At 36.0% G+C, this 284864-nt stretch overlaps 30 protein-coding genes and 2 pseudogenes across 50 annotated transcripts in view; 20 read left to right on the forward strand and 12 right to left on the reverse strand.

Annotated features, from left to right (window-relative positions):
* Positions 1–1399: 1399 nt before the first annotated feature.
* On the forward strand, positions 1400–6217 carry LOC108987412 (cyclic nucleotide-gated ion channel 2). 2 transcript variants are annotated; one of them, XM_018960321.2, is made up of 8 exons: positions 1400–1677; positions 1847–2510; positions 3900–4115; positions 4230–4546; positions 4736–4847; positions 4992–5228; positions 5370–5456; positions 5547–6217. In XM_018960321.2, the coding sequence occupies exons 1-8, from the start codon at positions 1640–1642 to the stop codon at positions 6033–6035; spliced, it is 2160 nt and encodes a 719-aa protein (XP_018815866.1). In that variant the 5' UTR covers positions 1400–1639; the 3' UTR covers positions 6036–6217. The 2 variants fall into 2 exon arrangements, with proteins under 2 accessions (XP_018815866.1, XP_018815867.1); XM_018960322.2 differs by having other exon boundaries at positions 1856–2510.
* A 1438-nt stretch (positions 6218–7655) lies between these two features.
* Positions 7656–14645, forward strand: LOC108987413 (phosphatidylinositol 3,4,5-trisphosphate 3-phosphatase and protein-tyrosine-phosphatase PTEN1). The gene is made up of 8 exons (XM_018960324.2): positions 7656–8168; positions 8791–9109; positions 10098–10274; positions 10822–10935; positions 12215–12403; positions 12907–13140; positions 13760–13861; positions 14196–14645. The coding sequence occupies exons 2-8, from the start codon at positions 8831–8833 to the stop codon at positions 14346–14348; spliced, it is 1248 nt and encodes a 415-aa protein (XP_018815869.1). The 5' UTR covers positions 7656–8168; positions 8791–8830; the 3' UTR covers positions 14349–14645.
* A 1266-nt stretch (positions 14646–15911) lies between these two features.
* On the forward strand, positions 15912–28418 carry LOC108987398 (probable ubiquitin conjugation factor E4). The gene is made up of 16 exons (XM_018960303.2): positions 15912–17015; positions 19746–19950; positions 20110–20261; positions 20359–20650; positions 20732–20884; positions 22158–22361; positions 22464–22576; positions 22700–22814; positions 24236–24325; positions 24391–24594; positions 24696–24791; positions 24939–25061; positions 25411–25503; positions 25641–25805; positions 27806–27895; positions 28045–28418. Exons 1-16 carry the CDS (start codon positions 16162–16164, stop codon positions 28222–28224), a joined length of 3129 nt encoding a protein of 1042 aa, XP_018815848.1. The 5' UTR covers positions 15912–16161; the 3' UTR covers positions 28225–28418.
* A 256-nt stretch (positions 28419–28674) lies between these two features.
* On the reverse strand, positions 28675–32732 carry LOC108987399 (tRNA (guanosine(18)-2'-O)-methyltransferase). Its single transcript, XM_018960304.2, has 6 exons — positions 32503–32732; positions 31902–32412; positions 30994–31132; positions 30587–30648; positions 29490–29628; positions 28675–28908 (listed from the first exon to the last, which is right to left on the reverse strand). The coding sequence occupies exons 1-6, from the start codon at positions 32636–32638 to the stop codon at positions 28771–28773; spliced, it is 1125 nt and encodes a 374-aa protein (XP_018815849.2). The 5' UTR covers positions 32639–32732; the 3' UTR covers positions 28675–28770.
* Positions 32733–35923: 3191 nt separating this feature from the next.
* Positions 35924–36042, forward strand: LOC118344345 (annotated as a pseudogene).
* A 523-nt stretch (positions 36043–36565) lies between these two features.
* LOC108987379 (glutathione S-transferase T2-like) lies at positions 36566–38442 on the forward strand. The gene is made up of 3 exons (XM_018960281.1): positions 36566–36742; positions 36821–37153; positions 38377–38442. Exons 1-3 carry the CDS (start codon positions 36566–36568, stop codon positions 38440–38442), a joined length of 576 nt encoding a protein of 191 aa, XP_018815826.1.
* A 1668-nt stretch (positions 38443–40110) lies between these two features.
* Positions 40111–41547, forward strand: LOC108987380 (protein FAR-RED IMPAIRED RESPONSE 1-like). Its single transcript, XM_018960282.2, has 3 exons — positions 40111–40383; positions 40726–40822; positions 40946–41547. The coding sequence occupies exons 1-3, from the start codon at positions 40111–40113 to the stop codon at positions 41545–41547; spliced, it is 972 nt and encodes a 323-aa protein (XP_018815827.2).
* A 3385-nt stretch (positions 41548–44932) lies between these two features.
* On the reverse strand, positions 44933–48192 carry LOC108987416 (probable mitochondrial saccharopine dehydrogenase-like oxidoreductase At5g39410). Its single transcript, XM_018960327.2, has 2 exons — positions 47448–48192; positions 44933–45926 (listed from the first exon to the last, which is right to left on the reverse strand). The coding sequence occupies exons 1-2, from the start codon at positions 48111–48113 to the stop codon at positions 45234–45236; spliced, it is 1359 nt and encodes a 452-aa protein (XP_018815872.2). The 5' UTR covers positions 48114–48192; the 3' UTR covers positions 44933–45233.
* Positions 48193–53713: 5521 nt separating this feature from the next.
* Positions 53714–56104, reverse strand: LOC108987374 (pentatricopeptide repeat-containing protein At2g03380, mitochondrial). Its single transcript, XM_035689495.1, has one exon. The coding sequence runs from the start codon at positions 56102–56104 to the stop codon at positions 53714–53716; it is 2391 nt and encodes a 796-aa protein (XP_035545388.1).
* A 1800-nt stretch (positions 56105–57904) lies between these two features.
* Positions 57905–60025, reverse strand: LOC118348072. Its single transcript, XM_035689009.1, has one exon. It carries the CDS (start codon positions 59310–59312, stop codon positions 57975–57977), a length of 1338 nt encoding a protein of 445 aa, XP_035544902.1. The 5' UTR covers positions 59313–60025; the 3' UTR covers positions 57905–57974.
* Positions 60026–68907: 8882 nt separating this feature from the next.
* LOC108987419 (F-box protein At5g07670-like) lies at positions 68908–71799 on the forward strand. Its single transcript, XM_018960335.2, has 2 exons — positions 68908–70494; positions 71153–71799. The coding sequence occupies exons 1-2, from the start codon at positions 69425–69427 to the stop codon at positions 71418–71420; spliced, it is 1338 nt and encodes a 445-aa protein (XP_018815880.1). The 5' UTR covers positions 68908–69424; the 3' UTR covers positions 71421–71799.
* Positions 71465–93670, forward strand: LOC108987381 (annotated as a pseudogene).
* A 164-nt stretch (positions 93671–93834) lies between these two features.
* Positions 93835–96462, reverse strand: LOC108987382 (NADPH-dependent aldo-keto reductase, chloroplastic-like). The gene is made up of 5 exons (XM_035683422.1): positions 96343–96462; positions 95904–96079; positions 95163–95406; positions 94421–94600; positions 93835–94267 (listed from the first exon to the last, which is right to left on the reverse strand). The coding sequence occupies exons 1-5, from the start codon at positions 96460–96462 to the stop codon at positions 94040–94042; spliced, it is 948 nt and encodes a 315-aa protein (XP_035539315.1). The 3' UTR covers positions 93835–94039.
* Positions 96463–97082: 620 nt separating this feature from the next.
* On the forward strand, positions 97083–98117 carry LOC109020923. Its single transcript, XM_019003454.2, has 3 exons — positions 97083–97086; positions 97402–97458; positions 97606–98117. Exons 1-3 carry the CDS (start codon positions 97083–97085, stop codon positions 98115–98117), a joined length of 573 nt encoding a protein of 190 aa, XP_018858999.2.
* Positions 98118–102617: 4500 nt separating this feature from the next.
* On the reverse strand, positions 102618–103867 carry LOC108987401 (probable aquaporin TIP5-1). The gene is made up of 3 exons (XM_018960308.2): positions 103688–103867; positions 103262–103512; positions 102618–103152 (listed from the first exon to the last, which is right to left on the reverse strand). Exons 1-3 carry the CDS (start codon positions 103833–103835, stop codon positions 102757–102759), a joined length of 795 nt encoding a protein of 264 aa, XP_018815853.1. The 5' UTR covers positions 103836–103867; the 3' UTR covers positions 102618–102756.
* A 3647-nt stretch (positions 103868–107514) lies between these two features.
* On the forward strand, positions 107515–112622 carry LOC108987400 (GDP-mannose transporter GONST3). 2 transcript variants are annotated; one of them, XM_035683780.1, is made up of 2 exons: positions 107515–107820; positions 111002–112622. In XM_035683780.1, the coding sequence occupies exon 2, from the start codon at positions 111002–111004 to the stop codon at positions 112136–112138; it is 1137 nt and encodes a 378-aa protein (XP_035539673.1). In that variant the 5' UTR covers positions 107515–107820; the 3' UTR covers positions 112139–112622. The 2 variants fall into 2 exon arrangements, with proteins under 2 accessions (XP_035539673.1, XP_018815851.1); XM_018960306.2 differs by lacking the exon at positions 107515–107820 and adding an exon at positions 109507–109774.
* A 302-nt stretch (positions 112623–112924) lies between these two features.
* LOC108987403 (dynein light chain, cytoplasmic-like) lies at positions 112925–113798 on the reverse strand. The gene is made up of 2 exons (XM_018960309.2): positions 113426–113798; positions 112925–113334 (listed from the first exon to the last, which is right to left on the reverse strand). The coding sequence occupies exons 1-2, from the start codon at positions 113729–113731 to the stop codon at positions 113161–113163; spliced, it is 480 nt and encodes a 159-aa protein (XP_018815854.1). The 5' UTR covers positions 113732–113798; the 3' UTR covers positions 112925–113160.
* A 4513-nt stretch (positions 113799–118311) lies between these two features.
* Positions 118312–124118, forward strand: LOC108987409 (luc7-like protein 3). 7 transcript variants are annotated; one of them, XR_001995526.2, is made up of 9 exons: positions 118343–118531; positions 118727–118855; positions 119261–119300; positions 121446–121521; positions 121616–121816; positions 122113–122325; positions 122410–122807; positions 122900–122959; positions 123073–123408. XR_001995526.2 is itself a non-coding variant. In XM_018960318.2 (8 exons), the coding sequence occupies exons 1-7, from the start codon at positions 118489–118491 to the stop codon at positions 122764–122766; spliced, it is 1059 nt and encodes a 352-aa protein (XP_018815863.1). In that variant the 5' UTR covers positions 118343–118488; the 3' UTR covers positions 122767–122807; positions 122900–123408. The 7 variants fall into 7 exon arrangements, 2 of the variants coding, with proteins under 2 accessions (XP_035548623.1, XP_018815863.1); XR_004802160.1 differs by adding an exon at positions 123590–124118 and having other exon boundaries at positions 118312–118531; positions 122410–123181; XR_004802158.1 differs by having other exon boundaries at positions 118312–118531; positions 122410–123181; positions 123304–123408.
* Positions 124119–126143: 2025 nt separating this feature from the next.
* Positions 126144–137973, reverse strand: LOC108987411 (conserved oligomeric Golgi complex subunit 7). Its single transcript, XM_018960319.2, has 10 exons — positions 137577–137973; positions 131679–131768; positions 131463–131582; positions 131270–131371; positions 130870–131150; positions 130188–130333; positions 129685–129883; positions 128437–129121; positions 127299–127631; positions 126144–126678 (listed from the first exon to the last, which is right to left on the reverse strand). The coding sequence occupies exons 1-10, from the start codon at positions 137859–137861 to the stop codon at positions 126400–126402; spliced, it is 2520 nt and encodes an 839-aa protein (XP_018815864.1). The 5' UTR covers positions 137862–137973; the 3' UTR covers positions 126144–126399.
* Positions 137974–149401: 11428 nt separating this feature from the next.
* On the forward strand, positions 149402–152817 carry LOC108987396 (putative glycerol-3-phosphate transporter 1). The gene is made up of 3 exons (XM_018960301.2): positions 149402–149556; positions 150418–151493; positions 151830–152817. The coding sequence occupies exons 2-3, from the start codon at positions 150497–150499 to the stop codon at positions 152384–152386; spliced, it is 1554 nt and encodes a 517-aa protein (XP_018815846.1). The 5' UTR covers positions 149402–149556; positions 150418–150496; the 3' UTR covers positions 152387–152817.
* Positions 152818–155686: 2869 nt separating this feature from the next.
* LOC108987397 (short transmembrane mitochondrial protein 1) lies at positions 155687–162835 on the reverse strand. Of its 2 annotated transcripts, none has more exons than XM_035692719.1 (2): positions 162289–162835; positions 155687–156205 (listed from the first exon to the last, which is right to left on the reverse strand). In XM_035692719.1, exon 1 carries the CDS (start codon positions 162540–162542, stop codon positions 162369–162371), a length of 174 nt encoding a protein of 57 aa, XP_035548612.1. In that variant the 5' UTR covers positions 162543–162835; the 3' UTR covers positions 155687–156205; positions 162289–162368. The 2 variants fall into 2 exon arrangements, with proteins under 2 accessions (XP_035548612.1, XP_035548608.1); XM_035692715.1 differs by lacking the exon at positions 155687–156205 and adding an exon at positions 156770–162023.
* Positions 162836–164342: 1507 nt separating this feature from the next.
* Positions 164343–172220, forward strand: LOC108987395 (E3 ubiquitin protein ligase RIN2-like). Its single transcript, XM_018960299.2, has 13 exons — positions 164343–164495; positions 164856–165353; positions 166730–166807; positions 167579–167665; positions 167764–167885; positions 168597–168693; positions 168794–168899; positions 169760–169917; positions 170024–170161; positions 170237–170304; positions 170391–170621; positions 171265–171646; positions 171868–172220. Exons 2-13 carry the CDS (start codon positions 165114–165116, stop codon positions 171922–171924), a joined length of 1764 nt encoding a protein of 587 aa, XP_018815844.1. The 5' UTR covers positions 164343–164495; positions 164856–165113; the 3' UTR covers positions 171925–172220.
* An 11419-nt stretch (positions 172221–183639) lies between these two features.
* LOC108987426 (8-amino-7-oxononanoate synthase) lies at positions 183640–189271 on the forward strand. Its single transcript, XM_018960346.2, has 11 exons — positions 183640–184017; positions 185037–185179; positions 185315–185422; positions 185824–186062; positions 186163–186204; positions 186296–186383; positions 186616–186749; positions 186918–187006; positions 187989–188139; positions 188240–188308; positions 188982–189271. Exons 1-11 carry the CDS (start codon positions 183735–183737, stop codon positions 189106–189108), a joined length of 1473 nt encoding a protein of 490 aa, XP_018815891.1. The 5' UTR covers positions 183640–183734; the 3' UTR covers positions 189109–189271.
* A 7699-nt stretch (positions 189272–196970) lies between these two features.
* LOC108987387 (protein DYAD) lies at positions 196971–201795 on the reverse strand. The gene is made up of 9 exons (XM_018960285.2): positions 201754–201795; positions 201020–201083; positions 200716–200825; positions 199955–200619; positions 199454–199837; positions 199076–199193; positions 198891–198974; positions 197503–198225; positions 196971–197380 (listed from the first exon to the last, which is right to left on the reverse strand). Exons 1-9 carry the CDS (start codon positions 201793–201795, stop codon positions 197186–197188), a joined length of 2385 nt encoding a protein of 794 aa, XP_018815830.2. The 3' UTR covers positions 196971–197185.
* An 8179-nt stretch (positions 201796–209974) lies between these two features.
* Positions 209975–213242, forward strand: LOC108987414 (BAG family molecular chaperone regulator 7-like). Its single transcript, XM_018960325.2, has 3 exons — positions 209975–211142; positions 211566–211856; positions 212721–213242. The coding sequence occupies exons 1-3, from the start codon at positions 210387–210389 to the stop codon at positions 212949–212951; spliced, it is 1278 nt and encodes a 425-aa protein (XP_018815870.1). The 5' UTR covers positions 209975–210386; the 3' UTR covers positions 212952–213242.
* Positions 213243–218205: 4963 nt separating this feature from the next.
* On the forward strand, positions 218206–224438 carry LOC108987417 (trehalose-phosphate phosphatase A-like). 6 transcript variants are annotated; one of them, XM_018960330.2, is made up of 17 exons: positions 218206–218337; positions 218529–218603; positions 219146–219310; positions 221072–221142; positions 221242–221287; positions 221379–221443; positions 221516–221864; positions 221996–222136; positions 222251–222322; positions 222467–222592; positions 222679–222735; positions 222838–222939; positions 223075–223152; positions 223268–223337; positions 223424–223494; positions 223575–223667; positions 224009–224438. In XM_018960330.2, exons 6-17 carry the CDS (start codon positions 221400–221402, stop codon positions 224060–224062), a joined length of 1257 nt encoding a protein of 418 aa, XP_018815875.1. In that variant the 5' UTR covers positions 218206–218337; positions 218529–218603; positions 219146–219310; positions 221072–221142; positions 221242–221287; positions 221379–221399; the 3' UTR covers positions 224063–224438. The 6 variants fall into 6 exon arrangements, with proteins under 6 accessions (XP_018815875.1, XP_018815876.1, XP_018815874.1 ...); XM_018960331.2 differs by lacking the exon at positions 221072–221142 and having other exon boundaries at positions 218529–218614; XM_018960329.2 differs by lacking the exon at positions 221072–221142.
* A 1122-nt stretch (positions 224439–225560) lies between these two features.
* Positions 225561–229905, forward strand: LOC108987423 (WD repeat-containing protein 55). 2 transcript variants are annotated; one of them, XM_018960340.2, is made up of 12 exons: positions 225561–225831; positions 225937–226024; positions 226141–226320; positions 226507–226549; positions 226681–226737; positions 227425–227501; positions 227617–227665; positions 227750–227796; positions 227912–227985; positions 228388–228443; positions 228861–228978; positions 229567–229905. In XM_018960340.2, the coding sequence occupies exons 1-12, from the start codon at positions 225639–225641 to the stop codon at positions 229635–229637; spliced, it is 1053 nt and encodes a 350-aa protein (XP_018815885.1). In that variant the 5' UTR covers positions 225561–225638; the 3' UTR covers positions 229638–229905. The 2 variants fall into 2 exon arrangements, with proteins under 2 accessions (XP_018815885.1, XP_018815886.1); XM_018960341.2 differs by lacking the exons at positions 228388–228443; positions 228861–228978; positions 229567–229905 and adding an exon at positions 228075–228369 and having other exon boundaries at positions 227912–228028.
* A 4995-nt stretch (positions 229906–234900) lies between these two features.
* On the forward strand, positions 234901–240177 carry LOC108987422 (acid beta-fructofuranosidase 1, vacuolar-like). The gene is made up of 7 exons (XM_018960339.2): positions 234901–235443; positions 235740–235748; positions 237395–238251; positions 238583–238744; positions 238833–239056; positions 239288–239375; positions 239695–240177. Exons 1-7 carry the CDS (start codon positions 235020–235022, stop codon positions 239896–239898), a joined length of 1968 nt encoding a protein of 655 aa, XP_018815884.1. The 5' UTR covers positions 234901–235019; the 3' UTR covers positions 239899–240177.
* Positions 240178–247378: 7201 nt separating this feature from the next.
* On the forward strand, positions 247379–252133 carry LOC108987372 (monocopper oxidase-like protein SKS1). The gene is made up of 9 exons (XM_018960273.2): positions 247379–247751; positions 248540–248649; positions 248759–249029; positions 249124–249262; positions 249752–250118; positions 250453–250818; positions 250902–250980; positions 251360–251559; positions 251683–252133. Exons 1-9 carry the CDS (start codon positions 247602–247604, stop codon positions 251780–251782), a joined length of 1782 nt encoding a protein of 593 aa, XP_018815818.1. The 5' UTR covers positions 247379–247601; the 3' UTR covers positions 251783–252133.
* Positions 252134–257509: 5376 nt separating this feature from the next.
* On the reverse strand, positions 257510–262206 carry LOC108987378 (NAC domain-containing protein 7-like). The gene is made up of 4 exons (XM_018960280.2): positions 262072–262206; positions 260197–260386; positions 259824–260095; positions 257510–258318 (listed from the first exon to the last, which is right to left on the reverse strand). The coding sequence occupies exons 2-4, from the start codon at positions 260354–260356 to the stop codon at positions 257659–257661; spliced, it is 1092 nt and encodes a 363-aa protein (XP_018815825.1). The 5' UTR covers positions 260357–260386; positions 262072–262206; the 3' UTR covers positions 257510–257658.
* A 10559-nt stretch (positions 262207–272765) lies between these two features.
* Positions 272766–281859, forward strand: LOC108987388 (pentatricopeptide repeat-containing protein At5g62370). Of its 6 annotated transcripts, none has more exons than XM_035692673.1 (10): positions 272766–276242; positions 276426–276487; positions 276883–276965; positions 277138–277407; positions 277574–277692; positions 280451–280635; positions 280726–280815; positions 280912–281050; positions 281139–281199; positions 281294–281434. In XM_035692673.1, exon 1 carries the CDS (start codon positions 273162–273164, stop codon positions 276123–276125), a length of 2964 nt encoding a protein of 987 aa, XP_035548566.1. In that variant the 5' UTR covers positions 272766–273161; the 3' UTR covers positions 276126–276242; positions 276426–276487; positions 276883–276965; positions 277138–277407; positions 277574–277692; positions 280451–280635; positions 280726–280815; positions 280912–281050; positions 281139–281199; positions 281294–281434. The 6 variants fall into 6 exon arrangements, 4 of the variants coding, with proteins under 4 accessions (XP_035548566.1, XP_035548563.1, XP_018815833.1 ...); XM_035692670.1 differs by having other exon boundaries at positions 280921–281050; XM_018960288.2 differs by having other exon boundaries at positions 280966–281050.
* A 2015-nt stretch (positions 281860–283874) lies between these two features.
* Positions 283875–284864, reverse strand: part of LOC108987393 (21 kDa protein) — a 1272-nt gene continuing 282 nt past the window's right edge. Inside the window, exon 1 of the mRNA XM_018960297.2 lies at positions 283875–284864. This exon is cut by the window's right edge and continues 282 nt beyond it. Coding sequence (XP_018815842.1) covers positions 284176–284778 — 603 coding nt within the window. The 5' untranslated portion in view covers positions 284779–284864 and the 3' untranslated portion in view covers positions 283875–284175.

Here is a 284864-nt window from a genome sequence, read left to right on the forward strand (position 1 = left end):
CCTAGCTAATTAATCCTGTAGACTCGAACTTTTAGGGTCCTTTCAAGGACTGAGTCATGTTCGCCATTCATTTATAATATTATATATTGGTCTTGGGTCAATACCTATATATCTATTAGCAAATTAAACCAATTCCTTTCTCTTGCTTTAATGCTTTCCTGAGAAGATACATACATAATAAATATGCATGGCAAAGTCATTTTAAAATTTTGGAAATAAATTAAAGATGTTTTTAGAGTAAATATATATTTTATATAGAGGTTAGGGCATGCAAAAGCATATATTCTTCTTGTTCAAGAAGTGATTGATTGATTGAAGCACATTTTGGATCTTACGTACGTACACCATATTTATTGGGCAGCATTAGTATTATATGGTTTCGTTTATATTCGTAATTATTTCAACCCATCTTAATTTATATTATTTTATTATTATAATTTTATTAAATTCTCACACAAAATATAATAAATAATTTAACTTTTTTAAATTTTAAAAAAAATTTTTCAAATTTTTACACAAAATATAATAAATAATTCAACTTTTATTCTACTATTCACAAATCATCTCAACTCATCTCTGAATCTAAACCACTCCTATACCTTCCATATATAAGAAATCTCTAGAGCAATATATACATATATAGCTCATGTGCATGGCAAAAGCTTTTATGACTAGGTAGGTACAGTGAACGAGTAAGAAAGCATTAAAAATTTATGTGGACGGTGTATTAATTACCCATATATATATATTGAGAAGTACTTATATATAAAGATAGTATGTAAAAGTAAATTTATAGATTGACGTGGTTTTATGTAATTCGTTAGATCTATTTTATAATAAAAATAACTTTACAATTTAATGTACTGTATCAAACTATATCAACTTATAGGTTTATTTTTATATAATCTCTTTGTAGCTAAAGTATTTCTCATATATATTATTCAAGTCAAATGTTGTTTTTTTTTTTCAAATAATGTTTTTCATTATGGTTAACCCTGTCCTGTCTATAAATATAAATGAGTAATATTTATTTGTTTTCAGAGAAATTGTAATAACTAATTGAGTTTGAAAGGGAGTACTACTGCATGCATGAGCATGATTTGGAGTTAAAATGGAATAGAGCAAATTGATAGCACAAGTGAGTATAAGAAAGGCCTGCAGGTAACTACAAATCGAGAAATTTGATGGAGTCTGGGCATAAAATTAATATTAAATATAGTAAAAACCTTGGGAGTACTGGTCCTACACTACTACATCATGATTATTCATGCGTGACTGCGCATATACCTCTAGCTTGCCTTGAGACTTGAGTAGTCAGTAGTAAGTAGTAACTGGGCCAGCCTCATCGGACAATTTAGGAACCCCACCACCACCACCACGTTCCTTCATCGCTACCCTGTCTCTTCGTCCTTACGGACCAGCACGCTATCCTCCCTCTTCATTTACTACCCGACACCCTGCTCTATTAACGTCCTTCCAAACTCTCTCTCTCTCTCTCACACACACATAACCCTAGCTACCAATTCTCTTTTCACTTCAAAGGCACAATAACGCTCGCACTCTTCTCTGTCTCCAACGCCTCTCCTCTCTCTCTCTCTCTCTCTCTCCCTCTCCCTTCCATGGTCTCAATCTTCCTATCATGCCTTCCCTTCCAAAGTTCCACTTCTCCCTCTCAAGGTTACATTCTTCTTCTTTGATCATTAAGACGCAGTACTATACAGTCTGTTTCGTTTTTATACTATAATATATTATTCAGGTTGCGTTCAACTGAACTGAATTTAATTATACATTTATATAAAAATTATTAATCTTTTTTCTCATATTTTCTGACTTCGTTTGTCTAAAGTGATCTCAGATTTATTGGGCTATTCATCTCCAAGAATTCCTCAAATCGCAACATCGACAGCGACACCAGCAACCACAGCAACGGCATTAATGATGACAACCCTATCTCCAACTCCGTCGAATGTTACGCTTGCACCCAAGTCGGCGTGCCGGTCTTCCACTCCACCAGCTGCGACCACGCCCACCAACCCGAGTGGGAGGCCTCGGCCGGCTCTTACCTAGTCCCCATCAAGAACCGCCCTGACCGCAAGAAACAGACGCAGGGACCAGGGACACGGCGCCCTCCGTCGGGGCCGTTCGGGCGCGTGTTGGACCCGCGAAGCAAGCGCGTGCAGCGGTGGAACCGAGCTTTCCTGCTGGCGCGTGGGATGGCCCTGGCGGTGGACCCGCTGTTCTTCTACGCGCTGTCGATCGGGAGGGGTGGCGCGCCATGCCTCTACATGGACGGCGGGCTGGCAGCGATAGTGACGGTGCTCAGAACTTGCGTGGACGCCGTCCATCTATGCCACCTCTGGCTCCAGTTTCGGCTGGCGTATGTGTCGAGAGAGTCGTTGGTGGTAGGATGCGGGAAACTGGTGTGGGACGCACGTGCGATCGCATCCCACTACGTGCGGTCCCTAAAGGGCTTCTGGTTCGACGCATTCGTCATCCTCCCCGTTCCTCAGGTTAGTCCATTTTTTGGTTACCTTTCCGCCAAACGACATAAAAACAGGATCAGCGCCCCACGTTGCGCTGGTCTTCCTTTGAACTTGAATTTCACACACATTTACAGACATTTTTAACTGCGCCCAGTCCAAGTCCAAGTATCATTAGCAGCCTGACCCCAAACCGTGAATGTCTTGTCAGTGTCAGAGAGATACTGCACACCGTACATCATCCAGCGCAGAAAACCCTGTTTTTCTTTTTGTGTTTGAAGGAAGGAATCTTCGGTGAAAGAAAATCCCACCACTTTAGTTACTGTCAGTAAAAAGGCCGCTGAATATAATTATACTGCTTTTCATTTTCCGCTTTTTATTATTATTATTATTATTATTTGTTATTTATTATTTTTCTTTTTTTGTGATGTTTTGTAATAGGATAGTAAACTCCGAAAACGATTCAACTTTACGAAATTTCAAAAGATTGTTCGTATATATGCAGAATTTTTTTCTCAAATTTTAAAAATGAACGTACTTAAAATATATCTGCATAAATATTTATAAAATGATAATTAATAGTGAATGACTTATTTTATAGGTCGATGTTCATTGCCGAATTATATCTTAAAAATAACAAGGACAAATATAAACATAAGACGTGACAGATGTTTTATTTCTTAGTTAGGTTTGGATAATGTTGAGATGAAACGATGAGTTTTGATGAAAGTTGAAAATAAAATAAAATATTATTATTTTTTAATAATATTATTATTTTTAAATTGAAAAAATTGAATTATTTATTATATTTTATTTAAAAATTTATAAAAAATTTAATGATAAAAATGTGATGAAGGATAATTTTGTGTACTCAGGAACGGGTTGTGAATGAAATGCAAGATCACATGCATGTTTTCACACCATCCTTCGATTATCGATATATATATATATATATATATATATATATAAGATTCCCCACTCTTCGCTCCCAAGCAAAGAATCTCGATCCACTACTGTTCCTGATCTTACTTCCTGCTCTTCAATTATCCTTCATATATAGCTCTTTGCTCTATGCGGCGACGCCGAGTACGTTTCCTTCAAATAGTAGCTCCTCGACGCGGCCGGAGTCGATGTGGATTTCTTTGCATTGTTATGCCCATTTTTCATCTCGCGGAGTATGGATTGGATCACCATATGATCAGTACTATAATTAAATATCACCAAAGCTTTCTAGCTCGTAGCTTCATTGACAAATACAAAGAAGATAGCAAATTAACAAAATAAATTAGATATGGTGGAATTATTCAGGCGGTACCTAGCGAGTTAGTTTGCACAAATTCTCTGTTTTCTCTGTTTTTGTTTTGTTTTTTCTAACGTTGTTTCTGATCACTCGTACTGTTTATTTTCTTCCTTTTGCAGGCTGTATTTTGGTTAGTAGTACCGAAACTGATAAGAGAGGAGAAGATTAAAGTGATAATGACAATACTTCTACTCATTTTCTTGTTCCAATTCCTCCCAAAGGTCTACCACAGTATTTATTTGATGAGAAAAATGCAGAAAGTCACAGGCTACATCTTTGGCACCATTTGGTGGGGTTTTGGCCTTAATCTCATTGCCTATTTCATTGCCTCTCACGTAAGCCTACTACTTGTGATCTACCTCCGTGTAGAGCTTTAAGGCTTTCATTTTACACCCATTTGTAGGCTAAGTTGTTCTTGTACATGGGTGATCAATGTTTCCTGTCATCAGGTTGCTGGAGGATGCTGGTATGTCCTGGCAATACAACGTGTAGCATCATGCCTCCGACAGCAGTGTGACAGAAGTGACAACTGCAATCTCTCTTTGTCTTGCTCCGAGGAGGTTTGTTACCAGTTTCTGTTGCCGACAGGTACACTAGGAAATCCATGTGGTGGTAACTCGACAACGATGGTCAGAAAGCCATTGTGCTTAGATGTTAATGGCCCTTACAATTATGGGATCTACCAGTGGGCTCTTCCAGTCATATCTAGCAATTCTGTGGCTGTTAAGATCCTTTATCCAATATTTTGGGGCTTGATGACCCTCAGGTAAATTTATGAAAGACAAATCATTGTTTTTTCTTCAGAAGAAGTTTGTGGAACAGCTTCTCTAAAATTTGTTTGGTGCATACACCTCCTGGAATTGGCACTTTTTCTAAAAAATTTCGCTTGAGATTAGTTTAGATTGACCATCTAAAGATGCTTTAATTTTCAAACTATATATGCTTACATTTTCAGCACGTTCGGCAACGATCTTGAGCCTACAAGTCAATGGCTGGAAGTGATTTTCAGCATAATCATTGTGCTTAGCGGGCTGATGCTTTTCACTTTGTTGATAGGGAATATCCAGGTGCGTTCGTACGTACGTACATGAATTGAAATAGTTGTTATCAATGCTAAAATAGTCATAATTTCTTGAACATGATGAATCTTGGAGATAAAAGTGATCAATATATAGTCTAACATTGGGGACTGGCCTGTTGCTGCTGTCAAGGTATTCTTGCATTCTGTCATGGCAAAGAAGAGAAAAATGCAACTGAGATGTCGGGACATGGAATGGTGGATGAGTCGGAGACAGTTACCGTCACGTTTGAGATCAAGAGTTCGCCATTTCGAACGTCAGAGATGGGCCACCATGGGAGGTGAAGACGAGATGGAAATGATCAAAGACCTTCCCCAAGGCCTTCGAAGAGACATCAAGCGCTATCTTTGCCTAGACCTCATAAAGAAGGTAAACAAAATTGCCATCTACCAATGCGTTTTCATACTAATTTTGGCATAAACACCTTATGCCTTATCCAAGCAAATAAAGGACCCTGAAAAGGTTTGAAAAACTTGCCTAAACTAATCGTAATTTATCTTATTGTGTTAGGTTCCTCTATTCCACAACTTGGACGATCTCATTCTTGACAACATCTGTGATCGGGTCAAGCCTCTTGTATTCTCTAAAGATGAAAAGGTGCGTATCATTGCAGTTAGAATCTTGTCATTGTTCATGACAAACTACCACTAGTTTGTTTTAACTTGGCTAATATTCACATCGAGACAGATAATCAGAGAAGGAGATCCTGTTTTAAGGATAATGTTCATCGTTCGCGGACGTGTAAAACGCAGCCAAAGCCTAAGCAAAGGCATGGTAGCAACGAGTATACTTGAACCTGGAGGCTTTTTGGGGGATGAGCTCCTCTCCTATTGCCTTCGCCGCCCATTTATCGACCGGCTTCCTGCCTCATCTGCAACATTCATTTGCATTGAACCTACAGAAGCATTTGGCCTTGATGCTGAACATCTTAGATATATTACAGATCATTTCCGCTACAAATTTGCCAATGAAAGACTCAAACGAACAGCAAGATATTATTCATCAAATTGGCGGACATGGGCTGCTGTTATTCTGCAGTTAGCTTGGCGCCGGTACAGGAAGAGGACGAGGGGTCCGGTGATTCCTGCCACCACTATAAATGAAGGCAGTGAGCGTAGGCTTCTGCAGTATGCTGCAATGTTCATGTCAATAAGGCCCCACGACCATCTAGAATAAATTCGTGTCTGTAATAATTCTTATTTCTTTTACCTTCTTTTGGGTTCGTCGGCCGCTCCCATGATGAGTCAATAAAAATCTTGTTTGTGTCAAGCATGGCAATCGCGTTGAATGTAAAAAATGAGAGTTAGAAAATCACTTCTTCCTCTTAAGAATAATAGAAGAAATGATATTTTCAATTAGGGAGAGATTATTTTTTATTTTCTTTGAATAATTTTATGCGTAATTATAAATTTTTATATAGAAAAGATAAATTTTATTTATTTTTTAATATAGTAGAAAATTATTTAGAATGAGTCATGCTAGTTAGTATTGTAATTGAAAATGAGAAATATGTTGTAAAATTAAAGAAAAGTAGTAAGAAAATTGAAAGACCACAATATCTAAAATTAGTTTTTCATGAACTAAATATTATTTCTCTCAACTTTCTTGTTATGTGTCTATAACAAATACTTCTCAAGACATCCTTTTGTATATAGGTACGAGATGATACATAATATTAAATGAAGGGTGCTGCTACGTGCAGTCCCATGTGTGGGATTCCTTTGCAGTCCTCATACGTGCGCACGTGAATTCCATTCGAATGACTAAACTGTCCCTACTTCTATTTGAGAGACAAAACAGTAAAAATGAAGTGAAATCAAGATCTGGAAATTTCCATCTCTTGAATCTATGTCCACTGCCCATCGCCGGCCTCCTCTACCATTGACGGAGTCCCTGGATTCGTGTCCTCCATTGGCATAAAGAATTTGGAAGCCATACATAAATTTGTTAGTTTGATCTAGTTTGTTCCTCTGTTTTTCCCTCATAAATTTCTGCTATTTGAGCTCAAATAGAAGCTCTCCAATGCTATGGATGTCTGAACTATGATGATGGATTTGGACCTCTTCCAAAAAGAAATATATTCGAAAAATTGAAGAACACGAGGATGGATCTGGATCTGGATCTGGGCTTCCGCCATGGGAGAGACGAAGTCTTCCTCCAGAATTATATTTGAAAAATTGAACTACGAGAATGGATCTGGGCTTCCTCCAAAAATTGAAGAAAACAAAAATTTGAAAAAAAAATCAAATTAACTAACTTCATATCAGTTATCAACAACACTGTTTGTCATTCAATAACTAAATAATATATATAATATTTGGTAAAATGTCATATGAATTGATCCCTATTCCTTGGGACGGCAACGAAGACACAGAACTTGATTTGAGAAGGGGACAACGGCTTAGGGCAGTCGAAAGTTGATGTGAAAAGGGGATGAAGTTTAGGAGATGTTGGTAGTTGCTGGGTTCCCACTTCCCACGCACCAGAGCACTCGTTGGTATGTGCTTTTGCACTTAAATGAATATTTTCATTCAAGTGCAAAAGCCGAGTAAGGCATGCGCACGTAGTCCCTCTCGTGGGACTGTAAATAGAATTATTCTTAAATGAATATATTAATTTATAGAATGACAATTCATAAATTAAAGATATATATGAACATGAAAAATAAGAATATATGAATATTCAAAAATATTATCCATCAAATACATGGAATTCCATGTATTTTTATAAATTATGTATTTCCAACAAAATAAAGAGTACTCCGTCTCTCCGGCAAAGCCGCAAAAGGACCTGAAAACCAACCCAATCATTGACAGGGTATGAAAATTCCCACTGCCAAACAGGTCGTTAAAATTTCAGTTACCTGGACGACCCAAAATTCCCCCGCCAACCCAACAGTGAAGACCTTCCGAATATTGCAAAATATATATGATGGAAAAAATGTTCCAAAATTCCAAAACATTACCCTAACTTCTCGGCCAGATTTGCTCCAAATTTGGGGCTGAGGTAAAATGGTGCAAAAACGCCCTCCAAATTTGGCACAGACAATCCAATTTCACTCCCCAAAAATGGAGACCATCGTCACCTCCCGCCCTCGCTCACTGCCCACCCCCAATCGAACATTTTTTCCATATTCTCCACCAGCACTTTCTAGGGTTTCCCTAAATCTTGATTTTTATTTCCTCTTCGGTGCCCTAGAAATTGCTTCTAATTCTTTTTTCTTTTCCTTCTATATTCATAATTACTTTCTTTTTTTTGGATTGGAGGTTATTCAATATTAGTGAATCACAAGCTTCATGTTCAGCTCAGGTAGAACTTTCTTTTTTATTTTTACATCCAAATTTTCTTGTTCCATAAGGTTTACATCCAAGTTTTTAAGTTGTTTTAGACAGATTGTTCGGAATAATAATTTTTTAACCTTATTTTCAGGAACCGAACCTTATTGTTAAATTTATAATATATTGAACTGTATATTGCTGGGTTGAAATAAGAGTTATTGGATGATTTTTCAACTCTAATGATAAGATTTTTTTATATGATCATAACAATGACACTAATTGCTTTGTTGAGGTTGAGATATGTTGGATAGATAATAAATGTGAAATGATTTGCATTTTACGCTCCTACTTCTATCGGTTTTGATTCTTCATTGTATTCATATCTGTCACAATGATAAAATGAAAGCTGAATGGCATATGGCATTGAACGAGATCATTCAGTAGACATTCATGGAGTGTACGATGATTGTAGCATTTTTCTCCTACCACTCTGTTTCTATTCATGTTAATGAAAGAACAATGCTCAAAAGTACGAACAAGGGGAATGTGTCAGTTTCAGAACATGATTGATAATTGTGGAAAGCCAATGCATCGAAGCTTTTGGACTTAGACCTCATAATTTATGGATACCTTTTCTTTGATTTTTCTGACAGGTCTCATACCTATTCATAAATTGCCTGCCCTCTCAGCCAAATGGGATTGAAACTTTCAAAGCAGGGGCCAAGGAGGGCTGAAGAGCTAAGTTTACATAATCATCTGATTAATTGTCTCAGCAAAAGTCTTTATGTCCGTAACTTGGTATCTAAGCAGCGAAGGCGTATGCTCGTAGCTGGTTATGATCTTGACATGTCATATATCACCGATCAGGTTCTGGCAATGTCATTCCCTGCAGAACGAATGCGAGCAGTGTATCGTAATCCTCTCTGGCAGGTCCAGTCCGTGCTTGACATGAGACATCAGGGGCACTATAAGGTCCACCATTCAACCCTGAATAATCGGCTATATCACTTTATATGCCATGATTGTCCATCCTTTATGTTGGATTCCGTGATATTCCAGTTGCTGTACCATTCATTGGAGTAGTTTATTTTTATTTTTTTCAGTATAACATAACTGTATTATTGGCTTATTGACAGACAAAAAGAGAAATTTGCCTCGTTCCTTGAACAATATTTTCCTTATAGATAGTTAAATACTGGATCATGAGGAATGCAAAAGAAAAAGCATCTGCCATGTTTTCAACTATTATAAGGGGGGGGGGGGATAATTCATAAACTAGTAGATGAATGTCTATGTCCTTAATCCTGCTTTTGAACAGCAATTTTCTTATAAATAATTAAAGAGACCTATAAAAAAATAATAATTAAAGATATTAAATTCGATCCATTAGGAATGCATAAGAAAAGCATCTGCCAGGTTTTCAACTATTATACAGGGTGATCATTTCTTAATTAGTAGGTGAAGGGCTATGTCCTAGATCCTGCGGCTTGGTGACTTTGTTTTTGTCATTGAATAAAACATGAAATTGGATATAGCCTCGATATCACTTCAACAGTCTTTTCTTGATTTTGCCACATTTTGCTTTATTAATTTCATGTTCATTGTATAGCATAAACTATATGATGATGTCTAAACATTATATTGCATATAGGTAAACTTTGTGTCACTTTTTTCGCTCGGAAAATGGGCATTACTTAAATTTTGGGGTAGTCCTAGTCCTAGTGGTAATAGCCATATGAAGGCATGCTTTCCTCTGATTTTATTGATGTCCACAATTACCAATGTTACTCAAAACTTTACTACCCAGAGTTTACTTGTCAAACCTTTGGCATTACAATGATCATAAAGCCTCATCTCATCTCATCTCTTTCTCCATCTCTCTACCGGGATAGGCCGAATAGGGTTGGGTATATATGTGTGTGTAATATATATAATGTTTCTTTCTTTAATGGTCTTGCAGATCTACAATCTCTGTATAGAAGAATCTTATGATCCCTCACATTTTCATGGCCGTGTGGACGCATATCCTTTTGATGACAACCATGTTCCACCTCTCCAAATGGTTAAGACTTTCTGTGAAAGTGTACATTCATGGCTATCAAGTGACCCAGAAAATATTGCTGTCATACATTGCATGGTATTGATTGCACACATGCCATTTAACTTTCAAAGGGTTCATTTATTTGTCATCTTCCACGAGTTTTAGTTTTCACTTTCCCTATGTCCATTTGAGCTTAATAAGAGTCAAATTATAACGGTCTATGCATGGAATATGCATATTAACATATGCTTATGTAGCTGACCATAACACAGACTGGTTTGTGTTTGTATATGGGTCAGTGATGTCAAGACTGGTCTCTTCTAGTTACAAAAAGGGGGCTGCATGACATTCAATGAACTCAGTAGTAAGCTTAAGATCCTTGCCGCAGTGTACTGATTATTAATCCGAACAGTTCTACACCTAGCACAAAATGTTTCCCATGTTTCTGTTTCCCATGGTTGCATCAGTGCAATTTTACTGATGACTGCTGAACACAGTCCATTGATCTCACAATAATTAGGAAGTATAAAATATGAAAATTTGTATTTAACTTTTGAGCAACCTGAATATTGTATGTTTATAGGTTCATATGCTATGTTTTGTTTTGGCCTTAGTGTTGGTGGTTCCCACTAAGTTTTTGCAGGCAGGCAAAGGCCGAACAGGCTTAATGGTATGCGCCTATCTTGTTTACATTGGCATGTCGGCAGATGAGGCTCTTCAGTTATATGCAGACAGACGGACCACCAATAATGAAGGAGTAAGTTATTGTAGGTATAAGATGACCAATATGTACTGCTGAAGTTTTAATGTATGGTAGTGAATGCACTGTCAGCTGCTTGATAATTTTAGAATCAACTCCCTTTCACTCTCTGAATCTGACTTGTTTGGTGGAAAAATTGGAATTTGGAATTGTTTGCCAGCAGGGTGGTTTGGGAGATATGAATTAGGCAGGAAAGCATTGTGAATTCAAAAACTCTGAAAATAGTTTGATCAGCACGAAAACATGGATGCTATAGAAAGGAAATAACTAAATGGCCTAGTTGTTCAAGGGCAGCTCGGGTGCTGAACCGATTTAATTTTGTTTAAAATACTTGGGAAGTTGGTTGTATAATGGATAATGTTTTAAATCATGTATTGCTTTGCATTTACTTCAAATCGGTCAGAAGTTGACACACTGTCAATTGGGAGTCAATTCTCTTCTGTTTATCTGCATGTGGTTCTGGAGTAAATTCTTAATAAAAGTTGGCTTTTTTTACGCATATTCCCCACTGAGAAGTAGCTTTTACTTTCCTTACCCCATAGTTTTGACATATATTAAAAGAGCTAATATGGGGTTCTTTCAAGTGGACCCTCCAATTAATTAATCCCTAGATCTGTTCCTCTGTTTATCTATGTAATGCAGATGTTGAGGTGGACAAGAAAGGACCAATAGTGACCAAAATGCCAAATTCAATTACCGGTTAGCCATGTTCAATGAAAACCAGCAATTGCACCAGTTAGAAAACCATAGCGTGATTGAAAGCTGATGCAAACAAGAGAGAAGAACAAATTGGTTGTTGGTTGATACATCATAAAAAATCCATTCTAGCATATGACTATTTATTCTTTTAAGGAAAAAAGAGAGAGAAAGTTTTGCCAGCCCCGAGTTGACCAGCAAAACAAAATTTCTTACAAAGGCTATCTGAGCACAAATGTGTTGATCTAGATCACAAGCATTTTTTAAAAGTCATTTTAGAATTTAGTGAACAGATCCATCCGAGCTGTAGGAGCGAAACCTACTCCTGCTAAGAAACATTGAAAAGAAAAAAGAAATGAATTTTGATACGAGTTATATCAGAGAGGTCCAAGTTGCAAACAGACAACCATGTAGAGATATTTTTTTGCCAATTCATCTCTTTTTTTGTTTACTCTTGTGTAGGGTTTTCTTACTTACAAAAAAAAAGCTTTTGGTAGGGTAATGTATTTTATAATGTTCTTTAATGTTATGTATCCATTTCTGATCATAACCTAGTAAACAAGCACATTATGTTGAACAGGTTTCAATACCTAGCCAACGCCGTTATGTGGGATACTGGGAAAATATAGTTTCTTTTCCTAGGGGAATTGATAATGAACCGTCAGGTGTAAATTTGCCTAAACCATGTAGCAGAGAATTGCGGCGGATCCGACTACATGACATGGTTAACATTGACAGAATCTTCTTTGTGGTCTCAGAATTGCAAGAGGTAGCTCTTTCTTAGTCAAAATCTTATAGACAGAAAGGCTTTTATAATCTATAATCTGGCATGGATTTTGTTTCTCATCTGCAGAATTCACTTCTTAACGTTCAGAAGGAAATATTGATATCTCTAAAACTTACTTGAGATTTTCTGTGTTTGCACTATGTTGAATGAAATATTATTTTACTTGCACTCTTGGTTAATTGTTACCTCGTATCTTAATAAGTGCTTTTCAAGATTAGTAACATACAATATCCGTATGAATCTTTCTTATTTCACTGTCTCATAACTTGAGCTCAAATTTTTATCTAGTTATTGATGGGTTAAGTTGTTTAGCATGTCTTGAAAAATGCATGTTGTTGCTATATATTTTTTATTGTTATTGTTATTTTTTATTTACTTACCACAATTCTTGATTTAGTTCCTCTAAACTTTAGCCAGTCTGAATGTTATTTCGTTAGCTGTTTTTATTTATCTGCTCACAAGATCTTTCTCACCCTTGTTCTCAGAAACCCGACCAGATGTATCATCCGTCTGTGGAAGTTACGCGGAATTGTTGCAGACCAATTAAGAAGGGTTACCAAAGAACAAACAGTCCTCGATACTATATCTCTTTTGCCAACGGCGATAAGGAGGACAAACCACAGTCAGAAGAAGAACATGTTGTAGTCCAAATGGACACAGAAAGTTCCATAATCTACCAGAAGACCTGTCTCGATCATTATTTTGATAAACCTTTACAAGTAAGTGTTTATCAGAAAGCTTGTGACTATGGTAAAGCAACAATATCACACATTTTTTTACATGATTGCCAGAAGTTTTGTGATGACATGGCCAGGTTTGGATTGGAGGGGGTTTCATCTTAGTCAATGATTTTTCTCAGTCAAAGATAATTTTACTCCTAAACATACAAATTTTACTCAATTTTTCATAAATATAAAAAATTCAAAATATAATTTTTAAAAATAATATTTTAACAAAACTATTTAAAAAAAGAAGGGGAAGCCACCCCGTGGTGGTCACTGGTGGTCCAGATCAGACTGCTGGTAGCTGCAATAGATTGTGGCCGCCGTGGGCCGCCCGAGTTGGATCACCTGTGGTGGCCAGACAGTGGCAGCCATGTCTGCCACCAGATTGCTGTTTGTTTTGTTTTTTTTTTTAATAAATTTAAATTATTTTTTATTTTTTACTATTCATCAAACATCTCAAAAGCAAATCTCATCTTATATAACTATTCACAAATCTCTTCATCTCATCTTACATCTAAACATGGCCTTGACATAATGCGTGTGGGTAAGGTTTTATCATTGTCCACTAGTTCCATACCCAAGACTAGGTAATTGACCATTTTTTATTGGACAGGTTACTGGAGATGTGCGCATTATATTCTACCAAAAAATGTTTGGAGGGCGTCTCTTCTATTGTTGCTTCAATACAGCTTTTATTAGGAACAGCTTGATACAGGTACTTTTCTGGTTCTCCACCGGGCTTATAGTCGCTTTGGGGGGAGTCCTTAGAAATATAGCATCGAGTCAGTTTCACACTTTCACTAAATGCTCGTGTAGGTTGGATCAGAACTAGTTAGGATGTTAGGAATATTCATGGTAATGGGCCGACTAGTTTGAGAAATACTCCGAGCAACAGAACAACATTGAATTGATAGAATATACAGTAATGGTTATAAAACAAGAGACTATAAATAAAGAACAGTGTGATATTTTTAGTATATTCAACGTTAATTAATGAATTTGTTTGTAATTAGTTGTTCAGTTGAGTTACAATTTGTGAAACATTGCAGCTCACTGTGAGGGAGTTGGATAAAGTTGGGAAAAAGGGAAGATCAATATGTGGCCCTAATTTCTGCTTGGAGTTGCTATTTGGTCCTGCTAATGCAAAGCAGTCATCATGGACTGCAGCATCTGGGGGGGATGATGTTGAAAGTGATAACTAGTGGTGAAATCTTTTTTTTTTTTTTTTTACAGTGGTTCTGTATTTAGAGAATCACATGATTGGGTCACTTTACAATTTTAAATTTATACACATATTATACCTGTAAAATCTTCTCCCAGAATGGATAAATCCCTCCAGTCTTACAACAGTAGTACTGTATACCGCCATATTCATCTGGCTGTCTTGCCGTCTAATTTTTTTTTTTCATTGGCGGGAAGCAGTGTGAATAGCCTAATAGGAGGATTTTTTATTTTTATTTTTATTTATTTGTAATTTGGTATTGAGAGCAACATTCTTTTGGTAGATTTATCCAAAATATACTTGTAAAAAAAAAAAAAGATTTATCCAAAATATGCATTGCAAAGTGAATTTCCTTTTATCAATCGTGAAGGGCACCGTCTTGGGGTCCTTTTGGCCAGATGGATCTTCTCTATTTATCTATTGATTTTAAATTGAATGGTCCAAATAAAAAAATCGAGAAAAAATATTGAAAGTTTATTTGAGATATGTATAATCCATAATCATCACACTGTTGACATTAAATGATATAATCCACGAGTCGTATCCATATTTCCAAATTAAATTGTCATATTTGGATATCAATTTGTTTTTTTAAAAGAAATTTGTCCTATTTTGCCTCCATAAATTTTGCATTTGAAAATAAAGTGACTTTCTAGTCATAAACCAACGCTAGATAGAAACCAAAATAATATTTTATTTTTATTTATTTATTATTATTATTTATGTTTTATGCATTCTACATAACCTTTTTCTAATAAAATTAAACCTCTCATCTAGTTAAATGTTTTGAAGAGTAATAATATACATGCAATATATAGTAAAAAAAGAAAAGAAAAGAAAGAGAATTATTTAAATAAAATGTTTTACTATACATCAGTCATTATTTACCTTCACACTCTATATCTAATATTTTTTTTTTTTTATAAGATATAGAATGTAAGATAATAAATTGTAACTGATGATAATAATTATTCTTAAATGAATATATGTGAATTTTCTACCTCTATTGAAACTTAAATACCAGGAGAGGCTCAATCCAAGTACAATATGCATGTTTTGGGTTGGGCGATGACTCTTTGGTGGGTATTTTTCATTTACCAAGGATAGTATGGGATTTGGGACTCCATCTCCCGTATCTTATATGTCCTTTAAAATAGTATTGAGGGTATTATTATTCAAAACTGTGCAAGAAAGATACTTTAGGTAGATATTCTCGATTATTATTATTTTTTAACTAATTGAAGATTATCAAGATTTATTTATTTTAGTAAATCTATTCATTATTTATTTTATCATTTTTTCATGAAATGTGATAAATGATAAATTTATAAATAAAATATAATAAATAATCTCTAATTATTTAATATTATATTATAAAATAATAAAAAAATAATACAAATTGAGATGATGAAAAGTACGTATTAATTTTTGCTATACAGAAGAGATAAATTGCGTAATTTATTATAACCTTTTTTTGTTTCCCAAATATTTGAGAGTCTGACCGGGTCTTTCTTCGTGATGCAGAGCGAGTTTCCCATATAAAAGGGCCAAACCTCTAAACTCTGTCTACTCGTACCCTCCCGATTACAGTGTCTCTAGACTCTCTACACCGCGACTTTTCCTGCTGTACTCCGATTTCACTTTCTAATTCACTCATTCATCTCTCTGTTTCCCGGGGAAGTCTTAAAAGAATTCCTTAAAAAATCGGGTTTGCGGTTTCTTTTTTTTGCTTTGCTGGGAAAATCTGTGTTTTTAGGACCGTTTAACTGAGAAGGAAAGAACCTTTGCCCTCTATGGCCGCCCCAAAACCTCAAAAGAGGTCTCTGGAGGAAATCGAGGACATAATCCTCCGGAAAGTCTTCCTCGTGTCTCTGACCGATACCGTGGAGTTATCATCCGATTCCCGAATCGTGTACTTGGAGATGACCGCGGCCGAGGTTCTGAGCGAGGGCAAGGAATTGAGGCTTTCTAGGGATTTGATGGAGCGGGTCCTGATCGATCGGCTCTCCGGGAATTTTTCCTCGGCAGAACAGCCCTTCCAGTACCTGGTCGGCTGCTATCGCCGCGCCTTCGACGAGGGAAAGAAGATCGCTTCCATGAAGGACAAGGGTGTTAAGTCCGAGATGGAGTCGGTGGTGAAGCAAGCCAAGAAATTGTCGGTCTCGTATTGTAGGATTCACTTGGGGAACCCTGAGTTGTTCCCGAATCCGCTGAATTCGAATGAGAAGTCACGTTCGAGTAAATCACCTTTGTTGCCGCTGATTTTCTCTGAGGTTGGGAGCTCGGTGGACGGGTTCGGAGGTAGTAGTGCTGGTGGCACTCAATGCCCCCCTGGTTTCTTGGAAGAGTTCTTTAGGGACTCGGACTTCGATAGCTTGGACTCGATATTGAAGGGGTTGTATGAGGACTTGAGGGGCAGTGTTATTAAGGTTTCAGCGCTGGGGAACTTTCAGCAGCCTTTAAGGGCTTTGCTGTATTTGGTTAGCTTCCCGGTTGGCGCCAAATCATTAGTGAATCACCCGTGGTGGATTCCAAAAGGCGTTTATTTGAACGGCCGGGTTATTGAGATGACGAGCATATTGGGCCCCTTTTTTCATGTTAGCGCTCTGCCCGATCATGCCATTTTCAAGAGCCAGCCTGATGTGGGGTAAGTGGTGGAGTTATGCGTTTATTGGTTTAGTTTTCAAGTCTGGTGCTTGTGCTATCCTAGGTTGCAATTTTTATTGTTATCGTGGTTTTGATTTGGTATTGTGTAGTGGCTAGGAAATGTGGGAAGAGATATGTTATGAACCCACTAGGTAGAACTGACTCTTGAAAACTAGCTTATAAGGGAAGGGTGCCTAGGGGCTTATAAACTATCAACCAATCTCATACTTAGTCGATGTGGGATTGTAGCAACCACCACGCTCCGCAACCGACGTCCACGGCGGTCCCCGCGCTCACACAGGCTGGCTGTGCGCTAGGTCTTTTCCTAGCTCCTGGCGAACACTGCCATGGTGGCATCACCCCCTGTGCCGCACGATTGCAACCGTCGCAACATGGCCTTAGATGTGGGGTGGCTCTGATACCATTTGTTATGAACCCACTAGGTAGAACTGACCCTTGAAAACTAGCTTATAAGGGAATGGTGCCTAGGGGCTTATAAACCATTAATCAATCCCATACTTAGTCGGTGTGGGATCGTAACAAGATAGAACAATCAAAATGTAGAATATTTTATTTCTTATTGTTTAATATTTGTATAAAACAGAAATTCTCTTCCATCCGAACATAATGCATGTGTTTGGTTTGCTTAAATTGTGGGGTTTTATTTTTTCAGGGCACAAACGGTAGTAGAGGAGTCACTTTTACTTGTTTCCAGCACTTCCCTCGCTTCTTCAGTTTCTGAATTAATAGTATATGGGTAGTGCTTGTTACGTGTTTCTGGTATATTAGGAAGCTGGATCCTGTATTCAATTCGTTCGTCTTAAAAAATTACTTAATTAAGAAAATATGGATGCCTAATATTGTGCCACGTTTATCACACTTCTTCAACCTCCCAATCTGTTCAGCTTTTTAGTGATTTCAGTAAACGGCAGCTTGGCTGTGGGTTGGTCAGGGGAGGTGAAATAACTTAAGAATGGGATATTTTTCATCCATTTGAATATATGCATGATATTCTGGGTGGAAGCTCTAAAATGATGACTGGATATAAAATGTTATGGGTTGCATCTTCTTTAGCTTATGTAGACAGCATTAGGGGCTGCAGTTAGGCTGATCATATTAATTATAAAGCTAATGGGGGTCTCAATGTTATAGCAATTATAGTACATTGTTGGGTGTTATCAATATTGGGAAAGATTCCTTAAGTCAAACAGTGACTGATGATATCAGGGGATTGACTCTTTGATGTATTAAAATTGGTTTTATTGTAACTTCTATTTTGATTGATTGAATGATCCGTTTATCAGAACAAGATGTTGGCTATATACCATCTTAAAGCTAGGTTATGAAATTACTGAATTGTTGTGCATATGTCACTGTGAATTTAAAAAGACACCCAATCTCTTTTAGTTTTCGTGGGCCTTTTCTTTTTCTTGGTTTTGTACCTCCAGATCTTTTTCTGGCCTTCAGCGAGGAAGTTATATTCTCTCTTAGATTTCAAATGTTTGGAAGAAGGAAAACTGAAAGGATAAGGCCCACTTGGATGCAATTGAATTATAGAGTTTTTTACGGTTAAGATTGGCTGTGAGGAGTTTGGCTTTGCTTCTTGTTTCATGATTTTTTACTGATTCTTTGGATGATTTGCTTTGTTTGAAACCCTATGCTCAATTCCACTGTTTTTTTCCCCTACGTTCTGTCATGGTTGTTAGATTTTTTTTTTTATCGGTAAACAAGATTTTATTGATCATAAGAATGGGAAAGAGCCCAAGTATACGGGACATATACACGAGCAACACCTATGCACGATGATCTATTGATACAAGAAATTTATGAATATTCATGCCATAAAATCAATTACAATCTACCAATGGAACAAAGTGTTAAAAAAGAAAGTTCTAAGCTCATCCATTGACCACTTATGATCTTCAAAATTCTCTAGTTCCTCTTCCTCCAAAGACACTGCCATAGGCAAATCAGAACCGTACCATTGGTCTGGGCCTGCCCACCCCCCACTGCACCCTGGACCCAGGGCTTGAGCCCAGGCCAATATATATAATTATATATAAAATAAACGATGAAACTGCATCGTTTTAGGGTCAGGTTTAAGTAAACCTAGCCCCCCTCCCCTCGACAGTCTCTCTTCCCCCTCTCTCTTTCTTCTCTTTGTTGTCTTCTTCTCTTAGACCCTTTCTCCGTGTCGCCAAGGCGCTGCATCCGCCGTCCTCTTTTTCTTGTCCTCCTCCTCTTCCTCCTTGGCGTTTCCTCCTCTTCTTCTTCTCTCAGACCCTCTCTCGCTCTCTCTCTCTCTCCAATTTTTTGTTTACTAGTTTGAGAAGAATTCTTTTTTTTGTTGTTTCCAATTTGTTGTATATTCTGTTGAAGATTTTTTGTGGATTTTGTTGTGGATTTGTATTTTGTTGTGAATCTTCTTCTTCTTCTTCTTTTCTTTTTCCTGGTACATGTCTACAGTGGGTAGTGGACGGGGGGCCGGACGGACTAGGGGTCCAGCCCTGGCACCCGCCCGGATGGGAGGCCCACCCACTGTGTGGAGGGGCGGATTCCGGTTGGCAAACCCCACCCGGAAGGGGCCACCCCCGCCCCTAGGGGTGCGGGTGGCACCCCTAACATCTTCATTGTTACTGGATTTTATGCCTATTGAACATGTGAACCTATAGCTATGGACTACTTTTGGTTGTGATGTCTAAGATTGTTATTACTCTCTCTAAAACACCAGGCTGCAATGCTTTTCAGAAGCATCAACTCACCGACAAGCTGATTTATCATCATCATTTACCACAATCAAAACAGTCATGAACAACTTATATGATGGTCTAGCAGAAGTTCTTCTCTCACTCCTTAAAAATATGGACACCCGTGAAAATGTTCTTGAGTATCTTGCAGAGGTGATCAATACAAACTCGTCGAGGGCTCATATCCAGGTATTTTGCCATTTCTTGTAGATTGCTCAAGTTGCTGCTGTAGTATATTTCTGAACTGATATATTTCTCCCTGCTTTTCTTTGGAAAGAATACTTAAAGGCAATATTTTCACTTTTTCTTTTCCTAATTTACATGACATTGTTCTTACCTTTGTTATAGGTTGATCCTCTATCTTGTGCAAGCTCAGGCATGTTTGTCAGTCTCAGTGCTGTCATGCTTCGCCTGTGTGAGCCTTTTTTAGACGTGAACTTAACAAAAAGGGATAAGATTGATCCCAAATATGTATTTAACAGTAACAGATTGGATTTAAGGTGAGAGCTTTATGTTTTATGGACATTGATTTTCTTCTATAAGTTTATATGGATATTTATTCTCTTCTCCTGGTTATTCATGATGATTTTGTACTAGAGCGTTGACTGCTCTCCATGCATCATCAGAAGAAGTTGCTGAATGGCTTAAGAAAAACAATTTGGGTAAAACTGATGGCTCTAGACAAGATACTGAAGTTGAAAATCGGTTGCTACAATCTCAAGACGCCACCAGTTCTGGCAGCACTGCCAGTGGATCCTCTAATGCAAAGCTGGCATCAACTGGTGATAAAACTAAATATCCATTTATTTGCGAGTGCTTCTTTATGACTGCAAGGGTGCTCCACTTGGGTTTATTAAAAGCATTCTCTGACTTTAAACATTTAGTTCAGGTAATAATGCATCCTTTATAAATGCCCATTTTTCAAATTCCATTACAAAATTGTAATTATTCTCGAGTGGATTTATTCTAGGACATTCAAAGGTGTGAAGATGCTCTCTCTACTCTTAAATCCATGCAAGGGCATGCTTCTACACCAGCGTTGAAGCTGGAAGTATCTCGCCTTGAGAAAGAAATAGAGTTGAATTCACAGGAGAAGCTTTGTTATGAAGCTCAGATGTTGAGGGTATGTCAGCTCTCTCTCTCTCTCTCTATATAATTTGTATATATCTCTATCTCTCTCCCCCCTATGCACTTGCATGGGGACAGACTGGCACTACTAATGATTTTGACGTCCTACTGCTCCTTGAAGTTGATTTGACTTATATTATGGGGGATCACAGAGGGCAAAGGTTTGAATCTATTATATGGTGGAAGGTCACTTTCTAGCAGGCTAATTGGTTGGGTGCTCAATGTATCTTCTAGTCATTGTCGTCCATATAGTCATTGTACATCTTTGAATGATCATTCTGGGCCAACACTTCAAACTTAGGAGCCTCTGTGTTTCAGGTTCAGTAGGCCTCTCATTCCGAGCCAATAGGCCTGTCATTCCGACCCAACGAAATTGTGTGGCTGTCATACAATGACTAGTTGATCAAGAACATGGGCTATGCCTATTATGTTTCATCAATAATTTGCTTGTAGCCATCATTAGTACATAGTGGTTATTAGGTGTATTCTATGTATACTTCCTATGTACTTGGGCTATGCCTTTTTCTATTAATAAAGTTTTACTTTTACTTATCAAAAAAATGTTTCAACAATAAAACCCTTCACTACTTATATATACATATAAATATAATACCTGTTCTTGATAGATTATAGTCATTGTATGTCATGTTTCAGTTTCACCATGCCTGTCATTCTGACCCGACCTGAGTTAGTGTCAGAATTGTTTAACGGGTCAAGTCAGAAGGGAGTCAAATCGGAACAAATTAATTGTTTGTCAATTTTTGTTTTCAGAACAATAAAACGGTGTCTTTTTGGAAATTTGTTATTAAAAAACACTTTGGGTTAGCTTTGGGTCGGACTATGGAATTTTTTAGCATCCATGTCAGGTCAGAACACCAAAGAATCAATTGAGCCTAATTTTCATAGTAGTCAGGCCAGGGTTTGGTACTTTCGGGTCAGCTTTCTTTTTAATCTTTGTTTCCTGTTTTTCTTCCATTCCTCCATTAAAGTATTTTGTTACCTTGGGAAAAGGATCAAAAGTATAAAGATTATGTCTTGTACATATGAAGTGTGGACTTGTCACAGACTGCATTTTTTATCATACATTGAAGTATCAGATAATGTCTCTGTTTCACAGTTTTCCTCCTGTAAAGTACCTGCCTCAAATGGGATCGTTCTAATATTATTTCTTTTTTCCCTTTTCCTTTGGCTCCAAGATTTTGAAGGGCGTTTGTAATATGAATTTAATGTGTTAAACTATATGAAGCTCTTGTTTTTTTTCTTCTTAGGATGGAGCACTTATTCAGAATGCTCTTTCTTTCTACCGGTTAATGGTGGTTTGGTTGGTTAGCCTTGTTGGTGGATTTAAGATGCCTCTGCCATCCACATGCCCAATGGAATTTGCAGCTATGCCAGAGCATTTTGTGGAAGATGCAATGGAGTTGCTTATATTTGCTTCACGGATTCCAAAAGCTTTGGACGGGGTCTTGCTGGTAGACTTTTTGTTGCATAGTTTTATTCACAATCTATTCCTTTTGCTCTCTGCATATCATCTTCCAATCTGTGGTAAAATGTAATTTTTTTTGGCTTGGCAGGATGACTTCATGAACTTTATTATCATGTTCATGGCAAGTCCGGAATTTATTAGAAACCCTTATCTTAAGGCAAAGATGGTTGAAGTGCTGAACTGCTGGATGCCCCGTGGAAGGTGATTTTTCATCTTCCTTTTTTCTTTTTCTTTTTTTAGAGAAATTTTTAATCGAAAGAGAGATTATTGAGTGCCCCTAAAACTTTCCTAGCTTAGCTCATTTTTTTTCTATTGCTTGTGTAGTGGCCCTTCTGTTACTGCTACTCTGTTTGAAGGGCACCAACTGTCTCTCGAGTATCTTGTGAGAAATCTTCTGAAACTTTATGTCGACATTGAGTTCACTGGTGCTCACAATCAGGTAATCGATTACAGACCTTTTTAAAGGGTGTAGAGGTAGTTGAAGTTTGAGCCAATCATGGTGGCCTAGACTAGTCACTTAGTTTTGTGACAGCATACTTTTTTAGATGCACGCAGGAAATATGCTTTATTTTATTTGCTTGCAACTGTTCTTGATAATTGCTTTGAGAGGGTGAAAAGGTGGAATTGCAGGCAAATTTATGTAAAACTGTTCGCATGGTGAAATCATTATACCCTATCAAATTTTTGCAACTTTGGCCCAAGTGGTGAAGGCTTTGGTCTTGGGGTATCACTCTCTTCAAGGTCCAAGGTTCAACACCTTATGGGTGCAAACAATCCTTTGGGACCACACCCTCTGGTGAAAAGTCAGCGATTTAACTAGTTCCGTGCAGGGAAACTTCCGAGGGTGCGGTGCACGGGACCAGGGTTTACTCTGCAGGGGTGGGTCCGAAGGGCCCTGCCTTGGAGAGGTTCCCCGACATTAAAAAAAAAAAAAATGCAACAAAGATATCTTACTTCTCTTTCAAGACTCAGTTGATTATACAGTTCTATAATCATGGTGATTTGCTTCTTAAGAGTTATTCCTCAAAAAAAAAAAAAAAGATTGTTTCCTCAATGAGTTTTTCACACATTCCTTTAGACACAATGTACTGGAGTCTCTCATGGCTCTTCAACTCTCTCTCTCTCTCTCTCTCTCAACCCAAAAAAAAGAGATGAAAAATATGCTTGGGAAAACGGATGTAGGTATTTGGTGCAGAGTCAAATCTGCCCTTGCAAGGGTCAACCTGAAGGATACATTGGATGCAAAGCTCACCTAATCTTATTAAGGATTAATTGGTATTTGGGCTCTGAACGCGACTTATCTGGCCAAGAAGGGGATATTGATGAAAATGCATCATTAGAAAGCTAAGGGAGTTGTGTGTTGCAAATCCAGCTGGTCACCAATGGCTAAGACTCTTTGCTCACTCTTGTGTTCTGGGAGAATGGATCTGAATGTATAGATTGATCTCTTTGAGCGCCTTAGGTTTTAGTTCAAGTTCGATGATACAATAAGTTTTATACTGTTATCTCAGGTCTGTTTAATTAGAGGAGCTCAGTATTATTGACTGATCTGGTCCATTATAATTTCAAATATCTTTCATGACATTAGTTCTTGGCTGATGATCCTGTACTTGCTTGGCTCTGGAATATAGATTGCTTTGCTTGCAATGCAGACAATTGGGTTCAGTCTAGTGGTCTGTTTTTCCTGCTTTTTGAATAAATTCTGAAAGCATGTTGTTGTATTGCTGTTGCAACCAACTCAATCAAAATCATTGTCAAAGCTTGGTTCTCTCAAGCGTTTGGGTTCTCATTTATTTTTCAGCGTTGATGAGTTTCAGAAGCTCATTGTTGATAGGCTTGTTTGTTTTTCATCCTGTGCAGTTCTTTGACAAGTTTAACATCCGTCATAATATTGCCGAACTTCTCGAGTACCTGTGGCAGGTCCCTAGTCATCGTAATGCTTGGAGACAGGTAGTCTCCCAGCGTTTTCATCGTTGTTGCTATGTTTAACTGCTTTGAATTTGTCACATTTTCAGATTGCCAAGGAGGAGGAAAAGGGTGTCTATCTGACTTTCTTAAACTTCCTGATCAATGATAGCATTTATCTCCTTGATGAAAGTCTTAACAAAATTCTTGAACTCAAAGAGTTGGAAGCTGAGATGTCAAATACCACCGAATGGGAGCAGAGACCAGCTCAAGAGAGGCAGGAGAGAACCCGACTATTCCACTCCCAAGAGAATGTTAGTTTGACTTTTTTCTTTCTGATAATATACTTATGTACATGCGCACGATGTACTCTGTTCCGGAGCACCTTATAAAATGTATGTTACTGCGTGTGTAGATTATCCAGATCAATATGAAATTGGCAAACGAGGATGTTAGTATGCTGGCATTTACTTCAGAGCAGATTACAGCGCCTTTCCTACTTCCTGAGATGGTAACATATTTTCATTGTTTTCCTCACCTATGCATGTTACCTCAGTTTCAGTTGCTAAAATTTCTTTTCTCGACAAGTTTTATGTTCTTATTTGTTATAACAGTTGCTGATTGCCCATCCACCCCTGCACCCCTTCTTTATCTTCAGGTTGAGAGAGTGGCCAGCATGCTCAATTACTTTTTGTTACAACTTGTGGGCCCCCAAAGAAAATCTCTTACTCTGAAAGACCCTGAGAAATATGAATTTCGTCCAAAACAGTTGCTGAAGCAGGTTGGTATCAAGTAGATTTAACATTTGCTTCTTGTTAAATGGATTATATTTTTTGGTGAGCGATATATGATTTCAAGCCATATAATCAGGGTATCCTCAGTGGATTTATAGTTTTAATACCGATAAAAAAATCCTCGGTGGATTTATATTTCTAATACCAATATCACTGAACTAGGTCTGACTCTGGTTATTTAGGTTTCTTAGTGCAATGAAAAAGTTATATACGGGCTGCCTGGGAATGACATTGTTTTATTGATCATTCCACTACGATAACTTCTTTTTTAATTAATAAAAGCTTTTACATACTGGCAAAACGGTATTGCTGACTTTAAATGTTTATTTTTTTAAGATTGTCTACATATATGTCCATTTAGCAAGGGGTGATACAGAAAATATTTTCCCAGCTGCCATATCAAAAGATGGTCGTTCATACAATGAGCAGGTAATTTAGCTGAGGCAAAGAGTTCGTTAGGTTCGCTTATTTGACAACTATTGTTTATACTTAGTAAGATAATGTTTTGGTTCTCCCTGAAACATGTGGTTGGCCTAACTTAATTTTCCAATTGGAGCTTGTGCCAGTTATTTAGCGCTGCAGCAGATGTTCTTCGAAGAATTGGGGAAAATGGGAGGGTAATACAGGAGTTTGTTCAGCTAGGTGCTAAGGCCAAAGTTGCAGCATCTGAGGCAATGGACACTGAAGCTGCTCTTGGAGAGATACCAGATGAATTCCTTGACCCAATTCAAGTATGTTCACTTTTATTTTTGCATTTAAATTGCTGCCAGTCGGTGTTTTTTTTTTTTTTTTCAAAGGAAGAGATTGGTATTCCAATTTTATTGATAACCGTCACTTATGGCGGAGGAATACCATATACAAAGGGAGCATGAAATAAAATCCCAAAACCAAGCTCCTAGAGAAAATGAAATGAGAAAATTAATAAAAGAAGATTACAAAGAGTCCATAAAAGAATAAAGAACTAGAGTCAATGCTGAAAGCTAGGAGCACCTGCACGATCCAGAGCATACAAACCAAGCATATGCTTAGGCAATTGAACTAGAGAAGAGAAACTTACCGTGTTGCCCAGGGCTCCAAATGAGGCGAGACTATCTGCTAAAGTATTGCCCTCTCTGTAAACATGTTTGAGATTAAAAGGAAAATGTTGCTTGAACTATAAAATATCATCTTAAATATCAAAATATTGCCAGGGGGGTTGGGATTAAATTTACAACAAGGAGAGAATCCGATTCAACAATGAGTTCAAAAATACTTTACTGATAAGACGTAGTAAGACCAAATTTCAGAGCTGATAATCCTGCAAGAGTATTAGTACCAAAGCCCAAGAAACAAGAAAAACCAGCAATAATGGAGCAATTAGAGGAGCTAAGGATACCACCACAGCCAGGAAGACTAGTGTTGCCTTTGGAAGCGCCATCAATATTTAATTTGAGGTCCCAAAAGGAGGAGGAATCCATTTCACCAAGATTGGCCTCTTAGCACATATGGTGATTTAAGAAATGTGAAGAGACTCAAGGGTGGAAGCATTTGAGTTGAGGAGAGAACGAGGCTTTAGGAGGTTGTTGAGATTCCTAAGCCAATTGAAGATCTTATAAATGATGGAATCAGAGTTGGTGAGAATGTCCTTGAATCTAGCTTTGTTCCTTGCAATCCAAATCTCCCAAAGAATGAGAGACTGAAGAAGGCTAGCAACAATTTGAAATTGGTCCGAACCTCTAGAGGCAAGCCACCACTGAGTGTCTTGATTCCTCCAATTACCAAGGGTGGTGAAATTGAAACAAAAAATAGAGGAAAAATGGTGCCAGGCCCGTTTGGAGAGGACTGAGTCTGCAAAGACATGGTTAGCGGTCTCTAAAAGGCCCTCAGAGCAACAAGAATATTTGGAAGCCAAAAAGATACAACAATGTTGGGTCCGATCATCCTAAGGAATGCCATTATGCCATAATTTCCAAACGAAAACAGAAACCTTGATGGGGAGAATAGTATTCCACACATAAGGAGCAAATGGGAAAGAGGGGTAGTGATCCCCAAAAAGGTTCCAAGCAGATTTGGAAGAACTAAAATTGCCTTCATTGGTGTGTTTCCAAACCCTCGAATCAAGGCCTAACTGAAGTCTCACCGGGTAAATACAGACCTCTTGAGGGAGAGCATGGTCACCAAGGGACATAACCTTTTCAATGTTCCAACCTGTGGAAGAGCACACGTCTTTGAGAAGAAGGTTAGGGTTAGAGATATTGAAACCTTTTTGGGCCAACGAACCTTTCCCTGCCCAGTTATCATGCCAAAAATTCAGGGCGCCTTCCCTAATTTTTCATTGGCTTTTGTGATGAATAATAGGCAGATAGTTGCAAACAATCTTCCAAGAGTTAAGAGTGGAAAGATTTAGCCTTAATGAGACCCAAAGAGTGAACATTATTCATGTGGTTTTGGGAAAGGAGGTTTGCCCAGAGGGAATTAGAAGATAGAAATCTACAAGCCAATTTACAATGAAGAGCACTGATAACATCATCAGGGCCCATTCGGTGTTGAACATGTGAATTATCTGCAATTGCACTAGACATTTTTATGAATCCAAGGCCCCCCACCTCATTATTTACTCGTGTCCCCCTGGGGGTATGCCAAGGGGTTTGCTTCCCCATTGATTTATTGTGGTAAATTATCTGGTTATGCTTATCCCCATCCCCCCCTCTTTCCTCGCTGACCTCTCTCTCTCTCTCTCTCTGTGTTGCAGTACACTTTAATGAAGGATCCAGTTATATTGCCTTCTTCAAGGATCACCGTAGACCGACCTGTCATTCAGAGGCATCTGCTTAGTGATAATGTACGTCTGCACTTGCTTTATTATTTTTAATTTTCCATCTCACGTAAAATAATAATGATAGCAATAGTGATAATAATATATACCTGATTAAAAGAGCAATAATGATATAATAATAATAATAGTTCTGATATATTGTATCTGATATGCAGACGGACCCTTTCAACCGTTCCCATCTTACTGCGGACATGCTGATTCCAAACAATGAATTGAAGGCAAGAATTGATGAGTTCATCAAGTCCCAAGAAATGAAGAAGCGTGGAAAAAGCCTTGGCGTGGACAGAACAAAGGCGACAATACAAACCACGAGTAGTAAAATGTTAATTGATTAACATATTGGTATATGATTCCGAAATTCCCGATGATTTAATCGGAGGTTCATACACGCCAAGACGGTGGAAATACATTCTATATTAAGACATGGAAAGTGGTTTGTAATTAATGCCTTAGTGATATATCATTATTTTCTTATTGTAAAAATTTGATGCCAGGAATTCAATTCATGAGGATATTTCAGTTTTCCAAATTAGTCTGTGGAAAGAGAAAAGGCCTGCCTTGGTGTGACAGTCGTCTTCCTTTTCTTTGTTACCTTTTGAGTTAAGATCGAATCCCATTAGGAACGCGGGGCTGAGTACGAGTACTGCTGTCTTGGAAGTTATATGGATCACATGAAAAAACCCAACTAGAAAAACCAGATTGCCTCGTATTACGGCTGACTGAACATTTTCTCAAACAAAAAGCGTGCTACTTTTGGATTGGTTTAAAGTTTCTTTTTTTTTTTTGTGCCATTTTTTGAAATCATCTTCTACATAAATTATCAAAGTCACATCCTTCATGAGGAAAATCATACATTAAATGGTTGAAGTGGTGATTCTCTATCAAAGCTTAGGGGTGAACATGCCGGCCTTTCGCTTTGCATACTCATTGGCAATGCTAATCGCACTCCTGCTATGACGCAGAGAAAACTCTGCAAGTAGGATTTGGCTTTGTTCCATTGTCAGATCACCATGACAGCCCTGTAAACATGGTGCAACATTTCTTAGTTTCAGAAAATTGGAAATAAAGCGCATATGCAAAATATCTAACCTAATATTTACTATTATAACATAACACAACGTCATGAAACTCCTATTTCTGACAACATGTGCTATATGAACTTATTCACTGGGCATTCAACATAGCCCAGTCCCTTACAATGGTGATCCAAGCTTACTCGGAATACAGTAAGCACTCCCTAGAATTGTTTGAAAGGACATACGCAGAAGCAACTCCAGCAAGCTGTGGTAACGTGTAAACATAAACCCATTCAAAATAGGTTGAAAACTGCAGTTGGCTTCTTTCATGGATGCAGAAAATGTGCTACAACTTTTAACTAGGTCAAATAGCTGTATCTGGTTTTGAGTTTTAGCATGGAAGCTTTACAAAAAGACCAATAGCAAAGGCATCAACCTCAAGGTTCCTTTGATTTGAATATAAATGAATCTAAACTGATATCAAGAAGCCAAAATCAGCAGAAATTAGAAGCCATGAATCTTTTCCAAAATGAGACAGTTCGAACTATATAATGTGCTGCAGATTGTACAGCAACAGTTATTACCAGGCGTGACGTTCTGTCGCAAACAGCATGATGCATGAGGATGCCAGCAGCAACTGACACATTGAAAGAGTCTACCATGCCTTTCATTGGAATACTGCAATGCAAATCTGATAACTCCAGGGCCTCCTCACTTATCCCCCTGCAAGAGCAATGAGCCAATTTAACCTATTAATATACATGTTAGATAACTATGATTTTCAAGAAAAATATTTTTTGATTGCCACCAGGCATCCAGGAACAATATCCTGACTAATCCCGGAGGTGCACAAGGCCTTAGCAAGGAGTTTCCTACAAATGCACCTCGGGTAATTCAAGGGAAAATCCCCAAGTCCGATAGCCCCTAAAGATTGTTTGCACCTAAGGGGATTTGAACCTTAGACCTGGGGGAGCATACCCCCAAGCCCAAGGCCTTTACCACTTGAGCCAAACCCTAGGGGGTTTTCAAGAAAATGAGTCAACTGAATGCATGCATCGTTGCCCCAACAAAAATTACTTATAAAAAAAAAAAGACCAAAGCATCGGTTGCTTCCACTTGGCCTTCTTCAACCGCCTTGACACCTTAATCTCAAGGAACCCCCCCCCTCTTCTCTTCTTCTCTTCATGTACGTGAGATGCCTGCTCTGTCCCGAATTGACAAACAGGAACAAGCTGAAGACAGGTGCAAGAGAAAGAGTTGATACTCAACTCACCTCCCCCCTTCCACAATTAGCAAAAGAGCAGTGGGGAAACCTTTCACCATGCCACATGATTCTTTTGCGAAGCGCTCTCTCAGACATTTCCACTCCTGCCCCCACAAGCAAAGAGGTTTCAAGATACCAGGCAACCAAGTGAAAGTGAACAGCCCTGAGCAAATCTTCTAGAGAGTGTACCCTATGTTTCTCCTCTCTCTAGAAAAACTAAAAATCTAAATATAAAAATGGGACTTTAACTAATTGCTGAACATAAGAGATCATATAAAAGACTTTAATGCATACTTTATATTCATTTATTTTAGATAATTGAAGTTCTTCCATAGGTCGTTGAAAGATCAATTGATGAAACCGTAATATATCTCCATATTTTGATAAATAACATTTAATTAGAAAGAAGGTAATTACCTGTTCTCGTTCCCCACCACAATTGCAGTTGGGCATGACCAATCCATCTCGTAAATGGATACCTAAGTATGGTAACAAAGAGTCAACCAAACACAGGCTCAGATTTCTCCACCTAATATTATATAGTCAAATCACATTTTTCATTGGGAAATTTTTCAAAAAGGGAAACTACATTTTGCAACCCCGAACCATTTCTCAAATTTCACCCTAAACTGTCAATTGGCACCTTAAACTACCAAATTTTGGCAATTTGCACCCTTGGCTAAGATCTCAACCAAGTGTTCAAGTTGCAAAAAATTAGTAGTTTAGGGTCCAGATTGACGGTTTTCATATTTTAGGGTGCAAAGTGAAATAAATGGTGATAGTTCAGGGGTAAAATGGCACAAAAGGGAAAGATTGATCAATACCGCATCCATTCCCACATGCGTTGTTGCAATTCGATAACCACGCGACCTAAGAAAATTAAAGCACTCTAGGGTGGAGTTCCAAAGTTCAATGTCTAACCATTTCTCTGCACCCATGCTAACATGGCGGTTGTTTCTATACCTGCAACCACAATACAGGTAATGTTGGCAAAGTAAGCCAGTTTTGGATCAAAAGATTCAACACCTAATTGTAATTGAGAAGAGGCTACAATTGAAAAGAAACACCAGCCATCAATACAAATGAAGGCGATTTTAGAACAGGCATCAATTCAACCAACCCACGAAATGGCACCACTGCATCAGTTTTCAAGGCAGTTTCACGTATGGTCACATTCAAAATGACCAAGTTTACAACAATATCCAGATAAACACAACCACCCCTATGGGACATATATTTTGATGGAATACCCAAACACAGAGTAAGGATTTAAATCCAAAGCCGCAAAACTAACAGATGGGAGGGCTGAGTCCCCATGAGATACTTGAATGCAGCCCAAAATTACTAACACTCTTCAATCATTTGATGGAATGTGAAACACTACTGATTCTACAATGAATTAATATTAAAGAAATTTTTTCTTTTTCCTCTGAAAAGAACATCCTACCAATGCTCAGAAATAACTTGTCCAAAATCCTCATAAAACAAATATGCCCTTTCACTTCTCTCTTGCGTTTAAAATAAGCAAATGACCAAAGATATTATAGGCACAAAACTAGCCATGATCACTTACAGAAACTCACTATCAAACAAGTAAATGAACACCGAAAAACAAATAGAGTAAATAACTGAACTGCCAAAAACGAAAGAAATTATTATTCAAAAGAAATTAAAAGAGAGACATTTTTGCTTCTATTTTTTATTTTTCACCTCGACCGTCGTTGCATTGCACCTTTTCGAGTCGCACGAGACAACATGGACCGATTGAAACCCAAGGGCGTCGGCGGACCGAAACACAGCTGAAACATTGCCGAAATCACAAAGACCTTCGACTACCAAAGAGACCGAATAGCTCCGATTCCTCACTACATTCCGGAATCTCTCCTTCCTCACATCCGATATGTACGGACTAAGTGCCTCCAGCACCTCACCGCTGCTCAAATACTCATCGGTCCCGCACCTGAACCTGTCGAGGTACGGGAACCAACGATTGGCTCGTACGGATTGGCCTCCATCGAGATTGATGGACCGGCGCTCCATCTTCATTAATCTTGCGACGTCGTCAGGGTTTGCAAGGAGGTGTTCGACGGTGTCGTTTAAAAGTCCCTCATCCGGTGTCTCGAGGTTTGGGTTTGTGGAAAGAAGTTGGTCCGCGAAACCTGTGGCTTCAATTGAAATAGCGGCTCCTTCAGCGGAAGACGCATAAGATCTGGAAGGAACTCTGCAGCATACGATTCTGAGCCCTATAGATATGCCAAATTGAAGAAAAAACAATTAAAAGCAAAATATTTCGACCATATATAAGTATACACAGAGAGAGGGAGAGAGAGTACCGAGAGGAAGAGAGTGGAGGGAAGAGAAGGAAGTAAGAGGTCGAGAGGAGATTGGAGAGGAGGCTGCTCGATTGCTTCGGAGACTGCATCCGAGCGTAGCAAGAGATGTACCGACCAGGGTTTTGTAGGCGTTCATTGCACACGCATAGACAGAAAGAGAGAGGTAGAGAGGAGTTTGGCGCCAACAAGTCGAGACAATGGAAGATGGCCGAGGGCTTTCTCTGGATGGATGGATAGCGTCTCGGGATTTTTTATTTTATTTTCCAGTCCTATTAGTAGTACAGCTCTCATAAACGGTGACGTTTTGAAGGTAGAGTATCCACATAGGGTTTGTCCTCTCTTTTTCGAAACTGAAAATGACAGTATGATTTTAAGATGAGTAATTACTCATCATTTATTTTTTATCGTCTTTTCAACGTCTCATAATGAGTCAGTAAATAATTAAAAATTATTTATTATATTTTAATTATAAATTTATCATTTAATAATATATTACGAAATGATTAGAAGATAATAAAAAATAAAATAATAAATTTTTTTTTTTGTGTAAATATGTGGACTAAATGTGACTATTTATATTTTTTTATATTTTTTTAATGTTTAAAGATGTGATTATTAATAAATTTATATTTATATTTTATTGTATTTTATAATTGAATATGTTTAAAAAATACTTAAAAATAAAGAAAAATAAAAAAATTTATTTGTCCTAGTGTGCGCACAAGCATGCACCTAGGATTGTACTTTCGGAACATACTGGGGGGGTGGGATAGAAATCCCCTGGAGTTAACCGGATCATTTAGGGCACTGGCAATGGACTAGCCATTGCCAAGTCCAACTCTAATTTGCATCAGATTTTGGGATAAAATCCCTGGCATTGGACTCGGTAAAGGCATAATTTTCTAATTTATGCTACAGTAATTTTAACTCCCTCGTCATTGTTGGCGAGCTCCTGTAGTAACATCAAATGAATATTTTATCACTATCCGCCCAACTGCCCCTATCTTTTTCCCTCGTTTTCCATTTCCCTCGTGTTTCCCTCGTCTCTCATCTCTTGTGTTTCCCTCTTTCTCTCGCCACGAATTTTCTTTTCTTCCTCGCCCCTCTTCTTTCCCTCGCTCCGTAGCTCGTCTCTCCCTCTTCTCTCAGTCCACCATTTTTTTTTCTGAAACCTTTCTTCCTCTTCTCTCCCTCGCTCCGTCGCTCGTCTCTCCCTCTTTTCTCAGTCCACGAATTTTTTTTTTCTGAAACCCTTCTTCCTCTTCTCTCCCTCGCTCCGTCGCTCGTCTCTCCCTCTTCTCTCCGTCCACCATTTTTCTTTTCTGAAACCCTTCTCCCTCTTCTCTCTTTCTCAATCGATTTTATCTTCGTTCCTGGGTCGATCTTCACGGTTGTGCAATTTCGTCTCTCTCTATCGGCTTGGCTCAACAACGCAGCAGCACTCTCTCTCGGTTTGGGTTGGTAAAACTACTGAAACTTTATTTTGGGTAAGCTTTGTATTGATTAATTTGAGTATGAATTTGTGAATTTCTGAAATGGGTATGAATTTGTTTGGGTAAGCTGGTTATACACAGTTGCTGATTTTTCTGAAGTTTGTGCAATTAGTGTTGTTGATTTTTCTGAAGTAATCGAGTTGCTGATTTTTCTGAGGTTGTTTATTATCGCATCCAGCCAGCCAACACCCCATGAACTTGTATTTTTTTTCGGTTCTTTTTTTTTCTGTTTGCTATACAATACTTGGTTTTGTATTGTTTGCTGTTATTGTTTTTGTGTTAATTAAGGGTTTTGATTTGGACCTATTGGCTCAAGTTTAATTAGCAATTAGGAAGTCACATGAAGTGAGAGATTGCCTTTGGTTTTATCCAGACATTCATGGAAATTGGATCTCTATATTTAACTTGAGATCACCAGAAGTCATAACTCTCGCCTGAGAACTTCAAGTTTTTTTCCAATTTGAGCCAGCCCTGCGTTGGGGGATCTTTTCCAATTTTTAATGTGGAAATCTAATACATATTGAGGTAATTTAATAAGGGATATGCAGTCAAACATGTTGTTTGTTGCAGCCCATTGCGCCAAATGATGCGCCCATCAGTTTTGATGGCAATGAATTTTCTGAATAGTCCAGCTTTAGAAAGACTTCACTAAAATTGCGATATTTGTGAGGTATTGAAAATAGACCAGTCTGGAGATGTTGATGGGCAAATTATAGCATTTGTGACCACATGGCTATCACCTTCAATAATAATTTCAAAAAAGTCATATGCAGCTTCCTCAATTGCCAACTTAGCTGCCATGGCTTCTCCAAAATTTGGATTAACAGAGTCTATATGCTGAGTTGCTATAAAAATAATTTCTCCAGAGTTTGATCTACAGATTAGAGCTGCAGTTGATCCATTGTTTCTAACAGCTATATCATAAGACAGTGAGTAATGTCCTACTGGGAGAGAGATCCAAGTTTGGATCGAAACTTGGTCAACTAGAATAGTATAAACTAGAGCAAATGTTTAATGTTCCAATTTACTCAGGCGAGAGTTATGACTTCTGGTGATTTAAATTGCAGGACAGCTTGTTTGAGAACTTGAGCCAAGCAAAGTAATCTTCAACTCTCGCCTGAGATCACCTATTGGCTCAAATTTTTTTCTGATAGTCATTATTCTGACTTAAAGCTTGAGAACTTCATTTAGAGTTTAATACTTGGATAAGTGTTCAGCTTCATAAGTGTTCAACAATTTTAACAACAACAAAGTAATCTTAAGAGGGAAACAAAACATTTGCAAAGAGCATGCATCCGAGTGGCAACTAGGTTCTTAGAATTTTAGGCATTATAGGATGAAAAGAAGGGTTTCAGAACAGACCAATCCACAATTTGTAATAGAACATACACTTACCAATCCTTGAGTGCGCATACAAGGGTGTGGGATTTTGCTGTGGCACACGATGAGTGCTTTGCATCACCTAGAGTTACATGGCTTGCATGGACAGCGTGTATGGCTTGAACACCCTAAATAGAAAATATTATCAGAACCCTTTTTTGCTAGTATCAAATCTTCTTCCCTCTCTCCCAGCATTAGTGTGGTCATGAGTCAGTGTGGTATCTTGTTTTTCAGAAAGGATATCAAGAGGGATTCCAATGGCTTTGCACATATTAAAATCTTAATATGGTTGTTGTTTATTGGATTTGGATTTCTGCATCTGTCTATAAAAGGAGAGTGTTTTGGGTAATTTTCATGACTTTTCGAGTGGTACAAATTGAGAGTTTCAGTACATAAATGTCATCCACATAAAAGTAGGAGAACTGTTTTCAAATGATCCCAATGCTTACATGCAGTAAATATATTTTTCTGTTATTGTTTTCTATCACTTTGCTATTATTGTTTGCTCTCTCCTTTCATGTAAGCATGCTTTAAGGTGTATTTATGTGTCTATGTAGTAGAATATGTTTGTGGGTAATGGCTTGGACGCTACATATAACGTTTGTGGCTATCCCGATTGATGGTTTCTTTCAATGCCATTTGATCCCGGAAAATACCACATATATTATTGATTATCATCGTTAAGACACTTTTCTGACTCCACAACCAAAAACAGAGTTGCTGTTTTCTTTCAATGCCATTTGCTGTTTTGCATTGTTCTGTTTTGCAAAGTTGCTGTTTTTCTTTGCAAAACAGAACAAGAAGTTGATTTGTGTTTCTGTTTTTCTGCATATTTTTCTACATATTTCTTTGCAAACCAGCTTATCCAAACAAATTGATGATGTAATATTTTTCTACATATTTCTAACTCCTTGAAAATGTAATATTTTTCAAGGATGGGCACACAAATTGATGATGATCTCTTCTTCACCACTCTATTACAAAGTGGAGGAGAGGGTTGTAATAGCACCCCAACGCAACATTCTAATGTTGTGCTCCAAGCAACATTCAATGACGGTGAAAAGAGGCAACCTCCAAAAAAAGTTCAAAGGGGTGCATCTTTCACTGCAGAGGAGGATAACCTCCTCGTCTCAGCTTGGCTCAACATTAGTATCAATGCAATAAAGGGTACTGATCAAAAGTCCACTCAAATGTGGGAAAGAATTTCAGAATTTTATCATGAATATAAAAAACAGAACAATGTGAACCGTTCTGTAGTTTCTTTGATGAATTGGTGGTCCTCGATTCAGAAATGCACAAATAAGTTTTGTGCATTTTTAGCACAAGTAGAGTCATTGCATCCGAGTGGTGCAACGGAGCAAGATAAGGTATGTAACATTTTCCTTTAATTTTCACAAACATGTAGGACTGATTTATGAACTAACAATATTCCTATGTATTTGTAGATTGAGAAGACAAAAATTATGTATAAAGAGATAGAGAATAGTAACTTCACAATGGAGCACTGTTGGTGTCTTCTAAGACACCAACAGAAATGGCAACAACACATCTCCACCCTTGGGATGAGGAGAAGGCCACAAGGTGAAGCTGCTCTTGACACGGTGGAGGAGAACATAGAGGTCTTTGCTGAGAGACCTCTAGGCAAAAAAATTGAGAAAGAAAGGGAGAGGAAGCGGAAGTCGATGGAAGGCAAAGAGTCTGAGATCAGCATTTCCTTAGCTAAAATGACCGAGGATAGAGCCACGACCATGGAAGAGCGGAGAAATGCTCAACTCAAGGCAGATCAAAAAAGTGAGAAAATATTTGAACTAAAGAAGAAGAAGTTTGAACTAGAGAAGAAGAAATTTGAAGGCAAGATGATGATGCTAGATCTACGTGGCATGAATGCCATGCAACAAGAATATTTTCATAATATTCAAGTTGCAATTTTTGAGGGTTCGAAGTCCCATTCATGAGGTAGATCTAACTCTCTTTCGACACCTTACTATGTAGATATCTAACTTGTAATATTTATAGAACTAATTTTTTTGAGAATTAGTGGCTGCCCAGCCACATGTGGGCTGGATAAATATGTGGCTGGGTAGCAACTAAATTCGTGGACTGTGGATATTATCTTTGTTGGTAATTTGTGGACAGTTTTGGTAACTTTTATGGATATGGATATGAGATTGTGTTGGTGGACTATTTATGGGACTGTGTTGCTAAATTTTGAATGCCTTTGTTCATCAGGTCTCTATCTCTCTCTCACACAATTTTGATGTCCACATGATTCATTGTGAGATTTGATTACACTTACAATTTTATTAGAAGTGATATTATAATGGATGTGGTTAAAAAAATTCGGTTAATATTAGTATGAAATGTTAATTAATATTAGGTTGAGGAAACAAATAGTTGGGAAACAATAATTTTAAGTAAAATGTAAATTATTAATTAATATATGAAGTGTATTTGTAAAATATAAAAAAATATATAAAATATTATTAAAATATATAATATAATATTATTAATTTGACTTTAAGATGGCTAGTCCAATGTGAACATACCTAGCCAAAAGTTAAAGTTATAGTCAAAACTTGTACTTTTAGCTAAAATTTGGACTTGGCAATGGCCTAGCCATTGCCAATGCTCTATGAGCTGAAGAAGAACTAGTGTACCACGTGTCTATATTAACTACGAAGTATTTCTCTAATTTTCGGGAGTGGGAGGAGATGTAAATTTTATAAATAATAATAAGATAATTTATAAATAGTAATTAGATAATTTAAATTAATATTTTATGTGATTTTAAAAAATAAAAAATAAAAAATTAAATAAAAAATATTATCAAATTAAAATATTGTTATAATATTATTTTTTAATATTAAAATTTGAAAATTTTGTAATGATTAATTTAAAAGAATGTGTTTAAATAATGTTTAGAAAGAAAATAGAATAAGAAGAGATGAAAATTTTGAGATTGAAAACTATTTTCAAACAAAGTGTTGTGTTTGATGTGCAGGGGGATAAGGAGTTGGCATGTACGGATGGCAAGAAACATGTGAAGTTCTACATACAGTCCTCTTAAGAGGACTGTATTGCAGTCCTGGTCCATGAAATGTCCATCTGATCCCCATTTTAATTTATGAATTGACCAAATTAACCTTCCTTCTCTAGAACATAAATCTGCACAGAAATTGGAACCAAATTCAAATCTCGCACCCCCTGCTCTTTCGTTTTCCCTCTGCGCCGTGCATGCCCATCGATCCGAACGAATCACTCCTCCACTATCGAGAAGAGGACCTTCAACCCACCATCGACGGACGAAACGCCTTCTCCACCAACGGACGGAACGCCTTCTACACCATCGACTGCCGATTGCCGACAACCTCCTTGGTAGAAAACCTTGATCTGCACTTGTTTATTTACATACATCATGGGTTGTTTTATCTAGTTTGCACTCTGAATAACACATTGATTTCATATTTTAGCTAGTCCTACTGCTGGGTTTTGGTTGTTTGCTGAATTTTGTTTGTTGCATTAGTCTATATAAATATAGAATAATCATGTTTTAGGATGGACAATCTGATTTTTAGGGATCTGATTTTTTATTGGTGAATTAGTTTGTATAAATACAGAGTAATTATTCATGAACAAAATCAAGAGGCAAAGCACTTAAGAAAGTATGTAATTGGTGAACTTTTACAGGTGTAGGAAATGATTTACATGAGTTGCTTCTTTCCATGCTTATAATTTTTTCCCATTTTACTTTACAATTTAAGTGGGTTGGATAATTTTTCATAGCAGATTTCATGATTTTTCATATCAGATTTAAGTGGGTTGGATAGTTGTAAGATAATTTTTTCCCATTTTGCATTCTGGATAACACACTAATTTCATGTTTTAGCTAGTCCTGCTGCCGGGTTTGGGTATTGAGAAGAAATGATTTAGGGATGGACAATCTAAACTTTGTTTCTAGCATTTATTAACTTTTACTTCAATTGTTTTCTATTATTGATTGTCAGGTTTGCTAATTTGTTGTACTTTAATTTTTTTTTTTTTTTCACTTTCATGTTGTGCTTTAAATATATGAAGATTGTTGCTGATGGAGAAAGAGGAATAATGCACATCTACTAGGCGATCACTGTTTTTTTCCGAAAGCAGTAATTATATGGATCCCCCAAATGTGAGAGATGATGAGGTAGTGATTGATAATCATGGTGTAATGCTGGGGAATGATGATGATGATGTGGTTTTAGAGCCAACGCTAGGAAATAATGATGATGGGATTTCAGAGCCAACGTCGGGAAATAATGATGATGGGGTTTCAGAACCAACACCGGGAAATGATGATAATGGGGTTTCAGAGCCAACATCGGGGATGTTTTTTAAAACTGAGAAAGAACTCATTTACTACTACAAACAATATGGGAGACAGGCTGGATTTGGCATAATGACCCAAAGAAGTAAAAGGGAAAATGATGAGAGTGTTAGATATGTAACACTTGGGTGTGCTCGTGGTGGTAAGGCAAGGAAACGTATTACCAACATTTCTAAACCACGCCCGACAAAAAAGACTGATTGTAAGGTGAGAATTAATGCAGTTTTGGCTGATGGTGTCTTACGTATAACTACTGTTTGCAATGCACATAACCATGGGTTAAGTCCACAAAAGGCAAGATTTTTTAGATGTAATCGCGCAATTGATGATTTCGTGAAGAGGTAGTTAGATATTAACGACAAGGCAGGCATAGGTATGGCCAAAAGTTTTAACGCATTGGTTATCGAGGTTGGTGGTTTTGAGAAACTTCCATTTATTGAAAATGATGCAAGAAATTATATAGACAAGGCTCGCCACCTTAGACTTGGCAAAGGAGGTGCTAATGCACTTCGTGGTTATTTTGAGAGGATGCAGTATAAGAATGATGAGTTTTACTCATCGATGGATTTGGATGATGATGATCGATTAAAAAATATCTTTTGGGCCGATGCACGCAGCAGAGCAGCATATGATTATTTTGGAGATGTTGTAACATTTGATACAACATACCTAACAAATAGATATGTCATGCCATTTGCTCCGTTTATTGGTGTTAACCACCATGGACAGTCAATACTTTTGGGAGCATGCTTGATATCAAGTGAAAATACTGAAACATTTTTTTGGTTATTTGACACTTGGTTGAAATGTATGGATGGGAGGGCGCCAAAAGCTATCATCACTGATCAAGACAGGGCCATGAAAAATACTATTGCAATAGTCTTTCTAAATATCCGGCATAGATACTGTTTGTGGCACATAATGAGAAAACTATCAGAGAAGTTGGGCTCACATACTGAATTTAAGTGTGGGTTGAAAAGTGCATTGCAGATATGTGTTTATGATTCTCAGACTTCTGACGAGTTTGAGAAGTTTTGGGAGGTGTTTATTAACACTTACAATTTGAAGGAAAATGCATGGCTTCAAAGTCTGTATAGTGAGCGAATGTATTGGGTTCCCGTTTATTTAAAAAATACATTTTGGGCTGGGATGAGCACAACTCAGAGGAGTGAGAGCATGAATGCCTTTTTTGATGGATATGTTCATTCAGGGACTACGTTGAAAGAATTCGTTGATCAATTCGACAATGCACTGAGGAAGAAAGTAGAGAATGAGATGGCAGCGGATTTCCACTCATTCAATTGCACAGTCCCTTGTATAACTCATTTACCCGTGGAGAAAAAATTCCAAGCAGTTTACACGAATTCTAAATTTAAAGAAGTGCAGTCAGAAGTAATGGAGATTATCTACTCTCATTGTGTTGTCATAAAAACAGAAGGGGCAATTACCACGTATCAAGTTAATGACCAAAGGGTAGTTGAAGACGGCATCAAGAAGTCAACTTTGCAGGCGTACTTCAATGAAGATGAGTGTGAGGCAAAGTGCATGTGTGGACTATTTGAGATGAGAGAGATTATATGTAGGCACATTCTCTCAATTTTTGCTGCAAGGGATGTTCAAGTGTTGCCAGAAAAATACATTATGGAGAGGTGGTGGAAGGACATTAAACGTAGATATGCTCTCATTCGAAGCAGTTACGATGACTTAAGTGGTAAACCAGCTGCTAGTCGGTATTCTGGCTTGATAAAATTATGTTTCCAAGTAGCTACATATGCATGTGAAAGCGAAGATAATTCTCTGGACATGACATAGAAGCTAAAGGCAATGAATGAAATTTACACTAAATCGAAGCCTCAAACCACAGTTGCAAGCACTCATGCTTCCATTGATGCCGAAACTGGAAGTTCGAAGAAAGTGTTGAGCCCTCGTGTTGTCAGAGGCAAAGGCAGGCCGCCATCAAAGAGGAGACAACCTACAATAGAGAAGTTACAAACCAAAAATAAAAAGGCTAGTGGCAAGTGACAAAGAAAGAATGTATGGAAGATTTAAATAATATGATTTTGATATAGTTTTAACAAATGTATGGAAGATTTAAATAATATGATTTTGTCATTTGTTTATGTATTCAAATGTAGGCCCCATCGCGGACGGAAGATGTATTAAACCCCACAGAATCGGTAATACTGCACGACACACCAGAAGCTATTGTTTCGCAACTACCTAATACACAACAAAGCGTTATTTCTCAGGTAAATGTTAAATAATATTCATTTTTCTCTATATTTTGAACAAATAATGCTAAGTTTTGCATGATGTTTTACAGAATATTTCAAATTACTTGCAGGCGAACTCCGTATGTCCTGACCCTCTCGATGATTGATGAAAGATATGGTAGACTGCTGCCCCCATCAAAGTATTTGAGATTTGAAGACGTTGTAGACTGTTATGTTGACAAAAGCTCATAACTTCAGTTGTATAACTCTACTTTGTATTGTTGTAAACTGGTGTATTGTTGTAAGATTGGATATTTATATCATTTTAAGAGTATGAATTATGTTATGGGTATGAGATATGTTATTATTAAAGTGTTGATAAAAGTGTTGGATGCTTATATTAAAGTGTTGGTTCAAAGTTATAATCTCATGGGTTTTATTCAATGTAGAACAAAATACATGAAATATAGTGCAAGAAAAATACTTCTCATAACCATTCATAATGTTCACAAGTCTGATGGGTTTGAATATTACAATATTGATAAAGGTTGTAAACATATCTATTACAACATACTTAACAACATTACACAGTTTGATATACACTGCTACTAATTTGTAACTGTTATTGATCCTATCCAACAACAAAATATTAGAATTGCAAGTCCCCAATACACGCAGGGTTGCATGCTTGTATGATTAATATCTTTCATTACATCATGAAGCTCATCCTAATCATTTTGGATGTCATCTTCCAATTTTTGCATCTGTACCCTTGCACGTTGGAGTTCTTCCTCTCTTTCGGAGTTCTTCCTCCCATTTTTGGAGTTCTTCCTCTCTCTTTTGGAGGCGACGCTTTCTTTCGCACACAAATTTTCCTTCATTTTCTATGTCAATATCTGCCCATAAAAAGTACTCGCAGTATGGCCTTCCCTGCAGCAAACATCTAATTAGTGTAAGAAAGTACAATTAATACAACAATATCTGATAAAGGTTACCCTTGCACGTTTAAAATTTTTTAGTGTTACCTCTATTGTAATTTGGACAAGAATAAAAAGGTCAGTTTGGATTTTTGGTTGTTTTCGATAATTTTAAACGTGCCATCTCTCCGCATAGACATTTTAGAGCATGATTAGAAGAAGATGAAGAACGCGATGAAGACATTGTGTATTAAAAATTTTACACAGTTCTTGAAGCTGTGTAATGCTGGAAATGTGTTATGCCTACATAGAAAATAGATAAAAGTTAAGATAAAAGTTAATATCTTTATGTGTTTGGTCTCCCAGCCGAGAATTTATGCACTAGGACCATGAGAGAGAAGACACCAAAAGTCCACTGTTGTTGAAGTGTTCAATAATATTGAATAAATTTTGCATAACATTGGATAAATAATTTAAGGGGAATATGCCGATAATTTAACGGTAGCAGTAAGGATTGTACTCTTAACTGTTCACTAATGAAATGTGCCTCAAACAAATGCCAGGCATAAACAAGATAATGATTTGTATTTCAATTTTCACCAGCACATGTACACAAAATGATATTTTACACTGTGAATAGCATAAAATTGTTTCATCATTCTGATAATGAAGCTATTCTTGATTATTTCTGCTCTGTTTGTTTGTTATGAGATTTCTGCTCTGTTTGTTTGTTTGTAGAACTCCATGAATAATTTCTGCTCTGTTTGTTATGAGATTCATGCTTTGAGATGTGAATTTTTTAAAAGTTAAAAATGAATTTTCTGTTCTAATTTATGCTGACAGTATCTTTTTGACTCGATCAAAGCCACCAAAATTTTGAAGTGTGGACACACGATGCATATGGACTGCTTTAACGACATGAAAAAATAGAATATGTTAAGTTCAGCTACTTTTGAAATTATTCATTCATTAATGTGCCATCTCTTATCATTCAATTAATAAGTTACCAGAAGTATTCAATTAATAATTTATGCTATCTCTTAGCATAAATTACCAAATAGGAACCCATTCACAAATTTGAACAAACAAGTAGAGTGCATTTCTAAACCAGAAGTATTTTCTACAAACAAGTAAATATCTTAACACAAATTTACAACCAAGCAAAACCGATCTTACAGATAAAGAACGAGAAGAATTACATGCAAAACCAATTCAAGATTCATGCTCAGGCCAGAAAAATTCACGCTCAGCAAAACCAACTACTGCTCAAATCGCATTCGGGGAAATCTTCACCAAGATGGAGATAGCCACGCTGCGCGATGTAGACGGAGATGGCGACGGCGCTACACGATGGGCTTGGGCACGGCGACGGCACTATGCGTGCGCGATGGGGGGCTTAGGCACGACGACGGCTGTGTGCGTGCGCGATGGGGGACTTCGTGCGCGATTGGCTTGGTCTGGACGATGAAGGGGTCTGAAGAATGAGTGGGGGACAACACTGAAAGGAGCCGAGGCCTCTGGGGGTTTCTTTTCGTTTAATTTCGTTTAATAAAACGCAGCGTTTTATTAAGGGGTCTGAAGAATCAATGGGGGACAATACTGAAAGGAGCCGAGGCCTCTGGGGGTTTCTTTTCGTTTAATAAAACGCAGCGTTTCCTTTATTTAATGAAACGTTGCGTTTCATTCGGGGACTACAAGAAAATTATTCATTAGATAATAAGTTTAAGAACAGTTAGTTGCAGTTGTGCAGGTATTTAGCGTTGTCGGTCGGATAATGGGATGTATAAATATGTTGCTATGAAATAAATAAGATCGATCTATTTTGCTAATTAAACACGACCACGTCATTGTGTGTTTTGGAGGAGAAGGCAGCCTCTAATTGCCTTCAAGTTCTTGTGATTTCATCCTTCTTTGAGAAATGCTTTAGCCTGCCATGGATACACAACAGAGCCTGCCATGGATACACAACCATCCATTCAGTAGAATGTTTATGGTTTACGTGAGCTTTGGAAGTTAAACCGGCTTCTCAAATTATCAAAAACCGAGATTCCTGTGGGAGCTCGGGAAGACAAGAAAATTCGATAAAGATTATAAGTAGAGAGCAGGGAAAAAGACCTGCTAGTGCTAGTAGGCAAGGCAGTTCATTCTTACAAATCTCTCATTCCTTTCCAAATGCAGATTGCATTCAAAAGATATAAACCCTCATTGCAGCATCCAGATCCAAAAAAAAAAAAAACAAAGAAAATATCAGATTCCATACAAAGATGCAAATCATATTGTAGCTCTTCCACGACACGAGCACAACCGAGCAGAGAACATAAATAGGGGAAAATGAACGTAATTTTCTGGCATATTATCGGCTTGCGACTCACAGAGAAAGAGCAGTCTTCGAAATGATATCAAAAGATATTCCGTTCTCTTGAAGTCGTTCTTGGAGATCGGTTGGGCCAAATACAATTCCTGGAGTCAATACCCCTCCCCTTGGTAGGTTTTCTCGCTGAATCAGAAGAATAAGCGCACACTGAAGGAGGATTATTGGGGTGGTCAGATAGCCGATCTCGGGTCCCATCACTCTTGTTATTATTTCCATATCAGGTTTCCTGTTTCCCTGAGAAGCAAGACTGGCATTGCTAAAACCGTGCCCAACGAACCACATCTTAAATGAAGCACTTCTGACCTCATCATCAGAGGGACCCTTCTTCCTGAACCATCCAAGGCTGAAAATTGAGGGAAATTTTAAGAGAAGCCACCTTCCAACAGCAGTTTTACCCAGAAGCCCCATAATCACCCCAACAGTAATGAATCTCAAGACTCCCAGTACAGATTTGGAGCCTATCTTTACCCCAAAATAAGCTGGCTTCACAGTTGACCAGAAGGCCTCCCTCTTCTCAATCTGTTCAACACTCTCATTAACTCCTGGAAGTCCACCGGGGTTTTCTGTCAGAGATGCCAGTGTTCTTCGAACAACAATAGAATCTGCTGAAGGTAGCTTTACGGCCCAAACCCCAATCTTTTTCTGATGCTCTATAAGAGGTCCTTTGGGAGGTGTAGGACCAGGAATCTACAACCAGTAAAGAAAAATTTAATACAATATATGCAGCTCGTGGGCCAACCAGCAAGACTATACAGCAAGACAAATTAAATCTTACTTTCAGGTGATCCAAAAGTCTGTAAGTTGTTATTTATTACAAAATGGGTAGATAACCAGCGAAATCATGATTCCAATAAAGTGTGACAGAATAAATTACATAATTAACGAAAATGAATGTCATTTCCAGTCAAAAAGCTTGTTGAGAGAATGATATAGATAATTTCTAGCAGAATATCTGGATACTACCTTTCTTTTTATCGATAAACAAAAATTTTATTGATCATAATAATAGGCAAAAGCCCAGGAATACGAGGCATATACAAGAGCATCGCCTTAGCGTGCTAGTTCAAGGATACTACTTTAATAGTATCATCAATCTTCACAGAGGAATCACAATGATAATTTCAGTATACAACTGTCCCATGCCACACAAATCTCTGAGGCAGGAGTCGTGAGATTGTCAGTATTGAGTATAAGTAGAAATTGAGTAAACTACTTATTAAAAAAAAAGTAGAGATAGACTGCAAAATTAAAAGATATATATTCAATGTCAGGTACATATACACGGTATTCCGATGTTTATTAACAAACCATATTCAATACAAAATTGTAATATTTATATTTTTTGTCACTACCTCCATTACTGCAACCATCACCAACCAAGCTAACTTTGACACCCCCATTCTACAACCACTGCTACTATAAAATTATCACCATTATCATCTTACCATGAGCATAGCCATCATAACCTGCACCTTTACTGCTCTGCCCATGCTTGAGTCTTACTTGCCACTATGGCCACCAAATACCACAATGACTACCCACCATATCGCTACATCAGTCGAACCAGAGTTTTGCCTTGACTACCACTTACAATGGCAGTGGCGAAGGCACAAGAGTGGACGGTAGTGGTGTAATAGAAGTGGTGGTAAAATTCAATCCACTGCCACTACTTCCCTTCTGGCTTCATTTCCTCCACTGCCTCTACCGATAAAACCTTCAACACAACCAATATCCCAACTTCTCTTAGAAGTTCTAACTTCCAAAGCTGCTAAAAACCTAGGACACTTGCCACCACTGCGACCCCATTTTTAAATAAACTCTCCCACAAATACTTCAAGACTAGACTACTTATTAATTACACTTAAATGGGAAAAGAAATGACCTTATCAAATATATCCTTCGCGTTAAAAAAATATATATCCTTTCCAGTTCATAACTGCACATACATCATTCAGTACGACCTCAATTACTGACGAATGTATAATAGATAATGCAGAAAACAATAATATCTCATTTTCTAACTTCATAATCTTCTGCAAGTACTCCCTTAACCTAGCGAGATTTAGCATCAACCAAATCAAAACCAACAAAGCCAAACCATTAAACATCAAACATATCTTCAATGAACCACTACCAATAAATAAGTGAAAAAATTACAAATTGAATCCAACATATCAATATGATAATTGAAAAGAGAACTTCTCTTACCACCGGTCTAGCTCTTCTCGGTCTCGACCGCCTCAGCTCCTGCAAACTTTCCACATTGGCCACGCCCAGCACTGCCGACTCATATGTCCCAAAATTCCCGGCAATCCTCTTCTTAGACTCCAAGCTCAGATACGCCTCAACCCGGTTCGGCACTGCCGGCTCCACCCACTGCCTCGAGTTGAACATCAAGCCCAATTCAGCTGGAACTGAATCGAACCCACATGCCGAAATGATCAAAGAACCCGTCTCCGCCGCCTTCTCGCCGTACTTGGCCTCCATCCGCTCCATGAACTCGGGCTCCCCACATATGTCCAAATAATCACACCCAGTCTCAACGCAGGCGGCCACTACGGGCTCGCCGTATAGGCGGAACGGCCCAACGCAATTGAGCACGAGCTTGGTTTGTTGGCAAAGGGAAAGAAGGGATTGGGGGTCGGAGGTGTTGAAGGTGAGGACGGGAATGCGGGGGGGGGGGTTGGGGTGTGAGGCCCATCGAAGGGTTTGTGTCAGTTTAGTGGGGTTGCGCCCAGCTAGGGCTAGGGTCTTCAGTGGTGGGTGATCGAGGAATCTGAGGGCTTCTTTCACTACGTACCTGCCTGTGAAGCCTGAGGCTCCCAGAATTATCAGGTCGTAGAGGAGAGTATTTCGTTCTTGATTTTCTTGCATTGTTCTAAGATGGGAGTTTCGGAATTTTTTTTCATATATATGTTTCAGAATTGCTTTCGGTATTAACGAGGACTGGAATTGGAGCAGTGAAATATCACTAATTTTTGTCAAAATGACCTGCAGACTCATAAAAAAATATCTCAAAAATATCTCAAAAATATTCAGATTGGCTCGTTGGTCCGTTTGCTTCTTAAATTCTTCTCAAGTTATTGTTATAATTTTTTTTAAAATTTTAATAAAAAATATAATAAATAATTTAATTTTTTCAAATTTTAAAATAATAATAATATTCTAACAATATTTTATTACCTTAATTTAATTAAACTCAATTCAATTAAACTCAACTCAATTTAACATTTAAACGCAGCCTAAATAACACACTTTTATCCTGCTATATAAAATATAATATTCTTATCCCTCTTAGATATTTTTTATTTTTTAAAAGAAAAATTTTAAAATTGAGTAATACTATTAAAATAAAAGTGAAATGACGGTGTTGTTTGTAAAATTGAAGAATCAAAGGAACATTTCTTTTCTTTTCTTTTTAAGAAAAATTGTCATAATTCATTTATCAGATAAATTTATATCCATGATCGAATACATACAAGGATATCTCCATATCAACCATTACCTTATAAATCAATTAGTGCATTTGAAGCTATATCAATATAATATTTCCTTTTGTGATTCGTCTGGTCTTCACTACTGTTGACACTCTATATAAACAAATGTCCAAGAAATAACACTCTGTCTAAACTAGGGCTGTACAGAAAACCGGAAAACCGGCCGAGACCGACTCAGACCGGCCGCCGGAGCTCGGAACCGGCAGGGAACCGGTCGGCCGTCGGTGATAAATCATCAAAACCGGCGTCGGCCGGTTCGGTTGCGGTTTGAACCAACCAAAAACCGAAAAACCGGCCGACGCCGGATATATAAATAATTTAAAATATATTCATATATTAAACGACGCCGTTTCACTTAAATAAGTGAAACGACGTCGTTTTCATCTTAAGATTAGAAAAAAAAAATAAAGGGAACGGCATGCCAAACGGCGCCGTTCCAACTAGGGCATATTGTCCGTCCCCGAGCCCTAGTTCATTTCGTTCGGACCCCTGCGGCCCTGCCCATTGCCCAGTTTCATTCCGCGGCGCCTCCCTCTCTCGAGTCTCTCTCGCCTCCCTCTTCCGTCTTCGATTCATCTCGCTGTAACGTCCTTTCCGTGCGTGACGCCGCGTCGCCGTCCACGACTCCAGCGACTCCAGCCACTCACGGCTCACCGACGCCCAGTGGTCCACCGTCCAGCAGCGGCGCAATCTCGTGGACGCCCAGCTTCCTCGGTTCCTCCGGCGCAATTTCGAGAGCCTCCATTGGTTTTTTTAGGTATGATTTTGAGATTTATTAATTTATTTATAAGTATTTTGTGAGATTTTATTTAGAATCCGAGATTGGTCTAGTTCGGTCATCGGTGGATTAGTGTTTTTGTTTTCTGATTTGGTATTTCAATCTAGGTTAGGGATTGTGTTTGCTTGTTTGATAATGCTTGAAATAGTGAGGAGGATTTTGTTGAAGAATTTTGAGCAGTCTCGGACTCTCATCGGCAGTGTGCAACTGTGCATTGCGGCCATTGCCATTCGGCATTCAGTGCATAATGTTATTAATGTGCATTCACGGATGTAATTTTGTTGAAAAAAAAAAATTTGAGATGTTTATTGGAAGTAAAAATTATGATGTGTTGATGTTATAAATAATTTGAGATATTTATTGAAAGTTAAATTTATGATGTGTTTATGACATTATGTTATAAATAATTTGTGATGTTTATTGAAAGTAAAATAATTTGTGAGATTTATGAGCGATCTAAAATGTAGATTAGAATCTTAGATTTGTGATGTTTGCCACGTTGCAAACTAGCTGCTGTGTAATTAACAATTGTGGTGATTTTTTGTTCTTTCTTGTTTTTACATGTTAGATGGATTCTTCGTCAAGTCCAATTGATCTTGATTCGAACTCCCAAATACCAAAACCCCCGACTTCAAGTGCCCCTAATAGTAGTAATTGTCCACTTCCTAAGAAACGGAAGGGGAATGATCCGTCAATTGTTTGGGATCATTTTACAAAAGTTGAGGGTTGTTCCGTAGATGATCCTAAGGCCAAGTGCAATTATTGTGGCAAGATATACGCTTGCCACTCGAAGAGGAACGGCACTTCAACTATGCAAAACCATCTACCTTCATGTCCCAAAAATCCTCATAAGCGTGGGCCTTTAGATAAATACCAAACAACATTGGCAGGTGAGGTATCCTCGGAGGGGTTTGGAGAGAGTGATAATTCTTTAAGAAATCTTGTAACTCATAAATATAGTGAGGAGGCTGTAAGGATGGCGCTTGCGGAGATGGTTATTCTCGATGAATTACCATTTAGAATTGTTGAAGGGCAAGGATTTAAGAAGATGGTTTGGTTGCTTGAACCTAGATTTAAAGTGCCATGTCGAGTGACGGTTGCAAGAGATTGTATGAAACTATTTGCATCTGAAAAAGTCAAACTTAAAAAGTTATTCAAAGATGGGGGAATGAGGATTTCATTAACTACCGATACGTGGACATCGGTACAAAATCTTAATTATATGTGTCTAACTGCCCATTTCATTGATTGTGATTGGAAATTACAGAAGAAAATTATAAATTTTTGTTTAATCCCTAATCATCGAGGGGATACGATTGGAAAATATGTTGAATCGTGCCTCCTTCATTGGGGTATTGATAAGATATTTACTGTGACTGTTGATAATGCTAGCTCAAATGATACTGCAATTGCATATTTGAGATATTTTTTGACGGAGAATATGTTGGAAGGAAAATATATGCACATGAGATGTTGTGCTCATATTCTGAATCTTGTCGTGAATGAGGGTCTCAATGAGTGTGATGATGCCATTACAATGGTTAGAAATGCGGTTAGATATGTGCGCTCCTCCCCTGCAAGATTAGACAAGTTTAAGAGATGTGCAGAAAAGGAAAAAATTGATTGTAAAAAAATGTTGTGCCTTGATGTGCAAACCCGATGGAATTCAACTTACATGATGTTGGAGGCTGCTGAGAAATTTGAAAAGGCTTTTAGGAGAATGGAGAGTGAGGACTACAATTTCCTTTCTTACTTTAAGGATGGAAACATTGGGCCTCCTAGAGCTGACGAGTGGGAGACAGTGCGGGTTTTTGTGAAATTTTTGAAGATGTTTTATGATGCCACTTGTCGATTTTCTGGTTCTTTACAATTTACATGTCACGGCAAACACAAGTTTTTTGGAGATTTGTAGGCTCCAAAAAGAGTTGGTTAGACTGTGTGAGAGTCAGAATACTTGTTTGATGAGTATGGCCATAAGCATGAGAATGAAATTTGATAAGTATTGGGGTTCATTGGATAGACTGAATTTATTGTTGTTGATTGCAGTTCTCCTTAATCCACGTAGTAAGTTGGGGCTTCTTACTTTTCACTTGAAAAAAATTTATGATCACAATTGGGCTGAAGATTTATTGTCGAGGGTGAGACAATTATTATCAGACATGTATGAGGAGTATAATGCTACGTTCGGTTCTTCCTCGAGTAGTAGAGAACATGTTTCCACTCCGTCAGCTGCACCTCCAGATGATGTTGAAGACAATCATGAGTCACAACTTTTTTATGAGTGGTTGCAAGCATCGACTGCCTCTGGATCTACATCAACCAAAACAGAGATTGATCGATATTTATCAGATGGTTGTGAGGCATTCAGTCAATCTTTTGATTTGTTGAATTGGTGGAAAGTGAATGAGCCTAACTATCCTATACTTGCGAGAATTGCACGAGACGTGTTAGCCATGCCTGTTTCCACGGTTGCATCAGAGTCCGCATTTAGTACGGGAGGTCGGGTACTTGATCCTTTTCGGAGTTCCTTGGCTCCAAGAACTGTTGAGGCACTTATTTGCACTCAGAATTGGTTGCGACATCCGTCAACGCCAATTGATATTCGAGACTCAATGGATAATGTTGAGAGCTTTGTAGTAGAATCTGGTAATGTGTTTTTAACTTTTACTCATTCAATTTCCATATTCATTTATTTTTATTATTTAATTTGATTTGTTTTCATTATCCTAATTTATTAATATTGATAATTTGATTATTTGGTGTTTTCTTATAGAGTTGGGAGCATCATACATTACAACTATTGATGATTGAAGAGTCGAAGACTGCAGACTGAAGAATGAAGATTTTTTGGGTTTTATTAAAAAACAATTGTTATTTGTTGCTTAAGACAATTTAATTTTGTTTGTAATGTGTATTAAACATCTAGTGGAGTATTTGGTATTTATCTAGTAATTAGTAATTTAGTATATAAGATAATAAGATTATAAAATATAAGTAGTATATATGTAGTAGTTAATAGTTATTAGTTACTAATAATATATATATAGCATGATTAAATTAATTAATTTTAAAAATTCTGCAAAAAAAAAATCTTTATAGTAGACGATCTTGAATAACAAAATGAGCTCAAAAAAATGTTGAATTGGATCTTAAAATGGCCCAAACAGTGCCCAATCCGGCCCAAATACAGTGGCCCAATCCGGCCCAAACACAGTGGCCCAAACCGGCCCAAAACCGTGAAACCGACCGTAAACCGGCCGGTAACCGAACCGGCCGGTTTTCATGCCCTGGTCAGTCGGTTTCGGCCGGATTTGGGCCTAAAAAAAACCGACCAGTCGGTTTCGGTTTGGGCCCAAAACCGAACCGAATGGTCGGTTTTTCAGCCCTAGTCTAAACAGAAACTCAATCTTACTATTCTTAAAAAGAGAGGACTCAATCTCTACAGACAAACGAAAAAAAAATACTTTTTTTTTTAATTGAATAATAAGGAAAGCAGTAAGGTAAATATAAAAAATGACGTATTACAATTTGGGCAAATTTCGGTAGACTTCAGAATCTGTAACAGCACGTGAATGCACCACGCTTGTCTCTTTTCAGCTACAAAAGTCAGATTTGAAAGATCTGATGGTGGCGATTCCAGTGATCCGGCAAGTGTGGCGAGAAAAGTTGCCAGAAAGGATGACACGTGAAGATCATGCGCAGTTGTGAGCAGCGCGTGAGCACCATGCGCTTGGGAGTCTTCTTGTGCTGTGCATGACTCTCGAGAGTTTCTGAAAAATTATAGATCTATCTTTTTTGACCTTCAAGGAAACAAAAAAAAATTAAAAAAAAAAAAACTATCTTGATAGGCAAAGTGGATAGAAGGAGAAAGGAGAGGAACGGCCTCCTCCTCCTCTTCCTCCTGCAGCTAAAATCAGATCTGGAGACTTTTTGAGAGAGAGAGAGAGAGAGAGGAATCAATGGGTATTATTATCGCAAGCTTGAACTGCCACTAACTCAAGTTAATAAAAAAAGCTTATTAAAAAGTTGAGCAAACCCGGTACATCAGAAGCTTCCTTTTATGTACTGGTTAACTTTACAGTGTACACCAACTTCGTAGCAAGCAAAACCCGAGTCACTGATATTGAGCCTTGGCTCAAAACGAAAGTTGATCACTGAAGTAATCTCTTCCAGGAGGAGGGATTCCCATCTCGTACTACTTATCTAGCTATCTCAATCAGACTATGCCCAGGTATCTTTTTCAAGCCTTTATCCTCTACAATGGTTCTTATTCTGACCACTTCATCCCACTGTCCACTTTCTGCATATAAATTAGACACCAAAGAATAAGAGCTTGAATTCTCAGGCTCCAGTTCCAACAGTTGCCTCCCTATAACCTCCCCCATTTCTGTATTTCTATGTACTCTACAAGCAGCAAGCAAAGCACCAAGTGCCGAAGTACTTTTTCTTGATGGCAGGCACTTAACCATTTCAGATGCTTCTTCAAGCCGTCCTGCACGGCTCAATATGTCTACCATACAACTGTAATGTACTTCACATGGAACCATATTATATTCTTCGGTCATGGACCTGAAAACTTGCAGACCAACTTCCACCAGGCCTGAATGACTGCAAGCAGTGAGTATTGACGTGAAGGATACCTTGTCGGGCTTGACCTTCTCTTCTTTCATTCGATCAAATAGTTTTAGCACCTCCACACAGTTCCCGTGCATAGCATAAGCGGCTATCATTGTGTTCCATGATGTCAAACACCGCTCACTCATGTGCTCAAACACATCTCTGGCCATATCTAAGCTACCACACTTGGCATAAGTAGTGATCAGAGAATTGATTACAGGTATCTCTCTGTCCATGTGAACTCGATACAAGTGACAATGAACTTCCGTTGCTAAACTTACAGATGAAAGCTGAGAAAATGCCTGAAGCAGACTAATTACAGTGACCGAGTCATGTTCTAGTTTTTCTCTTTGCATCATCCGGAACAAGATAATGGCTTCATCTGCATGCCCATGAACAATATAACCCATCATCATTGAAGTCCTAGAGACCAGGTCTTTATATTTTATCCTGTTAAAGACTTGCCTCGCAGAGACCATAAGACCACATTTTGCATACATAGAGATGATTTGGTTGACAATTTCAGTGCTCCAGTCAAACCGATGTCTTAACATGTATCCATGGATACACCTGCCTAGTTTTATTTCTTTCAGATCAGAGGACGCAGAAAGTACACTCAGAATGGAACTTATATTTGGTTTAATACCTGTTCGAACCATTTCAATAAAAGTCCTTATAGCTTCACAAGCTAACTTATTTTGGAGATAACCGGCCATCATCACATTATATAAAACAGCATCCCTATTCTCCATGCTGTCAAACAATTCTCTGGCTTGGATTAAGTTGTTGCATTTAGAATACAGATCAACCAAGGCAGTGATAGCAACCAAATCTAGGTGAATTCCTGTTCGAATTATGTATCCATGAATGCTCTTTCCTTGACGCAAATACTTCAAGTTAGCACAACACAAAATCCCATTTGCTAAAGTTATCAAATCAGGTAGGAGGTTTTCTTCCACCATTTGACAGAAAAGGTTGAAACCTACCAAGGGCTGCTCCATTTGCAGATGACCAGCAATCATTGCATTCCAAGAACCAACTGTTTTAACCTCCATTTTTCCAAAGATGCATGCCGCTGTTCTTGGGGCCCCACATTTGATATACATGTCCATAAGACTAGTTTCAAAGACTTCATCAGAACAACCAATGCTTCTTCTTATAGCATAAGCATGGATAGAACGACCCTCTTCTAGAGCTTCCAATAAAGCCGCAGCTTTAAGTAAGCTCACCAAAGTCACCCGATTAGGATCTAATTGTTGCTTCTGCATGCAACGAGCTACCCAGAAAGGCTCAAATCCACGGTGATCACTGCATTGAGCATACCCAGTGATCATTGATGTATAAGCCACAACATCTTTGTCAGTTATTTCATCAAACACTCTAGATGCATCTTCAATATCTCCATGTCTACAATACAACCCAATAAGCGACGAACCTACGAACCTATCTGCATTTAACCCAAACTTGAAAGCATCGACATGAACCCCCCTACCAAATTCCGAACTTCCCAGCTCAATACAACTTTTCAAACTAAATGTAATGGCCGAACTATCTAAACCAATATTCCATTGTCTCAAATTTGAATACCGTCTAAGAACTTCATCAAAGTGACCTGTCCGAAAATACCCAACAAGAATTGAATTCCAGAGAGACAGATTATTGATTAAAATTCTATCAAATACCCATCTGGAGTCAGCTAAATGATCAAACTTTGCGTAGCAACTCAGGAGCTTAGAGCCCAAAAAAATACTGTCTCCAAGCCCATGAGCGAAAATGCAAGCATGGAGCTTTCTCAGATAGAAAATATCCGAACAATTATCCAAGAATGAAGCAAATTTCTCAGCTATGAACCGAGATTGAGAGCGTTGCTCTACGCCACTTGTGTTCAAGAAAAATTTGGTTTGAGCTTTGGTAGATAGTATCGGGTTGTTGCTATGGACTAGTGAACGAAACCTAGAGATAAAAAGTTGCATAATTGATAAGGGAAGAGCTTATTGTATTGAGAAAGATAATCTCAGAAGAAAAAACTACCATTTTTCAATCACATATCTCTCACACAGACGGCCTTGTTTCTCTGGGAAAGATTATGAACTAAAGTTACTAATTGGTTTAGGGTCGAAGCCGAAGGTGCACTGGGGCGTAATTGTTATTGCTGCCTCGGAATCAGCCGCTTATTCCAAGTATCTCAGATGTGTGAAGAAGATTTTATAAGTTTCAAATGGTTCTAGGGGCTCATAATATTCGATGGAAGAGAAATGAAAAACATCGTGTTGAGTTGAAGAAAAAAAAAAAAAAAAAAAAATTATGAAGGGTGTGCTGCGGCATCAGCCGAAACTGGCTAGTATATCGTGGCATGTGTAACTGGTTCTTGTTACACCCCACCTTGCGCTATAAACGTCCCCAGCATTATCGTAAGAGAAAATATAAATATCAGATTATTGTTTGTTGAAATCAGCGCACATTCAGTGAATTGAGTAGAAAAAAAAAAAATCTGTATTGTGTGCTGCGACTTCTGATTAATGCGCACTTATCGTAAAGGCATGTCTCGCTAGTTATAATATAAAAAAATGTAAATATATATATTTTAATTTTTTTTTTATAATTGAAACAAGTTTCACATAACATAATATTATTCGTATTTATCTCTTTTTAAAACCTGTCATGAAATTAGATAAATTACGGTCCTCGTGAATAAAAAATAAAGCTTGATAGGGTGGTCGTAGAAACAGGTATGAGAGGATAGCATTTGTGGATTGCCTACAAGTGAGAGCTTCCCAGACTTACTTTCTGGTGTTTGTTGTTCAGACTCATGACTTTAGGAGAATATATTCAGCATCCACGGTCCATTTTGCAGTGAACCTTTATAAGCACGCACAAAATAACATCAAGTATAATCTCTCTGGAAAATTGAAGCCGCGGAACAACCTCGGATATGTGAAGTGAATATCTGGAGAGTTCCAAAACTCTGGAACATTGGTTAGGCAGACAACGATAATCTTTCCCACTCCTTTCACTTACGACACAAGCTCAGCTTATCAGATTCAGTTTATCATTACAGAAGCAGAACTTGGACTAAGAAGACATGCACGATCTAAAATAAAATTCAGCATTCTCATTAGATTAGCTAAAAGTTAAATCCAATGAGAATTTAACTATTAAGTCATAAAATAGCTTACATCGAAATAGTTGATAATTTCTAAATTTAAAAAGAACTATTCATTCATCAAATCTATTTTATATTCTTTTTTTCTCTTTCCTTTTAATATCAATTATTTCTCTCTTCATTTTAAATGACAATTGAAAAAATATAATTAGAATACAATTACTAATTAATATATAATATTATGAATAGTAAAATATGATAAAATAAAATAAATTCATAATTAAAAAAATTAAAAAATTTTCAAAATTATTAACTACTCATTACTATATAATAAATAAATAGATAATTCAATGTAGAGATTTGATGTGAATAGTCAAAGTTAAATTCATCTTATATTATTTTATTATCATATAATAAAAAAATGACTATTTTAATATAGAAATTTATGTGAATGTAATAATTAAATATTAAATTTATCTTACATTTATAAAAAATATATATTAACTTTAACTAATCCTAACGAGAGTGATCTTAGGAATGGACCACCGGTGCCACCCTCGTTCTCTCTACTTATTTTAGAGGAAGAGGACTGTTAATCAGACATCTCTGCCGTGGGGGGCGCCTTGTCTTCTTTCCCCATCTTGTTAGGCTTTTTTCCTCAAATCCCACCTCTATACATTTAAGTTGCTGAGCCTGGCACAGGCAAATTGGAGTTTCAATAGAAGAGGGATGAGAAACCCCTAAACGCCTCCTTCGTCCTTCGTCCTTCCCCTTCCACTACAACTCATACCGGAGTTTCTGTGGGCCAAACGTGACTGCCAAGTGCCGCCAGTTGCCTTAATCAGCCCTTCGATTGTTTGAAGATCCTCAGTCACCTCATTCCTCGAAAGAGATGTAAGACTAGGAAGTATCTCTCTTTGGAAGTCTTTGCGTTGCCTCCCTCTCCTTGTTTGACCTCTCCTAGGCTTTCTTGGCAACGTGTTTTCATCTTTTGGGTTTTCCAAAGTCTGAGGTTTATAACAATAGTCCTCTACCTTGCTTTCAACCAAATTTAACGTCATGAACTCAAAGTAATCAATCCCATCAGGAATAAGCTCTTCTTGAATGGAATTGCCCTTACCCATTGAAACTTCTACGACCTCTTTCTCATTATCACCCTTATGTGAAGAAATTATATCTGCAAGCCAGTGAAGGGAATCAGTGAGTGAAGCTTCTGACTGGCGACAAGTGGCATGTTCTTGAAGATTATCAGCAGCATTGCTGGGAAGATTATGCATATGAGATGATGAGATGGAAACTAAAGCATCTGCTGCCACCCTGATAGGTCCCTCATGAGACACCCTGGATTCATCTTGTAACACATCAAAAGGTTCTCTACGTTTGCTTTCTGGGGATCCTTCCACATGAGTAATAATAATTTCTGTCTCGTTGACTACTGGTACCTCCAACTCTATCTTAGTTGCAATTGGAGAAGAGGGTGTAAATAGAACCTCTTCTTCAGTTACACAAATATTCAAATCAATCTGATGTCTTGAAGCAGCGCTGTCATTAACCCATCTCATTGCTACAACACAATCCTCAAATTTTTGTAGCACTCCAGATCTAGGTAACAAAGGATCACCAGCCAAATCATTTATAGATAACCCAAATTTTACAGGGTTGCCATTATCAATGGCAGAAGCAAGACAACTAGGTTTTGAGGGGGAGCTATGAGAAGGAAGATCATTCAATACATGAGGCTTGTCCATAATGGGAAACCCAAGAATCTTCCGATCGCTTGAGCAGTCACCTATTTCAGTTTTCCCATGCTCACTATCATCAGCATGTGTTGCTGATGAGGAGTCCTGACCAAAACTCCGAGGCGGACCCTTTCTCATTTCTTGTCTGTGGACAATCTGCAGAGAATGGTTTTGCCAGAAACTCAATCCTTCCCTTTCTCTCGAATATTTTCCATTACAATTTGGCATTGGTCTTAGCCAAGAACATGCTCCCTGTGAATTCGTCCTTGACCAGTCAACTGAAACGAGATTTTGTTGACAAATCACTTTAAATGGATTATTTAGAGATACTGCATCCATATCAACTCTTTCGGAGAGCTCACATCCGTGATAGAGCCTGAAACCCCAAGGTAGTTTTGAGGATTGTGTTGCTGAACTTTTCTAAAAGTAAAATGACAATCATGGATATCATTAGGGAACCCAAGCCAAACAGATGGGTGGCAACCCTTTAATTCCTTGGACTCTGACTGTGAACCAAGACACACATCATTTTGGTAGGATACTTCAGCCCTTGCATCTGGAAGAGATCTTGAAGAACTATCTTTAAGCAACTCCCCAATCATCTCAGAGCTTTGCATCAACGTTATTGAACTCTTATTTGATTGAGGACAGGTATTAATGCAAAGGTTTCCTTCGGTTGATTAAGTGCTGCCTCAAGCTACCTGAAGGCTTTGTCCCAGGTGAAATGGTAAATGACTCAGAATTGGCCACATCAGATTTAGGAACTAGAGGGTTCTGCAGACCAAGTGCATGGGAGGCCACAAAGGAGGAATCTCTATTTATGTCAGAGATTTCCACACCAAAAATTGTCATCTTTCTATGTTTCTCTATCTTACTCTGACCAGAAGGAAAACATGCTGCCAGATCATGGGCTTTTGGAGTTTGTGATGATTCACAAGGCATAGGAAAATCTTCAGGACGAAGAATTACACATAAAGAACTTGTGTTGCTTCTAGTTTTCCCTGAAAAGGGAGCCATATAAATCATAAATCCAAATTTAATAATCCTGCGGAACAAGGTAACTTTTGCTAGCCTCTGTATTTCTGCTCCATTTGTCTTAAGATCATGCGTTGGAAGTTTGGTTTTCAAAATTTATTTTACTTCTTCTACACCAAAAAAAACCGCCTTTAAAGGAGAACCACCACAGGTTTATTTGCTTCTTCACCCTCATTCACCTTCAGATAAGAAAAAACCCATCCACCCAGTTTTTTCAATCAAATTGAAAATGAACATGAGATGCTCTTGAACATAATATTCTGTCAAACAACTCCTAGCAATAACTAAATTAATTTTCTTAATAAAATAACTCTTCAAAGAAGAGTGTTCTTCTATGTATTGAATGACTTCCCTTACAGCTGGAGACTGAAATGCACATGAAAATTAACTTCAGTGCATCGTGCAACTTTTTCCATATGATGACTCTTGTAAAGATGTAATCATGCAAATTGTGAAGATTATCGCCAGATAAGTTATGTTAACATTGAATCACAATTCTAAATTAAAAATGAATATGCCCAAGAAATTATTTTCTCACACTAGGGAAAATAATGAAGATCGTTTTTAAGGTATGAGCTTTGTGAACCCTTTTTCTGAGTGTCCCTTTGCCTTATTTTTCTGACTTTCCTTTTGTCTGTTGTTCTACTTGTATTACTGGTTTAATTATATTATTATTGCCATCGGCATTGTTGTTATGAAGATGGAGAAAACCAGATAGTTCCTATGTTATCAGTTCAAATGAAAAATAGGGTATTACATGTATTTGATAATTTGAAAAGGATTAAGAAGCTTGTACTGTCGTACATGTGGTGAAATATATATTATAAAGTCAGATCTTTAGCAAAGATTTCTGCTCAAATACAACAAGAAGCGAATTCAAAGCAATGTCAGTATATAAGCTCTTACCAGCTTCAAAAGGAGAAGATAACTGATCTTGTTGCTGACATTCATTCCCACAATGCAAATGGCTAACTGCTCTATCCCTTCCATTACGCAGATTTTGAGAAAATTCCTTTGCCAACAATTGGAAGCCCGAATATGCACTTGCAGATGAATTCATCTACTCTTTGGAGTTGGTTTTATGGCCTGTAATAGCTGAAGCAGATGCTTCCTCCTCCCGAGTTATTTCATTCAGATCCACTCGAGGAGTTTCCCTCAAATGCATATTGGATCTAGAAGCATCAGTATTATAGCCAGTACTCACCCCAACGCAAATAGATAAATTTCCATCCCTCTTAAAAGCAATCCCATTAACCCTGTTAGAAGGATGATCATGCACTTCTGAAAATTCAGAAACTCCTTGCGGTTCCACATCATTGCTGATGAATTCATCAGCTGGAACTTCCAGGTTAAAAAACCTTCTCTGAAGCTTGCTAGATTTTGGTTCCAGAGGTTTGTGGTCCTTCCACTTTACTATGCTTTGGGTAGGACCAAAATTGGATTGCATGATTGTCCCTTTCACAGAATTAAAATGAGATTGGAAGGTATGCATACCCAGTGTGCATGGTCTACCATAACAAGAATCCATCAAGGACAAGGTGGACATATGCCACCTCTTCTTCTCATCTTCAGACAGAAATACATTTGACGATTGTAATGTCCCAGCTAACATCAGATATTTGTGTGGTTCCTTGCTTCTGATATGATTCATCAAGTCCATTTGTATTTTGTAAAGCCGATGGAGTTCATGGAGCTAGATGACAAAGTCACACACATATAAGTTCATATATAACAATATTGCACGGATACAAATATTTGACTTTAGTCAAAAAGAATCACATGTCAAATTTCAGTTCTTTTTTATGAGTAATCACAAGTCAAGTTTCATTTCTTTTTTATAAGTAATCACAGGTCAAGTTTCATAGCTCAAAATAAAAGGAGGAAAATACATAAAACCCCCTCAAACTACCACACTATTTGCAATCATTCCCTAAACTATCATTTTTGGCAATCAACTCCCTAAACTACCAAAACCTTGCAATGTACCACCTTTTCCTTTCAAAAAGTCTAAACTGCCCCTAGTAATTTTATAAAAAACAATATAACCATATTCCATAAAAAAGTGACAAAAGAGTAACCCAAAAGAAAAAATATATTTACATTTTATTTATATATTTTTTCAATTTATTGAGTTTTTTAAATTTTAGGGAAGCGTGTTTTTGTCAACTTTTTAACATAAGGGGGGGCATATTGCAATTTTTGGTAGTTTTTGGGAGGCAGAATTGATTGTCAAAATTAATAGTTCCAGGAGTGATTGCGATTGTGTAGTAGTTTGAGGGGTTATATATATTCGGCCCCTCCCCCAAAAAAGGGTTTCAAAAATGGCATACCTGATGCCTGAATATGGTTTCATGCTTTAATATAGTTTGTCTCATTAGTTCCTTCTCGTATTCCTCATATCTATGCATGTCTGGTCTTGTCAAGAATATTCCTGGTACTGCCCACTTCTCAATGTTTTCTGTTCGTAGGTTCCTTTGCCAGCATTGTTATCTAAATTCTAAATCCTTCAGGGGATAACATCCTTGCAGATACATTTTAGACTGCGCTTCTGTTCCCATTTCTGCAAGCAACTCAAGAAAAAGCACTAATCAACTTACAAACCAAGGAACCTAAGAAATAAGAATGGAACCAAATTCACAGTTTTCAAATGCAAAAAGTAGGAATGGTTTATACACCATTGGCACCAACGCAAAGTAGCCACAAACCAGAATAACCCAGGAAGCCCGTGAACCAACAGACAAAAGAAACCAACTCATGGAGCCAATAAGACAATCTCTGTACAGACATTGAAGAAGCTTAGATCATATATACCCAGAGAAAAGAATATTCAGGAATTCAGATCTGATGGGCCATAATCTGATAAGAGTATATGGAGATCCCGCAGCCCATATAGAAGATCCTCTCTACACAAAAGCCACAACACCATATGACACCTCTCCAAAAATAACAGCAACAAAAATGACGTCTCGATTTGTCAACTTGCGGTCTGCCATTATTCTATGCGCTTTGCTTCACCTAATTGCTAATGGCTGTGGTGCAATCATTTCTTCCCCATTTAATTATTTACATTTTTTTTTTATATAAGTATTTACATTTATTTTCTGGGATGTGAAAGAAATGGGTATTTTTTATATTATTCTTTGATTTATTTATTTTTTCACATTTTCCAGATTCTCTCCACTTCCATGCTTTTTGGGCACAGCTTAGATATACTGGAAAAGTACTTTACAGAAATGTTGGCACCTGGGATTAGATTACTGAAGCAACAACCTAACAGTTTCCGTATGTAGCCGACCCTACTTGATTAGATTTTCACAGTCAGTGTTACAGCCACGCGCGTGTGCCCACCATAGTAACGCATTTACGAATGACGACGAACAGAAGTTGCATCAAGTTTGCCGTTAGAGGTTAGCGAGGACGATCTTCCACGTGCTTTGCACAACGCGCGGGAACGGATTTTCCTTAAATTCAGAGTCTGTTTTTTAGTTGTAGAATTTTGTAAAGAAATAAATGTAAAACAGAAGATGCTCTGGATCGAGGAATGCAGCGATGAGGAATCTTCTGCCAACTTTGAACTGTAATCGTCCGATGAATAAATGAACAAACAATGCAACATTCATGGATGTTTTAGACGGAATTTTCACAGGCTTTCACGTACGGATGCTTTGTCGATATCACATTATAAAAATCTTAGCAGTAATTTGTGAAAGAGTAATGCTAATTATATATTGTAATCATATCATTTCATTTATATCATTTAATCCAAAAGACATTAACTTCTTTATCCTCCTATATTTGATGCTTAATTGAGTAACTTCTGACTCTTTGAAGCACTATCCAAACGGATAAAAATAAAAAAAAAAGTTATACTTCATATTGTATTGAAAGAACTTCTTTATTCATTTTATAAATATTAATAATTTATTAAAGTTTTAAATATACAAATGTGGCATAAATATTTTATAAAAAAAAAACGGACTTTATAGTGAAAAAGTATAACAAAATTATTATTATTTTTAATAAAGAATTTATACGAGATCTATGCACTTAAAACTTATACCAAACATTACTATTTTATAAATTTGTTGAGTATTGTTTGAATGTACAAGAATAGTTATTTTTAATAATATAATACCTAAAATTATCATGTGTACTTTTGAATATGTGCACAATACATTTTAAGTGGAGATGGTTGGTATCAAGAAAAATAGAGATTATGGCAAAAGAAAAACCATAGATGCAAAACTTGAAGCAACACGAAACATTCAATACATTATGTATGCATCCTTCCTTTACAGAACTTCTTGTGATCATATTAGTTGCAATAAAGTAAACAGGTACTGATATGATGACCCAAGGTAAGATTACGATTAGGGGTGTAAACTCAAATCGGAAAATCGAACCGGACCAATTTTATCGGTTTTGAACAGGTCCGGTCCGGAACCGGTTTTTAAAACGTAAAAACCGGCCGGTTCCGGTTTCGAGATTTTTTGGACTAGACCGGACCGATTGATTAAAAAAAATAAAAAATAAAAAATAATATTTTTATATATAAGTTTTATACAAAATATTTTATATATATTAAATATTAATATATATAAGTTTTATATATAATGTATAATTATAAATTTTTATGTGAAATTTTATATATAACATATATATTCATATATGAAATAATTTCTTATTATAATTTATAAATTATTACATAAAATGTTAATACTAAATCACTAAAAGTTTATAACTAATACTAATATATAACTTATAACTATACCAATAGTCTAATATTAATACTATTATATAGTCTAATATATTAATAAAAGTATAAAATAGTTTTTTTTTAAATCAATTTTTTTTTTTTTATAAACAAATTTTTAATGACAAATTGTAAAATTTACATTTTAAAAAAACTGAAAAATCGGATCAGACCGGACCAGAAACTGGAAGTACCGATTTAGGAAGGTAACCAGTGCGTAATCGGTTTTGAAAAATACAAAACCTGTACATACCAATTCGGTCCTAAATTTTATCCAAAATCAGACCGGACCGGACCGGACCGGACCGGACCGGTTACACTCTTAATTACAACCATTAAGGTTAAGAGGATATCCTAAACCGCAAAGAGATGTTGCTGCTAGGTGTTGTCTTGAAGCAAGATTGGAATATAAATTTTTATTTAAAAAAAAAAATAATCTGCTTTGTATTAATGAAGAAAAATATTTTAACTATAAACAAATATCATAAAGGTAAATTTACATATTGACATAATTTAATATAATATATTAGATTGTAAAATTATATTTATTATAAAAAAGATTTAACATATTATATGAAATTATGTTAGTTTATAGATTTATTTTTATATACTATCTTTATAGACTAAGTGACAATCATTTTTATATACTATCTTTATGGACTAAGTGACAATCTTATAAAGAGAGTTGCTATGTACAACCGGCGTGCGGAACTATTGCGTAACCATTATGCCAGCATCTGTCAGAAACTAAAACAAAATTGAAAAGTCTACTCAAACCGATTGAAACTCATTGTTCGAGTCCAAAATTCAACCAAAAAAAAAAAAAAAACTCTGGAACACACGTTGACCATACAAAGTTGTCCTCTCCACCCGACCACATCTATTGCTTCTCGGCTGAATCTCCCATCTTTAAGCCCGATTTTTCTTTCCCACATCCACCCGAAATTGCCTTGTTTCCTTTCGTTTTTATCTTGTAAGTGCAGGTTCCAGTTTTTTTTTTTTTTTAATGGTTTCTTCATTTCCTGGGTTTGGTGTTTCTTCATTTTTTTTTTTGGGTTTCTTCGTTTTCTGGGTTTTGGGGTTTCTTCATTTCCTTGGTTTTTTTTTAATGGAATTTCTTCAGTTTCTGGTTCTTAATCTTGAACCAAGGTCATTGGTGTTCTTATGTAGGAGGACGATGGGTGCAGTTCTTCGGGAGGGAGGGTAGAAATGATGGAACGCAGTCGTTTGGAACTTTTGTGTATATGAAACGTATAATTTTATTTTTCTAAGTGGACGCCGGTTACGCAGGAATTCCCCCAGTCGGTTGCAACAAGAATTTTTCTTTATGTAGTCACCCGTTCCGGCTTTTTATTGTAAAAAAAAAAACCTCCTTTGGATATAAAAATGGGAATTGGGTTTGCTCGTTTTAAAGGGCTGATGGGCTTTTTGTTTTTGGTTGTTATACCAAAAAGGCTGTCACGTCCCTGTCTGGATGACCAAACAAAATTGCTAATCGCAATTACAATCAATTTACGTTTTTGACCCTAAAATTATTGCCTACTCAAAAAGATCTTCGAGATTATCCTAGAAATGACATCATTTTCATGGAGAGTGTCTTTTTGGGAAATATCAAGAAAAGGAAATCAATTGGATAGCGCGCCCAAAGATCCATTGAGAAAGATTTTTGTGGTCTACAGAAGCAAAGGACACAAAAAATAGTTCCATCTCTCTGTACTTTAACCTGTTAACTATCTATTAATATTAAATACAGTAGTCTTACACATTTGTTTTTAAAAAAATAAAATTCACAATTAAAAAAATATTTTTTTTTTTTATAAATTTTAATTTTTTTTAAAAAAAAATCATACGAAACTTAAATATTCTAAAATTACAAATATCATTTAGCTCTACTAAAAGATTTTGCTGTATGGTTTTGAAGTGATCCACTTGTAAGGCTGAAACGATCTGTGTTCTCACATATAAAATCTTATAGTTTCACCACCTTTTATTATTAATTTAATAATGCAGAGAAAAGTGCAGTTGCCAGTAGTTTTCTTCCTTTGTTAGACCATGTGATAAAGGCAAGTAGCTTTGCTACCGTCAAATCAAGATATATAATGCGTTGAATATTTATATACAATCAAAGAGAACCAAAAAAAAAAAAGAGAGAGAGAGAGAGAGAGAAAGGTGTATGATTAAATTTCACCTTAATTATTGAGAATGTGTAGGCATTCTGGGTTTGATATTGAAACACTCGAAAGAAGCCATTTTTACCTATCAATCAAAGTACTTTAAGAAAGGTACAGGAGCCGGGAAAGAGCCGAAATGAGAAGAAGCTAAGCTAGGCTAATCGCACCACCTAAAAAGGATTGAAATTAAGTAGTTTTGATCCAAAAACAAAGCACAAAGAGACACGTTTACATGAATTCAAAGCTAGGCTAATCTCGCATTAACCAAAACTTTCAGATCATTTACATGAATTCAATACACACCCATTTATGGTCCAAAAACAAAACACAAAGTGGAGTACTTTATTTCCCTTCTTGGAAATAAATGAACAGTAAATAGTTATATTTTTTTCTTATATTTTCCTTTCTTGAAATGTTGTTGGAAAATTTAAGTATTATTTTTTGAATTTTGTTATATATAGTTATTTTTACATATTTTTTATATATTTTATTAATTTATTTATTTAAAAAAAATAATATAATTAATTATATTAATAGAATGTATAAAAAATAAGTAAAAATAACTGTAATTAAAATTTTTATTATTTTACAACTCAAGTTGAGTATTGTACATCCCCATACTTAGTAGCAATCAAATTGGACAATAATCCCACACGAAAAGGCCAGTGAAGGGCCAGCTAAGAAGTGTGCGTGTCTGTCTATTTCTCAGGCTAAATAAATTATCAAGTCTTGCGATGTCCTGTGATCTGTCTGTCTGTCGTGCATAATTTATTACACAAATTTCGTTTGGAAGTTCAGTTTATTTCAATTCATTTTAATTCATTATTATAATTTTTTTAAATTTTAATATAAAATATAATAAATAATTCAATTTTTTAAAAATTTTAAAATAATAATAATAATAAATAATATTATTATAATAATATTTTATCATCTCAACTCAATTCAACTCATTTCAACATTCAAATCCACAAATTTTACCGAGATCCAAACACTTTCAGGCTCAGCTAACATTATTGTAAGCTAGTGAATCTTGTGAGCATTTTCTGATGAATATTTTTTTTGTAAGGCCCAAGACATCATCAGATCGTATCCCTTCAATGATTGGTGTCTGTGAATCCTTTGTCATGCACTTGCTTTGTCTATATATGGAGTTTTTGTTCCTATTTGCGTACGAGAATTTTCGAATGCTGTCATCTAACATGTTGTTTTCATCGATGGATCACAACTCAACGCTGGATTAATAATAGGGTAATGCCTTGGGATATAACTACTATTAACTTAGTAGACATGTCAATTGAATAACTAAAAGAAAACAAAAATGAAAAAGTAAACAAAAGAAACAAAAGCACGTAGAGATAATATTTATATTTTCTTTATTTTTATAAAGTGTAAATTCCTTGCATTCTATTTGGAAAAAAAAAAAGTATAATTTATTATTAAAAAATAAATTTATTAATTTTTTTAAAAGTAGTATGCAAGACTTGCACATCTAAATTATACAAATCTTTTCCCTTTTATAAAGTAATATAATTGAAAATTTTAAGTTATAACAAATAGAAATGTTCTTTTTCATATTATACCTTATACCATCTTCGATAATATTTATTAATGTATTAAATAATGTTAAGTAGATTTATTAAAAATAATACATTTGAGATAAGAAATAATATTAGGAGATGATATTTACAATTATAAAATACGTAAGCGTCATTTTAAAAAAATAAATAAATATAAGATTTGTGTAAAAAAATTAAATTTTTAATAATAATTTTTTTTTCTTTTTAAAAGTAGCGCGAAGATGGTATATAGAACATTATTTATTTAATTAATCAATAAATTAACTTTTATTGAATAATCATGTATATTGCATTATTCAATAATATATTAATAAGAAATTTGTATTTCTGAAAACACCATTTGTAGGCCCCAAAATTCAAAATTTTCAAAGGAGTAAGGATAAAAACAAATGACTGGGAGATGTTCAAATCTCATTCCCCCACCGCTTCCATTGCCTTCCGTCGGCGCTCAAGTCTTCGCGCACGCACACAGAACTTGTTCATGGAAGAAGAAACAAGTTGAAGAAAAACATATCCGCAGAGAAACAGAAGAGGGAGGGGGAGAAAGAGAGAGAGTGAGAGAATCGAGGGTCCGTGAAAGAAAATCTTGGGGGTGAAAGAAAATTGGAAGAAGAGAAGCTGGTTCAGAAAGAAAGTAAGAGGTAGTGAAAAGAGACTTCTTGTGAGAAAAAGATTTTAGAGAGAGAGAGCGTGTTGGGGCTGGGGGCTGGGGATGTGAATTTAGAAGCAGAGAAGAGCCAGAGAAAGGGAGAAAGTTCGTCTTTTGAATTTAAGAATCTGGAAGAAACGATATCGTTATCTGCGGAGAAACCTGAAATCCCTAGCCCCCCAACTGTGAAGAAGCGGTCTACAACTTGGTCCGACCTCTGGCTCAAGAACACCAAGAAGTCTCTCAAGCATGTGGTGTTGACCATGCAGCTACAGTCCCTCTCTTCCCCCACCATCAATTCCCCCCAAATCTCCAAAACCCTAACCCCCAGTTTATCCAAATCAGACCCCACCCTCCTCCTCCCCGACCCACTCCTCCTCAAAATCCTCGCCGAACTCCCTGATTCCCAGCGCAAACCCAACTCCCTCGTCTGCAAGCGCTGGCTTAACCTCCAAGGTCGCCTTGTCCGCTCCCTGAAGCTCTTGGATTGGCATTTTCTCGAGTCGGGTCGCTTGGTTTTTCGGTTCCCAAATCTGACCCATGTAGATTTGGTTTCTGGGTGTTTGGTTTCGCCCCGAAATTCGGGTATTCTGTTGAGCCATAGAGTTGTTTCGGTTCATATCGGATCCACGTTCTCCAAGACATGGAAGGTATGCGAAGATAGTCTGTTGCCTGCTGAGGTTATTGATATGGGGCTAAACGTGTTGGCAAGTGGTTGCCCCAATTTGCGCAAACTCGCGGTGATTGGCGCTAGTGAAGTGGGGCTGTTGAATGTGGCTGAGGAGTGCTCGACACTCCAAGAGTTGGAGTTGCATAAGTGTGGTGATGATGCATTGCGCAGCATTGCCGCGTGTACGAATTTGCAAGTCTTGAAGCTGGTTGGCAATGTGGATGGGTTTTTTAGTTCCGTGCTTTCGGATATTGGGTTAACAATATTGGCACGAGGGTGTAAGAGGTTGGTGACGCTCGAGCTTCATGGTTGTGAGGGGAGTTTTGATGGGATTAAGGCAATTGGGCAGTGTTGCCTAATGTTAGAGGAATTGACGATTTGTGATCATAGGATGGACAGTGGGTGGTTAGCGGGGCTCTCATATTGTGAAAATCTCAAGACTTTAAAGTTTCAGTCCTGTAAAGGGATCGATCCCAGTCCGGGGCCAGACGAGTATTTGGGCTGTTGCCCGGCTCTAGAACGGTTACATTTGCAGAAGTGTCAGTTGCGGGATAAGAATAGCCTGCGAGCGCTGTTTATGTTGTGTGGGGCTGTGAGGGAGATGGTTTTTCAGGACTGTTGGGGCTTGGATAACGAAATGTTCATCTTCGCTAGTACTTGCAGGTAATCGTTATTTGACCCTTGCTGATTTAAGTCTTTTTTATATATATATTTATGAGTTGTGCTGTAAAGAAGTCTCAATATGAAATATGAGGATAAAAAAATAAAATTACATGTTTTTAAGTGGGTGTGGTGTGGGGTTTATATTTAGAATTTTTCATATTTATTTTCACATTTCTGATATTGTTGTGTATAGTTATGATGTATAATTCAAGTTGAAATGTTGTCTATGCGTATTACTTTTTAATTCTAGTGTATATGCACGTAAAGCATGAGAACCATGGGATTCCTATGTTCTTTTCTTTTTTGCGCACCATGCTGATCACACATAGTAAGAATGATAGATGGGCTATTATGGTACCAACTTATGGCCATGGGCTCACCTGGAAATAGGAATAATTATGCTTAGGTTCTCCTCCATTGAAGTCCGTTATGCCAAATGAAGTGTTAATTATGTAGAAAAGGTAATGGCATATCTGCTTGACAGTCCACAACCGGTCCCAAAAAAAATTTCTGCTTGACGTTTCACAATCTATTGAATAGATCAATATATCATTAGAGAAGGTTCTGATGACTCGGAAGATGCTATCTCAAGGATTTGAATATCTGCAGGGAAATGTTCTTTGATGGGAAGATTAATGGGTCTTGCTTTTTCTAACAGGAGGGTAGAGTTCCTATCTTTGGACGGATGCTCATTGCTGACAACCGAAGGTCTGGCCTCTGTAATTCTTTCCTGGAAAGAACTTCGAAGACTTAGAGTCGTCTCCTGCAAGAATATAAAGGATAATGAAATTTCTCCTTCACTCTCAACCCTGTTTTCTGTTTTTAAAGAGTTGAAATGGAGGCCAGATACGAAGTCCCTTCTTCCATCGAGTCTTGTGGGGACCGGCATGGGAAAGAAAGGTGGTAAATTTTTCAAGAGGATGTGAGACATGAAGCTGATAACCGGAATCTGCAGCTTGATCTTACACAGATGATTCAGGCAAACATTGTTAAAGGAGTTGTGACAATGTACCAATATTCTGTAATCATTACATTAATTTAGATGGTTAGAATAGATATAGATGTTGACAAAGAAAAGATTGTAAACATCGGACATTTTGCCTGACCCACTTTCTCGGGGTTTCCCCCACCCACCACAATTTTGATTCAACAGGGCAGATTATCTAGGTCATGTTTTGACACTGTTCAGTCAATAATACTCGAGCATGCTTGTAACGTTTATGGCTTGCTGCAGTTCATTATCTATCCAGGTGGCTTTTTAAGCATGCCAGACTTACGCACTCTGAAACAATATTTTTAAATCAATCTTGAGATTGGTTTTTGGAGATTCATTGCCCTTTAATGCAGCTAACTGATGCTGCACTTGAGTTACATTGCCACGTTGCCAATGCGCTGAAGTTAAGAAAAGCTGCTTTGCTAGAATATTTGTCAAGATAATGAGGTAGGCAATATGACGGACAGAACACTGCAAGTGCAAACTGTCTTCTTTTTGAACATGATTCATTCAGTACAACAGGAACCATAATCTGTTCCCACGGTGTTTTCTAATCATCACCCGGCTGATTGAAAGTATCTTTATCTTTTGTTTTTTGTGTAGACAACGAACGAAGGAAATGTCCATCAAACCCTCGTTATGAACACGTACTGAAACAAAGTAAACTTGAAAATTTTCATTTTCATGAGTATAAAATTCCTGACGTAAAGTTTGCTTTTGCTTTTTGGCTTTTACTGTAACTCCGTTGTCGTTGAGGTGGCAAAACCATAGTAGTATAAACTTTGAAGTGGAACGAGAGGAACGAGAGGGCGAGCAAGCGACACAGAGCGAGAGAGAACCTTTTCCTGTTCTCCGAGTGATAGAAAGAGAGTGATGAAGGAGAAGGAAGTGGCAGTTTCAAGCCCTAAAAGCGGGAAAGATACCGAGAAAGATTTACCGTACCAACCTTCAGTCTCTCTTCCCGAAATGCTTCCTCCAAATACGACTTCGTCAAGGTTTTCTTTTCCTTTTATTCCTGGGAAAACTATGAAATCGTTAATTCTTTTTTTTTTCTTCTTCTTATACCCCATGCAATTAATCGTATTCGGTGCAGTTGGGTTGATCTTTCTTGTTTCCGTACTTTCTTTGCAAGCAGTCAGAAACTAGTTTTGTTAATTTGATGATTGTTTTATGTACTATTTTAGTCCTTAAAATAGTGTTTTTTTTTTTTTTTTCAAACTTCCTTGCGTTTCTTTTTGTTATAGGTAAAGGTTTGGTTGGGTGAAAATGCTGATCACTATTACGTTCTATCCAGATTCTTGCTCATCAGAATGCTAACTGTCACTAAGGTCTAAATTCACGCCCAAGTCAATCATTTTTGTATTTTTTTTTTTTACAGATTGCTTAGTTTTGGTTCCAAAGTCCATGTATGGATCTTAATTTTCTGATAGTCCTTATTTTATTTTGCTTATAATATTTAATGTTTTAGCATCAAGTTGGAGGAAATGAATATCACATCATGTTTATAGTGAGCTTGTTGCAATAAACGTGCCTCGTTTATTTCACATCAACATGATTAAGCGACACGTAGTATTCGTTGCCCTTTTCTGTTGGGATAGTTATGCCTGCTGTTTGCAGATACCAAATCATGTAGCTATTAAAATTGCTCTCCAGCTCAAGAAGCTGTTCATAGACAACAGCCTTCTAGATATGTATGTCATCTTTACTTCTTTATTTTATCTATATTCTTTTATCCAGATTTAGTTAAGAGTTTCACTTGCATGCTTGTATCATATTTCAGCTCTCAGTCAGATTTGGAAGCTAATCTGTTTTAAGGTATGCCGTGTGTACAAGTTAACCACATTCCTACATTTAAGGGTTTTGTTTCCCTTATGATACTCGGTTTTGTTATTCTGGTAAATATTTCCTTGTATGTGGGAATCTAAATGACATTTCACTGTTACTTTTTTGGTAGTAAGCTCACTGATAGGTGAAGTCATAAGTGTGCAACTTAGAAGTGAAGGTCTTAGGACATTTTTTTTTTATATAAGTAATAAGAGAATTTTTATTACCAATAAATAGGCATAGCCCAAGTACCCAGGAAGTATACAAGAGAAAACACTTAAATACAAGCTAGAAACTAGAAAAGGCTAAAAGGAAATCATGAAGATTATCTCCGTTCCATACAAGAGCCTTAGCCCAAATACACAAAGTACTAAAGAAAAACTCCCCAAGTTCTCCCATCGAACGTTCTCTATCTTCAAAGCACCGTCCATTCCTTTCCAACCATAAGCACCACATCAAACACGAGGTGATCATCTTCCATATGGCAACAATATGATGTCTCCCCTTAAAACCTTGCCAACATGCAAAAAGATCCACCACTTGACACAAATGCATTTCCAGGGGTATTTATTGACACAATGACAGGTTAATGCCTTATAAAAGGAGCTAACCGAAAAATCTAGAACTTCCAGCATGGATCCACAGCAGACTATCCTCCTTCATCGAACATTTTTTTTTTTTATAAGTAAACAATTATATTGATAAGAATAAGCATAGTTCAAGTACACAAGATGATATACAAAAGGTTACACCTAATTAGAGAGAAGTAATAGAAACAAAAAAATCATGAAAGGCCATGAAAATCTATAGTTGTGGCCCAAAGAAAAAGAGTGCTAATAAAAAATAATCTGAGTTCTACTACTAAATGCTCATTGTCTTCAAATGTTTGGTCATTTCGCTCCTTCCACAGGCACCACATGATACAAATCGGGACCATTTTCCACACCGCTGCGATTTGTGGGAGACCTCGTAGATTTATCCAGCTGGCCATGAGCTCTGTCACTGAGGCTGGCATAACCCAAACTAAGTCTATTCTATTAAACACTTCATTCCATAACGTTCCAGCCATCTCATAATGCAACAGTAAATGATCAACAGTTTCACCATTTTTCCGACACACGCAATAGCAATCTACTATAATCACCTTACGTCTTCTTAGATTATCCATCGTCAAGATCTTATGTAAAGCTGTTGTCCATACAAAAAATGCCGCTTTGGGAGGCGCCTTGTCTCTCCATATCCTTCTCCATGGGAATTCCGTATTCTGTGGTTGTGTAAGAAACATATAGAAAGAGCAGACTAAGAATGTACCTTTGCCAGCGGTAATCCACCACATCTTGTTTGCTCCTTGGATTCTTGGCCTCATAGAGTATAGAAGAGCAAAGAACTCATCAATGCTGCCAACTTCCCAATCGTGGGCGGCTCTAGTGAAATTCACGTTCCACTAGACTAGGTCCCCAAATAACTCCTTACAATCGGCCACTGATGTATCTTTCTCACCTGCAATCCTAAAGACTGCTGGAAAAGAATCCTTTAAGGCTTGGTCTCCACACCATAGATCAGTCTAGAATTTTAATCTAGATCCATTGCCCAACACCATTCTAGTATGTCGATTAAAGATCCCCCACCCCCTTCAAATGTGTTTCCAAACTCCCACTCCATAAATCCCGTGAATCTCCCTAGTGCACCATCCCCTCCACATGCCTCCATATTTGCAATTGATCACTAACTTCCATATGGCTTCCGGTTCAGTATTATATATCCATCGCCACTTGCAAAGCTTGATTGAAGATTCTCAAATCTCTAATGCCCAACCCACCTGAAGAGACTGGAGAACATACCTTATCCCACCTGACTAGATGATATTTGAATTCTTCTCCTATCCCACCCTAAAGAAAGTTGTGATACAGCTTCTCAAGATGGTTCGCCACACTTCCTGAAATTGGGAATACAGATAAAAAATACGTTGGTAGATTTGAAAAAGTACTTTTGATAAGGGTGATCCTACCGCATTTCGAGACATATAATCTCTTCCAACCTGCCAATCTGGGTTCAATCTTCTCCACCACTGTATCCCAAATCGATATAGATCTTGCAACTGCCCCCAAAGGAAGACCAAGGTAATTCATGGAAAGCGAGGAAACCTTACATCCAAGGATACTAGCCAACTGCCTGATGTTACGAACATTGCTCACCGGCACCAATTCTGATTTATCAAAGTTCACTTTCAAGTTGGATATTGCTTCAAAACAAAGTAATAATGCCCTCAATGTTCGAGCTTGGTTTCGTTTTTCCTCACAAAAAATAAGTGAATTATCTGCAAACAATAAATGAGATAGGCTAATAGTGCCCCTATTAAGACCACCCACCGATAATCCCTTAATAAAGCCACTATTCACCAAGGCTAGAATCATTTTGCTAAGTGCCTCCATGACAAGAACGAATAAGAGTAGGGACAAAGCATCTCCTTGTCTTAGGCCCCGAGAACTATTAAAGTAACCATTTGGGCAACCATTCACCAATACAGAAAACCTTACCGTAGAAATACACCATCTAATCCACGAACACCATTTCTTCCCAACACCGCACCTCCCAAGCACATATAGTCAAAACTCCCAGTTTACATGATTATACGCCTTCTCCATATCTAACTTGCATAGGATTCCCAGTTGGCCAGATTTTAGCCTACTATCTAGGCATTCATTAGCAATGAGAACTGAATCTATAATTTGCCTATCTTTAACAAAAGCATTTTGGGGTTTTGTTATGATCCTCCCTAAAACCTCTCCTAGACAATTGGCATGTACCTTAGAAATAATCTCATATATCCTATTCACAAGGCTAATAGGCGGGAAATCCTTCACCTTGGAAGCCCCAATCTTTTTAGGAATGAGAGCTATAAATGTGGCATTAAGCTCTTCTCAAATTTCCCGACAAAAAAGAATTCTTGGAACACTTTCATTAAATCTGCCCTCACCACATCCCAACAAGTTTGAAAAAATCACATAGAAAAGCCGTCGGGGCCAGGTGCTTTATCTTTGACCATTCTCTTTATCACGGTGTGGACCTTTAACTCCTCAAAAAGCCACTCCAACCACAAAACGTGTTGTGGATCTATGGACTCAAAGGCTAGTCCATCGAGTGTTGGCCGCCATCCCACCTGTTCAGAAAGTAAGTGTTCATAAAATCCCACAACATGCTCCCTAATTACCGGAGCTTCCATACATTCCACTCCGTCTATTTTCAACATCTCAATAGTATTAGTTCTCCTATGGGAGTTGGCCACTCTATAAAAGAACTTTGTGTTGCGGTCCTTTCTTTCAACCATAAAGCTCTTGATTTTTTACGCCAAGAGATCTCCTCCAATAACACCACCCTTTCTAATTCTGCCTTTAACTCAGCCTTCCTAGATGCTTCCTCCATAGAAAGAACCCGCCCCTCTTGTGTCCTCTCTACCTCCTGAAGCTCCTCTATCATAGCCTTTTTACGATCTCCTACATCACCATAAGCGTGAATATTCCATAGCTTTAAATCATTTTTTAGAACTTTCAGTTTACCAGAAAAAATGAAGCTAGGAGTGCCATTAAACAGATAAGAATCCCACCATTGCCTAACCCTCTCCTCAAAACTTTCAGGTTTCAGCCACATATTTTCAAACTTGAAATACCAACGCCCACCTTGAATACCTCCGCAATATAATAATAATGAAAAATGATCTGAACATAGACGAGGCAACCTCTTTTGACAAAACTCCGGATGATGAGTTTTCCATTCTAATGATATTAAAAATCTGTCCAATCTAGACCACGTATGATTATTGGACCAAGTATAAGTACCACCCATGAGAGGAATATCCATCAAACCCAAGTCAAATATACATTCCAAAAATTCTGTCATCGCTGGTTGAATTCTGCTGTCACCGGAACGTTCACTAGGAAATCTTGTAATATTAAAATTACCACCTATGCACCATGGAAAATTCCATCAGCTATGAATTCGAGCAAGTTCTTCCCATAACATTCTTCTACTGCTGTCTACATTCGGCCCATAAATACCAGCAAAAGCCCATAAATAATTATCATCAACATTCCTAAAGGAACATGCCACAATATACTCCCCAATAAATTCTTCCATTTTCTCCACCACTCTTATATCCCACATCACTAAAACACCTCTTGAGGCCCCGTAAGAAGCAAGATAAGCCCAACCCACATAAGTACAACTCCATAAGCTCCTAACAATTATCCTGGGAATAAATTTTAATTTAGTTTCCTATAAGCACATTATGTCTGCCTTCCATTCACAAAGCATTTTTTTTACCCGAAGGTGTTTATTTGCCTCGTTGAGCCCTCGGACATTACAAGAAACAATCTTGGGCTTCATAAAACTAAGCTAACCCCCGCCCTTTAGCTCTTTCTCTACTTGAACTTGAACTGCCCTCATAGTTTAGGGACCAAGTTAGCCTCTTTAACTCTCTTTGTTTTTTAGAATCTGACTTCTTCGACTAGCCAAGTCCAACTTCAATGGTTGTTAATAAAGCCATGAATTGTTCCTCAAAACCCTCACATTCGATTCCAACACAATGCTAGATCTCGTTTACTTTATTCAGCACCCAATTAGAGACATTATCCTGGTCTAGTAGTAGGTATTTTAATGGTATCGGCAAAAAAAAGTTCATCTCATCTCTAAATGTCCACTGAGTCTTCATCGGCATGGCAAGATTTTCCACTAGGCAGATAAATCTTTCATCCCCCTCGTAATGATCATTTGCAACAACTAGCAGCCGAGAAGACCCCACATCTTCCCCCTATCACTTTCTGCATCTGAAAATAGCACTCAAGCTACTTCCAAAGGTTGAAAAATAGTCATCGACACTGTACTGGAGAGGAGGCTCAACCCCTCTGTCCGTCGGCGATGTCTGTCCAAGAGTGGGCTAAGTATCGACACTCAGCTCTGCTACAACAATGATAACTCCAACAGCCTTGTCTCCGGCAACTTCTAAGTCTTCCCGTGACGTTATCTCCGTCGACACCACTTGCTGGAACACTGACGCCACCTTCTCAGCCGACATCGAGGTCTGCTTCGACGTCTCCCCTTGTTGCTTCCCGCCAGTGGATGGGCCAACATCTCCTCCCACTCTCACTCTCCACACAAGCTGGGCTTCACGGGCTAACGAGAATTTCTCTTTTCCCTTGAGAAGCCCTGTGGGCTTTAGCCCATTATCCCTAGCCTTCGCTAGCCCAAACAGACCCTAGCATCTACACTGACCAATTGCCTCGTTGGCCCCATCCCCCCTCTTGGTCTAGGCCCTCGCCCCTGTCCATTTCCCCTCTCAATGCACCATATTAATAAAGAGACTTGCTCCTGCAGAGCCTTCAACTGCTCTTGCATTTCTTGTAAAGTTCTATGCACACTAGAATTTGACAAGCTGAAAAAGGACTGGCCACCACCTCCTTCCCTCTACAGACATGTTGTTCTAGTAAGCTGATGTGACGCGTTTGTTTTCTGACCATTGCTACTGTCAGCCCTACCGCCTGTAGCTCCACCTCTGGGGTGTTCCCTAGTCTGCGCCGGCACCTTCGCCTGCACCATCGCCTCCTTAAAAGATCGAGGCTGCATACTTGACCTCACCTTCGGCAGCCTCTGTGAACCTCCTCCCCTGTTAATCTCAGTTTTTTCTTCCAGAGAGATCTCTCCCAGCGCAGCAGCCATATTCCTCCAACCCCTCTCTTCCATATCTTTAGGGATGAAGATGTAGTTATGTCTTCCACGTCCACCATATTCCACCAGCACCATAAACCTTCCTCGGGCATTTGTGCACCTCTGTGCTATAAAGCTTCTATCACCCTCCCTTTTCATTGCATACAGCTCCTTCATCCCACTTCTCAGGCTTTCCTCCAAGGTTTTGATGAACCATTGCACCACAACTTTCCCAAGTCTTAACTCCTTCATTACCCTCCTGCTCCTCTCTATGATGAGCACCGAGCCTCCCTCCTTCATAAGAACAAAGACTTTTGATTCAATGACTAATCTTAATGGACCCCCCATGATCAGCAACTAAAATCCTATGCGTTCTAAACAACCTGAGAACACCCCACACTCCTCATCGACAGATGAATGTACAGAGAGAACTCTCACTTTTAATTAAAAATCAATTCCCTGAACAATCTTCATATCATATAATCTTCCAAAAAAATTATTGACTACATTCACTTCCCAATCATGCATATCTCTAATAAAATTGACATTCCACTGAAGATTATTAATTACAAAAAAGTAAAGGAATCAGCCACTGCAGCTTCTTGATCTCTAGCAATCCTAAAAAGGGAGGGATAAACATTCTTTAGAGCTGAATCCCCACACCAAATATCATGCCTAAAAATTAATCCTTGTCCCATCCCCCACCTTATATTTAAAATGATTGACAAATTCCCCCCATGATATTTGGTGATAAGTTGTAATATAACCTTTTCTTTTAAGTGTTAAGTTGTTAAGAGCTGACAATATGAAATTCATGCTACTTTGAGCGCATATGAGATACCCGAGTTACTTTTACGCTATGGGATTTGCTCCCTTCCTAGAATTGCTAGTGGTAGTGAGCCATTATGTTGTTTCTTACTTTTCTTTCCATTATTTTAGGATTGGAGAATTGAAATGTTATGTATTATTAGTTGGATTATACTTTCTTCGTTAAAATGAAAGTCATATGGTTCGTTCCATAACTAGGTCACAATTTCCTAAAGTTTGTTTAAGTAAAAAATCCTAAGTGGTGCTCACTGTAAGAAGTTGTGTGGACATTCAGTTCTTTCTTCTGCTTGCAGCAGTGATTTAGGTTGTATGTGATAGTGGTCTCATCTTACCTATGAAGCAAAGATGCCCCACCTATGCTCAGTGTGTTTTATCTCTTCGCTTGACCATGTTGGGTTTGAGTCAAATGCTATGTGGTATTTGCCTCTCATCGTGTTTGAGTTTCCTGAAATGAAATTCGTATCTGTTGCAATATGCTCTTCCCCCATTTATGATAAATTAGTATTGTTATTGCCTCCATTAAGTTCAGTACCATTATTATTTTGATTGTTCTCCTCATAGTTGCCCTCCAAGGGTTTTTAGTGTTCAGGTTTTAGAATTGAATTTTGATTTTGATTGATCTCAACTAGTTGTGGCAAAATGGGCCTTTTCTTAGGCGAGGGAGCATTTAGTTGAAATGTTCATGTATCATGATTGTGTTGGATTTAACTGAAGTTACGAGAGAAATAAATTATTTTTCCTACATATTGGCTTACATACGTGAGTATTCTAACAATAGTTGATGTGCAGCTGATGGAGCGGTGAGGTTATGGGGAAGAGTACATTAGTCGATACAAGATGATGACCAGGTCAGTGAGCATTCTTTGACTACAGCTCTGAATCTTTTCCAGATTTAAGTTGTCTTTTGCTTGGTGTTCTCTTCACAGTTAGCTGTTGCATGGTACTGTTCATGCCTTCTTATTTTTCATAAAAATTTATGCGTTCTCTGCTGATTCATTTATTGATAATTTTATTTCTCATCATTTGTGTTTGTTGGTTTGATGTTTGTAGTTGATCTTATTAACTGGCTATTTGCAACATGCAGATTTTTCCTGCAGGATAGGGGTTAGCCATGTGCTATATTATAAGGGAAGTGAGCTTTTCAAGTTGACTCTTAGGGTTGGGTTGGAGATTCTTTTGGATAATTTTGGGCTTTGCCACAGTTAGGCTTAGGGACAAGGTGGCATAGGTTTTGGTCACAGACATAAGCAACCAGCGTGAAATGTGGCAGTGTTATAATGCAGTGGTGTGCTTGGTTAGAGAAGGGTGGTCCATTGAGGGAGTTGAACATTCTTTCTTAATCAAAAGTCATATTTTCTAAGTGCCCTTTTTGCTAGGTTGTCAGTCATCCTGTTTCTTGATCTTATGGTTCTTTGCATCTTGATTTTCTCACTTGCTTGTATTTTCTCTTACATACTTGATGTTTTCTGGGGTTGTCACTCATCATTCTTTTTAATTTCAAGTTTAATATTAATTTAAAATTTCAAAAATTGCCACTATTGTGCTGTATTGTAATGTCGTTTTTTGTCACCACTTTCAGATTTCACCATCAAAGGGTACCTCTTGTAATTCTTGTATGTGGAACTGCCTGTGTCGGAAAGTCTACCATCGCTACCCAACTGGCACAAAGGCTAAATTTTCCAAATGTCCTACAGGTCCTACCTTATATCTTTAGATATTCTTTGACGGAGTTTCTTGATCGGAGGCTTCTGTGACTGTGATTGTTAATACAAGCAGAAGCCCTCTCTCTCTCTCTCTCTCTCTCTCTCTCTCTCCCTTCTTTTCTACCCCTATGGGAGCTCACCCAAAAACTATCTTGTGTCAAACCTGAAACTTAATGGGAGCAGAAAAAGCTTAGGACTTGCTACTTATCAGCAACTTCTGCTTTTCGTTGGTTGTGGGCCAGGACACCTGTCTTGGTTCTTTCCTGTTTGTAGCTTAGCTACAATTAATGAAAGCTTTATATTACTAGAAGATGGTTTATCCTGTAGAGGTGGTGATTGAATCTAAATGTTTTATCTTGTCTAAGACTGGGGGTGGCATGCTGAGAGTCATCGAAAGAAACTGGAAGTCAGAACATGTGGTTCTGTTTGGCCCATCTTCAGTGCAGTGGCTTGGGAAGGTGTTTGAGGAGAGTTTGGAAGGTGGAAGAAAGGAGGTTTATTCAGCAACTAGAGAAGGATACTGTAGTATTACTGCCCAGTGATGCTCTAATCATCGAGGTAGATATATTGAAGTTGCTGAGTATAACCAGGGGGGGAGAAGAAATGTCTTGTGCATTCCAGAAGGGGAGAATGGTTGGGGGTGGAGGAAGATGCGAGAGATGCTGCTTGAGCCGAGGATGGTGCTTCGGGGTGGAGGACAGTGGGATGCTGTCAAGGGGGGGATGAGACACCAAGCTAGGACGTACAAGGAGGTGCTGGCTTCGACGTTGCCGAAAGGGGGGAGGAAGGGAGAAGGTGATGGGAGGGGTTCTGTCAGGGTAGGTGGGCGACGTGAAGCTCTGTCGAAGCAGTATGGCGTGATGAGCAACTCACATGGCAGTAGTTGTGCGTCATGTCAAGAGGTAAGGGATGTACGTAGGACGTTGCAGGAGGTGCAAGGACAGTTACGCATGCTGCAGAAGGACATGTCCGACGTTTTAGAGGCTGTCGTTCTGTTTAAGGAAAGGGATGAAATGGCGAATTTAAAAGGCAAAGGGAAGGTTTCGGGTGATGGTTTTCAAGTGGGTAAGGGCCGGGGCTTGTGGAGGCAGAAGGGTGGGTTTCCTAAGGCAAGTCCTAAGGTTTTGTCGGGCTTCATACCTGATGGGGCTGGGTCATCTAAGGCCATGGAGAAGGCCTCATCGTGTTTGCGCCCAAGTGATGGGGCTGGGCCTGGGCCGGTAGGCCCATGTGTTGGATCTGGGTTCGGGGCGAACCCAAAGTCCACGGAAGGTTCACGAGTCTTCGTGAGCCCCAAACCCGTAAGCTCCAAACTCGTCGAGTTTCAGAGTCTTGGTTTCGTGCCGGAAAGTGTGCCGGCGCCGGAAGATCAGGTGGAGGTGACACAGACGGCGCCGACAGAGGAGACGGGGGTCGCCGGTGATGGGCCGCCGTCGAGTTGTGCGCAAAATGCGCTGGTGAAGTTCGGATCGAGTTTCTCTCCCCTAAAGGAAGCTCAGACGACACCGATGGTTGGAGGGGATGAAGGCCTTGCTCCGGCGAACGTTTCTGTCAAAGGGTATGATGATTTTGAGGTGGCTGAGGAGGAGGATGATTCGGTTGATCTCATGCACTCGGTGGAGAACGAGTTGTTTCTCCCTGAGTCGTGCGACCAGATTCTGAATTCGGTGGAGGATGATTTTTCTTCTCTCAGGCGTGTGATCAGGTGGTGTTGGAAGGGATTCCGGTGGGTGAAGAGTTCCAGAATTTTCAGATTGATAGGAGGGGCATTCCTACTCCATTAAACTACTGCTATCCAACCCAAGCCTCAGACTGGGTCATTAATAAGGTGAAAGAGATTCAACATTACGTGGGGATTAATTGTGAAGGGTATGAAGAGCAGTTCATAGCATTGTTAGCGGCTATGGAAGCGGGACATCAACAAAAAAGGAAAGGGGATTCGAAGAAGAATCGGGAACTGAAAAAATTGGCGTGGTCGATGAATTCAGAGGGAAGTTCCAGTAGGAATAGGGTAAAAGGGAAGGGGCTGGCTGTTCCCAAATGAAGCCTAAGATTGTGTCTTGGAATGTGCGTGGGCTTAACGAGGTAGATAAGCGCCACCGGGTTCGACACTTGCTTCGTGAGTGGAAAGCAGACATTGTGTGTTTACAGGAGACGAAGCTAAAAATGATTGATAGAAAGATGGTGCGAAGTTTATGGAGTGGGGCTCATGTGGATTGTGTTTACTTGGCCTCTATAGGGGCATCTGGAGGAATTGTAGTAATGTGGGATAAGAGGGTGGTGGAAAAAGTGGAGGAATATATAGGGATTTATACGGTAGCGTGCTCCTTTAAAAGTGTGTTCGATAATTTCTTATGGGCTTTTGCAGGTGTCTATGGTCCAAATCTAGATGCTGACAGAGGTTTTTTGTGGGATGAACTAGCAGGGGTACATAGTTGGTGGGATCTTCCGTGGTGTATTGGGGGTGATTTCAATGTTGTGAGATTTCCAAGTGAAAGCTTCAGAAGAAGAAGAGTGAGGCCTACAAGTGTGGAGTTCTCAGAGTGTATTTTTTATTTGAATTTGATAGACCTTCCTCTCGCAGGGGGCCATGCCACATGGTCAAACAACCGGACTTGGTCTCGCTTGGATCGCTTTCTTATTTCCCCTGAGTGGGAAAGTCATTTTCCTGATGTGTGTCAAAAGCGGTTGGTACGTTTAAATTCTGATCATTGGCCTATTTTACTAGACTGTGGTGGTATTCATAGTGGGAGACGATACTTCAAGTTCGAGAACATGTGGCTGAAATCAGAGGGTTTTGTGGAGAGGGTTAAGCAATGGTGGATTTCTTATCAGTTCAATGGAACGTCTAGTTTCATTTTTGCGAACAAGCTGAAGGCATTAAAGAGAGACCTGAAGGAGTGGAATAAACAGTCGTTTGGAGACATAAGGGAGAACAAGAATATCAAGTGGCTGGAGATTCAAGAGTTAGATAGACTTCAAGAGGTGAGGCCACTTTTTGAGGAGGAACAATTACAAAAAACTGTGTTGGTTGCAGATCTTGAGAGAATTATTTTGCAAGAAGAAATGTCTTGGCGTCAAAAGTCAAGAGCATTATGGTTAAGGGAAGGGGATCGGAGTACGAAGTTTTTCCATAGCATTGCAAACTCGCATAGAAGAAACAATAATATAGAGGTTTTGAAAATTGAGGGGATGGAGTGTAGGGATGAGGAAGTTATCAAAGAACATGTTACTGATGTCTTTGAGAAGCTCCTTACCGAGCCAGTGGGATGGAGGCCTACTCTTGATGGGTTGGTTTTTGACACCATTGAGAGGGGGGATGTAGCTAGGATGGAGAGGGTTTTTGAAGAGGTCGAGGTGTATGAGGTGGTAAGGAAGATGGTGAAAGACAAGGCCCCCGGACCAGATGGTTTCTCTATGGGGTTTTTCCAAGATTGTTGGGAGGTGATAAAAGATGATCTTATGAAGGTGTTTCAGGAGTTGTACTCGGTTGGAAAATTTGAGAAAAGCCTTAACACCACTCTCCTTGCTTTAATACCTAAAAAGGTGGGGGCAAGTGAGATTGCAGATTATCGGCCTATTAGTCTAGTGAATGGAGTTTATAAGATTATTTCTAAAGTACTAGCTAATCGGTTGAGTGTGGTGTTGGGGAAGATTGTTACCAAGCCTCAAAATGCTTTTGTAAAGGGTAGACAGATTCTGGATGCAGTTCTTATTGCTAATGAATGTTTAGACAGTAAATTGAAGGATAGTAGTTCAGGGATTCTGTGTAAGTTAGATATGGAGAAGGCGTATGATCATGTTAATTGGGATTTTCTTCTATATCTACTGGATAGGTGTGGTTTTGGGGAGAGGTGGAGGTCATGGATTAGTTGGTGTATTTCCACAGCAAGATTCTCTGTATTGATCAATGGCAGCCCAGAAGGTTTTTTTGCGAGCTCTCGGGGCTTGAGACAAGGGGATCCGCTTTCTCCCCTACTTTTTGTCCTTGTGATGGAGGCACTAAGCAGGATGATCTCGGCTTTGGTAAATAACGGTTTTGTAAGTGGTTTTCAGGTTGGATCCTTGAGTAGGGGTATTACTACTATCTCTCGTTTGTTATTTGCAGACGATACGCTTATTATGTGTGACGCCAATTCTGACCAGTTGAGGGCTGTGAAGGCGTTGCTTCTTTGTTTCGAAGCAGTATCTGGCTTAAAAGTGAACTATGATAAATCCGAGGTGGTGCCGATTGGGGAAGTCCAGAATGTCCAAGAGTTAGCAGGGATATTGGGTTGTAAGATAGCGTCTCTTCCTATGATGTACTTGGGACTACCGTTGGGTATAAACTCGAGGTCTTGCTCGATATGGGATACGGTGATTGAAAAAATAGAAAGGAGATTGGCAGGTTGGAAGAGAATGTACTTGTCAAAAGGGGGCCGGATCACGTTGATTAAGAGTACACTTTCTAACCTACCCATATACTTCTTATCCTTATTCCCTATACCGGCTAGTGTGGCTAGTAGAATTGAGAAGCTACAAAGAGATTTTCTGTGGGGTGGTTTAGGAGAGGAATTTAAATTTCATTTAGTCAAGTGGGAAAAAGTCTGCCGTCCTATTTCTAGTGGCGGATTGGGTATCAGAAACTTGAGATTGTTCAATCGGGCGTTGCTTGGGAAATGGTTGTGGCGTTATACTAAAGAACCGGATGCCTTATGGAAAGTAGTGATTGAGATGAAGTATGGTAGATTAGGGGAGGGTTGGTGTACTAGAGAAGTTAGAGGCACCTATGGAGTAGGGCTATGGAAACATATAAGAAGAGGGTGAGAGGCATTTCATCATCACACTCGGCTTCAGCTGGGTACGGGGTCCAGGATCAGATTTTGGAAGGATGTTTGGTGTGGTAACAACGCCCTTCAAGATTTGTTTCCTCTACTTTTCCTAATTGCAAGTGATAAAGATGCTACAGTGGCAGAGCTTATGGGAAGGGTGGATGGGAGTACACACTGGAATATCAACTTCATCCGGGCGGCACAAGACTGGGAGGTGGAGAGTTTTGTAGACTTGTATAGTCTGTTGTATTCTTGTCGTCCGAATATCTAGCAGGAAGATGGGTTGTGGTGGACTCCAGTGGGGAGAGGGGTATTCACAGTTAGATCCTTTTATAAGGTTCTCACACAAGAACCTGAGTCACATTTTCCTTGGAGAAGGCTTTGGAAGAACAAGACTCCACCCAAAGCCTCCTTTTTTGTATGGACAGCATCCTTAGGTAAGATTCTCACTACAGATAATCTGAGAAAGAGGAGGATAATCATTATAGATTGGTGCTGCATGTGTAAAAGCGAGGGTGAGTCGGTGAATCATTTACTTTTACATTGTGAGGTTGCTAGGTCTCTCTGGTATGAGGTGCTGAATAGAATGGATCTAGCGTGGGTGATGCCAGAATCTGTGGCGGAAATGTTGGCAAGCTGGACCTCTATTAGAGGTGTGCAACAGATCAAAGTGGTTTGGAAAATGATTCCGAATTGTATCATGTGGTGCTTGTGGAAGGAACGCAATGAGCGGACATTTGAAGACAAAGAGAGATCTTTGGCGGAGCTTAAAGTTTTCTTTTTTAGGACTCTTTGTACTTGGGCTATTGCTGTAGACTTCAATGGCATGAACTTTCATGATTTCTTAGTTTCTAACGTGCCTACGTAGATAAGGCTTATAGGCATTTGTAACTGGCACTTTGTGGCCTTTATTGAAATAATAATTCTTGTTTACCTATCAAAAAAAAAAAGATATTCTTTGACTGTGTAATTTCACTTAATGACTCCTTTTGGGTATGCCAATGACTTTTTACATTTGTGTTTTTAATTGTTACAGACTGATATGGTATATGAATTGCTGCGAACAGCAACAGAGTATGTCCTGAACTTATTTATCCTTTCCTACTCTTATTCAATGCATTTTCCTTTTCTATAGTAGAGGTTTATTGATCGGAACAATTCAGAACTCCATACACAGAAGAAAGAGGATCAATGGGGACATTTTCTTTCTTCAACTAAAATGATGTTTAGTGCACACCTGTAGAGGTTATGTAGTTGACCATCCTAAGAGTGTTTTGGGCTGGAAGACCACGACTGGGGAAGTACCAAGTGACATTGGTTTTAGTCTCTTTGCAGGCTTATGATGACAACGATTTTTATAGGAGCATCTTTATTTGGTTATTGTAGTTGGTGGATGGAAATGGGAGCAAATTACGCTCCTATTGTTTGGCATTTTAATTTACTGTGCCCAGATTTGGTGATGCCCTTTATTGATTTGACTTGGATTATTCCTTATGCACCAGATTCTGAGAATATAAATACCCTTGGGATACTTAGAGAAAGAAAGAAGCTTGCCATATCAGAGGACCACACCATCCATAAGCCCTTAGTTTTTGCACTTACTTTATTTCAATGATAGGTAGTAGGAATTTATCTGATTTTGGATTAATAGTGGATTTAATATTTCCCCTGGCCAATAAAGTAAGGTGTCATCACCGGTGGATGCTTTCTGAAATCGTAGGATCTCTTAATTGGTTATATTCATAGTTTACTGCCCTTGACAATTTCTTTGTCCGAGTCACTGAAATGACAGAGAGAAAGCAATGCTATAAAATTTAGGGGTGTAAATCGGTCCGGACTGAAAATTTTACACCCCTGCCTATAATACATTTATTGCATTCAAATGTGCAGCCTGTCAACACAAATATTACTCCCTTTGACAAATATTTTCTTCTTGTTTACGACGATTGATCACTGAAGCACAGGGAGTGTCTTTTACTTTTTATTTATTTATTTTTGGTACAAGTGATTTTTTATTAGCTAAATCTGAATGTTTATTATCCTTTCTCTGATTCAGTGCACCATTGTAATCTACTCCTGTATGGGCCTGAGACTTCAGCTCCTCCGAGGGGTTAATCACTGAATTTTGTAGAGTGCAGAATTGTTCGTAAAGGTAGTCATTCAGGTTTATTTTCAAGATGCCAAGGACTTCTCCAGATAAATAATTCAATGCCTTCCATAGTTCTTGAACTTCCTTTAGATAATCTTGATTTGATAATTATTCTTGCACTTCCATTGAGTTTCCCTCTTCTTTGTACACATTATATCTTGGTACTAGTAAGATTGTTTTGATATTTATCCATAGCGTTTGCTTGGTAGGCTTGGCTGGTGATTTGAAGAAGGCTATGAGAGATGGGAAGCCAATTATAATTGAGGTATGTTTTCTATTCTAATTGTGTGAATGTAAAACATTTACGCAGTTCATTTCTTCTTCCTCCACTCTAGTCTCTCCCCCTCGTGGTGTTTGGCCACGATTAGCATTTTTGTATGCGTATGCACTTGGAGTATTTTATATTACTAATCTACTGAACCAATTTCATTATTTTTAACCAATGGCTGGGAATTCATTTCGATCCTAGCATTTATTTGATGGATGATGAGAATAAAACCCTGGATAAGATGCAGCAAAAATCTAAAGAAGCTAGTTATGCCTCTGTGACATGTGATGATAGCACTGCAACCGTAGTAGAAAATCATTCTACTAGTGTTTGTGGAAGTAACGGTGAAAAGAGCAGCAGTCCCTGTCATGTGAGCTCAAAAGAAGGGATATCTACTGATCAGGTGAATGAAGCCTTGGGTACTCTGGAGTCAATCAATCTAGCAGGAAGTGTCTCTGGGAGCAAAGCTCAACTTACACTTTGGATTCTGCTGACATGTTTAAGATTCAGTAGATCTCTTCTGAGATTGCTAACAAGTGTTTACATATACTTGCATGACGAATAAGTGAAAAGAATTACTTGGAAGGTGCAAAGTTTTCTGATTGCTTTTCTGCTCACACAGGTGAAACTCTTAAAGATGCAGAGAAAGAAAGAAATACATTTGTTAGGAAGAAGTCTGGTTCTGAACCAATAACTATACCTATAGTTCTGAAGGTGGCTGAATTTGATCATGTGGTGTGGATGATCTTATGCAATTTTTTCATTTTAATTATACAAGAATAGACTTTCAGACAAGCTTCTCTGAAATGAGAATAAGAACAAGAATGAAGGAATATAAAATAAAGCTAAATATGCAGGCATTACTAGAGGAGTGGATCACGACCCGCACATTTAAGGATAAATATCTAGTCCAGGTACTAGTGATTGTTAAGTTTATAACTTTATATTGGTGTCATTGCCATGTATCTTCAACTTGTGGATCATGTTGGGTGATTAAGTAATATAGAGTGAATAAACTGCATAATTGGGTCTTTATATATTATGTTTTCGTTGTACTTATAAAAAAAATATATTATGTTTTGGTTGTCTGGACAAAATTCAAATTGAAAAGAGACGATGCTGAAGTAGATGTTTATCCCAAGCTCCCAGTTTTGACAAATCCACGGTGCCATGCTTTGGTAATGGCATTTCATGCACTGAATGTGTTCCCTACCATATAAGAAACATGGTTGACTATTCTCAGCATGAAATTACTTATGGGCAGGTATTATTTTTGGAATGGTAGACATACCTATTAATGACAAAAACATACCTATTAATGACAAAACAGGGCATATATTATATGTACAGAAACATTTATATGCATTGGAAATAATTTAGTCAAGAACTGGTTCAATAAGATTGATAAAGATGAATGAAAGCATGATTAGCCATACAAAGAAACGAGGGAAAAATATTGAAGAAAATTACAAGTCAAGGGGCAACGTGTTATTCATGATATCGAAGATAGTTAGGAGGTTCCAGTCAAAGACCATATCAAAATTTCTTGAACAAGTTTTTATGTGTACAAGGCTGTACGGTGCACATAACATTAAGATGATTAAATTGGCTTACATAATAATCAAATGCCTTCATTATGGTCTGCAATGTCTTTCAGGGAATTCAGGGGTCTTTTTGGCAGTTTAAGTTTATCTCTGATAAATTTAGAGTAGCATTTGGCTTCATATGTTGTTCAAAAAATTTAATCTTGGGAACTGGAAAAGGAAACTCATACAAGTTTTGGTTTGTCCACTGAATATGGGTGTCTTCTTGATCCAATCCTATATTTGTTCAACATGGATGCTAACTTCTCTTTTTTTCCCTTTTAATTTATATTTTATGAGATCCATATTATAGCATAATAAGCAGATTAAAATATAGTGCGAATTAAATGTGTTCAAATGCTGTTCCAGTTTTAGTCAACAATGCAGCTTGCCAACGTCTGGAACCTGCACATTTCTCCTTATTTCATTTGCTTTTACTTCTATAGTATTGTCTTGATTGTTTATTAATTAAAATAAAATCTCAGTTCGATTTCTTTGCTCGATTATCTATATATTCTTCTGCCTTTCTTTTTTTAAATCTTTTTCTTCCAAACACTTCATTTTTTTGCAGGACAAAGATAAGCTACTACCCAACTTAAAACTATTCAGGACTATCTTTGCTCATTCAAGTCACGGGTATGCCCGCTCATATTTGTTTCTTTTGGTTGATACGATGGAAGCAGGGCTGCCATTGTCTTGCATATTAGTAGTGATTAATAACTGGCTGAATTATGTCAAGGGGCCTTCAAATCAAAAAATTAAATGGTTTAGTTTGATGGGTTACTTTTACAGTAAATCTATTAATTCAGGTCTGACTATATAGCTAAAATCTGGGTTTGAGAGAGAAACAAACAAAGAACATCATATTCATTGAAACTTTCAGATTGGGAAGATTGAAGGATATCTTTAACATGGTTTTCTTTTAAGTTCTATGCACTGGTCCTTAAAGTGAGCAAAGGTCAACTTTCTGACTATTTAGCGATGGATGCCCCATCCAAGACAGATGAAGGCATCCAATTAATCAAATAGACAACAATAAGGACTACATCAGTCCAAACACGTTTGGGAACACACATGCAATAGAAGGGCTCGAGCCACTTCCGACAAATGATGATTTCTACGCTACACCACATCATTCCATTGTGGGGTGTGAACACAGGAGATTTGACTGATAATATCATTTTCAAACAAATATGCTGTAAAATGAGTAGATTTATACTTCGAAATTGTGAGAGAACAAAATGAGAATTTGAGTTCCAATTGGTTTTCTTTTTGTTACTAAAAAGGTAGAATGTAGAAAACACCTTATCATGTTTCGCAAAGAATGTTCTTGCAATTGCTTTGAATTTTAAGCATTGATATAAACTACTTACTGGATTTGAATGTGCCCACAACTCAAAACTTTACCTTTCTTTTAGCTTTAGGATTATGTATCATAGTTACTGGTGCAGGGATACCTTAACTTCATTACGTTTGTATTCACGAGTTTTAGAGTGCTGCCAACGATCTTGCTTATCAAGTTTTTTAATGTAGTTTATCATTTTCCCCTTAATTTAATTTAATTTTCTTGGAATAGGGTTTGGCTGTTGCTAATATATCAGCAACAACATTCCCACAAACACTGGATTGGCTACACAGTTATCTTCTTCAGGTACATGATAAGATGTCGGCTGGTCTGAAGACTGCAAGTTGACCCTAATCTCATGGTTGCATCAATATTATAAGATGCTGAGCTCTTCCGCTCATGACTGTTTTTAACCTGGAAGTTAGCCCAGCTGGCTGATCTGAAGCCAGTTTTTTGGTTTTATGCCTTCATCAAATGATTCAAAAGCTACTTTTGCTGGGATATGGGAATGATACATTAACTGTTTTTCTGATAGGACGAGTTATGACCGAGTCCAAATTTGATTTCTCCTGTCTTCACCCACCTATGAACTATATAAATCCTGAAACTAAAACATAGTGGGAAACAACTATGACCTAATTATAGCATCAAAAAAATCCAGGAAATGCTCAGAACGCTAGCAATTTTTTGGGAAAAGATCCTAAAAGGGTTTGATTTTGCGGTACTTTGTAAAGTCAAGTTTCAGGGGAATTGGCTTCATTGACTTCATTTTCAAATGTTAATTAGAGTAAAAGCTTCTTTCAAGGGAAACAATCCTACAACAGTTTCATTTCGCTAGCAAATTTTTGGGAAAAGATCCTAAAACAGTTGGCCTCATTCCTTCCCTTGATTATTGTTTTTGTGCTGTGCATTGAGCACAGGGCATTTCATCCGAGTCCAATGAAGATGGAAGCTGAAAGTTAGAACACATGCTCAGGTATTAAATGAACTCTCAATAGTTTTAACCCTTTTACTGTACGTGGATGATATGCTCTTTATTTGTGATTTTTTTTTCTTTTTCTTTTGTGAATCTCTTCTTAATGTACTGGTCTAGACCCTTTTTAAAAAAAGTTATATTTGCTTATCAAAAAAGACAACAGAGAAAGGTAGGATTACAGATGGAGAATGAAATGATGTTCAAAGACGCATGCCATTTTGAGCTTTTTAAATAATTAGGAGAGGGTGGAGGGAATTAAACTGCTCTTACCTTTCAAGCATATCTCTCTTATAGCTGTAAAAAAGTGATAACTAAAACTACATATTGTTGACTATAACGAAACTGAGTACTACTTACAGTTATTGCTTGCTTTCGCTTCTTATGTAATTTAACTTTCCTTCCCTTGTGTAGATAGCCATTGTAATAATATCATACAAATGGGATAGAACGAAATCCATAAGGGTTCTGGACACAATGATACTGGGAAAGCAGCTGAAAGTTGGAAGACCAAATCAATGAAATGAATGGAAAATAAAAAATAAAAAATTCACGGGAACCTTTCTCAAGCCCCTAGCAGGATGAAAATTTTCCTTGGTTAAATGAAGCTTTTTGCGAGTTGGGTCTGTCATCTTTTTAACTCCAATCTCATTTCAGTGACCAATTCCCAGCCTGTTATGATCCCCCAAAATCCAGCTGCCCAATTGTTTAGACTGGATCATGGCACGGGAGGGTATACATACAGAGCCCCACTAAATGGTTATATCTTTATGTTTGATGATATCGGCACCAGTCAATCGGTTCACCATTCGTGAAAAGGAGGAACTACCATGAAGTCTTAAGTGTAAGATATGTGCAGTGCATTGAACTCATGATCTTTTTCCTGATCATCCATCTGCTTTGCTTATAATGTAATTATTCTTTAAATGCATTCGATGTTCACCTTTGCAGATAAATAAAGGATACGATTGTTTTTGTTCTTGTTTTTCTTGTTATTGTTGAAGTAAAAAATGCTAACTTTCCCACTGCTCTTTATGTGCATTGAGAAGCCTGTGCCCTGATGCCTAGTTATGCCATCGATCTTCCCATAATTGAAACCTAATTACAAAGGTGCATAATGGAATCCCTGAAGGCCATAACAATTGGAGCGAAGAAACAAAGATATAAAAAGACATACACTTATCCAGGGTTCCAGGCTCTTGAAAATGGACCTCTATATCTGCTCTTGAAGAACCATAAGCATCAATAAATACTGACACCTTTCAGCATTCTTGTACAACCGAAAATATGAAAAATAAAAAATAGAAAAGGTGGGTGGATTTTTTAATCGTACATCTCAAATGGGTCGTTCTACCTTGTAGTTTTACTTAAATTTCATCATCCCAAAGTTCCTGAATTGTCCTGTAGGGGCTTGTTGTTTCATTAACAAGAAACTCCCCTCTCATGATCTTCCACTCCTCCAACCTGTCAATGTCATTGAAATCTTGATCGTCCAACTTCAGATCAAAGGACCCCATGTTCTCCTTCATCCGATTTTGATTAAAACTCTTGACGATCACGCTTGATCCTTTCGATAATCCCCATTTCAGAGCAACCTTCATAGTTTAAAGCAAGTCAATTCAGCTGGCAGCATGTGTTATGGGTGCACGTATAAAATAATATTCTTTCACATTTTTCAAATCAAGTCTAGCTAATTTAGGTGGGAGACAATGTAGAGTAATGTTAAACTGAAAGAGTTGTTTGTCTACCTGAGCTGGGGTTGCTTTGTGCTTAAGAGCAATGGATTGGATGATTGGATTATCAACCACAGCCGTTGATCCCCATATGTTCCCGGGCCCACCGAGTGGTGAGTAGGCGCTTACGTGGATTCTGTGGCTTGCACATGTCTCACGGAGCTTGCTTTGCCTCCACATCGGATGCATTTCCACCTATGCAAAAGAAATTGAATTGCTTAATTTAGTAACATGTTTTCTTCAGCAAGTTCACGAATCACACTAAGTTAGGAATTCAATTCATTGATTATTGTTAAGCATATGAAAGGATTTACTATGTGTCGAAAAGCTCTTTTGAGTCCGTCCGTCCAGTTTTGGAGGCATGATAGAATGACATTTTGGAAGTGTGCGTCACTCTTTTCAGCATGATATACTTCAAATCTCACAAATTTGAAAAAACAAAAACAAAAACGAAAGATTTTTCGTGGGATTTTTTTTTTTTTTCTAAAAACAAGGTTGACTTGTAGCTTTTATTTTGATTGGTATTATTGACTAAAATTCAAACTTAAACATCACAAACATGACAACTTCAGTTCTTCAGTAGACATACATTGGACTAGAAAACAGGATTCTCGCCAGAATTTGGAAGAAAGTGTATTTTATCTGTTGATGACAACTGGTGACCACAATGACAATGACATTCAAACCCCAAGATGTTTGAATTTCGGAATCGCCAAATCTGAATTTGCCTAACTATGTTGGCGTAATGGTGGTATACCTGATTGACGGCTGGAGGAACAGAAGCAAAATTTAGCAGATGTTCTATCTTCTTGCTGGAGAAATTGCTCACACCAATGCACCTACACAACCCCATGTCCAGGCACTTCTCCATCCCAGCCCAGGTGGACTCCATCTCCAATTCTTCAAAGTCCTCTTCCTTTGGGACTGCATAACAAGCCCATGGCTTTAACTTTACTGGCCAATGCACCAGATACATGTCCACATATTCCATGCCCATGTTCCTACATTCCAAAACAAAAAACCAAAGCAAAGATCTCAGACAGCTAAAAAATTTTGTATTTTCTCATTATATATATATATATATGTGTGTGTGTGTGTGTGTGTGTGTGTGTGTGTGTATGCTCTCTTATGCCATGCCCTGTACTACCATATCTTGATTCTTGGGAGAACTTATTTCAATCCGGAAAACATGTTAAACAAGCTGAAAAACCAGAATGAGACACCCACTTGCATTTTTAAAATGGGAATTTGGGTATTATCAGCACTCTTGTTCTGTGTGGCTTAAAAATGAAGGAAAGGTAAAATGTACGAGGTTTCTTTGAGCTGAATTCGAGGGTGTTCCTATAGTGCTTTAACAAAGTTTGATTTTGAAGCTATGCAAAAGAATAAGCATAAGGGAGAAGAATATAACAAGAACATGTATCATTTACTTTTAATTCTTTCATTTATAGGTAGTTGTGTGTGTGTGTGGATGTTAATGCATGCGATTAGTGCTTACAGCAGAGTTTGCTTGAGTGCAGAAACGGGATCATGGTGATCACTCCCCCAGAGTTTAGACGTAACAAAAATGTCTTCTCGCTCTACTCTCCCATGGAGGATTGCCTCTGTCAAAGCATTGCCCACAGCTGGCTCCGAACCATATATTTTTGCAGTATCAAAATGCCTGTAACCCATCTGCACATTATACACAAACAGCCACATTAATTAGCACTTTCATGCAAAAATCTTTGGCAGACAAAGGAACATATAATCCAAAAGATCCAAATTCATGACAAGGACACGGATCCCACAGACCATATATATTTTATTCGAGTAAATTAAGAGTTAATATGTTCTGCAAGGCCCTTACAAAATCACTAAAATTAGAAACAAAAATCACAGAGGATCTTTTTATTCATTTATTTATTTCAAGGAAAGGACGAGTGTACGTTTTGTACCTTGAGAGCCATATGGATGGCTAGCTCTGTTGTCTCCCTATCATTTTCTGAGGAATAAGTGCCTAAACCCATGACAGGCATTGTTATGCCACAGTTCAAAAGCACCTCATTGCTCCTCATCTCTCTCTCTCTCTCTCTATGTGACAGTGTATGAGTATCTTTTGTGCACAACACAAATTGGCTCTCCATCTCCACCTATATATACACACACACACGAGAAGTAAAGATCACCGAGGATTTGCTTATGACCCTTCATCCACTAAATACTTACAGGCTAACAGCACTAGGTAGCAATATTATATTTCTTTTGTAGAAGTCAATGAAAGATGTGGAAAGGACGTTAAATTAAAATAATTGAAGTACACAAATCAAAGCATGGGATCTTCCTTGTCCCTAGGGATTTTCTCAAATGCTTCATTATCCTAATAAGGGCCCTTTCAGTTTCATATATAATTTTAGACACCCTTAAATAGCACCTCATGCTTTATATTATATATATATATATATATAGAATAATGTTAGATACAAATTAAGGGTGTACATGTCTTACGCGCTCATTTTAAAAAAAGTAGAACTCATAATTAAGAAAAATGATTAATGTGAGTTTTAGATTTATCCATTTTTTTCAAAAATAGTTTACGAAACTTATACATCCTAAAACTACAAATATCATTTATCATATATATATATATAAATATATATATAATTTATATATGTCAACTCTCAAAGAAGAAACACCTATGGGTACTTGGTATAAGGAATAAGGAAAATATGTTGCTTATCTCCACCTTCACTTAAGCAACATATTTTCCTTCTTCCTTATACCAAGTACCCCATATAGGTGTTTCTTCTTTGAGAGTTGACATATATAAATTATATATATATATATATGATAAATGATAAATTATATGGTTAAGATCTTCTAATGGAGGGCAGCAAATGATTTACTTCCTACAAAGAGAAACCTGTTTTTTAAAAAAATTGTTGATAATCCCTTATGCCCAATCTGTTCTAGAGAAGAGGAATCTGTAATACATGTACTCTGGGATTGTTTAGCAGCAAATGACGTGTGGGCATCTGGGCTGAGTGGTGTTCAGAAATGGAAAAGGGGAGAAGGTGATTTCTTGAGGTTATGGGAGAAGATGTTGGAAGCTTTTGAGAAAGATAAACTAGAGAAGATAGTTGTCATGCTCAGAAAAGTTTGGTTGAGAAGAAACACCTTTGTTTTTTAGAGAAGATTAACATGCCCGAGAATTTTGGTAGCTTCAGCAATTGAGACACTGGAGAAGTATAAGCAGGCAAGCAGCAAAGAAAATTTTGAAGTTCAGCAAGAAGCAATACTAGTTAATAAGTCAAGATGGATTCATCCTGAAGCAGACTTTGTGAAGGTTAATTGGGATGCCTCCTTGATCATGAAGTTGAGTAGAATGGGGATGGTAATGATCATTAGAGATGAGGATGGTGAAACTTTGCTTGCTGCATGTGACAGTAGGAGGAATGTGAGGACACCAGAAGTGGCAAAATGTCAAGCTTTATGGAAGGCACTGCAGGTTTGCAGTGATCTTAACCTACAGAAAGTGATTTTCGAAGGTGATGCTAAGGCAGTCATCATGGCTGTGAAGTGCGAAGAAGATGATTTGTCTGTTGTTGGTTCTTTAATTGATGACATTAGAAAAGTTTTTAAGGATAGGAAAGACTGGTTTCTACAGTTCGATTATAGGGAAAAAAAATTATGTTGCTCATACATTGGCAAAGGCTGCCTTAGTTTTAATTGAGAAAAAAATTTGGATAGAAGAAATCTCAGACTTCATTGTTAATAGTCTGGAAAACGATAGAAGTTGTAATCAGGAAGTTCACATATGAAATACAGAGGTTTTATTCAAAAAAAAAAAAGGAAAATATGTTACATTTTTTTAGAGAAATGATACTTGTAGTCGAGAGTTTGTAAGCGTCATGCAGTCGTTTTAAAAAAAAGTGAATAAATACGAGATTCACATAAAAAGAAATTAATTTTTTAATAATAAATTATATATTTTTTTTAAATGACTATACGACACTTATACACTTCACGACTATATAAAATATATATATATATTTTTTTTTATCTCCGGTCATTCCCTCCTTCCCTTTCAAAGCACGAATTTCAGGTTTGTTGGCGGTACAGAATAGTTGTTTTAAAAGGGATCGTTGACACCTAACATATTTGGACACCTTAATTAATGATTAAAACAAGCAGTGTTTGACTTGGAGTTCATCAAATGTTTTATTATTATTATTATTTATGTTTTTTGATTTTATGCTTCAAAAATGAATCAAGTCAACTAGTTTTTAAATGTAACTTATTTGCATTCATTCCATTACTCTTCTATTTAATTAATTTTGTTTCCTATGAGTTGACTTTATCCAAAAAGTCCAAATCAATTGTTTTAATCATGCATTGTTTCGAAAAAAATCTAATTATAAGTGATTATACGTATTAATATATACATTCATTTAATATAATTGATCAGAAAATAAATTTTATTAAAAAAATACTAATTTAAATTTAGAATATAAAGACAATAATATTAATATACAGATTAGTACACAAACTTATTTATAGTACATAGCAAAACTTATTGTTTCGTAGTAATTTAATTTTTTGGCTTACAAGAATTATGATCAACTTCAATCATACTAATTCATTTAAAACAGTTATATATATCAACCAGTGTAACTACAGGTGACAAATTCAAAACGAAGATCAAGAACGTCGAGTTTCTTCTCTTCTCTTCTCTATTTATCTTAATTCGTCAAAATTAAGATTTCCAAAGAAAAAAACATTGATAAGCATGTTTAAGATCGTACAACCCATGATCTATTCATTTGGAGCAAAATGTACTAAGGAAATCTAAATAATGCAGATATATAATCAAGAGATTTGTTATAAATCAGTAACTATTCACATCACACACTCTACATATGACGTGAAAATTTGTTTTTTTTTTTTGTATGTGAAGTTATTTTTTATAAAGTATGGAATATGAAATGATAAATAGTGACCGATAAAAAAAAAAATCTATAATTAATTCTGTTAAAAGAGATGCACGTTGCTGTAGTTTGCATGGACGTATGAGACAGTGGAACACCCAACAAAATACAAGATTTTTCTATAGCACCGCCCCAATACGTGTCGGGATCTTACAAATCCCATCATGTGGGGATGGGATTTTCTCACGTTCCAAACTTCCAATGATCTTACTTACCCATATATATATATATAAAATATATATTTATTCATCTTCTTTTTCTTTTTCATTATTATTATAAATATTTTCCGGTTCTAATTTTTAATTTACTTCTTTTATAATTTTATTTTTTGTTTTTGTACGTACGTAGTAGTGCACCACAGGCAGTACTGTTGGGGTGATGCCGTACATCTGGATCTCAATTATGACAGTTAGACTGTCGGTCCAAATATTTGTTCAGCACTACAATAATCAAAGCTAAGCATTTGATGATCTGTACTATTCCCATGTACTCCCAAATTTTGGTAATTATTGATTAAATTATAAGTGTGTTATGTATATATTTATATAAAGACAGTATTGTACTTTGTAGTCCCTAGGCTCCCCCAACGGGCAATTTTACCAAAAAGGGACAGATATGACCCCCGACCTCTCTTCATTTTGAGATTCGAAAAGTTATATTTGTAAATTCGAGTGAAGAACATATATAGTTTTTATGTAACTTATATAATAAGATTGAAAAATACCAGTGTGTATCATATTATATTTAATAAAGTGTTTATATGGCATAATTTAATTTATATAAAAGATAAAATTTAAATATTACTGAAAAAATCTTATTATTTAAATACAAAAGATATGTTTTACACATCTGCTTAATAATATAATAACTCAATAAGATTTGATTTGTATCAAAATTTACTTTTAATTTTCTTTTATAAATCAAAATTCTATTATGTCAACTACATAGAAATATGAGAAATTGATATTTGTAGTCATGAAGTGTATAAATATCGTGTATTCCTTTTAAAAAAAGTGAGTAAATATTATACTCACATAAAAAAATTAATTTTTTAATCTCACTATTTTTTAAAATAAGTATACGGCACTTACACAACCTATAGCTGTATCTGATATTATTTTAAAAAGATATTTCTCGCAGATTTAAAAATTGAAAGGCTTTGAGAATTTTCATACGTAATAAGAAATTAAAAAAAAAATGTCCTTGATCTCTACCTATATACTAAGAGTTTATTTTGAAAAACGTATGATCTGTATAAAAATTTTATAAAAGTGGATTTTAAATAGTTAATTTTGTCGACTATAAAATGGGTTATGTCTCTGATCAAATGTAAGTAAGTTTCACTTTTATAATGTCAAAAGAAACCTACTACTCCTTTTCTAATTTTGAAAACTCCAACATTGGCAGGAGAAGATCTCAATCTCAAAATGAGGGCCCGAGGTTGATGCATTGCGCAAAGATTAATATCTTGAAAAAATAAAATAAAATAGATTGGATGCTTGAGAATCTGAAACAAGCGATAGAGATTCTCCGTACTCGGCATTTGCTACGAATGTCAAATAGGGACGCGTTTCCAGATGTTGGATACGAATCACTTGAGAGCAAGCAGAATCCCGCACAACGGTGAAGATCATTGCCAACTTGTCAATTTTCTATGCCAAAAAAATCTAATTTTTTGCCAGCGAATTAATTGTGTTTGTTTTATGGGAATTTAATTATTACTGATCGAGCTTAATTACTTACACTCGTACCTTCTCCCACGCAGAATCCAAGATCATGCCAGGTTTAGAGCCACCAAATCCTCGTAATGATGACAGAAGAGAGGTAGGTTAATCATTTTCTCGGGAAAAAAACAAAAAAAGAAGCTTTCTGGTCTTTATTTGTAGATTAAAATTAGTCACAATTGGATGTAAATCTTCATCAAATTAAACTACGTTTATTTCCAACTGAAGCATTTGAATTTTGAACTCCCCTACCTTTTTTATTTTCTCTGTGGGACAAAGCACAAGCATATAGGTTAATTCCAAATTTTGGAAACAAAACTGATATTAGATATTTTCAAATTATTTGGTTATTATTAATTAACAAATTATTCATAAGCTATTCATTATTTTTTTACTACTATTCAAAAACAAAGCTGCTTTGGGACATCTCAGTTGTTTTTGGGCGAAAAACAACCTTCCAATCATGTGGGTCCATGTAAGAAAAAATAGAGTAGCACAATACACTGGTCTCACAGGTGATTAAATCCTTCAATAGCAAAGCAGCAATACCCATTCGGCCCTTTCCCTTCGAAACCCACCTTCTTCCCCATCGAAACTCTTCCCTACCCTTCCCCACTGCATAGACAACTCCACGATGGTTCACTACTGAAATTGGTCGTCTCCGCCACCATGATTAGAAGTATTCAGTAACATGAGTACATGGGATTTGAAAACAGCTACACATATGAAGCAACTTGAAAGTTCTTGCTCAACTTCCTCAATCTCAAATTTTTGGACAATATTTAATTCTTCCCGACCTTTAAAATTCTTCCAATGCTTAAGAATCAATTGGACCTTGATGCTGAACATTTTCATATTTTTCAGCTCCATTCTTTTATGCTCTGTATTTTACAAATTTTCAGGATTGTTGAGAAGATGGTGCTCACTTTTCTACACCCGCTGATTTGGTTCTGAAATTCGTCCAACCGCAAAAACATAAACAATTATGAAGCGTTAACACCCTTATACCTGGGTCTAGCCTTGAAGCACTCATTCTTTAAGAATTAGTATTTTGAAAGTCGAACCAACCATATTGCCGCAAGGTTCTGAAATCTTAATTCCATTGATTGGATAGGCAAATTGTCAAGGCCAACCATAAGTTCTTGACAGGAAATTTATTTCATTCTATTTGTGTTCTATGTCGTCGAGCGCGAGCTCCTTCAAGAGGTAGTTGCCGTGTTCTCTATCGTCGAAGATGAGTGGGGTGCTGTCAAGTTTGAGTTGGGATGGAGTGGGGTGAGGATGAGTATGGGTTCGAATAGGAAGAAAGCAAGATACAAGTTACTGTTCATGTGTAGGCAAATGCATGGTAATGGTGATAAAATGTTTATATGGCGCGTCTCTATTGGGGGCTGGTTTTCTTCTAAGAACAAATGGGCTGGTCTCCAAATTTTTTCATTCAAAAATTATTTTACTATTATTTATAAATATTTTGAAATATTTTTAATATCTAAATAAGTCCTAAGAAGACAGAACCTAAGATTGACAGCATGCATCCAAATTATGCTATTTAGGGAACATTTCACAAAACTTCTTGCATGTCTCAAACAAACAAACTTCAACAACAAATAACAAATAGAATGTAATATAGATCTGATTAAAATAATAATAATAATAATAATTAAACCCCAACTCCGGCCTCTAGGACTCCCCTAACAGGATCCTGTGATTGAGAAGGGAAAACCACATTATCGTAGAGAAGAACTGCAACTGCTGCACCGATCAATGGTCCAACCCAGTAAACAGCTTGGTTCTTGAAACTTCCTGCAGTGACGGCAGATCCAAATGCGCAAGCTGGGTTCATAGATCCACCAGAAAAAGGCCCTGCTGCCAACACACCAACTCCTGCTATAAACCCTATTGCTAGGGGTCCAATATTGGCGCCTCCCAACGTGGCGCCACGCCGGCTATCCGCAGCAGCATAGACAGTGTACACTAAGGCAAATGTTAGGATACCTTCCAGCAGTGACGCTCCAAACCCGGTCATTTCTTCTGCAATAGTGTAGGTTGGAACATGCTGCAAAACTCAACAATATTGCCAATAACCAAACACTCGTTAACCGCTCTAGATGTTTAAATAATAAATGAAGAGTACTAGGAATGTGGAAAGTGGTTATATATATTACCTGTCCAACTACAGTCAGCTTCAAAAGGAGGCTAGCCATGACAGCGGCCAGCATCTGAGAAACCCAGTAAAACAGGGCGGTCGGGACACTAATGTGGCCTCCTACCGCCATTCCAAAGGTGACGGCCGGATTCACGTGCCCGCCTGAGATGTTCGATGCGATATACACAGCAGACGATAATGCGAAGGCAGTGGCGATGGCTACCGCAACCAGACTCGATGGGTCCGAGGTAGCACCGGGCATCAATTTCCCTGCAACATATACCCGAAAGAAAAAGAAAAACGAAAAGTAAAAAAATTGTAACATGGTAATATCATCTTTCCTTTTATATGTTAATTAACAACAACATGCAGCATTGCAGCCAGCCACTGAAAACACATTCACACGGGAACGAAACCACTAAGAAGACCATAAATATTATCGTACGTGATGACATGGCAGATCCCAAAACCGCAAAAACAAAGAAGAATGTAGAGATGAACTCTGCCAGATATGATCGGAGTGCATTAGGAGTGACAGATTGTTGGAAACGAGCGGCTAGCATGGTTGGACCCATTTTACTGCCAGCAAGCATGCGAGGAAACAGGAGGAGAAACGGTTTGAGTACTGTGTGAGAAATTAGGCTTATAAGCGCATACATATAAATATTGTACGTAATCTCCTGAATTATTGAGAAAATGGGAGTTGTGGGTAGTTTCAAACTTTCAAAGTGGGGGAGGCTCTGGATGGATCCCAAGGGTTAACCACCCCACCACAAGGCTGTCAAGGCAGGTGTTGGGGTGTGCATGGATGGGATTCGGGAAGGTTTTTGAGTGGTGCGGTTTATACAGTCGTATTCCCTTGAGAAGCTGCCCAAAGAAATACCCTCGTCCAAAGTGTTTAGCCCGGCCCAAAAGTCACATTCTAGTCTTCCGAAACGGGCTAGTTTCTACTGGGGAGCGCCCCTGGGCTGAATAACTATCCTTACTGTTTTTTTTGGAAGGAACTATCCTTACCGTTTTGAGTGGATGGTATCACCAAGGAAGCAAGCATCACCACCTGCAAGCCTCGTTCGTAAAATCCAACGTATAGTTGATGCTAAATTTTTTTACTGTCTTACAATATTAATGATCGTGCTACACTCACCGAAGGTGTAGGTCAAGAGATTCTCTCGATGATGTCATTTGTCCTTTTTTTTTATATATTTTTTATATCCTTAAACATTTAAAAAAATCACAATATCATTAAAACACATTTCTTAATCACTAAATATAAAAAATTGAATCTGGAAAATGTTGGGGACCACCTCTCCGGCCTAAGCATTTTCTTAAAAATAATTACTATTTATGATTTTTTAAAATTTTACGTGAATTAAGTTGTTAAGATTCTTATTTATGTTTAATAAAACTATGATAAATTACGGATTCAAGATTTTTTTTTAAGAAAATGCCTCTCACCGAGAGTGTGACTATTGAGAAAAGATATTGATCAACTTTTTTTTATATATTTAATTGTTTAGAAAATATTTTAAATAGAGTAATATTACAAATAATCGTAGAGTGCGCAAGTGCCACGTAATCGTTTTGAAAAAAATAAGTTTATTATTAAAAAATTTAATTTTTTAATGTAGATTTCGTATTTATTTACTTTTTTTCAAATAGATTGCACGACGCTTGCGCACTTTACGACTATAAATATTATTTCTATTTTAGATAAATTTATGAATTTTTTTAAAATATTTAAAAGAGTTTAAAAAATATTCTAAAAAAATTTACACTTGTACAAAAATTGGTTAGGACTCTCGGTGCCTAGCACCACTTTTTTATTTTTGTAGCATTGCTGGTACCGAGAAACGGTACCGATCAAATGGACCTACCCAAGTAAGATTGGTTATCATGAAACAGCAAAAATTAGAGATATACTATTGAATTCTAAGTGAGCGCACACAAACACAAGGCCTAAGCATTAGCTTTCTTTCTTTCTTTTTGATAAGCGATTAAGCATTAGGATTAAAGAACCTACCCACAAACTTGCCACAGCACAATCTCACATTGTGATACGATTCCACATCGATTAAATATAAGATTAATTGATGATTTATAAGTCTCTAAATCCTTTTTATAAGTTAATTTTTAAATGTGAGTTCTACTTAGTGAATTCATAACATGTAATAATTACTAACTAGTTTAACCATGAATAAAACAGTCCATCATGAAAATTAGTCCATGAATCTTGAAAATCCACCTCATTGTAAGAAATACCGAGAGAAAAATAAATGGAACTAACTAATTAACTAACAACAACTTAATAGATCCTTATATATCACATGAATTCATGTGTAGACCGCTTCAGAATGCAATGGATCTCTTCATGGCTCAGCTGAACGATATGTACAAAATACTCTACTTATTACTCAATCTAATATGTTATACGAGTCACATACAAAAAGGGAACTGACTCAAGAACGGAACACCGATCGAATACTCATCCCAACTCATGAGAGAGAGAGAGAGAGAGACTGTCCAACTCATACTAATAATAATGGCAAACCAAGCAGAACCTGTCCAAAAATATAACAATATATTTTTACTGATACAACAAGCAGAACCCATCAGTTCTATAGCTCTGAGACATAACACATCAAGAGAACAATTAAATCCTATTCCTTTTCGAATTTTAGTGGATCGGAATGATATTTGATTTTATGGAGGCAGAACCAAGGATTTGGAAAAAGTTAAGAGCCTGGAATTAAAATCACTAGGGAAGATAGCAATCTTCTGTAATCCAGAAATCAAGTTCGGCTAGAAGAATCCAAAAATCAAGTTATTGGAATCCCAGGAAAAAAAAAACAGAGAAAGAAAAATGGAATTCGCGTGGCTTACGGTGGCAACTGTGGGAGATATTGGCGTTCCACGGTAGCAATTGGGAGTCGATGGCGTTTCGTGTGGTCGCAATGGTGGGAGTCGATGGCCTTCATGAGTGGGTTTTGTTCAAGCTGAAAGAGAGGAAAGGAAGAGAGAAAAGACATACTGTGTAAATTTCTAGTAATTTTTCTACTTGCGTTGGAGAGAAGAAGCAGCTGAAAGATAATATTTTATTTCAAAAATAATATTTGGCCAACTTCTTTGACTAAATAAATTTGGCTAGTGTATAATCTGAAGTTAAAAGCATTATTCATTTGTTAAGCTCATGTTGCACTTTAGTTATTTTTTGACTAAAATTTAAGAAAAATTTTAAATATAAGCTACACACCCTTACACCTCGTGATTAGTCTGAACTTTGTTGACCGACATCTAAAAATAATTTTACATGTTTGGTATCACTGAACAAAAAGGGCGTAGACCAAGTAGAGTGAGAGTCGACTGGGTTGATGCCTGGATGTCTGAACGACGAACCATTGGGCACAGAACAAAAGGCACCCAAATTGGCAACACAAAGGGGAAACTTATTGGACTGAAGCGGTTTGTTAACTCGTCTGTATGCTGTGTCAACACATAATGAATGCCATTGATTTTCTTCACCTATTTATTGGACTATGTTTAAATTAAAATTGGTACCTGAATTTGGTAGAGTTGTTAGGAATGACCAAGCTCTTTCAAGCTTTGGCGTCCAATACTCCTGCAATCGACGCTAAATTATATTTTTCAATGGGGCTAAAGGATATAATTCCGTGGTAGAATGTCATCTTGTCTTATTGGAATTCATCATTTTGACCTTGATTATCCTTAGTCATAAAATACTATATCAGTAACTTTAATAAAAATATTTAATTCAAAAAGATGTTGTAAAATAAAATTTATAAATTGACGTGATTTATTACAATATATTGGATGGTAGAGCTTTTCTTATTATAAAAAAAAGTATTATGTTACATATCATTTAGTCTCATTATTTTATGAATTTTAATTTTGTAAAATTTTTTTATGAATCAGCACTTTTCTAATTTAAAAGTTATATAAATAATTTTAGTGATTTGATTTCTTTATTAATTGGACTAGAATACCTCTAGATAATTCGATAGAACAATAAAATATACGGTCTTAGAATATAAAAATTCTGCATACTTCTTTTGATAAAAAAAGTAAATAAATATAAAATTTATATAATTTTTTTTAATAATAAATTTTATTTTTTTCAAATAAAATAAATAAGACTTGGACACTTTAATATTCTATCTAGCATTCCCTTTTTGTTTTTAATAAAAACTTAGGGTAGCAATAGATCACGATGGCAGGCGAATTCATCGGATTGAGTAATGCAAAGGTTTCTTTTTTTTTTTTTTTTTTTATGTCAGTAATGCTAAGTTATTAGTAAAAGAGAAAATCCATACAAAAATGGTGAATCGGTCCAAAAAATGAAAATTAAACGGAAAAGAAAGGAAGCCAGCCCCTTAAGCGGAATCATGCTTCGATTCCGCCAGTCCCCGACTCCCTTTCTCACTCACTGCTTCAAGTAGTCTGTTTAGCGTTTTAGGCCCGAGTTCCGTACCAACATCGGGTTACTGGAGACTGTGAGTTCGAGCAAATCGACTCCCACAAAAGCCGCCTTCAGATCTCCGACAAATTTCAAGCTAGACACAGGCAACTATTCTATCTTTTCTGATCTTTCTTTTTCTTTTTCGTTTTCATTATTATTCTTCATTTGCTGATCTGAAAATTGTTTGTGCATTTTACGTTCCCGCATTCGTTCAGCATGCTGATTTTTTTGTTTCGCTTGGTTGCTGAGAAATCTCTGCAACCAAACAGTGGTAGATGTTTATCGAATAGTTGGAAGCTAACTGTTGATTGTCGGTGTAGTTTGTTTTCTTTGAATTTCTCCTTTGTTGTAGTTACACATTTTTATTGGCTTTAATATACCTTCTCTTTGCGTGAACTTATTTTTAACTGATTAAAGAGCATCCGCATCGGCTTCTTCAAAGTACTTTCATTCAGATTTAACCAATTTTATTAATAGTTTTTTTTTTTTTGAAACTTCGAAATTTCATTCAACAACACTATGGCCCTCAGCCATTACATTGATAAGGTCAGAAACAGACACTCCAATACCAGAACTTACAACATTGACATCAAAATGTACAAGATTAGAAACTGACCCTGCATAACAAGAGTTTAAAACATTGACATCAGACTGTGCTACATCTATCACACTTTCACCAAAACCTGCTCTTTGTTTCTCAGCCATAACCAGATCACTAATATCAGGATTGATACAATCAACATCAATAATCTCACAACTCTGATGAAGTGCTTTCTGTGCTAGCAAGTGAGCCACCTGATTTGCATTCCTTTTGACATGTGATATCTTCCAAGTAATACCAGCCAAGACCTAATGCACATCATTCACAAGACATTGCAGCAGACCATTGTTTTGAACAGTCTGTTTCACTGCATTTACAACCTGCAATGAATCACCTTCAAAAATTACTTTTTGCAAACTAAGCTATAAGGTACATTGAATTAGCCATTTAAAATATAAAATATAAGGTACAGTAATTTCATCTTTCTTTTTAAAGATGAAAAGTACTGTAGGAAGTCTGAATTGTTTATTAATTTCGGCTCACTCTCCCGCGTCTCTCTCTCTCTCTCTCTCTTCTTCTTCCCTCTCTCTCCCGCGTCTCTTCCTTCTTTCTGTTCCTCTAGTTTTTTTTTTCCTCTCTTTTTTCTCTTCATCTGGTGTTATAGCCGTTTGTTGTTTCCTATCTTTTCCTACCTTCCGAGCAGGGGAAAATAAAGAAAAATAAAAGATGTGTTCACTCTCTGGATGCACCACTGGGTTTCCTAGTGTCAACTTTGGGTTAGATTTATTTACTTTCGTTTGATATCTCTTTTGTTTATAGTGAAAACAGAGTTGGTTTTTATGTTTTTTAATTGCATTTCGTTGGAGATTAACCTGTTTTGTTCTGTTTTTTCATTAGACCTGAAATGTACAGGGTTGAGCATGAGATTTTGTGAATACATGACTTTGATAATTCTGGTGTGAATACCGCTGCTGTAGATCTATTTATTTTAAGCAATATCGCTTATGAAAGAGTTATTGGAGATTATGAAAATAAAAATAAAATTATTTAAAAAATAAAAATTAATCAAAGAAATACAAATAATAAAAAATAATAATATTTTATTATTATAGATAATGTGATGGCTAATCCAATGTAGACTTCAAGTTTTGAGTGATTAGCTAAAAGCAAAAAAGTTACATATTCTTCAAATTTTGAAGATTGAGATGATCAATCCAATGCCAATTCTTAAGAAGCCTATAAATTCACGAATAAGAGGTCATGGTTCACAAAGAATGCATTTGATTCTTGTAATTTTAGATTTCGGACGAATTTGGTTGGTTAGTTGCCACAAAAAGTGACTGCAGTCGTTTTCACTTGAAAAGTGTACATGGGTGGGAGTATTGTGACACTGTCCATAACCATAAGATCATCTTCCATGACGCTTTTCTTCCTTAACTGAGCTCGTAGATTCCAAAGTACTTATCTGGTTCAGACGATGGTGCGCTTTTCATCTGTCTTCCATGGATTATGAGGAGGTGACATTTTTGTAATCTTTATTGCTGGAGTGTTTGTTGGTTATATAATTCTTATTCTCGTTGGGATCATGAGTAAGGATTTTGTTTGAAGTGGATTTTAGTCAAGGGTTACCTTCTTTGAAAGATGCCTTTTAGGCTTTACCGTGTTTCAAGATGACTTTTTATGTGCCCTTGTATAAGATTTGATAGTGGATTTTGGAATTCGGTAACAATGCATTTGTGGAGACTTGGTTACATTTGAACTTCTTGCCCATATCTCTCTATAGGGGATCTAATTTTGATAGTCTGCTCACCCTAATGAAAATGCTCATATGCATAATTACTCGTTAGCAAGTGCAAAGCAATCACTAGTATAAGTCAGAGCATATATGATTTGTGATTGCGATTCTCTGTTTGGTGTCAACAAAGTATATTTTGGAGAATGATTTAGTTAGTCAAAAATAGTTCGTGTAGTGAAGTGGGGAGATACTTTTGCATGTATTCATGTTGTTTATTCTTATGCAAGTGAGAATGGAATTGTGCCCAGCGTCTAGTAGTTATGCATGAAAAATGCTGAGTACTGCAATTCTTTTAGGTTGGTTTGAGGGGATTGCTATTTCATGCTATGTGAAAAAAAGAAGAAGAGAGAGTTGTAACAGGCATCAACCATTGATCTCTAAAGAAGTTATTTTTTTTCTTCAGTTATTGAGTGATTCATTATATTGTCATATGTAGGCTTGATCTGCCCAGAAAATTCCAAATGATGATCCTAAGAAATATTTTGTTGCCACAATTCTTTTCTATGTAATGGTAGTTCTTTCTTATTGAGCTGTTCCCCATTTTGTTGAGCTGTTCCCCATTTTATCTCTGTTGGCTCTTTTCCCACCTCGTAAAACACTTTTATGATTTGATCCGTCCTTAGAATCACTATTTATTCTAAAATCACACCGGTTTCATATTTCGTGGGCACTTTTGAATTGTCTTACATGCATGTGAATGGTCTTATCAACATTGGAAATAAACTATAACGTATTCCATCTTTCTCTTGCCTGATTGTACTGTTTGATGCTTTTAAGAAAAGAAGTTGGCTCGTTAATGTTTTGGATCTGAACATGGGTTCTTCTGGATATCGAGTCTGATCTTTTAGAATGGTGACTTTTAAAAATGTTAAGGTTTCATCTTTAGAACCAGTGATAGGAATTTTAACCATAATATGTTGACTAACAAGAATTTCTTGTTATCTTTTAGATGACTAATAATGATGATGATGCGGAGAATCCAGGAGCTGGTGCAAACCAGAGAGGTCCAGAAGCTGCTACTCCCTCTGGTGAAATACAAACAATCTGGTATGGTGGCTTACTCAAGCAAGTCTCCGTATATGGTATAGCTGCTGGGTACTGCTTATCTGCATCTTTGCTTTCCATCATCAACAAATGGGCGGTCATGAAATTTCCTTATCCCGGGGCCTTAACTGCTTTACAGTACTTCACAAGCGCAGCAGGGGTCCTCATTTGTGGCTGGGCTAAGTTAATTGAGCATGACAGGCTTGAACTTTTGACCATGTGGCGCTTCATGCCTGCAGCAATTATATTCTACCTTTCTCTCTTCACCAACAGTGAGCTGCTTCTCCATGCTAATGTTGACACTTTCATTGTCTTCCGTTCAGCAGTTCCCATATTTGTTGCAATAGGAGAGACCCTCTTCTTGCACCAGCCATGGCCATCATTTAGAACGTGGATCTCACTTGCCACTATTTTTGGAGGAAGTGTGCTTTATGTTCTAACAGATTACCAGTTCACATTCATGGCTTATAGCTGGGCTCTAGCTTACCTGGTAAGCATGTCCATAGATTTTGTGTACATAAAGCATGTAGTCATGACCATTGGTTTGAATACATGGGGTCTTGTGCTGTACAACAATCTTGAGGCTCTGATACTGTTTCCTTTGGAGCTGCTTATAATGGGTGAATTGAAAAAGATAAAGCATGAAATCACGGATGAGTCAGATTGGTACTCTTTCCAGGTGGTTTTGCCTGTGGGGTTATCTTGCTTGTTTGGTTTATCCATCTCTTTCTTTGGATTTTCTTGCCGGAGGGCCATTTCAGCAACAGGATTTACTGTTCTTGGGATAGTGAACAAGCTATTAACGGTTGTGATTAATTTGTTTGTTTGGGACATGCATTCGACATTTGTGGGAACAATGGGGCTTTTAATTTGTATGCTTGGAGGGGTTATGTATCAGCAATCTACGAGCAAAAAGCCTAAAGATGTAAAAGAAGTAAATGCACGAGAGACTGATGAGGATCAACAAAAGTTGCTTGAAATGCAATGCAACACAGAAGGCAATGGCAATCAGGAAGTTGCAGAATCAGAAGTGGGAAAATGAAAGGGCTTATGTTAAGTACTATCATTTTATTCTTATTGCTGCAAAATTTATTTCTTAGGTCCAGCTTTAATGATCGGCCAATTGTTGGAGGTGGGGACTTCATCTGCTCTACCTTGACAATTTATTTATGAAAAATATACTACTCCCTGAAATGCAGTTTTAAGGATGGACTCAGACATGACTGACTGGGTTGAAGTTGTTTCATCTCAATTCTCAATTCATTTTCATCTCTATGGAAGTTGATTATTATTGTGGAACTGTTCGGCAACATCAATTTGACCTTTGGAAACCTGGTAAAAAATGTACTATTTGAATTCTTGTCATTGTAGTTGTTTTAAAACTTCCCACCGATCCACATAGTCCATGTATTAGTGCCTTTGATCTTGGTATTGATGTATTCCATAAGGCATGCATCAGATAGAGTGAACATATACAATGATTGGTTAAATTTCTCATGGATTGAAAGGCCTGGTTTTTCCATTCATTATTCTGTTTTTATGACAACTGGTTTTTCTTATGAAATTCCGATTAATTCTCTCTCTCTCTCTCACACACACGTTTATCATTGGTCTTGATTTATTTGTTACTCAGTTGCGAAACCTGCCCAACTCCATCTTCATACATGTTTGCCTGATGCGATGATCATGATAGGTCATACCCTTTCCATTCAGAAATATTTCAAAACAGTCTGAAGACAAACCCCAACCATTCCAAGCGAAGCTAACGACGTAACAAAATAGAACTAGTTGACTTACTTCTTCCCAAATCCAATCGAAAGAAAAAGGGTAACTTTCACTTAAAATCTGGCTATTCAGTCATGGCTCATAACATTGAGTACTGTTCTCTCTATTGATGAATGGAAACTTCATCGAGAGAGAGAGAGAGATCCTGCTGAGCAGAACCCAATGGCTAATCTAAGAACGATACCTGTAAATGTAATGTAATGCAAGTTCCCAAGTAAGATCCAAAAGTATGTTGGCTAAATCAGGCCATAAAAACAGAGACATTTTTATGCATCAACATTAAAGTTTCAGTTGCGAAGGAGACTTGACTTGTCGGACCACGGTCTTGAAGAGAAGAAAAGAGAGCTTGTCGACAGAGAAATACACAAATCCACCATTGGAGTGAGTCACGAATGATCCGAAACTCTTCCCAACGATGCAGTGCCATGCCATTCCATAAGTTGCATCAAATTCCTACAACAAAAATAATCATCACTTCTATTTTTATTTTATTTTTTTAAAAAGGAAAAAAGGAGAATCCTGATTTATATACACTTGTACATACCTTCTTGAGGCACATTGCAAGGTGCGTAGGACTGGGTTTCTTCTCCGGATATGCGTCTAGAAGTGCTCTGGTGTAGCGGAAAGCACGCTCTTGCATCATGGGAGGCATGTCCGCCGATCTCGGCCGTACGTTCAAATCGACGGCTACAGCTGCCAGCTTCAACTCGTTGGACGGAGCCCTTGGCGGTCGTGGCAAAGTTAACTTGTGCCCGTACTGCCCGGATGGGTATAGCACCCCCTCTGCCTTGTTCCTGGCCAATATCTCTCTTCTTGTTAATCTTTCAGTCTCTGCCTCTGGCCTCTCCATATGAGAGAGAGCGGCAGCAGATGAAATATTTGAAATGTTTCAACTTTGACCGGACGGGTGACCTGTGTGTGCGATTGTCTATATTTTGCGAGATTTTTGGGTTTGTCTGTGGGAGAGTACATAAAAAATGAAAATTTAATTAAATATTATTTTTTAATATTATTTTTATTTTAAAATTTAAAAAAATTAAATTATTTATTATACTTTATATAGAAGTTTAAAAGTGTTATAATAAATATATAAAATGAGATTAAATGAGATAATTTAATTTACGTAAACAAAACAGCCTCAAAGAGGCTTCGTTTGGTTACCAAATATCTCTCAACTCATCTCAACTCATCATTACAATTTTTTCAAATCCCAATACAAAATATAATAAACAATTCAATTTTTTTAAATCTCAAAATAATAATAATATTAAAAAATAATATTCTAACAATATTTTATCATCTCAACTCAATTCATCTTAACTCACTTCTACATCCAAACACAACCATAAGTATACATAATTGGAGAGCATTTTGTACGTAATGAAAGAGATTACTCTTTGTTTAGATTTCTTTCCAAATGCTTTCTAGATTAGTCTAGCATTATTTATAAAGCTCTTTCACTCGGCTCAACTTAGAAAATAAATCCACGTATGTTTGTTCATAAAATCCTTCCGATAAGTCAGTATGAAAGATATACTTTCTATTGACATGTTATGATTTAATTTATAATAATATTTAATTTTAAATTTATCTTATTAATCAAATTATTTCTATGTCAACAATATAGAAAGTATGGCATTCACATAGATTTATGAATATAATTTTCTCATCTCTTTTGTATTATCTACGTTTAAAAAACTGCATTAGGCTGGTTGTTCCAACATGGCTGAGCTCGGCTCTAGTGGAACTAACTAGGGAATGCCTATTTATGACAAATTATAGCAAAAGAAACACAAAAATGATTCTACAGAAGGCACTTTTGAAAATGAAAGCAAGAAAAAAACTTATAAGAAAAGAAAGAAGAAACTGAGTACTACATACCCAAAATAGATTATAAATCCAGTTATTTGAATTGACATCTTTTAGGCTTATGCAAATAAATGGAATGTGATTGCTGAAATTCAAAGTCTTCTTTACCATTGAGGCGTATGATGTACTTTATATTGATAGGCAAGGGAATGAAGCAGTTCATTTACTTGCAAGACATACTCGTTTTGTGGATAACATTATTTAGTGGTGGCATCAATGTCAAGATTTTATTGTCTAGAAATTTGCTAGATGCTAATTTGTAATTGTATGGTATTGATTTTAGAGAAATAATATTTGCAGTCGTAGAGTGAGCAAGTACCGCACAATCTTTTTAAAAAATTTGAGTAAATATGAGATTCATATGAAAAAAAAAAAAACTAATTTTTTAACAATAAACATCACTCTTTTTCAAAATAATTGCATGGTATTTGCGTATTTCACAACTATATATAGTATTACTCTTTATTTTATTATGAATGACATTGTTACGTTCTCAAAGAAAAAAAAATCAATGGGGTCACCAATTGACTCAGGCGGTTTCAAATAAGGCACAAATGGGGTCTCCAATTCAATGAAGCACCCAATAAGTAATAGGAAAAATTTTTGTATTTGCCTACACCGGCACACACTCAATGCATTGAGTGTAAAAAAAAAAAAAAATGTAAAGTGTGTGCCGAGTGTAGGCAGATGCATAGCAAACCCCTAAGTAATATGATAAACATTTGAGAGACCGTATACATGTAACCTAATGTTTTAAACGTGCAAGAGGCACGCACAACCAAAATCTCTACGAAGCCTGCATTTCCAAATTGGTGTGCTTGTTGTTTGTCGAGGATGGCGCAGTGTCCTGATTCTCTTCTGTTCAGTAGGCTTCATCTCTTGAACAGGGCGAGGGCTGATGATGGTCATTGGCATGACAACATTCTCCGAGAGGCGTCCGTTCATCTCTCTATGCTCCACACACAACCTAAGCATATTCGTTTGCTTTTTAAATTCATCTTAATTCATCATTATAATTTTTTTAAATTTTAATATAAAATATAATAAATAATTCAATTTTTTTAAATCTTAAAATAATAATAATATTAAAAAATAATATTTTATCATCTCAACTCAACTCAACTTAATTTAATATCCAAACGCAAGCTAAATAAGCCGAATAGATATTGAAAACGAATATTCTACTCAACCTCCGGTTCGCTACCCGCACGCCACACTCCTGACGTGGCCGAACCCGGTTCCTCTCCACGTCACGGTTCTTTCTCTACTCAATCCTCTCCCGGATATGCATCTCACGCCACTCGACGAAACGTATCTCCCTCTTCAATACGCATCTCCATCTTCGAGCCTCAGAGAAACGTATCTCCCTCTTCGAGCTGCATCTCCATCTTCGAGCCTCAGAACACTCCCTCTTCGAGCCGCATCTCCATCTTCGAGCCACGCACTTGGTGGTTACTGTGAGTCACTTGGTGCTATACGCCGTGATGGAGCCACCCACGCACTTTCCGGAGTGATGGAGACGCACGGGGCTGGCAGAGGGTGAGGCCGGCGGCGAAAGGACACCAGCTGGGGGAGTGGAGGAGAGAACGCGGGGGAAGGAGACGACGCAGAACGCGGGGGAACGACGCAGGGAGACGAAGCAGAACGCGGGGGAAGGGAGACGAAGCAGAACTCGGGGGAAGGAGACGAAGCAGGGCGACGAAGCAGGTAGACGAAGCAGGCTGAGTAGAACGCGGGAGATGACGCAGACAGGGCGACGAAGCAGAACGCGGGCGATGCGGGCGACGCAGGCGACGCGGGAGACGAAGCAAGGAGACGAACGCGGGTCGGGGGGGGGGAATTGAAATCAAACTAAAAAGGGAAACGCATGTTTGCATTAAAAATAAAAAAAAAATAAAATAAAATACACGTCGGATGGAGTGCGGTGGATGGATGAACAGTAGGCACCTGTATAGTAGAACTCTTTTAGGGTATTTATAAATCCATATAAAAAAAAAACAAAGACCTTTTCCAAATGTGTTGTTCATTAGATAATATTATTCAATCTCTAGTTCTCTTTTTATGTAAGTATCTTCTCCAAATAAAAATTTCAAAATGATATTTCAAACATCTTTATTGTTTGTTTGTTTTTTTCTTTGACTAGATATCCTTATCCTCTTATATCATTATCATCAAGTTCATGTCTTTTTAGGATATTTATAAATACATATAAAAAAAAAACCAAACAAACAATAAAGATGTTTGAAATATCATTTTGAAATTTTTATTTGGAGAAGTCACGCAACTGCTACTGATTGGGCATGTTGAAAAAACAAAATAAAATACAACAATATCAAAAATCAATTGGGCATTGCTTAATATAGTGGAGGTGCCGTTCAAATACCTCCTATCTATCTCCTTCTTGTTGGTGGGTGGCTTACGCAAACATGGGGCCAGAGTATCTGTACAGAATGTTGAAAACACAGATTAAAACAGGAATAAAAAGAGAAAAATAAAAACCCATTCTCTTTTATTTCTTACCCTTACAGTGGCTCTCGGCAGCAGCAACCCAGTGGAGGAGCCACGCACTCGGTGGTTACTGTGAGTCACTCGGTGCTATACGCCGTGATGGAGCCACCCACGCACTTCCGGAGTGATGGAGACGCACGGGGCTGGCAGAGGGTGAGGCCGGCGGCGAAAGGACACCAGCTGGGGGAGTGGAGGAGAGAACGCGGGGGAAGGAGACGACGCAGAACGCGGGGGAACGACGCAGGGAGACGAAGCAGAACGCGGGGGAAGGGAGACGAAGCAGAACTCGGGGGAAGGAGACGAAGCAGGGCGACGAAGCAGGTAGACGAAGCAGGCTGAGTAGAACGCGGGAGATGACGCAGACAGGGCGACGAAGCAGAACGCGGGCGATGCGGGCGACGCAGGCGACGCGGGAGACGAAGCAAGGAGACGAACGCGGGTCGGGGGGGGGGAATTGAAATCAAACTAAAAAGGGAAACGCATGTTTGCATTAAAAATAAAAAAAAAATAAAATAAAATACACGTCGGATGGAGTGCGGTGGATGGATGAACAGTAGGCACCTGTATAGTAGAACTCTATTGAAAAGTAATTCAATACCGAGCACAATGTTTACTGTTATTACTTCTAGCCTCTAGGCATGCAATCCGACCCAAATGAGTCGGCTTTTGGGCCAACCCAACCCAACCCGCCGCACGATTCCATAATGGGGCACATTTTGCCTTTTGGACGAAGGGAAACAAGTTTGGAAAAAAAAAAAGTAATGATAGATATAGTGATAAAGTGTATAAATTTTATATACTTTTTTTAAAAAAAATATGATTTATTATTAAAAAAATTTGTATGAGTTATAACTTTATTTATTTATTTATTTTTGCATAAAACCTATACACTTTTAAGATGGTAAATATTCATTTCTTAAAAAACAAATAGTTGACAAATGAATTTAAATTTAAAGATGGTAAATATTCACTTCTTAAAATTAATTTTTTATATAAATTTTATATTTATTTATTTTTTAAAAATAATTATATGTTATTTACAAACTCACGACTGCACCATCATTTCTAATCCTTGACCCACAAAATAAGCCCTCTTGACGTCTCGTTACTCGTGTACACATATTCACATGAATCACATCGATAGCACAGCACACCCACTTCTTAAGAAAACCCTAAAACCTGCTCTGAGAGTGCAATTCCATCAATCTTACTTAAAACTTTCCCTTAGCCATGGACGCTCAGAGAGCTCTGCTTGATGAACTAATGGGTGCAAGTATTTCCCTCTAAACCCTAATTCCCGTTTATTCAATGATTTAACTATCCATCTGATTATCTGTTATTTGATGCTTATATGATATTTTTGGTTCATTTTGGGTTGTAATTTTGTTTTTAATTTTGATTTAATTAAATATGTACATCAAAGGGTGGATCTTGTTTTTAATTTTTATGCTTTTGGCGAATTTTTTAGCTCGTAATTTGACGGAGGAAGAGAGAAAGGGATTCAAGGAGATTGCTTGGGATGATAAGGAGGTTTGTGCTTGCTATATGGTTCGATTTTGTCCGCATGATCTCTTCGTCAATACGCGGAGCGATCTAGGTGAGCCGAAATGAAATCTCTCCCTGATTTCGCCTAGTGTGAGATTCCCTTTTGTTGCTGAGAAAACACAGGAAAAGAGAAGAATATTAATTTGCTTGTGATTGCTTGTTTACAGCTATTTATCACCTACAAGTTAAAATTTTTGCCCTTGTTTAATTGATGAGAACACTCGGTAATGAAATGGGGAATAACTAGAATCTTTGAAAGAATGTGTATGCTGTGTTGAGTCTTCTAATTTAATATAGCTAATCATGTTTGTTTGGCTCAGTGGCGAAAATGTTTCGGCTTCCCAAATTTTGGTTTAATTTCTTTTGCTATGTTTATCAACATCCAATTGGAGGATTTGTTTTATATTTGCTCAGTGCAAGATTTGACTAATTATTGCTTGTTGTCCTTTTGTTGCAGGACCTTGCCCTAGAATACATGATCCAAAGCTGAAAGAAAGGTGATTGATTTGAACTGTTAGTTATGAACTGTTGTTTGCATTTTCTTCCCGGGTTTACATTGTATGTGTTCATGATTCATGCAATCAGAAAGTGTTTGGTTGTCAAATGTATTGTCTTTAAGCTGTGAAACATTTGGTTACATATTGTGACAGCGAGCTTACTTGGATCTTAAAGTTTTTAACACTTGATCAGAACGACCAGTTTATGTTGAGACAATGGATCTTGTATTTATATGATTACGTTTGCTGCTTATGTGTGGTGTAGGATGGAACATAGATTTGCCTTACATGGTATCCTAAGCTGTTGCTGGTTTTTCGTTTTCGAGGTAACTGATCTAAGCATTACGATCAGATACGTGCAAGAAGTGGAGAATAAATTATTCTTCTAAATCAGCAAATTAATAACAGGCTGTTTATTTGGATCGTGTTTTAAGTGCTTAGAATGTGGGTCATGTGAAATTTCATGTTTAAAGGAAAATATTATTTTCATACTTCTATATGCATCTTTACTAAAAGTTATCTGTTCCATTGGGCTGCCTCTATAGATTTTAATGGGCTGAGTTTCCATGATTTTCTTGTATCCTTTTCTATTTCTAATTGTGTTACTCATATACGTTCAATGTACTTGGGCTATGCTATTTGCCTTTGTTAAGAGGTTCTTAATTAATAATTAGAAAAAATTAACAAAATTTAAGTTTCTTGATTAAGTGGAATCTGCCAGCCTTTCCTTATCAAGTGATTAAGATATAATTTTAGCTCATTATAAAGCCTTAGGTAATTTCAAAAAATGGAATGTAGCATATTTATAATATTTGGGCCTATTAGGGATAGTTATTGAAATCTATCTCTTGTAGGCCATTAATTCAAGAGTATTAACAGGTTCTGACAAGTTTAATTTGTATTTTCTCTTTAAAGATGAAGCTATCAATTGGGGGTTCTTTCTAATATTTATTGTGAATTTACACGACATCGACTGTATCACCATATAGGCTGAGTGATTGAAAAAATTAAAATCCAATTCACGATTTGGATAAAATTTTAGGAAAAGAGTACGTAAAATTTTTTGCATTAAGGCCCAAGGGATGCCATTACAAGTTTTCCCATATGTAGTTCTGTGTTTTTAGTAGGGTTTCCTATTATTTTTTCATTAATCTGGTGCAAAAACGAAATGGCCATGTTGCCCTTCATCCCTGCTAGCCCAACAACCATATTTCTGATTCGGTTGAGTTTTGAGAAGATGCCTTATGTTAATTCTGCTCAGTCACCTAGTTCAGATACTACTGCCCAATTCATGCAACCTTTTATATGGCTGCTATATAGTTTTCAGTGGCAGAGGTTTTACACATTATTGGATCTGTATTTTGAGCATTTCATTCATTGGAGAAGGAAAAATGTTTACACTGTACTATTAGCAAATGGTTATTTTATGTTGTCTTAGCAATGTTGGCTCTCTGTATAGCTTGAAATTATTATGCATCCAGCTATCTGTTGTATCTTACCATGGAAAGCACTGAATATTCACAGTTATTGGAACTGAAAGTGTTCCTGAGTTCTCAGTTCTGCATTTAGCTAGGATGTAGAGTACTTTGCTTCTTTTTGGTTCTAATGTAGTCTCTGTCTTATTGTTATTCTACCAGAATATGGCAGTGGAATCCTTGGATCAATATATGTTTGCCAGAATATGCAATAATAGAACATTAAAGCTAAACTTGGCTACCCATAAGTACCTTTTAAAATATTAGATTTTCTGGATGTATTTCTTTCTGCACTTGTGGCCAACGATGTGACATCGTTTTATCTATTTTGAAATATATCATGCCATATGTTTTATACAGAAATAATTTTGCTCGTTTTACATCAAATTTGTCCTCTTAATACCTGAAATTTTAAGATTTTAAAGTACAGAAGATGTTGGTGGTCATTGCTGTCTGTATTTTGGCAACTGCTGTGTCTGTGGTACCTGTAAATGCACGTCCTACATATTAGATTTGTATTTCTCACCCAATTTGTTGGGTCTTGTGTAGTTTGTGGATCATGTTAGCTCACAAACTGCAATGATATTTTTTCTTTGTTATAATATGATTCTTCAATTAGATTTCTGTATTTCTGGGCGTTAATGGGTGTTTTATATTTTGGTGGCTCTAGTTTTGAGAAGTCTCCAAGACATGATGCATATGTGCCAAAATTTGAAGCTGAACTTGCTCAGTTTTGTGAAAAATTGGTGGGTGCCAAATTTTCTTTCCATGTCCCCCCCCCCCCAAAAAAAAAAAAAAAAAGAAGTCTATAATTCCATCATAGTACTTGCCCTATTGTAGGTGATGGACTTGGATAGAAGAGTTAGGCGTGGGCGTTCTCGCCTTGCTCAAGAGGTGGAACCCACCCCAGCACCTCCACTATCAGCTGAAAAATCTGAACAGTTCTCCGTGCTGGAAGAAAAGATAAAGAACTTGCTGGAACAAGTAGAGGCCCTTGGTGAAGCTGGGAAGGTTGATGAAGCTGAAGCACTCATGAGAAAGGTGATGTTGGTGTGTTTTGTTAATCATCAAAACCACCTATTTAGACTCTTGAATGAGTTACTGGCATTGTCCAAACAGAGAGACAGACGGAGAAAGCAATCCCAAATAAATCCAGAAAGTCAACTTATACTTTCTAATCAATGCTTTGATTCCATCCATGTTATTTTCTTATTGCATTCGTTAGATTCCCCAATTGTAGAAAAATTCAAATTTTTGGTCCCAACATTTCTAAGCTGCATCAGATTGAGGTTTCTGGGTGTTTAATGTCGAGATTTTTGGTTAACTTTCTTTTATAGGTGGAGATGCTAAATGCTGAGAAGACAGCCTTGACCCAGGAACCCCAAAATGATAAAGTGCTAATGCTTGCACAGGAGAAAAAGATGGCTCTATGCGAGACCTGTGGCTCTTTTCTAGTAGCAAATGATGCTGCTGAGAGAACCCAATCTCACGTCACAGGGAAGCAGCACATTGGCTATGGCATGGTCCGAGATTTCATTGCTGAGTACAAGGTGAGAATCTCTCCCAAAATAAGTTTATGGAAGAGATTTATTTAATCCTTTTTTTGTGATCAAAGAGCATGGCTTGTATTCCAGGAAGCTAAAGAGAAGGCAAGGGAAGAGGAAAGATTGGTTAGAGAGAAAGAAGCAGAAGAGCGGAGGAAGCAGAGGGAGAAGGATAATGAGAGGAGAAGTGGTTCGGGTGATAGGGACAGGTATCACGATCGTGATCGAGACAGGGAGCGGGATAGATACAGAGAACGAGACCAAGATCGTGAAAGGTCAAGAGATGGGAATGTTAGAGGTGGTCGGGATGGAGGGAGAGAGATGGATCATAGGTCCAGGAATGGCAGAGAAGGAGGCAGGGATAGGTACCGTGATCGGAGCAGGTCACGTTCACCTGTTAGGCGTGGTCACAGAAGATCACCTAGAAGTCCAGTTCGCCTGTATTAGTCGATTTGTCGACATATGTCTGAGCTTTAAAATTTAAAGAGGTAGATTTTTTAATCTTGAAACTTTTATGAACGTGTTTGAGGAATGTGTTATCTTGTCATCATGGGTGAAACTATTTTTTCCTATCTCACAGCTTTGTTGAGACTATACCATCTCCCTTTCATCAATATTATTAATGGAGAAAAGGGTTCAGGTAGGTATAACTTCATTGTTGAATCTGATTTTATAATATGTTTTATGTTTTTTGAATTCTTTTTTTGGCGTATTTGTCTCTGAAAGTCTACTATCTCACTTATTTTTTGGTAGTCATCTTGGGCTATAGACTTTGGTCTCAGTATTTTAAGTGGTCGGATTCAAAAATTATTTGCATGATTGCACTGCTGCTGAGAGAGATGGTGTTTTCCTCTTGTTTGAGGTAACAATTAGACCTATTTCTATCAACACAACTCCCATAGATTGATATTTTCTTGTCAGATTTCGTTCACCTTATTCCTGGTCGTTAAATTGACTCGAACCATATTTACTCATGCCTACAAGGTAATCACTTGCAGACTATCCAGACGAGGTAATCACTTCGCAATTTTTTTTTTATGACTTTGATCGTCCATGGGTCCAAACTCAAGGCCCTGCCTTCATGAGCGACAATAGAAATAGGTGCATGCAGTGCGATGAACGAGCATTTATTAAGGGGAAATAGATATAGGTGGCCAGTAAATCAATATATTATTATTCATATTCAAACATTGCTACTTGTTTAACTGTGTTGGGGCTAGTTTTGGAGTTATTCGGATTCGACAGGTATAGGTAATTACTGTGTTTGCAGAGTTGTTCCCTTAGAAGAAATGTTGTTTCCACATGCATGAGAGACTACTTCAGTGGGCTGGGATGCGATGTTGTGGGTTCCTGGAGGTAACCAAAAATTACAATCTACAGAATAGCTTGTTTCTATTTAGTTTGCAGGATAAGGTAGGGAATCTGGTGAGCCCTGATGGTCAGATTGCTACTAGTAAGTAGACAATTTATGCTAAGGAATGATTTGTGCAGGGGAATAAACGTTTATTGAGTAGTGGCTGCTTGTGGAACTACTTGTATCCAAAGAATACAGGAAATGAGAAAATCAAATACAATTTGCATTGGGAATCGGGGTGCACAGGTGCAATGCTTGTCTGCAATTGACCAGCTAATAATATAATATTATTTTGTCATTATATGAAATTCTCTGATACTGTAAATTATTAGATTGACATTTACTTATCAAAAATAAAATTATCAGATTGACATTTTTGCAGTAAGTGAAGTGGTGTTGGATCGAGGAATATGTGATAGTAAACAGTGCAATTCGTTATGGATGGTTTGGCATATATCACCCTTGAATGTGTTTTTCAAATTCACACATTGAAGAAGTTTTTTCTTCCCTTTCTTGAGTGGAATAAAATAAAATATTTATTTCTTAATTTTTGCAATCCCATACTTTTGTTCCCTTTCTACGATGGTGTGCACGTGTTACACAAATAAGAGCTGTTTTGGGATGGTATTCCCCTACTTGCATGGCTTTTGACTCTGGACCAAAACACGAACGAACATATCCAGATATTTCAGGTGAAAAATCCCTTATAGTCAGACCTTTGCCCTAGTGATGGAAGTTTTACTCAAGTGTTTGTGGCGTGTTGGATGATTAAATCTAGGGTTACTTCAAGGCAACATCAAGATCCGATTGGTATGATGGTGAAAATTAAGACTAACTTAGACTAGCACTCAATTCTTGAAAGATTGGAAGAGAAAATTTTCATTCATTCAAAATAGCATAATCAATTACAATGCAAAATCAAAATAAATAGTATTAGGGTTCGACTAGCCCTCTCCTAATTATTTCCTCTAACAACTTTAATCTCAAACATAAATTAAACTCCTAAGTTTAAGGAAGCAATCTTATCCAATGTCTAAAATAAAAGAAACAAACTCAAACAAATTAACAAATAAATAATCTCTCCAATTTGGAAGAGATATCCACCTCAATGCCACCCTCCTAGTCTCGGCATGCTTAGCCCTCCTAGTGGCATTACGAATGACCCTTCTTGAAAGTAAATCAGCACATTTTGTAGTTTCCAAACCAGCACATGTTGTTGAAAGTAAACTACGTTGACTGACTCTTGTTCCCATGACAAAAAACTAAAGAGATGATTGGTTTACAAATAGTATAAATTTTATTTTACGAACTGACGTGTTGCTATAATATATCAAAGTTACTTCTATATAAAATAAATTTATGGGAACAAGAGAGATCTAAGGGAATGTTTGGATTCAAAATCATTCAAACTCATTTCTTTTAATCATTACAATTTTTTCAAACTTTCAAACAAAATATAATAAACAATTAAATTTTTTTAAATTTTAAAATAAAAATTATATTAAAAAATTATATTTTAACAATATTTTATTCAACTTTCATCTCAACTCAACTCACTATCCAAACCTCTCCTTATGATCAATTTGGCAAAACACAGAAAAATGATAGACTTACTACTATATAATAACTTGTTTACAATTATGTAATAAAATAATATTATTTTAAATTTTATTTTGACTTTTACTTTTGATTTGATAGGTTTAAATTTAAAAAAAAATATTATTATAAACACAAAACACATTCAATTTTAAATTTTCAACTTTTTTATTTAATCATTACTTAATCATTACAACTTCCTAAACTTTCAAACAAAAACAAAAAAACTTGCTACGTACAAGTGAGTTCGCGCACCAAATCATATACCAGCACTTGTATAACTTTTTTTTATTAAAAAGAAAAACAAAAGAAGAAAAGTTTTGAGAGAAGAAGAAGGTCCTTTTATCTCGCAAAAATCATTTCTATCTTCAATTCGCACCGTTTCGTTAAACAGATGCCTTACATGTCTACATCAACGCGTGAATTGGTGCGCGAACTCGATTGTAAGAATATTTTTTCCAAAAAAAAATACTATTTCAAATTTTTTAAAAAAAATATATATTCAAACAATCTTTTAACTATATAAAAGAAAAATATCTTATTTCAAATCATTTCGCTATTATTCATAGATATATACAGATAAATATACAAATGGGGCTTTATTTTTTTTAATTGAAGAAAAGGAGCAAACAAGACATATTAACCGTGTGAAGCTGCCTCTGAAGGAGACTGATTCATTCTCTTTTCATGATCTTGCCCAATTTGTTTAAGAAATGCTACCATGCTCTGAGTTCCTCCCTTAGAAGTTCAAAACACATTTCTTCATCGTTCTCCTCTTAACATATCCCAAATGCACAAAAACTTAATAACTCTGAACTAACAAGATTGTCTGATCACAAGCACTTTTAGCTTCAAAACATGTGATCATAATGCGTCACAAAAATCCTTCAAGAATTTTTAACCAGGCACGTGATTATAATACAGTATGCAAAATTTCTTACATTTTTAATCTCATAAAGTGATACAATTTAGAGCTTATAATTTTGAATGCAAAAGATAGGCTCCAGCTTCAAGCTTTTCCATTCCTTCCGTAATATAGAGACCAAAATAATAGCAACCCAGAACAAAGGTGTTATCAGGCAAGTTCATCCAATTTTGACATCGAAAATTTTCTCAGAAAGGAATCTTCACTAATCTAAACTTACACGCCGCATCTTACATACAAGGTTTGCTGTTGGAAGATCAAGCTGGTTTCCTGAATCTGATTTCAGAAGATCTTTCAGCTGCTCTCTTGGGGTAGAAAGGCAAGTGTGGAATGTGGCAATGACCAGGGGGATTGGCATTGATAGCGCAGAAAGCACATTACTAAGATACTCGATATCCACTGATAGCTGTTGGGCTCCACGATCTGATATGTACTGAATTCCCCGCAATTGGTCCATGTAAAGCGCAGTTGCACCCTCTGCAACCTATAATACAGAAGAAACAACACCCACAGGCAAGTTGGTCCAGTAAGTTCATGTGCAGGCATAATATCAAAGAACTGTGTTCCAAGAAGAAGAATAATTATCAGAATAAAATATAAGGGAGTGACTTTTATCCAAGCTTCAACGCATCAAGTGGGTTCTCAAGTACCATATCAAGGCATCGTGCATATGCATGAAACCACCTAGGCCAAGATTATCTGATCATAATCTGAATAATTGAGGTCAGTCCAGAAGTTACTGAAGAGGGGTCAGGGTTTGGTGCCCAACCTTTTGAAGTTCAACTTCAAGTGAAAACCCACCAACTGATCACTGAGAAAAGCATACTGGTGTCCTATTTTTAGGAATTACTGTTTTCTTTGCAATAATCAAATAAAAAAAACAAGAAAAAGGAACTTTAAGCCAATCAGACTATCCACATCGCCCAGGTTCCCAAATGGCACCCATATATTTAGGTTGGAACCAATTTGATACTACATCCGCATTTATTTACAAATCAAACATTTAAAAACAATAACCAAGAACAACAAAGATGCTCAACTGCTCATAACAGTTTTTGCACCGAGATTAACAACTTTTGCTATTTGGTATTTTGATTGGGTTACCTTGAACATCCATTCTGTCGCAAAAAGCTGTGCCTCATCATTGTTTGCATCATTGTTGGAGATGCCCTCAGCAAGTGGCTCCAACTGCTGGGGTAGCGTTAATAGATATTCACCAACACTAGTTACATAGGACTGGGGGTATGCACTGAAGGTTGGAAGAGGAAAAGCACTTTGTTCCTCAATGGACGCCCAAATTGGCAAACGAGATACATCACTGAGGCGTTGCCGTACTTTAGATATGAGGACATCATATACAAGTTCATTCACCGCATCAACAAATGCTGCAACCCTCTGAGATGCAAGTGGAAGTGAATGGAATCGGGGATCTTTAGACTGCAAGGCAACAGGAGATAATATAACTATACGTGAGGAGGAGAAAAGAAAAGTTCCAAGCCAAAGAAAAATGAAAAAAAAAAGGAGACATTGGGTGGGTACAAGCAAAGAAAAATGAAGCTACCATTTATGGTCTAAAAAAGAACAAAAATAAAGAAAATAAATAATATGAGATTGTCCGGTTAAAATATAGTTTTATTTTAGCTTCACATCAAATGCTTAGATCCTTTAGTTGCTTGCTAATTTTGTTTCCTTTTCCTTTTCTTTTAAGGTGTCTTTTCATCAGCCATTTTTCCTAAGCTTTTTGCTTTATTTTTTAAGATAACACACTTATCAAACTATCAGGGGTCTTGCACGTTCCATCCAAATTATCAAAACCGACACATTGCACCCTCCAGCTACAAAAGACTTATGCTTTGCATTCTCACCCAATTCTAGCCGTTAAGATGGATGAAAAATAGATGATAATGCACAATCTTGGCCGCCATTTCCCATCACACATTGCACCCTCCAGCTACAAAGTGCACAACCCATGACAGTTTTTTATAGGTAAACAACCCATGATATTTTGAGGGTACAAAGTGTATTTTTACTTTATTTTTCCGTTAGGATGTCTAGGTTGGAGTCCAGAGGTTGGAGTCCAGTAGTTTTATAGCCTCTTCTTAATGTTCCATTGTCTTCATTTTTATCCACAGAATAAAATGAAAATTATGTTTTACGCTTAAAATTATTGAAATAAAAGATCTCAGGTATGACATTAACATCCAGATTTCCCTAGCAAATTGGAGGAAGAAAATATCTCTACCTGATTTAAAAGATTAAAGAGTTTCCTGGCCTTCTCGGGAACATCAACGAGCCGCACAGCTGCCACATCCAAGGCAGCCCTTCCACCCAAAGATAACTCACCAGTTCCATGATCGCTGACAAAATGTGACTGATTTTGGTCCAAACTTGAACCAAATACTGAAAGAGAGAAACTTGTGCTCAACCTAGCAAGTGTAGCTCTCAAGGAAGCTTCAAAGACAGAGGACCTGCTTGTTAAACAATCTGCAACTGTGAGGATCTGCAAAGCTCCTTGGACTATCGACCACTCCTCCTCATTGGAGATCAAGTCAACTTTGCGTAAATTTTGGTTTCCATCCTTTTTGTCTGATCCCGTCTCCTTCTTTAAACCAACACCATCAACACCATGATCCACTCCACATACAACTCTTAAAGATTTAAGTGTTTCTTGGAGGGTCGAAATGTACTGTAACATTATGTCATCAAGTGCAAGAATTAGCTCATCAGCCTCAGAACCACCAGTAAAGCTGATGCACCTCTCAACAGCTGCTTCAAGTAGTACAATAACTTGGGGAATAGATTCCTCCATTCTACGAACAGTTTCACTGAGTTCAATTCCCTGGGCTCCCACACCACGAGTAACTGCTCCCCTCAGATCCACAGCTCCAATCTCAGAGGAGAGGATGGCACGCTCCATCTGTCCATAACTGCGACACATATTTAATGATTAATTAACAAATTAAAAACCATGGGATCCATTGTCCAATTAATTACATTTAAAGTGAAACAAATGCAAATCAGAGAGAGTTGGGTGCATGGAGAAAGAGAAATGATATTTGCAATCATGGAGTGCGCAAGCACAATCTCTTTGAAAAAAGTAAGCAAATACAAGACTCACAAGAAAAAAAATATTTTTTTAATAGTAGACCCCACTCTTTTTCAAAAGGATTGCAAGCCGTTTGCGCACTCCACGACTGTATCAAACATTACTCATGGAGAAAATAACATACATTCACGTTGCTTGAAATCCAATGTTCTAAACTCAAATCATTATGGAGAAAATGAATAAAATAAATGTAGAAAATAGTATATTACAGAACATCGATAAAAAAAAAATAATTCTCAATCATATTCATACTGATGTCCGTAATCACATTTGTCAAGGTTCCCCATGTGTGTCCAAAGATGAAGCTATAATGGGAATCTAAGGATAATAAAATGCACATATACTGCAAAGTTAATATCTTTGTAGTTTAGTTTACAGTTTCACCTCTTTTTGAATGCATCATAAGGAAAATACAGTGCTTTCAAGGTGTCCATCAAAACTCGGAGATCTGATTCTGAAAACAAGTGCTGAATATTCCTTGCAAAGGTCCCCGTCATATTGTGTAATTCAATCAGAGTCTCCAAATGCTTGGTCTGAATTTTAATACCCTTTGGCATATCTCCAGATAGGATATCCAAAATACCTGAAGTTAAAATAGGAAAGTTAGGATATTCTGTTCCTGAGTTCAAAAAAATAGAAAAAGCTTATTCAATTAGTGCAATAAATTTTACTTATGAAAATAAAATAAAAAATCGTGCAATAAATCTAACAACAACTTGGAATCAAATTTAAAATCTCAGGCTTTATTAATACCACATGCCATTAAGGTTTAGGTACACATGCCATTAAGATTAATATGAGGAACAGTATCAGATCATGTAGAACATTTAAACTTGAAAGCATAACTATGATCCTCAACAACAAACTATGAAGATGTCAGATACAACCTTTAGCTAATGCTTTTGTTTCAGGAACAACATTTCCAGTCGCAAGGTTGATACGAGAAACAAAACTCGACCCTACAGCTGCCATTGTCTCAATTAGTAGCTTCGGGACAAGAGTTTTATAATCATCTGGAAAAGCAACCATACACCTGCAAACAATAGTAGAAGTTGAAAGCTATAATTCCACAGCTGAAAAATAACACCATTTTTTGTATGAACATCAAGCAATACATTCCGAGCTGCAATAAGCATGTAGTAAGAAATCCATATAGGAAACAACAACTAATCTGAATGAATAAGACTTCTAAAGTATTCGCAATGTGCAATGCCTATTGTGGCAATTAACCGACAATCATAGCAATTAATCTACTACAATTGTCTGTTTGTTAACCAGGAAAGAGACATCATTATACAGATATAAAATCAAAGACGTGTGTTTGTGTGTGTGTGTGTGTGTGTGTCCATCAACACATTAATATATAGTTTAGAAAACTATGATTATTGAGATAAGAGAGGAAATTATATCTTAATCACTTCAAGGTTTAGAGGCAAAAGTCTGTTTGTGAAAACTTCATTACTTCAAGAATGTAGGAAAATTTGTAACAATTTAAAAAATCATTTTATTTAAATCTCAACAAAGAAAGGTGCCATAAAATATTTCAACATTGAGAAGCATGAACTATACCACTTCCATTCCTGTTCAAGATAAAGTAGCAATTCATCGTAAAAACTTGGCAACCAACTGGAGAATGAAATTGAAGGTGAACTTGATTGGAACTCATTACTACTTGATAGCTTTTCCACTTCATTCCTCTCACTAGCCAGCCTATTAGCTCGCTGTTTTGAGTCAAAATCTTCCCAGAGCTTCTTTATGGACTTGAGGTGAACTTTTGAATAGTGTAGCTCTAAAGACTTAAATCTTCCAATTCGAATGAGTATTCCCCGCAAATCTTGGGCAACATCAACCTGCATAATAATAGCAAGTGATAATACCTTAAATAATCTATTTTGTGTAAGACACATGGAGTGAACTGCAAAACAGAAGACTACAAGTAAAAAGACAAGGTTCTGAAGGAAATTCTGACCTTGCGGTTGGATAATGCATCCGTTAGACGAGGCTGCACCATTGCATCTAATCTATCTTCTAAGACCTCAAGTTGCTTCCTAACATTAGCAAATTCAGCAACCTAAAATGAAGGGTCAAAAGAGATCAAATCATGAAATTTCATGAGTATTGAACTCACCACATGATGTAAAGAGCCTAAAGAAAAATTTTACCTCCCCAACAGCAGACAAACAATGCCTCATATTGGCCAAGGTGTCTGCAGCCCGAGGAAGATCGCCACTGGCAAAGACATCCTCCACAGTTGAACTTAATTGTGTTAAGCCAGCAGCATCCTGTTATTACACGCAAATGAATCAAACAAACAACCTTCCTGTGCTACACTTGATGAACTCTGACTAAAACACATGAGAACCAGGATTTTTCTTTACCTGCAAAGTTTCATACGCTGCTTCCATTCTCTGTTTGACGGTATCAACTTTAGCAAGGGCAGCAATAGATTCTGCCGAGGATCCCTCTGCCTGAAGATGATGACAACAAAATGCTTGAGAGAGAGAGAGAAAGTTGTATCGTGCATACATGCTTAGATAAACACGATACCTTCCAGCTGCCAGAAGGACCACTTGCAATATTTTATGGTAACATTTTCTTTTTGATAAATAACATTTTATGTTATACAAACATATGTAGAAAAAAAAAAAAAAAACAAGCTTTTCCATAAAGTGATCGCCAAAATAAATATCTCACTTAAGGGAAAGTCATTTTCAACGGTTTCACTTCTCAATATTAGTTCATATGCAATACTTTTCTTTTCTTTTTTTCTAACCAATTTATAAGCAGCACTCCCTATGCCACTGCGGTACCCTTTTTTTTTTTTTTATAAGTAAAAAGATATATTACTCGAAGAATAGGCCTAGCCCAGTATGTACAAAAGAGGACCCTAATTAAGAGGGCGTCAAAGAGACAAGAAAATCATGAAGGGCCATGCCATTAAAATCAACAGCAATAGCCCAAATACAAATAGTGCTATAAAATGATGCTAACAGTTCCTCTAGCGATCTCTCCTTGTCTTCAAACGTCCGCACATTGTTCCTGCCATAGACACCACATGATACACATTGGAATCATCTTCCAAACCCTTTTAATCTGATGTATACCTCCAATGTTTGGCCAACTAGCCAGCACTGCCACCACTTTCTCCGGCATGACCCACGCCAACTCTACCCTACTAAGTACCTCATACCATAAAGCCCGTGCAATCACACAATGCAACAGAAGATGGTCTACCGACTCACCCCCACCCCTGCACATACAAACCAATCTACTATAATAACCCTCCGCTTCCTCAAATTATCAGTCGTGCGTATTTTACCCAACGATGCTGTCCACACGAAGAAAATAGCTTTAGGGGGCGCCTTATTCCTCCAAAACCTTTTCCACGGAAATTGAGTACTGGGCTCTTGGGAAAGAGCTTTATAAAAAGAACGAAACGAGAATGCGCCTTTTCCATCGGGTAGCCACCATAACCCATCTTCTTGTTGATTGCTTGGCTTCACAGAATACAGAAGCCTATAAAAATCTGCCAAGTTGTCCATCTCCCAATCCTGTAATGCCCTACTAAAGCTAATATTCCATTGAATTTGCCCACCCAACATCTCCATAACCTCCTCCACTAGAGCTTCTTTAACACTAGCAATTTGAAATAGAGGAGGAAAGCGATCTTGTAGAGCATTATCGCCACACCATATATCTTTCCAGAATTTAATCCTGGAGCCATCACCCAACTGAATATGGGTGTGTCGGAGAAAAACCTCTCAACCTCTTCTAATGTGTTTCCACAAGCCCACTCCATAAGTTCCTCTAACTTCTTTTGTGCTCCAACCCCCCCATGAATCACCATATTTGCACCTAATCACCTCTCTCCACAATGCATCCGGTTCTTGACTATATCTCCACAGCCATTTACCGAGGAGCGCTCTATTGAAGGTCCTCACATTTCTAATGCCCAGACCACCTTGAGATATAGGGCGACATACTATTTTCCACTTAACCAGGTGAAATTTGAACTCATCCTCCAAACCTCCCCACAAAAAATTGCGTTGGAGTGTTTCAATTATGTGCGCCACATTTGCAGGTATAGGAAATAGTGAAAGGAAATAGGTTGGTAAATTTGAGAGTGTACTCTTAGGCTGTGTTTGGGTGACCAAGTGTCCTCAACACTTTCTAAGTATTCTCGTACTTTTGAAAATACTTCACATACCAAATAACTTAAAATACTCTCAATGGGACCCACAAACTCACTTCAATCTCTACTCATAACTATTCACAAACATTCTATAATACTTATCACTATTATATATAAATAAAAAATAAAATCACTATAATATTTATAACTATTAAATATAAATAAAAAAATCGTTATAATATATAAATAAATAAAATCACTATAATATTTATCACTATTAAATATAAATAAAAAAATCATTATAATATATAAATAAAAAATAAAATCTCTATAATATATAAATAAAAAACAAAATCACTATAATATATAAATAAAAAATAAAATCTCTATAATATATAAATAAAAAATAAAATCACTATAATATATAAATAAAAAATAAAATCACTATAAAATATAAATAAAAAATAAAATCACTATAATATATAAATAAAAAATATTTATCACTATTATATATAAATAAAAAATAAAATCACTATAATATTTATCACTATTAAATATAAATAAAAAAATCATTATAATATATAAATAATAAAAAATCACTATAATATATAAATAAGAAATATTTATCACTATTATATATAAATAAAAAATAAAATCTCTATAATATATAAATAAAAAATAAAATCACTATAATATATAAATAAAAAATAAAATCACTATAATATATAAATAAAAACTATTTATCACTATAATATATAAATAAAAAATAAAATCACTATAATATATAAATAAAAAATATTTATCACTATTATATATAAATAAAAAATAAAATCACTATATTATATAAATAAAAAAATCACTATAATATATAAATAAAAAATAAAATCACTATAATATATAAATAAAAAATATTATATATACTATTATATATAAATAAAAAATAAAATCGCTATAATATATAAATAAAAAATAAAATCACTATAATATTTATCACTATTAAATATAAAAAAAAAAAAATCATTATAATATATAAATAATAAATAAAATCACTATAATATATAAATAATAAATAAAATCACTATAATATTTATCACTATTAAATATAAAAAAAATCATTATAATATATAAATAAATAAAAATCACTATAATATATAAATAAAAAATATTTATCACTATTATATATAAATAAAAAATAAAATCGCTATAATATATAAATAAAAAATAAAATCACTATAATATATAAATAATAAATAAAATCACTATAATATTTATCACTATTAAATATAAATAAAAAATAAAATCATTATAATATATAAATAAAAAATAAAATCACTATAATATATAAATAAAAAATAAATATATAAATAAAAAATAAAATACTATAATATTTATCACTATTATATATAAATTAAAAATAAAATCACTATAATATATAAATAAAAAATAACATTACTATAATATTTATAACTATTATATATATATAAATAAAATCATTATAATATTTATCACAATTATATATAAATTAAAAATAAAATCATTATACTATTTATCATTATTATATATAAAAGTAAAATAAAATCACTACAATATTTATTAATATTAAAAAATCACTATAATAAAATCATTATAATATTTATTACTAAAAATAAAATTACTATAATATTTATGGGACCCACACATTTATCAACTACTTACTCAAAAGTCAACAACTCAACATACTTCACACATCCAAACAACTTAAAATACTCTCAATGGGACCCACAAACTCACTCCAATCTCTACTCATAACTATTCACAAACATTCTCAACACTTCTCAACACTTTTCAACACCCAAACGTACCCTTAATCAGTGTGAGCCTACCGCCTTTCGACAAATACAGTCTCTTCCAACTTGTTAATCTCTTCTCGATCTTCTCAATCACTGACTCCCATAAAGAGGGTGTCCGTGCTCTTGCCCCCAACGGAAGCCCCAAATACGTCAACGGCAGAGAAGCTAACTTACAACCCAACGTACTCGCCAGTTATCGAACATTTGGAACCACACCAATTGGCACCAATTCGGATTTATCGAAATTCACTTTTAACCCGGAAACTGCTTTGAAACACAACAGCACTGCCTTTAACGTACGCACTTGACTTTGATCTAGCTCGTAAAACACTAGAGTATCATCTGCAAACAATAAGTGAGATATGTTAATGATCCCCTATCCGGGGTTCCCACCGAAAAGCCCTCCATAAAGCCATTATTCGTCAAGGCCGAAATCATCCTGCCTAATCCTTCCATCATAACAACAAATAACAGAGGCAACAACGGGTCACCTTATCTCAGACCTCACGTACTATGGAAAAAACCTACTGGACTGCCATTATATGGCATTTGACATAATTGTGACACGCCAGCTAGAAAGCTCACAAAGAATATAGTAGGCTTTTATAATAACGAGGAACACAACAAACACAGAAAGTACAACCAACTGGTGTAATGCTAGAACAATACCAAAAGAATTAACTATGATAAGGACAGTGTGAACTGGCTAGTTCATTTCCCTGGAGTATCAGTGAAGCCTTCTGAATTTGGGTGCAACATTCCAAATAAAAGCGTGTGACGCAGGTCTCAGCAATTTCTATTGGACATCAATTTTATTGGAACCCTGGCATTGCCATCAAAAGTAAATATTCTGTCCAGGTGAACCACATTAGACAGCTTCACACTATCTCATCGTGTTCTCGATATATCAGTTTCATCGCCACATCCATGTAACACTCGCTAGTACTGAAAAAAACATAAAAATAGATGATGATTGATGGTATGCTTATTCTATGGAAGGGTATGGTAGGACCTCTGGCAGCCTTTTCCAAGCTGCTGGCATCTTCACCAAACAAGGTTAATCGAACCCGTGCTTTGCACCCAGTATATTTACACCTGAACAGTAATGCTAAATTACCCACTACATCCAAGGAATATACAAGATGCCTGACACATGCAACTTATAAGCCAATGATGCCATATCAACAATGTTCTTCATTAATCTTCTTATTACTTATCAAAAAAACAATGTTCTTCATTAATCCAACCTGAAAACTGATGGGATCGGATGGAACTGCTCAAACCCAAGCAAAGAGCCCACATCAAACATCACAACCTTAATAAAGCCATCTCATAAACAATCTCCCCCTAGTATTCTGCAACCATTGCCGCACTCATGATGTTTAACAAAGTTTTTGCTAAGCAGATAAACTGGATGGACTATTTTCCTATAAGTCCAGAAAATTTAACGCTGAGAAGATGCTAATTTAAAATTTATCTGGAAATCACATTTTTGAGCAACAAATGGAGAATCTCACAACCATAATTCAATTTAAAATTGGAAGTTGTTGGTCCTTGAGATTTCCTATTATTAGAAAGTCATCTCAACTAGGCATAGTTTTATTACCCTCGCTACATATAACACTCGCATATTCTCAAATTCCAAATAGTGAAAACCCTAACACCTCAATGCCAAAACAAATCAGAACAGGTAGATTCAAGCACAAATCCGTAAAGCACACCTTTTCTATAGGCACTCTCAATTTGCAAATAACATAAATCTAACACTTGAAACCTGAATCACGTTTAGATCACCCCATTCCTTGGTAACCAAACAATACCACCCAACAATAATCAAACAGAAATGACACATCTTAACCACCAAAAAGCGCAAATATAACCGTGCAAACTTCAATTTCCTCCCAATTGCCACATTTTTCTCTACGAACAGTCCGCATATTGGTAACACTTGCATATTCTCAATTTCTGAATAACGAAAACCCCAACAACTCAATGCCAAAACAAAGCTAAACATAGGACTCAAACACAAATCCGAAGCGCACATCTTTTCTTTACCTGTTAGGAGAAAGTGGGTTCAAATAGTTGTACTAGGCACACTTCTAGCGAATATATCCACACTCTCAATTGCAAAATAACATGAGTCTATAACCTGAATCTCGTTTAGGTCCCCACATTTCCTCAGTAACCAAACAATACCCCCCAACAAAAAATATACAAATCTAGCAATGCAAACTTCAATTTTCTCCGAATTGCCACATTTATCTCAGCGACCAAACACAAACAATTGGGATATTCATAGATCTATCAATTAGTACCTTCTTGAGCTTCTGGAGGATTCCAGAGACAGCCGAACGGAGAGAGACGGCCTCGTCACGGAGGCGGATGATGTCACGGTTGGCACGTGGCACGCGGAGGAGAGCGGAAGCGCTCTGCTCCTCGAGAGAGGCGGCGATCTCTTCGGAAACCATCTGGAGCTTCATCTCCAAATCGACAAGGTGCTTGTCGAGCGAGTCTTGCGGGTGCCGGCTCTGAGTCGCCGAGTTTATCCATTTCTTCGCGTCGAAGTTCTCGCTTGAAAACGGACCTAGATCCAGCATCATGGTGACTGAGTTTGGTGGGGGGTCGTGCGAGCTCACTGGGGTTTCAAGGGTGAGCGGTGATGGGCTTTACAGTTAGGGAAGGGACAGTGACAGAGATGACGGTTACTTCTAGTTCGAAAGAGGGATATGAATAATAACATTCTCGAGATTTGGGATCCTAAGGGAAATTATTAAACTTCAGGGGATCGAGACATTTTTCTTGAACATAAAATGATAAACGACACTCGTTTAGGGAATGAGAAATGTTTCATAAACAAAATCATTATATAAAAATAAATTTATAAATTGATATGATTTTATAAGATCTGTTAAATTAATTTTATAATTTAATATATTATATCAATTTATATTAATTTATAAATTTATTTTTATATAATCTTTTTATAATTAAAATATTTTTTTTACAAAGATATTCCAAATGCAAAAATTAATTTTGCTTGCATATTGTCATATTCATAAGTCAATATATTATTATTGTGTCAATTTTTTATATCAATTAATAAATAAAAAAATAACGACACATTTACAATACTTTTCTAACTTCGAAAACAATCGAATGGAATAGTACAACATCGATTGGTTACAAGAAGCTATAAAATACTTTTAATTCTATTATTTTTTGTCTTTTGAATTTTAATGTCTAATAATAATTAATATCTTTATACATCAACTTGTAAATAAAAAAACTTAGCCGCCTGCTATCTATTACGTCTCCCACTCTGTCAAAACACTCTCTTAGTTATCTTTCGTCATGCATGTTGTTAGAATAATTATATTTAAAGACTTTTACACCACGTATATTTTACATGATATAATTTGATTTATAAGATAAATTTTAAAATTTAAATTTTATAAATCAACTCATATCACATTAATGATATTTAATGTAAATATCTTAAATAGCACTACTATATGTTGCAGCCGTATATATATCTTGTTGCCTAATTATTGTACCCAATATAGAAATGCATAATCTCAAATGGGGATGATTCAGATTACATTTAGATGTTAAATTGAGTTGAGTTGAGATAATAAAATATTGTTAGAATATTATTTTTTAATATTATTATTATTTTGAGATTTGAAAAAATTAAATTACTTATTATATTTTGTATTAAAATTTAAAAAAATTATAATTATAAGTTGAGATGAGTTTACAAAATAAACCAAGTGTCAATATAAATTTATATATAAGATGAATATTTAAAACTGTTGGAAATATAATTTTGAGAGGAAAATGCTAGTTTGCATTTGGGTTTAACCGCTAATGTATTTCTTTTAAAAAATATATTTAAAAAAATTACCACCACTAATGAACTCGTGTTGTTTTTAAAATATTTAAAAAACAAAAAACAAAACAAAACAGAATGAGGTAACCACCCAACAAAAAATTAGGTAGCACAGTAGCACGACTCCCTTTGAACACTGTTTGAAGACGGTGCCTGTGCCCAGGTAGTGAATGGATTCAGGTGAGCATGTAATTTGGGTTGAGGGTTGAGATGTAACCAAGCAAAATTAGGCCCAGCATTCTATCAACCAACTTGATGGGCGACAAACTGGGGGCATATGGGCTGGCTAAGCCCAAAATACATGATCAACTTATTTCCTTGGACTACTAGCTTCCACTATTACTACTTTCTCTTTAATTTAGCTTATATTTCTTTTCTGTTTTATAAAATCTTCATATATATAATTTACGGTATTCTTCCCTTAGTAATTGAGTCAGTCAATAAAATTTCTGAAATACCGTTCTCTTTTGTGAGACCAAAATAAAGCCCCCCTAATAAAATAGGTACGCCAACATCGCTTTCAGTGATATAAAAAAATAAAAAATAAAAAAATATGATAGTTACAGTTGTGAGTGTGTAAATATCATGCAATTATTTAAAATAAATAAATAAATATGAGATTCATATGAAAAAAAAATTAAAATTTTAATAGTAAACTTTACTTTCTTTTCAAAGCGATTATACAACTCTTACACATTCCACGACTGTACATAACTTTAATAAAAAAATACTAATTATTATTCATTTGGACATCCTCTCACATTTTAGTATGTAATATCAAAGGATTAGTTAATAAGTTGAAAATAATAAATAGTTTTTAAGTTTTTAATATCATATAACAGATTTTATAAAGACGATGATTAAAAAACGGTTATCAGTATCGTTACTCAAAAAGGAAATTACCTCTATTTTTTATTTTATTAAGAGTTCGGTTAAATACAATTATTTTATTTATTATTTATGCATTTTACTGATATTATTAACTAAAAAATTTATCTTTTATTAAAAAAATAAAATAATCAATCACATTAGTAGAATGTATAAAAGAGTATTCAAAATTGATGTACATATAATTTTTATTTTATTAAAACATCTTCTAGCTATAAGCATTTAATTAAAATATGAATATATTTTTATAAAATGATATTATTTTTATAAGATATTTTATAAAAATATTATTCTTTTAAAATATAATTATATAAAATATTATAAAAAAATATTGTGTAATTAATACTTGTAAAGACTTATTTAATAATCATTTATTTGATATTTTCCAATGGATGACAATTGGTAGAATGGTTCGAAGATAGCATCAAGGACAAAATATTGGACGTAAAGGGTCAAATCTTATGTCAATTCACGGTCAAACTATTCCGTTGATAACGAAGTATTTCCAGGTACTATATACTAATTAACACACTCTTAGGCACGCTAGCCTTATTTTTAGGGTTATATTTTTCCTTCTTCTTTGTTTTTTTCTGACCATTTTCTGTCTGTCTTGTCTTTTCATCTTCTTTTTATGAAATTTCTCAGTTTCTTTTTTCGAGGTGAGATCACGGGCTTACTGTAAGTTGTACTTTTTACTATTGAGTCCAATGTACGGATGGATTTTTATTTAAGTGAGATATATTAATAAAAAATTAAATAATTTTAAGTAAATTTTATATTTATTATTATTTTAAAAAGAGTGTGCGTTATTGTAAATAGAAGTGTGCTGGGACAAAGCTGCCAACAGTCCCCTCCTTTCCCATACATACACTGAGCTACTAGTATTTTCATACTTCCTCTCCTCTTTTTTTTTTTTTTTTTTTTAATAAGTTGTGGCAGTATTTAGTATATTTACGTTCCACCCATAACTGGTAAACAAAAGCACAAAAAATATCGCCAAGAAACAAGAAAATAAACAGTAATTCCATGTAGCCATTTTCTGCATTAAAAACTTGGAAGAGTAATCAATCTAAACTAGTGTTTGGACTACGTTTGGATGTTAATTTTTTATAAATAATAATGAATTGAGAAGTGAATGAAATTATATGAGACTCGTTTAAACTGAATTTAAAGTGTGTTTGAATGTTAATATGAATTTAGTATAAAAGTTGAAAAAGATTATGAGTCTTACATGTAAAGATGTATTAAATTGTAAAAGGTTGTGGGTCTTACTTGTAAAGAAATTTTGAGTTGAGATAAATTTAATAATTTGAAAGTTAGGTATTTAAATATTAGATTCAATTTAAAATTAGATTGAAGTTAATTAAATCTTACAACTAAACGCAACATTAATATACTGTGTTTCTCTTTTTTTGTTTTTGTTGTTTTTCCACTCAAATTAGAGTCAAGACTAATCACCACAGATGCATTTATTGAGGGTACGGGAACCCAAGGTAATCGAAATCTAGTAATTTATTTTGTAGTCTTAAGTTACATATAGGCACGATATTCTTATCTTATTATAAAATATATGTCATTAAAAATTAATATTTATATAAGAAATTTTAATAATATGGTATTTCAAGATAGGATGAAAGTGCCATATCATCTGTACTCTAATTTTCCATACTGCAGTGACCATCAAACAGAACAAGAGAGGTGGGACTGAAGCATTACCAACAAAATTAGATAATCAGAGCAAAAAAAAAATATAGATAATGTTTGTGCATTCCTCGATCATGCAGTTCACATCAAACCAACAAAACCAGAAGAGGACAGGAAATTTCTAAGCAACTTCTTCCTTTTTAGTTGGTCGGGTGGGTGTGGCCATTCGCAATGCCCTTATTTATTGCATCAGCACAGCAACATTTCAGGACAGTGGGGCAGATCATCTAGATGGGTTGCCCAGAAACTTCGTTTTCTTTTCTACTTTCGGATTATTATTGCTTTCGTCCTCCACATGCTGGCATGCGAAGGTACGAGCGAGCCAGTTTCAAAAGGTCCAGAGGACGAAAGTCCTGTGAAAATAAGAAACCATTTATATCGAAAGCAGCTTATAAATGTATGGAAGGAACCAAGCTGCAACACAAAAGACAAAAGCATACGAGAATAATTTGTCGTTTTGGACGTGTTTTTCAACTTGGATGTCAAAGCAACAATGTCGATTGATGTGTCTGTGCCTGCACACGCATGAAAACAAATTTCCTCCATACTTTATAGGCCTTAGATCTCCAAGGGTTCTTCTGCCCACTGACTTGTCAATCATGACCAAACTTCAAGCTAGCAAGAGAAAGAAAGAGAGATGTCGAAATTGCGAGAGCGACAGACTCCACATTCTGCATCAGAAAAATATAAATTTTCATTTGGAAACACGATATTTTCTCACCGAACACGTGGTAATTAGTTAATGGTTAAGAGAAATTACATAAACTGACTGGCTTTACAGGATTGTATTATTTTTATTATAAAATATATCTAATTAATTCATAAAATTATATTAATTTATAAATTTTTTTTTGTATAATTTTTTTTTTATAAAAATTCTCTTATTAATAATATTTGTTGGACCCATGTCATAATCTATAAGTAATACCTCAAGTCATTTTTTTAATCCGTACCACGCTAGTGCATGAATATTTAAATGATTAATTACAATGCGTGTCTCGCACTACCAGAACATATTTTGTTTGCTTTAATTTATTATTTTATTTTATTGTTCTTCTTCTTTAGAATAAATAAATAAATTAGAAAAAACATCTTCCTTCTCTCTAACTTCACACAAACTCCAATTTTAACGAAAGGGTGGGAGCTTCGGCTCCTTCCCCTCTCTTCTTCCTTCTCTCTCCCATCTTTTCTGTCCATGTTACTTTTTGTGTAGGTTTTTTTAATTTTTAGTTGTGTTTTTTCGGGTCAAATAAGAGACGATCGTCATTCAGGCGTTTCCAGCCGTCGCCTTTCAACACGCACCACACCAAGATGATGCTTAGCCGCCAATCTTTAAGACCATCGAATCCAGCGTCCATCTGAGTGGAGCATAGCCCGCAGCACGGGAGGAAGTTTCGGATCCCATCAACGAGCGGATATCTTGCGCCACCAAGGAGCCCTCTATCGACACTATGCTCGGCTTCTCTAGTATCCCTATCTCCAGGACTTCCAAGATTGATCGGCGGTTTCCCTTCCAGAGTGACCAGTGTCTTGCACGCGCCTCTGTCATTGCACTGTGCACTGTTCATTCGTTTTTATTTAAGTGTTTTTTATTTTCTGTTTCTTGTTGTTCCGTTTCAGTGTTTTGTTTTTTTGTTTCGTTGTTTTTTTGTTACCCCGAGTGAGGTGTTGAGTTTTTGGTTTGGACGTAATCTGGGGCAAGAGCTGTTCTAGAGTGGCGGGATGCTACGGCCGGTGGTTGTACGGCCAGTGCTCGTGCATAGGTGCCGCCTGCGCAATGGAGGCTGTTTTGTCCATGCGTGAGCTGGGTGCTCGTGCCGTCAGGGCTCGAGATGCCAATGCTTGCGGTGAGCGTTACGTTTGGAGTCACACCAGTGCTTGTGGTTTTGTAGTTGTTAGTGTGCTTAATTTGTAGTTTTTTGTTGTTTTGTAGTTTTTAATAAATTAGAAATAGGCTATTGGATTTAGTGTCCATAGCAGGATCATGTACTCTTCCTCATTGAGAGGATAGAGAGGGCTTTTAAGTTCTATTTTTACAAAACTCATTTTTCTGTTAGGAGAGAGCTTGTTGTGAAATTAAGACAATGTCTGCTATAAATAAATTTGTGTGTGGAGGAACTTCAGAGCTGATGCGTAGTTGGCTTATAGTCTGGTTTTTCTATGTATTTATAAGTCATTTTTATAATTTCGGATCATTAATAAAATGATTCTATTTCCTTCAAAAAAATAAAAAAAAATAAATAAATAAATTAGAGGAATATTCTCACTATGTTTAATGTATAGAGACGTCTCTGATCATGGAAAATAAAGTTGCAGTAAGATGGGACCTTTTCATTTTCCCACTTGCCATTGTTCACCAATCACATACAATACTTACATATATATATATTTATTTAAGGATGATTGTTTGGCTAATAAAAAATGTGATAGGAAAAGGGAATAAAAGACTTCACATGAAAGGGAAAACGATGAACAAGTTCCCTTGAATTAATGCAAATAATGAAAGAAAAACAAAAATGGAGGACGCGTGGCCCATCAATTGGCGCAATAATACAAAGAGAATTAGGGCCCATACAACAGTGAGAACACAAGAGCCAGGCACAAGGAAACTTCGGTGTCCGTCCAGAAAGAGGCCCAATCCGATTGCTGTGATTCGGACAGGTATTTATAGGAGAGCCTAGCATGCCATTGCGACGTGGCGCACGGTGCTTGCACGATTTGCCTTCTTAAACATCATCCATTAATCATGCCACATTATCTGCGTTTCTATGCCTACGTGCCACGTGTGGGTCCCGATCGAATAAGGCTGATATTCCATACATAGTGCACACGCTTGCTTGGTATCATTCCCTATTGATATGCGAATATACTTTTCCCACACCGCCGCGCCCTTTTTTTAATAACTTTTAAAATGGAGCCGGACGGCTGAATGACGATTTTAGCACTGGTAAATCGGGGAAACCGCGACCTTGCCACAACAGTCGAGTTTCGTGAATTTTGATCGGTTTAACCAAAATGCCCTTTTCAAGTTTCAACTTCGGAATGGAACGTGCGCGTGGACAATAGCGCGACCGTTGGGATGTGAATTAGGATGAACAATAACGCTGAAGCCACCGATAAAATGTCCAGATAGTCACCGATTTTTTTTTTTTAATATTTAGTGAGTGTTTATAAATAATATTGTGAATTTCTTTTTAAATATTTAAGGATATAAAAAAAATTATGAAAAAAATATATTGAACTTTCTCCAGAGAATTTATCAGGGTGTAGCACTACTCTTAGGATGAATACTTTAGATTGGAAACCTAGGGGTTGGTATGCGGGTTCCAAGATTTAGGTTGTGTTTAGCTATTGAACCAAACGAACTCATTTTAATTCATTTTAAACGAATTATTGATGAAATCTAATACTTTTTTAATTTTTTAAAAAATAAAAGTTAAATTCATCTCAACCTGTTTTATACATTTCAACTTAAAAAGTGAAATTTATCTTAACCTAAAAATATTATACTCATCTCAATGAGATTTATAAAATATTATTATTCACAATTCAATTCAACTCAATTCAAGTCAACTCGTCTGATATCAACATCCAAACATAGTCAAGTTAGAATTTCAATTGATATAACTAATTTATAGAGTGTGCATTCTTGAAATTATCTATTTTCAAATACCGAATGCCAACTTAAAAAAAAAAAACACTTCAAACTTGGAAGGTTCTTGGTAATAACTTTAGTCTACATTTGGTTGCAAGACTCAGCTGAACTCAGTCTAATTTTAAGCTGAGTCTAACATTCAAATACTCAACTCTCAAATTACTAAGCTCATATCAACTCAAAAATTCTTTATACGTGGGACTTATAACCATTTTTAACTTGAAAAATGATTAAGGTAATCGGGCTGCATAACTGCAGAGGAGTCGTTGCCCCCGTGGAAATGAAACGATTCGTTTGATACAGTGACAAAATGATGTGTTTCACATTTGCCTTCCCTCCGTTCGTCTTCCCCAACGAAATTGAGTCACTTTTTCAAACCAACTCTCCAATATCGCTTCATCCTCCCCATGAAATTGAATTATTCAACTCTCCAGTCTCCCTCCCTTCGTCTTCCCCGCAAAATAGAAGACCCCACATGAAGACCACGAAGCTCTGCCTCAACCTCGTCTTCACCACATCTTCTTAGGCATGGAACTCCTTTTCTTCCCACATGACGACCCACACGAAAACCACGAAACTTTGCCTCCCTCGTCTTCCCCACATCTTCTGAGCCATGAAGATAGTTGATCTTTAAGAAAAACATAATACTCTAATGTTATTGATAAATCAGTTTGGGAAAATGTAAATTATTCTTTGAAGAGTTTTCAAATTGCAATTTTCCACAGAGAAAGAGGTTTGGTCTTGAACAAAAATAAATATCATGTCGTTCCTCTCCTTTCTGAACTACTTTTATCCCATTTGTTATGCAAACTTAATTGATTTTTGACACTTTGAATCGGAGAAGATCTCCAAGGGCTAAAACAAGATGAACTCAAAAGGAAAATTGGTCTTTAAGCAAACTTGAGGAAATCCATAGGCCATGGGGACATGCACCAAATGACCCCTGGCTAGAAGCATTCCATAAATATATGCTCTATGGGTTCGGGCGCTAAGCTGAATAGAGGGCACAAAAGCTGGGTCAAAAAGTCAGAAGCATGAAGCTCACAAGTTTGAGTGCATGAAGGCGGATGGGAAGAATAAGCTTTGAATCTCTGTTTGAAGACCAAGCCGAAGACCACACGAAGCTAACGCAAGATGTGAAGATCAAGCTTTGTTTGAAGAACAAGCTAAAGACCACATGAAGCCAACTCAAATCTCTTCTTCAGGTTTCGTTGATTTTTTTTTTTAAATATAATGGCTGACGTCAGCCTACTCCCCACCGATTGCGCGCCCCGACTGTCTCTAGAATAACTCTTTCAACTTAACATATATTTTTATGTGGGATCCAGAACTTTTTTTAAATTTTCATAAAAAATATTAAACTCATTTTAACATTCAAATACACTTTAAATTTAATTTAAGTGGACCCCACATAACTCTTTTTACTATTCAACTCACAATTATTCATAAAAAATTAAATTCAACTGAACTCAACTCAACTCAACATCTAAATATAATCTTCACTCATATTCAATCAAAAGATAAACGATCACTGTATTCACTTTATTCGCTTTATTCGTCTTTGGTAGGTGGAGGGTAGCTGAATGCTCCCCATTGACGTTTTACGATATTTTGAAAACAAGATTATAGGTGAAAAAAAAAACACAGTAGCTAAACTGTGAGAAGTCTATTTTTTGGTCTGAGTTTGCACGTTACTTGTAGCATCACTCATTTGAAAAATATAGGCTTTTAATAGTTATCAACTCCTAATTTTTTATTGGGTGGTTTATAAACCTCACATTTCCGGGATATCTAGTTATGCGAAATGTAATTGCGTTATTTTAAAATTTTTAAATATATAACGTTATTGGTATACATTATTAAAGAGAAAATATATTTATAATCATGAATTGTATAATCGTCACGTAATCGTTTTGAAAAAAATGAATAAAACATGAGATTCACGTTAAAAAAATTAAATTTTTAATAGTAGATACCACTCTTTTACAAAATAATTATACTTTCACGGTTGTATGTAAAATTATTCTTAAGTAAAATACAAGACTTAGTTTATGATTTATATATATTACCTCTCTTTTATAATTTATATATAGAACTTTTCATAGTTCAACCTCCTTTTTTTAATTGCAACATATAAAAACTTAATTGTAAAATTACGGTATTTATGAAATAATACAAGTTTGAAAATTTATTTATTTATTTCTTATTCTTTACTTGGTTTTTTTATTACTTTGTTAAATGTCTTTTTTAAAAAACTTCAATTCAACTATTTATTTCAGACTTTTGGCTAAAAGTACCAGGACTCTCCAAACTCATAGTCCTAACTTTATCTCTAATAATATGGTTGTACAGAAATTGACGGAATCGACCTTCGCTGACCGGCTACCAGAGTTTAGAATAGGCCAAAACTGATAAAGAACCGCTCAGCCGATCTTAAAAATTTAATAAAATGGATGCCAGTTGGTTTGGTCTCAGTCTAAACTAAACCCAAGCTGCCAAACCAGCCAATAAATATATTATATATATCTTATGTAAAACGACACCGTTTTATTTAAGTGAGTGTAACGACATCATTTTAAACCTACCGTTTAAAAAAAATAGAACAACGCAGTTTAGTTTAATACATCAGACGATGTCATTTGGCTGTAGGGTTTAATACCCTCGCGTCCCCCCTCCCCTCTCCTTGTTCTTATTCCTTGATTGAATCTCTCTCATACTCTCTCTCACCTCTCTCATGCACAGTCGTCGCCGCCGCTAGTATCTCCTCTCTCACGCCGCACAACCTCTCCCTCCAACAGCCGAAGACATCCATCTCGTCGTCTTTCTCATAGGGCGTTGCTCTTCTCCCTTTCCCTCTCCTCCATTAACATCTCCTATGTCACTCATCTCGTCGAGCTCTCTCATCTCGCCACCCATGGAAAAACCTGAGACTTCAAGTGGTTTATTGTGTTGGATTTTGTTTTGTGGATTTCTTGGTGTCTGATGAATTGGTGATGGAAAAACCGATTCTCCAAACTGACAAACCAAACGGTACCGACCGCTTCTCTTTCTTCCTATCGGTCGGTTTCGATCATGACTAGCATATTTTCTCCTTATCAATAACCACATCGATACATTTAGTTTTCAGCCTTAGGCTAATACGAGATACTTCTAATGGAAAAAATAAGATTCAATGAAAATTAAGCCTAGTTTGGTTAGACAGATAAGATGAGTTGAAAATTAAAAGTTAAATAAAATATTATTAAAATATAATTTTTATTTTAGAATTTAAAAGATTTGAATTGTTTATTATATTTTATATAAAAATTTAGAAAATTTATAATGATAATCTACCAAATCAAATCAGGCCTAAGTTCATCGTCATGGGCATCCTACTTTTTTATGTTATATAAACTTCTATGTAACTATTGAGATGAAGAAATGATAGACATAATCAATATGATATTACTTAATAATCATTGGCCTTGTCTTATTGCATCTCATCTCATCACATCATTATATTTTTTTTAAATTTTTACATAAAATATAATAAATAATTCAACTTTTTCAAATTTTAAAACAATAATAATATTCTAATAATATTTTATTAAACTCATATAAAATTATCTCATCTCACTATCCAAACGAACCCTAAATCAATTTTTATTTTTTACAATAATATATTTAAAGATTTATTACTAATATCACATTAACAATAAAAATAAAATGATAATAGAGTATAGTAACTTTTAAAACTTTAATCTTACAAATTAAATTTTATCATTTAAATAATATAAATGATTTGAGAATAGAATAATCCAATATAATATACAATATTTTCAAATTAGACTAATGAATTATGGCCTTTATGGAGGGTGCTTTTGTCATTTCAAGAAGCACAATGGTTGTATGGTAATAGAAGGAAGATAATTCACCACAAAGCATCGAAAAGGCGGAGTAAGGGTATTATAGTGATTTAGTACTCATAAAAATATTATTATTATCAACCTTAAATTAGCATCTTCACGTCGGTAAGACTCTGCGTTGGGAAGAAACTGGAGGAAGAGTGTTCTTTGGGCAACTGAAAACCAGAGAGGCGCGGAGAGAGAGAGAGATGTTATTTTTATTGTCATCGTTTTAGGGAGAGAAAGTACGAACCGGCGTTCTAGTGTGTGCACAGGTGAGCTCAGACCTAAGGGCTAAGCTCAGAAGAAGATTTAAATTGTTATATTTGTGTATATATATTTCTTGGTACTTGGGGAGGTTTCTTTGACCGTTTAGCTTTCTGCATTTTTTTAATCAGTTTTCTAGTTTCTATTTAGAGTTGGGTAATCGGTTTTATCAGGGAAACATTGTAGAGGATAGGAATTTGATAACGGGTACTTGCTCTAAAGACATTTGACTTGTAATTTTTTTTTTTCCTAAATTTTGTTACATGTTTTTTACCGCTTCAATTTTCTTCCTTGCATTTCTTAGTTTTATTTCGTTAAGAAAGATCTTTAAGAAATCGACTTTTTTTGGTTGATATATACTGAATTTCATGCTGATGAAACTCTCTCTCTCTCTCTCTATCTCTCTCTCTCGTCCTGAGTTTAGAAGTTTGGAGACGTAGATGCTATGCTATAAGTTTTTTTTTATTAAAGTCGAGGATTTAACCTGCAAAATTGTTTTTAGCCCATATGGTTCTAAAGCATCTGTTGCCATTAGCATTCCCTGAGCATCTTGAACTATTCGGTTCAGATTCGCGACAATGTTTGGGAATAATTGAATAAATCCCAAAAAAGTTTGGAAGCTGGGTTAGAAACTTTCTGGAGATTGGTTATTTTTTAATGTTTCGAGTAAAAGAGAATAAGAAATAGCATTGAAATGTCCGAACCCATGGTGTCGAAATTGGAAGCACTTGATTGTCAGCATATATTTCGTTGGATGATTGCAATTTATTGAACATTGGTTGATTCCCCCAGTTTTCTCTAGTTAGTTTCGGTACAATTGTTTCTTTAATTGCAATCTCATATGCCATTCTTTATTTTCCCATTTGCAGCTCTCAAAGTGTGAAACCTATAAGTGGAAGTTAAACTTGTTCCTCTTTATACCTTCCAAAGTGAGGAAATCATACATACATGGGTTCATCATCAGAACCAACCGCTGAGAGCAACTACAGCAAGCCCCTCGGTATCCGATTCTTAGAGAACATCAAGGGAACCACACTTTCCTTCAAAACCCACCAAGCAATTGTTTTGATTGTAACATTTTTAGCATATGCGAGCTACCATGCCACTCGAAAAACCACAAGCATTGTTAAGAGCACCCTTGATCCCCAGTCATCAGATGTGGGAGTGAAGTTCGTAACATGGAGGACATCTTACTTCCAGGAACCGGCTAAACTTTCCTGGATGATTGGGGATGGTTGGGCTCCATTTAATGGAACGGATGGGACTGCCTTGCTTGGAGAACTTGATGTTGCTTTCCTCTCTGTATATGCTATGGGAATGTACTTCTCTGGACATTTGGGTGATAGAATGGATTTAAGGATATTCTTAACAGTTGGAATGCTGGGAACTGGTTTGTTTACTTCCCTCTTTGGCGTTGGTTACTGGGGAAACATACACAGTTTTTGGTACTTCTTGATGGTCCAAATGATTGCTGGTTTGTTCCAATCAACTGGATGGCCTTCAGTGGTTGCAGTGCTAGGTAACTGGTTTGGGAAGAGCAAGAGGGGGTTAATTATGGGTATATGGAATGCCCATACTTCAATTGGGAACATTACAGGTTCTCTGGTTGCTTCTGCTCTATTGAGCTATGGATGGGGTTGGTCCTTTGTTGTGCCCGGTCTCATGATTGCTTTTGTTGGTATGGTGGTTTTTCTCATATTGCCTGTTAATCCTGAGTCTGTTGGAGCTGATAGAGAGGGTGACGACTTGCATTCTCCCAAGAAAACTGGTGAGGGAGTAGCACAACCTTTATTAAATTCAGAGTCAGTGGTCAAAACGAAAGCTGTGGGCTTCATAGAAGCCTGGAAAATACCAGGAGTTGCTCCTTTCGCACTTTGCCTCTTCTTTGCCAAATTGGTTGCTTATACGTTTCTCTACTGGCTTCCATTCTACATTACTCACACAGGTACATTAGCTTATTTGCCGTTTTATTGTTATTATAGGATGATAAATAGAAAAAAGAAGAAAAGAAAAAAAAAAAGGACATTGTGAATTATAGCACTAAATGATGATCAAGTTATGCATTTAAAACATGCCTAAAATCTTCACAGAAAGATGATCATGTCCTTCGATATTGTGGTAATCCACTCATTGCAAGGGTTCCTTCAACTAAGCATAATTTTGGGTCTCATTTCAACTCGAATTAATCATGTGTGTCTTGAAGGCATGCTTCCGTTCAGGAATCATCAAAATTCGTTATCGAATTACAAAGTAACATCTTCGTATGTTTTTCATTTTGTAGCTATTGATGGCAAATATTTATCTAGCACAACAGCTGGAAACTTGTCGACATTGTTTGATGTTGGTGGTGTGCTTGGAGGAATTCTTGCCGGTCACATATCTGATCGCTTAGATGCCAGAGCAATAACAGCAGCAAGTTTCATGTATTGCGCTATCCCTGCTCTGTTCTTCTATCGAAGCTACGGACACGTTTCCTTGACCATAAATATTGCTCTTATGTTCATCACGGGCATGTTTGTGAATGGACCATATGCTCTTATAACAACAGCCGTTTCAACTGACTTGGGTACTCATAGTTCATTGGAAGGGAACTCCCGAGCACTGGCAACTGTGACAGCAATTATAGATGGTACAGGCTCTGTTGGAGCTGCCATTGGACCCCTATTAACAGGTTATATTTCTTCTACGAGCTGGAGTGCAGTTTTCACAATGTTGATGGGGGCAGCTCTAATTGCGGGGCTGCTTCTAACCAGGCTTGTTGTAGCCGAGGTGGCTGCAAAGATCGAGTACTCAAAGTCGCAAGGAGTGCCTACATCCAGACCTGCACTTGAAGTGTGACATTTTAGAGGTTACAGTGGCTCATTTTAGGCTGCCAGTGTGTGATTTCCTCTGTAGAGTTCATAAGCTTACTTCACCGTGCCCATTGTATCAATGAAGATCCTCTATTATGATCAAAGCAAGAAGAGGGTGTTTTTCAACCTTCTCTATTATGATCAAAGCCGGGGGGGTGGGGGTGGGGTGGGTGGACTCCTTCGAGGAATCTGTAAATTATTTGTATGTCCAAATTAAGCATATATGCATCATCCGGAAAGATGAGCTCAGCAACTGAGCATCTATTCTCAACTTGATTGCCTTCTCGCTTATTTACAGTTGCGTTGTTTTAGCTTGTACTCATTAGTTTGAGCTTGGCTCCTATCTTATGACCCCAGATTTAGGGGAGGGTTAGAGACCAGGCATGAAATTATAAAAATTTTGAAACTTTTTCGTAATTTTATTTTTAAACATCATTTAAATATAAAATATTTTTTAATTTTAAATCTTCAGTCTTTTCATCTCGCTCCATTTGCCAGAGACAAAGAAGTTCCTCGAAAGGCTAAAGCATAATTTTTTTGGTCATTTAAGGACCACCAACAACATCAAGCCGACAACAATCATGATTATTCAGACTAGATAAAAAGGTATAGTCCTACCTTATTTTTGAGTGAACATGTCGTTGGAAACTCTATTAACAAAATGTGGCTTGGATGCTGCCACAAGTAGTATCTTTTGAGAAAAAAGCTTTATAGTTAAAAAATTCTCATAAAAATAAAGTAAGGTTTCATATTCTTTACATTTAAAATAGTTGTGGAGAGATAAAATATCATAGCCTATACTTAGGGCCAGCCCCTCAGCCATCACTAGAGACGAGGGGAAAAAAGAAAAAAAAGAGACGAGAAACATGAGAGTATATAAGTGTCAGAGGTGTCAGAAGGAAAAAAAAAAGAGAAGAGAAGTTGAGACACGCAAGAGAGACCAATCATCTCATGACAGGCTGGTATGTGCAGTGAATGGTCAGATATGTAACTACTAACAGTTGCAAGAAGAGGATCATATAAAAGGGAATGTCTAGACAACTTCTCCCACGGACTCACACTCTCTCAATCAGATCTTAATCTTCAACAACATCTTGAGGAAGACAGCGTCTTCTACAGGAAGAGTTCTAACTTTTTTTGTACATTGAAATATAAGGAATCGTGAGTGACTGTAAACAAATATATTATAGTGGATACTCCCCTCCCCAAACCCTCATGGACGTAGGCCTGTCGTCGAACCACGTAAATATTGGTGTCTATTTCTCTTTACTTTTCCTATATTTATTTTCTATTCACTGTCATGGATGTATGTATCGCCACTGTACAACCACGCCGGAACACTGTCAGGGGCTTCAAACAACACATATCAATGCCCAATCGACTTAGTGGGCTGAAAATGAATCTTTCTCTCCCTCCGACCTGTTGTGCGATTTTTACAGTATCAACTGTTGTTGTCCAGGTTCGAGAAACACAACATAAATAGTAGACTGGGCTGGAAATGAATCTTTCTCTCCTCCAACCTATTATGCAATTTTGATAGCATCAACCATTATTATCTAGGCCCGCAAAATACAACATCAACAATAGTTTTGCTCCTGTTGTCTGACGGCACCGTATGGTAGATGGAAGGTTTCAAACCCCTGTGCATTGGTAATTTGGCATTGGCTCGTTTAACACGGGCAAATACCGGTGTAAACATTGTTCCAATTTTTCTTCTCGATTAAAGAACCACATAGGCACATAAAGTTTCTTGTGGTGTATGCTGTGCCAATGGCCAAAGAGGACAGAGATTGTGAGCAATAAATTTTGCGCCAGGGAATACAGCACTACCATTTGCTCCCCCAACAAACACAACAACGTTTGACCTTGACAATCGTGTACGTAGTGCTATGCTATTTGTGATGCTCAATCACCTTTCGCCCATGTTATTGTCGTCAGTGAAGACAACCATTTTTACGTGGAGGACTAAAATATGGCCTTTATGAGTTAGCCTTAATTTTACGAGGAATGAGATGAGGATGGTGCCCTCCTCATCAGCTCCGAGTCAGGTTCTAAAAAAAAATTGCTCTGGTTCTGGGGGGTGTGAAAATCCAATACCAGTTTCTATATGGACCACACAAGATTGATTAGATACTTTCCGACGTGGAAACCACCATTAGACACGTAAAAACCACAAATTGGTGTGATATGTCAAAAGCTGTGTACTAATTGAATTAATAATATATCTAAAACTGTGAGCTAATTAAATCATAATAATATCTCTAACCACTACATAAACATTTCGGGATGATTCCCTTATCAGTTATTGATTAGAGAGAGATAGAGGAAGGGATGATGATACCTTCACCAGATCACACTAATTAATTAATTAATTAATTAATTAAAGGTTTTGCTATATTTTAGTTGATAAATAATGTGGACCATGATATAAATTAATATATTCTAATTTAGTGACTAATCATGCCTAGTAATCCATTACTACTTTAACACCATCGCTTTTATTTTATCGTCAATATTATGAATGAGCAATGCTACATAAAATCTCCATTTGGAGACTGCAATGCAAATTTAAGTAATTTTATCTTTAAAATTTTTTAAAATTACAAAAATATCCATTTTAAAATGATGATTTTTCTCATTTAATAAAAGACCTACATATACAGTTTCCAAATAAGAATTGCAAATAGAATTTCTTATTATGAAATGAGTTCTTCTAACGGCTCTATATCACATATCTGCTTATGCTAGATCTTTATTTTTTATTGATGACTTTCCATCAAAGCTTCGAGCCTGGAACAGATGCAAAATTTAAGCCGACAATGGACCAGACCCAGACTTGTTCGGCCACCGGAGAGTGAAGAAAAAACGTAGTTAGGCCCAGAAAAAAAGGCCTACATAGAAACAGCATTGTCTGCTTCTGCGTCTTCTCCACATCTTTTCATAGCAAGTTCGATTCGCCATAATGGCAACATATATTACATTTGATTTTTAGGAGCAATTTCTTTGTTTCCCATCCCTTTTCAACGCATGCTTTGTTTTTGTTTATATGAATGAATTAGCCGAAAACCACATGACCCAGCTGATCTCCAACAAAATCTCTATCCTTTTGAGCATATCTCTAATCAATCTAATCAGTGATTCTTTTTAGCTCAAGATTTATATCAGACAAAAAAACGCAAATCCTGAATAATGTGTTTATTTGTTGGTGGTGGTGGGAGTTTTCCACCTGAACCCAGTTGGTCTCAGATATCCCTCTTGTGGTGACAATTGAAGTGCTTTCCTACATTGGCTTTTAGATTAGTCGTGACTCAAATACAGAAATGATGGCTGAACTTGATAAGATATTCGGTCTGGCATTGACAACGCTACTGAACACAGAAAAAGGCATGCATTGACAAAAGTATCATTAGCTCATCATCATCGCCATAATTCATGCATACAAGCGTTTTCCATCTCTCATTAACCTCAAAGTAAAACAATGATTTCAGAAATACATACTAAGATCACCAAAAACTCCGCCTTTTGTGGTGGCCAAGAGAAGAAGAGCCACTTTGTTATCATGCCAGCACCTTATGAGGGGTTTCTGCAGAGAATTATAGATCATGACTGGTGTACCACAAAGTGGCCTTCTACTCCTCCAATCGCCTCTAAGCAATTGAACATTAAGCAATTGAACATGCACAAAAAATGGCCACCCACACGTGTACACGGACACAAATACGCATGAAGCGTCCTAGAAGTAATACGAGCTAGACTCAGTCCCAAGACACCATGCCTTTTCCCCTCTTGTCCATAAAAGAACTTTCTACATTTCAGATTAACAAGACGAAACTTAGTAGGTCATAATGGTTGCTAACAACATCAACATTGACCAATATTATAAACGTTTCAGCAGCACAATATTAAGCATGCGTTATGGTGAGTTAATCGAAGGATATGGCCCTCAACAAAGACGAAGGCTCAAAGGCTATTACAGCACCAAGATACCACATCCCACAATTTCAGCAATCCCACCAAATCAGCCTTTTTTTTTTTGTAAATCTACATTATTTTCTTTCCATGTATAAATCATCTATTCATGTATATGTATGTGTATGAGATCAATGAAAAACACACGGAAATTATTATTCCCTTTATTTCTTAACATGGTATCAGGCCAAAATCGATCCTGACATACCTTTGTTCAGCTTCCAATAGCTTCCAATGGCCTCCTTTGCCGATGCTCCTCCTCCCTCCTCCCCATATCTCATTCATCCCTCTGATTCTCCTAGCCTCATCCTTGTCTCTGGCCATCTCACTGGAGATAATTTTCCCAAATGGCAATGTGCGCTTTGCCGAGCCCTTAATGCCAAAAACAAACTATGCTTTGTTGATGGCACCCTCAAAGCCCCATCCAATACTTCCACCGATTATGCTCAATGGAGCAGGACCAAAGATATGGTCCTCACTTGGATCCTAAACACCATAACCCCTTCCCTAGCCAATTCTTTGGACTACCATGATGACCCTCGAGATGTATGGCTCAACCTTGAGTCACGATTTTGCCATGGCAACAACGCCCGTCTCTTCCATCTCAAACGAGAAATATCCAATCTTCACCAAAATCAGCTCTCCATCCCTGATTACTACAATAACATCAAGCAATTATGGGATGAACTCAGCAACCTTCAAACCCCCACCGATGCCAACACCTTGGAAAAAAGAGCTGAGGACGAATGTGTGTTTCAGTTTCTACTAGGACTCAAAGACTCGTTCGCCGCTCTTCGAACCCAAATTCTTGCCACTGCCTCTCCCACCTCTCAACAAAGTCTTCTCCATTCTCTTCCAAGAGGAACAACAGCGTCTCCTACAAGTTCCCCGATTGCCATCCGACACCCCCGTCATCGTTGTTGGCTCATCATCGGTTATCCTCCTGGCCGTGAGCCACGCAACAACCGCAAGCCGTCGATCCTTGCAAACCACCTGCTGCTACCAACCTCGCCAGATCTAGCTCGAGCCCAGTCCCAGGCCTCTCACCAGAAAATTATCAGCAACTGATGAATCTCCTTTGCCCTGTTGCTCCGACTGCAAATTTCGTTGGTAACTCCTCCACGATGCTGTGCTCTTTCGATCCACAACATGATTGGATCATCGACAGTGGCGCTAGTAATCAAATGAGCCACTGCCGTTCCTTTTTTTCTCATCTTCGACAACCACCTATGGCTTGGTCGATTCAACTTCCCGCGGGAGCCTCCATTCCCGTTGAAGGCATCGGTTCCATTGTTTTATCTGAAACCCTCACACTACATAATGTCCTTTATGTCCCTACTTTTCGTTTTTATCTCCTCTTTGTCCCTCAACTTACTACCCATTTATCTTGCATAGTAATTTTCTCATCTTCCACTTGTTTTTTTCAGGACCTTCAGTTGAAGAGGCTGATTGGAGCGGGTGAAGCTTGCAATGGACTCTATGTTTTTCGGCCCCAAAAATCCGCTGCTTTCTCAGTTCACAATATTGACAATAAGACCATATGGCAACAACGTATAGGTCATCCTTCTAGCTTTACTATTCCTAAAATTTTTGATAGTCAATGTACTCTTTCTCATTGTGATACTTGTGCTCGTTCAAAGCACATCCGCTTACATTTTCAAAATAATGTGAATAAAAGTACAATTCATTTTAATCGATTATATTGTGATATTTGGGGTGGTTATCATACTGCTTCTATTTGTGGCGCACATTATTTTCTGACCATTGTTGATGATTTTTCACGCACTACATGGATTTATTTAATGCGTTTTAAATTAGAAACTTTTAGTCATTTAATGCATTTCTTCGCTCTTGTTAAAAATCAATTCAATTCCTCGGTTAAAATCATTAAAACCGATAATGGCCAAGAATTTCTTTCCCATAATCTCCAAACATAATTTCATGCTCACGGCATCATCCATGAACGTACCTGTGTTGAAACTCCGCAATAAAATAGTGTTGCCGAGCGTAAACATTGGCACCTCCTAAACGACGTTGCTCGGAGCCTTCGTTTTCAGGCACATTTACCTCTTAAATTTTGGGATGAATGTGTTCTTACTGCTGCATATCTCATTAATAGGACTCCTAGTCCCTCTCTTCAAAATCAAACTCCTTTTCAACTCCTTAAAATTCCACCCAACTACACTCATCTACATGTGTTTGGTTATCTTTGTTATGCTCAGACTCTTACCGCTCATAGAGATAAATTTTCACCCAGAGCATCCCGCTGTATCTTCCAGGGTTATCCTAGCAACCGCAAAGCCTATAAGTTATATAACCTTGAAAACGCCACAATTTTTTATTCACGTGATGTTACCTTTCAGGAAGATCAATTCCCTTTCCAAAATCCTCTCACTCCACATCCCAATAGTCCCACAATCCTTCATTTACCTATTCCAGAACCTATTCCTCTTTCTACTCCATCACTAGTCATATCTACAGAGTCTGCACCCACTACCATTATTTCTTCTCGCCCCCACCGCAACATTACTCGTCCGACATACCTACTTGATTATGTTTGTCCTCCTATACCCACGGAGTCCATTGCTTCTTCAACCGCTGCACAGTCCTTAGATACTTCTCATCCATTATCTGCTTCTCTTTCATACTCTCGTTTTTCACCTGCTTATTATTCTTTTTTAACTGCTCTTACTGCATTTGTTGAACCTACTTGCTACTTAGAAGCCACTCGCCACTCCCACTGGCGTGAAGCCATGGCCTCTGAACTCCGTGCCCTTGAAGAAAACTTCACTTGGACTATTGAGCCTTTTCCTCCTGGTAAAAAACTCATTGACTGCAAATGGGTTTTCAAAATCAAATTCCGAGCAGATGGCACCATTGAGCGCCACAAGGCCCGACTCGTTGTCAAAGGCTACACTCAAGTGGAAGGTATAGACTATCATGAAACCTTTGCTCCCGTAGCCAAGATGACCACAGTCTGCTGTGTCCTCGCCGTTGCTGCCACAAAAAATTGGATCATTCACCAAATGGATGTTCACAATGCTTTCTTGCATGGCGAACTTGATGAATAAGTTTACATGACCCCACCACCCGGCTATTGTATTAAGGGGGAGACACGCGTATATCGTCTCCGGAAATCCCTCTATGGCCTCAAGCAAGCATCCTAAAACTGGTTTTTTAAACTAACATCTGTTCTTCTGACTGCAGGTTTGTTCAATCTCAGGCTGACCACTCTCTATTTACCTTGATTACTGCTACTAATCTCATGCTTGTTCTAGTGTATGTTGATGACATCCTAGTCGTCGGTAATGATCTCTCTCATATCACTTTCTTCAAGATTGTTATTTCCACTCACTTCAAAACCAATGATCTTGGCTCTCTCAAATATTTCCTTGGACTTGAAGTTGCTCGATCCTCTTCAGGCATTTTTCTTAATCAGCGAAAATATGCCCTGGACATCCTTGCCGATAGTGGACAACTTGGCTCCCGCCCTGCTTCCTTTCCCATGGAATAGAACCTGAAGCTCAATAACACTAATGGTGATCTACTTCCTGATCCTGCTCCTGCTCCTTACAAACGATTAGTTGGACGTCTCATTTATCTCACCATTACCAGACTTGATATAGTCTTTCCAGTGAATATTCTCAGCCAGTTCATGCATGCTCCACGGATTCCTCACATGACAACTGCCACCTGTATCCTTCGCTACATTAAAGGTACTCCAGGTCAAGGCATCTTTTTTTCTTCCTCTACTAATCTTCACGTTAGTGCTTACACAGACTCTGACTGGGCCAGCTGTCCCACTACTCGACGCTCTACCACCGGTTTCTTCATTACTCTTGGATCTAGTCCTATTTCGTGGCGCATTAAGAAACATACTATAGTCGCTCGATCCTCTATAGAAGTCGAATACAGTGCCATGACAGTCACCACCTGTAAACTCGTATGGTTACAGCACCTTCTCCACGATCTCAGCATCTCACACAAAGCTCCCATGACCCTCTATTGTGACAATCAGTCGGCTCTCTACATTGCTCACAATCCTAGTTTCCATGAGCGCACCAAACATATTGAGATCGACTACCACATTGTTCGTGACAAACTCCGTTCCGGTCTCTTCACCACCGCCCACCTTCCTTCTTCTGAGCAGATCGTGGATTTCTTCACCAAAGCCTTGGGTCGTGATCTTTTTCATCATTGTCTCGCAAGTTGGACATTACAAATCTCCATGGCCAACTTGAGAGGGAGTATTACAGCATCGAGATACCACATCCCACAATTTCAGCAATCCCACCAAATCAGCCATTTGACAGTTACATATTTTTTTGTAAATCTACATTATTTTCTTTCCATGTATAAATCATCTATTCATGTATATGTATGTGTATGAGATCAATGAAAAACACACGGAAATTATTATTCCCTTTATTTCTTAACAAAGGCTTTGGCTCAATTCAGAACAGTTGAGATGAGACATAAGGCTATGTCTAGTTAGGCTTTGCTAGTACTATGGAAGTGTACTGATTAAAAAATTAAAAAAAAAACAAAAAGGAATTCCATAAGTTAAAGATCCAAGAAGGTGAGTGAGCCAACAATCATTCACAATAAGCAACCAAATAAACTCTAAAATTGCTGAACAAAGAATTTGGTCAAAATCAACTTGAAATGATCCAAATCACAACAACTGCCTTTTGAAGCACCCAAAACTAATGAAGAAGACCTCACAAGTTATGATCCTCAGATTTTCATGCCTCAATAAGCAACATAAGGCTTATTGATAACGCCATATTTGCAGATTGCATACAATGTCATGAGAAAGGGCCAAGCCATGAAATATCTCACAAAAGGCACCATAGAATTGAAGAAAGCAACATGAAGCATTTATTTTCTATAAAGTAATTTTTTTTTATAAGTATAAAGTAATTTTATTCAAAGCACAAAGGAGCTCACAATGAAGCTTGTATAGTAAGGGATTTGCTATCTTTGCCACTATTTAGGTGATGAGGGAGGTTTGAGTTTTCTATTTCATAGAAACTGAATACTCAACTCATCCTCTTGTCCTGATCATGCCATAACTAAAACTTGTGTCACGGGAAAAATATAAACTACTCCAAGGTATAACTCGAAGGGTATTCTTTCTTCTCTTCAGCTATAAAGAGTCAGATATTTTAGCAACATGAGTAGAGAACACAAATAGACTACTCATTAGTAAACAGAAGAATCTAAATGATCCACCTAGTATAATGGACCTGCAGTAGCCTTTAATATATATAGATGAGATTGCGTGGACCATCACTGGCACCTTTTCATAAATTCCCTCGACCAATCAGCTTAAAAAGAAGTTAGTTTCTCGGCAGATGTTGTTCTAGATCAATCAGCAATTTCGGTTCTTCATTCACTGGAACAATATCTTATTTGAGGCAATCATTTTCTTTCGGTGAATATCGTCAAATGTCCTCGGAAGAAGGTGGATGGTGAGCTCGCGGGTGGGAGAAAGAAACTTATTATACACACAAGAAAATAAAAAAGTGATATAGCTGGTCTATGCAGTTCAATTGGAAACCCACCTTTTCTCATAACTAAAACTGTTTCGTTATTGTAGTATAGCATAGAGATCAATGCCAACTCATTTGGCCCCTTCCTCATAACCTATCCTGGATAAGAACAAGATTGCAAAACTAGCGAACCTAATGCAAAATCAGTTTATATCAAGGACCGAATCGCACGCATAAAGCTGAATATCAAAATGCTAAAAAAAAAAACAAGCAGATTTGTTTCTTCAAAGTTTTTTTTTTTTTTGGAGTAGACGAACTTAAAAAGAAATCACAAGTACCGTTTTTAAGTTGTCTCTTCCCAGTTCTTTTCTTCTCATATTGTCTTTGAAGAAAAGAAAAAAAGAACGAAAGAAGAACGGTGAACCTGGTTGAAAAGAAGACAGCATCATTTTCGTACTTTGCTTTAAAGGAGTAAATGGAGTTGGGTCGAATCGAATGCTAATGTTAGTCACCGTCACCCCGGCTCTTGGGCTTGCGGTACTTCTCTTCGATTTGCTTGGCCTTGAATTGGGCGGTGTGGGCGAGCTTCTTGATGTTCGGAACGTCGTAGTTTTGAGCTACGTAAATCCCGCACACCGTTCCTACTATGAACGAGAAGCAGCTTCTTATGATCCCCATCCACCCACCACAACAAAAAATTAGAACTGATGACAATCGTTTTGGCCCTTTGATTGGAGTCTAAAATTTTGGGGCTTTTAGGGTTAGGGTTTTTATATACGTGAGGAAGAAGACTCTGGAACCAGGAACTGTAACAGAATGTCCCACTCCGTCTCCGTCTGCGTCACCGACCGTCGGTTGATCTTAATTCTTAAATGGTCGTCGTCCGCCACGCGCTGGTGAAATTTGGTGTCCATGGGCCGTGTGGCGTGGGCAAACAATCCCGTCGGTTGACACGTTTTTTTTTTTTTAAACATTTCGGTTGGCACGTTTTTAAAACGGCTCTTCGGAGGTCTACATTGGCATTGGCACAGATCACTCGTCAGATAAAATAAGATATTATATATAAGAGTAATGTTACATATAATTATAGAATACATAAATGTTATATAGTCGCTTTAAAAAAGAGTGGAGTCACTTCATAAAAAATTAATTTATTTTCATGTGAGTCTCATATTTATTCATTTTTTTCAAAGTGACTGCACGATCCTTGCACATTCACGACTATAAGTATCATTTCTTTATATATAATTATAGAATACGTAAATATCGTGTAATTATTTTAAAAAAGAAAAATGTCTATTATTAAAAAATTAATTTTTTTTTTTTTTATGTAAATTTCATATTTATTTATTTTTTTTAAATAATACTTATATACTCACAATTACAAATATTATTTCTTATAAAATAAAATAATAGAGTCTGGCCGTATATCACTATCGTTTTTAGTTTCGATGGATGGATGGAAGCCTGTTAGGTGTACAATAAATTAATGGAAATAAAATAATGGTCTGCCAAGTTTACTAGTCAGATCTGGCCAAGGTCAATAATATAGGCTAAAATCACTACAACATTGGCTGTCTAGCTCGCTGTATATATATATATATATATATATATATATATATATATATATATATTATATATATGTATGTATGTATGTATGTATATATAATGTTTAAGACAACTAACTCAAATTTGTCTAAAATATAAAAAGGGCCAAATTAGTACTAATGCTCTTCCAACCAATCTTAAAATTTAGTTATTCGTGTCAATTAAATTTTATGGAATACATGAATTAATTAAATATGTCATATATCTAAGTTTTAATCTAATCGCTAATTTCCTACTCTAGAAGCGTGACATGATAGCTAGGGAATGGTCAAAACTCACAAGTGACCGAGAGTTGTATTATTATTATTGTATTTTTTGTTGAATATTTTTAAAATATGAATACTTGATAGTTTTTAAGTTATTCGTACAATTAATTATCATTTTATATAATATTAATAAAAAGGGCATAACATGCTTAAAAACCCACAACCAAAAGATTTATTGATAAATATGTTTTTATAAAATAATATTTTTATAAGTCAATATTATAATTTACTTAAAATATGGTTGAGTAAATGATTGTTAAAAAAGTTGTGTTTATTATTTATTTATTTTGTTAATGCTACCCCACTAAGGAATCTAACAACTAATTAAAATGTAGAGACTACCACCGTTAGATCATATGCTCAGTTTGTGCAAATAGAATTAAGAAATTTCATATCAATAATAATATGTCATTTTCTATAAAAATTAAGATATTTTATAACAAATATCTGATATATTTTTAAAGCGTAAAGAACTGCAGCTTTGAATTTAAAAAATATAAATAATATTAGTGACGTGATTAAAGAGAAAAAGTACGCAAATTCTAGGATACTATGATGCTAACTTTATACCCAAATAAATGGACACAATACACATTATATTCAAACTTGTTCAGGATATTTTGGCCATCTCGCTTCGGCATGCCGCAAGAACTGACCAGACGTAGAAATCTCTCTCCGTCTCTGCAAGATGCGATTCTGATGAAAATTGCAGAAACCCATGTCGAAGCACCCCCTGCATCGTTTTAGATCGAATCAGGTCCGTCATGTGTTTAATCTCTTCTCAAAATCTTCCTCAATTATTCCATAAAAATATCACAATTTAGAGATCATAGATAAAGTTTCCGAATTCATATTTCCTCAATATATCCATTTTCTAATTCTATTTTACGGAAGGTTTAATTTTTTGGGATTTACCTAAATTCACGTTTCCCGTTTTGCAATTGGAATTCTTAAACATTTTTTTTTTGTTGATTTTCACTTCGACACCGGGATTTCTCTGTTCACGTATCTGTGAATTGAATTTAACTGTTATACTGCAGATTTGGATTCTTCTATATTCAAATAAAGAAAAAACAGGGGAATAGAGAACTAAAATTTCTGACTTTTTATGTTCTAGGTGTTTGGGTTTGGAAGAAATGAGAAATTCACAGCCTTTTACACATTATCTTAGCGAAAAACAGAGCTTTTTCACTTCATCTTGGGCGGTTGTAGGTCCATTGCAGTAAGTTTTGGTGGGCTTCGAAGCTACCTTAATGTTTTTGCCACTTCAATGCTTAATCGTGATTCTAATCGTCAACGATCTATGCCGATGACGTTCTGATGAAAACTTGGGAGTTGGGTACTGGTAAAGAGGCTGAATATATTGTCAACACAAATGGGTGTGCGCTACATAGCCATCTCGGTGTTGTCTACGATGCTAAGCTTTGTTGGCCTGCAATTTTGGATGGAATTGACTTTAGATGAGCTAAAATCGGATGGGCTAATCACTGAGAATTTTATTCACTCAGAGAATGCAAGCCGTGTCGTTGAGCTGCTTTTTGGTTCTTATGCCGCCATTGCCCTGCTGACAACTTTCGTGCTCAATGTCTTTGTTTTACTTGTTCTGTGTCTTAAGGTATGCTTGCTATTTCATTTTGGTGCTTTTGATACCAATCAAGCCTCAGTTGATCAATGAACAATTTAAACCGGATTGCATGTTCAGTAAGGCAATGTGTGGTAGAGAAACCTAACTAATTGCATTTATCTTATGTATACCAAGATTATAGTGGTTAATTGGTATCGTTGTTAAATCCATTGTATGTATATATTATTGTTGTTGACATAGGACTTGTTTTTTTGTTTTTTTTAATATTATTTTTAACGAAGAAGGCAAGCCTTTTCTACATGTTTTTTCGTTGTTAGTATTTTTTTTTTATCAAAATGTGCATTTTACTTGGCAATGTCATGGTGATTGAGTGATGAAAAGCATGCTAAGAATCAATTTTACTATATAAGTGACTGCAAACGGGTATAATTCTGTGAAAAAACTGAGTTGATTGTGTTTTCTGTAAAGAAGGCCAATTTATATACACCTATTGCATGCCATTGGTTTAGGTGAAAACCCGCTTTCCATAGGTTTCAGGAAAGGGGGCATCTATTTTATTTTATTTTCTTTGGGGAGTTTGGTGTTCAGCTGTTCTGGCAAGATAATTGGGTTTATAATTGCATCTAACTATGATTCCCTCAGCTTATCCTCTGCAAGCTGGGTTCTTTGCTTTTTGTAAAAGCCTCAAGAAACAAATTATAGTAAGTGTATGCCATAGGAAATAGATACATCTTAAGTGTGATGGCTATAGTTAAAATCAGAATGGAATTGGTCATCTGAAAGCTTTGCTATCAATCTGGCAATCTGTTTCGATGCTTATGACATATAATTATACAAGTAGTCTTGTCATGCCAGCATCTAGATCTCCTTTTGATATGTATAATCCCTGGTCTAGAGCCACTTATGTGAACTCAACAATTTGAAATAGGATTATGGCTTTGATTTCGATTTAATAGATTTAACACTAAAATTCACTCATGATTCGGAACGATAGTCGTGAAACTAGATATAGTTTCAAGATAAAATTTGGAAATCTTATAATGATGGAGACTGGAATTAGAATTCCTGGTGGAACAAAGGTCTAGCCCCATGGACTAGTTGTTTGGTGGTGTCTTATTCATATTAGACTGAAAATCATATCGCAAGTTATGTAATTATTTAGGAAGTCAACTGAAGTCTGAAAATCTTATTGAAAGTTTTATGCAATTAATTAGGAAGTCAACTGAAGAAACGCGAATTGATGATTATAGAAGTTGTTTATGGAGTCTATATGTAAGATGCATGGGCTATTCTTTTGCACTGACCAAATACAATTGAAATAGTTAATGAGATCTTCATGAAACTTATGAAATTTAATGACCAATAACATTGTCTTGACAATCATGGTTTATATTTTTCATATGCAGACTATATTCTTTGCGGAGTTGTATCCTTCTGAAACTAGGAAATTGTTGGAACGTCTTATCAATTATGTTATTTACAAGGTAAACTTTTAAAATTGTTGAAAACAGATATATTTTGATGATGATTAATGGTGATGCACATATCACTTTTATTTGTTGCAAACAAATATATTTTTATGATTATTATGAAGGCATCTTTCTAGATATCACCTCTGCCAAATCAAAGGATAGAATTAATGTTCTAGTGCTTCAAATGATTGGGGTTTGTTTCATATTCGGCCTGTACATGGTAATAAATACATATAGGAAAATTGTTGTCTCTGTTCTCCACTTTTGTATTTTAGAGTTAATGCCTCAGTGAAAGTGTCAATACCTCAATGAAAGTGTCAATACCTCAATGAAAGTGCTTCTGGGATAACAAGTGTTGACAAAAATTAGAAGTATTAACTTTATTATTGTTATCATTATTATTTGTGTTGCATACCGTGTCAACTTAGCCCTTAACTTTTAAAAATTGATATGGTAAGAGATAATTGGTTGGTGCAGACAATGGGGCTTGTAGGAAGTCTTTATAGAATTTAAATTTATCTACACACACACACACACACACACACACACACACACATCTTTGATGTTGTCTTGATATATTTGCTATCTTTACCCTTTTTTCAATATTTATGCTAATGGCCATCAGGCCAAATGGCACCCAAACCCCTGGAAGAATGGGGTGGTTGATAATTTCATGCAATCAGGTCCCACTAGGGGCTTATTTTGATTACCAATCAAGATAAAATAGATCAATGTTTATGGTTCAGTAATCCGTTTATTTTTGTTGATGAATTTATTGAGCAGGGGACATTTCTACCACTGGTTGTTCCACCAACAATATATCAAGCAGGCTTATGGTCAATCTGGTTGACTGTGCTATGTTCTTTAAAGGTACATAAGACAATATTCCATGATGGGAATGTTGGTATTAGTTGTTGATACGAAAAATGAGTGGCATATTTCCTAACTATCTGCTAGTTATTACCCAGATGTTTCAAGCTTTGGCCAGAGATCGACTTGAACGCTTGAATGCATCTCCTTCTGCTACCCCTTGGGCATATTTTCGTGTATATTCTGTCTTATTGCTGGTCCTCTCTGTTGACTATTTTTGGTATGGTTTAATTCCCCCTCTTTCTCAAGCTGAGGTTCAACAAACTAATTTTTCCTTTATTTACATTTTTTGGCAGTTTTCTTTGTCGTTTTCCTTTATTTTATTTTATTTTCTGGTTTTGTTGTGTGGACGAGTTGAGGGCTGTTTGGAAGGTTTGAGTGTCTGGATGCTAGTAAGTAAACATGTAATTGGGTGCCACATTCGATCAGGTGTGCTTTATGCCATTTGTCAAATTCTGGAGTATCAGAATTTTAGAAGGGATTTCTTCATTGTTGCTTGCTAAGTACAGAATGGTAGCCTGTTTCAGTATTCGACTAGGCTTCAAGAAAGTGCTTGATAGGTTTTTGGTCAGCAGGCTAGATGATTCACTTTTATTTATGTGGGACCACCCTATGATATTTAGTTATTCATGTTCTTTCAGGAATCATGTTGATTGCTCTAGCTGGCTGTGTAGTGAGTTTTATCCGTTTAAGGAATATAAAATGGGTGTTGAAATTGTTACCATATACCTTAGGCTTCATTGTTGATAGTGTCCCTTAGGCTTCTGTGGTGGTTATATACATGCTTCTTTGTGTAAAACAAAATGGAGACCATGAATGAATAGAAGTTAATAATATTAAGAGCTTTTGTTCTTTCTCATTTCCTATTCTCTCCTTCCATATCTACACTGTCCTTTTGTTTTTCTTATATATACTTTTATTTCTTGAGCAGGATTAGGCTATGCCTGGTAACATATAGAACGCTGGGTTCATCTATGTTTCTTTTGTTATTCTTTGAGCCTTTCAGTATTGCTTTTGAAACACTGCAGGTAATGTTATTAAAACACATCTTGGCAACTTTTTCATGGTCAGATCCTTTGAGATGTCTGTACTCAGGTTGTTGTCTGGTTTGTGAAATATGCTATGTAGGCAATTTTAGTTCATGGATTTCAGTTGCTTGATATATGGCTCCATCATTCAGCAGTGAGCAGTGCAAACTGCCAAAGGTTCAAACTTTTTGATTCATCAGCAGCAGGTAGTCTATAAAATTTCAAACTTTCTGATTCATCAGCAGCAGGTAGTTTATAAAATTTCAATTTCACTATCTTAGGCCATGATGTGTCTACCCAACACATCCACCTGCCATATAATGAAAATTAAGTAAGAAGTCTAAGAAAAAGGAATGGTAAGGAAAATGGTACATGCACACCATGCATTCTAAATCCGACATGTTTGTATTCTTTTCTTGTTTTTCATTTGTATTAAGCCCTTCCTACAGCTGATTTTGGCTTGCCCAAAAATGAACTTAACCATCTCAAAAGATAAACTCTCTCTCTCTCTCTCTCTCTCTCTCTCTCTCTCTCCTAGTTATTTGCATTTATTTGCTTTTCCTATTATTGCCTCTCAATGTGTATAGTTAGTATAATTGTTACGTAAAGTAGGAGTATACGCATACATTTCGGGCACAATTGAAAAAGGGTGAACAAACTATTTTGTGGGTTACATTGAAAAATACACTGTAAATTTAGCGAGTGCTTGTCAAATGTGAAATTAATTTCTTCTTTAGATAGTGGTGGAAAAAAATGAATAGTGAACCACACAGTATAGGTAATGGGGATTTTTTGAAAGATGCTTAAAGTTTGTGGTTAATATTGAGGGGTATAATTGGAGTTAGTAACAAGTGGAATAAGTGGCTATATGTCCACCATCATTGGTGGGTAATTTTTGAATCCACCACTCAATTAGACAGTGAGGCAACGGCTATGACTGAGTGGAAAATGTTGTTAACATGAAGTACACCAAACCCTCAAATTGAATGTGAAAAACGTGATTTTATTTAATTTAAGCTGATTGTGGTGAATTTAATTTTTCCTGACTAAGGAGTGTTGACTGCAGGTTCATTATCGGAATGGAAAGGCATTCTTCTTCGGTATTTGGGTTTTGCCCTGGACATGGCGACATTTTTAACGGCACTTGGTCATTACGTGCATATTTGGTGGCTTCATGGCGTGGCATTCCATATCGTGGATGCAATCCTTTTCCTAAATATACGTGTAAATATTTTATAGCTATTTGACTATTCGAATATGCATTTGATTTTGTTATTTGAATCACAATGTATTGTTCAGTCAGTATTGATTCCATAAATATTGTGATCAGGCCTTGCTAAGTGCTATTTTGAAGCGTATAAAAGGATTCATCAAATTGAGAAAAGCTCTAGGTACTCTTCATGCTGCCCTTCCTGATGCAACAACTGAAGAGCTACAAGCATATGATGATGAATGTGCCATCTGTAGGGTATGATTAGATCTTCTTTTTTTTACTATTTGGTTATGATTCATCCCTTGAAGTTGATGAACTGGCCAATGACAGGAACCCATGGCTAGGGCTAAAAAACTACACTGCAGGCATCTTTTTCATCTTGCATGCTTGAGATCTTGGTATGACTCATAATTTTGGTATTTTACACCCTTTGCTTTCCTATTCTCAAGCATGTGAGTCACGTAAATTTACTCATTGATTCCAGGTTGGATCAAGGTTTGAGTGAGACTTATTCGTGTCCCACGTGTCGAAAGCCGCTTTTTGGTACCAGACCTGAAAATGAAGCTAACCCCCATACTGGAGAAGTTTTGAGTGATGAGCTGCTTGCCCATCAAATAAGTGCTGGACTGGATCGGCAAAACACTTCTGGACATTCCCTACCCGCGGGAGTATTTCCAAATCAGACACAGAACTCTCTAGAAGGCAGCCCTTGGAGGTTCATTTACAATATATTATTGTAGTATCTCTTGCTTGCCTTGAATAAGTAGACCTTGCTGCCTCTGTCTTAAAATCATCTCTTTGACAAACTGGCATTGGAATCCCCTTACATAGATCATCAGAGTTTTGTTTTGATTTTTTGTTTTTTGTTTTTTTCTAAATATTTTGAGGTGAAGACGGTGTTATAGCTCCTGAGAAGTTTGGACCTAAGTTTGGGATATCCCCTGTCCACCAACTCTACCAGCTGTCCAGCTGGCATCTCAGATCAGATGTTGGTTAGAGAGAAGCCTTCTTCAGGCTTTTGCTGAAAACTAAAAATTTTGTACCTATAAATAATGACTCACGTAATAAAATACTTCATGGCTGGCTACATACAGAAGTGCAATTTCTGAAAAAGAAAAAAAAAATCAAAGAAGAGTCTTTAGAAATTTCATATGCAATAACAATATAGCTGTTTATAGTTTATACTCTTCCAGAACAGTTTGATTTCTTGAAGTTGCATAAACCTGTTCCCTTGAATGTAATTTCAGTGACCTCAAACACCATATGACAAGCAATTTGTATGCATGGGTGTTTTTGCAGTAAGTTAATCACTTTTTCTTATTTCTTTTATGGAAACATTTTCTCCTTTTGCTCCATAGGAGTGCTGGACTGGATTCAAGTTGGTTGCATGCTTGGCCAAGCCAGGGTGTTGACGGAGCTGGACCCTCTACTGCTGTCAGATCCGTTGGATTAGGGAGAGTTCAGATGATGATGAGGCATCTTGCATCTGTAGGAGAAACCTATGCGCAGACCGCCCTTGATGATGGTGCTTGGAGCCTTTGGCCTGCGAATCCCTCTCAGCCTCCCACAACTGGTTCACCAACCCCTCCTGCTGGTGGCGGCAGATACATTGGAGGTGCTAGTGGTTTACATATGAGGACTGCCTCACACCCTGCAAATGACAATATAGCGAACATGCTTGCCATGGCTGAGACCGTAAGGGAGGTTTTGCCACACATGCCTGATGACATAATTTTCCAGGTATAACTTGGATTTGCATGTTGTCTCTAAGCTCTCTAAAGTTGGGTGTCAAGTTAGTACCTGAAGCTTGGTATATACCATATATATATGTATAGTTTTCTCCTTAGAATCTGGGTTCAAATCTAACTTAGAATGGAAGCTTTTGAGATTGAATTCTTTTTTTCATTTCTTTTGTAAGAATTGTCTAATCTGTTTAATTTCCAATGCATCAAAACTTTCAGGACCTACAGCAAACAAATTCTGTCGCTGCCACTGTGAATAATCTTCTCCAAATGTGAGTATATCTTTGGTCGTAACATGTTCAGTACTTCTCGGACGAGGTTCCTGGTTCATCGTATGCCTCCTAAAGGTTTGTTGGCATGCACAGCTTGTGGTGGTCAAATTACCTGAGTTTTTTCTTTTTTTGAATTTCTCTATACCCTCTTTTAAAAACATACATTAAGTTTCTTTCCTTTGTATATAAAGGCAATCAGTTGTATTTTGTGAAGAAAAACGGCGCTAATGTATCTTTTTTCCTGGGACAAATAAAATTGCTATTCATGATGATAAATTTGTGGATGGTGGCCTTTCTCTATCCTCTTCGACTGTAGAGGAAATACTTTAGGAAGTTATGCATTGGCACACTGTATTGCTAAATCGAGCACTTATATCCAATAGTTTGTAAGGGATTCAGAGTAAGTTTTGATGGAAAATTTTTCCAAGGGTAATGCTGGGCATCAGCCGGAAGCCGTAGCACACCCTTCATAAATTTTTTTTTTTTTCCTTCAACTCAACACGGTGTGTTGAGGATGTAGGCTGATGTTTTTCATTTCTCTTTTCCCAAATTTGCCACTTTGGTGGAGAGCTTGTCACCAAAATTGCCAGGCCAGTTCCCAAATCATGCAATATTTCTAAAGACGGTGAATGTATTGATTATGCTGCCCTTTTATTTATAGGTATACTGAAAATACAGTGCCAATTTATAATCCATAATAAATCATCCATTTCCGCGCTTATGGATTGAATAAACGTGAAAAATGATTAAAATATTAAAATGCTCCTGATATAATACCAATCAAATATCGTGTGGATTAGTTAGTCATAGGTGCATGCAACGCCACCACGAAGACACAAGGGCACAGAGAGCCGACCAAGAATGCTGCGCTTTTAGGAAACACACGACTTCTAGTGGGGTACTGCACTATTTCGTGCTCAAACTCCAAGCCAGTCTTTGCCTGGCCGACCTTCCAACCCTCAACAGCAAACATCGGTTCTTAATCTCGGGTTTCACTTCGATCTTGTTTAGGTTCGAAGTTAGGGTAATTTGACCCTTGTTTTTAAACTATAACAAAAAAGTTAAAAACTAACTAATCTGCACTGCACCCTTTTAACCCAACATGCTCAAAACTTCCTTTCTGGTTTTAATTTCTCTGTCCATTTCAACTTTTCTCACCACATCCCGTTTCCAGAGGACCCGGCCGCTAGCTAGTTATTGCCTCTAGAGTAAGTGATGACGCATGTGAATCCCAATCAAACCATTCTCGTTTTCAATTTGGTTTATTCTCCGACGAAGAATTTAAGATTATTATATGCTCTTACATTAGAAAAAGGATCGAGGACGATGCTCCTGTCATATTAAAGGGAGCAGCCCGACAGGACAAGCCCTTAACAAACACTATAGGCTTAAAAAAATGCATGTGTTTTGCCGTAACCAGAGGATGTTATTAAAAAACAAATATTATTTTGATGTTTTCAAACGTAGTCAATCAACTTTAAAGTCAAGTAATCGAGTTTCGAACTTATATAGACAACATATATGTTTTTGTGGTACTAACATATATATATATTTATATATATGTATATGTAGTTCACTAGTACAAGAAGACACAGAGACTGAGAGAAGATGCGGATTTTGATTACTGGCCTGCATTATGGCTACGCGCGCAACTACTGGAGAAAAGTGCATGTAGCAGTCATTTTGATAGAAAACATATAACACCATTTGGGAATAGAGGGATATGATGGTCTTCCATTTCTGTCAATATGTTGATGGATTATCGACCAAAATTTCAACGTCCGGTGCAATCCTAGTTAACCTCGAACGTCGCAAACTCTTCAACAAGACAAGCACAAACACAGGAAGAGCGTTTCATGATCATGTTCTGTTTTCTTCGTTATTTTTGATAGGTTATCTCTCCCAGCTTTTCTTATCTGATCAATGCATTTACCAAAACCTAATATATATTTGATGATCTGCAACATGTCTTCTCCAATATGCATGAATTAAGAACAACAAAAGAGAATTGTGGTAGTGAGACTCCAGTCTTTCCCCTCAAGCACGTCATGATGGCCATCCAGAGCATAGTCTAGTAAAAGAATTAAAAGGATTTTTTGCTCCCTTCTCAAGAAGACGGGCTCAGCACTTGTGGCCGTTAAATTTTACCCTAATCAATGCATTCAACACGTTAAATAAAAACTAAAGCTAATGAAATTAAAGAGCTAAGTATAATGGTATAAGTACTTATGTTCTAACAGCATATATAGAATAATCGAATGATAAAATTTTTGTCTAGGTGAAAAGGTGCGGGGTGCAACAAACACGGAACCACTTAAGCGTGATGATCAAGTTAAACGACACTGTTTGGAGGTTTTCGTTGAGAACAAAACGGGCTGGCTCTAGCTTCTAGATTAATTATTAATACCTACTCTCTGTTTGTCTTTGACTTCCTACACTCTATGGGTAGAGATTTCCTCATCAGTAACATGTTCATCGTGGACTTTTTTTACTGCATTCCCTGGTATTTTGGAAAAAAGGCTTAATTAGCGTGTGGACTTCCTTAATTATTTAAACTTAGATTAAATTAAGTTAGTAGAATATATAAAACAATAGAAAGGAAGCTATAAATACAATAAATTATTGATATTAATTTATTTATGTAATAAATTATATATGATAGAGAATAAATTATATTAGCGTATATAAATATATGCTGCATGAGTATGGTAATTAATATCAGAGAAACAATAAAAATACAATGCTCCTTCTTGCGTACTCTTAGGCCCTCGAATGGTTATACAGTTTAGAAAAAATGAGATGATATATTTTATTGAAAGTTAAATAAAATATTATTATAATATAAAATTATAATATTATTTTTAGTTTAGAATTTGAAAAAGTTAAATTATTTATTTTATTTTATGTGAGAGTTTAAAAAAATTGTAATGATTATATTAAATGAGATGATATGAGATAGTTTAACCAAATCAACCCTTAATTCCTTCGAAGTACTTAATTTATGAAAGTATAACACAAAATCTTTCGCAACGCTACAAAAAAAATTAGTATTTGTGATCAATTATTTATAACGAGAATGACTATTTGTAATGAAAACAAACTTATTTTAATTAGAAGGAAATAATTATTTTGTTAAAAATAAGTATTCATGAATAAACAATTTTCTTGTAATGATACGAGTAAATAACTAGCTAGAATTGAAAATGCCAAACCACATGCAGGTCGTTCTCAAAACAAAAATTACTCTAATATTTCTAGTTCTCCGCACGGGCAGTACCCTATTAATATCAAATCAATAATTATATAAATCAAATTAAAATAATATCAAATCATTTATATTATCTCCGCATAGGACAGCCTGAACTTTGTCTCTTACAATTACAAAGCCAGTCCACCTTATAATATATTTACAGTATATATTTCCCAATTACCCCCCCCCACTTCTCTTTCCAACTTTAACAGTCTTGAAAGACTACTCATCCCACTGATCATGATCATGTCCATCATATGTACTTTCTTCGTCTTCCTCCTGTGCCTTTCCATGTACGCGTGCAATGCTCGCAATCTTGGAGTGGTCGATAAGGTTTCCAGCTTAGAGTTCGTTGTTTCTGACAAGGTTGGACCTCTTGTGCATGCTTTTATATTTCCCATTTTCTTCGCTAATTTCTTTAGGCTATTTCTGAAAACTTAAAAGACTTTGACGTTTTCTCTTTGGTCAGATTTTATTATTAACTGTTGATCTACTCTCGCACTACTGCCTGTGAGGCTGCGATAGATTTTGCTCTCTAGCTAGCTAGAAGAAATTTGTTTACTCATTTTTATCTTCTGCATGGGGTGCATGTTAAATCAGGTTCAGCTTAAAGCGGAATCAATTCAAGGAAGATCAGGAGCAAATGGGGAGAAGATTGATATTGACATGGTTAAGGCCGGTACTGGTACTGCAACTACACAAAATAAGCAAAAGGACACGTACATCGGAGGGGAAATTCCAGGTCTGGTTCCAGTCAAGCCTATTGTTTCAGTTTCACGCATGCCCCGCAAGAACCTGCACGATGAACATCTCGGCTTTTACTCGGATTATTCTCGGCCTAGAACCCGCCCTCCCTCTCATAACTGAGTATTTTTTCTCTCTTGATTAGCCATTCATATATCCCTCGTTATCTTTCCCTTTTCAATTTCTCGGCCTCAAGTTTCATGATTTTCTATCATAACTTCATTAATCCTTGAGCCTAGCTTGATCATGACCATATAGATAGAAATAACGTCGTACGTACTCGATTAGCAGCAGCCTTATATAGTACAAGGACTATGTATATTTTCAACTTCATCAAAGGAAATTCCTTTTATATATTCTTCTGTTATTTGTACACCAGATGAGATCGATCAATTTATGAATCTATATATTGCATGTGGCGGTCTTCTTCTTCTTCTTCAATTTCTTCCTCTCCATATTATTATCGGAATTATTTTTTTGATAGGGATGGAAAACGTAGGAAGTGAGACTTGTCACGTGGGCTTGCTTAGGGCAAGAAGTAGTACTGTTGAGGTAAATTACTCCAATAATATTGCTTTTGTAGTTATAAATTAGAGGGATCAATAGTGGAAAAATTTTGGGTTAAGGCCTCTTTGGATATAGAGACGGTTTTATCTCATCTAATCATTACAATTTTTTCAAATTCTTATATAAAATATAATAAACAATTCAATTTTTTCAAATATCAAAATAATAATAATATTAAAAAAATAATATTATAACAATATTTTATTCAACTCATCTAAGGCTCCGTTTGGATTCAGAAAGTGTTTCATCTCATCTCATCATGATTACAGCTTTCCCAAATTTTCATACAAAATATAATAAACAATTCAACTTTTTTAAATTTCAATTCAACTTTTTCAAATTTCAAAACAATAATAATATTAAAAAATAATATTCTAACAATATTTTTTTCAACTTTCAACTTTCATCTAAAACTATCTCATCTCATATCTGAATCTAAACCAGCCCTAAAACCATTTTATCTTATCTTACTATTCAAACGAGAAATTATGTAAAGAAGGACGGGCACAACTAGCTAGAAGGGACGGCTCAATATATTTTGTGGCCTAAGGCGACCAATAATTACATGACGCTTTAATTTAAAAATAATAATAATATTTAAATATTAAATTTTTTTAAAATGCAAAACAAATATTAATATTATTTTGATTAATAATATCTACAAGTACTATAACAATTTTAAAGATAATCTAATTTTTCTATAAATAGAGTATTATCCCTTATCCATATATATAGGGGTGCAAATGGTCTGGTTCGGTCCGGTCAGGCGATGGATCAAATATTTTTGGTCCATCATTTTTCCAGACCGGATTGGACCAATAAGCTATCGGTTTGGTTTGGTCCAGTCGGTTAAGCCTATTTTTTTTTAAATAATTAATAAAAAAAATGATTTAAAATACTAAATTAAATTAAGTGACTTATTAATGTGGATTATATAACAAACTCAATTAAAAAATATTTTATATGGTCAATAATAATAAATTAGATGAAAATTATATTATTAATTTATATAATTACTATATAATTAGCTAATTGATATTATATGTTAGTTAATTCATAGAATATTAATAAGTGTTAATAACATATTTAAAATTTTATATTGTTAATAGTGATATGTTAGATGAAGATATATATAAAATATTGTTAATTTATAGAATATTAAAAAGTATTAATAATATATTTAAAATTTTATACTGTTAATTGCACAATTATTATATATAAAATATATATAAAATATTTTATTTTTTTTTATTTTTCATTCGATCCGGTCCCGAAAAATCCTGGACCGTGGACCGGACTGAAATTTTTCGGTCCTCTAAAATATGGACCGGTCTAAGTTTTCGTCCAGTTTGGACCGAAACGGTCGGTCCGGTCCAACCGCACCGTTTATCACCCCTACATATATATACTTCTATTAATACTTCATTATGAAAACAAATAAGGTCATCGATATAAAAATAAACATCATATTTTATAAAATATTCAAGAGTAATATATCATCATTTTGCTACTTCTATTCCAATTTCACTATTGTCCGAAAATTTTTTACATTTTGAATAAGATTTTTTTTAATAAAACTTCTATATTTGTTGGTTTTTTTGACCAAATTTTATCATTTAAGATTGATTTTATTTTAGACAAAAACTTTTCCATCTTTTATGCTAGCCAATATTTTTTCTATAGTTTATTTTTATAGTTTATTTTTTAGGGTCACAATATATATATTTTATCTATTGGGGGCCTACTCAAGGTGGGGGGCCTTAGGCGGTGGCCTTAGTTGCCTACCCCTTGAGCCGGCCCTGTAGCTAGGGCAAGCACATGATCCCGCAGTACACATATTATATATATTTTCGATTATGTATCATTAATAATGGTGAATGTGACAATGGAAAATTGGGTGCATGCAAAAATTAAGCTTATATATGGATGTTAAGTACTACTTCTATATATACGCGAGCGATGCTGGCCCCATAACTCAATACTATACAGGAGATCAGGTGCATGCATGCCTGAAATTGATTGAGAGAAATAGGGGGGCAAAGCTGCATATGTATAATTTGATGATGCCATAATAATATTGTGGCCATAGTACTCGTGATAACATGTAGCGATTGTTAATACAGATTTGGTATTAGAGTGATTCTTCATGAGATCATGAGATACTCATGCAGCCTGCCTTTAAATCGATATTTATTTTTATTGAGAAGCATAATATATATTATAGAGAAATGATGGTTGCAGTCGTGAATATCCAAGCGCCGCGTAATCACTTTAAAAAATGTAAATAAATAGGAACTCACATGAAAAAAATTAATTTTTTAATAGTGAACCCTTCTAGTCTTTTTCAATGCGACTGTACGAAGCTTGCACACTTCACGATTGTATGTAGTATTACTCATATATTATATAATTAAAGAGGTTTAAAAACCCCTGATAGTATTAATTAATTGGGAACAATATTATTATTCTCAATGATATATATATATTAATCATAGTCACAAGCAATTTTACGGAACTTTAGCTAGGGAGGGAACTAATTAATTAATGCAATGGTTGATATTCAATATTTCTATGATCACAAAAACATGATCAATTAATCGTTTTCTTAATTAATATATCATGATTCATGCCATTAAGTTGGGTCATAATTAAGCAGCTTATTACATATAATATAGCTTATAGGGAGAATGAAAGATATAAAGAAATTAAATAGGTAATTGAAGATCAGAAGGGGGACTTTCAGGAGGGAGCTGATCAGAGTACTGCATGGAGTACTCATTCATGGATCAGTAGTAGTGTTGCTGGCTATATATATATGGGCGGGGTGTATAACATGACTGCATCATGTTGATTTTGTAGGGACATTCAAGAAGGGGATTATCTTCAGGGGTAGGCTTGGGTTCTAATTATTATGTCAAAGAAGAGTACGTAGATTCAAAGGGTTATAAAGGAGATCAAGATCATGATCATGATGTAAAGCCGACAGATTACGAGCCACCACATCAGACACCACCAATTCACAACAAAGTATCCTATTTAGGAGGAGGCTAGCGCGCTGCTATATATATATATATAGGGATCAAGAAGCTGGCGATCGAGCATTAATGTAGTAGTACTCTTTTAATTTTAATTAAGATAGATATGGAAATTAGCCATGTGCTGCTGCTTTAGTTTTCTATTATTGTTCTATATATATATATATATATATATATATATATATATATTATATGGGCGTTGTCTCGTTGATTTCTTGTAAGTGATGTTATGATCACTTGATGCCAATGGGCAATGGTTTCTGTTGAAATTCCATGTTGTTATATATAATTGGCCATGGCATGCATGGATGCATGCGATTGCGATGGGTTTCTCATCCCCGCCGAGTACTACTCACGACTACTCCAACAATATTTATTGGAAAATGCTAAACATATTTAAGAAAAATTTACAAAAAATTTACTTCTCCACGTGTCAGTTATTGATATGTTGAAAATCATGAAATTTAAAATTTAAATTTCAAAAGAAAAATAACAAAATGAGTCTTGTAAGTAAAAATATAAGTAAAACTGTAAGTACATGTAGCACTATTCATATTTATTTATTTGTAATACCCATATATATAGGGAATTCTTGCCGGTTGCAAGCTGGAAATCCTCTGCATTTAAAAAGTGAACCAATTAATTCCAAAGTCCAAAAATCAATGGCAAAAACCATTTATTTTTCTTGTGTTTTGAACTAGCAGTTAGAAATCATGTATAATATTACATAACAAAAATCAAGACAAATCATGATGATTCGATCTGATCTTATTTTGAGGATGTTTAAACAAGAACGATAAACATGAAAGTATTGTGCTGCATGCGCGCATGCTTTCCTTCTTTCTTTCTGATAATTAAGAAGATCGATCTAAAAAAATTGGAGTCTCTATTATTAAAAAAATAATTTTTTCATGCGAATCTCAGATTTATATATATATTCACTTTTTAAAAAAAGAATGCACATGATTTGCACAACCTGTAAATTTTATTAATTTATTTTTATCTTCACCCTTAAATGCAAAAGGTTTCAATTTGCTTCTAAACTACTAATATATATGTCTCAGTACTCTATACTCTTCATTTAATTCTAATTCTAAGTAATATTGCACCACGACCAGTATTTCGTTAATCTTAACCGTGAGATCTTAATTCTTAGCAATCATGATTGTGTAAATTAATTGATGCTTTTTATAGCTAAAAATATAATATAAAAAATCGATGATAATTAACTTGTGCGTGAAAATCTTAATTATTCTCTGGCACAAAAAGATTAATAGCATAAGAAAATGTTTTTAATTATTTAATAAATATTGTCTAAAAAATAAAATCACAAAAAACTGAATTTCGTATGTCTTTAACAAGTCTAAAACCTAATATATATACATATAAGAAACGCTTTGCAACAACCCTGTTGCTATTGGGCGAAAAACAGACCACCAACGGGCTGGCTAATGAAGAAATTTATGGGTCTAACTCATCTCATAAAACCGATTCGACAAGAAATAATTGTTCATTCCTTATAAATATGCCCAAGATTTTGTCCGCAGACAATGTGAAATTATTCCTCAACACCCTCCCTCACGTGCAGACCAATATTTTTCCTGGTCCTTGTCATGGGGTAAGTAGTGTGAGCCTCCATTCATCTTGTGGCATGCTATAATACCATAAAGAAATTCATGGGGCTAACTTATCTCATAAAACTGGTTATTTGACAAGAAATTATTGTTCATTCCTTATAAACATGCCCAAGATCTTGTCCACAAGCAATATGAGATTATTTATCAACAGCTACATGTAAGACAAAGGGGTTTGTAACACGATAGAACGGAAAGTAGCTGATTAATTCCTCTAATAGCACAATTACTCTTCAAGTTGTCTACAGAATGAAGCTAAACACATCAACGAATCAAGCAGAAGCAAGAAAATGAACAAGCTTCCAAATAAAGCTATTAGAGTAATTTTGTACATCTCTTGATAAAATTTGAAATTAGATTAAGGTTTAAAATTAATTTTTTTTATAAAACATCAAATTGCATTTTCTACATGTGTATGACATATTTGAAAATTAAAAGGTTGAATTTTGAATTTTTGGAAGATAATTAATTATCATTTTTCACATGTGCATGATATGATCAAAAGTTTGAATTTTAAATTTTTGAAAAATGATTGATTGTCATATTTCATATGTGCATGTTTTGTTTGAAAATTTTGAAAAGTGATTGATACTCTTTTTGACATATACAAAAGATAGATGATTTTTTTTGAAATTTTTGAAAAGTAAACAATGCTCCTTTTGTCATATGCAAAAAGTAAATGACTAGGTTTAAAAATTTTGAAAAGTGAATATTTTTGACATGTGAATATTTTTAAATTTGAAAATTAAATCTCATATGCCTGATGCATGGATGAGTGGGGGAGTTTGGGTAAGGGATGAGATCTGGTGTAGGCAAGTGCATAATTAGTCACATAACATGCTGACGTGGCAGAATGAGATTGGAGGGCTGGTTAAGGTTGGAGACTAGACCGGCTGGTCTTCGGGTTTTATCTACACACACGCACACATGCACACACATATATATATTAAGAGAGAGGCGCTAGAGACAGGACGCGGTGTGTATATAAAATTTACACCCTCCAATAGAAGAGTGACATGTACACAATCTATGAATTGAATGATAAAACCGGATACACTTAAACAAATGTAATGTGATTCTCCCCCTCAGTCTCTCTTTCTCCCCGCTATCTCTCTCTCATTGATGAAGGTTAGATTTTCTCTCATCTCTCTCTCTCACTCCTTAGAAGGGCGAACAATGAGAGATGTGTGAAATATCTTTAATTATCTCAGGCATTCGCATCTATAAAGCGCCATCTCTATTTCTTGATTCATATCTCGAGCCTTTTCACCCAAGGCTGAACAAGTAAAAGCTTCCATCTCTTCGCGTTTGCAATTTTCTTTTATTGCTTTCATTCATCTTCTTATTCATCAATTGAAACTAGAACATACTTTACTTAGAATGTGACTTGTTTAGTGTCTATCCAAATCTTCATCTAGATCTATTTGAAAACTAAAACAAAAAAAGGCTCTCTAACAAATTCATTATTGGGTGAAGCAGTTTACGCAATGTATTATAATATTATTGGTTGCTGGAATTTGAAATGTTATTTAGTTAAAAAATGGTTATTTGGGTTAAGGTTTTCAGTTAAATTTTTATTTTATATAAACTGTCATAGAACCCTTACTACTACAACTAATTTTTATGAGTTCTCCATAGATAATCTTAAAGCAGCTCTATGAGCAAGGGGTCCTGATAGATTGAGTAGCAAGAAAGTTTTCCTTTATGTTCACACTTCAAGCTCCATCAAAGAAGAAGAACTTGGGAGATCAGATGTGTGAAATAAAATCTGGTATGGAAAGGGTGGTGACGGGCTTGAGATGAGAGATCAGAGTGGCTTTAGAAAAAAGAGAGAGCGAAAGGTTCTATCGTAAATAAACATAGACCACTTATGTGTCCGTTTTTTATTGAAGGGTGTTTCACACCAAATCTGATTTGAAGTTTTTCTCATATTAAGAACTTGAGCATTGTTATTCATAAGTCTATATACCACATATCAAAATTTTTTTATTTTTAAAATTTTTTTTGATTTTATTATTTTTAAAATAATTGAATTATTCTACTCATAATCTATATACCACACATTTGGTAAGAGAATAAAATTAAAAAAATCATAAAAAGATTAGTATGTGGTGTATGAGATTTAAAAATAAAATTTTTCTAAGAACTTTTGGGCAGTTGAAGTTGATTAGTTTTCCTATGTCATTACCTTTTGTACTTATTTTTTGGCAGAAGTGCTAAACTTGTCAAAAAAGTGTTCCGAAAATATGTTTCAAAATGTTTTTTTTATTTATTTTTATATTTAGTAATTAAACAAATATTTTTTAAAGATGTTATAAATTATTTATTTATTTTTTAAATATTTATAATAATTAAAAAAATATATAAAAAATGAAAATAAAAATAAAAAAATGAAATACACTATTCGAGACAAATTTTCGGTGGATGTTACTCATTTTTTGGGGGCCCGCACTCTTAAATTCATGCAATGTAAAGCCTGACCTAACCAAACCTATATGTCACGCACACGCTCTCTCGGTCTCTCCGACAGTCCAACTTGGCAACTACCTCAACCTCGCTACCATTCCATTTTTGCTGGCTGCTCATGGAGGAAATGAGCTTCTGGGATAACTTGGTCGAAGAAGCACTTGTGAAGCTTGAATCTCTGAAACTCCTCCGGTCTCTTAGACCCATTCATCTCCCCAATAACCAACAACCAAAACCCATTGAGAATGAAGGTCAAAGCTCCTCTAAGCCCGATCGAGAAGAACATGGAAAACATGCCTTCCAGGTTTTCAACGAAATGCAGCCCTGGGACCGGTCCTCAGTGGAAGTTCAGATTGCTGAGAAAACGTTTCAAATATGGCAGCGTGACCTTCCCAGTACTGGTAGCTAGGCTTCTATTCCCTTCAATTCCTATCGTTATTTGCTTTAGTTTTTTGTAATCTGTGGGTGTTGATTGTAATTCGAATGTGCTCTGCATATTTGAACTTTGATCTTGATTTTTTTTTCCTTTTAATTTCCCGAGTAATAATAGTGAATTATCATCCAAAAGAAGGAAACTTTGACCAATGCCTCATTATTAAAACCAAGAGTATAATACATATATAAGTGTATGAAAAGAAATATTTTTGGGAGGCGCAGTCAGGGTTGTATGGAGATAGGGGTTTGAATTATCGATTGTTACATGCAACTCTTGTGGTCAGAGGGTTTCTGTTTTGGCTGGGGCCAGATGTCTAAGCGCCCTGATCATATGAGATGTGGCAATAATGGGATGGATTGAGAGTGTCTGATGCTCTTGGTCTATCTTGATAGTTATATTTGCCTGCAAAGGATGAATGACACATGAAGAGAAAGTCCTGGCGAGGACAAAAGAGTTAAGTTTGTCGTAAATTTGCAATGCGAAATTATTTGAGTTAAAAATCAATTATGATGGGCAGTTACAAACCAGTTACTGAAATTGATGGTAAAGGCCTTGGGCTTGGGGGTATGCTCCCCCTAGGTCTAAGGTTCAAATCCCGTGCAAACAATCTCTAGGGGCAACCAGACTTGGGGATTTTCTCATTGAATTATCCGAGGTGCACTTGTGGGAAACTCCTTACCGAGAGCCTATGCACCCCCAGGATTAGTCAGGATGCTGTGCCGAACACCTGGTGCTAATAAAAAAATGGTTATTGAAATTTTTTATAATCATCGTGTAATATCTTTTTCTCTCTCAACACGCTCTCTTATGTTGTCCGTTGGGCATAACAAGATGTCCTAGCTTTTGAAGATCTGAACCACCATTGCTCATCTTTATTTGAGACTTTATTTTATGGTCCTTCTTTTGGTATTTAGACACTGTTAGACCTTGAATAATACTAATATATAGCTTCTTATTATTCACATTGATAATTGATTATTGCAGGAGATGAGGCTTTTGGTAGAGATGAAGTAACTAATAATGAAGAAGAGGCCATCCCTCTGAAGTTTAGAAAGCTACTTTTGTTCTCTGGAAATGATTATTTGGGCTTGAGCACTCATCCAACAGTTGGAAAGGCTGCTGCTAAGGTGTTGCTTGATCATTAGTTGTTTTCTTGAAGCATACTTTTACTAGATTCATTAACTTTTTTTTCTGTAACTTTCCCAGTTTCCCCTCTTTTTCTGAACATGCTGTTAAGACATTATGAACTTGTTATAAACCAGGCAGCCCAAAAACATGGAATGGGTCCAAGGGGTTCTGCTCTAATTTGTGGATATACCAACTACCATAGGTTACTGGAGTCGAGCTTGGCAGACCTAAAGAAGAAAGAGGTAATAGCGTATTATAATAATGCCTTAAGCTGTTTATGTTTTTTTTTTTTTTTGCACGGTAAACCTAGCATTTCTCGATAAAGCCAAATCGATCATAGAAATGGAACCAACAAGTACACTTGGCAATCATACAAGGTTGACATGAGCCATGGTGTGAGAGAACACCGTTTGTGGAGTTCTACATTCATGATTGACCTGGTTCCACTGATGATGATTATCAAGATCATTAATGTGAAAAATGAAATATGATTTGTTGAGGCCATGGAAATCAAATACATGGTTTCCTTGGAGATTTAATAATTTGGGTGCCGTTTGTTTGATCACCATTTGTACTATCTATAACCTATTCTAGTTATTTCAGCCAAAAACTGATGCATTCTTGTTTAAAATTTATGCTATAGGATTGCCTTCTTTGTCCTACAGGGTTTGCAGCCAATATGGCCTTGATGGTAGCATTAGGAAATATTGGCTCTCTCCTGGCTGCAGGTAAAACACATTTAGAGGAAGAAAGGATCGCCATATTTTCTGATGCACTGAACCATGCATCAATAATCGATGGTATTCGTCTTGCTGAGCGACAGCGAAGTACAGAAGTGTTCATATATCAACATTGTGACATGTCTCACCTTAATGCATTGTTGTAGGTTTTTACCTTTGTCTTAAATTTTCAGTTTCCCTGTTATTGCTAAGCATACTCTATCCAGGACTCATATTTTTGCAATTTATTTGTTTTTTGGCAGGTCGAAATGCAAAATGAAGAAAAAAGTTGTTGTGACTGATGGGTTAGTCATGTTATAATAAACATTGTGACATGTGTACATGAGTGTGCATTGTTGAACTTGGTGATTGACTTAAATCTTCCTTCTAATGCAGTTTGTTTAGTATGGATGGGGACTTTGCACCAATGGTCGAACTTGCAAAGCTCCGTAATAAGCATCAGTTTTTGTTAGTCGTTGATGATGTAAGTCACTTTTATATATTGATTCTTATTATATCAAAAGAAGCTGTTTGGAGCCTGTCTTGAAGATATGGTATTCATCTTGAGATTGTATAGTCAATTTTACTTTGTTGCTTTTGTATCGTCAACATACACTTTGGTTTAGTTCGTGTAAAAAAAAAAAAAAAAAAGGTTCCACCATTCACATTCTTTGATGCTGAACAATAAAAGATACTCTTGTTAAGAGTTTTTTCAGGCTCATGGAACATTTGTTTGTGGTAAAAGTGGCGGCGGAGTGGCTGAGGAGTTCAATTGTGAAGAAGATGTAGACATATGCCTTGGCACTTTGAGTAAGGCTGCAGGTTGCCATGGAGGATTTATAGCATGCAGGTAATCTTCCTTGTATACTCTCCCATCATTGCTACTGTTGGAGAAGAATAGATATTGATAAATGAATAAGGTTCATCTAAGTGATGCTTGGGAACATAATATTTTTTGCTGTGCTAGACTTGGCATAACAAACCATAACAATGCCATTTTTTATCGCAATATGAACAGCAAAAAGTGGAAGCAATTCATACAATCAAGGGGTCGCTCCTTTATATTTTCAACTTCTATGCCAGTCCCCATTGCTGCAGCTGCCCATGGTAAATATTAGCTTTTTTATTGGGGGCATTTATTCTCATATTAAGCTCTTTCTATAAAAGCATATATGTTTAAATACATGCATTCATTGATTATTAAGTTACACTAGCCTACTTATAAAAAAAAGTTACACTAGCCCGATAAATTTTGATTCCATTACTTTACCCTCTATCCCATTTTTATGGAAGAGATGAGCAATTTGAGCTAGAATTTCTTTCTTTTTCATGGACCAGGAATTTTTTCATCGTTTGACTTTGATCAGTTTCCCATTTACAAAGACTTGCATCATCTGGCACATCTTATGTACACATAAAAGATTAGAAATTGATGTACATTTTGTAGGAGATATGTGTATGCATTGTGCCTTAAGTGTGAATTCCAGATTTAGCTTTGACATGAAACATGTGGGTTCAAATGCCAAAGCAGACAGCTAGGCATCACGTTGGTCATAATGATTTATCAGTTAACACATGCAGACTTGTACTCAGATTGTAGATAGGTAATGAATGCAATTGATTTTGTGACTTCACTCTTCAAAGGTCGTGAATTCAATTTTGCTAATTGCAAATTCTTTTTTCTTCCAGTCCACTAAAAGCTTTGCAGACAATTATTTTGGATCCTGGGTGTGTGAGAGAGAGAGAGAGAGAGACTTAAGGGAGTAGTATCTGCACTTTTTTATCCCAGTTCACGGTACTATGATGGCCAAAATTGATAGGTTGTTGCTTACCAAATGAAAGCAGAATGAACACGGACTGTGCTGACTATATGTATACATACCTGGATATTTGGTATTCTAAGTTAGATCCCTTGTATACCTATTGCAAATTTTAAGACTTAAACATATTCTGTCTTAAAGCCTTTGTCTCCCATTGCTTCTCCCTCATAATCTGACCTAGGACATTAATTAAGATTGACATAAAATAGTTGTCTCCTTTGCCTCGGTGATGAAATTTTTTCCCTTAAAAACTGGAGTGTGAAATGCAGCTGCAGTTACTGTTGCAAAAAAGGAGACATGGCGTAGAAGGGAAATTTGGAAACGGGTGCAAGACTTCCATACCCTTACGGGAATCACAATCGCGAGTCCCATAATATCTCTTATTGTGGGGAGTGAAGAAAAGGCCCTGCATGCCAGCCGGTCTCTCTCTCTCTCTCTCTCTCTCTCTCTCTCTCTCTCTCTCTATGATTATGTTCATTTCCTAAAACAGATACTGAATATGTCAATCATTCTGAAACAGCCACCTGTTGAGATCTGGATTCCATGTAACTGCAATCAGACCCCCAACGGTGCCTCCCAACTCATGCAGGTTTGTCGTGTACTCATCAGTCTTGTATGTGCAAGCATAATTCTTAGTCTTTCTTTTTTGTATCTTGGTGACTCTTTATCTTTTGAAATTGCTGTTATTTTCTCATTCATCAACTACAGGGATTTCAATTTGACTCCCCCCCGCCACCCAAAAAAGAAGTGGGGTCTTTATCTGGACAGTTTAAACATTGGAACACATCTACACGTTGCATCTTTCATGCATATATACAATAATACAAGTATGTAATTAGGCATATGTATGTCGCATAGTCTATCATATTCCACCTTCTGAAGTTGCGCATCCTTTTACATTGACTAGAGATGTCAGTGGTTTGATCAGGTCAGGTTGTGATTGGCTGGGCCAAAATATTAAAGAACTGACTACGCAAAATACGAGTTAATAGTTAATACAATCTAGGTATATATATTGAAATGCATATACATGTAGATATGTCAAAGATAGCACCGGAAAAGATGTAGGGAAGTTCAAGGTATTTAAAAACAGTTAAAATCAGGTCGAACTTTGGAAAGCATTGCAGAAAATTAGAGTCAGATTTGAATTTCTAGTATGGAAGTTATTGCTTGATGTTTTCTTGAATTAGTCTTGAATACACTAATTTATCATTTAAATCCCCACTTCCCTCATCTCTCTCTCTCTCTCTCTCTCTCTCTAGGCTTCGGGTGACTCTCAGTGCAGTGCACACAACGGATGATCTGAAGAAGCTCACCACAGCGCTGTCGCACTGCATTGATCTCCAAGATATTGGCATCCAAAGCTCGAATGGATATGCAAGGTTGTAGTTTGAATTGCACCTTCCTTTTCTCCCTGTTCCTGCAAGGATCACATTGATTCGTTTCTGCCTGAATAATGGAATTGCTGTAAATTTTCTTGTCATCAACAGTGACAAGATACTCACGGGCATCTTGGGCAAGACAAATTCACCGCTTTTTTTTTTCAAGAAAAGAACAATATAGCTTCTATTGCCCACAAATGAACGACCTGGCTAGATCACTTGCACGGGTTTATTGGCCGGCATTTTTCTATTCTTGAGTCTGCCTTGTTGACCGATTCTTTCTCATGAAGACGTTTGTGAGTGGGAGTCTATCATCTTAAGAGTCCTTTAAGTGGTCAAACACTCCTCCATTCAATTTAAATTGATCCCATGAAAATAGGATCACGTGGGACACGTAAACCCGAAATTTGATGGGAATTTCGGCTATAAATATATGTGTTTGGTCCCCAAACTCACTGACTCAATTCCCTTCGGTAATACACCATCTAAATAGAGTAGAGAAGAGTTTGGAAGAGTCAAACACAGTGAAAACCGAAACAAATACAGTGAATTGCATCAATGGCTGGAGGTAAGATTTCTTGGCATTAAACCCTTTAATTCTCATTTCTAAAGTGTTATTCCGCATTAGAGAATTTTATTTAAGTCTAACAGTTGGTATCAGAGCATTAAAATCCTCTGTCTTGATGTTTAAATTCAAAAACCCGAGTTCCTCTATTTTTGGCCGTGAATGAAAAATTTTTTTTGGGTTTTGATTTTTGGACGTTTTTAATTTGAAAGAAGTTTAGAAATCATAAAGAATTTTTTTTTTTTTCCCAATGTTGACCGATTCTTTCTCATGAAGACGTTTGTGAGTGGGAGTCTATCATCTTAAGAGTCCTTTAAGTGGTCAAACACTCCTCCATTCAATTTAAATTGATCCCATGAAAATAGGATCACGTGGGACACGTAAACCCGAAATTTGTTGAAAATTTCGGCTATAAATACATGTGTTTGGTCCCCAAACTCACTGACTCAATTCCTTTCGGTAATACACCATCTAAATAGAGTAGAGAAGAGTTTGGAAGAGCCAAACACAGTGAAAACCGAAACAAATACAGTGAATTGCATCAATGGCTGGAGGTAAGATTTCTTGGCATTAAACCCTTTAATTCTCATTTCTAAAGTGTTATTCCGCATTAGAGAATTTTATTTAAGTCTAACAGTTGGTATCAGAGCATTAAAATCTTCTGTCTTGATGTTTAAATTCAAAAACCCGAGTTCTTCTGTTTTTGGCCGTGAATTGAAAATTTTTTTTGGGTTTTGATTTTTGGACGTTTTTAATTTGAAAGAAGTTTAGAAATCATAAAGAAATATTTTTTCTAAGCTTTCTGGGATTAAAAACATGATTTTTGACGTGAAAAAACACTGTAAAACGCGAAAATCGCGCTGCGTCTGGAGGTTGAAGACTACGCGAACGACATGTCGTTTTCAGGCTTGTTGAAAACGACATGTCGTTTTCAGCAGCTTATGTTTCATTCGGTTCTGCTAAACGACAGGTCGTTTTCAACTTTGATGAAAACGACATGTCGTTTAGTATTAGGTTCTCTATTCCCGTATACTACTAAACGACACGTCGTTTTACTTCGGAGGCCGTTCAAGTGTAATGACAAAACGACACGTCGTTTTTCAATTGATGAAAACGACATGTCGTTTTATTCGGTAGTCATTTATCAAGCCTGATGGTAAACGACATGTCGTTTTGAGTTTCAGTAAAACGACATGTCGTTTAGAGGCTGTCTGTGTTTTAAGAAATGGGCAAAACGACACGTCGTTTTTCTCCTTCTTGAAAAAACGACCTGTCGTTTACTTGGTGCAGAAAAAAAAAAAAAATCCCCTTTTTAAATGGCTTGAATAGTGGGTTTTTGGGTCTAAGGACCATTGTGCTTATAATTTTTTATTTTTAATTATATGCAACGAGAATATTTGTTTATTATGCTCAGTTTGCATGAATTGATTAATTTTTTTTTTTTTGCTTTTTACATGCAATTTTTGATGAGTATATAGTTTAGAGCATGAGATTAAATATTTATGCTTATATATTATGAATCTTTTGTGCATAGTTATATTAGTTAAAATTATGTAATTCATAATATTAAGCTAGCCTTATGCAATTTAAATGTCTAGTGATCCATATAGTTTTATGTTAATTAGAGAATAGCCACAGCATCTTTAATTAAGTAAAATTATAATGATTGATTATGATCACATAAGGAATATTAGACATTAATTGTAATTAATTATACATAAATATAATAAATTTTATCCCACAGGAATTTTTATTATATTTATATTATTAATTTGGATAAAATATCAAGTTATTCATAAATTACCCACAGGAATTATGAATGAAATAAATAATTTGATAGTTTTATCATAAAATTCTACGATAGAATACATATCAAATTCATAATATACCCTTTAGAATTATGAATTAAGTAATTATATTGATAAAATTCTATCATATAGATTAATTGGATCTACTGGTATTAAAATTTAGCCCACATGCAATTTTATGTCCTTAGATTCAATTTTTAGGCATGATTTACATTAGTAAAACATGAATATTTATTTAGGCCTCAATTTTAACATAAACATGTAATCTATATGCAGTTTCACAACCTACAAATTTCTCTGATATTCGTTATGATATCCCTGAACTTAAGGGAAATAACTATAAGGTCTGGAATGAGAGAATTCTTCTTCATTTAGGGTGGATGAACATAGATTATGCTATTAGGAAAGACGAACCACCAGCTGTAACTGATACCAGTAATGCAGCAGACATCGCACTTTATGAGCGATGGGAGCGATCTAATCGCCTAAGCATGATGTTCATTAAGACTAGAATATCAGCTGGTATTCGTGGTTCTGTCGATCAGCATGAAAAGGTCCGAGACTTGCTAAAAGCCATTGATGAACAATTTGTCACTTCAGACAAGGCTCTAGCAAGCACCCTAATTATGAAGTTCTCATCCCTAAGACTCACCAGTGTGAAAGGTGTGCGTGAGCACATCATGCAAATGAGGGACAATGTGGCTCAATTGAAGAAACTCGAGGTTGAAATGTCGGAGTCCTTCCTAGTGCACTACATCCTGAACACACTCCCGCATCAATATGGACCCTTCAAAATCTCTTACAACACACATAAGGATAAATGGTCAATTAATGAACTCATGACCATGTGTGTTCAAGAGGAAGGGAGACTGATGATGGAACAGGGTGAAAGTGCAATGCTGGCAACGCATGGAAAGGGCAAATATCAAGCCAAACTGAAGGGAAAAGGCAAAATACCTCCCCAATGTGGTATTAAGAAAGATTCCAAGTGTTTCTTCTGTAAAAAGAAGGGACACATGAAGAAGGAATGCGCCAAATTCTAGAAATGGCTTGCGGACAAAGGTAATTCGACCTCACTTGTTTGTTATGAATCTAATATGGTTAATGTCAATATTAACACATGGTGGATTGATTCTGGATCAACAATCCACATTTCGAATTCATTGCAGGGTTTGCAAAACCTAAGGAAGCCAGTGGGAAGTGAGCGAAGCATCTTATCAGGAAACAAGATGGGCTCGCATGTGAAAGCTGTTGGAACTTGCTATTTAATTTTATCTAGTGGTTTTGTTTTAAAGTTGGAGAAGACCTTTTATGTTCCAAGTTTTTCTAGAAACTTGATTTCAGTTTCAAGACTAGTACCTTTTGAATATTCCTTTAATTTTTCAAATTCATCATTCAGTTTATTTTATAAATCTGATTGTGTTGGGAATGGTACTTTGTCTGATGGTCTTTACTGCATTAATTTACAAAACAATACCATTTATGATTCAATGCATGTTCACACTGGCACTAAAAGATGTGTTATTAATGAGGATTCCTCTAAATTATGGCACCGGAGATTAGGTCATATCTCCATAGATAGGATTAAAAGATTAGTAAATGAAGGGGTACTTAATACTCTGGATTTTACTGATTTTGAGACTTGTGTGGACTGCATAAAGGGAAAGCAGACCAACAAGTCAAAGAAAGGTATCAATAGGAGTTCAGACATATTAGAGATCATACATACTGATATATGTAGTCCAGACATGGACTCATATGGTCAGAAATACTTCATCTCTTTTATAGATGATTACTCACGATATATGTATCTCTACATGCTTCATAACAAGAACGAAGCATTAGATGCCTTTAAAATCTTTAAGGCTGAAGTAGAGAAACAATGCGGTAAACAAATTAAGATCGTGAGATCAGATAGAGGTGGAGAATATTATGGTAGATACACTGAGAATGGACAAGCACCTGGGCCATTTGCAAAGTTTCTTCAAGAGCATGGGATTGTTGCCCAATACACCATGCCTGGTTCACCGGACCAGAATGGTGTAGCAGAAAGAAGAAACTGAACATTATTGGACATGGTGCGGAGTATGCTTAGCAGCTCCAATCTTCCTAAATCATTGTGGGCTGAAACACTTAAGACGGCTGTGTATATATTAAACCGAGTTCCAACCAAGGCTGTTTCTAAAACGCCATTTGAATTATGGAAAGGTTGGAAACCGAGTTTGCGACATATGCGCGTTTGGGGATGCCCGTCTGAGGTGAGAATTTATAATCCACAAGAGAAGAAACTAGACCCAAGGACTATTAGTGGGTATTTCATTGGATATGCTGAAAGGTCTAAAGGTTATAGATTTTATTGTCCATCTCACAGTACTAGGATTGTGGAATCAAGAAATGCAAAATTTCTTGAGAATGACTTGATCAGTGGGAGCGATCAAACCAGGAACATAGTTCCTGAGAATGATCATTCAGAATCTCAACCTTCCACTTCAAGTGATAGATTGGTTATTATTTACAACACCCCTCAAGTACCAACTGGTGTTGAACTACCAATCATTGATGTTCCACAAGTTGCTGACGACACTCTAGTAGATCAGGTAGTTCAAGAGTTGCCAACAACTTTTGAACAACCAGTTGAACCACATACTATTTCTCAGGAAGATGATGGTGCAACATTAAGAAGATCTGTTAGAGCAAGAAAATCAGCAATTCCTAGTGATTATGTTGTGTATCTGTAAGAATCTGACTATAACATTGGAGCCGAAAATGATCCCGAGTTATTTTCACAAGCCATGAGTTGCAAAGAATCAGAATTATGGTACAATGCCATGAAGGAAGAGTTGAATTCCATGAAGAGTAACGAAGTCTGGGATCTTGTTGAGTTGCCTAATGGTGTAAAAGCCATTGGATGTAAATGGGTCTTTAAAACTAAAAGAGACTCATTAGGCAACATTGAGAGATACAAGGCAAGACTCGTTGCTAAGGGATTCACTCAGAAAGAAGGAATCGATTACACGGAGACTTTCTCTCCCGTATCTAAGAAAGATTCCTTGCGTGTTATTTTGGCATTAGTAGCCCATTTTGACTTTGAATTGCAACAAATGGATGTGAAAACAACATTTCTCAATGGAGATCTAGAGGAGGAGGTTTACATGAAACAGCCTGAAGGATTCCCCTCTAGTGATGGTGAGCAATTGGTTTGCAAGCTCAAGAAATCCATATACGGTTTAAAACAAGCATCTCGCCAATGGTATTTGAAATTCCATAATATAATTTCTTCATTCGGTTTTGTAGAAAACGTTATGGATCAATGTATATACCAGAAGGTCAGTGGGAGTAAAATATGTTTTCTTGTTTTATATGTGGATGACATTTTGCTAGCAACCAATGATAAGGGTTTGCTGCATGAAGTGAAACAATTCCTCTCTAAAAATTTTGATATGGAGGATATGGGTGAGGCATCTTATGTCATTGGCATTAAGATCCATAGAGACAGATTTCGAGGCATCTTGGGTCTGTCTCAGGAAACCTATATTAATAAATTTTTGGAGAGATATCGGATGAAGGATTGTTCACCAAGTGTAGCTCCCATTGTGAAGGGTGATAGGTTCAATTTGAATCAATGCCCAAAGAATGACCTTGAAAGAGAACAAATGAAGAACATTCCATATGCTTCTGCTGTCGGAAGCCTAATGTATGCTCAGGTCTGTACAAGACCTGACATTGCATTTGCTGTGGGAATGTTAGGACGATATCAGAGTAATCCAGGTTTAGACCACTGGAGAGCTGCAAATAAAGTAATGAGGTACCTTCAAGGGACCAAAGAATACATGCTTATGTATAGACGAACGGACAATCTGGAAGTAATTGGCTACTCAGATTCTGACTTTGCTGGCTGTGTTGATTCACGCAAATCAACATCAGGATACATATTTTTTATGGCCGATGGAGCTATATCATGGAGGAGTGCCAAGCAGACTTTGACTGCCACTTCGACTATGGAAGCCGAGTTCGTCTCTTGTTTTGAGGCTACTTCACATGGTGTATGGCTTAAGAGTTTCATTTCTGGGCTTAGAATTATGGATTCAATCTCTAGGCCATTGAGAATGTATTGCGACAATTCAGCTGCTGTTTTTATGGCTAAGAATAACAAAAGTGGGAGTCGGAGTAAACACATCGACATTAAATATTTAGTCATAAGGGAACGTGTTAAAGAAAATAAAGTGGTCATTGAGCACGTAAGCACTGAACTAATGATCGCTGATCCTTTGACTAAGGGCATGCCACCGTTGAAATTCAAGGATCATATAGTGAATATAGGACTTGGTTCCATTATGTAGTTTTTCATTGTATGAACAATGTTATTTTAATGAAATTCTTAATCATTTTGATGTTCTTTTCTCATATTAATGTGCACCTTAATTTATTTTTGAGAAAATTTATCTGTATTGGACCAAGAATAAACATAGGGTTTATTCATTAAAAAATTGTTCCCACATAAATTGTAAAGAATGAATACATAGTAATACATGGAAGGTAATACTCGTCATTAGAGGACCTATCGCCATGATTCATGTATTTATTACTTAAATGAAGATTATTGATGGGTTTAAGATCAGGAGTGTTGACCAAGTGGGAGAATGTTGACCGATTCTTTCTCATGAAGACGTTTGTGAGAGGGAGTCTATCATCTTAAGAGTCCTTTAAGTGGTCAAACACTCCTCCATTCAATTTAAATTGATCCCATGAAAATAGGATCACGTAGGACACGTAAACCCGAAATTTGATGGGAATTTCGGCTATAAATTCATGTGTTTGGTCCCCAAACTCACTGACTCAATTCCCTTCGGCAATACACCATCTAAATAGAGTAGAGAAGAGTTTGGAAGAGCCAAACACAGTGAAAACCGAAACAAATACAGTGAATTGCATCAATGGCTGGAGGTAAGATTTCTTGGCATTAAACCCTTTAATTCTCATTTCTAAAGTGTTATTCCGTATTAGAGAATTTTATTTAAGTCTAACATAAGTTAAGACCAGAGACGATTCTTATTATTATTATTATTATTATTATTAATTTAAAACATCTATTTTTCTTGGCAAGTAGTGGAAGTAGCCAACCTTCTGTCACGAACCAGATATCCTCCATTCTCTTCTTGTAAAAAGCGCTAGACCACCTGCATTTGCTCTCAAAGTGAACAGCTAAAGGTGCATAAGAATTTTAAAATGGGATTAAACGAGTGTATGTACTTCATTTTCTTGCTTTTTATTCACGAAATTATATAACTCTGATCTGGCAACGACAGAAAGGGAGTGAGTACTCGAATTGGGCCGACCAACTGCATGCAGATAACGTGGTTGCTTTTATATCAAAATTCACAGCAACATACAAATGAAGAGTGAGTGAAACAGTATTATTCCTATATTATATGTATTCATCCTTCCTGAAAGAAAATAGGAATCAGTAGTATTGTTCGCATGCATTGATTACACACCCTCAAAATTTGCCTTCCTAACATTAATTTCCTTCCAAAAATGACAATCCGACGTGAGTCCAATGGATGTACAGCTAGTATTTATCCCCTTCCTTCCCATGTTCGGTATTCCAAGTAAGATATTGTCCAAGAGTGTAATATAATAAATCTCCTAAGAAGGCCAGTAACTAAACCTTAGCATATATAGACGCTCTTATAGGGCAAACTAAATCCCACTCAACCCCGATTAGACATATCCAAAGACGGGTTAGAGGTAGCCAAAGCCAACCACCACCCTTCTCCCGATTGCAACCACGAGGACGAGGAGGAGTTGATGGTGGAAGAGGAGCAACCGCTTGGAGTTTGCTGCTGCTCGTCACAGTTCCTCGTTAAATCCATGTTTTCCGTTCCCTCTTTCTTAGCCAGGACCAACTGTATACGAAGTAAAGAAGAAAGCACAACATAAGCACAAGAAGGATTCATTCTCTTTTTAATTAGTATGTAAATAAAGTAAAATCGAGGAGATCAAGAGGAGTACTGAGATGCTCACGTACGTGTGGCATTGAAGCATCGGAGGTCACGCAATGCTGCCTTCTTTGGTAGGTGATAGTCCCACAAAAGCCGGTGTCAGTGTGTTGGATCTGAGGGGGCTCATTGAGGTTGATGACGGAGCAACTTTTGATAGTGGAGTAGGGAGTCTCAGGCGGAGGAGGAGGAGAGGGAGAGAGAGAGGGTTTAGTGACACTCTTAAGAATGGCATTGCTGAGGAGCCTCTCAGCCAATGGTTTGACCGGTGAAGCTGGGTGGGGGCCCAGTTGGGTCTGACATGGAGGGAGCTGAAAGTGGGTTACTGAAGTAGTGGAAGAGGCTGAGGGTGGAGTTGGGGTTGGGATCGTTAGGAGGTCTTCAAGGTGGACCACAGACTGAGGGGACATGGCCAGCATGTTTGGCCACAGGAAGGTCCCCCGTGGCTTGCAAATCCTGAACCCACTCTTCAGCCTTTCTATTTTTGCTGCCTTGTCCTCTGTTGCTCTGACTGCTGCCTCGTCTCTCCCTTTGTCTTCTGTTGCTATGACTGCTGCCTTGTCTCCCCCTTTGTCCTCCTCTCTCTCTTCGCTTGATTTGCTCGCTGATTTGTTCTTTTGTTCCGACTCTTTCGTCTCTCTTTCAGTGCAGTCTGATGGTGTTGTTGGCGATCCCATCAATAACGGTGGTGGTGCTTCTGATTCTGACACGATTGGTTCCTCCACAGCTGATTTCAGCATTCCCAATTGCACCTGCGTTAAACACCGCCTATCAATAACATAATCTCTGCTTCATCATTTAACCATCATTGGAGATATATATGTTGGACGGTGCTACTCCCACAGAGGGAGTCCACCGAAACCAACCACCGAATAGGCAAAAGATTTTTTTGTCTTTTTTCTTTTTCTAACATTTGTTTAAACTCATTAAATATTTAAAAAATATATATATATATAAATTCATTTAAAAATAATTACTTAACAATTAAGTAAAAAAAATAAAAAAATGCAATCGGTGGCCACCATCGGGACCACCTTCTGTGGGAGAAGCATTTCCCAAATATGTTTGTGGTATCAAGGGTGATGCCCTTCCTTCTTGGTATCAATGTATATATGATCAAGGGTGATGCTTGGTTGCTCTCAAAGTGTCCCTAGTGTATTTTATTTTTTTTAATTTTAAATACACAAATTAAAAAAATACACATTCACTAATGGTAACTTTTTTAAAATTGCCAACACATCTCAAAATCATATAAAAACATTACTCATCCTTCAATGGTAATAATAGTTAATGAACCCGATCCACCTTAGAATACGCCTAATGAACTGGGACATTCAAAAACAAAAAGTAATTTTCAGGTCATACCTATATTCGTCCAATCAACAAACATTGAGGGGTAGGTTTAAGGTTTTGGTACCTCCATTCCACTCAATGCTAGTGAAATCTCCGCCAGTTGTTTCCCCATCTTAGCTTTCCTCTTCATCAAATCTATATACGTTTCCTGTGAGAGCATCATAGTTGAAATTGGGTTAATCAAGCTGCATGAACAAAGTCACAAAATTAAATTATCCTAAACTTGTCCATTCTTGAATTCATGTTCACCTTCAGTGGAATCAATGAACCTTCAAAGTTCCAGTTCAGACTCATCACAGAAGAGTTTGGGGTGGTGACAATAGCCAGATTCTCCTCTTGCTCCTTGGTCACCAGCTCCTGCATATCCCTGTTCAAGGACACAATAAGGCCAACTCCCAAGTCCCAACTATGAAAAGGGCCTGCCTAAGAGTAGTGATAACAAGAGAAAAGATACTACTGAGATCCATAATCCCTACAAAAGGGACACACATACATAAGAAATTCTGAAAGAGAAGTGACTTATCAAAAGAGCAATTCTGAAAAGAGAGATGGCACAATATTACATGAATGATAGCAAGAAAAAGGTATCGAAAAAAAGATCAATTATATCGAGAGAAAGGTCGCTACTTTTTCATTTTGGCGATTTCTTCCTTGAGTGCCCTTAGCTCTCTGGCACAAACGGGATCCTGAGATGGGTTATCTCCCGGTTTCCACCCAGGTGGTGGGGTCCAATAAGAGTCCTGAACCCCAGCTTCCTTCCTGACATTTACCAGTTCAGCACTCTCCAGCCAATACTCCATGGCTCCTTCAGCATTGTGTCGCCGCCGGAACCGTTCAGTCCCACCCGGCGCTACCTTTCCAGCCATATGCTTTAGCAAATGGTCTAATAAACCGGTATCACCGATGAGCTTCCTTGCTTCTGTTCTCAGTGCTGGCCTTAGTATTGGATTCCCAAAGACTGCTCCTTTGGCCTTCAAAATCTTCAACATGTTCTCCTCGGCCAGCTTATACCTTCACCAAGACAATTTAGCCCATTACATCTAACAGGCAACAACTAAATTGGTTTTAAAATGTTGATCAAATTAACAAGCATCAGAATTTTAAAAGTGAACAGTCCTCTGTCCGCACCTCTCCACAGACCATCTTTCAATGGAATCTTTTAGTTTTTTCCTCTTACTCTGATTGTAAACCTGAATCTGATATTGCTTCTCATGCGTAGCTTTTTTGGGTTTTTGAGCTCTGCTAGAACCATGGCACTTTCTCTTAAGATTCTTCTTCGTCATAGACGACACTACCTTTACAGCTTCTCCTTCAACTTCCTCCACCTCATCGTCATCTCCTTCCTCTTCCTGTCTCCCTCTCCTTTGTTCTTCGTCTCTTACTTTCGTCGATAAAGTTTCCACCTTTTGCTCTTCTTGACCCCCTAGGAACCGGACCTGCCTACGCTTACCCCACTGTACTATGCCAGTGAGTTTTAGCTCAGACCAGCACGAACCCTTCCTAGAAACTTCATTCCTGAGCCTCGTCCTCAAGGCTGGGCCCGAGTCTTTCTCGGCCGTCACAGGAGGCACTCCCCAGAAGTTCCACGAGTTTCCCTTTTCTGCAATTTCCTGAGCTGGTATTCTTCGGTAAAGCGCGTCTCCAGCGAGGTCTGAATCCATTATGTGTTTCTCATTTAGTGCAGGGAGCTGCTTCCCCTCTGGCCTCCCACAGTTGCCATTGCTGAAGTGCGTGCGAAGAGAGAAAGTGCTTGGGAACCTCACTGCAACCTGAAGCTGAGTCTTCTCACTCACCTGCAGCAAAATCCCAATCGTCAAAATAAAAAGGCATATAGAAATTTTCAGAAGTATGCTCTACAGTATTGGGTTATGTGTCCATGGTATAAATACCATGACGACCCGGATTGACTTGAGCTGATCTGGGGTTTGTGGGGTGAGCTTGGAGTGGTCGATTTCATAGAAAGAACCCACTTTTATGTGCTGAATAGCGTCCGAAGCCTCTGCAATACCAAAAAGACACAAAAAATGGGCAAGGAAGCTGCCTTCAAGTTTTTGGGGAATATTAATATAAATTCGAAATTAAAAAAAAAAAAAGTTGCGGGCATATTGGCCATTGGGTATGTAGAAAACGATATTATCAGGAGGGGTCATGATGATGGTCATGTGTTACCTAGTTGAGTGCAGATGGACGAACCTGTTGGCATTGCATGCGTGGCCCAAGATGGCCTTTCTGCTTGTTTTTCAAAGTTCACCATTTCCTGCGCGCCCATAAACAAAAGCATGCACACACAAGACACCAAGTAACTAAAACACCCAATTGATCATTCTGCTGAGCTAAAAATGCACACACAATTACTCTACAATTTCACATATACGCCTGCCGATGATTCTTTCACATCATTTGGTTGGCGCCTGTACATACTGCGCGCACGCAATGCTCAGAGAATATACTTTGCTTGGCTGCTAGGGAAATGATTTTTTATTACGCTGATAACGCTTTTGGCCATGCATGCGGTTTTCGTAATCTCGCGATTAGAGTTTTTTCTTTATCCTTTTTATTTTTGTTCTTTAGCATATGCAAGTACACGAACAAAACCTCAGAATCTCGCCGATTTGCTAACGAAACTGGGAGGAGATGCGACGCGCATTTGTAGCGCGTGTATGGACAATAAAGTTAGTTAAAAAAAATAGGTACTTTGTTCTACACCGTTGGATTGGCTTTCGCTTGGGGTTATAATGATCACCGCATCAGCGTATGATGGTTAACAGCGCGCGCGACTGAGAACACGCTTGGTGTTCGAATAACAGAAAAGGAAAAATAGGGAGTCTGAGACGGCCATGCGTGAGTGAGCGAGAGAGAGGGAAACATTGGAAGTGACTGGCCAGAGAAAAATTAACAAAATAGGGTGAGAGAGAGAGAACGCTTACTTGAGCTGCGGCAATATCAAACTCACACGAGCTTTCTTCCATGATCACGATCTACATAACAGAGCAATATGTGGCATGTAAAAAACAGATCTAATTGGAAAGTGCAAATAATAAAGGGATCAATTTAGAATATGAGTGCATTTTTTTTTTTTCCTTTTTTGACCGAGTGTGGACATGGCATGGGGATTTGGGGTACCGAGATCACTTAGGATATGAGAATTTAAAGGCTCTATGGATAGTAAGGAATTGGAAAGATTGCGGCTGTGTAAGAAAAAGCTACCATGATTAAGATAGCACTATTGCAGACCAGAACTCAGAGAACGTTGAAGCATAAGCAGGTACACACACATCGTCTGACGGTGACACTAATGTAAAGAAGCTTGTAAACACGGTGAATACTTCAGTTCAAGTGTGAAAAAGGTACTAGACCGAAATGAAAATGGGTTTTGGAAACATGCATTTGGATTAATTGTTGTAGTTTCTCTTCTCTTTTTTAATGAAAAAAGATAAAGGTGTTTGAATGATCATGAGATAGCATATGCGATGTACAGGGGCCGGAAGTAACAAACTCCAATTCCTAGAAAACAAGTGCAAGTTTTTTTTAAGCTCCTAATCGGTTTTTATTTTCCCGGAAAGTGAGAAACAACTTCATCAGCATTCCAATGCAGACAGATAGAAAAGAGAAAAAAAATCAACAGAAAAATATTAGTAAAAAGAGAAACGACTCTGTATATTGGGTTCCACGGACGGACGTTTTCCTCCAGAATCGTGTTAATTTTCTAAAGCCAAACAACAAGCAATTAATGATCATCAGAATCATCTGAGTTATCCGAGACTTGAACAGTTAGAAAGATCAAGCTTGCATTACCTTTGAGAAGTATATTCCAAGCCAACTGTGAGAAAACCTTAGCTAGCTATAAAACCTGTAAATCATTACAAGTTGCCGATCATATTTTGGTTGATCAGAAACGAACAACATCCATGGATGAATGCGAAAAACGAAAGAGAATAAGAAGAGAGAGGGATCAGAGAGAGAAGAATGGCAGACCTCTTTGTCTCTGAATTGTAGACAAAAAAAGTTGGTCTTATTCCTTTTCTCAGTGATATTTTCTCAAGAAAAAAAAAAATGCAGAGAGAGAGAGAGAGAGTGGAGCGAAATTCTGTTATGCGTCGAACAAACAAACCAACCGAGCAATGCACCATTTTACAGTGTGAGAGTGTAATGATTACGAGACGTGCTGCACATCACGTGACCTCTCCTACCTTAAAATCAGTTAGATATATTTTTTTAAAATCACATATCATATATAATTTTTTTTATTTTTTTCTTTTATCAAACATATAATATATAAATGATAAATAGAATAAATCAATTAATTTAAATAAAATAAAATAAAAAATAGGAAAACTCATTTTGATTTAGTTTAATAAAAGAATGGATTTCGAACTTCGTTCTCTTATTTGTAGACTAAAATTTATGTCATCTAATCCAAAACATCTTGACAATAACATCCCCATATGAGTCAGTGTGTGACATAGGGTGGATCCCGGCATCGTTTCATCGATCTCATTATATGATGAGTTGTGACGACACCGTTTGGGCTCGCATAGATGAATATTGTGTCTCGTGAATATATAGAATTAGTACTTTTACTTATAAGTCGATATGAAAAATTAAAAATGTTACATATATAAAAAAAATTACATAAAAATAAATATACAAATTGATATACTTTATAGAATTCTTTAGATCTACTATATCAAGTCACGTCAATTTATAAATTTATTTTTATGTGATATTTTTGTAGTTAAAATATTTCTTATAAGAAATATGATTTCTGTAATGCTTAAATGATAAAATTTAATTTGAAAATATTTAATTTAGAAAAGATTGAATTTTTAAACTTTTCTTGAAAGCAATGGAGATTGTGTGTTTTTTAACCGGCTTGCAAATGTAATTTTTCCGATAACATTGATATAAATACAATTTACATTCTTGATATATTAGAGATTTTAACTTTGTACTCTAAACTTTTTAAACTAACACATTACACGTTCAAAGTATACAAAATTGACACTTTACTCTTAGGCTTTGTTTGAATAGTAAAAATGTTTCATATCATTTCATTTTATTATTATAATTTTTTTAAATTTTCATACAAAATATAATAAATAATTCAACTTTTTAAATTCTCAAAATAATAATAATATTAAAAAATAATATTATAATAATATTTTATTCAACTTTCAATTTTTATCTCGACTCATCTTATTTTAACTCACTATCTAAGATTCTAAATGGCACCTTAGTGATATTCGACTATTACATGCCTTTTTTTTATCCAGCTAAGTTTTAACGATTAAAATAAAATGAGAAATATCTTAATTACAAAATGATTATACAAAAATAAATCTATAAATTAATATAGTTTGATGCAATACTTCAGATTATAAAATTATTTTTATTAAAAAATAGATCTAACGGATCATATAAAATCACGTCAATTTATAAATTTACTTTTATATAATTTATTTTTGTCTGTAGCATTTCTCTAATAAAACAAGGGTGCAAAATAAAATTTTCTTATAATTTAAAAATGTAACGTGTCAGTCTCCATAATCTAGAGTGTAAAATGTGATCCTCTAATAATTTAAGAGTGTAAAATATATTTTTCCAAATATAAATTCAAGTGCACTGAGAATACCAGCTGATAACTGCCTTAATTAAGGCATCAATGTTGAGTGTCTGATCATTAAACGGCAAACGTTTTGATTACTTTTTTTCTCTTTTATTTATTTATTTTCCGTGATATATCTATATTCATTTATGTTCATGGTTTGCATCATTGCATCTATATACGACCGTAAATAATTAATACTCTTTGACAAATCGTTCGATCGAGATAATCAAATTCAAGTTGACTAAATTTGTTTATTAAATAAATTGTTCGTAAATATAAGATTATGATTAATTATTAAATAACACAACTCCTTTAAAACTCAGTTCGAGTACTCATATAAACTTGAATAATCTTGTACTTTTTTTATAATATTATATCTATATTTATAATGAAAATATTCAAAATACTTAAAGATATTAGAGGAAATAATGTTCTTAGTACTAAATATATCACGAGAATTTTTACAATCTAATCATTTATTCGATATATAAACTTTATAAATAAAGTTATATGAAAATAATCAATTTTATCTAAATAAGATAACTCGTAAATAAGTCTTTGAAAAGATGTCATTTTAAAAAAATACCTTGGAAACAATTCGTTCAAGGATGTTTCTCCTAATTCTAATGACTCTAGGCTTTGGAAGAGCATACTCAACCAACGAGAATTCTTTTTTTCCAACATATGCTTTCAAATCAATAATGGCTCCTATACCAAAGTATGGTATGATCCTTGGGTTCCATCCATTCCTAGTTTCAAACCTCATCCAAATCTGGATAATCAAATGGAAGCTGATCCTAATATGACTGTTTTGGAACTCATCTTAGAAGAATCAAGAGCTAGAATGCTCTGCTCCTTAATACATTGTTCACTGAAAGCTCCTCTAGAGAAATTCAAAAAATACCCGTGGCCACTCACAATTATCTTCAGGTCCATGATAAGATTAAATGGATCGATCATGCTTCTGGAAAATTCTCTGTAAAATCAGTCTATGCAGCTCTTGTTTCTATAAACAATTCTTCCAATTCCAATAACCAATTCACTAATTGGAAGACTTTATGGAAAATGAAGATCCAAGATAGGTCGAAGCTTCTCCTCTAGAAAATTTGCCATGACACTCTTCCTACCAGAGTTAAAATCACCAGTTTTATTCACTTAGAGGAACATCAAATTCTGTGTCCTCTTTGCAATACTGAACCAGAAGACACTTCTCACCTCTTCTTTAAGTGCTTCTATTCAAGAATTCTGTGGAGGCATTCTAATTGGCCACTTGACATCACATCCTTTGCAAGTCAGCCCGTATCAGTTTGGATAAAAAATATCATCAGACCTTTGGAGGCTCTAGGAATCCCAGAAGAATATCACCACGCCTTCCAACTATTTGTTGTCATAACTTTGGATTGCCTATGGTTTCTCAAGAATAAAAAAGTTCACAATCAGATTCAAGCTTGCCCTTCCCCATTTGAATTTCCGAAGTCTGTAAACTCTACTTTCCAGCAACATACAACAGCTTGGGTCATTGAGAATAATCAAATGATGAGGATGGAAGCAAATCATACAACAGGTTTTTTCCATATTCGGTTCGATGTTGCAACCAGAGATCAAGGAAGTATTTTATCATCCATATGCTGGAATGATACAAGTGACATCATTTTTGCAATTACTAATTTCAGTTGCAGCGTGAGTTCCAATCTAGGGGAAGCTAAAGCAGTATTGATGGCCATTACCGAAGCCAAAAGAAGGGGTTTGCAAAATATTATCTTGGAAGGGGACTCCAAAATTACTATAGAAGCAATATTCACTCCCTCAGTGGTACAGGACTGGATTTTGTCCCCAATTATCAGTGACATTAGATATCACCCCCTTTATTTCAATGTTTGGAAAGTTAAAAAAAATTCATCGATCCAAGAATCGATGCGCGTACTCTTTGGCGCAATGGGCAGTGGCAACGTAAACCTTTGACAATATCCCAACTTTAATCCAATTACCTCATTTCCTTTTGAATTTTCATAGTACAAAAGATCCACTATTTTCCCCTTGTAATTATGCTACTAGACTCTGATGTATTTGGTTTTTATAATAGCAGTACTTAACTTGCTAAAAAAAAAAAAAGATAACTCGTATATAAGTTTGACTCGCTCGAATATTAATTGAATTGTTTTTTAATATAAAATTTAATTTAATGAAAAAGCTCAAGTTCAACTTATGTTCGAGTAAAAATTAATAAATAGGAATTGACCACCTACTATTAGCTCGAACTCGACTTATTTATAGGCCTACTCTTTATATATAGGAAAAATTTATTAATCATCATCTTTTCGATATCTCTTAATATGACGTTAAATAATTGATCAACAAGTTAAACATAATAAACAATCTTCATTTATTTAGTACCACATCAAAGATGACGAGAAAATAATGGTAAAATACATGATGAATATTATTACTTTTATATATATATATATATATATATATATATATAACTAGGGTGATTTATATAAGTACCGTTAAGTACTGGCTAATAATTATATATCTACAAATAACTAGCTATCACCTTCTTTATTGTCAAAATATCTATTTTTTTATTAAGTAATATTAGATACAATCATAAAGTGTGCAAGCGTCGTACATTCATTTTTTTTAAAAGAGTAAGATTTATTATTAAAAAATTAATTTTTTAATATAGATCTCATATTTAAGAAGAGTGCACGGCACTTATAACTGCAAATATAATTTCTCTTTTTTATTTTATCTAATTTACATAAATTAATATTTGTATTAGTATATTGAAAAACAGTCAACTATTATATATGTGTGTTCGAATCACCAAAAGTCGAAATCGAGGTTCATGACCAATCATGCGTGCTACGATGTGCATAAAAATTGCCTTCTTGTGTAGGTACGTGCTGTATGCATTATAAATTCTAATGATCTTCTTTGATAAGCAAGATCGGACTATTTTTATTTGTAGATATATGCAATAGAAAAATATTTATCATTATCTATTATTCACTATATTTCATCTCATATTTTATAAAAAATATATTATATTTTGTGAAAAACACATCCACATGACCACATCCTATTAAAAATATCCACGCACCCTATAATTAGTATGTGGTGTGTAATGTGAATAGTGACTTATTTATAACAAAATTCTATGCAATATATGTGTAATATACTTTGTTTCTTGATTTGCCAAAAAGTTATCATTTTTTTTTTTACAAAGAGGCGAGAGTTTCGAATTCAGATTTTTCATTTACAGAACGGATGATACGTCATCCAACCATGAAGTTATCATCTTTTGGTCATACAGAAATTAACGTTTTAACCTTAACCTTCTGCCGGAGGAGTACGTTGAGCATAGATGGCTTTTATGTTAAATGCAAAATTTTATTTATATTTGTAATTTTATTTATATAATTATTAATATTGAGGTGTAATTATTGAAATGATGAATATTTTAAGATTTGAAATTCAAAATTTAAATTAAAAAAAATCATGTTACACAAAAGTCTCAAATTTTGTACATCATTTAAAAAATATGTGATTTTATATTTTTATTCTCGTATTTTAAGATAAAATGATATATTTTTAAGTAGTATAGTGGAATACGAAGTTTATATCTAAAATTTTTCTTAAAAAAATTTCAACGCGTACATATAATATTAATATAATAAAAAAAAAGTGATCAGAAAATGAACGGCGATAAATAAGGCGTACGTGAGCCAACCTCAACCGTCGCACAAAAATTGTAACCGTCGACCCAAATAATATTTCACAAGTTTCTAGCCAATTACTCCAAAAGAAAGAGTAACCGAAATCCTTTCCACAGAGAAACCGATCCAACATGACAAAGAGATACTCAATCTTGCAGAAGAAACTCCAAGAACTTGAATCTGAACTCAACTGTGTCTTCTCTCTCGCCGCCCAGACCCAGACCCAGACCCCATGCCCCGACGCTGTGCTCGAAGACATCCACCAAAAGTTTGTGTTCGTCAGCAACCTCCTATCAGCCGAGCTATCATCCGGCCCATCCAAGCCCCACCATTTGTACCACATTGAACGGAGACTCTCCGAACTCGAGCGCGCTTTCTTGGGCTGGGACGGTTTCAAAACCTCGGCGCTTAATTTCGACGATAATGGTTCCACGTGCTCTTGCAGTACCGAGTCATGTCTCAACGAGGATGGGGAGGCCTACGACGACTTGGGCTCCACTGTTAATTACGAAGACGACCCGGAAAGGTTTTCACAAGGTTTGCACGAAGAGAAGGCGCTGGTGGAGTTTGGTGGAGGTTTGAACCATGATAATCCATTGCAGGCGGAACTGGTCGATTGTTTAGTGGAGAAAAGGGCGAAGGAGGGGATTGTTGGGGTTGAGTTAATTGAGAAAGATGTGAAGGGAAAACAGAAGAAAGTTGGGATTGGTAGATTATGTGGGGCTATGGCTGGAGGGGTACTAGTGCTTGGTATGGCTTTGATGGGTTATGCGATGGGGAGGTTTTATGGTTGCTTTTATTACGTGGAACAGCCTGCAGGATGTTTCCTCGGTCCTACTTAAGAAATTTATGGTGGCAATATTTATTTGTTCTTTTTCTTCTTTTCATTCAAGATCATCCGAGTACCGATCATATATCGTAAATATCATGTACTTAGCAGATTATATATGTTTGTAGCAATTAACATCATGAAAAATGTTGGTCGAACCAAAAACAAAACAGAAAAAGGATGAAAAAAGATTGACCATTTTGAACCAAAAACTAGGATCGTGTTTTGAAGCAATTTATTTCATAAAATATTGCAGTAGTTTGACATATGAGTAATGTTACTATGATGTTTCATTTTGAGTGTTCATGTATTTAATTTTTTATTTATTTATTTTTACTTAATAATAAAAGAAGTGAATATTTAAATCTATTTAAAAAGTATTTGAAATAAAAAGTTAAAAAAATTATAATTTATACTAAGAGAATAGGCATATGCTGGCGATAGAATATCACCGCTCTCACATATATAGCACTGCTGCCTCTACTTTTTCCCACTTTTTGGATTCAATTCACCGAAAGCAACTAGGAAAATAAACAAATCTTCGTGATTGTCCTATTTACTATGCTCTTTTTGAAGTGCTTTGGATATTATCTTAATTTCTTTTCTACGGCCTTGGCCACTTTTGATGAAGATGGCGCCCATGAGAGATGTGATTATTTTTCGGGTTAACTTTTGCAATTGATTTACTTTTGGCAAGCTTAAAAAGGTAACAAGAGAACAAAAAGTTACTTGCCCAATTGTATTCTTGTAAGTTTTTCGAGTACTGTTTAAAATTGTAAGATCTAATTCGGGGAAAACAATTATTGGGTGAATAATTTAAGTTTACAGTGAAAGATGATAAAGCGCCTCAGAAACGAGCTCCAATCACGCCTTAAATTATGGCTAATCAATAATCATCATCCCCCACCAAAATTTGTAGCTTTTTTAATCTTGGGATTCCAAATTCGGTGGAGATTAACCTGGTTTTGTTTTGAAAACGATTGTAATTTGTTTTGCTGGAAAAATTACATCCTTAATCCAATCATACAGCACCATGTGAGGCTTACCCCCCTCACCAAGTCTCATATCAAATCAGGGACTCACATGCTCTGCATATTCAAGAGTGCAATCGCACTAACAGATTCGCTTCTCAGTGACTCTGTAATTTCCCTCAACTGCGTGGTCATTTTCGTCAATTGCAATCTCAAATATGCGGCGAACCTTATCCACGACGCCCTATTCCATCACTCCCAAATGATCTTATGCTTCCAGTTACCCCTCCGAAATTCCAATTTTGCCGCTACCGACCACTTTTTCACATTCCTCGTTCCCCTCCACCAAGTTGTCGTCTTCTTCTGCTCCTTCACCTTTCAACATCTTGATAAGATCATCAAAAAGCCACTCCACTCACCCCATAAACCCTAAATGGTTCGTTTCTCTCTAGCTCACTCTGACCCATCGAGATACACCGTTTCAACTAAGCGAACAATGAGCCGACTCAGGCGAATCGACCTCATCGAGCCTTGCTACTACCCTTCCCTCTTCGTCAGAGACACCTCAATTATTTTGCCCAAACCCCTAGCTTTCCCGTCATTTGTAGAGGAAGATTTCGATTTCAGCCTCGGTCTCGACCTACTAAACCTTTCCCCCAGACCCAGCCCTCTTGAATTCTTCGACTCGGTCACCGATCTTGTCTGTGTGGATGAAATCCCGTCGCTTTCGTCTTATAGACGAATCCAGCGAGTCGACAGGCTTGTAGACGAATCTTTTTACTTGCAGAACCTGTGCGACCGAGTAGGCCTGCTGGAGTCTCGTTTCGATCGGCTTCTCAACCCAAGGCTCAATGGCGGGGACCGGAAGTACACTTGGACAGCGGAGATCAAGAGCCCAGAGAAGGACGGCGCGGATAGGAAGTACAAATGGACGGCGGAGATCAAAGAAGGGAAGGAGGGAGGGGTCGAGAAAAACTATAAATGGATGGCCGAGATAAATGGGAGAGGAGTGGAGGGCCGTCCGATCGCACGAACGTACACGTTCAAAGCATCAAGTGGCGATGCAGGTGATAACAGCGGATCGAAGAAGAAGGAGGTGAAGAAGAAGAAGAAGAAGGAGGGGGAGAGTGACGCGCGTGTGGTGGAGATCGAAGAGCCTGTAGATCACGGGGCTGTGGTTTTAAGACAGGTTTTAATTAAATTATAATCCCCCAATTTATGCTCCAATTAATTTAAAATAATTTCTTATGCGTGGTTGTGCTTGTCTAATCCATATAACGCTGGTCACTTAACTGCAAAGATGCTTCACCTGTAGTGTTGGTCTAAATTTGGAGCTAGTCACTGATTTTAATACCATGGGAGTTTTTTTTTTTTTTCTTTTTAGCTTTTGCAAGTCTAAAAAAAGTTGAATAAATAGTGTTGCAAAAAAAGTTTTTGCAGCGTCGGAGACTCGGAACCCATTCTGAAATTATTTGATTCAATGCAGAATTTTGGAAGTTTTTACGAACAAGTATAGTGTTGTAATTTCATTTTTTTTTGCTCCATTTAATTACATTTTTCCTTCATGAATCATTTAATAACTGAGATCTTGTATCTGACTATATCTTTGAAGGCCTTTGCCAAGAGAGTTGGAGCTGTTGTAAGGAACAAAGGTAAGAAGAAGGAACTATCTCCTCAAGATGCAGCAATGATGATTCAGATGACCTTCAGAGCTTATCTGATCCGCAGATCACAGGCTCTTCGTAACCTTAGAGAACTTGCTGTTGCCAAGACCAAGTTGAAGGAGATCAGAGCATTGTTCAATAATTTCTCCTACCGCCGTCATGTAGCCCAGGATGCTGCAGAGCGTCAGAGGTTCTCAGAAAAAATTATTGTCCTTCTCCTTACCGTTGATGCCATTGAGGTAACTTCATCTCACTTGATTTCTTTACCATGTTGTGAATGTGGTGCAGCTCTTAGTGAATTTTCATCAAATGCCAAAAGTTTGATCCGGCTAGTGTGGTTTATTTACTTCCCTATTCACGGTTAATTTTGAGGGGATGTTATGAATAGTTTTCAATAATGATACTTGCAAAAAAAAAAAAAAAAAAAGGTTTTCAAGAATGATACGTGCATGTTCTTGGCAAATTGATCTTTCATATCATTCCTGGCAAACTGTTGTTTTGAAGAATGTTGCTGCCCACTATTATAATCCAATGGGAATCAAGATGTGTACTCGATAACTATTTTAGAAACTGCTTCAGTTTTAGAGAGGCTACATTTGGAGTTATGGTGAACTAAATACTAAAAAGGGTCCAGAAAGCTTTTGACATCATATCAAATCACAAGAAGCCTGATAGATGTTTTAAAACTTTACTAGTTGCTTAGCAAAATTATGGACTGTAATACTTTTAGACTTTATTGTATGAAAATCCTCATAATAATAGCAATCATGTAAACCTCATTCAACAGCATTGATTGATTTTTTCTGTTAGGATGATTTCTTCCATCAAATTATCCAAGGTTGGTCCGAAAGATCCTACTTGTAGCTCAAACGATAGAACATACTGTTTTCAACCATCCCCTGATCTACTAAATCACACCAAGAAATTGTTGATAGTTTTTAACTGCCAATTAGTTTTTAACACGATAGTTTACTCTGGCGTTTCCGTGTTGTTAAGCTTTTCATGTTTTGCATCTCTTCCAATTTTAGTGTCAAGAAATCAAACAGGACATATGGTCATTATTGGTTCTCCTAATGCGGATTGGATGCTGCATATTGTAACAGGGAGCTGACCTCATGGTGCGTGCTGCTAAGAGGTCAATGGTGCATGAGTTGGAAGCGATGCTAGATGTAGTGGACCCGCAGCCTCCTGGGAAATCACTGTCCATGAGGAGGAGGACTTTCGACATGCCCGATGGTGTGATTCATAAGGAAATTGCAGCAGGTGTAGCACAGGTTGTCCAGATGCTTAATCGTGAAGAGGAGAGTGGCAGCACCTTCGAGGCATGCCTTTAAGGACACGGTAACATGACAAATCACCGTTGTTATAACATGTTACCGGGAAGATGCGACCTAGTTGAGAAGATTTTTGACTGTTTGGTTCTCTCATGCATTGAATTGTGTACTGCTTGAAATTCTCCCACAAAGTCTGAGAATTCAAATGACCCTCTGGCCTTCTCTCTCTCGCTGCTCTCTGTTGGTGTGTGTGTTCGCAGGAAGAACGAGCTAGAATAAAGTGCTTGCGTCTGTAATGTTTCAAACTGGAAAGTGCTAATTATTAATTTTCTCGACCTACGAAACCCTTCATCCCATCCACTTTCTAATTCGATAGACAAGAAAATTATAGTTGATCAATACACTTATATATCACTGATTTAAAAAAATTATATTTTTAATTTAATTTTACGATTATAACGAATTTTGTGCACCGACTGCCCATAAATAATATTACATACAGTCGTAAAGTGCGCAAGCATTCGTTTTGAAAAAAAATAGAATTTATTATTAAAAAATTAAATTTTTTCATACGAGTTTTGCATTTTTTTTTTTTAAGTAATTATACGACGCTTATACATTTACAATTATAACTATTATTTCTCCTTTATGAAACTACGTACTATTACCATCGAAAAGCAATATGCAATAAGCAATAAATTGTTGAAGAACTGTGGTGTTAAAATGAGGCCTTCTCGAGCCTTTCCTATTATGCCCACTTCCCAAACGGACTTTTTATGGGCTTTCTTTTTACAGTTATAGAGTCATCTTTTTAAATTGAGCTACCTTTCGATTCAATATTCACTTATAATATGTCCATTAGAATAAGTTCATGACCAAAAAAAGTCCGTTTGGGAAGTGGGAAAATGAATGTCAAAACAAAAAAAAGCAAGCGATTACTCTTAAGGGAAAATGAAAATAGAAGATAATGAATTAAGGGAGGAAAAAAAATGGTATTTGTATAATTTTTAATGTTGAAAAAATAATTTATGCAGATTTAAAACGTGCAAACTATTTAATAAAAAAATTGAGAACCCACTATAAAAGGTTATTTTTCTACGGTGGATTTTGCTTTTTATGACAAAGTTTACACAGAATTTAAGCCCATTTTAAACTTGCATCTAACATTATTTTTTATTAGACTACACAAACAAGATCATGAGGATCAAAAGGAATTAATTCTGCTACCGTGCTATACTCATTCTGGCAACTTATGAAGACTCAGCTTTCCACCTAATTTATTTATTTGATACTTTTGTTTTTTTTCTTTTATACATATTTATCTGATACTTCATTTAGAAGCAAGAACTTCTAATATCTTAGCCGCGTAAGAACCATAAATAAATTATTATTATTATTAGCATCAGAATCTAACTTAGGAGGCTGTATTAGTTGGGATATTATAACACGCCTCCAAATCATTTTTAATTATAACTCGCCCGGTCCAGGCTTTTTATTCTTACTTGGGATATCAAAATATAGTCGGCGGTGGATGGACGAATATCAATTACATACACACACGACACGCATCATCTAAAAGGCTACAACTTTATTATTCTTACTTTTTAACTGCTTCCAAAGTCTAACTTATTATTACGTGCTACTATATGCATTCCCCAATCCCAACTACTAACTTCTCTACAAATCATTTTGAAAGAAAAGTGTTATGATTATGAAAAGAAGATTATATATAAATAAATTTATAATTTGATGTGACGTTAAATTTATTTTATAATAAAAAGAATTTTATAATATATTAAAATATTTATTATTTTTAAAACTATTGACGACCACCAGTGATGTGCTTTTTTTTTTTTTTTTTATATATATAATACTAGCTGGGAAGATTCAAAATGTTGACGTGGACAATTACGTAAATTACTGAATATATTTTATATTATATGTCCAAGTCAAGCAGCAAGCTGAATGCTTTTTCCCTTTTCATTTTCCATTAAAAAAAGATGGAAAAGTCAGTGGTTGGGGATCAAGCATTAATTATTGAGCCAATTGATCAAGTCTAACTGCACATTTGATTTGACATGGCAAATGTCAATTGTGTTAACAGCCTTTTGATTGAGTCATAACAACCATATAACCCTAATAAATAAATAAATAAATAAAACTTTTAACCTTGCAAATTTATTAAGATTGTATTTAGACGTTGAATTAAATTGAATTGAGATAATAAAATATTATTTTTTAATATTATTATTATTTTAAAATTTTAAAGTTTTAAAAAATTAAATTATTTATTATATTTTATAAACCAACCCTAAGTTTCTTTAATCACGACTTCGTATTTGACATGGCTCGTGATTGGCTTTAGCTTATGGTTTTATTGAAACAAGGGGACATAAACAGTAGGAAAAAATAAAAAATAAAAACAAAAACAAAAGCAGTTTGTACACAGATATTAAAGTCTTTTAAAATTTGCCTGACGTTTTATTTTATTTTATTTTAATGTGTTTGAATTTTAGATAAATATATTATTTTATTATATAGTAGTTGAATACTTATAATTTGATTGTTACTGTATCATTATTCTAAAAATAAATATATTGTTTTTTCTATGTTCAACTTAACTAAGATTCTAAAAGACTCGTGTGATATAACTTAATTAAGATTCTAAAAGACACGTATGATATACGCATATTAAAACCAGAATTAGATAACTTGTATGTTATGAATACCATTCACCTTTACATAGTTATATAAAATTTTATTTATTAGCATATACATTTCTTCTTGACATTTTCAGGTGGACAAGGATCTTAAAGATGAAGATTTTTCTTTTTGATCTAACCTATTATGCATACCTCGCAATTACTCACCACCTCTTGTTGACAATTTGGTAATTCATATTCATAATACATTTATATGTCATTAATTTTCGTGTTTGGTATGCCACGTTATTGTTATGATAATAAAGATCGATTAAAAATATAAAATGCTATGCAAATTATATATAAAAAATGTAATTTAAATGCGATTTTTTTTAGAAAAATAAAATTACTTATTTATGACTATTTATTTCTAACAAAAATAATTATTTTCTGTCAAAATGAGTCTATTTTGTCGTAAATAATCCATCATAAATACTTATTTCTCTTATAGTAAATTGTAGTAGTTCAAGGTGCAAAACATTACTTTATTCTTTAGATCTTATTTAGATATAGAAACGGTATTATCTCATCTCATTATTATAATTTTTTTAAATTTTTATATAAAATATAAAAAATAATTCAAATTTTTTAAATATCAAAATAATAATAATATTAAAATAATATTTTATTTAACTTTCATATAAAATTATCTTATCTCATTTTATTATTCAAACGGGAACCTTAATTACTTAATTCCAAGTTGTAAAGTGACATTTCAACTTAACACCCGTGCAATACTAATAAATTAATTTTATTGTTTATCAGATGAACAAAAAAAATACAAAAAATATTCACAACCTCCTAACACTCTACACTCCACATTATTTTTAATTTTTATTATTTTTTTCTTTTATTAAATATTTATTATATAAATAATAAATAAAAAAATTGAAATAATTTAAAAAGAATAAACTTAAAAAAAAATTTAAAAAAATATTAAAAATTTAAAAAATTTATAAAAATGTGGAGTGTGGAGTGTGGTAGAGGTTATGTAGCAATGCTCAAAAAAATAACACGAAAACCACTAGGTGAGCGAGCAGAAATGGGGGTACAAGCCGTAAATATTTAAAATAGCGCGTGGAGGGAACCAACCCACTAGCTGCGAGTGACAATGGCAAGTGCGAGCCAAAACAGAACAAAAAGGAGTGGTATTATTTAATATTTATTTGAGTTGTGCTGTAATATAGAATCTAATAAAAATAATAATAAACAAACTAAATAGAGAACTAGAAGCATCGAAACAGTGTGTCAAAGAAACAAACCTCTGTGCCCGAAGGAAACAAAAAATACTAGAAAAAGGCAAACAGTTCTTATTTCTGACTTTGACTGCACGTTACGCCGTTGAAGAAACGGAAGATTCGGTTGTGGGTTCCAAAAGATTACCAAATTATTTAATTGCTTAATTAGATTTGGAGATCCGTTAGTCAACGTCTACAACAAAGTAAACATAGAAGTTTCCATCGCCAGCTCGCTCAGTTGGACCCCCCCACCATATCCCGCACGTCTGCCCCTATAACTCTACTCTAATGTATATTGGTTATACCGCGTCAGTCCCACGTGTGCAAAAATACCATTGATACCGACGTCTTATTTATGTAATTTTTTTTTTTAATTTTTGTGTTTATTTTAGATTTATCATTTTTTTAAAATAAATATAATCATAAAATGTATAAACGTCGCACTCTATTTAAAAAAAAAAAATTTATCATTAATTTGTTTTAAGTAAATCTCTTATTTACTTATTTTTTTAAAAAAATATGCAAGGTTTATATATTTTATGAAGATAAATATAATTTTTTAATTAATAAATACTCATTTTTAGATTCCTATTCTAAATTTCTACTCAACAATCCATGTCTATGTTGGTCCCACCAAGTCTTATCCTTTGCCATGTAATTCATTAAGGGTTTTACCATTTCTTGTTAAGTTTTGCTATTTATAAATCTCACACATAATAAAATATAATTTTTTTGTTTTTTTTTTTAAATAATTAAATATTTCTACTTATTATCTATATATTACATATTTAATAAGAAAAAAAAATAAAAATAAAATAAAAAAATACTGTATGATGTGTGGCTCATGAATATAATTTTTGTTTCTTGAAAGTAACTAATCAGAACGTAATGTCATTAAAAATTAAAATGAGACAGTGTGACTAATAATTTTTGGTATTTATATAAAAACGTAGGGTCATCGACGGCCACTCATTAAGCTCAATCCGGGAAAATAGAAATAGTAGACGACGATCCACTTGTGTTGTTGAAAAGGACGACGCAGTCGCACACGTCCAGCAACTTACGTGGCGGGCCCCTCCCCGTAACGTGGCCACGTCATCCCCGACACGATCACAGGTGTCCTTACGCGCTTTGGCCGATAGATTCCCATCGCCACGTTTCCTCCCCTCTTCTTTTCAAGATCTGTTCGCGGGACCCTCTTCAGTTTGGCCGTTTTTAATATTATAAAAATAATAAATAAGTAAATATTACGGGGAAGAAGATACCCATGCCCCACGCGCGTTAAACTGAACGTGGTCAATGCTCGCCTCGAGAAGCGTGGGGCTTCTTACCAATCGAGCCAACCGCGAGTTTCTCAGAAAGCACAGTTTCGCCCCTATATATACCAGAGCCTTTTTAAAGGTTATTTTTTCTTCGCTCTTTTCCTTCCTTCTGAATTGGGTTTGGCGTCGATTTTGAGCTTCATTTTCCTTTCTCTGAATCCCTTCCTATTCGCTCCTTCTTCAGGTGATTCTCCTCTCTTTTCTTGTTTTTCTACTCTCTGTCCTTTATCTGCCACTTTGCATCCCGAGAAAATTCTCAAGCAGGAAAGCAAAATTCCCAAAACAAACGGGTGGAGTTTTTTTGGTTAAACATTGGGCATTTCTTATCTTGGTCAGTATTGTTTTTTCTATTGATATGGGCGTTGTTTTCTGAAGGTTTTTGGAGCAGACAGCTGCATTCTCCAATATTCCGTTCACGTCCTCGGATTCTTGATTGGAGCTTTAAGTCGGGTAAATTTGTGGTTCGTCTTCTTTTTGTATTTCTTTAAAGATTCTTTTCAGTTTCGCACGCATTGCTGTATGAAATTGGGTTCGCAAAAGCTGGTTTTTGAATCGAATGGGCGTCTGCGTTAGACCCTTCGAATGCTTCTATTTTTTTTGTATGGTCAAAGTCTTGTTGGTATTCGGATTCTATGCGATTCGAGTTTGAACTAGACCCAATTTCAGATATTCGGTGCTTATGAATTGGTGCTTTTATACTGGTTTCCCTTTTTCTATTAAAATCAATTTTATACGCGATAGCTATATGCGTTTTTTTTTCCTTTCTAAAGCTTTCGTTCCATTTCGAGTTTGCGTCTTTTCATTCTTTTGATATATACACATACACGCGTATACATGTATATTCTTCTCTGATTGTCGACATAGGTTAATTCAGTTCAGTTTTTCCAAACCACACCTCCGATATTGTCGACACTGATTCTAATTGGTCTGCCTCTTGGCTGTTTTTTATTAAGTTGATGTGATATTTATTGTTTTCATCTTTGATTTTTCAGATTAATTTATGGAAACCACTGTTCGTTAATGGACGTTCCTATCACATCCATTCAAGTTGAAAGCAAAAAAAAGAAGAAATTTCTTTACACTATTCTAAGCCAAAGAAAAGCAGAGAGAGACAGCGAGACAGAGAGAAATAAATCCCTAGTCATGAATTTGACGTGGTACTTTTCCATGGGGAAATCTTGACCTTAAATCTTCTATTATTCTGCATGCCATGAAAGTGACAATAAAGGTTGAACATAATACATGGTTGGAAAAATAATATATTTTGAGTAGTCGGAAAATTTGTGTCCTTTTAGGCGGTCAGTGGATATGGGGGGATAGTAACAAAGGCATAGTGATGTCCGAATTAAAAATAAAAATAAAAAACTATTTTGGGGTCCATGGTGTTTTATCATTTATATATGTCATTGTTTAGCTGCTGGGTCCATATGTTTAATGATATTCCCATAACGTGTGGTTGGATATTGTATTGTTTCCTCTCTACTATGTGGGGCAGAAGAACCTTTTATTATGCACAAGTTCACAACCACCATGCGCCAACTCTTTTGTACCAAATATCGGTTCTATAAACCGGTTTCTCTCACTGTACACTATTTACATTTTCCTTTGTATATAGTCTATGGCTTTGGTTTGTTTTCACAAACTAAACTTTTTTACACTATTATTATAATTTTTTTAAATTCTCACACAATATATAATAAATAATTAATTTTTTTTAAATTTTAAAATAAAAATAATATTAAAAATTATATTCTAATAATATTTTATTTAAATTTTAATTTTTATCTTATCTCAACTGTGTAACCAAACGAGGCATGATATATGTTTGTAGTCAGCTTTGGTTACTGCCTTTCTAATTTTCAAGTTTAACTTCCTTTTCCTTTTAGCTATGATATTCTTTATGACGTAATCAACCACCTTCATCATTCACCTTGAGTTTCTGAAATAAATTACGATCGTAACAATTTAAGTAGTACTTTAAAACTTATGATGTATGTTGTGGTTAAGTTTGTTCTGCTTTATTGTTCGACCTATCGTTTTAGTAAGCTTTCCATCCTAGCATACATTCTTTTTGCAAGGTTCATTATCAACACTACCATCATCATCTTAGCGATCAACTCGGATGTTTCCAACCCATTGATGGGAATTTTTTATGTCACGACTCACTATTCACAGTTTTCAGCTCTCTACAATCCTTCAGTTAATAGTTTTTTGCTCTGGATAACTTTTATACGTTGCTCGGCCATTGGGATGATATGGGAATCCAGGGTTGGGTTTGGATTTGGTTTTATCAGGATGGAATTTAAATCTGTTAGATTTGAAGGAAAGTCGAAAACAAGTGCCACTATTTCTTTTTATGTTTATAACCAATTCTAGCAGCTGCCAAAACTCTTCTTCAAGTTTAACTGCTTTGAAAAACAGAGGAAATTTTTTTCATCTGTGTTGAGCCCGTTTCTGTGGAATTAACTTAGCTTAATTGAAAGAAGATTGAGCAATAAAAGTGAGCATAGAGTGTGAGAGGACGCGTAAAGGGGAAACATATGATTTTTCTTCCTTTTTCACTTTATTAATTTCATTATGCATTTTAAGCATTATCACTAGATGTAAGCTTAAATTTTCTGATTTTTTTACCCTTTTATTAATTCAAATTTTTACATAGATTCTTTTGGATGTTCTCAAATTTTTCCAAAAAAAATTTGTATAGTGATGCTTTTGCCATTCTCATTAAAATTATCTTTGGGATCCTTGTCGCATGATTTTTGGATTTGGCGGCACTGGTTACTCTTAAATTCTTTCCTTTACTTATAAAAAAAAAAAAAAAAATCCTTTCCTTTTCCTGGTCCATCTCTTAACTTTTCTTGATGATTTGATTTCTAGTATATGTTAGGTAACGTGTCAATTTATATAATTTTATGTAGGTACAATTAATGCACGGTGGCATCAATGTCTATAAGCTGTTTATTTTCATGAATACCACAATTCTTAGCTGGTCTGTTATCACATTATTTTTTCTGGTGATTTGGTCTTGATTCTAAGTCATTAGTCTTTTACTCAACTCTTTCTCTCTCTCTCTCTCTCTCTCTCTCAGATATCAGTCTGTTGCCTGAACATTCGATCGCTAGGAACATGATAAGGTACATGGAATTTACTCTGGTTTTATTCAAGCAATCTTCTGATGTTGCATACGCATTGTTTTGTAGTTTACATGTTTTGTATGATAATTAGATTTCAGGAGCTCTGCATTTGATGGACTGCTTGCCCAGTGGTTGCGACAAGAAGGCACTGAAGAGGTGGTTTTTTATTGATAAAAGGGTTGGGTGAAGAATATATCCGAGACTTATCTTTGCTTAGCGTCTCTGTAGATTACTTGGCTGTTACATTCTACATAGTTTTTGCATTATAAGTTGTGCTACAAATCTGGATCCGATGGACCTGAAGTCATCCCATGCTGCTCCTGTTCTTACCGATCCTGCCCCCATAAATAAGTCAAGACTTGGCATTCATTCCAGTCTGCTGCCTTATTCACCTCAACGAGCAGCTTTCTCTCCAGGCCTTCTCCTGATAGTCCCGAGGAAGAAGACCGGAATACTTGATGACTTCCGCACTAGCTGCTGGCTGGATGCCATGAAGTCTTCATCGCCTCCTCCTAAGAAGCTAACCAAGGATGAGTATTCATCTTCTGATGCTGATGTTGCGTACAATGCCTGGATGGTATTTTGCCCTTCCTAGGCTAATGTTCTCCTTTTTTTTTTTCATTTTTTTCCATTTATTGTATCCCTTTCCAGATTTTCTGGTGGAGATATTTATGCAGTTCTCTGCACCTTTCTATTATAACTTCGCAGGCTAAGTATCCATCAGCAATTGCATCTTTTGAGCAGATTGCAAACCATGCAAAAGGAAAGAGAATAGCATTGTTTCTGGATTATGATGGGACACTTTCCCCAATTGTAGATAATCCTGACTGTGCATTCATGTCTGAGGCTGTAAGATTTTTTATTTTATTTTTACATGTGAAAATTTTCATTCTAAGGTTGTCTTTCTTTCTTTCTTTCTTTCTCATCCATCATTTGGTCATTTTCACGCTGTAACCTTTTTAGATGCGTGCTGCTGTAAAAAAGGTGGCAAAATACTTCCCGACAGCAATAATTAGTGGAAGAAGCCGTGACAAGGTAATTGGTTGGATTCTTTTTATATAGTTTATCTTGATTACATCTTCCTTAACATTTGTCTGTTTATTTACATTTTACATTCAGATGTCTTTAATGGTGGTCATTGATTTGACAATTGCTCGTCCTACACTTCTATTCATTCAGGTGTATGAGTTTGTAGGGCTAACAGAACTCTATTATGCGGGTAGTCATGGAATGGACATCATTGGCCCTGTTAGAGAAACTATATCTGATGACCATCCGAATTGTATTAGATCAATGGATGAGCAGGTAATGGCCTTATTAATTTCTTTATCTTACATCTCTCTTCTCTGCGATAGATATATGTATTGAGTTTTGTCCTATTGTGATTATAGGGCAAGGAAGTTAATTTGTTCCAGCCTGCTGGTGAATTTTTATCTATGATCAATGAGGTGCGCAAATGTCATCTCTACAATTGTATGAGTGGTAGAAAGTGCAAGTTCCAATCTTTCACTCAATCATAGCTTTCTGACATTTATTAAATGTTTGAGCAGGTTTTTAGATCCCTTGTTGAATGTACCAAAGATATTAGAGGAGCAAAAGTTGAGAATAATAAGTTCTGTGTCTCTGTACATTACCGTAATGTAGAAGAGAAGGTATGGCTTTTTATTGAGCAGCCAAGCCTCGATATATTGTTCAATTTTATTGTTTGCCTGATAAGAGGGAGGTCTTTTTTGTTTTACTTATTTACTCTTTTGTTTTTGGCACTTGATTTTAATTTTTATATCCAGAGTTGGACCGTAGTAGCCCAATGTGTCAATGATGTTCTAAAAGACTACCCACGTCTGCGTTTGACTCATGGTCGCAAGGTATTCTTTAGACCAAAATACTGCCTGATCAATATGTTCATTTTTTACTGAAGATTCTGCTTATGCTATATTGACTTTTATTCCTCTAATCGTCTTCTATTTACCTCATCTCTAGGTTTTAGAGGTCCGTCCTGTGATCAATTGGGACAAGGGGAAAGCTGTCACATTTTTACTTGAGTCACTTGGTTAGTTCTTTTTGTCTTTGGTTACAATGTTTAGTACTTTACAGATCTTTAATTCTGTCCGTTCTATCCATGGAAAATGGTTTTAGGGTTGGGTCACTCTGATGATGTGCTCCCAATATATGTTGGAGATGACCGGACTGATGAAGATGCATTTAAGGTAATATCTAACTTACCATACAGTCAATTCTCTTGTGAGTTTTTGAATTATCTAACCGACTAAATTGACCTTTGTAATAGGTTCTGAGAGAGGGCAATCGGGGTTACGGCATTTTAGTCTCTTCTGTACCCAAGGAAAGCAGTGCAGTTTACTCGCTGAGGGACCCATCAGAGGTACAAATTTTCCTTTATCTGAAGTAATTTCTTTCTAGTCAAGGATGCATGAACAAGATATATGAAGAACAAGATTATCTTTGGAATATTCTATATAAAGTTTAAATTATGGGGAAACTGCCTCTTTCTTGTTCTCTCTCTCTCTCTTTTTTCGAATATCATGCAACTACTCCAGTTGGGTTAATGCATGATCTTGTTCTTGTAATCAATATGGGTTAGTGCATGATCTTGCAGCATTGATGCTGCTTCTTTTATCACATTTTCTCCCTTTTCAGAAGAACATTTTGGGTTTGTTGCTGTTGTTGCTTTCTTTGACGGGGGAGTGTTATCTGCTATTGCAGGTCATGGAGTTTCTCAACTCACTGGTAACATTGAAAAAATCAAGTGCTCTATAAATATTTTATAGGATGGCAAAGAAGATATTACTCTAACATACGTACAGTAAAGACAGCCTACAACAACATGTTTTGAGCTTTCTAGAATACGGGGGAGAGGTTTTGGAGCTTAGTTTTCGTTTCTTCAGGGGGACTTTATATTTGGGTTTTCTTTCTAGTGTTGTTGTGCCTGCCATAGATGTTTCTGCTCAAAGCTTCTTGTCTTAAAAATTGTAAATTCCTTGCTCTGATTATCTTCCCGATGCTGGCACTGAAGTTGCCTTCAAATCATCATATACAAGTGTATCAATCATTCATTAGTCCCTCAGTTTTGGTCAGAGTACATCTCATCTCCTTTTGGGGTATATTATGTATAATAGAAAGAAATATTTTTTAAGTCATTTGTTAATTCTTTTAATTTTAGATGTTTGTATGTTCATAAGAATATCGTGGTTCTCAATTTCAAGCATACAAGAATTAATGACAAAACCCCTTTTGCTGTAGATTACCAAGTAATTATTGAGCAATCTCATATTATTAGATGATATCATATTTTAAAAGTTGTGTACAATAAATTGTTCCTGTTTCGTTAAGACAACAGAAACTGAATGGAAGCGTTATACCAAATTATTTTTCAGCCTTGCTAGCTACATGCGCCAAATCGCATACTGACATTGATATGACTTTTCTTATTGAAAAGAAAAAAAAAAATTAAGAGAAGAAAATATCATCTATCTCATAAAAATCATTTTTGTCTTCAATTCGTACGTTTCATTAAATAGATGCCTTACATGTCAGTATTAGTGCACAGTTTGATGTGCAAACTCGCTTACAAAAAGACTTTTTCATTATTTTTAGACCGATAATATTTATTTATTTCTTTTAAAAAATCCCGATAACATTTATGCTTAGTTTGGATAGTAAAATCCCCCCAATTCATCGTATATTATCTCATTCCATCTCATCTCAATATCCAAATGTCACAAACACAAATAATTTTCAATTTCAAATATTCAACTTTTTAATCTAGTCATTACAATTCTTCTAAACTTCTAAACAAAATATAAAAAACAATTCAACTTTTTAAAATTTTTAAATAAAAATAATATTAAATAAATAATATTTTAACTTTATAATATTTTTATTTAATATTTTCTCTCTTCCTTTTCAAAATTTTATAAAATATATTAATTCAAATAATTTTATTACTATTTACGAATTATTTTAAATCTCAACTTAAATAAGAGTCGCGACAGATATCCAGACAATCAATACCCAATAATTCCTTACTAAAAATGGGAAAGAAAAATTCTAAACATAAGCCCCACACCCTGCACACCCACTTAAAAATATATGTTTTTAAGTGGGTGTGCAGGGTGTGGGGCTTATGTGTAGCACAACTCAAATGGAAAAGTAGTAACAGTTTTATAGATCCATGTCCATAAAACAAATATAAACAGACTCGGTTAAACAAATGCAACCCGGCCCAACCCAATAAGCAAATAAAAGAGCCCTAGATGCCCTCCTTAAACCTCTGGTGGTTTTGTCGGGAGAGGCTGGAACGGCCGACTCCTCGTATTCGTGAGCAAGATCATAAATGGAGATAAATTTGGGAAGGCTCGCTTTTGATTTAGATTTTCATCCCTCGTCGGAACTCGTTTCCGCCGGACTCATCAACGGTGACCTTCACCTCTACCGTTACGGTGCTAATGCCTTGCCTCAAAGGCTTTTGGAAGTTCGCGCGCACACCGAGTCTTGCAGGGCTGTTAGATTCATCGACGGCGGGCGTGGTATAAGCTTTTTTTTTTCTTCCATTTTTCTTTCACGGGCTGTTTCTTTTCTATACATGTATGTGTATGTATGTATGTAAAGGGGGCTTTTTGGGTGCGTGTTAGCAATTGCGACGTGCTCTCCGGACCGGTCAATTCTCGCTACGGATGTGGAGACTGGATCACCGATTGCTCGTCTTGAAGATGCCCATGGGTCGGTATTATATTGCCTGTTTTGTTATCCGACACTTTACTCTTGTCAATAATGATCTCCTTATGTTTTGTACCATATGTAACGATGTATTTGTGGGTGTTATTGTTATGTGATAGTGATGCAATCAATAGATTGATAAACATAAGCGAGACGACCATCGCATCGGGTGATGATGAAGGGTGCATAAAGGTGTGGGATACCAGACAGCGTTCTTGCTGCAACTCCTTTGATGCTCATCACGATTACGTTTCTGATATGACTTTTGTTTCTGACGCCTTTAAACTCTTGTCGACAAGGTACCTCAATCCTCTATCTTTTCAATCTCCTTGTTCTGTTCTTTTTTTCCCCTTGCCAACAATATCCTTGTGCGATACTGCATGAGTTCCTCAATGCCCATTGGAGTATTGGAGCACTTCAAACCTTTTAAACATTATTCTCTTCACTTATATATATATATATATTTGCTCTTTTGGATTGTGTAGTGGAGATGGGACTCTATCTGTTTGCAGTCTTCGAAGAAATAAAGTAAGATTTCCTTTGTTATTTCGGTCCCCTTATTTTAAGAAATGTGATAACACCCAATTTTAAGTTTTTCAATGCCTAATGTTTTATTTATTTTCTTATAATTTTTTTATTTAATTTGGATAATTCTACAGGTCCAAGCCCAGTCTGAGTTTTCTGAAGAAGAGTTACTCTCTGTTGTTATCATGAAGGTAACATTTTCTTCTATCTTTGAAGTTCTTTATTCTTCTGGTTCTTATATTTGCATCTAGGATAATATGGTTCTGTATGCCAGCTTATACAAAATAGTCTATATTTTTTCCTCCTTGGATGTTTGATCGATATTATCCTGTTTCACAATGGTGTAATTAACTCCTTGTCGTCTTAGTTTTCCAAGGGAAATGTTTCTCTTGTTCCCTATAAGTTCACCAAAGAAGTCACAGTGGACATGACTATGGACACAGGTTGAACCAATCCTTGTTAATACCTCCAGGGGAGAATGATCTCTCTGTTTTTTTTTTTCTAAAATGATTTTTGGAAAGTACGTATAATTGAAAAGAATTGCATACAAAAGTTGAATTGGAAGAGAGAATAAGCATATGGCATTCATCAGATATTTAATTCCATACACCTTGCTATTTCTTCAGTTTCCACCACCAATCCTTTGGCTTGTGGGGCCCTCCACAAGCATGTTCTTAAGTAAAAGAGAGGAGGAAAGTAAATATTTTAGAAACTGGATGACTTGGAAAGGAAACAATGAGTCAGATGATTTTAGTCGGAGATTTAAAGGAAAAAATTATTCAATGCCTGGCTATGCTAAATCATACGCATGGTAGATAGTTTGATATGTTTGACTTCATTAAAATTGATTTATCTTAATTTTCTTTTATGATGCTTAGAATGGTCGGAAAGTCATATGTGGGTCGCAAGCTGGAACTCTGTTACTGTATTCATGGGGGTGTTTCAAGGATTGCAGGTACATTATTTCGAAGATATTTGATCAATGGAAGAGTACCACAATCTGTTAGATATAGGAAAAATCACTCAACTATTCACTATTTTTTTTTTTATTGGGTAACTCTGATTTGCAGTGATCGCTTTATTGATCTCTCTCCAAACTCTATAGATGCATTGTTGAAGGTGAGCATGTGCCACAACTATTTGTAGCATCAGTTTGCTTTCCAGTTATCGAGCTAAACTAAGTACTTAAACTCATTTTGTTAGCTTGATGAAGATAGGATCATTACTGGATCTGAGAATGGACTCATCAGGTGAGAAGTTATGTAGTAGTATAGGTGGAAATATCGCATCTACCTGTTTTTTATAGTTACAATTCAATGCATTTATGCTTTCTGTATTACTTACATCCTTATCATTTTTCTTTAGCCTGGTAGGCATATTACCAAACAGAATTATTCAACCAATTGCTGAGCACTCAGAATATCCTGTGGAGCGGCTTGGTAATATATACTTTTTTTCTCTTGAGAGATTGATTTGGGTGATATATGCTACAGTTTCTTTAGCTTGATTACTTATCAAAAAAAAAAAAATATGCTACAGTTTCTTTAGCCAATACTGAGGTTTCACCTAATAGTTCATGGTAGTGATCCCACCAATAGTGTCCATCATTCTATTTCTCACAATTTCATTGTGGTCCATCTATTCCTATTAAGTGTAAGTTTTGTTCGTGATACTGAGGTAAATTGGTGATTCTTTCACCATTATGAGTCGTATTCTTTTCTGTAAGTTGTAATTGATGTCATCTGCATCCTCTTGTTAAGCTTGGCTACCATCATGCTGGACTGATGGCCACTGATCAACATACAACATTTTTTGACCACTGGTTTTGCTTGGTCTTGTAGCTTTTTCGCACGATAGAAAGTTTCTTGGCAGCATAGCACATGATCAGATGTTGAAGGTGTGGAACTCTCTCTTTCTCTCTTACATCCAATTATGTGGTGTAAGTCATGTAGAGAAATTTGGTAAATACAATTGTGGTATAGATGCTTCAGGCGACGAGGAAAAATGTATTAACTCCACCAGATATTTCATGTTTGGAAACTCGTGTACTGTTTGATTCATGTGTCTAATTTTTAAATTATTTGAGTGCAGTGGATGAATGGGTTTGCATCTGCCCTCTTGGTTTAATGTGTTACGAACTTTGTTGTTTTTTGTATTTATTCTAGATCACAATAAAGTTGATGACAAATTGTCTGTACCATATTTTATTGCATGCTTGCAGCTGTTAACATATATGAGGATATATTTTAATGATTTTAAAGTATCTCTTTTGTAATATGAACCATCACCTCAACTCCATATTTCCTTCACGCAGCTGTGGGATTTGGATGATATATTGCAAACTTCTGGAAAAACTCCAACAAGTCAGGCTGCTGAGAAAGATAGTGATAGCGATGAGATGGATGTGGAAACCAGTCCTCAAAAAAACAAAGGTATATTTCCTGATTGCATGCAAAGCCTAATGTGGCACATCTATTGCACACTTGTTTAGATGATCCATATGTGAAATTAGTTAAATGAGACTAAGCCATGTTTAAGTGACTATTTTGAGGTGTGGGGCTGGGCAGCAGTTTAAAGCTTCATTGTTTACCAACTTACCGTGTGCATATACATTTGTCACAGCTTTAGAAGCAATATGTTACTACGGTTGTTCACTGAGCATTAGCAATTGGTTGTGCAATAGTAATTATAAGCAACGTATGTGATATAATTTGGATTTCCGGTTTTTGTGTTTTTTTTATTGCATCTGAACAGTATTTAACTTTTTCTTAACTTGTTTCAAGAACTTTAACTGATGCTGATGATCAATAATCAAGCTTGTCATCATTTCTTAACTGTAATTGCTTGTCTTTCTTCCATTTTTTATTTGTAAATTCTTTTGCATTTACCACTTGGAAGGAATATCTGGGATCAAACTATTTATTAATAGGATTGCACAGTGGTTCTGTCCCAAGCACGATGTGTATTATCAGAGGCCGTCTATCTATATGTGTAGCTTATTTAAGGTTTCAATCTTTCAGGTACCAAGAGAAAAGGTGCAAGCATAGGAAACGAGTTAAGCACTTCAAACAGTTTTTTTGCCGATTTGTAGGTGGATGATGCCATACATATTTTCTGATTCATCTCAAAGTTGGACTAAAATTTTGTTTGCAGTAGATTTCTTTCTGAATCTTATCATGCGGCCTGCCTTTAGTATCCTGATGGCAGTGCAGTATTTATTTTTGGTGCATATTTTTTTATATTAAATGACATCATCTTGACCAAAGGCTCCGTGCTTGATTGTAATAATTTGGGGATGAGGGAACTTAGTTTGATCACTATTCTACAATGCATTAGGATCTTTCTTATGATTCGATGTACCATATTTTCTTAGAAGCGTTACACTTATTTGAGATTTGAGTGATGGCGGATGGCGGCACGGGATCAAGCTTTTTTCTTCAAGCAAAAAAGGGGATGAAACTTAGAAACCAAAAATAATTGTGTGTAGATGCAGAGGCTGGGTGGAAAACATGTAGTTAATTGGCTTGAGTTGTGAGGTTTGGGTTTTCACTTGGCTACCTCTTTAATCTACCGTTTCGAAAGTGGCGAGGGAAGGAACGTTCCAATTTTAATGGCTGGCCATATTCTTTGTTGTTGCCCGTGTACAGACAATGAGATTGTCTTCTTCTTATGTGTTGTCTTTTTCATCCACGAAACATGTTTTGTGGTCATAATCAATTAAATCTCCATATATCGTTCATTATACTTGTAAGTCATAGTATCTATCTCCTCGTGATCATCTTCGTCTACCACGTGAATACCGAACAAAACAGTTTGAGCTATGGTTTAAGTCCGGACCAAAAGTTTGAACAATTTGGGGAATAAAATTGCCAATTCTGTAATCGAAGCATGACTTAATTGGGTGTGCCTAAATTTATGGTTGTCTTCCGCTTTTGGTAAGAAACTAAGTAAGCATGAATGGCAGTTAGGCACACATCATGAACTAAACGAAAAATGTGAGCTATGCTTAACCACTTCATGAATGGCAGTTTGGCCCTCTATTAAAACATATAAACATATTTTTTATTGGTATCGGGTGTTTAGAAATAGCGACCTGACTAAATTTTGGAGATGCAGATGCTCTCGACAAGAAGTCTTCCTTACGCAAAGGATCAAACTCCTTTGACAGACAACCTTTTTATTTTTATAAAATATGCTTATAAAAAAGAATTGGTCGTGCCTATGGTATGAACCTTCTTCTACCTTATTCACATTTCTTAAATTTCTCAAATGAGTTTCGATGGTATTGGAGTTGTTTTTGTTTTGTCGTTACTTTATGAAAAGTTCAATTTATGCACCTTAGATGTGGACTCATTCCATATTTATAACTTTTGGAGTTTAACACATTTCGATGGGATATACAACATTTATTCAAATATCTTAATTCACTACGATTTATAAATAAATTTAGATCATTTGAAAATTTGAAATTGAAAAATATTTATATTTAAGTAATATTTAAAAAATAATTATAATTTTTTTTAAAATAAGATGATATATGTTTCCCAAACAACCCCTTGCTCGATTTGGGAATTGGGGCTCAAAAAAAAAGAACGAAAAAAAAAGAGAACAAAAGGCACATCATGCATTTGCTTAAGGCTAGATCCGTGCATCTTGAACCTGACAAGAGATCGAAGAAATCGAGATTTGAAAAAATAAAAAATAAATAAGACAGCTATTGTTTGAATGTTTGTGGTCTATTTGGCAAATAACCGACAAAATCTATGTCAGTTCGAAGATGACAAGATCCTAACAGTCTTATTACAACTACCATTCCTTCCTTCTTCCTTCAGCTTTCCCAGATTTTCGAAGGAGTTTGAACTTTTGGGCGAGCCCCACTATGGATCTTTGCCCTTACTTCACCTATGAATACTTGATTTACATCCATTATTATTTCCGTCCTATTTGTTACCGTGCCACATTTAATTTAAAATATGTTACATCAATTGATTAATGTGACTGAAAGTAATAGAATTTCAGATGAAAAATAGATAAATAAGACAAAAAAAAACTCCTTTCAAATGCTCTTTCTTTCTTTCTTTATTCTTGGCAATTTTAGCGGGTCATGAATTCATATGACATGTGTTTGTTTATGAGTATGCATCACTCTATGGCCCTCTTTGGATAAAAAAATAATTTATCTCATTATTATAATTTTTCTAAACTTCTACACAAAATATAATGAATAATTCAACTTTCTCAAACATCAAAACAATAATAAATTAATAATATTAAAAAATAATATTATAATAATATTTTATTCAATTTTTAAGTTTCTTATAAAATCATCTCATTTAATCTCACTATCCAAACAGAACCTTTATCTATATCTCTAATTAGTTAGTTAAAACATATATAATTATTTAGTCACAATTAATTGGTGCATTAATTCAGACCATGCATTTGACCTGCATAAAACATAATCTTAAGTTGACTTTTTATATATTTCCCGATTAATAAATCGGTCAGTCATAGATTTTCTTTCCGTGGAAGTAACTTCATGATCTTAACTCGATCAAGTTGTGAGAATTGAATGCATGGGATTAATTTCTAATTTATTTATCGGTACGTAAATGAATCTAAAAACACTCCATCTTTAGAATAAATAATTTCCCTTTTTTTTCACCTTTATGAGGATCTACTTGAACCAATGGCTGTGTAATTTACAACAATTTATTAAAATAAAATATTATTCCGATCCCTGATCCATTAAATAAAAAGAAAACAAAATTGTATGCTCACAAGATGCTGTGAACCTTTTCGATGCCCATCACCATTTCAGATCATGATCAAGACATGGTTGTAACTTGTACGCTAGAAGACTCCACAATAATTAAGAAGAGACAGATCAAATCTTATCTCATCTTTGAGGAATTTTTTGGAGGAAATCTTGGAAGTGGCCAAGTCCTTACAAATTGAAGTATCATATATATACAGGGAAGGGAATGCCTCGACAGATTTTTTGGCAATGATGAGAGCGGAATGGTGTAGTGGTTAATGGTAATCTCTAGTGGATGTTCCCTATAGACTTAAGGAATTTTGCAGATAGAAAAGATGGGTCTTCCAAATATTCGTTTGGTTTAAACTCATGGTTATGTTTTGTCTCATTCTCAATTTCATATGGTTTTTTTTTTTTGGGTATTATGTAAAGTGTCTAGAGGTTATAGTCTCTTGGCCAGGGTTTTGGTTTTATGAATATATGTAACCCTCATATATTAGTGTTTGTTACCATGATTTTCTTCCGCTAAAAGTGAGAAATGTCAATAAGATGAGGTATTTTGAAAAAAAAAAAAAAATCCTATCTCCTCCATTTTTTTAATTTACATTACTTCGATGAGAGATAGAATCTTTTCATGACAACTAGAAATTAACTATAATATTAATGGAAAATAAACTACTTTTTATTATTAATTTCAATAAAATCGTTTGACTATAAAGTAAAAGAAATCAGATTATGGCTTTAATTTTATTCGAATGAATTATCAAAAGGTTTATTTAGAAAAATAGAAAGCTCTAAATTCTTGATATATAATGAATGAGTGGCTTGAATGATAATTTAGGACAGGTTTGGGGAGTGAGATGATAATTTTAGGTTTGTTTTAGTGTTTAAAATATTATGTTTTGATATTATTATTGTATTGAGATTTGAAAAAGTTGAATTATTTATTATATTTTGTATAGGAATTTGAAAAAAATGTAATGATGAGATGAGATGGGATGAAAATTTTGTATCTTATCTCACCCTCCAAACATGCCCTAGTAGTTCTCCGGGCTCTAATAAATGCAATAGAAATAGACTACCAAGACGAGTAGCCTTGTCTATATGCTAAAACACAACCTTTTTTTTTTTTACGATTTCTTTATGAACTGTGACAAATTTATATTTTGTGACATTTTTATGTGAATATTAATTAAGACACATACATATAAATGTTCCCATGATCCCATTGACGTACAAGTCCAATTCCCAGTTTAAAATTGGACTCAATCGATCTACCCAACTTTTCATTTTCGCTCCTTTTATAATCTACGATAATGCTATATAATATATATATATATATATATATATATATGACACATAATATTACACAAGAATTGTCACGAATTTTCCTTGGAACAACTAATATTTGTGGAGATTATTTATGAATGAGTGGACCACATGACATGTCGAACCGATCGACCTTTGTACACGTCTTTGAGCTCCTTGACGTATTATTTATTGTATTTTTCAAGGCAGGCCAGCGTACGAAACCCAATTTATTATTAATTTATGGACAAGAAAAAAACAAGTAAGGTTAAAAATAGAGAATAGCAACCAAATTCGTCTTCGATCCCCAAGTCCTAATTGTACAAAATATTCTGTGAAAATGAGGATTCAATATCGATGTAAAACGTTTGAACAATACAGGCAAGGCATGATTTTTTTTTAGAATATTCTTTTGTATTCATATTTTAAAAAGCAATTTCTGGAATTAGGATATATAATAAATTAATAATGAACATGCACAACTACCCATATAGGTTACTATTTATTATTGGATCGAAGTACTTTCGGTCATCTATAGGACTTTTCTTCTTTATAATTTTAGACTAATTGCACCCAAACTTTTCTGTTGATTCATGATCTGAATATTTTGACTAGAAGGTAGAAGAACATTCACTACAACTACAAGTCTTGTGAGCCAATTTAAAAGACAATTAATACTTTCCATTAGGTTTTTTTAATGCACTGTTTAAAGGCCAATATTAACAAACAGTGTATGCACAAGCCGTGAAAAAAAGTAGCCGTAAAGAAAATTGAATAATGCTAGATATAATTTTTAAATAGATAAATTTTATATAAGTCTTTTATAAAAAAAAAATTTTACTAATAAAAAGTATATTTTTGTTTTATATATTTTTATAAAATAAAGTTTATTTTTTTATATGAATTTATATAAGACTTGTTTATTCGAGATTTGTATAAATTATTTGAAGATTATAGGATCCCAAGTATTTATGGTTCACAAGAATAACGGCGAGTTCTTTTACCTTTCTGTCTGTCCCTCTCTGCTTACACTGCACCCCACGTGATTCATATTCATCTAGCTCAATCTCTCTCTATGATCAAATTGGACAACCAACCAATATGCCCATTTTACACTCCAACGTGTCCAGCAATCCTTCAAGCCCCTTGGGCCAGTAAAAAGCTAAGCTACCATGGAAGGAAGAAAATAAGAGAAAATTACAACCAATTTACACCACACAAAGTCCAATTCCATTCCTAAAATTAGTCATTCTCCAAGTAAGATCTACCAAGCAAATTAATGGGTTTCAAATGTAGCACCCCTAGTTATCTTTCCCCACCTGACCTCCTTTCTCTCTATTTAAGGCCCATTTCTTTTCCCTACCCACCGTCCTCTTTCTACTCTACTCCCCAGTAGCAGAGCATAACATGGGCGGTAGTAGTACCATACCTTCCCACACCAGAATCACTACTACTACTTCTGATCTTGAAAATGCCGCTTACGCTCCCTTACCTGGCCACTCCTCTCCAGCGAGTCCCCGGAGACCTTTAAAGGGTTTTGCCGGGATCATTGTCTCCGTCATTTTTCTCCTGGCATTGGTCGCATTAATCCTTGACCAAAGCCAAGAACCCTTGGATAAACCCGGAAAGGATGAGGCACCTACATTGACGTCCAACGCTACGTCTTTTTCCAACATTTCGGGACCGGTGGCTAGGGGAGTCGCACAAGGCGTGTCCGCCAAATCCAACCCGTCCTTTTCCGGCCATGAACTTTCTTACAACTGGACAAACGCTATGTTTTCTTGGCAGAGAACTGCCTTCCATTTTCAACCCGAAAGGAACTGGATGAATGGTAGGTACACCAAAGTTTTTTTTTTTTTTTTAATATTAAAAAAAAAAAAAACTTCCTTGAACTAAAGTTCCAAACAAAACATCAAAGGACGTGCGTTAATCTATTCCTATTGATTTTTCACAGTTGTCTATTAATGGGTTGCTAAGATTTAGGTTTCTGATTAAACTGTCTTTCATTTCTGTCCTTGTTTTGAAATAATTTATTGTTTGTTGTTATGATACTGATCCTGTTTCCTGATGTCATTTTCCTCTGCGATTTGATTTGGTGGGGGATACATCCGGTTGGTTCTGCTTCAGATCCTGATGGTAAGCCTTTACAAAAGCACTTTATGTTTGCTTGCTTCTCGAGTTCTTTCTCTTCTCCGTTGAGAAAATCACATTAATTAGCTCCAAACTTAATGACACCCACCCCAACTTACTTTTGTTTAATTAATTGCAAACATCCTTAAAACTTCTTCATTAATCAGACACCAGTAATATCAAATATCTTACATATAATCGTAAAGTGCATAAGTGTGGTACAGTTATTTAAAAAAAAAATATATTATTAAAAAATTAATTTTTTTTCTCATTATCTCATGTTTATTTTTTTAAAATAATTATGCGATACTTATCCACTAACGACTGTATCTATTATTTATCACAAGTATATACCATAATAAAACACTCTTTGATGTATGTTTTAAAGTCCGAAACAAAGACCAGAAATAAAAGAAATGCCAATGAAATGGAGATGATTAGGTGATCATGACTCTTTAAAGTTGCAATTATTCTTCTACTTGGATTCGAAGTTGGATTGAGCTAAAACTAGATGCATCTGTTGTGGCAAGTTCTGATCCAATCAAACTGCATCCTATTGGCTTGAATGGATCGACCGTCCAATTAGTTGAGATCATTTTATTGCAAAAGGGGTATAGATGGCTGAGATTGCTTGATCGTACAGTCTCTTTTTTTTGTTTTTAATTATTTTAGAAGAAAGTTCCAATTTCTGTTGGAGTTGTTGGTTGGAATTATTTGAACTGAACTGCTTAATGCAGCGAGCGAGAACATGGATCGGAGATGAGATAGTATTTATTATTGTAAAGAATATAATATGGTATGAACTTATATAATATAGATTTTGGACTGCCGTCACCTTAAAAAGAACCAGAAAATAATTTTAAAAAGTTTCATTATAAAATTATAAAAGAATAATGCTAATATGATTTTTTATTTTGATGGTTCATATATTTACTTTTTTTAATAATTAAGAAAATAATTATTAATGTATTGATATTTTTTTATTTTTTAAATATGTTTAAAGAGTATTTTTAAAAAAAAATAAAAAATATAGTATAATTTATACTGGGTGGTGGCGGCACATAGAAGCGGCAGAGAATCACCACTCTTATAAAAAGAGGTGTTGCTTTTGGATTATGTGGACCAATAGGAGTGAATGTCTGTTGGGATTGGTGGGTTATTGGCCTGTCACGAGGGTCCACCTGTGCTCTTGTAGTGTATAGGGATTATGGACGGTGGGATCACGTGCCTTAACCGGTTAATATCACAACATTTATAATTATATTTTAATTTTTATCATAAATTTATCTATTTTTTAATTATATATGGACTTATATATTGTATGATTGAATAAACATTTTTTTTAATTTATAGAATAATGCTGGATATTAATATATGTAAGTACTTCTATATCATAAAACTGTATAAATTATTATTATTATTTTATTTATAAAAAAACGTTAGATAATAAGATATGCTAGTCTCGTAAATTTCGTTTGAAAAAAGTATAAATATAATCACAAAAAATTTTAATTTTTAATAATAAATCTCATATTTCTCAAATTAAGTTCAAAATTTCAACTCATTTAAATTGTATAAATAATTTTTCTTGCTTACAAATTGAAAGTTCAAAGGTCCGATTTGACATGGCTGTGGTGCGTGTGGGAGTGCAGGTCCACTGTATCACAAGGGATGGTACCATCTGTTTTACCAATACAACCCGGATTCGGCTGTGTGGGGCAACATCACATGGGGTCACGCCGTCTCCACCGATCTCATCCACTGGCTCTATCTCCCCATCGCCATGGTTCCCGACAGCTGGTTCGATTGGAACGGCGTCTGGACTGGCTCCGCCACCATCCTTCCCGACGGCCAGATCGTTATGCTCTATACCGGAGACACCGATAATTACGTTCAGGTTCAAAACCTTGCCTACCCTGCCAACCTTTCCGATCCTCTACTCTTGGATTGGGTCAAGTACTCCGGTAACCCAGTCTTGGTCCCCCCTACCGGCATTGCCCCCAAAGATTTCCGAGACCCGACTACCGCCTGGCTTGGACCCGACGGGAAGTGGCGGCTCACAATCGGGTCCAAGGTCAATACTACGGGCATTTCGCTTGTGTACACGACCACGAACTTCACCGACTATGAGCTGTTGGATACTGTGTTGCACGCCGTCCCCGGTACAGGCATGTGGGAGTGCGTGGATTTTTACCCGGTCTCGATCAATGGGACGAAAGGTTTGGATACGTCGGCGGGCGGCCCGGGAGTTAAGCACGTGTTGAAGGCTAGTTTGGATAATACCAAGTTGGATTACTATGCACTTGGAACTTACTTTGCAGAGAACGATACGTGGGTGCCCGATGACCCGGAACAGGATGTGGGTATCGGGTTGCGATATGACTATGGGAGGTACTATGCATCGAAGACATTTTATGACCCGGTGAAGGAGAGGCGGATCCTATGGGGTTGGATCAATGAAACCGATACTGAAAATGACGACCTGGCAAAGGGTTGGGCGTCTGTTCAGGTATAATTCTTCTTTCATGGTTTCCATATTATAATTCACAGAATTCCTATTATTATTGTTTTTAATGTTAATTTAAAAGAATAAACTTTCGTCTCAATTTGCATAGATTCTATTATTATTATTATTTAATTTTAATTCGATCTATTTTTTGTTTTAAAAAATCGATATTAGTTTTTATACCAGATACAATGAGTTTTAAAGAAAATTATAGTTAATTTTGTTGTATGCTACCTGATGTATCGGGCTGTTACATTGATAGCATGTGTATGTATATTTGGAATAATAGTTAAGTTCCAATAGTAGACACATAACTCCTTGCTGCAATCAACAGACCATTCCAAGAACTGTGTTGTATGACAATAATACTGGAACCAATATTCTTCAATGGCCCGTGGAAGAGTTAGAGAGCCTGAGACTGAACAGCACAGATTTTGATGGGGTGGTGGTCGAACCTGGATCGGTTGTGGAGCTAGACATCGGCTCAGCCACTCAGGTTTGTCTAGCTTTTTGTCTCAACTTTAATTGTCCTTGTATGTTGATAACTTCCAGCTCACTAGCAGTTGTGCTGAAAATCTTGACAGTTAGACATTCTCGCCGAGTTTGAAATAGAATCATTAGGATTGGAGGAGACGAACGAAGTCAATGGACTTTGTGGAAGTGGTGCCACTGACAGAAGCAGTTTCGGGCCATTTGGGCTTTTAGTTATTGCTGATGAAACACTTTCTGAACTAACCCCTATATATTTCCGCCTTGCCAATTCAAGTGATGGCAGTTTTGAGACTTACTTCTGCGCGGATGAAAGAAGGTATGGTTCTTTTCTTTGCTGACATGCTTCTTTCTTGCTTGATATCTATTAGAGAGTCAATATTAATTTCCTTTAATGGAACTATGTGTTAGACATGATTCTTGCTGACAAATTGAAATGGAAAATAATAAATGGGGACATGTGCTGTTTAGTATGGAGTCGCTTGCAGAAATTGTTCGTAAATCTGCAGCTTGTAAGAAAGAAAGTGATTTGAGCTGTTGGTTAATGCAGGTCTTCAAAGGCTTCTGATGTTTTCAAACAAGTTTACGGAAGTTCAGTTCCGGTGCTTGATGGTGAAACTTTGTCGATGAGAATTTTGGTAAGGGAGAATCATTATCATCTTAAAGCTGAATTTATGTCTTGTTATTATATGCTAAGCTTGAAAACTTGTGTTGAAGAGCCTTGAGATTATTATTCACTTTGGAAAATTTTGAATTTGCATCTGTTTTTGGTCATCAAGAGAACACATAAAAGAGATCCAGTTCTCCGGGAATGAAATATGTTGGGATTCATGTATTTAGCAGCCAAGTTCCAGAAAGACTGTCATCAGGAACATTATTATGGAAAATTAGGAATGCCACGATGAAATTATAGAACACAGATCTCATACTTCCTTCGTATCCTTGATGCTAAATCAGGTTGACCATTCAATTGTGGAAAGCTTTGCTCAAGGAGGGAGGAGAGTGATTACATCTCGTCTTTATCCAACAGAAGCAATTTACGGAGCAGCTAGATTATTTTTGTTCAACAATGCAACTGGAGTGAATGTCAAGGCCACGCTTAAGATATGGCAGTTGAATTATGCTTTTATTCACCCTTTCCCCTTGGACCAGATGCATTGAAGTCTTTGCAGCCCCAACCCCTGCCCCCGCCCGGTGCCTATTGTATTAAGTTTCCCTCTTGCTCCCAAATATGTCTTTTGTAATTTTATTTATTTATTTATTTATTTTTATGGTTGGGTTATCTAATGCAGTATGTTTCCCAGCTCATTTTTGTCTTGTCAGACCAAGTTAATTCATGATTAGTTTTGTTTTACTATCAGAATTAGTTCAAAAGAGGCAAACTTCCTGTTAAAGCTACGTTTTCTGTTCAGTAATAGACAATCTGAGATTATTTGCAAATTGCCTACTTTCGCTCTTGCTCCTCCTTTCTCTTCTTTTCCTGATGTTTCTCTTCCCTTGCTGCTGCTGCTTCTTCTTCTTCTTCTTCTTCTTCTTCCTATTTCTTATTCCTTCTTTCTCATTAACCTGGGATTGTGGTTGATGCCAAATCATTTTCAGGGAGACAACAAAACAATCAATTTCATCTCGTAAATAAAGTTTTTCTCTCATCTTCCCAATTAATCATGGCATTAAACGTGAATCAATTCAGATGCCATTGACTGTTTTTTGTTTTCTTGGTTGATTGGGCCAAGGCAAGCAGATCAAGTGTGAACCTTCGAGACTTCGATGGCGTCATTGTTTGGGCCTCAACTTTAAGAGGAATCTTTCATATTGTTCCTGGCATAGATAAGAGAACTGAGCCCATCTGCAGGGCCCATTATGTTCCCGTGATCAGAAACGGTCGATGCTAACCAAAACATTCCGAGTGTCTCCTTTCAATGCATTGCGCTACAATCCTTATGCATGAGAGATTTAAGCAGTGGGTAGTTATATATGTGTTGGAAATGCATATAAAAAAGATCAATATCTTTCTTCAAACCAGTACATGTTAATGCGCTAACTTTCACTCATGCTAATAATGTCTACTCAATGGATTTTGAGATTATGATTTTCTAGCCCAAATATTTTCTATAATTTGAAGAAATAGATATAATATAAAATTAAAATCTTCCCTCCCTAGCTAGTCACACTTGCTATGTGGCATATTTTAACTGATTTATATCTAAATGGTCTATATATAAAATTATTTTAATTGTGTTGTATTAACAAATGTGACTGAAAATAATAAAATTTATAAGAAAGATTATAATTGCTCTTAAGAAAATAATTATAATTTTTTTAGCCAATTCCAATCTAAACTTAATCACGACTCAAATAAATTCAAATAACTTAATTTATTCTAATTTAGCTATTGAGAATATTCAAATACCTCACTACTATTAATTATTTTATTATTATTATTTATTTAATTTTAATTATTATTTTTTTTTTTATATTCTATCATTATTTTTTTTATTTTATTCACAAAATACTTAAAATAACTCACTACTCAGACAGAAACAGTTTCACATCACAAAGGTAATTATAACATAATTTTCAAATCACTTATAGTCGGCGAGTAATGCTATATTCAGTCGTAGAATATGCAAACGTCATGCAGTCGCTTTGAAAAAGAATAGGGTCCACTCATAAAAAATTAATTTTTTTTATGTGGGTCTCATATTTATTTACTTTTTTCAAAGCAATTATACGACTCTTATACATTCACGACTATAAATATCATTTCTCATAGTCAGCCATACATGACCTGGAAACAGTGAAGAGAGCATCCGACCGTTTTGGACTAAAAAAACTCGAAGTTCCTAAACAGATTTGACTGTTTCTATGCCTCAGGCTTCTCTTTGGCAGGACGCAGGATCGATGTAACCAATCGCTGCTAAATTTATGGCGAAAGCAACGCTCCAAATATTGAAAACATATCTCCTGGGATTCTGCATGGAAACCCCTTTTTTAAATTCTTAATAAATACTTTTTTTTTTTTTTTTTCTGTCTTTTATTACTCTTATTTATTTATCTTTCCCATAACTCCTTGTAACCATTTTTATTCTCCAGGCCTGCAAAAAGTTCAGTATTCCACTACCCTTTATGTACGTACTTCGATATTTGACCGTCCTTTCGATGATCACAAGGCAGGAAGCAGACAAACAGGTCAGAGAACTTTCCTTAAACCTTAGTATCTGTCAGGAAAACTGATAAAATGATATATTATTTTAAAAAATAAAATTATAAAATTCATGAATATCAATGCCACATGATAGTAAGAGGAGAGCGCGCATATCTAGATCAATTAATAAAAGTTTCAGAATACTGCATAACCATTGGTCCATTAATTAGTACATGATTAATGCTTGGTGATTCCTTAAACGTTGAAGAGAAATTAAGGTTTAAAATCTCGAAAAATTCGGAGTTCATTTATCACCTTTGTTTTTTGAAATGTTCTGCATTTTCTAAGCATTTGAACAGACAAATTGGAACAGCACGTACGTACATGATTCATATATATATATATATATATATATATATGAGTAATTTTACTCATCTACCTTTTAAGTCTCCAACTCCACACACTAATGATGTGGCAGTTTGAATGCTCTGCACGCCCTTCACGTTGCAGTGACGTGGATTAAATTTAAAATAAATAAAAAATAAAATAGAAAGCAGAAAGCAGAAAATCCATCCCAAAGACAACGAAATCAAAAACCCAAAACTTGGATCTCGATTTCATACTGCCACCAAACTCGTATCTGGTCTTCTTCAATCGTGTTTTCCTTTTGTTTATTTTTTGCTACTCCAATAGAATTTTGCTAAAAAGGTGAAGAAGGGTCGTCAGATTGGGTCATCAGCGGTGGATTGTTTCGGTACTATATCGCTAACTTCTTGCGACGATGGATTTGAATTTCAAAGGGTTTCTTGCTCATCAGATTCTAGCAATAGATTTTCCATGGAAGACTTCTGAGTTTTGTTTGCAGATAATCTACTAGACGGATTTTGACAGCAACAATTTTGCACATTGGCTCTATGAAATGTTTGGGATAAGAGTAGGTTCTATTCCTGAATTAAAAATATTTTTGTCTGCAAAGATTCTTACTAGTGTGTTGAAGTCAGAAAATTTTCATATGCAAAAATATTAAAAATATGATAGTTGAACATGAGTTTCTTTAAAGTCAAAAAATTCAGAAAAACCCACAAACTAGATCCAGAAAAAGATTTAGAGGTTAAGTTAGTGCCACAACCTGGAGAAAAAAAAAATGGGAATCATGTTGGTGATGATTTTAGTAAATTTGCTCATGCCGATTTGGTAGCCTGAGAAGGTGAAGCAGGCCGAAGGAGATAGAGAAAAGGGGTCGACGTGAAGGAGAAGAAGAAAATGAGTTGCGGACAAAAATGATAATTTACTTTCTTAAACCATCATTTTTTTATAAGCCCGGTCTGCCACGTGCGATGGTGTGCAGTGTGAAGGAATAAACCGGCTTGGGAATAGATTTTTCCTTTAAAATTCAAGGAATATGGTATTTAGTACTTGAAGAACACTAATTAATATATAATGCCATGAAATACCAAGTTTTTTTTACCCATACATGCACCAATTAATACATGAGATGTGCCAAGCATGTTAATCTAGCTAAAAGTAAAATCCCTTCTCTAATATTAACATGAATTATACGCATGATAGTACTTTAAAACAATAGAAGATAAGTTGTCTCGTGCTAATTTTACCAGATCTGCACTAACTTGCACATGGAGGGTTAAGGTCAAGAAGTACTCGAAATCTCAAATGAAGTCAAAGACAAACCCACCTCGTATAGATTATTAGCTCAAAGTCGGCCAGAAAAGCGAATTTGTATTGGCCGGATTATAATGATCATAGACATTAATTTATTTGCTTATGTTTTGAATGATCAATGAATTCCGGTCCTTGTTTGCAGGGTTCAGCATCATTGTTCTCTATTCCTCTCACACATGTCGATCTCTTACGCTTTATTACTTTAATATATATATATATATTATATTAAAAGGCAGATGAGTAGAATTACTCAATTTCAAATGGTCAATGTGTGTTTCAACTTTTTAGTGTCCCAACGCACTGCCCGTTGCAGCCTTGCCATTGGCTCTTTGGAGACTTTTCCATCACATTACCCAATATTTATAATCTCTCTCTCTCTCCCAAGGTAATTCTGTCTGTGGTTGTGTTTGGATGTTGAAGTGAGTTGAGTTGAGTTGAGTTGAGATGATAAAATATTGTTAAAATATTATTTTTTAATATTATTATTATTTTAAAATTTAAAAAAGTTGAATTATTTATTATGTTTTATGTTGGAATTTAAAAAAATTATAATGATGAGTTGAGATGAATTGAGAGTGGTTTGAGTTCCAAACGCACCCTAAGTCAGCCACTGTAGATTAGTGGCTGAAATGGAGTTTCCTAGGGCCCCATATTCTAAACCACTAACTTGTTCAGCGCTGCCATTGGAAGTTTTGATCGCAAGCTGTTGATCACATACAAATATATATATATATATATATATAAATATATAATTCCCCACTCTTCCCCAAGTAATTATCTCTCTCTCTCTCTACATATATATATATATATATATATATATATATATACACACACATACATACATCGATACATATAGGTCAACCGCTGAAGGTAGTGGCTGAATTGGAAGTTTCCTGTACCGAGCTTTCACCTTCCAAAAGGAAAAAACGATAAAAGTGACAGCAGATCAAATCATGAGATAATATTAGAGCCAGCTTGTTAATGGTAACAGGGACTAGTACTAGGCCAGGAGTTAATTTCCAGGAAAATGAGAATGAAGAGAAAATTACAGAAAAATCTACTGGAAATTTCTGCCTATATATATATAATTAGCTAGGGGAAAAAAAAATACATGAATTAATCTGAGTACCCACTAAAATAATATTGACTAAGAGAGGCGCACGATGGATATATATATGGTGACATTTACCCACGTACTCTCGATCAAGCTTAATTGATTTCTAAAGCAATATGAGTAACCTCAAATCGCATTAATATATGCTCATCATGCTCTCTCTATCCCTTACCATTAACTTTTATTTATTGCTTTTTCCAGCATGGCATGCACCCCACAGTTTGATCAACTAATTAATTTGTTGCTATTTCTAATTAATTAAGCTACATTAATCCAATAACATCATTGTATTTTTTATGCCCTAGAATATTGTTTTTTCTCCCTCTGTGGTTGTGTGTCTGTTTCTTTTTTTTAATGCAACTGCACATGAATGTAAACAGTACAGCTAAGACAAATTTAGGTCAAACCAAGTAAGGAAAAAATAATTAATGCTTGTTTTGTATGTGTGTGTAGTACGTAGGATGCAAAAGTCATCATCGATATGATCAGCAACGCGTCTCTCTCTCTCTCTCTCTCTCTCTGTGTTAGTTTTCTTGAGGAAGATTACAAGTTCGATCTCAAATCACAAGCCAACCGATTTACTAGAGATCAGACCATCGATCTCTCTCGATATTGCAGTGAATGATCGCTCTTGCTGATTAATTGCTTATTGGCATTGGAGACTTATCTTAATTTATACGTTTGCGTGAAGTGCATGCCATGCCATGCCATGCATTAGATATATCGATGTTGTTTAAATTAAACAATATCAACGTGGTTAAAGACAAAAAGGGTGAAACTTTGATCCCGGCCTAAAGTCTAACCATCAGCAATATCCCTCGAAATCTGATATCAAAACTTTCACTTGCGTGTAGATGATCCTGACGTACGTGTTTCTAGGAAAAATTATTTGTTTGCTGACTAGTGGTAATTAATTTAGAAACTCATACCTTATCCACTTATTTACAAATTAAAACTTCTCTACCTATATAATTTCTTTGGTTGTTGCTAATGATATAAACACAGAAAGAAGAAGACAGATAGATATATAAAGTAGACTTTACAATATTTATTATCGTTTGTGAAAAAAAAAATTAAATATTTAATAAATCTTATAAAACTTATTTAATTTATATTATCTTCCCAATCGATCATCCTTTATAATACATGATTTTTCTTCAAAATATAACGAAATACTCTCAAAAGTCCTATCTATTGGATCTTCTATTTTAAACATACTTTTATATTCTGCTACAGAAAATCTCAAGATGTAGAGGACACTGTTCATGATTGTAAACATTTTTAATTAATTTCTCTTCCTTCCATGCTAAGTTTTCATTTTCTTAACTCTTTTGATTCACATTCAAACCCTTGCACACAAGAGATGCTTGTTAAAATGTTGGACTGACCAATAGACCAAGCATGTAATGATTTTGATCGTTGATGGCTTTGGGTTTTTTGATACTATCTATTTCATTTTGTAAAAACAATAATACTAATTTATATTTTGGTTCAGTTTATAAATTTAGATTAATTTAAAATAGGATAGAATTATATAATATTGTATATGGAGAAATATTGCAAATATCAAAAGATATGAGGATATTATTGGTAGTTAGAGAAAATTTTTGAAATGAATAAAAAATATTAAAAAGTATAATATTTAAATTATATGAAGAAAAAATAGATAAGCTGATGTATGGTATATTGTAAAAATCAATATGTAAAATAGAAAAAATAGATTTTAGTGATATATTTTAAAAGATAAGATGAAAAATTCATTGTGAGTGCTCTTAGGTTATAATCATTCTCTAAGAATATATTAATCCCAAAGAATCATCAATATCTTTCTATAATTAAGGGGTTGCATCTTTTGTCTGAGACAAGCAATATATCTTTCTCAATCACAAAATATTTATTCAACCAATAAACAAACAACATAATAAGTATTATACTTTATGGATTAAGATCTGAATTGATGAAATCCAAAACATTAAGCAAGCCCAATTTAGAGCCGTGTTTGCCACTTTAGCATAAAGACGACAAAAAAAAAAAAAAAAAAAAGGAAAACCAAGGAATGGTTGAATAAGGTTATAATAATGCACCGAATAAGGTTTTTATAATAATAATAATAATAATAAATGCCATATAAATATATATATATATATATATATATATATACAGAATAAGTACTGATCAAAGACTGGAATTCTGGGGCCCACGCATAGGTGCGCCATGTGCAAGTGGAAACGTGTTAATGCTAAGGAAAAGGAAAATGGGAAAAATGTGAAGTGCGGAAACAGAGTGAGCCACTGAGCGCAGCACCGGGCGCCGAAACTTATGCAAACCTTTTATTTTATTTTATTTAGAGGCTGACTCTTTGGCCGTCGCTTTCACGTTTCCGACCCCTACCTGCTCTGCACCTGTGACCGGCAACCGGAAGAAATAACACCCATCATAATTTTCATTTAAGAAATGATATTTATAATTTTAAAATATAGAATTTATATAAAAATAAATTAATTAATTTTTTAAAAATTAATTTTATTATTTTTAAAAAAATTGAACAATACTTGTGCACGACGCACGACTGTAATTACTAATTAAATATTTATATATATATATACCTAAATTTTTTAAAATTGAGAAATAATACTCAACCCGCAACCGGCTTAGCGAGCAACCGATAATGCGACCGGGACTGGGCTCGAACTTTCAAACATAAAAAAAAAAACCCAGAGTTTTAAGGGCGACGCTCTGATACCCTACTCGTTTGTAGTATCTTCGTCTCTTTCGTACAGACTAAAGAATACTCGAATCATCCAGCCTCATCTCTCTCCCCCCACCTCTCTCTCTGACGGATACTCTTTGATCATGTAAAACACCACCAAATCTCCGAGGAATTTGCTCTGCTCTGCGCGCTCGCATAAACCCAAGAGTACATCAATGGCTCGTTTTGGGCTCTCCCTGTTTTCTCTGTTTTCTTTAGTCCACATTGCTCTTATTCCGAGCCTCTGTTTTTCGGCTGACCCCTACGTTTTCTATGACCTGCATGTCTCTTACATCACTGCCTCCCCTCTTGGCGTTCCTCAACAGGTTCATTTTCTACCTCTCTCTCTCTCTCTTTGAAGATTTTTCTATGCTATCTTTGCGTCTTTTCATATATTTCCTAATAGTCTATGCATGTCTCTTACATCACTGCCTCCCCTGTTGTGTGCAAGTGCTTGGACATTAGAAAGGGGTTTTCATGTAGGCGGGTCCAAACATGTAATTGCTAGGTGATTATTATACACGGTTTTTGAAATTTTAGTTTTTTATTTCCTATAATTTGCGTTGCGTATTTTAAATGTTCTTTGCATTCGATATTGTAAATTGTTTATTTTTGAAAGAGATTAGAGTACAAAGGTCCTCGCACAAGACTTATGCCTTCTTTCTTCTCTTTTCTTGGTTTTTTTGGTTGATTATTTTTGTTTATTTAAATCAGATTTGAGAGTGGTGAAGTAGTCAAAATATCATTACAGTTGATGTTAAAACTTGGGGCTTGAGTTTTTGTTTTATCACCATATTTTTTTTGGCTGAACTAGATATGGGAAGCGAATATAGATTATGACCCGCGAATTCATGCTAGATTTTTTTGTCATTTTTGTGACTATTCTGAATCATTATTATGCTTCATTATTCAAGAAATGTGCTGGGGCGGGTTTGGATTTCTGTGCTTGTGGTATTTTTTCTAGTTATTTTTCTTTAGTGTCATTGTTTTGTATTCCCCTGTTACTTGGATTTTTTTGGACTGCTTTATATACCAATTTTTATCGAGTCGTGAATATGTTCGTCAGAATCTGATCAGTAGCTTTTATCTTTTTTCTTCCAAAACAAATGTGCAGGTTATAGCAGTAAATGGGAAGTTTCCGGGTCCAGTAATCAATTCTACTACTAATAACAATGTTGTTGTCAATGTACGGAATGATTTGGATGAAGACCTGCTAATGACCTGGTCGGTTTCATCACAATATCATTTCGTTTCTGTATTTTTTTTTTCAAATAAATTTTATCTCGAATTTGTATTTGGAGTGCTTAGAAATTTGGGTTAATTGTTGCTACAGGTCTGGAATTCAAATGCGGCGTAATTCATGGCAGGATGGTACTCTTGGCACAAATTGTCCAATTCACCCCAAATGGAATTGGACGTATCAGTTTCAAGTCAAGGATCAAATTGGGAGCTTTTTCTACTTCCCGTCCCTCCAGTTTCAGAGAGCATCTGGTGGCTTTGGTCCTTTCATTATTAATAATCGGGATATAATTCAGATTCCTTTTGCTCAGCCAGACGGGGACATCTTCATTATGATCGGTGACTGGTTTTCCCGGAACCATTCGGTTAGTATTAGTTGTCAGCTTGATGCTTGATTGAGAAAATAGCAGTTTGATTGTAGCATTCGAGTATACTGCAGTCTTCTTTTCCTTTTTTTAGGCGCTGCGGTCTGTCCTTGATGCCGGAGAAGACCTTGGGATGCCTGATGGAGTTCTTATCAATGGAAAGGGACCTTACCGATACAATACCACTCTTGTACCTGATGGCATCCAGTATGAATCCATTGGAGTCGATCCAGGTAATGTTTTTCCTGCATTGGTAGGGAAAATACGTTGAACCATTATTTTTAATTTTAGTGTTTTTTTCCAATACTGGGGATACTTTGTTTTTCACATCTTATCAGTTTCTATTGGCTCTTGGGTGAATTTCTCATATCTGGTTACCAGTAATTCCAGTAATTATGCCTTCTGAATTTGAATCAGTTAAGTTTCATTTGGTTTCCTATTGCCCATAACAAGCTCACTCCTGCACAACTTTTAACATTTCTGGTGTAAGTTTAGGATTGTAGAAGTCCATATACTTATATATATATATATATATATATATATATATATAAAGAATGTAGAAGTGTGTAGAATGAATGTAGATGGGGGATGTAGTGATTATCCACACATCATTGTAATCAGTCCTTTTATTTTGTTGATATGATTTTCTTTGTTGTTCATGTTTCTGGCAAGTGGTTTCAGCAGTTTGAAGTATTAATTGACCATATCACTATATTTTTCAGGCAAAACATATCGACTCCGCGTGCACAATGTTGGAATTTCGACTTGTTTAAACTTCAGAATTCAAAACCATTTTCTGATTCTCGCGGAAACGGAAGGACATTATACAGTGCAACAAAATTTTACTGACGTAGATATTCATGTTGGGCAATCTTATTCTTTTTTGGTCACCATGGATCAGAATGCAAGTTCTGATTACTACATCGTTGCAAGTGCTAGGTTTGTGAATGAATCACTTTGGCAGAGAGTGACCGGTGTTGCCGTTTTACACTACTCCAATTCTAAAGGGTCAGCAACTGGTCCTCTACCTGATCCACCAAATGACTTTTATGACAAGTCAAGGCCAGTAAACCAGGCACTAAGCATCAGGTTTGTCATGATTCTTATGGAGTTTGATATCATTTATAGCTTTCTCATGACACATCACAAACGCTAATAAAGCATAAAATTGCTATGCTTTGACCAACTACCTTCCCAGATGGCACACTTAGATGCAATTCATGCCTTAAATTTGATTGATTAGTAACCTTTGCAGATGGTGCGATTAGATGTAGTTCGTGGTTTAAGTTGATGCCTATAAAAGATTAACTGCCCCCTATTGTCCCTACCTTCCCCTGTTTTAATTTCGATTTAAGTTTCAGGGGAAGTATAGCAATAATAGCTTACTATTGAAGATACTTATGTTCGATTCTATTCTACTTAGGCAAAATGTATCTTCAAGTGGAGCTCGCCCTAATCCACAGGGGTCTTTCCACTACGGTTCAATTAATGTGACAGACACATATGTGATGAAGATTGTGCCACCAGTAAAGATCAATGGGACACTTCGAGCGACACTCAATGGGATCTCATTTGTTAACCCGGAGACGCCAATCAGGCTTGCTGACCAGAATAAAGTGAAGGGAGAGTATAAGCTTGATTTCCCCAATAAGCCACTTAACAGAACCCCCCGGATAGACACATCTGTTATTAATGCTACTTACAAGGGCTTCATAGAAGTGATATTTCAGAACAATGACACTGTTGTGCAGAGTATTCATATGGATGGCTATTCATTTTTTATGGTCGGGTATGAATCTTTTATTTGCTTGTACATTCTCCCATCACCTTTAAGGAAATAAGCGTTGTGAGAAATTGATCACCTGATTGCAGGATGGACTTCGGTGAGTGGACAGAAGAAAAAAGAGATAGATACAACAAGTGGGATGCAATTTCTCGCTCCACTACGCAGGTTGGCTTTTTAACATAACAGAGATTATTCAATTAATTTTCTGCACCTCATTTCTTTCCCTGTTGGTTGGAAGGATGTGGTGAACTTTAATGACCAAAAAGTGGATATGGCGATTTTTTGGCATTTTCTTGAACGATTAGCAAAAATTTGCAAACGTCTTTTTTGACGGAGCTTATGTGAATACATTCTTGTAACTGTTTGAATCATGCATATAATTGACACAAGAATTTAGGGATAATGTGACAGAAAATTGTTTCTTTTGGCCGGTGTACTTTTGTTGTGAATGAAGTTTTCTGTGGTGCTGTTTGAATCGTTCAGGGGCTAATCTTGAAAGACCTGGCTGCATTTCTAGCGTTAAACATGGTTTGCTGTTGTGTAGGTTTTTCCTGGTGGTTGGACAGCAGTCCTTGTCTCTCTTGACAATCCTGGAGCATGGAACATTAGAGCAGAAAATCTTGATAGATGGTATCTAGGCCAAGAAACTTATATGAGAATTGTCAATCCTGAAGAAAATGGTGAAACGGAGATGGCTGCACCTGGCAATGTTTTATACTGCGGTGCCCTTCAGCACTTAGCGAAGTATATGACTAGAACCTTTTAGTGGAACTCTCTCTCTCTCTCTCTCTCTCCCCCCACCCCCCTTTCTCATGCACGCACAAATATTTGATTTAATTTAATTTCTTCTTTTGCTGGCATCTTCAGGAATCAGACCAACTCTGCGGTATCAATTCTAACGGGAAGCTCAAAGCTGTTTTTTAATCTGCTGGTGGCATTCTTTCCTCTGATTACCATTTTTAGCTAAGATTCTGCTGCCGCATTGGTAAGAAGTTCTATGATTCCAGGCGGTGACGGCTTTGTCCTAGTTTGTTGCTGCTGGGGGATGTTACTCTTGGGTCTTTGTTGAAAAATATTTAGTTTAGGTGCGCCCATACTGAGATTTGTCAGTACAGTATTTTGTGGTTTGATTTCCTATTAAAAAAAAATATTTTGTGGTTTCATTGACTTTCATTTCCTCTTTTTTGTTTCCTTTTCCACATTGAGCGTCCACCCATTTCCTGTAATTTAAGCAACTAGCTAGGTATCCATTATTCCAATTGCCCCTTAAAGTCACACTGATTATGATTGATTCATTCTTAATTCCTTTTGAAGTGTTTCATACTCGAGTTTGATATATACCCTGAGAAATCATTGTGCTCCATGTGAACAATATATATTCGAACTCATGGAGAAAAAGGGTCTTGTGGATTATGTACCATACATACCATGCATGCCTCCATAATTCTATTTGATTTGTGGAACACTTGTCATCATTTGAGTAATAATTCCATGGAATATGGGTGGTCTGTGCTTTCAATATCAGTTAGTAAATTAGAATGATTAAGTTTCAAGTTGTTGCTCACATGCCCTTCCCCTATGATTGCTTGGTGCTAAAATACTAAGGATTGCCTACATGGATATCCTTTTTTTTTTTTTTTTATTTAGAAGGGAGACGTTACTTCCAATTTTATTATTCTCTCTTTCTTTTGGTTGAGGAATATTCACAACAAAGCTTTATATATTCAGAAAATCAACTAAAACATTACAAGCCTAGTGCCTACAAGATGGAGAATCAGATAAATCTAGTGTCTACACATTCCTATAAGAGATTTCTGCAATTCAGCAGCAACGGAGAAAAATGCATTTTGACCAGACCCGGATAGCTGCATACTAGCTAATTCATCAGCCAAAAAACTCACTTCTCTACATACATGCATGACTCATCTTCAAATCAACAAACCCAGATAGCTGCAAAATAGAATTTTTCTTCTTTGCTCCTTTTTCCTTGCAATCGTAAAACAAACGATAATAACTATTAGTATGAAATATTGTTGCTTGGGCCCTTTTGGTTTTGGTTACTCTTACGATTTCTTCGTTCTAGCCCAAAAGAGAGTAATTTGGGCTAGAAATAAATAGAAGATGGTCCCAAAAAACTATTTCTGAGCCTTGTGGGCTGATCTTGGCTATATACCATCTCAATTCTCAACAGCTCCAAGGTTGACCGACCGAGGAGAACATTGAAGCATATGAGCATTCATGTCGTGGAAATTATTTTTAATGCAACATCTGTTGTTAGACACACTATATTTATTTGGAGGTCCTATAATATTGAACCTAAAACGCCAGTCATAGCCACAATTAGATCTCGTTTGGATATAAAAATACTCTCAATCTGAGAAATTTTATTTACAGTCCTCAAGTGGAGACTACATGTATAAGTCTTTATTAAATGAGAAAAAGTATCATTTTAAGAGGGATATTTTTGTAATTTTAAAAAAATTTAAAGATAAAATTACCTAGGCTTGCATTGCAGTCCCCAAATGGGGACTGTATCTAGCATTGCTCCTCTCAATCTATCTGATCATCTCATCTTATCTGATCATTATAATTTTTTCAAATATTCATACAAAATATAATAAATAATTCAACTTTTTCAAATTTCAAAATAATAATAATATTAAAAAATAATATTCTAACAATATTTTATTCAATTCATCTAAAACTATCTCATATCATCTCCTCTTATCTCATTATCCAAATCAAGTGGTTTCACGAATTGGAAAGGGTGAAAATAAAAAAAGAAAAAAGGAAATCCTCCAGTACTGTTCATCTCAAAGTAAGGCTGGCCTCCTCAGAACGATTACAGTTGTTGAAGTGTCTTATGCATGGCAAAAACACTTTAAGGATGTTGTTCTCAAATAAGGGTTCCATAATTACAGTTGTCGAAGTATCTTATGGCAAGCACGAGCACACTTTAAGGAGGTTCATCGCAAATTAAGGGGGGTTCCGTAATTACATGCAGTTGCTAGCTGAAGTATCTTATGGCAAGCACACTTTAAGGAGGTTCGTCTCAAATTAAGGGTTCCATATATAATTACAGTTGTTCAGGTATCTAATGGCAAGCACACTTTTAAGAAAATCATGTTTCTTGTGATTTTTGGAACCGATCGAAGACTGTAATAAGGAACATATCTAAACATGCTTTACCCATGTAGGAGAATATAAAGACAGCTAAATTTGCATAATTGCATTAATGTAATACAAAGAAAATCAACGATATCCAACTCTAGCTCTGATCTCTCTCTCTCATACACTAGGGGGCCGGCCTTACATATATAGTTATAAGTTACCCTTGTCTCCCGTAACTCTGATCATATTAAAACAACGACAATAATTCGGGTTCCATGAAAGGATACTACTTTCCAAAGTGAAGTTAAAGTTGAGAATATTGAAGATAGTACTTGAAACCTTAATTTTCCCAGTGGTCAACATTAGCTAACAGCGCCCAACATATCAAAAGTGCTGATCGATCGGGGTTAAAGGGCGGGGTAGTGAATGAAGCCCCATTAACCATAACTTTTCAAGTGCGTCTCAAATCCAAGTAGCTAGCTTAGGTATTATATATCTTGGAATGAAACGAATGGTGGATTTTTTAGAGGTAAGAAGAATATATATATATATATATATATATATATATATATAATAGCACTGATCAGATGGACTTGACTCAGAAGGTGCATGATGTTATATTCCTTCCCTCTTAAACAACAATACAATTAGTAAAGATTAAAAAATAACAAATAAAACCTTAATTATTCGGCCACCCATGTGCTTTTCATGTCATGCGTAAGGCTGTCCTTTGACTTTGCAGGCACTCTGTCTCTCTCTCTCTCTCGCGATATAGAGAATCTCTAATTGGAATTAAGGAGGTTATAAATGTATATGGAAACTTAGTCAGAAAGTATATATCACTGAGTTCTTCACTAGCTAGCTAGCTTTTTTTTCCCTCTAGGATTCCTCGCCTTAATTCACTCTCTCTTTCTCGAACATGTCCAATGAGTATGTTTTTTAGAACATTGATCATTGCTTAAACGGGACTAGCTAGCTTTCAGCTTGACCTCACCACAAGTAAAAGACCAATCCATTTAATAATTGTTCGAACACTTATAATCGTCCTGGATCACAGGAAGTCCTTATTTCGCAATTGCCACAGTTATTAGGAGGAAAGAGTCCTACTGTTGTTAAACCATTACAAAAGAAATCCATTTAAATTTTTTTACAGCTCAGTGCATATTGTCGTTTATTTTCTCTTGGTGCGCGCGCTAGCTAGCTCTTACATATTTGCAGTCCTTCCTGCCGCCGCTCAAACTACGTACGTGGTATATATATATGGATGCTGCAGGTACCAGTTTCAATATTGGTAATTTTACTCGAAACAGAAAAGGGAGTCCCGGCTTGTTGATCTCTATTAGTATCTCTGACTTGTTCTTTCTAATATAATAAACGTCGGAAACTTGATGCAGTCTAAAAGATCATGTTTAGCTTCTGTACATATTCCAACTTTTGCAGTACGTACGTAGAAGTTGGATATCATGTGGAAATCCTGAGGATCCATAGGCTGAGCGATGAGCTCAATATGTCATCACGAATGGCGCTTTGTTTTTGAGGTCACCAATTGGTTTCAATTTCGACTACATATCTCGTCGGTAATAAGCTAGAATGGATACATATATAGGCCGATACATTCAGTTCGTCAAAATCTTTAAAACTTGGGCAAAAAATTCGTTTTGGGTTTTTTTTAATTCTCAGAAAGTACCATATATTACACTGTCATTCTACTGTATTGATGAAGCATTGTCGACCCTAACCTGTGTTTTAACTCTTCGTTTTAGCTCTCTTTTCCTTTTCTAATATATCAAAGATACCTTTGGATCAGCTCTGGTTTTTTAATAAAAAAAATTAAAGATTTCTTCCCTTTTTCTATCAAAGAACTTCATTAGCAAATTAATGCCTCCTAGAAAACAAGTCCCGATGCCCAGTTTACTCCCTTTAGACTGATTCTTTATGATATTATTTTTTGTGTAATTCGTTATCATTAGCTTCTCATCTTTAAATTTGTTGTTCATTAATTTGTTGTTTCTTTCTCAAGTACTAGTTAATGGTCGTGGAATTTTACTTAATTAGTAACGCGCAGGATGCAGGCCGATGATCATCTCTTTAATGTTTAATTAATCTTTAGTAGTTTGATCGTCTGCTGCCTAGCTAACCAACCAAGAAGAGCTAGTACTGATCATGATCCTGTCATGGAAATTTATTAGAAAGGCCAGGGTGGTGTGCATTAATTGCGCAGCCAGATATCCTCAACATATTTCAACCGGCCCCTTGAATCTGATCATCATGCTCCAAAATTGTTAACATGCCGTCAAGGTCAGTACTTGTGATGACATCTCTCCGAATCTTGCCACCCACTAAAGGTAATTAATAATAGCATATTAGTTATAAGAGCACTTTCTGATATATAGTTGTTACAATTTAGACTTTAATTAAAGTAGTTCCTTTGCATTGTGCATGGCATGAAATCACTAAAAAGGTTTTCTCCTTTAATTTTTTACTTCCAACTTTATTCTTATTCTGGATGTCCCAGTTGCTTGCCTTCTACACCTGGAGGCTGGACATCATGTGAATTTGCAAAACTTTGCAGCAAAGCATTACCATTATCATTGATATTATTTTCTGGTCACGACATGATATGATCTAGTACTTTTTTTTTTTTTTCCTCACATCCCTTCGATCTTGCTTTATAAGTTGATTTAATTGATTCATCTGCAGCACCCTTATAATGAGTCTGATTATTCCAGATTATTGGAATGAAAACTCCTGACCATGACAAAACTAGCTATATAGCTACTAGATATTATATTATAAATGTCATGGGTTCATGAGTTGATAAACACAATAAATTAGTGAATAAAAGTGTTTCATGCAATAATGTACTATACATATATATAATTAAATAAACCATATAAATTCATAAATTAACTGATCAAGATTTTAGAGCATATCAAGTAGTAAATTCCCATGAAATAAAATATAATAAAGAACAATATAGAGTCTCAGAGTACGGTTATTAATTTGGAGTTGCATGCAATATTTGATTTGTGATTATTCAAAGTTCAGTTGACTTCCATCTCGATATTAATTACATTGATCAGCATATGTTAGAATCATTTTGTTTCATCAAATAAAGCAAAATAGAAGGGAAATTAGAAGATATATATAAAATTAAGAAGCACAAAAAACAACATAGGGAAAGAATTGGAATTAAACAATCTGTTGAAACATATTCATTATATAATAGATCAAAGAACTCAATAAAAAAAAAAACGGAAATGTTATTTATTCTAAAAACTAAATAATCTAGTTAAGCATAAAAACATATATAGCTGTGATCGACCATCCGGCCGACTCTATGGACAGCGGCGCATCATGCATGTGGATGCTGTAAGTAGTAATTCTTAGGCTACATAAGGAAACCCCTTTTTTCTTTGGGCGGAAATAATATAAAGCCCAACTACATGCAAACCATGATGCGACTCCAACCACTCAGCTACACATGCAGTACTCCACCCTAGATATCTTCAACACACAAGGACTAGGGTTTTTCACCAACTAGATGCGGTGGTATTAACTTAATACTGGAGGGGTGGGGGACTAGAGGCTCACCAACATATATATTCATATGTCTTAGTTCATTATGTACAGGAATTGGGGATCATTACTTCATTTTTCCTACGTACTCAAACTTAATCTCCTAGTATCAGTATGTATATTACGGCCATTCAAGTACTTTAAGTAGGTGTGTCATTTCCACAACCCAATTTGACAATCAGATGTTGACAAAGAGGACTTTTCCAGCACCATTTCCTGCTTTTCCAAATGTCTGACGAGTAGAGCAGTCGTGTTGCCCGATGCTTGAAAAATATTGTTGTTGTTGGCTGCATTTGGGTAGCTGTTTTCCTTGGATACATGATGATGATCATGATCTTGGCTGAGTTGAGAAGCAACAAACTTGTCAAGGACTCTCCAATCTGTGACTTGATCCACCGCTTGCTCGTTAATGCAATTGTTACTATAAACCGGATGGAAGTTTTGCTCTTCTTGGGAGATTGATGAGGACTGCACAGTTGTGGCCTGGTTTATGTCTATTCCAAACGCTGCCAAACAGTTATTGGAGCTTAAAGTGGCAGCTGGTTGGTGGAGCAACTTTGGGCTCTCTAGAAGTGGGAGCTGGAGGAAGTGCTCGTGGGGATGAATGTGGTAGGGCAAATGATCAAGCTCTTTCTTGCATGGATAAGGTGGCTGCTGGAACACCATATTATTGGACTGTGAATTCTGCTTAGGTGAGTCCAAGTCCGGCATATATGAGGCTTGATCATCGTACCAAGACGATTCGTGGTCGCTCACTTTACGCACGGTTGTTATCCTTTTCTTGAATACCCTACAGACAACCCAACCTTCTTCCTGCTTCAATTACACAAACTTACATGCATGAATATTTACACTTTCTTTCAGGGAAACAACGTACGTAACTTGTATAGATCAATCAAACGTCCAAAATAGAAAGTGCATGTCGATTGCCATGTCGCATATAAGATTAAAACAGATATTCACACACACACACACACACACACACACACATATCACAGATTCAAATACAACAGCTGGCCGCGTGCCGGCAAGATTCAACAATAGGATCTACGTAGTACTACACAATGCACAAAACCTATATATAGTTGCAGGCTTAGGTTTTCTCAAAATGTATGCATAGAAGAATTTATAAAAGAAACAAATAATAAAAATTAATAACATATATTATAAGCTGGCCTGTACATGGCATTATATATATATAACACCATGGTGCACATTGTCTATGGTATTGGCATAGTTTTCTAACAAATATATATAGTGTTGAGTTGGGAGGTATATATTTGTGGAAAGGCCGGTTTGTGTATATGTTCCAGATTTGCATGCATGTTTCTTACGGAGACGTACATAGGATGAACATTAATATTAGAAAATTGATAATTACGTGATATATTTAATTTTATGAGATTTATTAGATATTTTTTTTATAAAAATAGTAAATTTACAATGATTTCAAATACTTCAATTCAAATCAGTCTGTAAATTTATTTTTATTTAATTTTTTTTTTATAAATAAGAGAAAACATCCACTTGATCTATTTCTTATAGGGATCAAAACTGATCAAATCCAGGAGAAAGAGTTATGAGATGAAATAATGCTGTTTTGCTAAGTAGTGGAAATGAGTACTTGTCACTAGGGGAACTAGTACTACTACTACTAGCTTACTGTAGTCTGTAGTTCACGGTCGTCGGTTGGAAGAAAATTTATATAGCAGTACAAAAAATTCTAAAAATGAATGAACGAGATTTTATATTGATCACTCACATGTCTTGTCTATTTGCGCAGACAGATTCGTTCATTTTTTCTACCAAACATTAAAGCAGGCAGCCTAGCAAAAGAAAGTTTTTGTCTTTAACTACCACGGATCATCATCTGCCATGCATGCAAGTTTGCAATAAGACATTAATTGAAGCAACGGTACGTACGTCGGTATGTATATAATAACTCATAAAAACTCAAAACCGATAACAAAAATTAGAAAAACTCACAAATAGACACTACATGTCAGATGCCTATAGCCGATCGTGAGCACTATGAGATTATATATATATATATATATATATATATAGAAAGCCAAATATTTCACGTTCAAGTACTTATCTTGCGTTCAAAGTCTAACATGAAGTGTTGGCTTGCATCCATTAATAAGCAAAATAATAAAACTAAGATCAGATCACTATAAGGAATTAATTGTAGTAATATTTATGCAGAAATTTCTATGTAATTGAAAAAAAACACATCTTCTCACTAATGAAGTGCATATATATAAGCATGATTTTCTAGTACTGTGTAAATTAAAGCATTTGGCCTGGACACTTGCCTGTGGAGTCCCGTTTTCCTCTGTTTCTAGTCGGTACTCATGCATTATCCAGTCTGATTTTTGTCCATTTGGGGCTCGACCTTTGTAAAAGACTAAAGTCTTCCTCATTCCGATTAAATCATGCTTAGAGTATATTGCCTTGTCTCTTCCTGTCGCTTTCCAAAATCCTGCCGATGTGGCTCTATTTGTCCGAGTTCCTGTTGGATACTTCTTATCTTTATGGCTAAAAAAGTACCACTCATTTTGTTCTTCTGTTCCTATCCTGCATAGCTCTTTTCAAATTTTGCAGAATCATGTGAAAGGTTAATATATAATTAGCTAATTTATTCGATTACTAATCTCTAAAATTTAAGAAATAATTAATATTCAATACCTTCAAGATCCCAAGGCTCAATTCTATAGAGGTCAACATCTTTAATGACATCTAGATCAATCCTTCGTGAGGTGACTTTCTTCCTAAGGTAATAATGAACAAGTTCTTCATCGGTTGGATGAAACCGAAAACCAGGGGGAACATGCGAAAAGGTATTCATACGTCCCTTCCACGTCTACTTATATTAGTCCTGCAAATATATATGTAGAGCATATTGATCATGATCAAATGCAAATATATTAGTTTTACCTTCGTTCCAAATTGAATACAGCAGGCTGATCAACATTCCGATCGTTCATTTTGGAAATTGGATGCAATAAATTAACTTGAACAAAAGTGTGTGTGTTACACTTCAGAAAAAAAAAACAAAAGTACTAAAAATTTATAGATAGAACCCCTTGGCTTTCATCTAAATGAATTCAAATATTTTGAAACAGCTCATATTATATATCACACACACACACCATTGGGATCAGCACATGCATCAAGCTATGTATTGGTAAAATGAACAGACCAATATGAAAATGATTGTCACAAATCGAATGTTTTGTTCATGTGTCGATCTATTTAGCATTAATCCATCGTGTCAAATTATAACATGGCGAGTGTACTCATTAATTTGACAGTTAATACCACCTCAGGTAAAAGTATATCCAAAAGAAAACGTGCGTATAATATGGGATGATGATGGCAGTAATTAAAATCAAAACACGTATGACAAAATAAAACTATCAGAAATCTGACTTAATCTTTGTTTCCGAGAATTAAATTTGTTGAGAACTCTATGTTAAGCCTTACAACCAACTCGTAATCGATATCTTTCCTTTAAAGATAGGAGGTTTGAGGTTCAACCCAATATAGGGTCTCCGGTACCGTTTATCTACGATATTGAAACACTAACAACAATATTATCTCATGAATAGGATAATTAAGTTTGTGAAATTGAAGTAATTAAATGTCCAACCAGAAAAAAAAAAGGATAAGATAAAGAAAATAAATGCTGAAATAGCTAGCAGCTTGACGACCGGGATGAACAGTCGATAGTACTTTGTCCACTCAGATCTTGTTCAGCATGAGAAGAAAAGATAAATAAAAGTTTCTGCAGAAATCATGCCTTTACAATTAAATGCGCTTTTAAGTTTCCTTTAGGAGGAATCAGCAGTAGCTGCCTTTACATGCTACGATTAATAGTCAGGAGGTAATTCCTTAGTGGAAAACATAATGTATAGATGATCCGATTCTTACCATAGCTAGTCTTTGTGTGTGCGACACATCTTGTGGTTAGTTGATTATGCGTGCATGTGATATATATGCAGGTATACTCATTAATTAAAGATGATATATAGATAGATCAAGATATTAATTTCTAGGGTTGGAACGAAAATACAAGCTAGTGCTCTCTAGTTATGAGTTGGGCACTCATTGTGCATCCCAAAAAAAGATGTCTAATATATCTCTAAGTATGGCCAGGCAATTATGAAGAAAAAGAAATTAAATCAGAGAAAAATGAAGGGAAAATAAATATATAAAAGGAAATATATCATGTGATGGGATGAGAGAATATGTTAGACTTTGGTTGTTTGATTGATACCGTCTGCCTGATTAGGCAGATGGTATTTCCAAATCAGAAGAGCATAATGACCGTTGTTTCATTAGTTTCAGAGGATAACTTTTCTTGAGATTTTAGATCTGCAAAGCAACTTTCCACCCCTTACATGCATGCTTTACAACTCCATGCAAATTCAAGTCTCACAAACAGATGAATAAATCTTGTATCTGGCTGTACCTGTATAAGTTGTATAATATCGAGAAGAAGGAGATGAAAATGACGAAGACGACGACTATTGGAGAGAGAGAGAGAGAGAGAGAGCTCACAGATCAAGCAAGAACGGCTCTAGTTCTTGTAACCCGCAGATCTGGGGTGGCAGAGGAGGAAACCCTTTTTATCCAAAATTATTATCTGGTTATTTTCTCAGCTTCACTCCCAGCTGTCGAGAAGCCCCTTAATTAATCAGACAAGAGACAAAGACACGACAGTGTAAAAGAGTTGCACTTCATTGTATCCTCGGGAATTGAACCGAAACTGGTTTTCTATCCCAAAAGCGGTCTCCGAGGCTGTCGAGTAGGGATCTAATCCCGAGGGCATCAAAGACAAGAAAGGCTGGGGAATAGAAGAACAGAAAGCATGTAGGGTTAAATAAGAAACGGAAGAAACCCTGCCGATAATTATAATAATAAAAAAATACGATACGAGAAAAAATTGAAAAGCAAAAAATTATTGGAGAAGCTTGTTTTCTGTATCATAAGCTCTCATTGTCGGGATGGGCTGAATTGGTGGGGAAGCTTTTGGGCGGGAAAAAAGGTGGCGCAAAAATGGCTGAAGGAGAGTAGAAAGGAATGTCTCTCTCTCTACTGCCACCTCCACCCGCAACTGAGAGAGACCCGACACAGAGCTTTGACAGAATATGTTTCTCTTTCAAAGGTCTTTCCCTACACAGTTCTAAATATGTGCAAGCGAGACAAATTAAGGGAAGAAGCAAACGGTGAGGTCAGAACAACCAACGGAAAAGACCAATCAACAATCTTAAAAGCCTCCGGAAAGGAGAGAATAAAATATATAGGAGCTAGGATATTATGCCTAGCTAGCTGGTGACGTAATGGAACAGCCACAAAGCCATCCACAAATGACAAACACCATGTCTCTCTCTCTCTCTGAATGAGGCATGGTGGCCCCTAATTGTTAGCGCCAACTCCATTCCCAGTCCCTACCATTTCCGCTAGCTATTCATCTTCAAGGCATAACTCTAATAACATTGGGATGATCATGATGATTGGCCGGGTACACCCTCGGTCTCACGGTTGTTTCGCGCAATCTAGGCCCAACATCGAGTATGAATGAAAATAGTACTGGATAATCAATAATCCTTAATTTGTCCTTCCCAACTCTCATAACGTTACTACTATATATGTTTGGCAAAGAACATCGATCCCATTAATCAGACTGTTTGTTTTGAATGTATTTAGTTTTTTTATGAGTCTCCATTGCAGTGCTCATTGAGTAGCAGTACAGATAGTTCTAAGTAAATAGCACAATATATATATATATATATACATAAAAGAAGATTAATGGATATATATATTTAGAGAGAGAGAGAGAGAGAGAGAGAGAGAGATTTGTTTAATTTATCCAAAATAAGTGATTGTTTATCCTCCAAAAACCGATCTATGGTCAAATTATGAACTTCATTCAAATGTACCTTTCGAAATTAAAAAAAGAAAAAAGAAAAAAGGGTTAGCAGTAGCACTAGTCGTCAGCCGGTAACCTCAGTTAGGTCAGGCGAAATATCCAAATGATTGCTGGTAAGTTGGTAACGAAAATAACCACTCAGTCTAATAGATATCGCATTGATTATTAGGAGACAAAATTACTTATTCCCTATAAATTAACCTCATGTCTTATATATATATATATGTATCATAATTTGTATTACTTTTTTCACGATCCACAAAAAATGACGTTTATAAAGTTTCCATATAACACATGATCATGTACAACACATGAATGTTTAAGGTCAACATGAGCTAGCTAGGGTACTTACTACCTTGCGAGAATTAACTTGTGAGACAATCAACCGCTGACAACTTGGCTGATTTTAATTGGTGGGTTAACCTTTGATGTCCTCCTTTCCTGTTACAATCTCTTCCATGAGTAGTTTTTGATACAGTATGCCCTACGACGGCCACGAAAGAGACGGTGCTCCAAATGCAAATATCCCCTCAAAACCCAACACACAACAAAACAAAACAAGCAAAACAAAAACAAAGTGGCTTATAAGCTTGGTCGAGCCGGGCTGAAATGGTCAGTGCGAGTGGAATGTGGGTCCCATCACGCGCTAGGAAATGATTGCCGCTGCCCCTGGGAAGTACTCTGGGCCTGGACTTCACAGTACGTGGCGGGCGGCTTGCGGTCTGGCGTGGGCTAGCCACTATGATTGAGCTCGCAACTTGGAGAGGGTTATTTGCGACGGGTTGTACAGTGGGTCCCACACTTTCCCTGGTCCCTTGTGGGTCCAATGCTTGGTCTCCGAGTGGGTCCCAGGAACCTTCCAGCTTCATTGCAACTGGAGCCTAACACGTGCCATTTTTTCTTTCTTTTAGCTTAGTAATTTTTCAGATTCCTCTACACGCTTCTCCGCCTCATTTTATTTAATTATTATAATTTTTTTAAAATTTTTATATAAAATAAAATAAATAATTTAAATTTTAAAATTTTAAAATAAAAATAATATTAAAAATATATATTCTAATAATATTTTATTTAATTTTTAATTTTAATGTTAATTTATCTTATCTGTAAAAACAAACGAGATTTTAATGTCAAGAATAATACTAGGTTGCCACCTAGCAATGACTGCTGGCCATGCTGCCTAGCACAAATTTATCTTTTTTATTTTTTTTCTTTTCCTTTTCATGTTTTTTTAACATATTTAAATATTTTTAAAAGATAAAAAAAATACATCAATACACTAAAAATTATTTTTTTAATCATTAAGTAAAAAAATTAAAAGAAATCAAATACTTGAGCTGTCAAATTGACGAGGGCAAACTCAGACGGCATACTAGCATTTCTCTAACGTCAATTTAATCCTAATAGGAGTTGTTTAGATAGTGAGATGAGATGATTTTATATGAAAATTGAATAAAATATTATTAAAATATTATTTTTTAATATTATTATTATTTTGTGATTTGTAAAACTTAAATGATTTATTATATTTTATATGAAAATTTATAAAAATTATAATAATGAGATAAAATGATATAAGATAAGATGAATTGAAAATATTTATCAATCCAAATGACTCACGTATCTTTATTAAGAAATTTTGTTTTTAGTTTTAAATTTATTATTATTATTATTATTTTTTTTGCACTTCAAAGTCTCAATTTTTAATTTTGTTTAAAAAAAATACCTTAGCTTTAAAAAAACTCGCAACTTATATCTCTATTAATTTCTATTAAGAAATTAACGAAAAAATTGATATATGGTATTGATCATATGTCATGTGTCAGTCTTTGATTGATTGTGTTAGATATTAATTTCGAGCAATGTTAGGTACAGTTTCTTATTTAGATATTGCAATACAATGCAATACAAGTCTAGATAATTTTATCTTTAAAATTTTTTTAAATTACAAAATTATCCCTCTTAAAATAATGATTTTTCTCATTTATTAAAAGATTTACACATACAGTTTCAAAATGAAGACTACAAATATAATTTTTCATTAATTTCACGTCTAAGTTCTTATTAGTTTTCTAACAAATGCTACGTACAGTCCTCATTTGAGGACTGCTCATACAAATTTAGATAATTTTATCTTTAAAAATTTTTTAAAATTATAATAATATCTTTTTAAAATTACAATAACTTTTATTTAATGAAATATATTAATAGATCTGTACATATAATCATTATTTGAGAAATATAAATAGAATTTCTCAACTGTTATATAATATTTTGATATGTCATACTGTATTTAGCATTATTTATATTTTAATTATAAATATCTTAAAACTCGAGTATGAATTTTATAAAAATAAAAAATGAAGATATTCTTGAATGAAAAGGTAAAATCTAACTATGACCCATGGTGATGGCCAAAGTAAAACTGTAGAACTGTTAGTTGCACGCCCCATCTTGACCCAGTGGGAGGGGTCCCATCTACTTTGTTTATCTTATCTGGGTTAATGCTTCCAGTCTTTGATTACTGAAGATTTATGGATAATTACAACAAGTACGATTAAAAGGAGTGGGGGGTGGGCCTTGATGAGGTGGTGAAGTGAACCAAAAGTCTCGAGAAATTAATGTTTTTGTTTTGTTTCTTTTAATCAAAAGGCCGTAAATTGGCATCACCAACCTACACTGTAAAATCATCCACGCCACCCGAATAAACTTAAACCTTAATTTAACCCGGTCACTACTCTCTTATCAATCATTTCACATATACAAATACTTTCGTAAACATGGATTAAATTACAAAATTACCATGTCCACACATTTTTATAAAGCCCTCATGACTAGTCCTTCCTTTTATAGCTTAAAAATCTGATAAAAAAAATACCATAATAATATTTATATATATATATAGAGAGAACTCATTTTACAGGACCATGTAAAATATGTTATTTATAGGGATTTTTATTTTATATATTTATAAAGTGCTTTGGAGAAGTGGGCCTGGGTTCAATCATGTGGGTCCAAAAATTGAATCATGACGGCAGTGTAACATCATTTGTTTCGGGCCGAACGTTTCGGGGGTGAGAACTCCGTTATGGTAGGAACTTGACCGCAAGCAACAACAAAAAGGGAAGCGGCTTCTTTAATGTACCTCGGACCCCACTTGCAATATTTATAAATGTCCATGTCTCATCTCATCATACCTATTTATTCCCTCACGAAAATGTTTTACCATACCTTACCTTACCTACATGCTCCTTCCCTACCTGCGCGGACTCTTTCTTTATTTTGTTTTTCTTGCCTTTTTCCTATGTGGTCTGCGTCCACATCGGACGTTGTCCCTATTGCCACGTTCACCCCCTGAAAAGACCGACCGATTACTTCCTTATGTTAATTACACTCTTCTTTAGGATAATACTAACAATTTCACATTTTATTTTGTTTTATTAAAAGATTGGTTTTGATTTGGAAGTAATGATAAAGATAAATCATTATAGTAGTACATATTTTATACTTATTACGTGGTTACTTCTAGTTAATTGTTCTTAACATTTATTTGAGAAGATATGTAGTCTAGATAATGTCACATCATGTGTACAAAATATATACTTTTAATAATAATTTCTACCTATATTTATTCATATTTAAAGTGTATAAATGTACCTGACAGGTGTATGGAATACTCAAGGCCCGAGTATAAATACAGGTAGGCCAGCCATGAGCCATATGTGACAACGGATATTATACATACTAAATCATTTTGTACAGAGTTTCAAGGATATGACTGTCCACCAGCTTTTTTTTTTTTTTTTTTAATATACACACACATATACAGTAGCTAGGGTTTGATCTGGACCAAAGCAAACCCTGTTCATAGTGATTGTAAGGGCCATATATATATATATGTATATAGGCATGTCACACATATTAACAAAAGCGACTGTTTAGCTCTAATTTTGGATCAAATTAGGAAAGAAAAAAGAAGAAGAAAGTTGACCAGATCAGTACTATTAATGGTGGAATAAATAAATTTCTTAAATTACTTTGGGAATTTGAAGTCATGATTTGCATAAATAGTACTGATTGATGTGAACCTCAAAGTCTAGGTGCATGGTCTGCCTGATAATTGATTTCACCTAATTAAATTACCTAAGTCCAATATATGCATGCCAATTGAAGAAATTGATCATTCGGTAAAGACAAATTTTACACAGTTAACATGTTTTATGAGTTTCTCTGAACTCATAATTAAAATAAAAATAAATAAATTAATTAAAAGGCCGGAAGAATCGAAAAGAAAATAACGTGCAAGTGCGGAAAGTGGGATTTCTTTGAGAGTTGAAAAACGGAAATATTACAACTTCTTCCTTGAAAATAAACCCCGGCCGCCGGCCGGCAGTTAGCTTCGGAGGATGCTAAAAACAGAACACATGCATAGAACAGTGCTGCAAAATTTGTCAAAGCGCCATCATGCATAGACCTTTTACGCACACGCGCTCATGGAAACAACAACATTAATTATATCCAGCTAAAGTACTAATAAATTGTACTAATGGTTCGTGTTTTCAGATTGTTTTGTATGTAGCAGTCCTTGTCATTTTTATTTATTTATTTTTACAAAATGATCTATGTATCTTACCGGAATTAAAATAATAATTACGAACCATGAGGATTTATGATTGCATTTTTGGTTAATTTATATCATGTAATGATCTTCGGAATTATAAGACCAATTGTAACTAGAACACTAAGAATTAAATATGATAACAAATAAAGGGCCAAAAAAGTGCAAAGTTTAAATGATTAATATCGATCGTATGTATTTACGGGCTATATGTTTAGATTGTAATGCCCCAAACCTAAAACTATAAACGAACAGAGTTTCGTCTATATTTTCAAAACTTTCTTTTAGTTTACAATATATATCATATACACAATCTCTAAAATATTCACAACTATAATATAATGATACTCAAAAACTCATTCACAAGTTTGGCTAGATCCATTAAATTCTAAATAATTACAAATACATATACTTCAACAAAAATTGTAAAATAACTAAAATATGACCATAAGAAAATTCTATGTACAACCAAAACCATCTTCAGGCAACAAAATCATCAAGCCCCAAAACTTTCAACCTCAAGTGACTAACCCAAGTCCGCTCTAGAACCTTTGGCTCGAAAGCTATCACTTTAAAGGAATGAACTTTCTACAACTCTGAAAAATATGTGAAATGAAGTAGTAAGCTGCCACATGCTCAGTAAGTAGCAATTTAATTGGGTTGTGGGAGTTGGCAATTTTCTTGACTATAAGAGAGTGAATAAATACTTAATAAAATAATGCAATACAATACAACTAACATATTCAGCCAAATATCATATTCAAAGCCACATGATAATAGGGAAATCACTAATATACCACAAAGATATCATGCCATGAATACATCACGCAGCAAGGGACGTCAAACATTTCACAAAAACATTCATATCATGGGCTCAGCAAGAATAAATAGCATGTTCACATTTAAGTTTCAAATTTAATAAGCCACATAACATCTTTCAAATGTTCCAACCATTATAAAATTTGCACAAATCCCACTGGCAGAGCCAAAATAGCATAAGAATATGCACAAATCTAGAGTTTAGACAAGTTTGAAATATAATACCCAAGTGCACCATTTCAAACAAAACCAATAGTTCTTTTATTAAAAATCCATTAAAGAGCCATTTACCTCGATTTCTCAAAAAGTCTCGATATTTCTCCGCCCACGGTCACTCGAAACCTATTTTAAGGTCATTATAATCCTTCTACTCTAAAATTATCTCACTAAACTCTAAAATTTCACATAATCCTTAATAACATGAATTTAGACTTGTTCTAAACGATTATCCTTCAAAATTGATAAACTCCAAATTTCTAAGTTGTAAATATGTTGCCGGACAGCACATATACAACCTCTATCCTTTTAAAATTTCAACGTAAATAATGTCTATACTCAACCTTATAACAATAACATAAACACAGATTAATTCTAGCCAATACCCACATTGTAACACTTGAATATTAACTTCCTCTTTAATACACCCTAACATCGTAATCAACTAGGTATATTCTCAACAATTCATAACACCAAATCTTAACAAATTTTATAATAAAAAATCAATAAAAATACTATTTATAAAAGATGAGAATTTACCTAATATTGATGTTGATGGTTATGAAAATAAGTGACTGTGGGTAGAGGTTACAAAGAGAGAGAGATAGAATATATATGTACGGTTTAGAGAGAGAGAGACTGAAAATAATATGTATATGTGTATGTAGTAGGGGTGAAAACTGACCCACTCGGCGCGGTTTTTGGGCAAAACCGATGCCGAATGATGAAAGAAAAAGAGGAGGAGCAACTGACCGTAACCGGTCAATGAGGAGGAGAAATACCGGCCGTATTGACTTCGGCGATTCACGGTAGGTTCTCGGTCCTCCTAGTGGCGAGCTTCGTCTGAGAGAGTAGAGAGAGAGTGTTGCAGAAGAGAGAGAGAGAGAGAGAGAAGTGAATTGGAGAAGAAGGGAGGGAATAAGAGAGATGAAGAAAACAACGTCGTTTTGAGTACAGTATATATATAAAAAAAAATTCTTTAATTGGTCGGTTTATCGGTTTAAATCAAGCACCGAACCGGTCGATATTGGTTTTCTCTATTTGCTGTCTGACGCTGACCGATTCTCCACTAGTTTCGTGCTCCGACGGTCGATTTGATTTGTTTTTTGCCGGTTTGGACTGCTCATGTACATTGCTAATATGTAGGGGGTTTAGAGAGAGAGGAAAAGAGTATATTTACGGGTTGGGGAGGGGGGGGGGGGGGGGGGGGTGTGTGTGAGAGAGAATTGAAGTGAGGGACAGTGCTGTGTGTGAGTGCGTGATGCGTGTGAGTGGAAAAGAGAGAGAGTGATGAGAGGGAGAAGGTTTGTGTGTGTGAATTGAAGAGCGGACAAACGGAGGTTGAGAGAGAGAGAGAGAGAGAGAGAGAGAGATGGGGGGGGGGGGATGTACGGGAATAGAATAGAAGGGGGAAAGAAAGAGAAAAAGGGGAAATGGGCCAAATTGCATAGGCTGGGCCTTTTTTTTGTGGGTTGGGCTTGTTACATAGATGATCAATTAACTAACGCTTTATGATGTCAAAAATCCTTGATGTCCATAGTATATTGACCTAATGAAAAGAACCAAAAACATTACGTAATCTAGTGGTCTCATCACATGAATTCTCATGCTCAAGCCTCGCTAATGATATTTTCATTGTGTGGGGAAAAAGCTAATATTAAAAGAACACGAGAAAATGTTACAACATATGGAATGAATTTCGGATCCTGAAAAGAATGATACAGGAGAAGTTATCAAAGTAGAGTTATGTGTCGTTTGAATAGTGAGTTGAAATGAGATGAATTGATATAAAAGTTAAAAGTTGAATAAAATATTATTAAAATATTATTTTTAATATTATTATTATTTTAAGATTTGAAAAAATAAATTATTTATTATATTTTGTATATAAATTTGAGAAGAAAAATACTAAATGTACTTAAGAAAAATTTATAAAAAATTTATTTTTCTACATGTTAGTTATTGATATGTTAAAAATCACGAAATTTGACTAACATAATGAGTCTTGTAAGTAAAAATATAAATAAAATTATAAATATATGTAACACTATTCATTTGAAAAAATTGTAATAATATGATGAAATACTTCTTATATCCAAACAAGCCTTAATTTTTTGTTAAATATCTTTCATTCTAATCCTTCATCTTCCTCTCTTTCCATCCTTCCCTTTCTCTCTACTTGTTTCTATTTTGGACTCCCAACCCTTTGGGAAGCTTCGAGACCTGTCAAACGTCACAAATTTATTTATCGGTCTCGATTCTCAAAGTGTAATCTAATCTAGAGAAGTGTCATAAACCTCCCAAGGCTCAACGTGTGACAATAAAAGTTATACAACCAAAATACAAGTTCTAAAGATTGATATTTAAACTTGAGTGTATCAAGTACGGGAGAGGGACGCACATTACATACTGGATCGACCTTGTCTTAAACCTCCCAAGGCTCAACATGATGTGACAATAATACAAGTTATACAACCAAAGTATAAGTTTTAAGGATCGATATGTGAACTTGTGTATCTCAAATACGACAAGAGAGATACACATGACTTGGATCTTATAATATTTATTGACTATTTAATATTGTTTAAAAAATTCACATCGATTATGATAATGATGTGTCCCACTTAATGCATGTATCTATATATATTTCAATCTTTTTGACTTTTGTAAGTTAGAATTTGGCTTATATTTATAAAAACTGGTAGTAAACTGTCACGGTTTGAATCTCTCGAAATCAGTATAAATGGTAAAAAATTTCTGTCTCAGACAGTATGAAATTCTCGTACTAAAATCTTATGTATTACGAGGAGAGCCTGTTTGATTCGTGTTAAGATAACTCCGAGAATGAAGTGCTTGGGTCATAGAGTGAGCTGAGGCAAGGGGATTCTGTGCCGATGGTCTGGTCTTCGGGATAAAAGCAGCCCAAATCCTCCCAGCCCGACTTCCGGCCTTGATCTGGACTCTCGTCCTAAACCAGTAATAAGTCCCATCATTTTATCATCTCAAAGTTATTATTAATATAATTATATTTTTTTCTTTTAAATATTTTTTAAATATATTAATAATTATATACAAATTTACTAATAATCATTTTCTTAATCATTAAAAAAAATAAAATAAATAAATCATAAAATGAGAGAGTAAAATGATGGAACCATTTAGCATTTGTCTGCCCAAATATATATGTTGCAAACTTTTGTCGGGTATAATATGGAATTTTTTAGGATTTTTACTTATACCTAAAACAAATTAAATGGATTGTAATTATGCATTCCAAACGCATTTCTCCAGGTTTTTTTTTTTTTTTTTTATTGAAAATTTAGAAAACAAGTAAAAAGAGAAATGATTTATTGCTGTTTTTTTTCTCTTGAGGAGAATACATTCCAAATTCTAAAATGATTATTACTATTATATCTTAAAATATGTAATTGGAAGATTTTTTTTATTAATTCTTGATAATTAAAAGATATATTTTTTTTAATAAATAGTTTGGATATCCAGGGGTGAAGGACCAGAAAATTATTTTCTTTGCATTTCCGGGTTTGACCTGTAAAACCCTAACACGGATCCATCCCTATTCGGTAAACCGGTTGGCCCGGTTGGGGGAAGGGTTTTAGGAATAGGGCATTGGCGCCCTGCATTTGTTCAATACCACAAAGTGTAGCGAAACTCCCCATATAACATATTCACCGCTTCTTCTTCAATTTCTTCTGATGCCACGCTGCGATTTCTGCTCCATTCTTGCCATCTAGATCGGTGCATATCTCCGATATCAAACTGGGTCCGTTTTCATTTTCGCTTTGCTCCGCAGTCTATAACTTGTCTTTTGGTAGTCTTTCCAATGATTTTTGGCCTTTCTCGATTCAGAGTCACTGAAAACTCTCCGTATAGGCACTTGGGTTGGCCTATTTGTGCTTTATTTTTAACCATCTATACGTGTTCTTTTCTAAGATTTTTGGTATTTCTCGCTTCTGGGTCTCTGAAAGTTCCCACCATTGGCCCTTGGGTCGGTCTCAAAGTACTGAATTTTCGTCTTTACAGCCCTTCGCCCCCTTTTAGTCATATATGCGATGCTTTCCAATGATTAAGAGAATGCCTGGTGCTTATTGTTATTACTATTTCTTCAGAACCAGAAGAACAATTACGACTTCTACTCTACCACTAGATGTACAAAATGATTCCATTTCATCTGTTAGCTATGACCACAAATCTCTCTGTCTCACTTCAGTGGAGCAACTCATTCAACGCGGCTCGTTATCCTTGGCACAGAAGCTCGTTCAGCGAATAATTGCCCGTTCTTTGTCGTTTTCAGATGCTGTTTTAGTTGTTCATTACGCTGCTGTAAGGGGCTTGAAGATTGATTTAGGTAGTTACGGTGCACTCATTAGGAAGCTGATGAGCTTGGGTCAGCCACAGCTAGCTGAGGTGCTTTTCCGTGGCAGCATTGTTGGCAGAGGTATTGATCCTGACTTTTCAATTTTGAATTCGATGGTGATTTGTTTCTGTAAGTTGGGGAAAATAGAAGAGGCAAGAGCTCAACTTGAAAGGTTGCTTGCCATGGGCCGTGTTCCTTGCAAATCTGCTTCTAATGCGTTGCTTCGGGAGTTTTGTGCCCAAGATAGAATTTTAGAAGGATTCGATTATATAGTTAGAATTACTGAGGCTGGAGTTATTCCAGGTTTTTGGTGTTTTAATAAGTTGATTGATGGGCTATGCTGCAAAGGGTATATGGACGAAGCTCTTGAATTGTTTGATATAATGCGTGGCAAATGTGGGTGTCCGCCTACAGTCCATCTGTACAAATCTTTGTTTTATGGTCTTTGTAAGAGAGGGCTTGTTGTGGAGGCGGAGACACTATTAAGTGAAATGGAGTCTCAGGGTCTTTATATAGACAGGACAATGTATACTTCTTTAATTTATCAATATTGCAAGGATAAGAAAATGAAAATGGCAATGCGGGTTTTGTTGAGAATGCTGAAGACAGGTTGTGAGCCAGATAATTACACATGTAATACACTGATTCATGGGTTTGTGAAATTGGGTTTGTTTGATAAGGGGTGGGTCGTTTACAACCAGATGGCAGAGTGGGGAATGCAACCTGATGTGGTAACTAATCACATTTTGATCAGTCAGTACTGCAGGGAACAGAAGACTGATTGTGCTTTGATGCTTTTAAACAACCTGGTTAGTTGCAACATGGCTCCCAGTGTTCACTGTTACACAGTTTTGATGGCTGCACTGTACAAGGAGAATAGGCTAATGGAAATTGATGAGTTGCTCAAAAGCATGCTGGGCAATGGGGTCATCCCTGATCACGTTCTATTTTTTGTTCTTATGAAGATTTATCCGAAGGGACATGAGCTTCAGCTGGCTTATATGATTCTACAGGCAATTGCCAAGAATGGGTGTGGGTTCGACCCTTCCATGTTCTCATCCTCTGCCAGTCTGCATACTACTAGTGGTTTGGAGCAAGAAATTGAGATCCTGCTCGAGGGAATTGTGAGAAGTAACTTGAATCTAGGTAATGTAGCATTTGGTGTTTTCATCAGTGCTTTGTGTGAAGAAGGAAAGATTGATGATGCTTTGCTTTACATGGATAAAATGGTGAGAGTTGGATGCATGCCTCTGCCCTTTACTTACAACACTTTGATCAAGTGTCTTTGCCAGGAGGGGCTTTATGATGATGCGAAGTCCCTAATTGAACTTATGCAAGATCGGGGGGTGGTCGCCGATCAAGCAACTTATTTGATAATAGTAAATGAACATTGCAAACGGGGTGATCTGGTGTCTGCCTTTGATATTTTTGAGCAAATGGATGAGAGGGGACTGAGACATAGTGTTGCCATATATGACACTATTATTGCTTGTCTAAGTAGACAGAAAAGAATTTTTGAAGCAGAGGAAATGTTTAAGAGGATGCTCGAGTCTGGTGTGGATCCTGACGTGATTGTTTATACGACAATGATTAATGGCTACTCCAAGAATGGTAGAGCCATTGAAGCCCACCAGTTGTTTGATAAAATGATAGAGGATTCCATTAAGCCCAGTTCTTATTCATACACTGCACTTATAAGTGGATTGGTGAAGAGAAACATGACTCATAAGGGATGCCTGTACCTTGATAGGATGTTGAGAGATGGTCTTGAGCCCAATATCGTGCTGTATACCTCGCTTATTAATCATTTTTTGAAGAAAGGAGAGTTTGAATTCGCCTTTAGGTTAGTTCATCTGATGGAACGAAACCAGTTTGAAAGCGACCTCATTATGTATATCTCACTGATCAGTGGCATTAGCAGAAACATCATTGGTACTAACAACTGGTCCATTTTGAACAAAAGGTCAGAAAGGGAGAGAGAAATGTTGTTTCATTTGCTCCATCAGAGAACTGTTATGTGTAGTGAAGACATTTTGAGAGTTTCCGCTAATTCTCTTGAGGAAATGAAATGCTTTGCAGTGAAGCTGATTGAGAAGCTTAAAGACAATAGCTTTATGCCAAACTTATACCTATACAATGGTATAATCTCTGGATTTTGCAGGGCAGAGCGGATGCAGGATGCCTATGATCATTTTGAAATGATGCAAAGAGAGGGTATACGTCCCAATCAGGTTTCTTATACCATTCTCATCGATGGACATATCCAATCTGGTGATATTAACAGTGCAATAGGATTGTTCAACAAGATGAATGCAGATGGTTTTGCTCCTGACAGAATTGCATACAACACTTTACTGAGAGGCCTTTGTAAGGCTGGGAGACTGCTTGATGCCTTGTCACTCTCATATACCATGCGCAAGAGGGGGTTTCTTCTGAATCGAGTTTCTTATGATTATTTACTCAGATGTTTTTGTGCCAATGATCTGAGTGTATATGCCATCAAGATATTTGAAGAAATGGTTGCTCAAAATTATTTACCCAGCCAGTTTAATCGCAAATGGTTGCTTTGCATATTGTGCGAGAATAATAATTTGCATGAAGCTAGTGTGGTAACTGATAGATGCTTCAAAGATGGAAATCTCCAGAAAATGTGACAAGGAAGCCTCTTTGGAAACATGCATAAGGGAGGAGAAGTCAATTTAGCCTTGAGTAAAGAAATTTCCTAGTACATGTTAAAATATAGTTTCTGATTCAGTCAAACACATTCAAAGGTTGGTGGTGGCGGAATTTTCATGTGCCAAACACACCTTTCTTCAATTGTCTGTCTTTCTTCCTTCCAAATTATTGTGTTCCCCCCTAAAACACACGCTCACAATTTCAAGCGTGTAATTACAATTACCTGACTTGAGAATTGTTATCGGTGGGATCGATAACCATATGGGTATTTTATGTAGGAATGGTGGAAATTCATGTACTTCCTTCTAGTGACAATGAGTCGTTTGCTGACTAGAATCAGGTAATCTGAATTTTGATGTGTCCTGCTGCTTTCTTTAAAATATGAGTTGAAAATCACCAAACTCATCGAAGCATATAGGAGTTATCTGCAGGGACATACTTGATAGTAGCAATTCCACTATATTGATAACAAAAGGAATTTCTGTTTCCAGGAATTTTCTGAGCTAGAATCTTTCTATTTATGATATATTTATTTAGAATCTTTACCCTCCAGAACTCAATCGTTTTATTCATGATGACTTTGGCAGGCAACGCAGAGAATATTATTGTTCATTTCACAATGTACATAGCAATTACTGCTTTCTAAAAGAGAGCAAGATCTAAAATTGCTCTTCCACTTGGAATACAGATGCTTGTGCATTTGATGCTGATGGTTCAAATGTTATGTTTTTCTAGGTTTAACTATGGGCAGATAACGGTGCCCTGCAATGCACACAAACACACACACAGGTTTCAGCTTCCCTTTCAGCTCTTGTAAGGTAAGAGAACATAATGTCCCTCATGCTTTATATAGAGAATCATTTGGATATAGAGAACAGCAATAGTTTTTTATTTCACATTTAGCTCACATGGTCTGGTGTGTTGTCTGTTAAAGGACAAGTCCTTTTGCCTATGTTGAACCCTGATTCGCTTAATTTGATTACTATACAGATTCAGGAGCTTGTTGCAGTGCAACAAGATTCTCTTACTATATCGAACCAACATCCGAAAAGTAGTAGTTTGGTCAAGACTGTGGAGGTCTCATAGGGTTCACAACATTACCGTCGTGGTGGAGGTCATTGCAGACTCCATTGGTCAGACTGATCGGAATCTGTGCCACTAGTTTCTTTCTACTAAATCAAACCAACATATGAAAAGAGGTTGTTGACCAACACTCTGCAGGAAAACACTTCGCGAGTACTCCTTCTGTCGTGGATCCAGGTATGATTTCATTGAGCTTAGCACTCGTACACGGTCTGCTGCTGCAGCCACGACTCTGTAAATTATGGATTGAAATCGGCTAGAGTCGGTCCTACCTTGGGCTGTGAGCCTATGACTGTGTTGATATGTTGCCCCACTCATGGGTTTCCTTGCATAAATCATGCAGTTTTGTTTTTTTGGCTTGGTGAGTCAGACATAAAAATCAGAGAAAGGTCAGACTTCAGAGGCCTTTGGCTCGACGGAACTTCCACTTTCTTATGGGATGATGTGGGACTTGATTCACAGGTGGGATTTCCCTACAAACCTCAATTAACTAGGAAAAAATAATTTCTCTACTTGTGCATCCGAGTGTGCACATATGCCACCCCTTGGACAAAATTCCAAGAGCAGGCCCTAGATTTTTAAGGTACGTAGGCCTCGCACCAAGCGTGGCCCTCAATCTCGTCCACGCTTTTCGGTTTTGACTCAGACTAAGAATGATATAGAGTTGATGAGGGATTTAAGAATTGATGCTTACAAATTCTCAAAATCATGGCTTAGACTAGGAATAATAGTAATTCTGAAAAATCTACCAAAGAAAACTTACTTGCCCCTGCTGCTGTGCACTTTCCTTTGACTTCTATATATATATATATATATATATATATATGTATTCTGAAGAATCTGAAAAACCTGAAGAGCCATATATATAAAAATTACTGGAACTTTGTTATTTTGTTTTTTTATTAATTCCCATGGCTGCTGCTGCACTACTTGTGCATGGGCCAGTAACGATCCATGCACAGCCCTTAGTGACGTGATTCTATTCATGTTGTTTGTGCATTTAAATAAATATCAGTATAAATTAATTAAAATATAAATTATTCTGCTGTGTTTGATTATTTGTTCTGCTGTATTTGACTGAATGAATCTTATAACAGATGGAAGAAGATTCATTGAGTTGTAATGTTGGTACAACACAGAGGGGTAGCGGTGACTCTTTTTCTATGCTAGTGGATGTAGAAGAGCATGACAGTCTTCCAACCCTTTTGTCCACATGTACACAACACCCTACCCAGTTCGTCCCACCTTTACCCAAGAATCCCAAAAAAACACCTAGCAATCAATCGGTGGTATGTGAATGGCACTTCATCCATGATGCATCACCTCCATAATGCATGGGAAACCTCTCATCTTAGAATTAAAGGAGTTGGAAAAAGTCAAACCTCTAGTATTAGGAGGGATGTGAAGGGAAAAGTGTAGTCCACAAGGACTTGTGAAGTATGATGCAGAAAAACTTAGGATGCCAACCGCTAAGTTTTTTATTAGGTGTAAATTGCCTTTTAGGCTTGTGGAGCACGATGGGTTTATTGAGTTTGTGGCTGATTTGGCGTCTAAATTTACATTGTCATCCCGAACCAATTTACGAAGGGATTGTGCTAAGCTGTATAACGAAGAAAATATATAGTTAAAAAAGTTGTTTGATGGTCAAATAATTTGTCTTACCACCGATACTTGGATATCGGTGCAAAATATGAACTACATGTGCATTTTCACACATTTTCTTGATTACAATTGGAGATTGTATAAGAAAATATTCAAGTTTTTCCAAATTTCTGACCATAGGGGTGAAACTATTGGGAGGATGCTAGACTTGGGATTGTATGAATGAGGTATTAATAAGATTTTAACCATCACAGTTGATAATGCCTCTTTTAATGATGTTGCCGTTGATTACATGAGGAGGAGAATAAAGGGCAATAATTGTACGATATTGGGTGGTGAATTTCTTTTTTTTTTGATAAGTAATCGATATTATATAAATAGAGATAGGCAATAACCCAAGTACACAAGTGATATACAAGAGATAAGACCTATCTAGGTCGACATAAGGGAAACTAGAAAGTCATGAAAATTCAGGCCATTAAAATCTAAAGCAATGGCCCATAGACATAAAGTACGGAAAAATAGAGCTCTAAGTTCCTCCAAAGACCGCTCCTTGTTTTCGAATGTCCGATCATTGCGTTCTTGCCAGATACACCACATAATACAGATCGGGATCATTTTCCACACCTCCTTGATTTGTTGAGCTCCTCTTGGAAGTGTCTGGGTGGTGAATTTCTTCACATGCAGTGTGTTGCCCATATATTGAATTTGATTGTTTAGAATGGCTTGAAAAATGTTTATGAATTTTTAACAAAAATTAGGGATGCCGTTGGACATGTGAAATCTTTAGCATCAAGACTTGCCAAGTTCAAGCCTTGTGCGGCAAAGGAAAAGATTAGTGAGATGATGATTTGCTTGGATTTCCTATTAGATGGAACTCCACATATTTGATGTTGAATATCGCTGAAAAACACAAACAAGCCTTTGAAAGATATGTGTATGTGGATGATCAATTCGTGAACCCCACTAGTGATAATTGGAAAAATGCACAGATTTTTTTATGATGTTACATTGAACATTTCTGGTACATTGTATGTGATGGCTAATGTATATTTTCAAGAACTCTGCACAATTGAAGATGCATTAAATGATATGTGCATGAGTAATGATATTATCACTAGTACCATGAGCATAAATATGAAAAGTAAGTATGACAAGTATTGTGGTAGCACAGATAGGTTCAACTTGATGATATATATTGTTTTTGTACTTGATCCACGATACAAAATTATGGCAATGAAGTTTTGCTTGAAAAAGCGCAAAGGGGATGAGTTGGTGGATAGGATAGAGGCCAACGTTAAACTCCTTTTAAGCCGTTTGCTCGAGTAGTACAACACGTTTCGTTTGGCTGGTGGGGGGAGTTCTAATGTGGCTCAAGCGAGGCCAAACACTATTTCTACAAACATTGGTAATGAGCTAGCACCACCTTCGAGTAAATTTGATATCATGTTTGCCAATTACCTTGAGGAGCAGGGTGCTATGGAGTTTAGATCGGAGCTAGAGAGGTATTTGTCTGAGGGGTGTGTAAAAAACTCACCTGATTTTGATATCTTAAATTGGTGGAGGGTTAATGCCGCCAATTATCCTGTCTTTACTGAGGTATCGCGTGATGTGTTAGCTACTCTCATTTCCACTGTTGCCTCGGGAATCTGCGTTTAATATTGGAGGAAGCATCTTGCATCCTTTTAGGAGTTCATTGTCTCCAGAGACTGTTGAAGCCCTCATTTGCACCCAAAATTGGTTAAGGACCAAATTGGTCAACATCCAGGAGTTGGAAGAATATATAGTCAATTGACCTTGAAGGTAAATTTATATATAAGTTACTTGAAACTTGCAATCTTGTTTGTATTAGTTTATTATCTATTTAACTCAGTTTTTTAATATTTGGTTTAGATGATTACCAGCTTCATCTTCAACCGAGCCTTGAGTATCCAACCCAATTACACAAAAGCACTTCTTTGAAGGGCTGCCTCAAACAACAAGGTAATTGGCTCAACTTTACTGTTCAATTTACTCTCTTTGGTATTTTCAAATGTTGGTATTATTTTTTTTCACTTTTTAAAATGTTTCCTACGGAAGGAGAAATAGATTATGTAGGGGTGCTGAATAGAGTCCTTCCTGTTGATATTCCAGTTTTAGTAAGTACTGCAAAAATCAAGGGGCTGTTTGAAGGCCATCCTAGCTGATGAGAGGAATCAGCCATGTCATCTTCAGGCCTGTAAGAATCTTTATAAATCAGCTTAATTAATAAAAGACTATATTCACCTTCTTATGTGTTAAAATAATCAGTTTTCTTTTCCTTGCAGGTTTAGTTGTTTGAGCAGGGAGTATAAATATTTCTTTTGGAGGGAGAACCTGAATTTGTTGGTATGCAGATTAGGTTTGCAATATGTTGTGAATTGATTTTGGTACCATTCATAGAACTGAGAAACTTCCTTCTCTTTGGTCCATGTTTGAACAGGCTATGGAGGAGGCAGATAATAGATTTCTTGGGGAACACGACTTCAGAAATTTTAGTAAAATGGATGCAGTAAATGTGCACAACTATAAGCGGCATATCACGCTGTTTGAAATTTGTCCTTCTGATGTGAGGTTGTCATTGGTAGAGAAATCTTCTTAGCCATTTTATGTCTTTTGAATTGGTTACTGTGGGATTTTGTATAAAATTGCTTACTAACTTTATAATGTTATTGTGGGATTTTGTATAACCAGAAAAAAGGGGCCCAACTGGTTGTGCTTGAAGGGAAGTGCCGGAATGTATGGGAGAGTGTTTGGTCTAATTCTTGTTTAGATTTGCATCGAGTGTTTTCTGGGGCAGCACGGGCATTGGTATGTTATGTGTAATAGATATTTGTATTTCTATGCTTCCAGTTTAGAAGCTTTGCTGATTATAATAGTTTAGTTTCCATGTATTTATCTTACTGGAACCTGAAAATATCCAAGTGGCTTCAACCATCAGTTGGTGCATGTGGGTGAATGTTTTTCATTCAGTTCAAGGCTATGTTTCTGACCCGGACTGGATTTTGAGGCAAGTTTGCTAATTTTCCTGGAACCAATTTTATCCTTGTGTTATAAAATTGTAGTGAGAATCTTGTGTTTCTTGTTCAATTTATTTTCACTGTATGGTTTTAAAGCCACTGCTGGAGAATCCTAGAACTTCTCCCTGCAAAACTGATCTATGCCTAATTCTCTCCCTAGCTGCCATCATAAGCTCATCTACACTTGTTGCTAACCCATCTAATTAAAGCCAGCTTCTCTGATCAACTCCTACAGCAATGGAAGAACTTATAAGCTGAATTCCAAGTCCCTTCGCCGCATGTTCCAACTTGTGAAGGGAGAAACTTCAGTCCTGAAAAGAAGGGCTCTCATTTCCACCCAAACAGCGACTTGTTTGTCCCAAATGAAAGAAAAGATGTTGTCACCTCAACCGCTTGAGGTAAGTACTGAGATAGTTCTTACTACAAAAGTCTGACATGATGCTTTATTCACTTAATTTCTCTTTTCACTATTTTGAGTTTTCTGAGTTGAATGAAGTTCTACAATACTACCCTCAGGGTTATCATGGCGTAGATAAGGAAGACCTATATACATTGAGAGATTGGGAAAATTTGATCCCAACAAGCTTACGCAAGGATCGGTCTGTGAGATACCATGCTTACTGATTCCTTTGCCATAATTGATTTTCTTTGGGATGTACTAAATGATTGTAAGTTCAGCGTAAATAGCGTCATAGGGAAAGAATGTTGATATGCCAACATAATTCTGATTTTGTATTTCATATCTTGTAATTTTGTGTTTTTTAATATAATTTATAAATACCAAACAATGTAATATAAAGTGAATGCAAAATGATAGTTGCAGTCGTGAGTGCGTAGACGCCGTGTAATTATTTTAAAAAAATAAATAAATACAGGATTCATATAAAAAAAAATTAATTTTTTAATAATGAATTAATTTTTTTTTAAAATAATTGTACAGCGTTTGCAATTACTCATTTTTAAAGTTTGTGTCATAGACAACGGGGGCATTCGTGGCCGAGACTGCCTGTGAATGCATTAATCCAAGCAACGTGGTCACCGATGTGGCCGTCGGGGCGGGCTGATTAGCTTGGGTCCACCTTGGCAATTGCTGAGCATCATGCTTTAAAAAAGACAAGTGGAGATTCCGTGCACGTCGGGACTATGAAATATGAATGCGTTCATCCAAGCAACGTCGATTTGCACCATAATGTCGCAGAGTTGCAGTGGGAATCGAATTGATCTTATTACTCATAATTCTTCTAATTCTAAATGAATTCTTATTCCTTAATGAGAGTGAAGTTACAGGATCCCGAGTTCAGTTGGACAAGGCAAAAGTGGGATATACTCGAAGAATCCTATCGTAAAGAAATCTAATTTTAAACACCGAATAATATCATTTAAGAATACATTCCTCTTCCAAAAAATAAAAAAACCCAAACACCAAATAATACTTCCAAAATTTTAAAAAACCGGTTTCATACGCACTTTCCATGACAAAATATGCTACATCAATGCATAGATTTTTAGTTAAATACCCAACTAAAATTTGAAAAAATCGTATGGAAAATTATTATATGTGCAAGTTAAAAATGTACAAATTTTGTGTATTTTCTTTTTTAAAAAAATACAATTTATTATAAAAAAAAATGATTTTAATAAGGTTCATTTTACTATTTTTTTTAAAGTGGAAATGAATACACAAGACTAGCATTACTATTTAATGACTTTCGAGTTTTAAATAGAGGGACGTGGTAGGCATGCACCGTCCTTTTCGGCATAAATCAGGATTAGTCGACTTATCAAATGGAAAATAACTACGAGGAGAACATAAAGGTACTGGACCTCTTTTTGGTAATTTTACATGTTTGATTCATGTAACAGTAACACGTACAAGATATGTGATAGATAATCCCATTCACAGATTCTTGAACAGGCGCACATGTGGGCACTTTTCTTGTCTCTTTGTCTCTCTCTAGATCACGATGCTTCGACTTCAAAAAAAAAAAAAAAAAAAACTGTATATGAAGGAAGGAAACTCCAGTAGGTAGTTTTGCATTACAATATACCAAGGCAAAAGCTGCGAATTTGCAACTTTTGCATCGATATCCACAAATAATTCATCCAACACTCTGCAGCTTCTCGATCGACACAAAAAATCTTTAAGAGCTTAGCTCTGTCCAGCATATAATATAGATACACCAACTTCATACACAAAACTGCAACTACAAATATGATGCCGCAGAGGCAATATCCACACTATTGTTTCTTCTGATTATAGTACACAACTAATACGATATAATCTCACTAGAATTAAGCTAATTAATTAACCATGGAGAGCGGCATATTGATTGATCAAAGCCAAGGCATTGCTAGTGAGTTGTGCCACGTTCACGATCCTTCCCCGCACAAGGGTCTTCACGTTCCCATTCATGGCATTCCCTGCAAAGCCATCACTGCACGTACTTTCATCCGTCAAAGCCGCACTAACCCAAGTTTGTATGTCGTTTATCATGAGCTGAAAATTAGAGCCGCCCTTAAAGTTGTTCATCTCGCCAATGGACTTGCGAAGTTCGTCCACCGAATCTATCAACTCCTCCACGCAGTCCTTCATGGCGGAAACCACTTTAGGACTCATCCCTTTGGTTCTTGAGATCCTCACCATCGCGGTAGAGGTTAATTGAGCCGAGAACAGAGTCACATTGAGGGCTGTGCTGGCTAGAAGTTGAGGGCTTGTTTGGATTGAATTTGCATGGACCGAGAGAGAGCTGAAGCAAAGTCTTGGGTAGGTTGTTGATCTGCAAGATGTTCTAATGAACTCAGTGCTTAACTGGTTAGCCGAAGCTGCAAAGCTAGGGTTTATGCATGAACTAATGGCAAGTAGCATGAAAAGGGATGACATAAAGATTTTAGAAGATGAGCCTTCCATCTCTCTCTCCCTCTCTATTTCTAAAAAGCACAAAAATATTTTGGGTGGTGGGGGTGATGAAATTAGGAGCTAAGGGAAACCTATAT

This window comes from Juglans regia, chromosome 1 (genome assembly GCF_001411555.2).
Source record: "Juglans regia cultivar Chandler chromosome 1, Walnut 2.0, whole genome shotgun sequence".
Taxonomy (NCBI): Eukaryota; Viridiplantae; Streptophyta; class Magnoliopsida; order Fagales; family Juglandaceae; genus Juglans; species Juglans regia.

Coding starts and splice junctions, on each gene's coding strand:
- LOC108987412 (XM_018960321.2), top strand. CDS start 1,640: ATGCCTTCCCTTCCAAAGTTCCACTTCTCCCTCTCAAG. Junction 1,678..1,846: donor TTCCACTTCTCCCTCTCAAG/GTTACATTCTTC, acceptor GTTTGTCTAAAG/TGATCTCAGATTTATTGGGC. Junction 5,457..5,546: donor TATTCTCTAAAGATGAAAAG/GTGCGTATCATT, acceptor ACATCGAGACAG/ATAATCAGAGAAGGAGATCC.
- LOC108987413 (XM_018960324.2), top strand. CDS start 8,831: ATGGGATTGAAACTTTCAAAGCAGGGGCCAAGGAGGGCTGAAGAGCTA. Junction 12,404..12,906: donor TGGTCTCAGAATTGCAAGAG/GTAGCTCTTTCT, acceptor CCTTGTTCTCAG/AAACCCGACCAGATGTATCA. Junction 13,141..13,759: donor ATTTTGATAAACCTTTACAA/GTAAGTGTTTAT, acceptor TTTATTGGACAG/GTTACTGGAGATGTGCGCAT.
- LOC108987398 (XM_018960303.2), top strand. CDS start 16,162: ATGGCCGCCCCAAAACCTCAAAAGAGGTCTCTGGAGGAAATCGAGGAC. Junction 17,016..19,745: donor AAGAGCCAGCCTGATGTGGG/GTAAGTGGTGGA, acceptor CTAAAACACCAG/GCTGCAATGCTTTTCAGAAG. Junction 25,806..27,805: donor AATTCCTTGACCCAATTCAA/GTATGTTCACTT, acceptor TCTGTGTTGCAG/TACACTTTAATGAAGGATCC.
- LOC108987399 (XM_018960304.2), bottom strand. CDS start 32,638: ATGAACGCCTACAAAACCCTGGTCGGTACATCTCTTGCTACGCTCGGA. Junction 31,133..31,901: donor GTCTCGTGCGACTCGAAAAG/GTGCAATGCAAC, acceptor TTGTGGTTGCAG/GTATAGAAACAACCGCCATG. Junction 29,629..30,586: donor GTGGTGGGGAACGAGAACAG/GTAATTACCTTC, acceptor TTGCTCTTGCAG/GGGGATAAGTGAGGAGGCCC.
- LOC108987379 (XM_018960281.1), top strand. CDS start 36,566: ATGTGGGAAAGAATTTCAGAATTTTATCATGAATATAAAAAACAGAAC. Junction 36,743..36,820: donor GTGCAACGGAGCAAGATAAG/GTATGTAACATT, acceptor ATGTATTTGTAG/ATTGAGAAGACAAAAATTAT. Junction 37,154..38,376: donor GGAGAAATGCTCAACTCAAG/GCAGATCAAAAA, acceptor TTTGATGTGCAG/GGGGATAAGGAGTTGGCATG.
- LOC108987380 (XM_018960282.2), top strand. CDS start 40,111: ATGGCCAAAAGTTTTAACGCATTGGTTATCGAGGTTGGTGGTTTTGAG. Junction 40,384..40,725: donor ATGATTATTTTGGAGATGTT/GTAACATTTGAT, acceptor AGTGCATTGCAG/ATATGTGTTTATGATTCTCA. Junction 40,823..40,945: donor GGAAAATGCATGGCTTCAAA/GTCTGTATAGTG, acceptor ATGTTCATTCAG/GGACTACGTTGAAAGAATTC.
- LOC108987416 (XM_018960327.2), bottom strand. CDS start 48,113: ATGCAAGAAAATCAAGAACGAAATACTCTCCTCTACGACCTGATAATT. Junction 45,927..47,447: donor CGAGAAGAGCTAGACCGGTG/GTAAGAGAAGTT, acceptor TACTGGTTGTAG/ATTCCTGGTCCTACACCTCC.
- LOC108987374 (XM_035689495.1), bottom strand. CDS start 56,104: ATGCAACTTTTTATCTCTAGGTTTCGTTCACTAGTCCATAGCAACAAC.
- LOC118348072 (XM_035689009.1), bottom strand. CDS start 59,312: ATGGATGCAGTATCTCTAAATAATCCATTTAAAGTGATTTGTCAACAA.
- LOC108987419 (XM_018960335.2), top strand. CDS start 69,425: ATGCAGCTACAGTCCCTCTCTTCCCCCACCATCAATTCCCCCCAAATC. Junction 70,495..71,152: donor ATCTTCGCTAGTACTTGCAG/GTAATCGTTATT, acceptor TTTTTCTAACAG/GAGGGTAGAGTTCCTATCTT.
- LOC108987382 (XM_035683422.1), bottom strand. CDS start 96,462: ATGAGGAGCAATGAGGTGCTTTTGAACTGTGGCATAACAATGCCTGTC. Junction 94,601..95,162: donor TTCCTCCAGCCGTCAATCAG/GTATACCACCAT, acceptor TCTTTTGCATAG/GTGGAAATGCATCCGATGTG. Junction 94,268..94,420: donor ACAAAGCAACCCCAGCTCAG/GTAGACAAACAA, acceptor TAAACTATGAAG/GTTGCTCTGAAATGGGGATT.
- LOC109020923 (XM_019003454.2), top strand. Junction 97,459..97,605: donor GAAATGGAAAAGGGGAGAAG/GTGATTTCTTGA, acceptor GAATTTTGGTAG/CTTCAGCAATTGAGACACTG.
- LOC108987401 (XM_018960308.2), bottom strand. CDS start 103,835: ATGCTTGCTGGCAGTAAAATGGGTCCAACCATGCTAGCCGCTCGTTTC. Junction 103,513..103,687: donor GGGATCTGCCATGTCATCAC/GTACGATAATAT, acceptor TATATGTTGCAG/GGAAATTGATGCCCGGTGCT. Junction 103,153..103,261: donor AGCTGACTGTAGTTGGACAG/GTAATATATATA, acceptor TGAGTTTTGCAG/CATGTTCCAACCTACACTAT.
- LOC108987403 (XM_018960309.2), bottom strand. CDS start 113,731: ATGGAGAGGCCAGAGGCAGAGACTGAAAGATTAACAAGAAGAGAGATA. Junction 113,335..113,425: donor TTGCAATGTGCCTCAAGAAG/GTATGTACAAGT, acceptor TTTTTGTTGTAG/GAATTTGATGCAACTTATGG.
- LOC108987409 (XM_035692730.1), top strand. CDS start 118,489: ATGGACGCTCAGAGAGCTCTGCTTGATGAACTAATGGGTGCAA. Junction 118,856..119,260: donor CAATACGCGGAGCGATCTAG/GTGAGCCGAAAT, acceptor CTTTTGTTGCAG/GACCTTGCCCTAGAATACAT. Junction 121,817..122,112: donor CTGAAGCACTCATGAGAAAG/GTGATGTTGGTG, acceptor TTTCTTTTATAG/GTGGAGATGCTAAATGCTGA.
- LOC108987411 (XM_018960319.2), bottom strand. CDS start 137,861: ATGATGCTGGATCTAGGTCCGTTTTCAAGCGAGAACTTCGACGCGAAG. Junction 131,583..131,678: donor CAGCGTATGAAACTTTGCAG/GTAAAGAAAAAT, acceptor GTGTAATAACAG/GATGCTGCTGGCTTAACACA. Junction 130,334..130,869: donor CTTGAACAGGAATGGAAGTG/GTATAGTTCATG, acceptor TATTGTTTGCAG/GTGTATGGTTGCTTTTCCAG.
- LOC108987396 (XM_018960301.2), top strand. CDS start 150,497: ATGGGTTCATCATCAGAACCAACCGCTGAGAGCAACTACAGCAAGCCC. Junction 151,494..151,829: donor ATTCTACATTACTCACACAG/GTACATTAGCTT, acceptor TTCATTTTGTAG/CTATTGATGGCAAATATTTA.
- LOC108987397 (XM_035692719.1), bottom strand. CDS start 162,542: ATGGGGATCATAAGAAGCTGCTTCTCGTTCATAGTAGGAACGGTGTGC.
- LOC108987395 (XM_018960299.2), top strand. CDS start 165,114: ATGGGTGTGCGCTACATAGCCATCTCGGTGTTGTCTACGATGCTAAGC. Junction 165,354..166,729: donor TACTTGTTCTGTGTCTTAAG/GTATGCTTGCTA, acceptor TTTCATATGCAG/ACTATATTCTTTGCGGAGTT. Junction 169,918..170,023: donor TCCTTTTCCTAAATATACGT/GTAAATATTTTA, acceptor TATTGTGATCAG/GCCTTGCTAAGTGCTATTTT.
- LOC108987426 (XM_018960346.2), top strand. CDS start 183,735: ATGGAGGAAATGAGCTTCTGGGATAACTTGGTCGAAGAAGCACTTGTG. Junction 186,384..186,615: donor TTTTGTTAGTCGTTGATGAT/GTAAGTCACTTT, acceptor GAGTTTTTTCAG/GCTCATGGAACATTTGTTTG. Junction 188,309..188,981: donor GTGCCTCCCAACTCATGCAG/GTTTGTCGTGTA, acceptor CTCTCTCTCTAG/GCTTCGGGTGACTCTCAGTG.
- LOC108987387 (XM_018960285.2), bottom strand. CDS start 201,795: ATGGAAGAAAGCTCGTGTGAGTTTGATATTGCCGCAGCTCAA. Junction 201,084..201,753: donor TTGATATTGCCGCAGCTCAA/GTAAGCGTTCTC, acceptor ATGGGCGCGCAG/GAAATGGTGAACTTTGAAAA. Junction 198,975..199,075: donor GTTCATTGATTCCACTGAAG/GTGAACATGAAT, acceptor ATGCTCTCACAG/GAAACGTATATAGATTTGAT.
- LOC108987414 (XM_018960325.2), top strand. CDS start 210,387: ATGGTTCGTTTCTCTCTAGCTCACTCTGACCCATCGAGATACACCGTT. Junction 211,143..211,565: donor GGGCTGTGGTTTTAAGACAG/GTTTTAATTAAA, acceptor ATATCTTTGAAG/GCCTTTGCCAAGAGAGTTGG. Junction 211,857..212,720: donor TTACCGTTGATGCCATTGAG/GTAACTTCATCT, acceptor ATATTGTAACAG/GGAGCTGACCTCATGGTGCG.
- LOC108987417 (XM_018960331.2), top strand. CDS start 221,400: ATGGACTGCTTGCCCAGTGGTTGCGACAAGAAGGCACTGAAGAG. Junction 221,444..221,515: donor GACAAGAAGGCACTGAAGAG/GTGGTTTTTTAT, acceptor GCGTCTCTGTAG/ATTACTTGGCTGTTACATTC. Junction 222,736..222,837: donor TTTTATCTATGATCAATGAG/GTGCGCAAATGT, acceptor ATGTTTGAGCAG/GTTTTTAGATCCCTTGTTGA.
- LOC108987423 (XM_018960340.2), top strand. CDS start 225,639: ATGGAGATAAATTTGGGAAGGCTCGCTTTTGATTTAGATTTTCATCCC. Junction 226,025..226,140: donor CGTCTTGAAGATGCCCATGG/GTCGGTATTATA, acceptor GTTATGTGATAG/TGATGCAATCAATAGATTGA. Junction 226,321..226,506: donor TTTAAACTCTTGTCGACAAG/GTACCTCAATCC, acceptor TGGATTGTGTAG/TGGAGATGGGACTCTATCTG.
- LOC108987422 (XM_018960339.2), top strand. CDS start 235,020: ATGGGCGGTAGTAGTACCATACCTTCCCACACCAGAATCACTACTACT. Junction 238,745..238,832: donor ACATCGGCTCAGCCACTCAG/GTTTGTCTAGCT, acceptor AAATCTTGACAG/TTAGACATTCTCGCCGAGTT. Junction 239,376..239,694: donor CTTTGTCGATGAGAATTTTG/GTAAGGGAGAAT, acceptor ATGCTAAATCAG/GTTGACCATTCAATTGTGGA.
- LOC108987372 (XM_018960273.2), top strand. CDS start 247,602: ATGGCTCGTTTTGGGCTCTCCCTGTTTTCTCTGTTTTCTTTAGTCCAC. Junction 250,819..250,901: donor TATTCATTTTTTATGGTCGG/GTATGAATCTTT, acceptor ACCTGATTGCAG/GATGGACTTCGGTGAGTGGA. Junction 250,981..251,359: donor TTTCTCGCTCCACTACGCAG/GTTGGCTTTTTA, acceptor GCTGTTGTGTAG/GTTTTTCCTGGTGGTTGGAC.
- LOC108987378 (XM_018960280.2), bottom strand. CDS start 260,356: ATGAATACCTTTTCGCATGTTCCCCCTGGTTTTCGGTTTCATCCAACC. Junction 260,096..260,196: donor TGAGCCTTGGGATCTTGAAG/GTATTGAATATT, acceptor AAATTTGAAAAG/AGCTATGCAGGATAGGAACA. Junction 258,319..259,823: donor AGGAAAACGGGACTCCACAG/GCAAGTGTCCAG, acceptor TAATTGAAGCAG/GAAGAAGGTTGGGTTGTCTG.
- LOC108987388 (XM_035692673.1), top strand. CDS start 273,162: ATGCGATGCTTTCCAATGATTAAGAGAATGCCTGGTGCTTATTGTTAT.